Genomic DNA, 243,793 nt, shown 5'->3' on the forward strand with positions numbered 1-243,793 from the left:
TATTTGTATTTAAAATGTTTCATACTTATTGTACTTATTACCACATGTTCCTTTCACTCCCAATTTTGAGAAAAAAATTGAGAAGAAACTTTTTTCCTAAATACTCTACGTTTCTTTGGTTAAAGAGCAGTGAGTGAAACTGTTTGATTATTGTAAAACAAGCAGTTTCAGGGCATATCGAGTGGACTGATACCTAGAAAATGTCATTAAGCTGTGATCAAGGAAAGAAGATGAGATGATGGATTCCAATGAACTCAATCACTGTTTGAAGCCTAACTCTGGGCAAGTCAACACACTGATAAGAGGACATGACAATGTCAAGGACTAATGAAATACCCAGAGACATGCAGGGTCATCCATTATCTAATTATTCCACTTTGGAAGTGATTTAAGCAAAAATATTATTCTGGGGTGAAGACAGAATAGGGGAACTAACATTTATTTAACATCTGTTGTGTGCCAGGTATTTTACATATGTTATTTCATTTGATCCTCAAAACAGGTCTTTAAAGTGGGTATTACAACCTCGTTTTATATATAAGGAAACAAACTCTAAGACCAGTAAATAGCCCTTCTAACTGAGCAGAACTAAGTAAGGGGAGAAGCAGTATTTCAAACCAGATTTTTATTACTACAGAGTTATTGTCTTTATAAAAATGTTGCCATTTAAAATACAAATAGAGATAATATGGGAGTTAAAGATATCTATGAGCACTGTATAAACATTTATAATGTATATTTTTCTCAGTTTTTATTGAAATACTAGAATTATTGACTATTAAATTTTCACTTTCAAACCTTCAAGTTTGAGACCTTCGGTACTGAAGTGAAAGCTTTGAAGATTTGTGCAAAACTTACATGAAGTCTCTTAATTGAACTTCAGGGGAGGTCGTCTGCGTGAATGGGAAGGTAGACAGGTTGATTTTCAGGAAAGATGGGCTGGACTAAAGACTGTTGGTTTAATAAACTGGAGGAGCATTGTTGTAAGCAGGTGAGAAGGAAAGCAAACGGAAGGTTGCCTCAAGTAAAAATGGGGTGTAGGGGGAGGCATAGATAAACTAATCTAGAGATCTAGAGACCTAGACCCAGCCCAGAGGCTGAGTCAACATCAGGTGGAAGTGGGGGGAAGGAAGAAGTAGCTGTAGTCAATGGGACACAAATATCTACCTTTTCACCTGCCATACAATGTTAAACACCATATTCCTGAGGTTCCTACCAACGCCCAGTACCCTGCCCCAGATGGGGGAAGCTTAGGGGGTCCCAGGTGCAAATGCAGCAGCATGCTCAATGGTGGAGCAGAAGCCCACACCTTCTCTGAGGGGGGCACACATTTTCTGGTCCATGACAGTCATCTACACATGAAAACCAGGGAGATGAGAATCATCAGACACCCCAGAGCTCCATCTCCCAACTCCCCCAAAATATCTTTCTCAGACAGAAGGAGGACGACAGAATGACTAAGACACAGATGGCTCTTGTTTTTCTTTACCTACTCTACCTCCATGCCTAGGGAAACGCAGTCTGTATCCTGAGTCTTAAGATAGTACCAGAGATTTGCATCCTTCTCCCCAGAAGGAAGGGTTCGTTTGGCCACCCCTTGCCTTCTCTTGGGGATCCTGAGAGATAGGAGAGTTTGATGGGCAATAGCCCACCCCCCGCAATTTTTTATGACTCCAGTTTTATCTGTGGCAGTTGAGAAGGACTCCAAAGGACGTCTCTGCTTCTATATGCAGCCTTGCTCCACAAGCCTAGGAGTTTAGTCAGCATTTGGAGCAGATATATATTCTCTGATATCCTCCCCACAGATTAGGATTTGACCAACCGGTGAGTTGACAGAAAGTTCCAAATAGACATAGGTTAGTGCCGTATTGTTCAGGATTTGGAGAGTAAAGATATCCCCCAAGCTTAAAGTTAGGGCTGGCAGGAAGAATGCAAAAATGCAAATTACAGACTCCTAGCCCAATGGGGCCTGTCTAATAAAAAATTCATTCATTATTGATTTACCTTAAGGGGATTAAAAATACAATATGCAATAAATCTCCTTTGCCATTTTAGGCATCAAAAATTTTAAATGGCCACCTGGGGAAAGCTTTAAAAATTAACAATGCCAAAGTAAAGAAGGTCTCCAGATCATTCCATGCTTTCACTATATGTTGAACTAAGTAACCAAACGTCTTAGGAAGACTCTAAATGTGTCAGAAATACAGATGAGCCTAATCCAACATTGTTTTAAGTAAAGGCCTCAAATGACTTATATTCCAATGACCAAGGAAAAGAAATTGCCTGCTTTCTCTAAGAACAGTCCAAGCAGGGCCACCATTAGCCTGCATAATGGCTTTGAGTGAATTAGAAAATGATGGCTTCTCTGGGTGGAGGCTGCCCAAGTAGCAGCTGGGAAGGGGAGCAAAAGCTGATTTCAGCTCCTCATCACCTTGGCCTCAGCATACACCTGAACAGCTGTATGCAGCAGCTCTGGTTAGGTTAAAATAAAAAAAAAAAACAACCCTATTCTTCAGTGGGGTGAAACCTAGGTTGGGAGTCTCAAGAAACATGTATAATTTGCCCACGAAGAAGTCTCTCTTAGTCCCATAGAAAGCTTCATCAGGACCAGCCTTGGACATATTACTTAAATACTCTCTCATACTGACATTCAAGAATGCTTTTTTAAGAATGTTTTAAAACTAAAACATTTTAAGAATGTTTTAAAACTAAAATATTTATCCGAGTGCACCCAGGGGGAAAGTAAGGGCTGGTGCACAGGCTTGTAGGCTCCTGACCAATGATTCACTTACCTCTCAACAAAGACTTCACAAGATGGAATTTGTATTCACTCAGGTAATTTACTTTGTTTTCAAAGACAAATGGGACTCCTTTGAAGGAGGCTGTCACACAGATTTTATGTTTCAGATGTGTCTCCTTTATTCATGTGGTTGCAAAATGCAGGTGAGGATGTAGCTCTCCCTCCATCTGGAACTTCAGGGAGAACACAAGAAACAGCTGAATGTGCAAAGAGAAAATTGATTTTAAAGGCAAAATGAGTAGGTGTGTAGCTAATTTTTAATAGTTCTTTGGGGGAATTTTCTGTCCCTACAAATTATATATACTCACTGTAAAACATTCAAACAATTGAATATTTGAGTCCCCTTCACTATTCTCCAAATGCTACAGCTCTCACCAGAGGCAACCATGGTTATTAATTGATTATTTCTAGAGATTTTTCAAAGAAATTATATACACACACATATCTATACATACATGTCTTTAGATATCATTTTAAAGTAAACTTTTTAAAGAATAACACATATATACAAAAGTATGCATGTCATAATTTTACAGCTTAATGAATTGTCACAAATGCAACATGCCAATATAACCACTACCCAAGTCAAGAAACAGAACATTATCAGCACCTCATAGGTCCCCTACATATCAATCTACATACAATTTTTGTACATAAATGCAACATAAGATATACATTTTCTGCCATTTACTTTTTCCTCTTAAGAATGTTGTTGATTGGATTAACCAAGATGGCGGAGTAGAAGGACGTGCTGTCACTCCCTCTTGCGAGAGCACCAGAATCACAACTGACTGCTGGACCATCATTGACAGGAAGACCCTGGACTTCACCAAGGAGGATACCCCACGTCCAAGGACAGAGGAGAAGCCACAGTGAGACGGTAGGAGGGGCGCAAGCAGAGTAAAATCAAACCCCGTAACTGCTGGGTGGGTGACTCACAGACTGGCGAACACTTATACCACAGAAGTCCACCCACTGGAGTAAAGGTTCTGAGCCCCACGTCAGGCTTCCCAACCTGGGGGTCAGGCAACGGGAGGAGGAATTCCTAGAGAATCAGACTTTGAAGCCTAGTGGGAATTGGATTGCAGGACTTTGACGGGACTGGGGGAAACAGAGACCCCACTCTTGGAGGGCACACACAAAGTAATGTGTGCATCAGGACCCAGGGGAAGGAGCAGTGAGCCTGGGGGAGACTGAACCAGACCTACCTGCTGGTGTTGGGGGGTCTCCTGCAGAGGCGAGTGGTGGCTCTGTTTCACCGTGGGGATAAGGACACTGGCAGCAGAGGTTCTGGGAAGTTCTCCTTGGCGTGAGCCCTCCCAGAGTCTGCCATTAACCCCACCAAAGAGCACGGGTAGGCTCCAGTGTTGGGTTGCCTCAGGCAAAACAGCCAACAGGGAGGGAACCCAGCCCCACCCATCAACAGTCAAGTGGATTAAGGTTTTACTGAGCTCTGACCGCCACAGCAACAGGGAGGGAACCCAGCCCCACCCATCAACAGTCAAGTGGATTAAGGTTTTACTGAGCTCTGACCGCCACAGCAACAGTCAGCTCTACCCACCACCAGAGCCTCCCATCAAGCCTCTTAGATAGCCTCAACCACCAGAGGGCAGACAACAGAAGCAAGAAAAACTATAATCCTGCAGCCTGTGGACCAAAAACCACAGTTACAGAAAGATAGAGAAGATGAAAAGGCAGAGGGCTATGTACCAGATGAAGGAACAAGAAAAAACCCCAGAAAAACAACTAAATGAAGTGGAGATAGGCAACCTTCCAGAAAAAGAATTCAGAATAATGATAGTGAAGATGATCCAGGACCTTGGAATAAGAATGGAGGCAAAAATTGAGAAGATGCAAGAAATGATTAACAAAGACCTAGAAGAATTAAAGAACAAACAAACAGAGATGACCAATACAATAACTGAAATGAAAACTACACTAGAAGGAATCAATAGCAGAATAACTGAGGCAGAAGAACGGATAAGTGACCTGGAAGACAGAATGATGGAATTCACTGCTGCGGAACAGACTAAAGAAAAAAGAATGAAAAGAAATGAAGACAGCCTAAGAGACCTCTGGGATAACATTAAACGCAACAACATTCGCATTATAGGGGTCCCAGAAGGAGAAGAGAGAGAGAAAGGACCAGAGAAAATATTTGAAGAGATTATAGTCGAAAACTTCCCTAACATGGGAAAGGAAATAGCCACCCAAGTCCAGGAAGCGCAGAGAGTCCCATACAGGATAAACCCAAGGAGAAACACGCCGAGACACATAGTAATCAAAGTGGCAAAAATTAAAGACAAAGAAAAATTATTGAAAGCAGCAAGGGAAAAACGACAAATAACATACAAGGGAACTCCCATAAGGTTAACAGCTGATTTCTCAGCAGAAACTCTGCAAGCCAGAAGGGAGTGGCATGATATACTTAAAGTGATGAAAGGGAAGAACCTACAACCAAGATTACTCTACCCGGCAAGGATCTCATTTAGATTTGATGGAGAAATCAAAAGCTTTACAGACAAGCAAAAGCTAAGAGAATTCAGCACCACCAAACCAGCTCTACAACAAATGCTAAAGGAACTTCTCTAAGTGGGAAACACAAGAGAAGAAAAGGACCTACAAAAACAAACCCAAAACAATTAAGAAAATGGTCATAGGAACATACATATCGATAATTACCTTAAACGTGAATGGATTAAATGCCCCAACCAAAAGACATAGACTGGCTGAATGGATACAAAAACAAGACCCATATATATGCTGTCTACAAGAGACCCACTTTAGACCTAGGGACACATACAGACTGAAAGTGATGGGATGGAAAAAGATATTCCATGCAAATGGAAATCAAAAGAAAGCTGGAGTAGCTATACTCATATCAGATAAAATAGACTTTAAATTAAAGAATGTTACAAGAGACAAGGAAGGACACTACATAATGATAAAGGGATCAATCCAAGAAGAAGATATAACAATTATAAATATATATGCACCCAACATAGGAGCACCCCAATACATAAGGCAACTGCTAACAGCTATAAAAGAGGAAATCGACAGTAACACAATAATAGTGGGGGACTTTAACACCTCACTTACACCAATGGACAGATCATCCAAAATGAAAATAAATAAGGAAACAGAAGCTTTAAATGACACAATAGACCAGATAGATTTAATTGATATATATCGGACATTCCATCCAAAAACAGCAGATTACACGTTCTTCTCAAGTGCGCACGGAACATTCTCCAAGATAGATCACATCTTGGGTCACAAATCAAGCCTCAGTAAATTTAAGAAAATTGAAATCATATCAAGCATCTTTTCTGACCACAATGCTATGAGATTAGAAATGAATTACAGGGAAAAAAACGTAAAAAGGACAAACACATGGAGGCTAAACAATACGTTACTAAATAACCAAGAGATCACTGAAGAAATCAAAGAGGAAATCAAAAAATACCTAGAGACAAATGACAATGAAAACACGACGACCCAAAACCTATGGGATGCAGCAAAAGCAGTTCTAAGAGGGAAGTTTATAGCTATACAAGCCTACCTAAAGAAACAAGAAAAAGCGCAAGTAAACAATCTAACCTTACACTTAAAGAAACTAGAGAAAGAAGAACAAACAAAACCCAAAGTTAGCAGAAGGAAAGAAATCATAAAGATCAGAGCAGAAATAAATGAAATAGAAACAAAGAAAACAATAGCAAAGATCAATAAAACTAAAAGTTGGTTCTTTGAGAAGATAAACAAAATTGATAAACCATTAGCCAGACTCATCAAGAAAAAGAGGGAGAGGACTCAAATCAATAAAATCAGAGATGAAAGAGGAGAAGTTACAACAGACACTGCAGAGATACAAAGCATCCTAAGAGACTACTACAAGCAACTTTATGCCAATAAAATGGACAACCTGGAAGAAATGGACAAATTCTTAGAAAGGTATAACCTTCCAAGACTGAACCAGGAAGAAACAGAAAATATGAACAGACCAATCACAAGTAATGAAATTGAAACTGTGATTAAAAATCTTCCAACAAACAAAAGTCCAGGACCAGATGGCTTCACAGGTGAATTCTATCAAACATTTAGAGAAGAGCTAACACCCATCCTTCTCAAACTCTTCCAAAAAATTGCAGAGGAAGGAACACTCCCAAACTCATTCTATGAGGCCACCATCACCCTGATACCAAAACCAGACAAAGACACTACAAAAAAAGAAAATTACAGACCAATATCACTGATGAATATAGATGCAAAAATCCTGAACAAAATACTAGCAAACAGAATCCAACAACACATTAAAAGGATCATACACCACGATCAAGTGGGATTTATCCCAGGGATGCAAGGATTCTTCAATATACGCAAATCAATCAATGTGATACACCATATTAACAAATTGAAGAATAAAAACCATATGATCATCTCAATAGATGCAGAAAAAGCTTTTGACAAAATTCAACACCCATTTCTGATAAAATCTCTCCAGAAAGTGGGCATAGAGGGAACCTACCTCAACATAATAAAGGCCATATATGACAAACCCACAGCAAACATCATTCTCAATGGTGAAAAACTGAAAGCATTTCCTCTAAGATCAGGAACGAGACAAGGATGTCCACTCTCACCACTATTATTCAACATAGTTTTGGAAGTCCTAGCCACGGCAATCAGAGAAGAAAAAGAAATAAAAGGAATACAAATTGGAAAAGAAGAAGTAAAACTGTCACTGTTTGCGGATGACATGATACTATACATAGAGAATCCTAAAACTGCCACCAGAAAACTGCTAGAGCTAATTAATGAATATGGTAAAGTTGCAGGATACAAAATTAATGCACAGAAATCTCTTGCATTCCTATACACTAATGATGAAAAATCTGAAAGAGAAATTATGGAAACACTCCCATTTACCATTGCAACAAAAAGAATAAAATACCTAGGAATAAACCTACCTAGGGAGACAAAAGACCTGTATGCAGAAAACTATAAGACACTGATGAAAGAAATTAAAGATGATACCAACAGATGGAGAGATATACCATGTTCTTGGATTGGAAGAATCAACATTGTGAAAATGAGTATACTACCCAAAGCAATCTACAGATTCAATGCAATCCCTATCAAATTACCAATGGCATTTTTTACGGAGCTAGAACAAATCATCTTAAAATTTGTATGGAGACACAAAAGACCCCGAATAGGCAAAGCAGTCTTGAGGCAAAAAAATGGAGCTGGAGGAATCAGACTCCCTGACTTCAGACTATACTACAAAGCTACAGTAATCAAGACAATATGGTACTGGCACAAAAACAGAAACATAGATCAATGGAACAAGATAGAAAGCCCAGAGATTAACCCACGCACCTATGGTCAACTAATCTATGACAAGGGAGGCAAAGATATACAATGGAGAAAAGACAGTCTCTTCAATAAGTGGTGCTGGGAAAACTGGACAGCTACATGTAAAAGAATGAAATTAGAATACTCCCTAACACCATACACAAAAATAAACTCAAAATGGATTAGAGACCTAAATATAAGACTGGACACTATAAAACTCTTAGAGGAAAACATAGGAAGAACACTCTTTGACATAAATCACAGCAAGATCTTTTTTGATCCACCTCCTAGAGTAATGGAAATAAAAACAAAAATAAACAAGTGGGACCTAATGAAACTTCAAAGCTTTTGCACAGCAAAGGAAACCATAAACAAGATGAAAAGACAACCCTCAGAATGGGAGAAAATATTTGCAAATGAATCAACGGACAAAGGATTAATCTCCAAAATATATAAACAGCTCATTCAGCTCAATATCAAAGAAACAAACACCCCAATCCAAAAATGGGCAGAAGACCTAAATAGACATTTCTCCAAAGAAGACATACAGATGGCCACGAAGCACATGAAAAGATGCTCAACATCACTAATTATTAGAGAAATGCAAATCAAAACTACAATGAGGTATCACCTCACTCCTGTTAGAATGGGCATCATCAGAAAATCTACAAACAACAAATGCTGGAGAGGGTGTGGCGAAAAGGGAACCCTCTTGCACTGTTGGTGGGAATGTAAATTGATACAGCCACTATGGAGAACAATATGGAGGTTCCTTAAAAAACTAAAAATACAATTACCATATGACCCAGCAATCCCACTACTGGGCATATACCCAGAGAAAACCGTAATTCAAAAAGACACATGCACCCGAATGTTCATTGCAGCACTATTTACAATAGCCAGGTCATGGAAGCAACCTAAATGCCCATCAACAGACGAATGGATGAAGAAGTTGTGGTACATATATACAATGGAATATTACTCAGCCATAAAAAGGAACGAAATTGAGTCATTTGTTGAGACGTGGATGGATCTAGAGACTGTCATACAGAGTGAAGTAAGTCAGAAAGAGAAAAACAAATATCGTATATTAATGCATGTATGCGGAACCTAGAAAAATGGTACAGATGAGCCAGTTTGCAGGGCAGAAGTTGAGACACAGATGTAGAGAATGGACATATGGACACCAAGGGGGGAAAACTGCGGTGGGGTGGGGATGGTGGTGTGCTGAATTGGGCGATTGGGATTGACATGTATACACTGATGTGTATAAAACTGATGCCTAATAAGAACCTGCAGTATAAAAAAACAAACAAAACAACTAATACTAAAAAAAAAAAAAAAAAAAAAAAAAAAAAAAAAAAAAAAAAGAATGTTGTTATGCCAAGAACATATATACTTGTTACACTATTATATAGTATTCCTTAGTATGGGCTTCATATAAGTTATTTAATGTTACCCTATTAATAGACATTTAGTTTATTAAAATGATCTTGTATAACATTTTAAGCTCAGAAGTTTCAACTCTTTGTTTTACCAAAATAAAAGTCATCCTTTTGGATCTTTATTTTACCAAAAATAATTGCTAACATAAGACTGCAATAATCCACATGTTGAAAAAGGCCTTCCAGGGGCCATCCAGATCTTCTGAGTGATCTGTGCAGATATTATTCAGTGATGGGGCAAGCATAGCGTCTTGGCTTCTTGTACCTCCATTTCTCACACAGGGGCAGGTAAAACTTGCCAGGGCATGGAGAATAGCTAGTGCTGTAGTCTGAATCCTAGAGCCAGCATTTTCCGGGGGAAAAAAAGACTTGGTTTGTCACATTTACCAATTTCATGAGTTCAGTACTCCTTCAAGACTAATTTCAAGTGACCAACTTGACCTCACTGAACACAGTGTTGGGAAAAGGTACAGACAATTAGCATTGAATGGTTGCAAGATGGCTCCAACACACTGCCTGGGGTCTAAGGTAAGATAGTAACTACATGACTGAATGGAAAGTTGTCAAAAGAACCACGAATCAGGGCTAATTTTTAAAAAAGGAGAGTGGAAATTTGAAATAATACCCAAAGGTAAGGATAAGTGAAGAAATGTCTTGGGTATTGCTTTGAACAGGATTGAGTGTTCAAGCAGTGCCTTTCTGTTTTAATCAGCCACATGATACTTGGTACATGAGTGGTTGTTCTGTCCACTCAACAGGTAAATGTTAATATTCTATCAATATAATTATCATATGTTATGGTGGAAAGTTGTATATGGTAGAATTTCCCTTCTTCTTGTCTGCAATAGTCAGTAGAGAGAAGAAATAACCTACAAAGAAATCAACAAAAATTGAGACAGGGCAATTAGATAGAGCATCTCTCAAAAATAACTGCATTTAGTTGAGACAAATTTATTTTGTACCTATCACATATCATGGGCTGTTCTTGGTATTCAGGGAAACTGTGAACAGGGAAGGGAAAGTTAAGGGAAGAGAGCTTTAAAAAGCAAAGCAAGGTTGGAAAGGAGAAGAATGATCATTATGCATCCTAATGTTCAAAAGTTATTCTAGAGAGAGTCAGAAAGAGAGTGAGGGTGGGTAGAGAGATTTGAAGTCCTTTCTAAGCAAGACACAAAATGCAGAAGCCATGAAAGAAAAGACTGATAAAATTGATCACATGAACAGAATTTGAAGTGGCAAATATATACTGTCAACTAAGTATAAATGAACAATCAAACAAAAAACCCAGATATTTCACATTGCCAGGGTCAGTCTCTACTGATGGCTCTCAAACTGTGTTAGTTTTCTGTCATTGCCTGTTTTGGTTAGCTAGGGTTGCGATAACAGAATACCACATTTTCTCAAGGTTCTTGAGGCTGGAAGTCCAAGATCAAGGTGCCAGCAAAGCTGATTTCTGCTGAGGCCTTTCTCCTTGGTTTGCAGATGACTGCCTTTTTGCTTGTCCACACATGGCCTTTTCTCTGTGTATGCATGGAATGAGAGAGAGAGATCTCTGGTGTTTCTTCCTCTTATTAGGACATGAGTCCTGTAAGATTAGGATCTCACCCTTACGACCTCAGTTACCTCCTTAAAGATTCTATCTTCAAATACAGCCACCTTGAGAGTTAGGGCTTCAACATATGACATTTGGAGAGACACAATTCAGTCTATGACACTGGCATAACACATTATACAAATTCATCAGTTTAAACCAACACAAATGTATTATCTTGCAGTTCTGTTGGGTCAGAAATCTAGGTTGGTTTTTCTGCTCCAGGTTTCATAAAGATGAAACCATGGTTTCGTTCTCTGTGTTTTTATCGAGAGACTCTGCTTCCTAGCTTATTCGGGTTTTTGGCAGAATCCAGTTCCTTGCATTTGGAGCTCCCTGTTTCCTTGCTGGCTGTCATTTGGGGACCACCCTTAGCATCCAGAAGTCTCTCTCAGGTTCTTACATGTGGGCCCCTCTGTCTTACAGCCAGCAACAGTAGTGAGTCAAATTCTTCTCACACTTGAAATCTTTGATTTCTTGTTTTATATTTTATGGTATCGTGATTAGATTGGACCCACCTGTATAATCCAGGCTAATATCCTGATTTAAGGTCTGCAATTTTAATCACATCTGCAAATTCCCTTTTGCCATGTAATATAACATCTTTACAGCTTCTAGAGATTAGAGCAAAGAAAACTTTGGGGGCCCATTATTCAATTTACCACAGTAGCAACTATATTAGAGCTTCAAATATATCCAAGAGATATTTATGGAAACATTAAACAATAACGGTGACAGAAGATCTTGGTTTATTTGTTCCAGGCTTATGAGAATTGTTCTAGCATTTCATCATTCAACATGATGCTGGCTCCTGACCTGAGGGGTGTGTGTGTATGGTGTGTATGTGTTGTGTGTCTGACTTCTCTGGTAATATATGTATATTTTAAAGTATACATTTATCCCTATTTTACAATTTTTTTCCTTTATTTTTTTGGGCAGAATTGGGTCTTAGTTGTGGCATGCAGGGTCTTCACTGAGGCATGCGGGATCTTTTGTTGTGTCTCGGGCTCCTCTTTAGTTGTGGTGTGCAAGTTTTCTCTTCTCTAGTTGTGGCGCACAGGCTCCAGGGCACGTGAGCTCTGTGGTTTGCAGCACACAGGTTCTCTAGTTGAGGCGTGCGACCTCAGTAGTTGTGGTGCATGGGCTTAGTTGTCCCGCGACATGTAGGATCTTAGCTCCCCACCAGAGATCGAACCCACTTCCCCTACATTGGAAGGTGGATTCTTTACCACTGGACCACCAGGGAAGTCCCTTTACAATTTTTAAAAATCAGTAATGGTTGTTTGGTTGTTTGACATTGTCAAATGTCTTTGTGGCATCTACTATAATGCTTATTTTTTTTCCTTTGACCTATTAATATAGTACATTAATAATATTATTTATATTAATAGTTTTCTTATTATTGAATTATCCTTACATAATGGAGTTGTTTTAATATGTGCTTATAATCCATATTATGTGAGATTTTTGCATAATTTTTTAGATACAATTTTCTTTCTTGTCTTGTTAGTTTTCATATCAGGGTTATGATGACCTCATAGGAAGAACTAGGATGATTTCTTTCTCTCTATACTCTGGAACTGTTTAAATATTACACCAGTTATATGTGTTTTAAGAGTTTAAAAGAACTCATCTGAAAACCACTTGGGCCTAGCACTTTTTTGAGAGAAAGACTCTTCAATAACTTTCTTAATGTTTTCCTCTTTTGGGGAACTATTGGATCAGTGCCTCATTAAAATAGAACAAAAATCTAGTCCTCCACCACAGTCAATACACAAACTTTGAATGAACACTGTATATATCAATACTTCAAGTTTTATATATGACCAGTGGACTTGCTTCTTCCTTGTATCTTCTCTGGGCTGGATTGACAATAATACTACTCACAGAGGGACAAATATGTCTAAACTTTATAACATTCATAGTAGAGAAACTTGTCTCTCAGAAGCATGTTGATGGGAATGGAATTTCATCGACTTCTTAGTACTAATTTATAACTTTTTCCTAAAATGAAGAAAATGAAACTATATTTTCAAAATCTATTGCCAATTTTTCATCAGTACTCAGTTTCAACAATTTATTCTTTAAGGTTATACATTTATAATATCTTTTGATGAAAGAAATGAATTAAAATCTAATGAATTCCCTAAAGGCATCTTTTTGAACAGAAAATAAAATTCAAAACATCCTATTAAATTTGAAAAGTTTTCAGTGGTTACTTTACGTAAGTGTGCAATGTTCAAATCTTCACCTATTTCATGGTTAATTATTGTTAAATTATGGAAAATGTCACAATGGTCTGTAGAAACTTTTAGTTTCTGTAGAAACAAGCTTTTAGTTTTCATTTCTGCTCTGTTTGCCATTGAAAAACATGTGGCATTCTTTTCTTGCATGAAAGTATTAAAGTTATTAAAAATACAGAAGAGACTATGGAAAAGTAAGCCGGATGTCTCTTTTGCATCTTTAAAATGTTAGGACCAAAAACACCAAGAGATTTTCCCGTAGCTCAAATATTCTTAACAGAATTTTCCCCCTTGATAATCCTTGTATGTCAGTATGCAATAACAGTTGCTTATGGTCAACTCATATGGTAAATAAAATAAAGAGAGTAATCTCAAAGTTAATGCATTAGCCTTTATGTAATTCATAGTTCTTAATGCTTCAGTCTAATGCTTCAGTCAGCACAATATTTAGGTCCACCGACATTTTTCATAGCAAGACTTTCTCAATGAAGGAAGCAGTATGTTGATCTATATGCTAGCACAGCTTCTTAATCTGGATAATTACTTCAGAATGTTTTCTTATCATTGCAGCTTCATCATCAGAGCGTATTCCTTCAGAAAAATTAAATTCCGAACCACATTTGTTAACAAAAAAGTCTTGAATAAAAATTAAAGTGATTGCAAAAAGTAACAAATTATAAAAAGAAATAAATATTTACCTTTTATTATTTATATACATCTAGTTTACAGTTGATACCTTAAAATATCACAAGTTATAATGCACATGACTTTTGGGGGCGATTTTAGTCGAATTTGTTTTTTTATTATGTATTATAATCAATCAATAGTGTTTTAGGGACTTCCCTGGTGGTCCAGTGGTTAAGACTCTGTGCTCCCAATGCAGCGGGCCGGGTTCGATCCCTGGTCGGGGAACTAGATCCCGCATGTCACAACGAAGATCCTGCGTGCTGCAACTAAGACACAGTGCAGCCAAATAAATAAATAAATACTAAAAAAAAAAAAATACTGTTTTAGATGGCTTCCTTGGGTTGACTAGTATACAATCATATCATCTGCAAAAATAAGTGTCTTCTTTCCAATAGTTATACTACTTATTTCTTTGTCCTTTCTAATTGTATTGAGTAGTGCATCCAGAATTATACTGAACCTTAGTTTTTCAGCCTCAGCACTATTGACATTTTGGGTTGGATAGTGTTTATCGTGGGTGGAGGAGGGGAGGGCTCTTCTGTACATAGAATACTTAGCAGCAACCCTGGTCTCTACCCACTAGATGCCAGTAGAAACATGATGTAGTCAAAAAAGTGAGCTAGGGGTAAATAAGTATCAGAGCAAAGAGGACAGGACTAGCGATTAGGAAGCTGGATATTGAAGGGGAAGGTTTCTATGGAGGGTATAATCCATTACTGAGCCCCTTGCAGATGCTTTTTGATTTATTATTTGACAAAAACCTGAAAATGTCCTAACTTGCCTTGTAGTCATTTTTATCTCCTAAGAAATAGAGACAGCAGAGAGGTGATTTCCTATCATGAATGCAGACCAGCTACATAATTTTCAGAGTACCATACAAAATGAAAATGTGGGCCTTTTGTTCAGAACTTACTAAGAATTTCAAGATGGTGGTGGCAGAGCATTAGGAAAAGTGTGGGGCCCTTGGAAAAACACAGGTTGCATGCTCCATGAAGCTGGTCCTGCCAATATGGAATGATTCATTCATTTACCAAAAAGAAATGGTGGTGCCTGGGAGAAGACATGCATTTCACACTTCATGATAGCCAATGAAACGTATGTGTTAGGTTTTAGAAAGATGGCCATTAAAAAACATCAGAGAAAAAGTAGGCGTGACTTTATGTTATGAATCTATGAAACCATGGAAAGTCATTTTCAGAGAATTGGGAAGTTCTTGAAAATTTAATTCTGATTTCATAATTACAGGTGAGAAAATGGAGGGTAGGTATATGAAAAAAAGAGGCTCCTTAGATGAGCTCATATTTTAAAGGACTTGTTTGTAAGATGAAAACAGGGGCCTATAACCAAAAGGGGATGTCAGGGGATACTACAATACTACAGAAAAACACCAGGATGGTCAAAGCACAGAATGATCTAAGTCTTGGAAAGAAAAATGTACACACAAACACACACACACACACACACACGCAAGGCTCTTTTTACCTATATTACAACAAGAACAAGGAAAGAATAGCAGCCAAAAGTTGAGTTATAGGTATAAAGTAAAAATTCCTGGATAATAAAATAATAGGGATAGTTCTGCTACTTATTGATGAGCCAAATTGTGAGAGGGCTGAGTAGTCGGCAGGACTTAACCTGGGGAAAATTTTCTGGTACATTTTCCAAGACACTGTTCTAGACCCTGTTCTTCTCAACATATCACTGACTTACCACAAGATAGACTAATAAATTAGATATAACTTGCTTGAAACTTCCAGACAGCTAATATTTTTGGAGACAGAGCCATTATCTTAAACAATCTTCATAACTAGAATCAGAGTTCAAATCAGATAAGATGAAGAAAAATAAGTATGAAGTACTGAAATTAGATTGAAAAAAATCAATTGCAAAAATACAATATGAGAGAGACATGATTTATCAGCCAAAGACTTCAGGGTTTAGATTAGCCCAAAACTGATGTAGTTAGGTTAATCACAGAAGTATACTCTTTAGTAACAAGTGAGTCCTCAGTGCTCTGGTTAGATCACAACTGAAATGCCGTGTATAATTCCAAGGGCCACAACTTAAGATGGGGGATGCCTGTAAAATATAACCACAAAGAAGGGACTGAAAATGTGATAACTAAGTCACGGTAAGTATGTGGGGCAAGAGGAACTCTCATATCCTGCCAGGGTAGGTGCTGTAAACTGGTGCAACCACTTTAGAAGAAGGCTTCATCTTACCTAGTGAAGCTAAAGTTATGCATATCCTACGACACAGCAAATTTCTGCTCCTAAGTATATACCCTGGAGAAATACTTCTGTGCATCAGAATACATGATCTGGAAGGTTCAGAGCAGCACTGCGCACAATAATACCACACTTGGAAAGTTCCAAAACAAGGCTCAATTTTAGAATGGCTCTAAGCAATCTGGCATATTCATTCAGTGGAACACAATGAAAAACAAACAAAAACAGCTACACGGAACACTATGCATGAGTTTTATAAATAGCATGATGAGCAAAGGAATCAAGATACAAATGGATCTATATATTGTATGAGTCCATTATGCAAAGCTCAAAATAAAAAAACCCAGGAAAAACTATACGATGATGTTTAGGGATATATAGTTAGGTGAATAAACTACCAAAAATTAAATAGATAAAGGCAAAGAATGAATGACCCTAAAGGTCAGGATAGTGTTTTTCTCTGGAGGTTAAAGGAAGTAAAAAAAAAAAAAACTGTATTGGAAGCTTTTAAGCTGTGGACAATATTTTGCTTCTTGCCTTGAGTAGGGATTAGACAGGTGTATAGAATTATGCACTATGCTAGTTGTTGATTTTACTGTACATTATATCTAATATTCACAAATTTAGAAGAGGTTAAAAAAGCTAAGGGGTTCAAAATTTTATGGAGATTTAAAAAAAATCTCAAGGTGTAAAAACTGGGAAAGGGAAGACTCATAGGAAGCCTGATAATTATCTTTGAATATTTTAAAAGAGATTATGCTATAGTGGAAATTTTGGTTTCTTTTCAAACTCCTCTTTTTCTGGGTTCTGAGACCCCCTTTTCTGGAAATTACCCCCTCTACCTCCCCCTCCTAATTTCATTTACATGGTTGACGGCACTCATTTTAGTATAGAGGGACCCACCCACTCACTCTCCCCCTACCCCCCATCTCCCCATCCCTCCCCACCCCTCCACCCCACACACGTAGCCACAGTTGATTAGTTGAAGAGAAAATAGCTGACTTAAATTAGGCCACAAGAATCCATTCTCTAGAAATGTGTATTTGGGACCCAATAGCACAACTAGAACTTATAGTTGAAGTTACAGGGTAAAATGTTTGACTTTATGGAAGCAATGTATTGATATTATTACAGCATCACTTTCTCCTCAGGTACTAATTCCTCTGTGCAGTCACCCTGGAGGAGTTTAAGTGTGGCTTGAATAACTGAAAGAGATTACAGGCAGAATATAGGAACAGACTAAAGCCTTCAATTAAAAACAAACCTGCAAAAGTGCTTAAACACAGAATATAGACACATGACCTTTTCCCCCATGCATCCTATCGCTTACTAATTTTAAGTGCCTCTATTTAAAAGTAGTAGTTTTCTCCTTAAATTTAAAGCATGTCATTCCTTTCCTCAAACCTCTAATCAACAGCTCTAATATGATTCATTTTACTGACATTTAGATTTAAGAATGGTTGCAGTTACTATGTTGTCACTATTCACTTTAATCTCTCCAGATTTCACCCCTTGGCTTCAACTGGGTGAACATGTTTATCGTTTTATGTGTTCAAACTCCCAACACTTGTTTCTTTCCTAGTGTACTATTTTACTATTTCTTTAATAATAGAAATAATTATATATAAACAGATATAATGTGCTGACTTTAAAAGTCAGAATTATATTTTTTAAGATGAGGAACCAACATGGTAGAACTAACATGTTGAGTAAACAACATTAATTATTACTGACAGATTTTCTTTGGTGGATGGGCACAAGAATTCTTCAGGTCAGAACATTGATTAATCCATTGGAAAAAATTGTGTGCTGAAATTTAGATTATTACTGTAATGATAAAAAAAAATGTATCCCTATGCTGTACAGATCTTCCTTGACTTGTGATGGAGTCACATAAGTTGATTGTAAGTCGAGATGCACTTAATACATACCTAACCTATCAAACATCATAACAGCTTAGCCTACCTTAAATGTGTTCAGAACACTTACATTAGACTACAGTTGGGCAGAATCATCTTACACAAAGCCTATTTTATAATAAAGTGTCAAATATCTAATGTAATGTATTGAGTACTGTACTGAAAGTGAAAACAGAGTGGTAGCATGGATGCAGAATGGTTTTAACTATATTGGTTGTTGGCCCTTGTGATCACATGGCTGGCTGGGAGCTGTGGGTCACTGCCTCTGTCCAGCATCATGAGAGAGTGTCGTACTGCATATCGCTAGCCCTGGAAAAGATCAAATTCAAAATTCAAACTACACTTTCTACTGAATGCATATTGTTTTTGCACTATGGTGAAGTCAAAAAATCATAAGTCAAACCATCTAAGTTGGATACTATCTGTATTGCATTATTGAAAGAAAGAGAAAGAAAAATAATAAGAGATGGAGAAATTGCATTATATATCATCCATTATTTAAAATAATCAAGTAGTTCATTCAACTGTAGGATGGAAATGCAAGGGTCTTTTTTAGCATAAGACTTTTTGTTTGTTTAAGGTGAGAAAGATACTTTCCCCCAATTGGACTTTTATTTACCTATTATCTGAAATATCCACTAGAGAATTTCAATTTGGGGCAATAATTTTAATTCTTGTATGTTTCCTATCCAGCCTTTATTGTCAAATTTTTAAAAACCTGGAAGTTAAAATAGAACTGAAAATCCATAATAATTACATTTTCCTATTCTTCTCAAATGAGCTAAATAATTGTACAGACTGTTAAAAAATCCTTAATTTAAAAATATTTAAAAATATTCTAGAATTACTATTCAATATCTGAATTAGGAAATGTTAGTGTGGAAATAGAGGAAGAGAAATATTTGTGTAATTTTGGCACTGAAAGTCCATGAAGTTCAAGGTATTAGGGCAGCTATGGTAGGTAGCCTCTAAGATGGTCCCCACTGATCCCTACCTCCTGATATTCATGCATTATCCATTCCCTTTGAATATAGAGTGGATATATCAACTCATTTCTAGTAAACAGAATATGACAAAGCTGTGTGATGTTACTTCTAAGATTAGGTTAGAAAAAGGCTGTGGCTTCCATCTTGGGCATGTTTCTCTTGCTCTCCCTTGGATTGCTCACCTGGGAGAACACAGCTGCCATGTTGTGAGGCATCCCTGTGTGGGGCGCACAAGTGAGGGATCGATGCCTGCCAATAAGGTATAGGTGAGCTTGGAAGTAGATCCCACCTTCAGATGAGATTATAGTCTTAGCTGATGGTTTGACTGCAACATTATGAAAGACTTTGAGTCAGAGGCACTAGGCACGGCTAACCTGTTCCCAGATTTCTGATCCATAGAAACTGTGAGATGATAAATATTTGCTGTTGTAAGCTGCTGAATTTGGGGGTAATCTGTTAATGTAGCAATAGATAGCTAATACAGTTGTACTAACAACAGTGAGATTTTGGGAATGAGTACACTTGATAATATTCTAGACATGATTTCACCTAGAAAAGTAGGGCAACGGGGTTGAAGTGGACAGAAAAATGGCCCCCAAAGATGTCCACATTCTAATCCATAGAAACTGTGAGTATGTTACTTTACTGTGGAAAAAGGGAGTCTGTAGCTGTGATTAAGTTAAGGTTCTCAACACGGGGAGGTTATCCTTGACTATCCAGTTGTACGCAATGTAATTACAAGGGTCATTGTAAAATGGAGGCAAGAGGATCAGAGTCAGAAAAGGAGATGTGACGAAGGAGAGGTTGGAGTGATGAACTTTAAATGAAGATGAAGGATGAAGGAATGAGTCACAAATCAAGGAAGGTAGGTGGCTTCTAGAAGTTTGAAAAGGCACAGGAATTGATCCCTCACTAGGGCCCCCAGAAGGAAGGCATTTCTGCCAACACCTTGATTTTATCCCAGTGAAACTGATTTTGGACTCTGACCTTCAGAACTGCAAGATAATATATTTGTGTTTTCTTAAGTCATTTTGTGGTAATTTGTTACAGCACCAATAGGAAACTAATACAGGGGCTTTTGGTGAACATCCCACTGTCTTGTGTATAATTCATTCTCTCTGTAAATTGTTGCATTGACATCCACATGTGAAATGGCAAACCAAGGGTTAAAGACAATGCATAAAAGGTGAGATCTCATGTCCAAATTAGTCTTTAAGTAAGAGCACTTCCCACCCCCTTCCCCCTTCCACCTCTGGCATCTCAATTTCCCACTAAAAGACCAAAGGGAACACAGGAAAGAAAAAAAAAAGCATCATAACAAAAATTAAAACTGATGAACAAATGAGAGTCTAAACTGTATGAAGGCAAGAACCATTTCTCTTTTAATCACCACTGTTATCCCAGCAAACAGCACAGCCCCCGGCGTACTGCAGAGACTTGATAAATGTCCACTGAACGTTGTCAGATGCACACCTTAAAAAGCAGAAATTGTCAGAACTTGCCTGTAATAATAAAGCAGATGGATTAGGGTTGATTAAAAGCTATGTAGACTTTACCTCACGACCTGTCCAGTTTCTCTTCTTGAAATGTAGACTACCTGGGAAAAACAAGTGAGAATCTTTTAACCACTACTACTGTGTGCTCTTTGACTTAGGTCACCAGGGACAGTTCTAACCAGATGACTGGCGTGGGGTTGGTTTCTCTTCCACAAAGACTTTGCTTTTTAAGAGACAGAGAGAGGAGTGTATCTTGCCTCCACCCCTTTATTCTAGATCCGTTTGAATGAAGCGACTCCTAATTTAGTGTAGTCTCCGGGTGTAAAGTTTATACGTTAAAGTTAAGACAGGAAGTACAGCCAGTAATTTTACAGAGTGTTTCATCTATTTCAATTGTTCTATCAAATAATCATCTGTGAGCCAAGAAGGAGAATAGGACAAAACTGAAAAAAAAGTGATTATCAGACAAAAATCGGTAGTCGTGCTGGGATTTGTCTATATCTTTGCCACCAGATACAAACCTGAGAATGGAATTTGATCCCTACAAAAGTCGAAAGAGAAAAAAGCAAGAAAAATCCATATTCTTGGTCTGATGAAGGAGAAAACGAACAAACGATTTTCTGAAGACTTAGAAGAAAAGCATATGCACACATATGCATTATGTTCACAAAACTGGTTCTTTTATGCATACAATTTTTTTGTTTCTTTTTGTTTGTTTGTTTTTTGGGGTTTTGTTTGTTTGTTTGTTTTTGGCCACGCCGCACAGGATGCAGGATCTTAGTTCCCCAACCTGGGACGGAACCCGCGCACCCTGCAGTGGAAGCACGGTGTCTTATCCACTGGACCGCCAGGGAAGTCCCTATGCATACAGTTTTATGACTAGCTTTTCTCACTAAAATATATTGTGTACATTTTTCTATGTTGTTGAATGTTCTTCTAGCCTATTGTCTTACAAACTTTATCATTTTTCTTCATAATGCCATACATCTTAATGGATTTAATTATTTTTCCTGTTGGTGGATTTATAGGTATTTTTATTTTTTAACATAATATATAGCTCCTTAATTAACATTCTGGTAGCTATATATTTGCACAAATGCATACTCGTTTCTTTGGAATATATTACTTGTAGAGAAATTGCTACATTTCCTTCATTAATACTTTTTGCAATTTCCATTGAGCTGTGCATCCATATTAAAATAATTCACAACAATTATTCTCTTTTTATTGAAGTAGATTGATATATAATATTATATGTTACAGGTGTACAATATAATGATTCATAATTTTTAAAGATTATACTTCATTTATAGTTATTATAAAATATTGGCTATATTCTCTGTGTTGTACAATATATCCTTGTAGCTTATTTTATACCTAATAGTTTGTACCTCTTAATTCCCTTCTCTTTATTGCCCCTCCCCCCTTCCCTCTCCCCACTAGTAAACAGTTTGTTCTCTATATCTGTGAGGCTGCTTCTTTTTTGTTATATTCAAATTTGCTGTATTTTTTTAGATTCCACATATAAGTGATATTATATAGTATTTGTCTTCCTCTGTCTGACTTATCTCACTTAGCATAATACCTTCCAAGTCCATCCATGTTGTTGCAAATGGCAGAAAAAAAAATCAGATTTAAAAAGAAAAAACATTAGTTTTAGTGTTTTATGCCCTTCCCTTAAAAACACTTTATTTTTAAGCCTAATTTCATCCTTATTGGATATATATCTCCAGCTTATGGAAGAATGGTAAATAAATGAGTGGTACACATTATGAGTCCCCCACAAATATGAGTGCGAGTTTTAGCTGCCTTTATACAAAATATTCAGTTTGGCCTGGGACAACATGGTTGGCCACATTTCCCTAATTGCCCTAGACTTTTCTTGCATATGATTCTGCAGCAGAAAAATCTTGGCCCAATCTGAATTTTGACTAGCTATGGGCTATCATTCCCTGACCCAAAGGAAGTACTTAATATGTTTGCTTAATCCCAGTCTTGTAAAGTGAGGCCATTGGTATTTGAGACAAACCTTAAAGGATATGCTAAATATTCATGTTTCTAAATCTCCCAGGTTACTGCTTGTCAAAGTATGATCACAGACCAGCAGCTGCAGCGGTAGCTGGGAACTCATTAGAAACAAATTCAAGGGCCTTACCCCAGACCTACTGAATTTGGAGGTGGGGGCCAGCGATCTGTGTTTTTACAGGTCCTCCAGGAGATTCTGATGTGTAACTGCTGCCTTAAGCAATAACTTCTTATTAAGTTCAATAGTGCGAAAGAAATATATCTGAACAGGACTAATTTAACTTATTATACAAAGGTCTCCAATGAACTACAGTTCAAAATAGGGAATGAGAAATTATTTATTGAAACAGGTTTCTGCATCTTTAAAATTTCTATTACACTCTTCAGACCCCATGTGAAGGTGTTTTTTTAAGTGAAAAATGCAATATAAAATGATGTATTTTTTATGACAATAACCAATGTCTTTAAAAAATATCAGTGTGTGTGTGTATGTGTGTGTGTGTGTATATGTGTGTACTGAAACACTAAATTCCTCCCTTGTCAGCGATAGTGTAGGATTGGTTTCCCTTAGTTCTTGTGCTGAGGCTTTTAATTCCACACCACTCCCATCCCCGTTAAGGATCAAGGACCTGTCTTTTGTCCTGGGCTGTTGTTCTCATGGGGCAAGTCTCCGGCAGTACAGGCGAGGTCCTTCTGCTGGATAGGCTGTAGAAGACATGCAGGCAGCCATAGGGATGGAAGGCCCTCACCCAAAGTGTTTTGAAGACAGTGGATGTGACTCCTTTGCTCAGGAACAGAGGGAAGTGGCCAGGCTTCATCTCCCTTAGACCCCTGACCTCCTCTAAATTCATGATGCCCATCCCCCAGACAAAAGCTGTGGTGGAATTGCCCAGAGATGGGGCACAATTCTCTCTCTAATCATTTCTGTGGCAGAAATTCTCCTGCAAGACTTCCCTTTTGATTCTCGGAAGCCCAGTGTGGGAATTAAAACGATTACTGCAAACAATTTTGTTTTCTCTTTACATTTATACTGTAACAACCCTTGTTCCCCTCAAAGCCATGGGCTGGAACATGTCTCAGACTGACAAGGAAAAGACAGGAAAAGACACCATAAAAGAAAAATCTCTGAGATTAATATCTCAAGAAGTCTTCCCACTACACTCAGGAAACCAAACAAAAAAATAAAATGAATCTGCAAACTCATGCTGTTCATTTTTGTGCCTCAGTGGCAAGATTTTGTTTTGAATCAGTGGTTTCATTTCAACTAGGCCATCTGGTGGGAACTCTTCCTACTCCTTTCTGTTCTTTTTTTTTTTTTCTCCCTTCTGTTCTTAAAGGTTCTGGTTCTTAGGTTGTTTCGCTTCAGTGTAAATGTGTCTGCTCTTATAACCCAACTCAGATTCCTTTGGGAAGCAGACATAGTATAAATAGTGAAAGATGCAATGAAAATCTGGTCTCAAGGCATTATGTCCTGAGGCAAAACTTTGCAAGGTTGTAAATAAACCTGTGCTCTAAAATGCCACTTCTTTAAATATGAATGGTTTTATTTATTTAATGGAGTGTTAAGCTTTGGAATCAGATTTCTTGAGATCTTCCCAGTCCAACTACTTTTCATTTGTGTGACAACTTTTTCCTCATCAGTAAAACAGGAAGAGTAGTAATATCCCTCCAATAAGGTAGTTGTTAACTTAGATAAACTACATGTAAAGTGTTTGCCATCTTGTCTGGAACTTAATAAATGTTAAATAAATGTTGACTGTTGCCAGTATTGTTATTATTGTCATTGTTAGTTATTGACAAGTTTGCTCAAAAAAGTATTTAAAAGAGCTGCAAAGATACATGCAGTTCATAATATGTCATAATTAGAAGGAAATGAATAAGATTAAGAATATGGATAGTTATGATAGTCTAGACTGATCACTGCTTTGTTATTCTGATTGTATCTTTAATAATCTGTCTTTGTCATTGGAATTATAATCAATCTTCAGATAATTTTAACATTTTTGAGTTGTTAAGGGGATTACTTTTTGCTTTCTCATTTCCACTAATAGTCTAAATCAAAATTTCTCCAAATGTTTGGAAATAAATAGGCATTATTACATACATTCTAATAAACACACATGCACATTTGCACACACACACACATGCTATAAATATTACTATGTGCAGGGCACTAGAAGTCACAAGGAGCAAAATTATAGTATCTCTCTAAAGAACAGCCCATGCCACTCTTCTAGAGAGAAGGTACTTATACTAACCTGTACAATGATTTATTTAAATGACCAGAAAGCATCATATAAATGAAGCTACTGGAGAGATTTTAAGAAATCCAGATTCCTGAGACAAACCTACTGAATCAGACCCTTCCAAGATGGGAGTTATTACAAGGTTTTTCACAACCTGGCCTCTCCTGTTAGAATGAATAATAATGTTGACTATAATGAAAGGTATGCTGATTATCACAACCAGAGGCATTTTATAATTCAATTATAGGGAAGCAATAAGAATCCCATTAGAACTTGGTGTCAGAGAAATGGTTGTGGTAGACTGGAAAAAACAAGGAAATTGATAAGAACTGCTAAAAATAAGACCAGGAAAAAGAATAGGATTGCTGAAGCATTCCTTCTTGTATCAGCAAGGAGGAACTACAGTTTCACATATAGATCCTGTTCTCCAGGAAATCTTTGCTATTCACACATAATTTCAGGGGAAAAAACTGGACTTCGTTTTGAATGCAACCATTTTGCATGTAAAATTGATAAGGAGTGATATTTAGCTGATTCAGTCATTCTGATATCTATTTTGTGGTGCCGGAGAATTCTTCCCCTAAAATTGACCTCATTTTTATTCCCCTAAAACTTCACCCATGCCTTCCTCCCCAAAATCATATTTACAGTTCATGTGAAATAGATTTGGACCCCTGTCTTTCTCTCAAATTTTTCTTCAACTCTAAATTAAAAATAAAGGAAATGACAGGAAATCATTTTCACCAGAATGAAAGCACCACACACTTCTGCCTGCTGACAAAGACATTCTTCATCCCATGTGGCTTCATAAACTGCTGTCTTAAAGAAGAGAGAGTTCTACAGGACCTTTCTCTTCCGTGATAGTATTTTTTAAATCATTAAAAAAAAAAAAAAAAAAACCCATAATGACTATGGGCACTAAAAACGGCTGCTTAGACTAATAATCATATCCATTTTATTATATTTATTTTAAAATTATGGTTTCTCCCTTAGTCATCTTTTAAGCAATTAATGTCTACAAGTTTAAAAGCAATCTGCTATTTGCTTTGTGCCTTTTCTTGGAAATCGGTTCTGTATTTGTATTGCTATGAGGCAAACGATTTAGACTGAAGTTCCCATTTGTTTGTATTGAGTATTTCATTTTGTGGCACCTCTTTATCCTAATGTATTGATTCCATTACTTTATAAAGGTTATTTTGATGTCTTTTTCTTAAAGTACTCAGCTGGTCTCTCCCTTTTTCTGAGATTCAAGAGGAAGTAATTTTAAATGTTAAAGAGCATATTTGACAATAATATTGGGCATTTCGCAGAGTTCTGCTTTTTTACCACTATTCTTAATAATTTTATCAATAGATACTGAAAGCTTGCTCTCTGCAAATCACATACTAAATGTTTTAAATGCATTACCTCATTTATTCCTCCTCACAACCCTTTTATGGAGGGGGTAATATTGGCCACATTTTACAGATAAGAGCAGGGAGGTATATAGAAATGTTAAATCATCTGCTCAAAATCACACAGGTTAATAGATACAGAGCAGGGACTTGAACCCAAGTCTAGATGACTCTAGAGCTGACCTTATACTGCCTTTCATGTTTACTATCATTGTGTAGTATTTTTAGTTTTGTAAGCTCTGCATTTGTAACAGCCTCTGTATTTGTAGATATGTCCCCCAGAGACATCAGGTCCTAATCCCTGGAACCTGTAAATGTGATCTTATTTGGAAAAGGGGTCTTTGCAGGTGTAATTAAGTAAAGGATTTCAAGATAAGGAGATTAACCTAGATTATCCAAAAGGTCCCTAAATGCAATCACATGTATCCTTATAAAAGGGAGGCCAAGGGGATTAGACACAGATGGAAGAGGAGAAGAAAATGTGGAAATGATGGCAGGTATTGGAGTGATATGGCCACAAGTCGAAGAATGCCAGCAGCCATAGGAAACTAATAAATATTCAAGAAACCATGTATTACTTCTTTGATAATTCTGTCAACAGAAGAGAGAAGGTACCTTGGTGATGATGACCTTATCTGTTAAATAGTCTGATATTTTTTTCAAGTTGACTCCATGTTTCCATATTTCCTTGCATTATTTTAAAACAAAAAGAAGGTATACACACTGAATAGTGAAAATGTTTAACTCTAGAGAGCAGATTTGAAGAAGAAAATTAAAATAAGTGTTTTTGTCATTAATTCTTAACTCTTTTTATCCCATTTTAACTCCTATCTAAAGCACACTTGATCAGTGTATGCCTGGAACTTGTTCTATTTTATGTCCTTAGAGCTGCTATTTCTTTCTTGGCCATGCTCTGATGATGCAGGGTGGTCCAGTGCCTGAGAAGCAGCCCAGCTTGGCATTCCCCTCGGAGTTCCTTGCAGTTGTGATCATGGGCAATTTACTACAGGGTGTCATATTGGCAGCCTCTTTAATAGCTTTCTGATGAAAAAATCCATTTCCTGAAAGTTTTCCTTCCTGCTCTCTTGAATTCTTGTGGGTGAAACTAGGGGAAGAAAAGCAGCAGAATAGCCTGATGTTACTGATCATCTCTTCCCTTTTTCCTCCTCTCACTTGCCAACCTCATGATGAACTTTTTTACTTCCTTATGTGAAAAAGAATTCTACATCCATCGGTTATTTCTTTTAGTTTGGTTTCATATTCAGATTACCATAAGAAATAACTCGTACTTACAAAAATCTTGGGTGATATCACAAACCATCTTCTAAAAGAGTTTAAAAAATTGTTTTAATATGTAGATAGAACATTTAATATTTAAATAGAATTTTAAAATTCTATTTAAATGGAAATCGATATTTAATATTCAAATAGAAAATTTAATATGTTTAAAGGCAAAGCATAATGATTTTGTCACTCTTTGCATATTTTCCCCTGACTTTTGTCTTCTTGTTCTTACTCTTATCCTATTTATCACCAAATTTCTACCCTAAGTTTTCTCCTCTGCATAGGAAAGGATAAAGTAGCCTCTTAATATTATAGCTCTTTCTAATCCATTCATAAGTATAAATGAACTGACACTATCAATTATTATGGGTTGAATTGTGTCCTTTTCCCAAAAATATTTTGGAATCCTAATCTCTAGTTCCTCAAAATGTGTCTCATTTGAAGATAGGGTCTTTAGAGGGGTAATCAAGATTAAAAAAAATATGTCATTAAAGTGGGCTCTAATCCCATATGACTGGTGTCCTTATTAAAAGAGAAATTTGGACACAGAGACAGACACACACAGAGGAATGACAATATGAAGACACACAGGAAGAAGTTGGCCATGTGACTGAAATGGTGTGTCTACAAGCCCCGGAATGCCACAGGTTATCAGCGAGCACCAGAAGCTGGAGGAAGCAAGGAAGGATTCTCCCCTAGAGCCTTCAGAGGGAGCACAGCCCTGCCAGCACCTTGATTTTGGATTTCTGGGCTCCAGAATTGTGAGACAAGAAATTACTGTTGTTTTGAACCACCCAGGTTTTTTGTAGGAAACTAATACATTAATACATTTTTAAAAACCTACAACTAAAGATAGAAGTATAATAAATTCTAACTATTTGGGTATTTAAGAATGACAATCTATATCAAATGTCACCATCCTAAGGGATCGTGTGGAGACAGAAGTGTGAGTCAGAGAAGTTGAGAAAGAGCAATTGAGGAAACCAATTACTTCAATCCAGCATGGCTGCCCATCTCTCAAGATATCTTGCAATTTGTCACTCTGTTTAAAAAGAGTTCTGTAATCTCAGAATTTTGCCTTTTTGAGGAGTGTCAGAGATCATCTTGTAATTTTTGCAGGCATCCCTTGCGACTCAGCTATGTTTCACCACAGTGGTGGAGCCTTCCTTATCTTTGAAAGAATTGACCCCTCCACCTTTTCTGACCTTACAAAATTCCATTTATCTCAGCCCCTGTCACACTGTATTTACAATTATTTGTTTCTGTTTCTTTCTCTTCCACTCATATATTGGTTTCTAAAGGCTACATATTGGCACAGAACAGCTATTCTGTACATATTTTTGGAAGAACAGAATTAACTGTAGTCTGTGGAGGTCAGCTGACTCACACAAGGTCACTGTGATAGTCTCCATTTGCTGCTGTAACAAATTACCACAAATATAGTGGCTTAAATCAGCACAAATTTATTGTCTTACAGTTCTAGAGGTTAGAAATCCAAAATTGGCCCTAATGGGCTCAAATCAAGGTATCGGCAGGGATGTTTTCTTCTGGAAGATCTGAGGGAGAATTTGTTTTCATGCCTTGTGCAGCTTCTAGTGACGGTCTGTCTTCTTTGGCTGGTTTCCACATACTCCACCGTCAAAGCCAGAAGTGTAGCATTTTCCAATCTCTCTCTCTCTCTTTCTCTGACCTCTGTCCTCCCTTGACTCTGACCTTCCTGCATTCCTCTTTAAGGGTCTTTGTGATTACATTGGGCTCACCTCGATAATCCAGAATAGTCTCCCCATCTTAAGATCTTTAACCTAATCATGTCTACAAACTCTTTTACCATGTGAGGTAACATATTCATAGGTTCCAGGGATTACGACATAGACATTTTTAGGGGGACAATTATTTGTCTACAATAGTCACACAACCCCTTCCAGACTTTCCTTTGGTTTTGCCTGCCATCTGCAGTAAATACTCTGATGACAACTGCATAGGCATCTTCGGCCCAAGTTTATCCTCATGGATCTTCAGGCTTCCATAGTAAAATGTTTGCTGTCTATTGCTTCTTAAATGCCCCACAAATACCATAAACTCAGCGTATCTCAAATTGAACTTATCATCTCTGCTTGTCATTTCCACCTCTTATTGGATATTGGCTCATCAGTGGACACAGCAGTCACCAGCTAGAAAACTTGGGATGTTACTTGTTTCCGCTTTTTCACTTAACCCCACTCTAATCAATCACCGTGTTTTGCTGATTCCACTTCTAAGCTATGCCTCAAATCTTTCTCTCCCTAATTACTCCTCACGTCATGTCCTGAGTCAGCCTCTCATCAGTTCAAACCTTGACAATCAAATGTCTTCCGTGTCAGCCTGACTCTCATCTCCCCTTAAATCCATTCTCCTATCTGCAACAGAGGACTTATTCAGTAGCTATATCTGACTGGCTTAAAAGCTTTAATGGCTTCTCATCAACTACAGAATCACACACAAGCTCTCTGGCTTGGCACTCAAAGCCTTCCATGATCTGACTCCTGTCTATCTCTCCAAGCTCATTTCCCTTCACCCTTCACCTCAAGGTGGAACCAACTCCATGGTGAAATTTTGGCTCCAGGTTTTCCCATAGGACCAGACTGAAGCCCTTCACCAACTAAGAACACATTCTTGCTCAGCTGTTTTCTACACCCTATTCTGCTTCCCTCATTCTTGTTCTCCAGAGACCACACTGTCAGTAAATACCTTTTATAAGCATCCACTTCTCAGGCTTTTCTTTAGGGAACTCAGCCTCAGATACAATCTTTTTATCTCATTCATACCAGAATCCCCCCTCCCTCACCTCCTCCTGACTTCCCCTCCTGCCTCATCAGCTTCAATGGCATCATATAGCCATGTCTAGACCAACCGCTGGTAAGGGAAATAGCACTACCGATAGCCTGTGTATCTGAGATGGAATGATTTGCAGGAATCAATCATTCAAACCACTGCAAATATCAATGGATGTGCTCAGCTCTGTAGGAGGATTTTATTCTTCCCATAGTTTACTTGGTATGGGGCACTGGTAAGTCAATTTCTGTGTTGGTTCTCCCACCCTGAGTCTGAAATTGCAGGGAACTGTGATGAGGACACAGTAACTTATTTGACTGAAAAAGCTCTTGGTAATCTTAGAGAAACAGTATTTTTCCAGCTTGTCTAATTTTTAGGCAATTCCAATGCCCTAAGTCTCTAAAATAATTTTTTAAATTTTAATGGGAGAACATTACTTCTTTGGGAGATGACTCTACCAAAGAATAATACCACATTTCATGATTTCCACTGCACAGTGACACAGAGTTGACAAAGAAAGCTTCATTTCTTTGCATAGCACAACTCTGCTAGGAAATGCTGTGAGAATTAACAACCAGTCTTGTCCTGAAATCAAAAGGTCAGGACAAAACATAAAAATCAAAGCAGCTCAGTCTATTATGAACAAAACTCATGTGAAATAAGTTTTTCCAGACATCTATGATATCATCAGGAACAATAAAAATTATCTGCTGCTTCAGTTTGTGGAGAAGCTAGGAAATTGGAGCAAATGGGGTGAAAATGGGATAGTTTCTTCCCTAATGTTCTCTGAATTATCACTCCCCATTTTCCAAGCTCTCCCCTTGGTGTGTAGCTCTATACTTTCTGGTTCTCCTCTCATTGTAAGAAAACAGTGAAAAGAAAAAAGAAGTGAGTTGACAGCCAGGAAGACAGAATAGTTATTATCTGAAAAAACAAAATATACAGCCTTTACTCTTTTTTGCTTTCAATTTTGCAGGTCTTAAAATGGAGTTTGGGGGGTTTTATTTTGTGTTACCACTTCCTCAGGAGCAAACATGAAGATAAATGTGAGTGTTTGAAAAGTAAAACAAATGTCTTACAAAGAAGGAGCAGTTAAATCAAAATACTGGCTGGCGTGCCATTACTTTAGAGAGTGGAAAAGAAACTCTATAAAATTTAGGGTCCTTGACAGCAGTAACTTAATAGATATACTTTTCTAACATAGGAGGCCTCACAATGAGATGAAAAGCAGAATGTCTTGTGGGAGACTAGAAATTTGATTCTGTTTCCTGCCTTACTATTTGTTCATTGTGTGACCTTTGGCAAGTCACTTAACCTCTCTAGCTTGAACTTTCTTACTTTAAAATTGAAGGAGAGCAGAATATGCCACCCCCCAAATATGCTATTTTGGCATATTGATTATTTTGAATTAGTTGCTTAAGAAACAGTTGGTGCAAGAAGAACACTCTGACCCTCCTTTGTCCCCTGAAAACAGGAAGTAACTCTGCCATGTGAAAGGTACCCTCCCTGTACCAGGCTTCCTTATCACCAGAAATAGGGAATTTAGGTCCAAGAAGGCTGTATAACAAAACTTCCTAACAAATTTACTACCTCAAGCCCAAACTTCTTTGTCTTGCCAATTTTTCACAAATTTATCGTTTCTCTGTTTAAAAGGTATAAAAGCTGCCTGCTACGGTCACTTCTGTGAGTCTAATTTTTTTTTATAATGCTCCCATACATAGAGATTTAAATTTGTTTTTCTCCTGTTAATCTGTCTTATGTCAACTTAATCACAGGCATACCTCATTCTATTGTGCTTTGCTTTATTGCATTTTGCAAATATTGGTTTGTTTTTACAAACTTAAGGTTTATGGCAACCCTATATCCACCAAGTCTATTGACACTATTTTTCCAACACCATTTGCTGACTTCGTATCTCTGTGTCAGATTTTGGTAATCTCATAATATTTCATACTTTTTAATTATTGTTATAATTGTCATGGTGATCTCTGATCAATGATCTTTGATGTTAATATTGTAATTGTTTTGGGGTGTCCATGAACTGCACCCATACAAGATGGCAAACTTAATCAATAAGCATTGTGTGTATTCTGACTGTTTCACTGACCAGCCGTTTCCCCATCTCTCTCCCTCTCCTCAGGCCTCTCTAGCCCCTGAGACACAGCAATATTAAAATTAAGCCAATTAATAATCCATAATGGCCTCTAAGTGTTCAAGTAAAAGGAAGAGTTGCATATCTCTCAGTTTAAATCAAAAGCTAGAAATGATTAAGCATACTGAGAAAAGCAGGTTGAAAGCTGAGGTAGGCCAAAAGCTAGGTTTCTTGCACCAAGTAATTAGCCAAGTTGCGAATTCAAAGGAAAAGTTATTGAGGAAAATTAAAAGAACTACTCCAGTGAACACATAACTGATAAGAAAGTGAAACAGTCTTATTGATGATATGGAGAAAGTTTGAGTGGTCTGGAGAGAAGATCAAACGAGCCACAATATCCCATAAACAAGCCTACTCCAGAGCAAAGCCCTAACTCTCTTCAATTCTATGAAGGCTGAGAGAGATGAGGAAGCTACAGAAGAAAAGTTTGAAGCTAGCAGAGGTTGGTTCACGAGGTTGAAGGAAAGAAGCCATCTCTATAACATAAAAGTGCAAGGTGAATCTGCAAGTGCTGATGTAGAAGCTGCAACAAGTTATCCAGAAGATCCAGCTAAGATTATTAATGAAGGTGGATACACTAAACAACAGATTTTCAATGTAGGCAAAACAGGCTTATACCGGAAGAAGATGCCATCTGGAACTTTCACAGCTAGAGAGGAGGAAACCAGCTTCAAAGGACAGGCTGACTCTCTTGTTAGGGGCTAATGCAGCTGGTGACTTTAAGTTGAAACCAATGCTTACTTACCATTCTGAAAATCCTAGGGCCCTTAAGAATTATGATAAATCTACTATGCCTGTGTTCTATAAATGGAACAACAAAGCCTGGATGACAGTACAATTGTTCAACATAGTTTACTGAATATTTTCAGCCCACCATTGAGACCTACTGCTCAGAAAAAAAGATTCCTTTCAAAATATTACTGCTCATTGACAATGCACCTGGTCATCTAAGAGCTCTGATGAAGATGTACAACAAGATTCATGTTGTTTTCATGCCTGCTAACACAATATCCATTCTGCATCCCACGGATCAAGGAGTCCTTTCCAGTTTCAAGTCTTATTATTCAAGAAATACATTTTGTAAGGCTATAGCTGCCATAGATAGTGATTTATCTGATGGATCTGGGCAAAGTCAATTGAAAACCTTCTGGAAAGGATTCACCATTCTAGATGCCATTAAGAACATTCATGATTCATGGGAAGAGGTCAAAATATCAACATTAACAGGAGTTTGGAATAATTTGATTCCAACCCTCACAGATGACTTTGAAGGGTTAAAGACTTCAGTGGAGGAAATAAGTACAGATGTGGTGGAAATAGATGTGGTGGAAAGAGAACTAAAATTTGAAGTTCTGAAGATGGGACTGAATTGCTGCAATCTCATGATAAAGCTTTAATGGATGAGGAGTTGCTTGTTACAGATGAGTGAAGAAAGTGGTTTCATGAGATGGAATCTACCCTTGGTGAAGATGCTGTGAAGATTGTTGAAATGGCAACAAGGATTTAGAGTATTATGTAAGCTTAGTTGATAAAGCAGCAACAAGGTTTAGGAAGATTGACTCTAATTTTGACAGAAATTCTGCTGTGGATAAAATGCTGTCAAACAGCATTGCATGCTTCAGAAAAATCATTCATAGAAGAGTCAATTGATGCAGTAAACTTGATTGTTGTCTTATGTTAAGAAATTTTCATGGCCACCTCAATCTTCAGCAACCACCAGCCTGATCAGTCAGCAGCCATCAACAATGAAGCAAGACCCTCCACCCGCAAAAAGATTACAACTTGCTGAAGGCTCATGATTGTTAGCATTTTTTAACAATAAAGCATTTTTCAATTAAGGTATATACATTTGTTTTTCAGACATCACGTCATTGCACACTTAATAGACTACAGTATGGTGTAAACACAACTTTTATATGCATTGGAAAACCAAAAATTTTGTGTGACTCACTTTATTGCAATATTTGCTTTATTGAGGTGGTCTTGATCAGAACCTGCATATCTCCGAGGTTTGCCTGTATTGGGCCAGCCAAAGAACCTAGAAGGAAAGAATAAAAACATTTTCCACCCCTAGAAAATATTGAGATAATAACAGTAATGCTGTTAATTATAACAATGGTGACATTTACTGAGCACATGACAAGCACTGTGTGAAATGTTACACACATATCTCATATTCTTTTCTCAAAAACCTATGATATACAATTATAGGAAAAAATCTGTAAAAAATACAAACACATGGAAGCTAAACAATACATTAATAAATAACCAAGAGATCACTGAAGAAATCAAAGAGCAAATCAAAAAATACCTAGAAACAATGACAATGAAAACACGATGACCCAAAACCTATGGGATGCAGGAAAAGCAGTTCTAAGAGGGAAGTTTATAGCAATACAGTCCTACCTCAAGAAACAAGAAACAACTCAAATAAACAATCTAACCTTACACCTAAAGCAATTAGAGTAAGAAGAACAAAAAAAACCCCAAAGTTAGCAGAAGGAAAGAAATCATAAAATCAGATTAGAAATAAATGAAAAAGAAATGATGGAAACAATAACAAAGATCAATAAAACTAAAAGCTGGTTCTTTGAGAAGATAAACAAAATTGATAAACCATTAGCCAGACTCATGAAGAAAAACAGAGAGAAGACTCAAATCAACAGAATTAGAAATGAAAAAGGAGAAGTAACAATGGACACTGTAGAAATACAAAGGATCATGAGAGATTACTACAAGCAACAATATGCCAATAAAATGGACAACCTGGAAGAAATGGACAAATTCTTAGAAAAGCACAACCTTCTGAGACTGAACCAGGAAGAAATAGAAAATATAAACAGACTAATCACAAGCACTGAAATAGAGACTGTGATTAAAAATCTTCCAAAAACCAAAAGCCCAGGACCAGATGGCTTCACAGGTGAATTCTACCAAATATTTACAGAAGAGCTAACACCCATCCTTCTCAAACTCCTCCAAAATAAAGCAGAGGGAGGAACACTCCCAAACTCATTCTACAAGGCCATTATCACCCTGATACCAAAACCAGACAAAGATGTCACAAGGAAAGAAAACTACAGGCCAATATCACTGATGAACGTAGATGCAAAAATCCTCAACAAAATACTAGCAAACAGAATCCAACAGCACATTAAAAGGATCATACGCCATGAGCAAGTGGGGTTTATCCCAGGAATGCAAGGATTCTTCAATATATGCAAATCAATCAATGTGATAAACCATATTAACAAATTGAAGGAGAAAAACCATATGATCATCTCAATAGATGCAGAAAAAGCTTTTGACAAAATTCAACACTGATTTATGATTAAAAACCTTCCAGAAAGTAGGCATAGAGGGAAGTTACCTCAACATAATAAAGGCCATATATGACAAACCCACAGCCAACATTGTTCTCAATTGTGAAAAATTGAAGCCATTTCCTCTAAGATCAGGAACAAGACAAGGTTGTCCACTTTCACCACTATTATTCAACATAGTTTTGGAAGTTTTAGCCACAGCAATCAGAGAAGAAAAAGAAATAAAAGGAATCCAAATCGGAAAAGAAGAAGTAAAGTTGTCACTGTTTGCAGATGACATGATACTATACATAGAGAATCCTAATGACGCTACCAGAAAACTCCTAGAGCTAATCAATGAATTTGGTAAAGTAGCAGGATACAAAATTAATGCACAGAAATCTCTTGCATTCCTATACAATGATGAAAAATCTGAAAGAAAAATTAAGGAAACACTCCCATTTACCATTGCTACAAAAAGAATAAAGTGCCTAGGAATAAACCTACCTAAGGACGCAAAAGACCTGTATGCAGAAGAGTATAAGACACTGATGAAAAAAATTAAAGATGATACAAATAGATGGAGAGATATACCATGTTCTTGGATTGGAAGAATCAACATTGTGAAAATGACTATACTACCCAAAGCACGCTACAGATTCAATGCAACCCCTATCAAACTACCAATGACATTTTTCACAGAACTAGAACAAAAATTTCACAATTTGTATGGAAACAAAAAGACCCCGAATAGTCAAAGCAATCTTGAGAAAGAAAAATGGAGCTAGGGGAATCAGGCTCCCTGACTTCAGACTATACTACAAAGCTACAGTAATCAAGACAGTAAGGTACTGGCACAAAAGCAGGAATATAGATCAATGGAACAGGATAGAAAGCCCAGAGATAAACCCACGCATATATGGTCACCTTATTTTTAATAAAGGAGGCAAGAATATACAATGGAGAAAAGACAGCCTCTTCAATAAGTGGTGCTGGGAAAACTGGACCCAATGTAAAAGAATGAAATTAGAATACTCCCTAACACCATACACAAAAATAAACTCAAAATGGATTAAAGACCTAAATGTAAGGCCAGACACTATAAAATCCTTAGAGGAAAACATAGGTAGAACTCTCTATGACATAAATCGCAGCAAGACCCTTTTTGACCCACCTCCTAGAGAAATGGAAATAAAAACAAAAATAAACAAATGTGACCTAATGAAAGTTAAAAGCTTTTGCACAGCAAAGGAAACCATAAATAAGATGAAAAGACAACCCACAGAATGGGAGAAAATATTTGCAAATGAAGCAACTGACAAAGGATTAATCTCCAAAATTTACAAGCAGTTCATGCAGCTGAATATCAAAAAACAAACAATCCAATCCAAAAATGGGCAGAAGACCTAAAGAGACATTTCTCCAAAGAAGATATACAGATTGCCAACAAACACATGAAAAGATGCTCAAAATATGTAGCATTTAATTTGGCACCACTACTTCATCGGATGCCAAAGAAGTCTGAGTTGGAGACACAGACAACATAAAATATAATGTTTAGAGATTATCATTTGTATTACAGATATCAAGGAACCAAAATGAATTTATACAATTGAATTGCTTTTACATTTTATTATATTGCTTCTTTCATTTCTTTTTATTTTTGATTTACAGGTAGTCATATTCGAAAACAAGTGAGTTAGCATCTAAACTCAAATAACTGTAAATGGAAAGGTTTTTTTTAACATGTTCAATACCCCTGTCACCTATATTTTGAGTTCATTCTGCAACTCTAGCTCTGACTCACTGATATGAAGATGGTATCTTAATTGCGTAAATCTTTTTTCCCCCTTTTTCAAAAGTGATGAAATTCCCAGTAATTAGTAATTATAGCACATTGCTATAAATTATGTTTCTGGGAGTCCCTTGCCTTCTACCTAGTTCAAGGCCCTACAGGGCAATGTCTTTGATTTTAACCTTCTCCTGTGAAATACAGTCCAATTATTCCCCGGGCCACTCCTGGGCAATGCAGCAGCATTGTTCATGAGAAGATCAACACTCTTCCCAAAACAGCAGAGTTACAGTGAGCACTTATTAGTTGTTCCCGCACAGTATAAATCCAGAATATCTGTCCAGGTGGGAAAAGAGGTTCAGAAGTAAACCTCTCTCCCTTAATAGGAGATGACTGATCCTCTCTGTCATAATGAGGATGTGTCTAAATTCCTGCCAAAATCCCCCTGTTCTCTTGTTAGATTTCTAAATAAAGAGCTGATGCCATGAGTCTAAAAATTCCATTTATGGAACAATTTCATGGGTCCCACACTTTCATGTGTGAGTCATTTCCTGCTAAAAGTTTTATTTCCTGTGCTTTTCATCATTAATTAAACCTGTGTTTATGTTTGAGATGCTACAAATTCTCAGCTGTCAATATTGAGTATAAAAATGAAGCAGTGTGATTAGCAAATGGCATTACTATTTTCTGAAACAAAACTTCACATATAGGAGCATAATTTCAGCTCATCGTCCACTTAGGAGGTATACACAGTTACAGAGGGCTCAGAATATATTTCTACAAAATGTACAGAAGAGTAGCTTTACATCATATAAATGAGCTGACTTGCTCTTGGGTACCTATTATTCCATAATAGTTGAATAAACTTTAATCTGATCACCTTAGGTGATTCAGTCTCTTATAGTTTAAAGCCTTTTTTTCAAGTAAATATTTAGTTAAAATCCTTATGAAGTTCATTCAAAGTTCAGACCCCTTATGAAGACTATTGTTGCCTGTCTCAAGAAGTGACCACCCTGCCTGTTTCATGAGATGGCATCTGGGTATAGAGAGAAACGTCTATTGTCTGCTCCAGAGAAGGTGTCTCTTTTCTGCTGTCTCTAGCTGGCCCTTGGGTGCTGGGCTCTGTCCCTGCTAGAGACGCTGCTCAAGTCTCTTTGGCTTATGCTCTGCTCTCAGCACAGACAAGAACTGTGATGGCAATTGCTTCTGGGAAACAGCCATCTCCTCCTACTGCCTGGGCTTCCCTCCTTCCTCCCTTGAACCTCAGAGACTTGGCTGCACTAGACCTTGGCCTCTCCACTCCATAGCCTTACTATATTCCCTCCCTTGTGCCGTTCCAACCACCCTGGCTTAATTCTGAGTCATTTTCTACATCCTCTCTTTCCTCCTTCTTCCTGCCCCACAGAGGTCCCACAAAGAACTTTTTGGATCTGCTCCACACCTCACAGGAACTAAGGGGAAGTAGGCTGGGGCTGCCTCAAGTCCTCCCATGCCTCAACACGACACATCACTATGACTTCACTGCAGCTGTGCCCCATCGGCACTGGGCTTTTACTGACAACCTGGCACTCACCAGGGACTGGATAATAGGAAAGTTGGTGGACCATCAGGGTGAAAGCTGGATTGGATTAGCCTCAAGAAACTTTGGAAGAAGCTGATACAGTGAGTTTAGGAAGGAGCCTGCTTCCCCTTGCTTCCTGACTCCAGAAGAAGGCCTTCTCTAGGATCACATTCCTGGCCTCTCTCTGCCTCTTCACTCTTCCCCAGGAAACGAGCTGACCTGATGCTGAATTGCAAAGAGAGAACAGAGACGAGGTGCCATATTCCCTTCCCCCCCACTCTGGATCTTCCGACCTGCAGAGCACACTCATTCTGCTCTGCTCTCTTGAGACAAAGGGGGCTGCCCTTGCAGGAGAGGCCTACGCCTGTCCCACCTAATGACTGGGGTGTCAGCCTGTCTAATTAGGTAGAGAAATATTAGCCAACCTATGGACTAGAGGACCTAAGCTATGATCTCCCATATTCTTTTTGTCATCAATCTCAATTTCTCTAGATCCTCTGTTTCTCTCTCAATTTGGATCTCACCTGGAGCAGGAAACAAGGCATTATTTACTAGTTGTTTCAAATGCCTGTAGAGACAGCATTCTCAATAGCTTTTGCTATAAAGGCAGCAAATCAATATGGCAGTGCAACGAAGGGTAATGTAGGGTCAAGACAGGTGTGTTTTTTTTGTTTGTTTGTTTTTAAATGGGAGCTATGACAGTGTATTTGTATGTAATAGGATGGTCCAGTAGTAAGGAGCAAATAATAGAAGATGCAGGGGAGAGGATAATTGCAGGAACCAAGTCCTTCACTAGATGAAAGGAATGCATGGAATCCAAGGCACTGGAAGAGTGATTGCCCTTAGATGAGAGACACCAATTACCTACGGAAACACAAAGGAAAGAAGAATATGGGTTCAGATATAATCCACGGTCTGGGAGGACAGGGAAGTTCTCTTCTGATTGCTCCCATTTTCTCAGTGAGATGAAAAAGCAAGGTCATCTGCTATTACGATATGGACCAAACTATAAATATTCGGATAGTTGTGTTGATTCTATCTAGCAGTATTTCAGTTTCACCCAGTGTCCATGTGATTTCTTTAACTTTTAACTAAACCTGAAGTTTCTTACCACTGTATGGATTCTGGTCTTTCTTGTTTTATTTTTAATTCTCTTATTGTGTTGTTTACTTTTATTTTCAACAACTTTGAATTCTTTTCAGATGTAGAATGAGTAAATAATTAAACAGATGGAGAATGAGTAAGCAGGTAAACAAAATAAATGCATACTAGTTGTAAAGTATTATAGCTGCTCTTCACCATGAGAAAATTTGTATTAAAATATACAATAAGGAGGAAATTCTGCATTCCATTGTATTTCCCTGAGTGGAATTTTGAGAGCGGCATACCCTTGTTTGCATATCTTTCTAGCAACACTGAGCTTGCCTCAGAAGGTCTACTTAAAATATTGCAATACTTCTTCAATACACATTTTGGAATGATAAACTTTTTACTTCTCATTTTGATGAGGAGAGACTCAGATAGGGGGTAGCCAAGAAGCTTGCCCTGTGTTTTATATATAAAACAGGAAAAAATAATTTTGAAACAAATCAAAGACATAGGTCAAAGTTATGAGTCTGAACCCTCTTTGTCCTTCATCCCATTGTGATCTTATATGCTCGTATAAAAGTTAATGAAGTAAAAAGTAATGGATTAATAACCGTGACAAAACTGAACATTAAGTAATACTTAGTTGTAAAGTCAAAAGTATTAAGGGATAAGTGAAAACAGACAAGTCTGTGGACACTGAGACATCACATCCCATTAGGAAGGCCAGCCACCTAATGTTTACATGATCAGTATAATTAATCATCTATCATAAAAATTACTCATTTATTAAATACTTTTTAAAACTTTCTTTTAAAAAAGTATTACTTGATTTTACCATTGGATCAGTATTTTAATCAAAGAAACTATGTCTGAAGTTTAAAGAGTCACAGACATCAACTCCTCTAATAAAGCTAATTTTCACAGCTATGCCATAGAGATTTTATTAACTTCATTAATTGGATGATGATGAGGATCAATATATATACCAGTTCCTGCTTCACAAATTTAGGAGGAAGAAAAACTTTCCTCACATGAATAAAGCTGAGAGAGCTTCTCTTTTTCTACTTTCTTCTTGTCACTCTGCTGAGACTATGGGAAGGTACAGATGATAATGACTGGAGTTGCTAATACAACTGAGCCACTTTTCCCAGTTGGCATGGCTGCTGTGAGTGACTATAAGGTCTAGCTCATGGCCTTTGACTTCCAGCTTCTATGTGCTCAGATAACATAAGTTGGTATGGCCCTGAACCTTGCTCTCACTATGGTCCTCTCTACTTTCTTGCTTACATGAGGCAGGATGGATAAGTTATCCTAACGGGCTAGTCATTGTGTTTCCTCTTTGCTCATTTTGAACATCACTTGGACCCTGGGGAGCTTGCATTACTTTAGGATTGAAAGCAGACCTAGGAACTTGGAAAAGAGAGAGCTGCTTGGTCCTTAAGCCCAAGCTGCATTTTCCAGCTTTATGGGGGATTCTTATATTATGGTATCAGGCAGTAGTCTAGTTCACAGTAAAGTGATGATTTCATTTCCCATTTGTCATTGTCCCACTGAATATATAAATCCCAGTGGACCCTCCCAGAGAGATGAGGGCATGGGACCTCACAGTAGAAATTAGCTACTTCTAGATCTTCTGGCCTTTTATAACATCCTGAAATCCCCTCACCCCTCAGCTTTAAAAGAGATACAGATCTACTGCCAATATCCAGGATTCCTATGCCTTATTTGAATATGCCAAAACATGGCCCAGGTGGGTACCAAAAGAAATAAGGATTTTAGATGGCAAGCCTCTAGTATATTCTATATTTAGAGAGTGGAGATGGATTAGCTGGCCTGCAGGGGCAGGAAAGATAAATATGGACTTTGGTTAAAAATGGCATAAAATGATTGAGGTCTTTACTTCTAACATTTCATATAGTTATAGTTTAAGTCAAGAAGACCAAGCTGTAGCCTGAAACTAACCTGTCACTTAGGCAAACAAACTTTAATTTCAAATTAGAAATTCCTTTTTCTATGCATTAGAAATCAACATCAACACAATTTAGTAGCTGAAAACAGTTGGCCTGTTTTCACAAAAATAAATGTTAAAGTTCTTGGTAAAAATAGTTTTGCTCTAGAACAGATTATGGAACAACATCCTATTTAGAAAAGCCTTCTGCATAAGTAGCCAACAGTGTTTTTATGCTCTCATTCACCAGTTTTTGCTTACCTCTTAGATAATCCTCTTTTGAGCCTGTACCTAGCATTTTCATGGATCCAGGTACCCAAAGCTATAACCTTCATTTCTACAGTCCAATCCTAGCAACAGCAATAATATTCTCTAAGTTTATTTTTGCCATCATTTAACTCAATCAGTTTATTGAGTTTTGAAATACAAAATGAAATTAGGTAAATGACATTTTAGCAACCTGAGATCAGGTTATTCATGACCAGACAAAGCTATGGTTAATATTAGTACTAAAGAAATAGTCAGTGCTATGTGAGACATGGAGCAAGGAAAGGAATGCATAGTCTCTACATATGGGGATTGTGGGCATTTGTTGCTGTTTTCTTCTATTGCTGTAAAAGAAATTACTTCAAAATTTAGCATTTTAAAACAACCATTTGATTTTGCCAATAATTTTGTGGTCCAGAATTCAGGAAGAGCTCAGAAGGTTCTTGCTTATGGCCTCACATGCTGTTACAGTCATATGTTGGCTGGGGCTCTGGGCATCTAAATACTTGACTGCAACAAACGTCAACATGACTCACTCACAGGGCTCTCAGCTGGGCTGTCACCCAGAGCAATGTAACAAGGCCTCTTTGTATACCCTGGGTTTCTTGCAGTGTGGAAACTGAGTTTCAAGAGTGGAGACCCAACTCGAAATATCTAGACAGCCTAGATTCCAAGAGGCAGGGCAAGAGCTGCACGGTTTCTTTGGATCTAGCCCTGGACTGCACAAATGTCACTTTCCCTGAATTCTGTTGGTTGCAAGGTCACCCCAGCTGCAAAGAGAGGGGCATTAGACCTCACCTTTTGAAAGGAGGAATATCAAAGAATTTATGACATCTTAATCTGCCAAGTATTGCTCAATTAGCTACCTAAAATCCAGCTTCTAGAATGGTCACAGGAACCCCTCTCAGAAAAGATACACCAATTGTGGAAGAACTTGTTTCAGAGATTTTTACCTCTCTACTCCTTATAAGTTGAGTAGAGTAATTATTTCCACTGGGATCATAGGAAGAAAATAATCCTATTTTTCCCTGCTATTCTGTTTACAGGTGTATACATAGTGAAATTCTTGGAAAGATTGAAAAGATTGTTTTATGAACATTGATTTCCAGGAGAAAATTTTCCATCTGCTCTTTTAAACCAGGGGTATTATTTTCCACCAGATGTGTTCAGTGTAAGTGGTCAAATAGTGTCACGTTATTTTTCTGAATTGTTTTAGTTGAAATATTCATATTTTTTAAAAGCATAGTTTTGACAGAACCCATCTTCACTAGAAAGAAGTCCTGGCAGCAGAAAATGTCATCCATAAATTGTGATGTAGTAATTGCTTATGTACAGGAACGTATGTTTTTGTTTGATATAGAAAGAAGAAATCTTATCACTTGAAAAATATATCTAGTTTTGACAGGTATACTTAAACAATTGTCTGTGATTTGTTTTTCCACCTTTGAATTTTCCAGGAAAACTTCAGCTTTGTCTTGATTTGTTTGGTTTGAAATCATGCAGCCGCACTTGTCCCCAGTCAGTCAAAGAAAAAAAAAAAGTTTGTTTCAAGCTGGGCAGAAATGTACTATAATACTTGTTTTTATCTTTAAGGTCAGGTTTAAATAGGGTTCAACAAATAAAAAACAACAAAAAGTGGAGGAAGATTGAAAGAGTTTATTCTCACCACTCCTGGCCCAGTGCTTCTCAAATGTTAACGTGCATATGAATCTTCTGGAAAACTTAACCCATGGATTCTCAATCTGTGGGTCTAAAATGGGGGCTGAAGATTTTGCATTTTCAAAAACTCCCTGGAGACAGCCTTGCCACTGGTTAACAGACCACATCTGGAGCATCAAAAGGGTACACTGACTTAGCAATAATTAGATTTGACTGAGAGGGAGACATTGGGAAAAGGAACTGGCAGAGACTCACTCCCTGTTTAGATGGACTGCCAAGAGCCACACATTTTAATGTATTTAAAAATCTTAAACTTTTTGATTTTTAAGAAGCCAATTAATCTTTATTAATGCTAGAATATATGGAAATACATATGGAAATACTGACAGGTTTTATGAGTTTTCATGAAACAAATTAGGTAAAATATAAAGCATTGCATGCACTCATAATTGCAGTTAAAGGCATGATAAAAAATAATTCAACACATTAGTAGAGCTGAGGAAGAAAAGCCATTTTCCCAAGAATAAAAACAAAGTGGATAACAATGGCTTTGATTAATATGGAAAATAACACTATTTAAAATGCTAATATTATTTATAATGGATTTTGGTAAGTTTTTGAACCAATGATAATAGTTTTATAGACAGAAATAAGGATTTTATCCTTATATGTCCTTCCCTTAAAATATTATTCTACAAAGATGAGATATGAAATAAAGCATAATGAGAGAAACAAAACTAACAAACACGAAACACCCCAAAAGCCATTGTTAACTTTTTGGTATCTCTTTCCAGACTTTTTTTAAAAAAATCAACATATAGTTTTTTTTTTTAATTCAAAAATGTTTTTTTACTGATAGGTTAGATGATTTTTTTTTTTGCTTAGTACCTTGTTAGCATTCCATGTTAAATATCTTTGTACATTTTTAGTAGCTTTATAATGCTCTATCATGTAGTTATTTCACAATCTATTCAATAATCCCTGTATAAGTTGCTTCTATTTTTCACTATTTTGTAACACCACAATTAACATTTTAAATGCTCATTTTTGCCCTCCTGTCCATTTTTTCTTAGGAAAAACTTTTGTGATTGGTATAACTAGTTCAAATGGTGTGTATGTTTCTAGTGTCCATGCGTACATCATTTCAGAAAGACAAAGACAAACTGTTTTCCTGAAATGTACAAAATTTTGCTCCCTCCAGCTCACTCACTGTCTTAACCTCTGCCAATTTGCCATTTGATAAATGAGACTTCTCGTACTAGCAAAGTTGCATGATAAAGCCACGCTCATACACAGTTAATGGAAGAGTAAATCAGAACAATATTCCTGGAAAACAATTTTTAGCTGAGTGTTAAGAGTCTTGAAAATGTCCACACCCTTTGACCTATTTCTGAGAATTTATCCTAAAGCAACAACTCAAAATATGGAGACATAATTGTACATGTGAACGTTTATACATTTATTTTTTTAATAGCAGAATCTTGTAAACATACTTCTCTAAAAAAAATAAACTATGTAAATTATGTCATATGTATTAAAATTATTAAGCAAGGATTAAAATAATGTTTAAAAAGAGTATGAAGTATGCATACAAAAATGCTGGGTGGAAGGGAATATACCCAGATCATTACAGAGTGGCGGACTGTGAGTGGTGAGATTCATGTTGCCCAACTCAAGAAAGTGCCATTTACATAGAATCAATATAAGTGTCACCCCTTGGAGCTGTACAGTGAAATAACACTGGTGCAACTCTTGAACTTTTTATTCTCTTTGACTAGCGGGCACAGGTCCCCTTCTGGCTAATGTGAAGGGATACCCAAAGGGAATTTTCATGAGGAAGACACAAAAAGACTAACAGCCAAACAAGAAGATGTTTACTGAATGTCCAAAATTAAAGAGCTGAACATCAGTACCAGAAGTGTTCTGCCAGATATTGGGAAACAAAATATAGAATCAGAGAAACAGCACTCTAAGGTGGGATGGCTTCACTACTTATTAATACTAAGAATAATTAATACTATAACATAATGGAACTAGTGTGATACTTCAGACCACATATTCAGCTTAATCTCTATTTAAGATTGTATTTCATCTGATTGTAGAAAACCTAGTCTGATCAACTCAGGGTATATAGATTTTGCTTCCATTATTTCTTGTATGAACTCAGTGAAATCAGGGCTTCCTCCTTTAATCCCCCTGCTCCTCTTCTCCCCAGAAGACTCCTAAACTGTAGCTCATGCGCTGTCCTACCATCACTGGGAGAGAGGTTTCTGGTGCCTGGTCATCAGCATCTGTCCCATCTGGTTTCCTCCACTGAGTCTCAATGTATTTGCTGCAATAGCTCCTTCTCTCTCTGCTCTGCAGAAACCAGCCTGTGAAGAACTGAGTTCTCCTCAACCTTGGGAGACCACTCTCGAACTGCAGCTCACTCCCAGCCACCTCCTCCCAACACACAGAAGCTGGAGAGAAATTTTGTTCATTCTTCTGCTCTTTTTTGGGTTGTGTATATTGTGCGTGCGGCGAGTTTATGGGGAGAGAGCCTCAGCCCTCTCTGCCTGAACATTTTACGCTACCATTTCTCCTCTGTGGCTGCTTCAGCATGCTTGGTTGTGAGGGAACAGGGAGGAGTGGAAGGGGCTAACCTGAGAAGTTTGGAATTTTGGGGGGCTCCACAAAAGAAGTGAGATATTCTCAGATCACAGATTCCCAAACGCATGCAAAGGTTTTATCATTTACCTCACTCACAACTGGGACTCAGCCTCAAGCAAGAGATAGAGGGGCAGGGTACAGGGACTCCCCTGTTTGTGTTCCATTATTCATCCCCCTTTTACCCCCAAGCTAGTAAGGTCTTTATCTAGTCTGTGGTGGCAAGACCATCAGGCATCTCTCTCTCTCTCTCTCTCTCTCTCTCTCTCTATATATATATATATATATATATAACATATTATATTATATTATATAACATATATAATATAATATAATATGTTATATATATATATCAGGCCCTTGCAAGTCAAAAGCCTTGGCTTTTAACTACTGTTACTGAACCAAACTTGGGTCTGCTTGCCCCCCACTCAGCCAAGCCTATCTACTGACACTGCGTTATGGTAAAGGAAGGTACAGTGTTTATTGTAAGGCATCAAGCAAAGAGAATGGGCAGCTCATGCTCAAAAGACCTGAACTCCCTGATGACTTTCACAAAAGGGTTTTTAAAGGCAACACTTGGGGTGAGGGTTGCAGCTGGTGGACTTTCTTCTGATTGGTTGGTGGTGAGGTAAGAGGTAATAGGGTGATGTTTCAGGAATCTTAATCACCAAACCTCTGGTTCCAGTCTGGGGTCTATGTGCTAGTGGTCAGCATGTAGTCACCATCCTCCACCTGCGTGAGGGGGTCTTAGTTTCTGCAGAACAACTCAAAGATATATGGCAGGTTGTAGTGCATATCCCTTGAGGAACTAGGACTCTGTTTTATTGCTGAACTATTGTTTAAGCTATCATTCCTTTTCTTGCTTGATTGCTTTCCCTTTGTTTCTGCATTCCTTCACTTCCCTAATTAATAACTGCTTAGTCTGCTCTTTGGAAGTCAGGGAAGACCTAGGAGACTAATGCCTTTTTCTACAAGCATGAAATGTGGGGCACAAAGGTGCTTTGTACCAGGAGGGCTCCACAGGGCCCTTTCATTTTTATCCCCACTTTTCTTTAACACTCTTCAATCCTGAGGGGAATAGGGGTAAGACAAGAAAGGGAATAAAGTTTTGGATAGAGAAGTTAATCATAAACTCGTCAGAGGAACTCAGTTTTAGGACTTATTTCACTACTACTGGACCTGAAGACAAGAATTTGATTCCTTAGGTCTTACTGCATGTGTGGGGATCTTCTCTTCAAAGATACTCACTGTTGTCCGGGAGAATCCTGTTTTCCAGGCCCAGGTAAAATTCAACATTGTCAGCCAGTCCCAAAACAGTGGCTGCCATAGAATAGGTACCCAACAAATATTTGTTGAATAAATGAATGAATACCCCTTAGGCAAGGAGGTAAGTGAAAGGACAACCAAGGAATAGAAAGGAATGGGAAAGAAGACTTATAATGTTCTCCTCAAAAATCTCCTTTTTCAAAGCTTCCTTTAGAAACGAAACTGACTTTGTCCTCAGGTGTTACGAATTCATTATTAAACTCTCTAGAAGAGTTTGCTCTTGAAGGAATCAGGGGCGTGCCCATAACCTGCATAATCCTTGTATTTCTTATGCTTCGTTCCAGAGGCTGCTTAAAAATTTATACATACAAAACACTTGACGAGCGCTCAGCAGAGATGTCACTTTCAAAGCACAAGTATTCAATTCAAGTTCCTCTCCCAACGAAAGCAAATATACCTATTTAACTTTTCCCTATTGTTCTTTTTTTTTTTAAAGATAGTTTTTTTGATGTGGACCATTTTTAAAGTCTTTATTGAATTTGTTACAATATTGCTCCTGTTTTATGTTTAGGTTTTTTGGCCACAAGGCATGTGGGAATCCTAGCTCCCCGACCAGGGATTGAACCTGCACCTCCTGCATTGGAAGGCAAAGTCTTAACCACTGGACTTTCAGGGAAGTCCCTCCTTATTGTTCTTAAAGAGGAACAGAAGGAAAACAAGCCACTCCCTAGTACATAGCATCAGCGTTCTTTTATATAATAGCACCGAGAAGAAATCAGCTTGGAAATTTTGGAAGGCTGTGTTCCTCTACTTTGCTTCTAGAAGAAGCCTTCCGATTATAATCATTATCTGTACATTTACTGGATTCCAGCTACAGGAAGTGTGCATACTAGAAAGTTAATCTTTCTCCAAAAGTTTAATCCTGCAATTCTGGAGTTATATCCTAAGCTTAAAGATGGTGACTTGATCCTGTATTTGGGTGGAAAAGACAATAGGCACTTTGTGCTCGGAGAATAATTCCTCCTACCTCAACTATCTAAAGCTTCATAGAAACAAATGGATTTCCGTTGCAACTCTGAAGTTTAGCTATTGTGAGGCATTTAATTACTGGAAATTAAATTGTGTCTGACTTTAAAATATTAAGTCAAGTATTTACTTCTGAATATACAATGGTTAAAAGTCTTTGTTGTTTAAAAAAAATATGTATACAACCATACGTGCCAAACTGTGAGTTATACATTTAATATATATTAGCAAGGCCCAATTTTTGAACAAGATTAGTTAAATAAATAGTACATTTAATTAAAACTTAATTATTATAAAATACTTAACAAGGGTGTTTTCAAAAGCATTTGGATTTCTTAATGAGATTAGAACAGATTAATATAAATGCCAGGGTAAATCAAAGTTCACTTTTTTCAAATTTAATTAAATTTCCCCTGGAAAGAAAAATGTGGCATGACTTAAAAAAAAAAAGTCTCTGCCTTCTTTGGATCTCAGAATATTTCAAATACATTTTTTCAGGGCATTAGGATAGCATTTGGAAATGATCTAGTAACAGAAAATGGTGTGATGTGCGTGCTTTGAACATACTGCCATCAAGCGGTGGTGGTAATTTTTTATAACTAGAGGAGTAGATGCTTGGGTTCAGAGGGTGGTGCCTCTGGCCCTGGGAAGTCAGCTAGCAGGGGCAAAGCCTCCTTCGGCCCTTCACACGACGCTCAGTCTCCGTGAAACAGTTCTCATGAGAGTGTGTTTGACCCAAACCCAAGCCCTGCCCCCTCATTTAAAGCCTCTTTGGCTCCTTGAGCTCTGACGACTTGCTGTGGGGTCTGTCTATGCCCACTCATTCTAACCCCAAAGGCTGCTGTCTGTTTTTCCTACTTAGTAACTCACTCCGATCTGCTCCCCCAGGTTGTGTTTGCTTCACAGCCCCAGCCCTTGTTTTTTCCTGGCGTCTAACCTGGGCAGCTCTGGTTATGCTTATTTGCTAATTCAACATGTATATGGCACACACTGTGGGCCAGGCACTGTGCTAAGTACTTATCAAGTAGTCACAAATATTAACTCACTTTTTCATCATGGCAACCCCATGGCAGAGTCGCTATTGTTATCAACCTTATTTTATAGATGAAGAAACTAAGTAACTTGAAAGACTAGGATTCAACCCAGCCAGGCTGATTCCAGAATCTCTGCTCTGAACCTTTACAGGCTACGCTACCATTCCCATCCAGAATTGGAGGAAGGGGCTACATGTTCTGAACAGTAAACTTTAAACCATGTTCACAGATGCTACACATACAACAACCCAGGCATTTAAAACACACGGATTCATGGAGCATTAAGCAAATAGTATATTTTAAGATAAGCAGTAAGAGTGCCTTATAAAGCATTAAAAATCTAGAGTCCAGTTTGATCCCTTTCGCACTTATCCTTAACTCTTCTTTTATTTTATTCATCCCAGCCTAATCTCATACATGATTTTGAATTAAAAGAGTTTATTTGTTACTCACATTGAGTCTAAGCAATTATGGAGGCTGGGAGAAATTTTCCAAGTGCATTATCCTCTTTTTTGGGGTTCGCTCAGCATCTAAGTGCCTCTTGTCCTTTTCTCTGGATTTTAGGTTCATTTATTTTCTATTTTTCTTCTTTGCTACAGAAGGAACTACTTAAATCTGTGGTTCTCAAATTTTTGATCTCAGGAACTCTTTACATTCTTTAACATTATAAAGAAATTTTGTTCATGTGGATTAGTATCTATTAATATTTACCACCTTTGAGATTAAAATGGAGAATTATTCACTTACTATATAAGTTAGTTATTAATATATATCAAAATAAATTAAATATATAATAAATGTATATAATAATTCTTAGTTTAATTTAAATATAATTATTATTTATATAATAAATATATAAATAAATGCTACATTAAAATTATGTATAGTACATTAATATATATTATAATAATACACCCTTGACATATTAACATAAAGAACATATCTTTATGAAAAACATATGTTCAAAGCCAGAAATACTTTGTGGGAAGAATGGCATTGTTTTGCATTCTTGTAAGTGTCTTTAACCTTTGGTTTAATAGAAGACAGCTAGATTCTCACATCTGCTTCCATATTCAAGCTTCTGTGACATTACATGTCATATAGTTCTGGAAAACTCCACTGTACACTCATGGGAGAATGAGAATGAAAGAGGCAAATAATGTCTTAGTATTATCAGGAAAATAATTTTGACTTTACAGACCCCTTGGAAGGGTCTCTGACAATACACTGAGAACCATTGGTTTAGAGAGAACAGATAGGAGAGAGGGGAGAAAAAGTGGGTCCACTTGTATCCTGTTCCCAGCTGTCATTTATCTTTTTTAAAATGTGGCAAAAGGGAAGGAGCAAGAGAAAGTGAAGGAAGACTTTTCTACATTATGAGCAAAAACGCACTGTGAATTTTTTCTCTAACTTTGAAAAAGAAAGATTCTTATTTTACTCTCATGGTAAGAAAAATGAAAGAGCTTGCCTGACTATTTTTTCAGACCAGAGTCTCGAGTAATTGAACACAATACTGATTTAACAAGACAATTGTCAGCCACTTTGCCCTAGGGACACTTAGCAGCAACTTGGAACTTCTATAAAGTGCCTTGGAAGAGAGTTATAAATTTTACTGAAAATATTGTAGAGAGAGGAAAGGTTTTGGGTTTTAGTGCTGAGAATTTAGTTATGAACTAATTGTGACCACACTGGAAGGAAATAATCGTAGCTATAGAGTCATCTTTACTATAAATGTTACACTACTACCATTACCACCACCATCACTGCTACTACTAACCATAATAATAATGTTGTGCACTGTGTAGATGGAACTCACTGTTTCACTTTCCAGGCTCCCAAGCAGGCACTAGCGGTCCATTTGACAACAATAGTCTCTATACGTTGAATTTTCTATCAGGCAAAGTGTTGCCTCCCCGAGAGCCCTGGAAAAGTAGAATCCCAGAAGAGCTGGGTGTGACTCTTCCTCCAGATTCTTCATTTTACATTAATTAAGTATTAATCAAGGTCCAGAAGAGCAAAGTGAATCACCCAAGTGACACAATATCTAGTCATTTAAATAAAAAGAACTAGAAAACAGATCTCCAGACCCTAAGTAGATAAAATATGTTTCCATTACCTCTTTACAATTAAATAACTATAATAATAACTCACAGTCACAGAGACCTTACTATAGGCATGCACACTTCTAATTTGATCAGCTCCATTTTTAAAAATAATTTCAATTCTAACACATTATTTCTTTTCTTTTTTAAAAAACATTTCTAATTTCCAGTTTCTTGAGAAAGGCCTAGGCACATTGATTTCCAAATTTTTTATTCTCTAATATATATATTTAAGGAAATAAATTTTCTGGTAAATATTGTTTTAGTTACAGCCCACAATTTTTTATATGTGGTTCTTTAAGTGCTTCTCAGTTCCAAATATTTTGTAATTTGCGTTGTGATTTTGTCTCTGATGCACTGATTATATAGAAGTGTGTGCATGTGTGTTTGTGTGTGTGTGTGTGCACGTGTACACCTCTGGTTAATTTTCAAGTACATATTGTGTGGGGAAAGGGTTTATTTTGTTTGGATTTTTGTTTGTTTTTTATCACCCAAAGTCCACAGTTTACTTTAGGGTTCATTTTTTTGTGTTGTACATTGTATGAGTTTTGATAAATACATAATGTCATGTATCCACCATTACGGTATCAGAGTATTTTCACTGCCTCCAAAATCCTCTGTGCTCCACTTACTCATCCTTCCTTCCCCCTAAACCCCTGGCAACCACTGATCTTTATACTGTCTCCATAGTTTTGCCTTTTCCAGAATGTATTATTGTTGGACCATATCATGTTTTACTGCCTTTCATTTGTTTTTATGTTTTTTTGTTTGTTTGTTTCAGTTTTAGCACCACACAGTTTGTATAAATGAAAATCTGACACATAGTATTGTCTTAAAGCTTTGGGGGTTTTTTGGTTGTTGTTTGTTTGTGTTTTTTTTTTTGGATGACTTTGCCCACACCTCCAGCTGTCTGAAAGATTAAAAAACACACAAAAACATGTAAGTTTTCTCAGCATTTCTCTGAGGTGGTGGGTGGAATCTTTTAGCCCATGAGGGAGTACTTTGAGGCTACTGGCTTTATGTCAGGGGCTCAGATTCAGTTCTTCCACTTTGCAGAAGCTTTAGAACCCTAAATTTGGTTAAACCAACTTACCTCTGGGTGCTAAACTGTCAATAGATTTACAGGTTTGGAAGGGAATGCATGGTCAGATGGTACATTCACTGAGAAACAGTGAGAAGTTGCAAGGATTCATATTATATAAAGGAATTCGGTCACTTGGCATATTTTTGTTGTTGTTGATAATAATTACATGATTGATGTTTTTAGCAAAAGGAAATCACCATATCAAATTTTCCATCTTTGGTCTTCTCCCTCATTAGCTATTTCCGTAATATGAGTAAGGCGTCGAGAAAAATGCCAAGTCAACATCAAATTGTAACTGGGTGAATTTTTAAACAACTAACAGCTTTTTCTCCATTGGGGTTCTTGACTTTTACCTCTCTTGCCACATCTTTCACTCTTGTATTTGTGGCTATAATGGAGAAAAGAGATATATTACATCATTCACCTTTGAGTTTCTCCGCCCATTCCTTGTCAGAAGGTTCTTTTGGCTCCCTTCCTGCCCCATACCCCATGCAGTCATTCATGGTAGTTCAAAGTGGATATCAATTCTGGGAGTCCTAATATCGGGTTGGCCAAAAATTTCGTTTGGGTTTTTCCATAACATCATAAAGAAAAACCCAAATGAACTTTTTGGCCTACCCAATATTATATTTTAATCAGAATTTGTTTGACTTTTCCCTTATGTAGCATCTCTTGACCCCAGATTTCACCCTAAAGATCAGACTTAATCTTATGTAAATTTCACAAGGAATAAAAGTTTGTCTGTCCTTCTTCCCTTTATCAGTCCCCGCTTCCATTTCCAGGATTACTATCTCTTTCATTACACTCAGCTCATCTACAACTTCCTGCATCCCATTTTCTGCTAATCTTTTTAAAGAAATTAACATAAAACTATGGTGTAAGTGGAATAAGGTCTAAGATGTGATCCCTTAAGTTTCCAACGGTCTTCGGGTTAACAGAGGGCTCCTGATTTCTAAAAACTTTAAATACTCAAAGAAAAGCAGCTTTTAGAACTATATGATAGACATTGGGCTTATATTTTAACAGGCTTCTTATGTAATGTTAGTCTATTCTGTGCTTCCAAATACTCATGCATTTTCAACCTGTACTAGAAATAAGCACAGTGATTTCTTCTCTTTCCACTTTTTATGCAAGGTTTTATACACACACACATATAAATATATATGTATATGTATACACATATCAAAGAATATGGTATGGAAATTGCTAGTAGCTAGCATGAAGAGGCAAAGATAGAATCCATTCTTTGGATATGACTTCCTGATACAGTATATTTTCATTTTCTACTGACAATTTATTTAAATTCATATGCAGTAGACTTGTCCTCATGAACATCTTGTCAGAATAAAAATTCCACCTTGACTAACAAAATAATGTTACTTTCAAAGCAATGGAACTTAATATAATTATTGGTCTTCACATCATCACGATTTTAGCATACATTACAATCATTAATTTCCTGATGCTGTTAAAATCCTGCCTTGTCTTTGGAGACACCCTAAGTATCTTTAATAGGAATTATTTGGCAAGCCAGCAGGAATTTAATATAAGAAGAGATCCATCTGGTAGATATATGAAATTATTAATAGTACTTGGACACTGAGTTCCACTTTTCAAAAATTAATTAAGCATAAAAAATCAATTTCTTAACAAATATCGATGTGTTTTCATTATAACTTCATCACAGTTGCCTTCCTCACATCTGAGTGGTTTGGAATAAATAAAATTTTTGAAAACCTGTTATTAACTTGGTGAAATACCGTAGATGATAACTAAGTAAGAAGACTGAAGTTAACTTCATGCTTCATTTAAATGTCTGGATCTATTTTGCATGGCTCTAACCAGTCTTCTCAAACTTTTAGAGGATTTGAAAGTTTAATCACATGCTTAGATCAGATATGTAAGAATATGTATGGAAATTGCTGGTAGCCAGAGCAAATACAGGCCTTACTTTGGATTGGACTTCCTGATGCAATTCAAAATAGCATGATTTAAAGCATCCAGTTTAGTAGTACAAGAATTCAGCTGTCTCCAAGGTGGCGCATAATCTGAAGGCAAACTGTTTTATCCTTGGGGATTTGACTTATTAAAGGCAATTGTCTCCTACTATGTGGAATTCTGTGGAATGCTCAGGTAAAGTTTGTGGCTGTGGTGTCTATTGATCCTATAGAAGACCTTCAAATTCTATGAAAGTTTGTAATCTTCATGTAGGCCTTAAGAATATTCCCCCCAACATTTAACCCTCTATTTATTCTTTTGGAGGACATAGAAAGATAGATAATACTCAAAAAAAAGAAACTGGCTAAGGCTGAAAAAAGTACCCACAGATACTTTGCCTTTAACATGTACACACACACACACACACACACACACACACACACACATACACACACACACACAAACCTCCCAGCTTTCCAACATTCCAATGTGGAAAGGTTGCAAATACCATGGAGATTGAGGATCCAGATTCAAGTGGTACCTAGGTGTCAGATCTGGGACAGAGTTTGGCAACAATAGGTCCAATCTATAAAGACATTCACAAGTCTATTATAACGTACTGTGGGCTTTTCATAAAGTCTATTCAGTTTAAAGTACTGTTCTTCATTCTCAAATTTTCTGATTCTTACATCTTTTGGTGTAAATCATTCTTTCCTATGTGAAATGATGGCCAGAGAAGATATGGTGCTTGTTTTCATGTTTTGACTTGAAAAAATAAAATAAAAGAAAGAAAATTGGCAACCTGACATTGGCTTTCAAATTTGCTCTTGAAATATTACCAGCTGGAAAATCCAAGAGTCTGGAAATCATTATCACACTTGGAGCATGGAGCACACATCCTTCCTTCATTCTTGCTAAATGAAAGGGAATTATTATTTTGGTTTTATAAATCATTCCAAAGAACGTTTTTTATGTTATTGCTCTGTCCATTCAGAGAAGTTCCCTTCACAAAAAACCAAAACGAACAAACAAAAAAACAAGCTAAAAAGTAAACAAATAATCAAGAGGGAATGTAACTGTAGTATGGTTATAGCTTATTTCATGAAGTACATGGATGACTGAAATGCTGCCAAGATATCATATTTCTTTCCCTCTAATCCCGTATTTCCTATAAAATTAGTATTGTGATTTCCTTTGACCTAAAAATATCACATAATTCAATAAACTTTTCTTCTAGTAATCTAGGGAAATGATTATGAAATGGGAATTTTTGATAACATATTTGAAAGGTACCAATAAAAAATGTGAACAGATGAAGTTTGAAAAATCAATGAGAGCTTAACTGTGTAGAACCTAATGCATCGTGATGAAAATACAGATTCATAGTGAGAAGAAAAATTAAAAGTAACTTTCTCCATTTGATTTTTGAAGTCATCAGAGAGTCAACCTAATCTATACTACCTCTATTTCTAGTTGTACTACTGTGTAGTTAATCAGCCTTCAATGGCTCTTTCCTTTCAAAATGGGCAGTGAATGTGTATTGTTAGGTATATTGCTTTATAAATATCAATTATGTTAATTTGATTGATATAGTGTTTTTTCAGGTTTTCTAAATCCTTAAAGAATATTTTATCTGCTTTATTAAGAGTAAATTTTCAGTCTCAACTATAATTTTATATACTTTTCATTTTAATTTTATATAATTTTAATTTTCCTTTAGTTCTGCCAGTTTTTGCTTCTATTATTAGTTGTGTGACAAATAGGATTATTATATATATATTTAATTTTTATTGGACTATAGTTGATATATAATGTTTTGTTAGTTTCAGGTGTACAGCAAAGTGAAGCAGTTATACATACATCCACTCTGTTTTAGATTCTTTTCTCATATAGGTCATTACAGAATATTGAGTAGAGTTCCCTGTGCTATACAGTAGGGTCTTATTAGTTAGCTATTTTATATATAGTAGTGTGTATATCAATCCCAATCTCTCAATTTATCCTCCTCCTTTTCCCCCATTAGCCATAAGTTTGTTTTCTACCTCTTTGACTCGATTTCTGTTTTGTAAATAAGTTCATTTGTACCATTTTTTTTAGATTCTACATATAAGTGGTATCATATGATATCTGTCTTTCTCTGTCTGACTTACTTCACTCAGTATGACAATCTCTAGGTCCATCCTTGTTGCTGTAAATGGCATTATTTCATTCTTTTTTATGACTGAGTAATATTTCATTGTATATTATGTACCACATCTTTGTCCACTCCTCTGTCGATGGACATTTAAGTTGCTTCCATGTCTTGGCTATTGTAAATAGTGCTGCAATGAACAGTGGGTTGTATGTATCCTTTCGAATTATGGTTTTCTCCGGATATAGGACCAGGAGTGGGATTACTGGGTCATATGGCAGTTCTATATTTAGTTTTTTAAGAAACCTCCATACTGTTTTCCATATGGTTGTATACATTCCCACCAACAGTGCAGGAGGGTTCCCTTTTCTCCACACCCTCTCCGGCATTTATTGTTTGTAGATTTTTTTGATGATGGCCATTCTGACCAGAGAGAGGTGATACCTCATTGTAGTTTTTATTTGCATTTCTCTAATAATTAGTGATGTTGAACAACTTTTCATGTGCTTTTTGGCCATCTGTATGTCTACTTTGGAGAAATGTCTATTTAGATCTTCTGCCCATTTTTCAATTGGGTTGTTTATTTTTTTGACATTGAGCTGCATGAGCTGTTTATGTATTTTGGAGATTAATCCCTTGTCAGTCGCTTCATTTCCAAATATTTTCTCCCATTCTGTGGATTGTCGTTTCATTTTGTTTATGGTTCCCTTTGCTGTGCAAAAGCTTTTAAGTCTGATTAGGTCCCGTTTGTTTATTTCTGTTTTTATTTTAATTACTCTAGGAGGTGGATCACAAAATATATTGCTGCGGTATATGTCAGAGAGTGTTATGTCTATGTTTTCCTCTAAGAGTTTTATAGTATCTGGCCTTACATTTAGGTATTTGGGATTATTATATATATTTTTGATTAATTAACTTTTAAAATCTTATGAAGTGTATCTCTTTAACTCTAGCAATACTCCTGTCTTGAAGTCTACTTTGTCAGAAATTGATTTCACTTTAGCTTTCTCAGGAATGATGTTAACATAATAAAGTGTTTCTCTACAATTTTACTTTTAACTTATCTGTATCTCTATATTTAAAGTGCATTTCTTTTAAACAATATACATTTGGGTCTTGTTTTTTTTTAAAATTGAATTTGATGATCTATGTATTTTAATTGTTTAATTCATGTACAATGGAATTATTGATGCATTTGGGTTTAAGTCTATTATATTGCTACTTATTTTATAATTGTCCCATTTTTTCTTATTCCTTTTTCCCTCTTTTCCTACAAGCTGTTGACTTAAGTATTTGCTTAGTTTTCCTAAATTTTCTCTACCAGCTTTTTAGCTATATCATTAAAAAATTTAGTGGGTTGCTTTAGGGATTAAATATGTAACCAGAATTTATTAATATACACCTTAATTTATATTATACAGTACCTTAAGTTATTGTTAAGAACTTTACAATAATATAGTTCTACTTACTCCCCTCTCATTGTGCCATATTGGTGGCATATATATTTACTTCTATATATGTTATAAACACCAAAATACATTGTTATTGTACATGCATTCATTGATTGCCTTTAAAAAATAGGAGACAAGAAAGAAGGCTTTCATATTTATTAACTAATACATTCCCCATTTCCGGTGTTCTTCCTTCCTTTATGTAGATATAAGTTTCCATGAGGTACCATTTTCCTTAAGCCTGAAGAATTTACTTTAATATCCTTCCAGTGCAGGTCTGCTAGTATCAAATTTCCTCAGCTTTTGTTATCTGAAAATGTCTTCATTTTGCATTCATTGTTGAGGGATTAATTTTGCTGGATATGGAATTATGGGTTGAAGGTTTTTTCTTTCAATACTCTAAGGATATTCTATTGCCTCCTGGTTTGCATTTCTTTAATCCCATCAGTTGTCATTCTTCTCATTGCTTTCCTCTAGTGTATGTAATATTTTTTTCTTCTCTATGTACTTTAAGGTTTTCTCTTATCATTTATCTTTATGCAATTTGACAATTTGACATTTGACAATAAGCCTTTGTGTAGTTTTTCTTTGTGTTTTTCCTGTTTGTGAAATTATATGTATATTATAATTGTATATGTATATATATTTTTAATCAACTTCAGAAAATGGCCATTGTATGTTCAAAGATTTTTTTTCTGCACCAGTATCTCTTTTCTCTTCTTTTGAATCTTCAGTCACACATATTAGACTTTTTGATATTTTTCCATAGGTCACTGGAGCTCTGTTTATTTTTCTTTCAGACCTTTTTACTCTTTGTGCTTAGCTTGGATAGTTTCTAGTGTCTTACTTCAAGTTCATTTATATTTTCTTCTAAGGTCTCCAATCTACTGTTAAGTCCATCCAATACGTTTCACATTTTAGAAAAAAGATTTTTCAGATGTAGAACTTCCATCTATTTTTAAAAAACTAATTTCCATTGCACTGCTTGGCTTCTGTATCTGTTCACATATTACATGCATATTTTCATTTACATCCTTAAAATATTTATATTTTGTACAGTTGTTTATTGTCTTTGTCTGCTAATTCCATCTGTGTCATTTCTGAGTCTGTTTCTTTTGATTTTTTTTTTTCTGATTATAGGTCACATTTTTCTGTTTCTTGACTGTTTGACATCAAAGATGCTACATTGTTGAAACTCTAAAATTCGTTGTCTTCCTGTAAAGATTAAGGTTTTTTTTTTTTTCTGGTTGGCAGTTAATTTATTGGATAATCAACTTTATCCTGCTAGAATTTCTTTTTAGGCTTTGTTAACTCTTATGTTATGGTTAAAGTATCCCTACAATGAAAGACATCTTTTCTTTCTGGGTTCTCACCCTAATTTTCAGAGTCTTTAGTGAGGTTTCTCCACTTTAGCTGGTTGAAACTCCAGTCACTTCTAGAAGTGTGCAACTTCCAATCAGCTCCCAATCCCACTGTGCACGGGAAGGCTTGTTTTTGATCAGATCCAAGGAGACACTGAGCTATTTTCTAGAGTTACTTCTGTACATAGCTTCTTCTACTCCATTATTCTATCCCATAAATTCCAGCTGCTTCTTCATCCTGAAACTCCAATCTCTGTTTCCTCCACTTAGTGAGACATTTTCTCTCTGTTTAGTGTCCATTTCTTCAAGTCACAGTCAGGAAATATCCCCCAGGAAGAAATCTGGGGAGACTGTGCACTATATGTCCACTGCCTGAAAACTTGCTTTATATATTTTTCTAGTTTTATAATTGATTACAGTGGATGGGAAGCATGATACTCTTAATTCCATCATGGTCATAACCAGAAGCAGAACATGGGAAGAAGCAATTCCTATGTTCACATGTCCCTTTGTGATCATCATTGTCCTAAGTACAGAGGAATGGGACCTAGCCTGTGACACAGAACAAAAACAAATTATACAACATAAATGTAGGTGCTAAAATGAGTGGTACATGTTAAACATCCTGTTGGCATACATAGATTCACCCCACAATATTTACTGAGTGAGCATTTTGACAGTTCTAGGTTTGGGTCTGTGAAAATTTTTCTAGGTTCTGTATATCTGAAAATGAAAAGCAGTACATATATTCAGATATCCGAGATTCTACTGGTACATTTTAGCCCACTGGAATTGAGAGGAAAAGGTTGCCAATTAGGGCTGTCAATAATAATTTTAAGAAAGAAATCTGACTTGAATGAAAGAGTAGGCTTTGGTGCAATTGGTCAGGAAGAAGAGTCAGGAATTGGTACAGTATATTGTTATTCACGATGGAATGTGTGGAATTAGAGGTTCTGGAGTGTCTGGAAAGTCTGACATATACTTTTAACAGGAGGTGGGGAACCACTGCAGTTTTGTAATGTATAAGGAAGGAATAGCATAATGAAGGAAGATTAGACTGCCAGAAGTATTCAGAAATAACAGGATAAGTCTTTATCTGCATATGGAAAATTGGAAGCATAATAAAAAAAAGATCCCATCAAGAGTAGAAATATAGGGACTTCCCTGGTGGTGCAGTGGTTAAGAATCCGCCTGCCAATGCAGGGGACACGGGTTCAATCCCTGGTCCAAGAAGATCCCACATGCCGCGGAGTAACTAAGCCTGTGTGCCACAACTACTGATCTTGCACTCTAGAGCCTGCAAACCATAATTACTGAGCCCACGTGCCACAACTACTGCAGGCTGCACGCCCCAGAGCCCGTGCACCACAACTACTGAAGCCCGTGCACTAGCGCCCGTGCTCCGCAACAAGAAAAGCCACTGCAATGAGAGTCCGCAAAGAAGAGTAGCCCCTGCTCGCCGCAACTAGAGGAAGCCCACACACAGCAATGAAGACCCAACACAGCCATAAATAAATAAATAAATTTATTTTTTTAAAAAAAGTAGAAGTATAGAGGATAATGACTTTCAAGAATTACTCAATTAATCAAAACTGTAATTCTCTGGAAATTATTCATTTATAGAGAAACTACAGTGGAGTTAGTTGTCAAACTTGGCACATGTAGAGATCCAGTTTGTTCTAAAGCATATTCCATGAAAGAGATAAAGATGTGGGCCTATGTGCACAAGTGCAATGTTGCAATAAGAATAATTTGATTACATTCAGCAAAACTAAGGGTTTACTGGCAATGGTTATTTTTTTTCTGGGGAAGGAAAAAGTAAGAAATGAATTCATGGCTCTAAATTTAAGATACTAAAGGTGTTTTGGTTTCTCTGAAAACTTCAATATGGGAAAATGAGAAATTAAAGCAAGAATTCTGACAAATGAACTTTGGCTTATCTCAGTCATAGAACATATGACTCACTCTTTCTCATATGGTACCAAGTTATTTGTCTTGTTTTGTTTTTAACTTGATATTGTTTCAAATCTGATTGCTCTCTAAGATTGAAAATTTAAGTGTTTGCCTGAGAAAGGCACAACCCATATATAAGACAAATCATGTGGCCTGGAAAATATGACACATAAAAGAAAAAGTCATATCTGCTTCAACAGAAAAGACCTCAAGAATTTGGAAATAGAATTAAATTCTCACAGCATTATAGTTATTTGCCACAAATAATATGAACCTAAATCAATACTTGTTTGAAAATGTGTTGAGAAAGCCATTAGAAGATTGCAAAACTGAGTTGTTGGCCAAGTTATGGGTAGTTGGTAAGAGTTAGGTGTCTTGGATGAAAGTTGAAAGAAAAGCATTTATTCTGAGCTTTCAGAATTGAGAAGGGATTGGGATGATGGAGAGAATAGGAGGTTTTGTGAAGGTGGTAACTGATGAGCTGGACCCTGAAGGACAGGTAGAATTGGCTGAGATAGGAAGCTGCCTTTTTTGCAAAGAGAGGATGTAGAGATGGGAAAAGTGCGATATAGTAAAGAAATGTGAGCAAGTTGTGCAAAGGGAATTTGTGGCTTACAGTTAAGTTTGGATTGAAGCTAGATTGTAAAGAACCTCCAATGGGGTCTTTTTCCTCCAGGACAGTGGCTCCAAAAATGTTTCCAGCCCCACCCCACCTTCACCCTCCCTACATGAAATGCCCTCTGATATTTTCTGTTCCATTGTATTCTTCAGTTTCATTTTTAAAGAATTCTGACATGATCCACTATAGGAATTACATATTCTTTTAAGAGGTCAAAACCCACAGTCAGTAAACGCTGCTCTTGTGAAATTCATGAAAGTGTCTGAGTTGAAGAATAGAGAGGGAATATGAACTGGACTGGCTGCAGACAGTGACTAGAGGAGAAGAGACAGGGAAATCTGGCTTGGCTGCTAATTGTGGGCACTAGGGGAAACATTTGTTGAATTAATGAATATAAAGTGAGCAAGGACAATGCAAAACATGTCGAGGAGAGGGAATGAGAGAATGATCTAAGGTGATGAGACAGAAATGAAGAAATGCATGCAAGACATATGTAGAGGACCAAATAAGATTTTCTAAAAAATCCATCTATGTATATATACTTATGTGTGTATAAATATTGAATTAGTAATAAATAAAATCAAAGCAGATTTATGAAATAAATGTCTCAAAAACTTATTGAAATATTATAAGCAAATCTAAACTACTCAAAACTAAGCCAACCAGCAATGTAATGGAAAAATTCATATAGCCTCAGGAGAAAAGGAAAGAAACGTTTAGCATCTACCATGAGTCAGACATTAATATGTACAATTTCTCACTTAATCCTCATAACTCTGTCAAACAAATATTGATGTCCTTGTTCTACAGATAAGGAACTGAGCCTCAGAAGTTAAGTAGTTTTTCCGAAGTCAAAAAACTAGTTGGGGGCTTCCCTGGTGGCGCAGTGGTTGAGAATCTGCCTGCTAATGCAGGGGACACGGGTTCGAGCCCTGGTCTGGGAAGATCCCACGTGCCGCGGAGCGGCTGGGCCCGTGAGCCACAATTACTGAGCCTGCGCATCTGGAGCCTGTGCTCCGCAACAAGAGAGGCCGCGATAGTGAGAGGCCCGCGCACCGTGATGAAGAGTGGCCCCCGCTTGCCGCAACTGGAGAGGGCCCTCGCACAGAAACGAAGACCCAACACAGCCACAAAAAAAAATAAAAAATAAATTAATTAATTAATTAAAAAAAATTAAAAAAAAAAAAAGAATCAGAAGAAACATTTTTTTAAAAAAAAAAAAAACAAACTAGTTGGATCAAAAGTAAACATCTGGAGCCAGGTGTGTCTGGTTCCAAAGCTTGGGCTTTATCGATAGTGTAAAATTCTATTTATGAAAAAATGTTACAATTATTTTTTAAAAGAATAAGGTGTATTTCATTTCGGTACACAGCAGGACTTTTCAAGCCAACTTGTGGTCTCAAAATAACTCTTTGTAATCCATCCTTGACTATTTACAAAGAATAAATAAGGATTTATAAATAAATGACAGGTAATGTTTTAAAAAATAAAATTTTAATTTAGTTTTAAAATTGCTGTGATAGTTACGATTAAATGCAAGATCCAGGTATGCTAAAAATTTAATTAAAAAACAGTAAGGATGCCATCCCAAGAACAGATGGGAAACTGTCCATTTCTTTAATCATCTCCTCTCCCAACTGATTCCACATGGGGAAACAAACAAGTCACATATCATATTAATGCAAAACACCAACATGAGCAGTGCTAGAAACCTTGCCCAGAGCTGGGATTTCAATGGAAAGACAATAGATTTAATGGGAAACTTGGAATAATAACTAAACTAGCAATTTCAAGAAAAAACACACAGTAAAATGCATGTATTTCAGTAATAGCTCAAATTTTTCATTAATATTTTAATGTCAGATCACTTTCAACTGGGATGCTTTAGGAACTGAAAAAAATTATCATGCTCTTTCTGTGAAATGAAAGACTTTGCCTTAATTTTGTAGTGTCTGTTCTTCATTTATCTAAATTCTGTATAAAAGCTTCTTTTCCAAAATACCACATTGGCAGACTGGGACCTGGGTTCCAAAGACAAACACTACAAATAACTCTTTGAAACAAACAACAACCAAATAGCTCCTACAGATGGGCACAGAAATATTTTGCTCTGACGTGGGAATAATAGCACATATCTATGGATGGTTTATGAGCTCAGGCATTCTCTTCTGGTGCAGCTGTGGAATTCGATGCACCCTCACCTACATCCTTCCCCAAAAGCAATTTTCTCAGCAATCTAGAAAACATTGGTTTCTATCCCCCAGGCTTTATAGACTGAAATTAAAGCTTGGAACTTCTTAATTAATGTGTAACACTAGTCTTCAATTTAAATATACTACTGGGATGACAAGCAACAGGAGTGTCTTGGAGGTCATTTCCAGGCAGGTATTCATCCCTTAGAAGCATTTTCAGGGATGACTTATTTCCAATGGATAAAGGTTTACTAGATATATTCCCCCAAGCTGTAGAGGCTGTTTGGAATCTTATAGTCTTCCGAATTTGGATAACTCTAATGTGAGGCATAGCAAATGCATCAGGCTCCAATTCTGTTGGCAATAAATCTCCCTCAGAATTCCCATTGTATTTAGTTATGCCTGCTGTGTTGGGTGTGAGGAAACTCATGGGATAGGAGATTTCAAAGTTAAGTAAAGCCAACAGTGAAATAGTACTAAACTTTTATCCAATCAGGACACATGGATCAATTTCAGATTAATCTTAAAAGACATTTCTTCTATTAGGACATTACTGTTATTATTCTTACAGTTTAAAAGAATCATAATTTGATGTATCCAAGCTTTTGGGGGAGAAAATTCCTTATATTTGTGGCATACATATATATACTATTATATATGTATATAATTTTCCCCATTATCCTATCTAAACTTGTAGAAATTATTAAAGGAAAATTTTCTTACCACTGTTAAAGACCATAAGGAAGACTTTATTCAAGGGACTACTGCAGTGAGGTTTTGCAGTAGGGGATAGAGTTGGGGCTCAATTTTGAATACAACAAGGAAAAGTGGGGATTTACAGCCAAGGAGCAGGGTTGGGTCTATGGGTAGAAAACTACTAAGAGGAAACAGCAGGGCTAAAGGCTAAACTGACTTGACAGGATCCCTGCTGAAGACAGGCCAGAATGATCAGCTATCAAGGGTGAGGGATGAGGTAATAGATCAGATATGGGTGGGGGATTTTCACTAAACTGACCCAGCAGGATTTTTGCTAAAACTTGACCAAGGGGCCAAGGACAGAGTTCAAGGTGGGACCTCAGAGGGAAGAGGGCTCAGAGGAGGCTGACTCGGGTTTGGGCAAGGTGAGAGTCTTTCTCAAACTACAATTTAAAAATATTACCTGGAAGGCAAAACTGACCAGAAAAGAATCTCATTAAATATTCACCTCTCAAAACAATATAAAGGTGTGAATTACCCTAAATGTTGGTTCTGTCACCACCACCGACAAAACTTGAATGCTTGCTGCGGGTCAGGACCTATACCAGTTCTGGGATTAAAAGATGAATAAGACCCATTCTGTCCCTGTCTGGGTAGCCCATACAATGTAGCAATTAAAACTGGCCATTAGAGTAGGACCTTCCATAGGTTTCTTTAAGAGACAAACAGGAAGAAAAAAATTCCCTTTCAATCAAGCCTCTTTCCTTCTCTTTCTGCTTGTCCAAGAACCCCTTGCTCAGTCCACTAGCTTCCCTGCTTCGCCCCTCCGCACCCCACTCCTCCTAACTTAGCGCTCTTGAGGGTCCGCACCGCCGTCTCCGGGACTTCGAAGCCCACTGCGCTTGCGCATATCCAGGTCTTACCCGCCAGCAGGGGGCAAGTCACGATTTTCTGTCCTCCTCGGCTGGGCTCTGGCGCCCTTCTTCTCCCAGCCTTTCCCTTAGCTCTGGCCTGGAGGCGCTTCCTTAGCAACGGGTCGCCCTTGGCAACAGGAGGACGCGGGCGGGAGGACTGGGTTTCCCGCGCGTTCCTGACACCTGCCTCCGGTGGGAGGCGCGGGCCGAGCCATGTCGGAGATCCTGTGCCAGTGGCTCAACCAGGAGTTGAAGGTGTCCCAGACCGTGAGTGAGTGTCACAGCCTGGGGAGAGCGGGCCGGGGGCGAGCGGGGCGCGGAGCCTGGAGCGCGGCGCGCTGATGGAAGGTGGCGGGGCAGGCGCTAGCCGCCCGCTCCGGCTCACCTCAGCCGCTGCAGGGCTTCTCCCGCCTCCGCTCTGCCGCTCAGCGTTATCCATCAGCACGGTGGTCCCAATCCCGCAGGTTCTGACCTACCGTGGTGCTCAGCCATCAGAGGCTTCAGGAGGGCTCCCTTGCTCCTTTGGAAAGAGGAATTTTCTGGCCTCTATCGTCTGGCCCTGACATTGCTCCTTTCACGCTCAAGCGTGGTGTGCTACTAAGCCAACGAAATATGAGGCCTGAAAGCCAGCTATCGCGCTACTAAATGTGTGCCCCTGGACAAGTTACAATACCCTCTCCTTCTTCCAGTGTGTTTCCTCCAGTATAAAATAGATCCAGTCATACTTGCCATACCTAACTGCCTCGCAGGAGAGGAGGGTGTGTGAAATGAGTTAATGCAGAATATGTTAACTTTTACAAATTTCAGCAGTCTTAGCTCAAATGTACACATTAGCTGCTTCTGACCACTTTTCACTCTTCCCAAAGCTGACCTTCTTCACTAACCTGATTTTACCCGAGCCATGAAGTTGCCGCCCCAAGTTTCTAAATCTCACAACCACAGAGGCAGTTTTACATGTTGGCACCTTCTGTGACAGCCAAAATTCCAGAATAGCACTACACCCCATTCAACTTCTTTCTGTTGTCTCTTAAGCAGTTCATTTTCCAGCTGGTACGGTTTTTGCTCAAAGCAAGAGGTTTTCAGACCGAATCATTTCATCCTTGCATAATGCCAACTTGCTACCAGAGGGGCAATAGTGCCAACTCAACCTTAAGTCTTAAGTCATCCACAGAATTTGCTAGATCAGTAGTGTTTCTGCAGCCACACAGTATTTGTTATCAGCGTTTAAGATCTTTAACTTTGGAGCTTCTCCAGTTGCCTTTCTTGAGGCATAAAACCCGGAGTTTTTCTTTGCCAAACCACCACCGGCACAAGCCCTGGGAACCGCAGTAATTTTTTTCCCCAGGATTCTATGATCATCCCATGTGTCTCTGACTGTTCCTCACCTAAAATACGATGCTGATCTCAGGATGGCGTTTAGCATTTTTCTTTTCATATTTCTTTCTCACCATAGGAGCCAAAATGTAATAACATGCCCTTAAGATATACTCTTCCAAAGAAAAGCAGTTACAAATTGCTGAGTTCAATTTGGTTTATTTACTTGATTAATAAAAACCGCACCCTTTGCTCAAGTCCCTAAGACTCTGTTGTATATTGAAACACTTTTGAGAAAAGTAAATAAAATTCATAAGAAATATATAAAAACAGTAGTATGCCATTCTAATTGTAATCATTTTGGGAATTTTGGCTTTGAGAGGAGGAGGAAGAATTACTTCATTCCGTGAATATTAAAAGACTGGAGAATTTTTAAGTAAGAATTTAAATAACATAAACTATAAATGGAAAATCCCCAGTGTTTGCTTTCCCGAAGCATAACGCTGGAAGCTGTTAGCAGAGACAGCTGCAGTATTCTGCATCCTATTCACTAGCAATACATATTCATTTTTTGATCCCAATTGCTAAGAGGAGCCTAAAAAGAGAGAGACAATCCCCTAAGTAACCAAATTCCATATTGTAAAAGGCTTTTCTGACTGTAGGGCACACATTCAACTGTGTTTGGAAACAAACAAGATACGATTTGTGCACCTAAGAAGCGCACTGCCAGTTGATTTCTGTCATTAGATAAGCCATCCTATGGTGTACAATGGAAGGCTTAGAATGGTTTAGAGGAACTCTCATGGAGGGACTGTAAGTGGGTACAACCTCTGGGGAAAGTAATTGGGCAATTGCTGGATAAGGGTCCTGTTAAGAGCAAGGATTTGGAGGCCAGACTGTTTAGGTTGAAATCACTTATTCACACTTACTAGCTAGTGACCTTGGGCAATTTATTTACCTAAATTTTACGATAATCAAAATAGGGGTAATAATAATATTGCACTGAGTTGTGTCAAGACTAAATGAGATAATAAATGTAAAACATTTAGAATAGTCACTGAGACATAGTAAATGCCAAATCTTACTTTACAGAAACTATCATACAAAAATAAAATCACCAATATGTAAGGACATTTGAACGGGGATGTTTATTGCTACATGGATTGTAGGGCCAAAAAGAAAAAAAAAAATGGAAACAGTTTGAATACCCTTCAGTAGCAGAATACTTGGGTAGATAATGCAATGGACTGTTATGCAGTTGTTAGAACAAATGAGTTAGTTGCTATAACTTTTGACCTAAAGAATGCTCAAGTAAAACACAAAAGTTATAGCTTATTGTAACCAGTATAATTTCATTGTTGCATGAGGATGTGTGAGAGAAAAGTGCGGAGAGGCATATACTGGGCTGTTGACATACACGGGACTCTTCATTTTGTGGTTTGTGTAAGCATAGAGAGAAGTGTGGAAGGATATAAACCAGTGTGTTGGTATTGGTTACCCTGGGAAAGATTGCTGGCTTTTTTTTTATACATCTGTGTTATTTGGCTTTTTGCTTGTATTGCCTTTATAACTTGAAAGGAAAATACAATATAGCCTTACAAATATAAAATCAAAGAAGTAGATCAAACATCACATGACAAAATAGGAGAAAAAGAGGTTTAATATTTTGGTTGAAATATAGTAAGTATCTTAAAGTATTGGAGGGTTACATAAGAGTTATTTTCTCTAATAAAGTTTATAAATGGAAGAAGAAGAATAATTAAAGTTATCCCTTCTTGAGCACTTAGGTACTTACACCAGACGCTGTGCTAAGCCTTTTACATAGGTTTTCTTTTATAATCTTTAAAAAAGCTCTAAGAGGCATTGTCCCAGTTGTACAGATGAGTAAAAGAGGCTGAGTGAGCTTGGTAATTTGTTCAGGGTCACCCATCTAGTAGGTCCTAGAACTAGAATTTGAAGCTACATCTTTGACTAGTGCTCTTAGGCACTGTATTATATATTAGAGTTTATGCTTAGGGAATATATTTTTTTAAAAATTTACCCTCCCAAATGTATTCATTTGAGCTCCTTTTAATGAGGATTATTGTTCAATTTGAAATCACAAGCAGTACAGAAATTCAACCACCCAGGCATGTTGTAACTTCACAGGGGATAACCTAATTCCTACATGCTTAAATGGCAAAGGTGGATTTATTGGTGTTTTTAAAAAGTGGTTCAGTCCATATGTTGCTTGCTGGGACAAAGAAAACAGAATGAGAATGCCAAGTGAATGCACTGCTGTCATTGGAGGGGTAGCTAAAGCCGATTGATTTCTGGATTATTCTGAAAGGTAGAAGTCAATTTGGGTAAAGCATCTCATGTTGAATTTTGCGTTGTCTGGACTACCCTGAATATCAGCAGTAAGAAAATGAATTTCAATGATCCTCAATTGAGAATGGTCTCCCTCCACTTAATGAGGTTTCTGGGAGTCACCAGAGGCTTGATTAGTGTCAACACCTGAAGATTCAGATCTATGTTACTAAAGCTAAGGATCTCCAGTGAGTTAAGTTTAACTAAACCGTTTGTCCTGGAAAATAATGCTTAGACGTATATGTTAATGAAATGTCTTAAAATACAAAAAGTTGTTCAACACAAAATCACATCTGAAATTCAAGCAATTATTTTTATAACAAAAATAAGCAATATAAAATAATGTTACTAAGAGATCTGCTGTAAAATTCTTTACAAACTCTCAGTTATTTTCAAGAATAAGCATTGCCTCTGTTTTACAAAACGCCTGTGAATACACTGTAAGAGGAAACTGGCATCAGAATGTCAGAACTAAACATTCTCCACAAATGAGTAGAAGCATTTGAATTCCATGTACTGAACAGATCAGATTCTTTGTAAAAATGGATGTGTAAGACAGTCCATATTATTTTCGATTCTGGATGGAGCTATATTGAAAATTGTAAATACCTTATTATGCATACTTTTATTGTTTCAATAGTCTTAAACATTTTTATCAATAGTAACAAGGAACCAATAAAGAGAAAACTGAGTTAAGAAAGTTTAGTATCCCTAAGTCTTGATTTTGTAGTAGCCAGATTATAAATAATGATCTCTAGTCCCAATTTTATACCCTGAGAAGTAATAGTAATAATTGCTATATATTTGGGAGGGTATCTAATGAGATTGCAAATGGAAAATATCTACCACAGTGCCTATCATCTATACTAGAGCTAGATACTCAAATATTATTTCAACCACTTTTCTGCCTCTCACTTTAGAAGTATGTCTATTATAGTGTCTGTCACGTAATAGGCACTTAGTAAATAATTGTTTATTACATGAGAATGTATGAGTGAGACAAAAGTAGGGTAAAGTATTGTTTTTGACTGAACCTTATGGATTTGTTCATCTCGAAAAGGTCACCCTGGGTGCTTTGATCCTCACCTTCGTGATTTCAAAAGCTCTGCTTTTTTACTTAAAGCAACTTCTTAGGAATTGTCACATGCTAACAGAAGTTACATTCTGCTGATTTTATCAGCTACAGTACCAATTCATCATGTGGAAAAGGACAGCAGAATAACGTATACTGGCAATGGAACGTAATGCAAGTCTTGGTGGGCTGGTACACTCAGGAGGAGACCAAATTTACAGATCGGATTGCTCCTTGACAGTTAGAAATTAGACATTACCAAAAGAATCCTCAAATCAAGCTAATATTTGATGTGTTTTACTTTTCTGCTCTAGAGATATTTTATCTAGATATCAGTGAGTGGTTAGATTCGATTAGATTAAGTTAGATTAGATTAATGTCAGATTCCCTCCTCCTTCTCTTCCCCCAGTGCTTGAGGGAATCATACTGTTCAATGATATTTTCCAGTGTTACTACTACTACAAAATCTTCTAAAATTATGATATTTGTGTATTTTTTTTCCATTGCAGCATATCTCTATTCTGAATAAGTTTAACTAATACATTTCAAGATTATCATTTACATGATGCGTAAAAAATTTAAATAGGTAAATTATTGTGAGTTTTGAGAGATGGCCTATATTCCTTGTTAACTGGTTTTTTTTTTATAAGTGGGTTTCCATAGGTGGCTAATTTTGTCCTTTTGTATTAAATCTCAGTAGTTTTTGTTTTAGAGAGTGGTATTTTCTACTGATGTCCCAAATTTTAGGGACATCCTTAATTTGGACCCCCTTGTGCACTGACTAACTAACCCCTTATGCACTAACTATACTTAATCTGGATTCCCTTGTACACTAACTAAAGGTCTTATGTCCACACTTTTTCAAAAGTACCAAATTTTATTTTAAGAAAAAAATAGAGATATCAAAAAATCCTATTGAATATTTATTATATACCATATTTTATAATGTATTGTAATGACCTTTTATTAGCCTGTGACCTTACCATATCATAGAGACATAAAATTTTGGATCTGAAAAAGAATCTTAGACATCATTTAATTCTTCTTTGGCACATGAGGAAATCAAATCAGATATGTGTAGAGATTTGTTTAGGGTTATACAACTAGGTAGTGGAAAGTTAGTAGCAGATTCTGAGTGCGCTGACTTTTAGTTCATTCCTCTTTCCCCCAGGTATTATTAAACCACACATTTTCTCATACTTTAGCCTTTCAGGGTCATTAGGAAATACATGGTTTGTCATGTAATGTAACTAATTATTTGATATTTCCTGGTTAGTTCAGCATCATTTTCCTTGATTGAAATTTGGCCTCTGTTGACTAGAAATTGAGACAGCAAATCTAATAACAGAAGACTGTTGTATAAATCAATGTCAAAATTTTAAGATATGAAGTTCCAAGGATGCCACCCAAAATTTTAACCATTAAAGAAGGTTATATAATATAGCAATTGAGATTTTTGTTTCAGATAGTAAATCTTGAGAATTATGATGAAGTCTTCAAAGGAGAAAATTATAAAAATTGATCATCCTATTCTGGTACTGGAAGAAAAGAAATTGTCAATGTCCTCCAGCCAAAGAGCACAGGATATACCTGTAGTTGAACAAAATTGAGTTTACTGACTTGTTGCGACACATACCATGAGGAACTGTGGGGCATCTCAGGAAGAGGATGTTAGAAAGCCCTTATAGCATTTGGGTTTGTGTTAGGGGTTTCTTGGGGAGGGCTCAAGGAAGCAGCGCTTTGCTCTGAATTGGATCCTGTAAAGGGAGCATAGACAACTCTATGATTGGATATCTTAATAAAACTTATCTAGGAAGTGGGGAGAGCAAAGCAAGGAAAAAGAAAAAGCAGCCGCCACTCATATCAGTCAGAATAGGGGGATAATATTTGATCATTTTTTGTGTTTTGGCCAATACTGTTTCGGGCTGAGTTCAGACATGATTACAGAGAGATTTTGTTTTTGTCTTAATCCATCAGGGTCACTGAGTAGCCTTGTCTGGTGTTGGTGTGATGTGAAATTGATTATGTTCAGCGGGAGGAGGCTGAGGTCTAGCTGTGAGTGCTGGGCCAACTCCTAGGAACACCAGGGCCTAATTGGGCCAGGCCACTACCCAGCCACCAGCAGCTGCTTTTCTCTCTCTCTCAAGTGAAAGTAAATTTGCTTGGCTTTTAAAATGTGGTTGATAACCTAGGCTAGGTCTTTGATCTTCTAGTGAAGGAGGAGCAAAGGACACTTAGCATAGAATGTGTAGGTCTATAGCCCCTTGTCTACAATCCCCAAATCCCCAAATCTCTTTAGTCATTTGGTGGCAAAACTTGACCAGAAATGCTGTGAGGCTACGTTTTGTCTTTATTTCTCCCACTCAAATGGTTTGCTGTAAAAATCAACTATGTTTGATTACATGTGCTTCCCCAGACTGGCGAGAGTGTTATAGCTTATCTGGCCCCAAGAGTAGGCCTGTATCTGAATTTAAGGATAGGGTCAAATATTTGTTCTCTGAGTACTGAGTTACCTTTAAATAAAGATGTTTGTACTGTAGTCATTGAGGATCTATTACTGAGCTTAACAATTGTGTAATTGATATAACCTGTTGTCTTAGATTAGGAGGCAGTAATAATAACAATAAAATGATCACTGAGCACTTACTGTATGCCAGGAATTATGCTACGCACTTTACATGCAATTATCTCATTTTATTCTCAAACCAACTCTCAGGAGGTAGAACCCATCACTCTCTCTCTTTTAAAGACAGGACACTGAGGCTGTGTAACTATCCAAAGTCCCGGGGCTTATAAATGGTCAAAGAGTCAAACTAGAGAATATTTCTCCAGAGCCTGTGCTCTCCTCATTACCATTTGGAATGTAGAAGGCTTATCTTCTTTTGTGCTTTGTCCAGCTGGCTCAGGTGGAGAAACACATAGACCATTTTGCCCTCTGTCCCAGCCTAAGGTAGACAAAGGCCCACATTAAAGATTTCAGCAAATGAAAACATTAGTGATGGGGATCAGATCTGAGGCTTGGAAGACGGGAGGCATGGCTGAGTGGCTGCTGAACAACGTTTCCCAGATGTAGATCATTTTAGAGCTCAGGGTGAAGAACGTCACTGGGCTCCCATGGTTCATGTATTTCTTATATTCTGCATTGCTCCTTATCCTAGAATCAACCCACCTCTTCTTTCCTGTAGATAATTCCAGTTGTGAGTGCAAATTAACTTATAGAGGTGGCCGTCATGAAGTTAGTCATAGTATTCTGGAACACTTACTGGGAAGGAAAATTTGATAAACTAAAGGGAAAAAAATAATCTTTCCTTTGAGTTTTCTTTTTTCCTTACTGTTTCCCTCCCCTCTCCTCTCTCCATTTCACTTTCTCTCTCTGGCTTCTTATCTTCCTTTCCATACTTTTTAATCTACATATTCCTGGCTTATCTGCTTTTTCTTCATCTGATTTCTTGCATGTATTCTTCTTTTTTCTCCTCTTTCATTTTTTCTATGTGTTTTCTCTCTGTTACTTTTGCCGTTTGCTATAGCTCTTCACTCATTATTCTCTTCTGTGTTCCTCTGGCGCAAAAAAAAAAAAAAAAAAAATCTGAAAGTGTCTAATACACACAGAGCTGCAGACACATGCTTTCATACTTATTTATAGTAAACTACTTGACAGTGAAATAATGTGTTTACTGTTCTTCTTTGACCTTTATATCCAAAATGCCCCTATTTTAGCCATATCAGAATTGCCTTATTAATAAGTCCTGCCACTTCAAAGGAAGTGAATTATGATTTTATTTTTCTAGTGACTTTTTGTAGCAAAGAGTTTGCTACAGACCATTTTCCTGATAAATTGAGAGTGATGGACTAGGATACAGTTATTCCCCAGTTATTCACAGGCTAGATTTCAGGTCTTCAGTCAACAGGAACAATAGGCAAAGTGCAAAATCCAGTGAGAGTGGGGGAACGAGACCACCCAAATGCGACATAGCAGTAGCCCCTGAGTACAAAATAATAGTCTTTAGATTTTTAGTAGGAATCCATAGTCTGACAATGACTGTATGTCCAATGGCACTTCAGAAAGCTAAGAATAGGGACGGGCTATAGAAGAGAGAAAGGAAAGAAGCAGAAAGGAGAAAGCAACAGACAGAAGAGGTGCAAGGCACAGCCAGAGCAGCCCAGATGGCACAGTGAGGACGGTGGTGGCAGGTGAAAACCAGGGAACAGCGTAGGAGGCCAGCAGTGGTGAGTCTCTGAGGAAAGGAGAAATCTGCAGTGACTCAGCAGGAGGAGATGGCACACCTCTGCCTTTTGGGGGCAGAAGGAGCTATTTGGATTTCAGTTGCTTCCAAGACAACTGCTGTATGATGCCAGAAGGCAGTCAATAGATTCTAGTGCTAGATAGCTTAGGGGCTCACCCCAAGTAAACAGAATCAGTGGGAATAGTTGACATCTTTTTAAACTACTTTATAATTATATTGATTTAACCTAAGAATGGGGGTATTATTGAGTATCAAATACTTTGAGAACAGATATTAGGAAAGCTTTGGGCAAAATTGTGGGCTGGTGTCAAATATGCAAGAGTCTTATGATAATGTGAAGTCTTCTGAGTAAGGTCTCTGTACAGTGGCCTTTATGGAGCAACTCAACTCACCTCCCTGCAACCGCGCACCAAGCATCAGTTCTACAAATCATGAAGAAATTAGTTTTTCTTCATTTTCAGGTAGCCATCTTATTAATAGTCAAATAGATAAAAGAGGATAATTCAGTATGAATGAGTTTGTGATACTGTGATAAGATATAATATTTTATAGATATTTAGTATTGCTATTGCCTAAAGGACTCTGATAGAAATACATTGAAGATTTTTGGATGATTTTGAAGTCATTTGAGAGATGATGGCTTTGATGGCTTTGTCCTGTTATATTTATTTATACATATTTATTTTATGTATCGATTTTGTATATCATTCTTGAACACCATGTAACCCTATATCCTTCACTTCATAAGAAAAATACAAGGGACCCCAAACTAAGGACATTTTTTTTTTTTTTTTTTTTTACAGATTATTTTTTTTAATTAATTTATTTATTTTTGGCTGTGTTGGGTCTCCGTCTCTGCGCGAGGGCTTTCTCCAGCTGCGGCAAGCGGGGGCCACTCTTCATCGCGGTGCGCGGGCCTCTCACTGTCGCGGCCTCTCTTGTTGCGGAGCACAGGCTCCAGACGCGCAGGCTCAGCAATTGTGGCCCACGGGCGGGGCCAGTTGCTCTGCGGCATGTGGGATCCTCCCAGACCAGGGCTCGAACCCGTGTCCCCTGCACTGGCAGGCAGACTCTCAACCACTGCGCCACCAGGGAAGCCCCAGGACATTTTTAAAGAAAGCAAATTCTGTTTAACACTTAATTTCTTTTTCTGCACTCATCATTATGTGCACACTATGTAGCAGACATGGTACCAAGGAATTCTCATACATTACCTCTAATCTTTAAAATAGCTCTCCAAGATAGATATAGATATGATGAGGGGACAGAAACTCAGGAAGCTTAAGCAGCTTGGAAGAGGTTGCACAGCTAGTAAAAGGCAGAGCCAAGATTCCTGCCTAGATATCTCTGGCTCCAAAGTCTGTCTTCCTCTGGGCTTCTCCATCATTGCTCAGAACACCAACTAGACTGGAGTAAACCCTGGAGCCAACAAGGAAAACCTTGATTATGTTCAGTAGGCTTTATTTAAGAAGGTGCAGATGATTTCTGTAAAATTTCCATTGCAAAATGGTTAAAATTAAGTTTTGAGGTTTAAAGAAGTTGGATTGTACCTTACCCGGCCAGAATATGATATCATCATCCACAGGTTTTACTGATAACTAAGATATTAGAGTATAATTTTATAAAATATATTGAGGGTTTGTTTTTAGATCTAAGGTTATATGTTTTATTGGTTGTGTTTTGTTTGGTTTGATCAAAAGTTGTCTTTTCCTTCAAAATGTCATATGTTATCAAGTACTGATCTACATTTATTCAGGGGTCTTTATACGATGTCTACTGTTAAACTTCAATATTTTCATTTGGTTATTACAAGATGTTTTTAGAAGTATTTTCATGGCATTTTGAGTTCAAGTTAAATTATGAAGTTTTACTCTATGTGTATATAATGAAAATATATAAGCTCTATGTACAACATTATATTTACCTTTTTTAATCTCTGCATTCTAAAATTCAGGTCCCAAGTCATTTGCAAAGGCATTTTCCAATGGCTATCTAATTGGAGAAGTTTTGCACAAGTTTGCACTTCAGGATGATTTTGCAGAATTTTCAGAAAGCAGGTTAGTGAGATTATTCCTTACTTTAAAAAAGGTCAATTCCTTTGGCATTTGGATGGTTTTAGCCCAAAGTTAACATTAAAGAATCATTTATCACAAGATTCCCCTAAACCAGACAAGCATCCATTGGTATGGAAATTGCTGCTTCCTCACATATACATACTTCATTGTCCCAGCAGTACAAAGGAGAGAAAGTTATAAGGTTGCAGCAAGCCCTTATCTCTAGATGGGCCCCATTTTAATATCTTCTGTATTCCTGCAGTCCTGTGTTTTATCAAATTTGTGAAGCTTTCACCTATCATTTCCCCAAAAGTTCTTTCTGCCCATTTCTCTCTCTCTTCTCCTTCTGGGACTCCCACTATGTGTATGTTGGTATACTTGACAGTATCCCCCAGGTCTCTGAGGCTTTGTTGATTTTTAAAAATAAACTTCTTATTTTGAACAGTTTTAGATTTATAGAAAAATTGCAAAGATAGTACAGAGAGTTCCCATATTGTTCACATCCAGTTTCCCCTACTGCTACCATCTTATATTCATATGGTACATTTTGTACCAAATATTTGTTATAATTTTTATCTAATGTCTTTTTTGTTCCAGTATCTCACCAGGATACCACATTATATTTTATAGCCATGTCTCCTTAGACTCTTCTTGGCTGAGATACTTTCTCAGACTTTCCTTGTTTTTGATAATCTTTACAGTTTAGAAAAATTAAAAACTGGTCAGGTATTTTGTACATTGTTCCTCTGTTGGAATTTGTCTGATATTTTTTCTCATGATTAGAATGAGTTTATGTGTTTTGAGATTCTGTTCATTTTTCTTCATTCTTTTTCCTTTCTGTTTCTCCTATGAATAATTTCAGTTGATCTATCTATGAGTGTACCAATTCTTTCTTCTGACAACTCAAATCTGTTGAGCTATTCTAGCCAATTTTTACATTTCAGTTATTGTACTTTTCAACCTTAGAATTCCACTTGGTTCTTATTTTTATAATTTCGATTTCCTTATTCTATTTTTGTTGAGATGTTGTTCTCATACTTTCTTTTTTAATGGTTAAAAAATGGATTGTTTTAGTTCTTTTAACATTTATAATAGCTGACTTAAGGTCTCTGTCTAATAAATTCAACATCTGGGCTTCCTCAGAGAGTTTCTATTGACCTTTTTTCCACCAGTCTGGAGCCCTAACATAAACTGCTTTGATCGACAAACATGTCATGTGTTTTTGTTATGCCTTGCAACTTTGCATATTAACATTCGTCCTTCACTTCCACCATGAGAAACTTTTACACATCCTTAAGATCCAACTAAAAATCCACCCCTTCTCTAAACTGTGTTTGGTCCCCTAGCAGATTTAATTTTCTTTTCCTCTTTTTTTTTTCTCTTTGTTTTAATAACACTTTGGACATCCCTTTTTTATCACATTAAGTTATAATCGTTTATTTATATGTTAGTTCTTATCAGAGTTACTGCCACGTGAAGGAGCCCAAATAATGTTTAATAATGAATATATGAATGTTTACTCCTTAACTAGATTGCAAAGTTGCTCAAAGTTGCGTAGTATGTTTATTCTCTATGCTCCAGGCATTGTCCCTGGACCATAGCAGGCACGCAATAATGTTTCTCTATTAAATAAATGAATGATTTCAGAAAGTATATCTGGTTCGGTACAGAAAACTTAAAGAACCATACTGATCAGATCATGCATGCAGTATTTCACGTGTACTAAGTTGGCTCTTGTTAGCCAGGCCGTGGAGGCCTTTGTGTGAAATGGAAATAGAGACCCCATATGGATGGAGGTAACCGTGAAGACACAGGTCTTAGTGAACAGAGAGACCTCTGTGCAAAGAAAAAGAAGCCCCTTTTTGGATGAAACAACTTCATGCCAGGTATTGCCCCGCCCCTGCACAGGTGTGTGCCTGAGTATTATCATGTGTAACAGTCCTGCCTTTCACTCACTGCAAAGGACTCACTTTCTGTTCCACTGAGTCATTACTTTTCTTAACATGGGGAGAGGGACCTACTTGTCCTGACAACCAAATACTATCCATCTTTAGTTCCTGGAACAACCCACATTTTTTCCAGGGCACATGGTATTTTAAAGAAGGCAAGAATTAGTAAATCTGTGGATCTGACCTTTGTAATAGTGTATTTAGTGGGGAAAAGGACCCTTCTTTGTAAAGCCTGTTTTTTAGACAGCTAGCTAGTGCCAGAGCTCATGATTTGGGGATTTTTGTGTAATATTTTCTAGGGTCTTTAGTCTAAAATGTTAACAGTAAACTAAATCTATGTTGCTAATAATTTGAAGTTATTTGCTTTGGGAATTACTTAATCCTAAGAATAACTCATCTAACTCTGAAAGAATTCTGTTTTGGGATATCTTTAGTCCATCTCAGAGGGTGAAAAATGAGCAGATTAGTTAAAAGAATAAAAAGTAAAGGAACATGGATATCCCTTGGGAGGGCAGCTTCTATTTACCTTGTGAGAGGTATTCCCTCACCAGGTGTCAAGGAGGAGAGGAGATTGGTAATCCCTTGGCAAATAAGGACTGCAAGTAGAGGGGGAGAAGACTTTTCCCAGAATGCATTCCTTATCCCCTCAGGGGTCATCATTTACATCATATGCTATGTCTTCAGAGCAAAGATGTCCCAGTGGATTCTCTGGGTTCAAAAACAACTGTTGATTATCATGTTATACTGATTGAGTATATACTGTAACAAGAATGGACTCCACCAATTTACACACCAGTTATATTCCCAAAATTTTGGTTGGAAATTTAGAGTATATATTAAAAGCTTCCAGAGGGAAATACTGTTACACCTGGACACTTCGGCCAGACCATAAAAGCCATCTTAAAGCCTACTGTGTCACTGAACCCTAGTGTTAGCAGGCTACACTGCATTCTGGGGGTTGTGTAATACAAGAAAGAGGAAGGGAAGTGTTCTTCACTTTTATTGGGTGCAGGGCTAAATTTTGATAAAATTTGGAAATGAATAGTGTTTGTTTTTGGATTCTCCCTCCCGAATTATGGTGCCTCTAACCTCTGAAGCCCAAGGTTATGACCCAGGCAAAATCTCTGAAAAGTGGCTCTCAGGCCATATCTTTCCAAGTAAGTGTAGTGGACAAGGCATACAGGACTCCTAGGATAGGAAGGACATGAAAGGCTGAACTGAGATGGAAGATCAAAAGGGGATGCCAGGTGCCCGTCCAAGGAATGTGAACACAGGTCTTTGATTTGACCATCCTCTGTCACAATAAGACTCTTCAAAACATGGTCTGCTGTACCCTAATCATTTTAGTCCAGTGTTTGTTATCTCAAACTGTAAGGTCATTTGTGGGGGAACAAATTACAAAACTGGACATGACATGAGAAGACCTAAAACAATGTTTTACCCTTTTTGTTGATAAGATTACCTTGTAGCATTCCTTATCTCTTCTTATCCCCTCTAAGATATATTCCTCTGTATCAATTTAAAATATTTCATTCAAAGTTTGGTTGATGTGGTATGCCATACTAAATATACTTAACCAAATAGAGGAAATAGGACGATAAGTTACACCACAGAACTGGAAAAGGAATTCAGTGTCTTGTGTCACTACATTTTTTGACATTGGCCTTTCCATGATACTGGCTCCTTATTTATATTTAGAAATCATTCCTATATTTCCCCAGATCCACCTCCTTGGCAGCTAACAGGCACTTTTAGACTAGATTTTAGGAGGTTCACAAATACCCGCAAATGGTATACACATTTTGTGTATATGCATGAATGTGTGTTTTCTTTCCTGTGGAAAAGGTTTCATAGCTCTCCTCAGATTTCCAAAGGATGGTATATGTGATTAAAAAAAAAAGGTTTAGAACCACTGCTTGAGAGCTATCTCTTGAGAAATAATATACTAGGAACCGTATATAAAGTTTAAGAAGTGCTAATTGGGCTTTCCTGGTAGCTCAGTGGTTAAGAATCTGCTTGCCAGTGCAGGGGACACGGGTTCGATCCCTGGTCCGGGAGGATCCCACATACCGCGGAGCAACTAAGCCCGTGCTCCATAACTACTGAGCCTGCGCTCCAGGGTCCATGAGCCACAACTACTGAGCCCACGTGCAGCAACTACTGAAGCTTGCATGCCTAGAGCCTGTGCTCCGCAGCAAGAGAAGCCCACGCACCGCAATGAAGAGTAGCCCCTGCTCGCTGCAACTAGAGAAAGCCCGCACGCAGCAACGAAGACCCAATGCAGCCAAAAATAAAATAATTAATTAAATAAATTTCAAAAAGAAGTGCTAAGTGATCTCTTTCAGCTTCCAAACATTCAGTTGAGGTCATTAAAGGTCATTGTATCTTCCCCAAATAATATTATAGTCCAAAATGAAGTTATTGAGTGAGTAACCCTATATTAGAAATTCCGCCAACTCCCTCTGTTCTAAAGTATCATCTTTTTTCAGGGAGAGGATGTGACTTTGACTTATATTTAAGTATATTCAGTGTATTTTTTCCATCAAAGAATGTCACTGAGTTTTTGGAAGTTAAAGTAAGGAGAAAATAGACCAGTGGTTAAAATTGACATTTGCATGCAGTTTGATCACAGAGAGGCACAAAAGTTGAAAATGCATCAACACCTTTTGCTTTCTTTCTGCCACTGGATTCATAGGCTTGTTGACAGCCCTAGGTCATTTGAGACCTCTATTACAACAGTTACATCAATTTATCACTACTTGTTATTCATCTGTTTTCCCACTATGAACTGCTAAAGGGCAGGGTGTCTTATCTTTGTAAGATTTTAATAAATTTATAAAAAATTATTAAATTAAATAAATTATTGGTATAGTTGAGAGAGTAAATTAATAAACGAATTAATGAGTTTCTTCTAGAATGTGAGCCTAATTTGATAATAGGTGATTCAATAATACATATATTTTAGAAAGTCTTTAGCGATTCTTGAAGAAGTAATATGAAGTGTACAGTGAAGATTACATAACTAATTTAGTTGTATAGCTAATGTTATTTAATTAAATATTTCTAATAATGCCTGAGGGGATTATTGTGAGAGTTGTCACTGCAACTGAAAATAAGGTTATTTTCAGGTTCTAGTAATGACATCACTTAAAGAAATGGACATTTAAATTGCAATTTTGTCTTCTGAGTAAAATATTTTTCAAAACGATAGTTAAGTTTTTCCATTTAGAAGAAGGCCTTTAGTTATGTTTTTGTACTGGCTTCTTGCAGAAATTCTAGCATCTATTTAAGTAGAAGAGTATATGAAATTAATGGGTTTTAGTTTAGCCATTCAAGAGAAATAAATGCATGGAGTTAGGACAATACACCAAATCTCAATGTATCTACCTGATTAAGTGGTTTTAGAGAGGATTGATATATTTAAAAGAACATGGGATAATTCATAATATGGGATCATGGTAATACCTCTGATATTTGTTGTTTTAATTCAGTGTCTAATTATGTAAAATATTTTAATGCCTAGGATTTCAAGTGCCAAACTTAATAATTTTTCTCGCTTGGAGCCCACACTTCACCTTCTGGGTGTGCAGTTTGATCAGAATGTGGCCCACAGTATCATCACAGAAAAGCCTGGGGCAGCCACGAAACTCTTATATCAGTTGTACATTGCTCTCCAGAGAAAAAAGAAAGGTGTGCTGACTGGAGTGGAAATGCAAACCATGCAACCCCTGACAAATACAAAAGTTCAAAACGTGAAAAACGAGACTTTCCGAGATGTAAGTACATAAAGAAACATTATAAGCATATCACAATATAAAGCTTGGTAAAGGGACACAGCAGTGATGTTGCATTCTCAAAGAAGCCCCATCGAGCATATATGTCCCTGATGTATGCTACTGGCCATATTTGGGTTTTATTTTATATTAATATTTTCAATTCATTTATCCATTTTTGATGCCTGTCTCCATCTTATCCACCAATTGCCAATAACTTATCAGTCGTTTGCTCCTAATTCCCAGTGCTTTCTATGCCTGCTCCTCTCATTCCATTTCTACCCCATCCTATCTGCTCAGACCTCCTGCTGAGCTACTGCAGTAAACTACTAACGCGGCTTCCGATCTTCAGGCTTTCTACTGGAGGTTAATCAACCGCTAGGTGAATCTGCCCTCAATTCCACTTTTGTTGGTTTCTTCTGCTCAGAAACCTGCTAATTTACAAATAATCTTGTCACCAAATTAGACGAGCATCCAAGTTCTTTCACTAAAGAGTCTCATTCTGTCTTTCTAACTTTATTTCTTCATAACCCTCAGCATAAAGTCTTTCTTCTACATTGATTGGCAGCCTGTCCTTGAATAGGACTTGTATATTTCTGCTCCTCCCTCTCTACCACCCAAGCTCACCCTTCTCCTCTCTCCGCTTCCCCCAAACTTTCCTCCGTCTACTCTGTGCAACCTTCCCAGTATACATGGACTCTTTCTGCGGAGCTCATAGGGCACAGGTAACTGTTACTCTTTGGTGTTAACCTCCTCTTGCTGATAGTATTGACTCACTTTCATTATTTATCTGTCATATGGCCTCACAAGATTTTTAGTTCCTCAAGTTCAAGAAATATGCCTAGTACAATGCTTTCAACATTGCAAATACTCATGAAGTGTCTCTTGATTATTTGATACAACTCTTTAGTTGACAAATCTCTGTAGTTCCTGTGCTGTTTCCTTATGATAAGTGAAGGCCATTAACTTTTCCAGGTCTGTAGGATAATGGGGAGTACTGTACTGATGTAATGCATAAAAATAAATGAAAATAATTAAATTTTAAATTTTAATTTATGAAGCAACAATGACAATAAATGTGAGAGCTACTTCCACTTTTAGATTGTCTACTCTTGGTGGACATCCTTATGAGTCTGGTAGCAGAATGAACTCAGCACCCACAGAGAGCTAGAAATTAGATTAGGCTGAAAGTCAATAACTTAGTATCTCATCCTGCTTCCTTCACGTGCAAGCTGGTTAACTTTGGGTCAGTCCCTGGAACAGTCTCAGTCTCACTTTATCCAACTGTAAAAACAAGGATGTTTATCTCTACCTGCCTGAGAGTTAGGTTTTTTGGTAACTTCAAGAAAAACAGTATATAAGAAAATCCTTTGTAAAGTATAAAACAGTCAGTGTAAACAAGTGCTACAAGTGCTGTGGAGCTGAGTCCAAACAAAAAACCATTGGGTTTAATGTTGGCCACGGTGGCCTTCCAAAGTCAATTACTCATTTATTGAACAAAGATCTGTTGGGCTTCTACTTTATGTCAGGCACCAACACAGTGAGTAGTACAGGAAAACCCCCAATTCTCTTAGAGCTTACATTTTAGGGAGAGAAAAATGTTTCAGCAGAGTGGTGTGGATTGCAGTGGAGATGAGGAAGAATGGAGCATAGACTATTCTTTCAAGACATGTGGAGATAAAGGAGAAGAGAGAATAACAGTAGCTGCAGGAGAGAAGTTCAACAGAAGTGTGAGATTGTTTGTTCATTTTATGGACATGGAGACTGGAACAACTTGGCAGTTGAGAAAAAGAATCAGTGGCAGGTGATGAGTGGTGTGAGGACCCAAGTGGAAGGAGACCCTCTGGTGAAGAAAAGAGGAAGAATGAATCAATGGTTCAGATGAAGGAGGAGACATCTTATGAAAAAAGTAGACATGCCTTTTTCTTTGATATAGGTGGAGGATGCAGGTGTCTATTACATGTTAATATCAATAATGATGAAAATTTATTGAACATACATAGTGAGATACCAGGCCCTGTTCCAGGTGCTTTATGTATATTATCTCATTTGACCTTCACAACCATCTTATGAGATAGGTACTTTTATTATTCCCATTTTACAGATGATAAAACTGAGAGAGCTTAGGTAACTTGCTCAACTTCATGAAACTAGTAGGTAGTAGAGCTAAGCCTCAAACCTAGACACTCTGACTCCACACGTTTAACAGCAGGCTATTTGATGGTTCAATGGATATTTCCTGGGCTGGGGGGAAATAGAATTAAGTTGAACAAAAAAAAAAAAAAATATATATATATATATGTTGCAGTGGGGTGGTAGGATGTTGAAGGACCTTACATGTTCGTTGCCACTGTGAAGATGGAGGCCAGGACATTTTTAACAGTGAAAAGAGCAGGGGTGTGTGTAAGTGCTTAAAGACAGCTCACAGGACCTTAACTGATCTTCTGAGTAAGTGTCAGTATCTACTGAGGCAGTTTTAGAAAAGAAGGACCAAGAATGGTTTGAGCAATGGTACCCTTTTAAAAAAGTTTTTTAGTAAGTCATCAGCTTCTAAGTAGATTACTTTCGAATATAAAAGTTTTAGTTAAATACGTTAGCCATTGCTCTGTGTCCCACTTCACAATCATCACTGAGAGTTCATTTTCTTTTACTATTGTACCCTCATTGCCAGTGGCCTGGAAGTTTTCATTATTTCTTCACTTTTTACTAGGAAGTGGCTTAAGTAATGGACAGAATCTAGCTTCTTATATTATCTCTTTTATGTTGAAATTGGTTTTATAAATTATTTTTATGAAAATGTATTTGTAAGGATACAAATACCATTCATTGAAAATTAAACTCAGGGCAAAAAGTTTAACTATAAAAAGTATATATGAGACTTTTGTAAGAAGGCATTCAAATCATGCATTTTTATTGTCCTTACATCAATTAAGGGTGTGAGTGATTGGTATGGGACTTGAATTTGCTTTAGCCATCAACAGTAGTAATTCACAGAAATTTTATTTTGAAGGCAAATTTTATGTGTGCTTATAATGACAATATACTCTTTTTTCTCTAATAATGGAATCTTCTTGAAATGCTTTCTTCATTTGGAGACATAGAAACCTGATACCACGTCAAACTGATTTCAATCTGATGCAGGTTACACTTAGGTTTCAAGAAAAATATAAGCACACGAACGAAGATCTTGTCCACATGCATATTGAGAAACTTGAAAAATTTCAAAAACTCCAGGAAGAACAAAGATCTTTTAAAATCTAAAAGGTTTTATAGAACAATTTTTCCAGAAACTCATTAGTGCATAGTATATTGTTTGCCACTTATGTCTATATTACGCATTACATAAGCATGCATCCAGCCCGAGCTGCCAGCTCCCGGTACATGACTCATGCTCTGCCTGCTCTCACCTTTCTCTCCCTCACTTTTCCCCTTTCTCTGTCTCCACCGTTGCTGATGGTCACATCTCCCTGCGACTAAGAACTAGAACTGCCATTCTTTGGAACAGTGGGACAACTTGACCTCTTTTTATGCTGTCTGGTAGAAATGAATGCTTCAGATGCTTTCGTGATATGGGGGAGGGTTGCTACCCAGAATGAAAATACACACATTTGATCGGCATAATTTGGGGATTCCAAAATTGTGTTTCAATATCATACTTTTCAAAATAAGTTATATTGACACTTGCTTCCTAACATTACACAGTTGTAACACCCAGTCCATTGGTTAATTGCTGAGTTCCGAAAATTTCAATGGAAAATTTGTATATCTGTGTACCTGTGAGTGTATAACATTGCATATTATTCTGATGTACTGAATAACTAAACTAATGTGTATGGGATATTTAGCAACGCTTGAGCAGAAGACGACAAAATGAAATAATGGCTAAAATCCAAGCAGCTATCATACAGATTCCTAAACCCGCATCAAACCGTATTCTGAAAGCACTTGACACTCAAAAAATGTTGAAGAAGAAAAAAGAGGCAGAGGTAAGTGATAACCTTTTAATAATGTGTTGTGTTTATCTTAACGAAAGGATGATCTTTCCCTAAAACATATAGAGAGACTTCCCTGAACTCCCTACTTCCTTTTCAAATTACTTCTGGTATTGTCCCTTCTCATTTAAAACTCCTCCACCATATGCATATCCAATCCATTTTATAGTTATTTGTTCAGAAACAGAGAATGTAGCTTTAGGACAGGGATGGCAAATTCTATTAAATGACAGAACCTGTGTTCCTCCTGTGTTGTGGATTCTGTGGTGACTAACAAACTAACAAACTATGCCAGAGTGGGTGCTGTTGTAATGGGTCATGATACCCCTGGGTACAACAGGGGCCAGTCCAGGTACCCATACCATGCATGTGCCATTCCTACTATTTGCTTTTCCTCAGTACCCTCCTCCCCATGCTACACTGTCTTTCTATGAATCCTAGAAATGTTAAGCAACTTGCTTGCTCTCATCATATTTAAATTTAAGATACTTACACTATTGATATTTTACTAGACCATACCAGCTGTCAATCATTACAATAGGATGCAATCTCATTATATTTCACAAGGGAACAATACTACATTTTGATACTAATTCCTGCAATCTACACTGCATACTGCTATAATGATTGTTAGGGATATCCTCTCCCTTAAGAAAAAAGATTAATAACTACCACTTATTGATCATCTGCTATATGCCAGGCTGTGGGTTGAGCACTTCACATCATCTTTAATTCGTAAATAATTCTCTAAGTAGGGTATTATTTTCCCCATTTTTTAGTTAAGGAAAATGAGACTCAGAAAACTGACATATTTTACCCAAGTACACAAGGCTGTTAAAGCAGAGATTGAGAGGTCTCTCTGATTTCTAAATCCATTGCATTTTATATTAATTCACATTTTTTTAGTATTAAAAAATCCTATAGTTAGATTCTAAAAAGTACTACCCACAGAGGCTTTTTTCCTGACCCCATTTTAGTAAAAGTATTTAATTCTCCTGTTTCCCTGAGTTGATTAAAGCTTATTAATAAGGATTTGCAGGAGGCAGAGGATCAGCTAAAATTAATTTTCAGAGAGCAAATTAATAGTGTAGGTAAGGTTGCACAACCTTAAATGTTTAAAACATTCAAGATGATTTTAAAGAAATATTTATGTCCAAAAACATGCTTATTCTCATTTAAAAGAATTGTAATTAACAATGCACTTCCTGACTGTTTGATAATCTTTATTCTCATTAAATGCCCTTTGATGTACTGTCAGAGCTAGACTTGTGAACTGAATGATTCGGGTTAGGCAATTTTCACCTTCTTTTAGATATATTTAGCCTAGTCTAAAAGTAACAAATCAGAATAGAAAAATATTCTAGAATGTAGCTTTTCAGATCTCGCTTCCCAATTAGATTGAATTAGTAATGCATGTCACTTTATAAGTTTGAATGAATGTGGTAAATGAAAATGTTCAATTTTTTTTAGAGGTGAAAAACTGATAATGAATTTCCTTTAAAGGATGTGGCCAATGAGATTAAGAAGTTTGAAGCATTAATAAAAAAGGATCTCCAAGCAAAAGAAAGGTGGGGTGCAAATTATCTCAGTAATCACAAAACTACATTTCGTTCTACTTTAACTTTTGAATATTTAGAAATAGTTTACCTAAAATAGCTGTTCCAAAGATGTTTTCACCTTGTAGAATCTTAATTAAGAGCATATATTAAGGAAGATAAATGAGCTAATATTCAGATTAGTTGTTCATTAACAATTTTTGTAAAGATCAAAAGGGAAAGTGGCTATTATGAGATGTGAGGTTAATTTATTTGTCTACGTTTTACTTACCCTTGTAAGTTCACACATATTTTTTAAACACTCATTAACATTTTTTCAAGTTACTATTAATTTACATTTGTCACAAAAAAGCCATTATTAGACGCTAGTTTGGTTGCTGTCATGTTGCATCCTCAGCATTTAGCACAGGGACCAGCAGTAAAAAGTTGTTGAATGAGTCTGTTGACTGAATGTCACTAAAACAGTTCAATGAGTTCTTTAGAGAAAGTGCCTGGTTAATGGGCTTCTTCTTCCTAAAGATAAAGATCTTCTCCCCTTTTGTTTCCTATTACGGGTCATTGACTCACGGAAAATAATTGATTAGAGAGTACACATATAAGAACAGCTTGAATTTCTCTGCATTTTTTTCATGGAAACTATCTAAACTCTACTCATTTATGTTTTATAGAATAGGAAATAAATCTCTTAAAGAAGAAAAATATACATGAATTATATACTTCAGTTCCATATTAATATTTTTGAGGAGAGGGAATAGAGTCAAATGAGGAGGAATAAGAATAAGCTAGAAGGAGAAGTGGTGAGGAAGTCAAGTGTGAAAGGAAAGTGAAGCAGAATGAAGAATGTATACATTAATTGCCTTTCCCCCTTCCCTCTGCAGAAACTCCTGATGCCCTCCCCATATTCATCAGTGCTCACCTCACTCCTAAAATAACCACAGCCCAAGCCTACTCCCCCATGCAGCTGCCACCTGACCCCCGCCACGCCCACCCTTGACCTTGGCCCATGAAACCACTCCACTTCTTCCAACTCTCACACATCTCACCAGCCACATGCTCCGGAGTGATAAACGGACGGTGTCCACCAGAATGACTATCTTAAAATATTGAAACACTCTGTTGCTTTTCGTGAATGGTATTCTCTTCAGCCCCGCAGCCCACCCCTTTCTTGGGACGCCTCGATTTCCACACAGTTTAGCAACCAGAGTCAACACCAAGCACAACAGCGTCTTCCATCCCTGTACCAGCATCCATTCTGATTCGTTAGTGTCCTTGCCCTGTCCGTGGTTCAATGTTTTAAAGATCCTTCCTGTACAAACATTCATCCTGATCCTCATTGCCTTCCCAGCCCAACCTGAACCTAGGCCTCTCTATCAGTTAGCTTAGAAACCCCGAAACCAGAGTGGGTTAAATTAGATGGATATTTACTTCTCTCTCCTATAATATTAATAGAAATCCGAAGGTAAGCAGCCCAGGGCATGTGTTGCTGCTCCAAGGTCAACAAGGACTGAGCCTTCCTTTTAGTTCCACTGTCCTGATGTGTGGTTTCTGTCTTCAAAGTCACGTTCGCAAATAAGAGATAGCTTCCGAGGCTCCGGCCGTTTGGCCCACGTTCCAATATCAGGAAGGAGGAGAGGCAAAAAGTGGATATCCAATCTGAAATCGCTCCTTATACGAGCCTTCCCAGAAGCCCCATATAACATTTCTGCTTATGCCTTATTAGTCAGAATTCAGTCACATGGCCATACCTAGCAGAATGGGAGGCTGGGAATTGTAGACTTTAGCTGGGTAAGTTGTTTTCCTGAATAAAACCGTGGCTCTGTTTTGAGGGGAAAGGGAGGGAAATAGCAGTGTCTATCACAAGTCCTTTCTCTGCAGAAGCCTCCACTTGGTCTTGCCAGAGATTTACCACTGCGGGCCCATGAGATATGGACATCCTCACTTCTCAGAGCAGCAGGATAGGGCCTGGGGCAGCTAGAGTCCCTGGACCAGTCACCTGTGGCTGTGAACAGCCCCATCTGTGACTCCAAATCCCTTCCAGTACACTTCACAGAGGACATTTTTTCTGATGGACCCCCAAATAAAAAAATGTTGAGAAGCACTGGTCTAGAGCAAACTTTTAAAGAAAAAAGAGCTATGGTACAATATGGCCTTTCTTAATCTCTGTTATTGACCACTGCTTCTTTAGTTCATTCTGAATCCTTAGAATCAAGCATGTGCTGGGCTTTTCCAGAAACTTCACACTACTTGATGACAGAGAGCACTAAAATCATCTCTTGGGTTGACCTTAGGAGCAATTTCTACAGCTGCCCCTTTCACAGCCTGCTCGTGAAAGACTTTCCCAGGGATGTCAGTTCAAAGTCTATCTTTTCTCTTTTGTGAAAGAATGAAATGATGTCTGAGTGAGAGCAATGCAAGAACAGCCACTGCTGCTTTTTCCCCACATGAACTATTTCTTTATTTTTTAAGACAAATAATAAATGCCATCTGCTATTTGTTTCTTTAGCTGAGGCTGTTGGCTGCTGTAATCTGACATTTGGATTCACAGATTTACCTTAGTCTCCTTCTAGCAACTGCTTATATATATACACAAATTTGGCCAAGGTTCCTATCACTAATAATTCATACATGTACAATTATTAACTCTATGGAGGCCTGGCAAGCAAACAGATATAAAAAAAACATAATTATTGCCCTCAAGAAACCCACATCTCAGTAAAATGAATATTTATTCAAGTAAATATCACGTAGCTTTCTTCAGGCCTTAATTGGCATAAGACAGCAGATGGGTGTATGTATGGATGGTTGGACAGACTGATTGATGAACAAAGGAGAACCAGTATCTCAAGTACATTGTTGGTGGCATAAATACAGTGTTGAGAGAGCTATTAACCCCTGCTCAATCTGAGGCAAAATCTTTTAAACAACACATTTAAGTAAAAATATAGTAAGGATTTTGATGAAGGATCTGAAAAAGTTATGCCACACAAGTTTCATAAATAATTGCACTAAATTTTAATAAGTAAATAGGGTTAAAATTTGTCTTTGATCTTACTGAGGCTTTGTTAGCTACACAGTTTCTGCTCAGTGACTCTCAGTGACAGAATACAATCAAAGGTTGAGCCCCTGCTGATAAAATAACCAGAATTTCAACGTGTGATTTTTTAAGTTATATTACACTTGTACAGTGCTTCTTAGCATATTATTTGAAATTTAGCAGACATTAGCTACATGTCAGGATTATGAGGCACAGGTACACAGGAGAGTAAACTAGGATACTTTTCTTCTGCGCTCAGAGTTCAACTGGAAGCGGCAAATGTACAAATAATGAACTATAATAAAATATCCGTACCATAAATATGTGATTATTAAACAGAACTAATTATAATTTAAGAATTTTAATTCAACTATGTAAATGATTTTGATCTTTGATTTAATGAAACTGCATGGCCACAGATTAAAAACAACACGTGTGCTTATTCATTAAACATGAATTAGCTATGCTTTTATAAGAACACTTCTGTCTATATGAGAATTGATGACTGTTTAATCCCTGCATACCATAATAATGTGTCCTTGTATTTTGAATAAGATTATAAGTTATATTTTAAACTGAACACATCAATAACTTATGACATTAAGGATAATAATTATTCATAATATTAAAATTCATTATTTCTTGGCAAGTAACATTATATCTTATACCATTGTACTGTTGTATTTTTTTATTTTGTAAAGAGTATGCAGATGAGAATTGATTATTTGATCCTTATGTACATAAAAATGTATCTTTTACTTTTAAAGGCAACTTTTGAATGAATCTATAAATTCTGTACTAAGCCACCATTTGCCTCACTAAATTGAGTGTGTTTGCTTTCTGTTGGTGAGACCACCAACTCTTCCTGATCCGTAAGTTCTGGACATGAGGTAGGACAAGAGCCCCAAGATAGATCTTCTCACTTGGGTCTCCAGGACTTGGGCAAAAGGCTAGGTCAGACCTGTGGTGCAAGTCAACTCTCCACTGCTGAGCTTCTAGTAAGAGCTGGGCTGCTGCCCTAAGGAGTCGGAAGTTACTGGGAGCTCATAGAGCAACTTGCATTCACATAGGTGAGAGGAGAGTTGTATTGGACAGAACCATCCATGGACGTACTCTCAGAACCATCCATGGACGTTTCTGCAGAGGGAAGGGGGAAAGTCAGTCTTTAGTCCTCACATTAGTGTACCTGGCCGACTCTTGTAGAAGTATGCCTTCCCTGACACTTGGGTTATCAATATTGCCTTACTCTTGACTCCAAGCAAGGGAGGCAGGAGGCCTAGAGCCAGCAGGAAGAAGAGGGAGAGAAATCCAGAATCTCTGGGCACAGTGAAGGTCATGAGAAGTAAAAGAGTAAGTAGGCGCCAGGCCTAGAAGGAAGGCTATAATAAGGACCTCACAGATACAGAGTCCAGAAATGGGGTGAGGCAAATGGAATCTGTTGATAAGCTGTGGATCTCACACTGAAGTTCTAATATTTGCTTCGATGCTTGTATTCATAAATGAACAGAGCACTTAAGGGAGCCGTCTCCAGAGGTCTTCCTCCACAGTCACAAGTAGTGGTGTGTGATTGAGTTATTTTCTAAAATTTTAATGAAAACTATTGTCCTTAGTGCATCCAAGACTTCTTTAGATACAACAGGCCAGACAACTGCTGATTTGTTAAACACTTATTCGGATGATGACTACATTAAAAAAATCCAAAAGCGCCTCGAAGAAGATGCTTTTGCACGAGAGCAAAGGGAGAAAAGACGGCGGAGACTCTTAATGGACCAGTTAATAGCCCACGAAGCACAAGAGGTAAGATATTTAATTGTTGATTGAATAATGGTGCTGGAAGATTTTACAAAATGTAGTCTTTTATACACACGTATGTGTATCTTATATATGTATTATGTGCTACTCTGAATCAATGTCACATCCTCACATCATAACAGCAAATAACATTCAGAAAACAAATCTACATAAAACATTTACTAAAGAATCTAAAATCTGGTAATGGTTATACAGCATTGTGAATTTACTTAATTGTACATTGAATTGTACACTTAAAAATGAATTGAAAAAAAAAAAAAAAAATGAATTGAAATGGTAAATTTTATGTTATGCATATTTTACCACAATAAAAAATACTGACAAAATAGGAATCTAAAATCTATGTCAGCCATGTATATCTATTGTTACATTTAGAGGTAAAAGGGAACTTTTTGTCATAGTTTTATTAGGTATAATTGATAAATAAAAATTGTATATATTTAAGATGTATAATGTGATGTTTTGACATATGTATACATTGTGAAATGATTACCATAATCAAACTAATTAACACACCCATCACCTCACCAAAAAAAAAAAATAGTTACCATTTTTGTGTGTGTATTTGGTGAGAATACTTAAGATCTATTTTCATAAGTTCAACTTTTTTAGATTCCACATTTAAGTGAGATCATGCAGTATTTGTCTTTCTATGTCTGGCTTATTTCACTTAACATAATGTCCTCCAAGTTCAAACATGTTGTCACAACTGACAGACTGACAGGATTTTCTTCTTGTTTAAGGCTGACAGTATTCCATATATATACACACACATATGTATGTATGTTTGTGTCTCACATTTTCTTTATCCATTCATCCATCAATGGACACTTAGGTTGTTTCTATATCATGGCCATTGTGAATAGCGCTGCAGTGAACATGGGGGTGTAAACATCTCTCTGAGATACTGATTTCATTTCCTTTGGATATGTACCCGGAAGTAGGATTTCTGGGTCATATGGTAGTTCTATTTCTAATTTTTCAAGTAAACACTATACTGTTTTCCATAGTGGCTGTACCAATTTACATTCCCACCAACAGTTTACAAGGGTTCCCTTTTCACCACATTCTTGCCAACACTTGTTATCTCTTGCTTTTATTTTATATCTTTTGATAATAGCCATTCTAACAGATATGAGATGATATCTTATTCTGTTTTGATTTGCATTTCTCTGATGATTAGTAACGTTGATCATCTTTTCAAATACCTGTTGGCCATTTGTCTTCTTTTGAGAAATGTCTGTTCAGGTCCTTTGCCCAATTTTTAAATTGGGTTATTTGGTTTTTGGCTATTGAGTTATTTGAGTTCCTTACATATTTTGGATATTAACCAAAATGTATGGTTTGCAAATAGTAATTTCCCCCATTTTGTAGGTTGCCTCTTCAATCTTTCGATTGTCTCCTTTTCTGTGCAGAATTTTTAGCTAGATCAAATCCCACTTGTCTATTTTTACTTTTGTTGCCTGTACTTTTGGGGTCATGTTAAAAAAATAATTGCCTAGACTACTGTCAAGAAATATTTTTCCCTATATTTACTTCTAATAGTTTTATAGTTTTTGGTCTTATGTGTAAGTCTCTAATCCATTTTGAATTGATTTTTATAAATGGTGTGAGATAAGGGTACAGTATCATTCTCCTGCATGTGGATATCCAGTTATCCCAGCACCATTTGTTGTAGAGACTGTCCTTTCCCCATTGTATAGCCTTGGCACCCTTATTGAAGATCAATTGACTGTACATATGTGGATTTATTTCTGGGCTCTTTCTTCTCTTTCACTGGTCTATATGTCTGTTTTTATGTCAGTACCATACTGTTTTGAATACTGCATCTCTGTAATATATTTTGAAATCAGGAAGTGTGATGCCTACAGTTCTGTTCTTCTTACTCAAGATTGCTTTGGCTGTTTGGAGTCTTTTGTGGCTCCATATGAATTTTAGTATTGTTTTTCTATTTCTGTAAAAAATGCCATTGGAATTTTGATAGGAATTGCATTGAATCTGTAGATCACTTTAGGCATTATGGACATTTTAACATTATTAAATCTTCCAATCCAGGAACATGGGATATCTTTTCCATTTATTTGTGTCTTCTTCAATTCTTTTAATTAATGTTTTATAGTTTTCAGTGTGGATCTTTTGCCTCCTTGGTTGAATTTATTCTTAAATATTTTATTATTTTTGATGCTATTGTAAATGGGATTGTTTTCTTAATTTCATTTCAGATAGTTCATTGTTAGTGTGTAGGAATGCAAATGATTTTTATATGTTTATTTTGTATACTGAAACTACTGAATTTGTTTTTTGGTTCTAACATTTTCTTTTAGTCAGTCTTTAGAGTTTTCTATATATAAGATCATGTCCTCTGCAAACAGAGATGTTTTACCTCTTCCTTTCTGATTTGGATGCCTTTTCTTTCTCTTTCTTGCCAGTTTCTCTGGTTAGGAATTCCAGTACCAATAGAAGCGGTGAGAGTGGGCATCCTTGTCTTATTTTTAATCTTAGAGGAATAGTGAAAATCTAAAAGCTTTTAGCATCATACCTTTAAGTATGATGTTAACTGTGAGCTTATCATATATGACCTTTATTATATTGAGTTACATTCCTTCTATACCTAATTTGTTGAGAATTTTTATAATGGAAAGATACTGAATTGTTTCAAATGTTTTTTCTGTATCAGTTGATATTATCAAAAAGGGAATTTTTAAATGAAAACATGGAAAATTAGTTAGTCCTCTCAGTTTGATCTAATCCAGTGGTTCTCAAAATGTGGTTCTTGGACCAACAACATGAGCATCAGCAGGAAACTTTTAGGAATGTGAATAATTAGGTCCCATCATCCGTGTTAACAGACCCTCTAGGTGATTTGATGCAGCTATAGATTGAGAATCACTGATCAACTCTTATGTTGAACACATATTTACTGAACCTCCTCTGTGCTCTGGGGACTTGTCCTAGTCCCGGGATACAACAGTGAACAAGAATAATGGGAAATCTGCTCTCACAGACCTTGCTGTTTGGGAGATGATCTGTAAACAAGCAACTACATTGGAATGTGGAGGTGCCATGAGGGTGATGGGAGGGACAGGCAACACATGGGAGGGAAGTCCAGCCCTGGCCTGGTTCAGAGATGATTTCTGGAGGGGGATAGCACAGAAGCATGAGGAAGGGTCGGAGTTAGCTAATTGAAGGTAGGGGTGATTTTAGGGGGTGGGGATGGGGGTTAGTTTCCAGCAGAAGCCAAAATGGTGGAAGGCAAACTGTGTCTCCAGAGAGAATATCGTATAGAAAGGCTCAGGGCTTTTAGCAAACTAAATGTCATCAGGCAGGAGTCACCAGAGGTCAAATCATAATGGGCCTTGTAAGATATAAAGAGGCAAATAGCAGATTTTATCCTGAGTGCAAAGGGGAACAAGAGTGACAAGGCTAGATTTGCTTTATAGAAAGATCACTCTGGCTTTAGTTTTAAGAATAGATTACAGGAGGGCTAACCAAGTTATAGCTGTTGCTGTAATCCAGGTAAGAAACTATCCCCATTTAAATTTAGGGGAGTGGCAGTAGTGATGGAGAGAAGTGGCTTCAGGAGCTATTTTAGAAGTAAAATCAATGGGACTTACTGATTCATTAGATATGGGGGAGTGAAAACGTGGGATGAGGGGCCCAGTGTCTGGCTTGGGCAGCTGAGTGGATGGAGGAATCATTTGCTGTGATACAGAAGATGGTAGGAGGAACGCACTTGGGGAGGAAGGTGATTTGAGTTGTTAATGTAAATAGGACAAATCTGTATGTCTGAAATGTGAAAGACCATTTGAAGATACTTCTTTTATTCACCTGACTACCTCTGGTCTGCTCAGTGGTTCTGTTAACTGAAGGGAAATCCAAGCTTCATGTAAGTATGAAGAAGTGAAACTGTTTATCCATGTGGTCACTCCTTTCCTAGTGAAAAATTCAGAGAATAACTCTGCCATCTCTTTGTGCTAAAAGGTTATTTCTTACTTCAGATTCACATATATTTTTACTCAGTCAGCTTGATAGTCACTCTTTTAATTAAAAGAATTACAAATTATGAAAATTAGATGATTAAAAAGTAGATTTTAAAATAACTACCTATTTCAAGTTTCATTAACTAGCAATAGGATTTTGAACACACTTTCATTTATTTTACAAAACAGTTGTGTGTTGGCTGCTAGGTTTTTTCTTTCTATTTTTCTGCTTATAATCCATGATTAATATTTACCTAGAAAGTGGGGTGAATGAATTCTTTCTAGCTTTCCTCACTTTCAACCAGGATGCTCTTAGCGTTGATTTTTTAAGGCTCTAGCTGGAGATCTGTTCAGGGATCCAGCAACCTAAGAGACATTGAAGGAGGTCGGTGCTCTAACTAATGATATTTCCACCAAGGGAGCTCATCTCTGTGCTGCTTCTTCTCTGTGTTTGGGGAAGCTGCTACTTCTAGAACCAGGCTGGGTCATGCAGCAAGGGACCTCCGCTCCCACTGCTTCCTTCCCATTAAGTGTCCCCACCTGCCTGTGCCGCTGACCCAAGTGCCCCTGCTCCACAGTGGTAGAATGTGCACCATGGTCTGCCTTCCCATCCATCCTACTCTCCTCCAAAGAGAAAATGGTACTTGTCAGGGTTAGCATTTCCTCTGCTTCCCTCAAGTATCTGCTGCTTTTTGGGAGCGTGACATGAATCTTGTGTCAGCCCTGGATACTTTTATTTCGCTCCATTTGCAGTGAATCTATCAGAAATGCCTCATAATATCTGCTCTAGCCTCCAAGTTGTTGCAATCTCCCCCTGGAGTTTACAGACCCTTGTTTTAGTTGGGCTTATAAAGAGAGAGCCAGAGATCTGTGCTCAGGTTGCTATCTTGCCTAGTTATCCATAAAGAGATGTCATTATGTGAATGAAATGATGAGACTTAAGATTAGAAGGATCACTTTAACTTTTTTAGAGGATAGATTCTGGAGAGGGATTGGGGGGAAGGCAAGGTAAGGAGGGGCTGATGTTGTCCACTATGGGGTGTCAATGGGCAGTGTCAATAGGTACCGAATGGAGTAGACAGTGATTTAAAACCATACATAGGAGGCAAAATAGACTACTTCTTCAAGAATTGTATTAGGGTGACAAGAGGAATGGACTTAGGATGACCTTAACATTTTAGGTCACCGAGTCATAGGTTTATAGTGTCACCAGTGGAGACGGGAAAGTACTGGGGGAGGACCAGGTCTAAGGGGGATTTAGTGAGTTTAGTTTAGGACTTGTTGAATTTAAGTACTTCATAGGCATTTAAGTGGAGACTTTCAGACCGTGAACTCTATATGGCTCCCAACTGGTAGTGTGATCATTTGGCCAGCATCTTAGCTTGTTCTTGGGATTCATTCCAGTGCAACTAACTCTACCTTCCCAGAACCTTTTCTGGATTATTTCCTTGGAACTGGCATTTGAACACCAGACACCCCCCCATCTCTTAACTAAAACACCCTTGAATACTTAGCTTCCATGTCTTTCCTGCCATGCCCCATTCCTCCAGGAGAGCCACTCGGGCATCTTTGGAGAATTAAAGCAATGGTATGCACCAGAGTAACCTCCTAGCTCCAACTCATGGGAAAGGAGAGGTCTTGGCAATCAAACTGAGCATGTTTTGGATTGTGTATCTATAAGTCTTACCCAAATATGATTAAATATACTGAAAAGAGAAATGTGACTTCTCTTATTTTCTATTTTATTCATTGCAGATGTAGACTATTTCATTGACGTTAAGGGTTAAACAGACATCTGTAGGCTGCCCTAAGCACTTAACTGTAACATATTTTTCTATGAGAAAATGTGTCCCAAATTGTAATGAAACTTTGGGGAAAAGTATATTTCTAAAACATGAACTACTTGTACAATGGAACAAAAAAAGAATATTTTCCACTCAACTTTTGGTTGCAGGTCTTAATACACTTGATGGTTCTTCATACTGAAGCTTCATATACATAGCATTGACTCAGCCATTCAACAGTATTTTCTTTTCTTTTCCTTTTTAATCATAATGTGTTGTCATCTAAGCAATAACCAAGGCATATCTGACCAACCCAGTTCTTCATCAGGGTCAGAATGACCAGCTCTCATCTCAACAACCAAATTGCCTTGCCATGTAGACACAGACAAATATAGAATATATTCCAAATTCAATATAGAATTCACTTGGAATAATAAATCAAGGCTTTACTTTTAAAAAATATGGCTTTGACTATGCTTTATGTATCCCAAACCACCCCCAAAATGTGGTAGGCAGTTTGGTCTGGGCTCAGATGTATGCCTTTTGCTGGTCTTACCTGGCTTCTCTCAGATGTCTTTGGTCGGCTGGTGGGTTGGCTGAGGCTGGCTGACCTGGAAGAGTTTCATTAGTTCCAGCTGAGAAGGCTGGTGTCTCTTTCTCTATGGCTTCTCATTTTCTAGCTGAGCAGAAACTGTGGTGACAGTGGCAAGGGTCGCAAGAGAATTAAGAAAGTCAGACCGCAAGTGTTTTGTTTTATTTTTGCTAATGTCCCATTGGTGAGTTCAAGTCAGAGGTCACCCCATACCCCATATTTAAGGAGTGAAGAAATAGATTCTACTTTTTGATGGGAATATCTGCAGGATAGCATTGGAGGCTGTGGATGAAGAAAACTGAAGAATCTGTGGCCATTTTTACATTCTGCCTCACCTCCACTATTGGACCTCAAAAGAAACAAATGATTAACATTAAAGCTTCTAGAATGTTGTAACTAGATGAGACATATGTTTCAAAGTTGTTCATGATTTTATTCTTATCTGATATATTAATAACAGAAAAAATTTCATATTTATTTTCAGTTGAATTTTATTTAATCTACACTTTTATATAATCCCCAAGTTCAAGTTTTGGTATTTTCCACAGAGTGTTATTGTTATTTGTATCTTGATTCTGAACATATATATAGTACTTCTCCCACAATCTGAAACAGTGTCACTAGTGATGCCAGATTTTCTTCCTGAACAATTCGATTGTTGAGTGTTAAATGGACAACCCCAATGTTTAGTTAGATGTCCTCCTAAGTCTTCTCCCTGGAGAACTTTAATTACCGCCTCCTTCCACATGGTGTCTCTGTTTAGACAGAGTGAGAGAGCTTGAAGATGCCTTGGAGATCATCTTCTACCCAAACCCTTCATTTCCCCTGTCAAGAAATAGGCCCAGAAAATCCAAGTTACTTGCCCAAGGCTGCAAGCCAGTTAATGGTACAGCTGGGGCTGCACTGGGAAGGGCCTCTGATTTCCCAGTTTGATGCTTCTTCCACTGTTCTCTGCTTCCCCTTCGGTTCTCTTAAAATAGCCATGGGAGCCAAGAGAGTGCATCTAGTTTCTCTCTCAGGTTACAACCACTCAGATTTTCTAAGATAAACTGTAGGTCATTTCCCCTTAGCCTCTTCTCCAATCTACCCAATCTATCATGTAGGAATTGAGATGGCCCCCCTGGGAACTAAGCAGATCTGCTGTCCTCAGCCAGACAATGTCTGCATTTGTTTTTACAACTAGTATTTATGTTAAGAGTGCATATAGCACGATTCCAAGTTTCTGAAAACATGCTTATAAATGGAGAATTACACCCTTTGTTTATAAAACCTTGAAAAAAATTACCTAATCTTTTTTTGATCCGATTTTAAAGGAAGTAATAATTCATTTAGAAAAAGGAGTTGCAAAACCATGTGTTTCCGGATACCAAAATTATACAACTGTCGGTGGAAATTTTCATTTTTATAACTCGATTTTTGCCATGTTCACATTTAAATCAAATAGCAGAATATCAATTCTGCAGGTGAATACTATGCCTTTTACACATGGTTTACGTGTAGGCTTCTCAGCCCAGTGGGAAATGTGGACATCACCTTGACAAATGATTGGCTCTCGCAATGGTGTTTCCAGGAGGCTTATCGGGAGGAGCAGCTCATCAACCGGCTGATGCGACAGTCCCAGCAGGAGCGCAGGATCGCCGTGCAGCTCATGCACGTTCGGCACGAAAAGGAAGTTTTACGGCAAAACAGAATTTTCAGAGAAAAACAATATGAGGAAAGACGGCTTAAAGACTTCCAGGATGCTCTCGATCGAGAAGCGGTAAACAATATATCCCTTAAAAACCCTCCTAAGGTTACTTTTGATCCTTCCTACCAAGTCAAGGTAAACAAGGCTGCATTTAGATGCCAATCATTTAATGAGTTGATTTTTTGTATGATCTCTCTATTATCTCCCCATTTTTATCTTTGTACAACTGCACTGACGGCACACATGGCATCTACATACTATACTCTCTCCCTTTAGTCTTGATTCTACAAATATTTAATGCTCACCCTCAGTCCTTATGTCCACATCTCTCTGGTCATTTCTGTTGTCTGCAGCTCTCCAGTAGATTCCTCAAGAACAGCTCATGGGAACAATATTCCCTGAGCGCTTGCATATTGATAACAGTATGTGCCTTTTATACTCGTCAGTTTTGCTGTATATAAAATCCTTAGTTCACATTTTCTTTCCTTGAATATCTTAAATACATTATTCCATTTTCTTCAGGTATAAAGTGTGCTGTCAAAAAAAAATGAATGATAATCTAAATTTTGTTTCCTTGAGTCATTACTCTTGTTTTCTAGACGCATAAAGGACTTTCTTTTTCTTTAAAGTCCACTAAGTTCACTGGAGTGTTATTGGTGTTCATTATTCTAAGTGAATACTATTTTCAGGCAGTGAGAGCACTTTCAAGCTGCCTCCTTTTTATAGGACACCATTAGTCTTTAATAAGCAATTCCTTGCTTTCTGGTAAAACAAGATTTCCCAGGCCCATACTGTACTATTCCTTCCTCAGAACTAGAACAAACCATTTTTCTAGGGCACCCTGGTTCGTTGTAGTTGAGAATGGTTACAGAAGCCAAGATTTGGGTGCCAGGTGTGCTCTTGGTCACCATGGTATCATTGTGTCTAGGCCCTTTATAACTCTGAAAATCAAATTATCTAATCTTTTAGTTATTCGAGATATTAACATTTTCCTTATCTTTGTATGTACAGTTCTAATAACCAAAATAGATTTATTTTATCAAGGGATTTATATGAATCACTTCTTGTCTTTTTCCTCTTGGGGTGGTTTCAGATTTATTCAGTCTGTTAAGCCAGATTTGATTGAAGAAATGTAAAGCTCATGTGAGTGGCATTTTAGATAGCCTGTCTTTACTGCCATAAAATATTCATAAAACCAGACTGAGCAGAAGAGAAAACCTCACCGAAAATAGGAAGGCAATGCTTTATTTATCAGCATCATGGTTTCCACTGTGATATTCCATGAAAGTGAAACACATTTTTTGCCAAAAGTATGCAATTTTGAGAAATGTCATTTGGAAAGTACAGTATTCTCCAGAGTCAAGAAAATGGTGCTTTTGCCTTTGTAGAACAGACATAGCCAAAACGTCAGGAGTAGAGCGGGGAGCCGTACCCCATGAATTTGACCTGCATGCTTTCAAGTGTCTTTACTAGCCGAATTATCTGGATAATTGTTTCATCTCTCTTTTTTGACAAGAGTAAACTTGAATGGATTGAGTGGCATTTGCTTACATTAGAAATAAGTGCCTGTTTGCTTCACAAGCCCAGTTAATTCAGTGCAAAATAGTAAAGCACCGGTCTCAGAGCAGGACTGGTCTCACTGTGATGAGAAGCAGGACCTGTTCTTTCCTTACCTGGGCTTGGACTCACTTCAGAGGATCGGGACACTCGGTCTGCTAGAGCCTCAGAGGCCAGAATGGTGAGGCTCTGAAGCCCCTGAAAAAACATTACACAATTACCTTTTCCCAAAGCTGAGGTATCTGCTTACCAGGCACCCCTCCCTCTGAGATGGCCTGATTTCACAGTTTGAATGCATCACGTCCTCCAGAAGGAGTGGTTCCTAAGTACTTAGGCTGGTTCCTAAGTAAGGAGGGAGGAGGAGAGGGAGAAAGGGAAAGAGGACTTCATGTTTTTCACCATCAGGAGTTTTTGTTTGTTTGGTTTGGTTTTTAGGTTAAATCTGCTGATCTCTTTTTTGAAGGCAAATGGGCATCTATTCTATATTAATTAAAATGGTTGCCGATTTCAAATTTCAGTGCCACCTACTATTATTCACAGTAATTCATTGCAATAGCATTTAACGCTTGTGAGCATTCACTCTGAGTCCAGCATTGAGCTACGTTCATTACACGCATGATAATTCTCACAGCACTATTTGGCAGTGGATACTGTTCTTGTGTACATTTCATCCGTCAGGAAGCTGAAACTCAGGAAGCTCAGAGTTGCACAGCTTGGCGGTGTGGCCCTAGCACAGCTTGGTGGTGTGGCCCTAGCACAGCGGTTCTCAGAGGCTAAAGTCCAGGCTCATCACCGCTGAGAGTTACTAGCTCCCACGCACTTCTTTTTCCTTTTCCTTCTTTCTTTATTTAGGGCTACAAGCCACTTTGCTGTAATGGGACTGGAAATTGTGGTGGGTTTAGCATGGGGGATGGGGAGAGGGTAGAAATAGCAGACTCCATGGCTAAAAAGAAGGAAGAAAGGCCTGGAAGGAGAGAGGGAGCAGGGAGGGAGGGAGAGAACACTGGGAGAAAGCTTCTCCATTCCTGCAGGGGGTGTTCCTGGGCTCCCGTCAAGGTTTTGGTTCCGTGGCATCTTAAATATTTCCACATGCTTTCCAGGCACTCAGTAGTAAACCAGCCTCACAACCCATTTCGCTGGCTCGCTTCGTAATTTCTCATCTGGCTGCTCCTACTCTCTCAGATTCCTCTTCCCTCTGAACTCTTCACACTTCATGAAGCATGCCACAGGGCTCTGTACTTAAACTGGATGCTTTCCCCGTGAAAACAGGACCTACAAAACAATACAACAATAACAAATTCTGGTGTCATTCCTGAACGTGCCAAATGTACAGAATCGACCTCAGAGGTCACCCAGACCAACTTCTTTCCCAACAAAAATAAAGCAAACTAACAAAATAAAACAACAATAACAAACCAAATGAAGCTTCCATTTGGTTCAGTGGACAGTAGCAGCCCATTGTCACGCATTTAGTTACTTGTGAATAGTATCATAGGTATTTGCTCTGACAGTTAATTTCTGTTCATGCCAAGTCTTTGACCATCCCCGCTTCACAGAGAGGAAGTGGAGACATAGGGAAGCTCCGATTTGGCCAAGATCCCGCAGCTAATACTTGACACCTGTACAAGCTGAGGCTTGAATTCGAGCACAGCTCCGCCAGACCCATGTTTATCGCCATCGTACACTTGTTGGGTTAAGTTTCAGGAGGCAGCTCTTGTTTCTGGAGCACGTTAGCACAGGATAGAATTTCTCAAGGAGTTGGTATAACTGTTTGAAAAGCAACATTTGGTCATGCCAAGTTTGACCTTTGTACTTAGTGTGAAGAGTGGGTTCCCTAAACAAAATAATAGTGCAAAGCAGACAGAGGGTAATGCCAAACTATTTAAGTATTTTCTTACTTTCTGCAGAAATACATGTCTCTATGAATGAATTTTATCTATTTATTAAGGCTGTAACAGCAGAAGGTTTTGTTGTCTAAACACATTTAACATTTGTTGGCAAATGTGTTACATTCTCAAGCCAGTATAATCAGGGAATTTCCAAAATATTTTCTAAGTATAAATCAGTATCCTAGAAATCTCCCACTAAAAGACATAGGGCATTGGCCAGAGCAGATGTGTCAGGTTAAGGCTCCTGAGATGGGTACAAAGGAGCCAGCTATGCTTGCCTGTTTCTCTGTGATCCCCAACTCTATCTGCAGTCCATGAACTCAGGACTTCTTTTTAAACACTTCAGATCCAGTTTATCATTAATCCACATAGCACACTTTTCTCTGTACTGGGTTTTGCTGATAACATAAGCTAAGGGTGGGATATTTCTGATATTGTCTTTGCCATCACACTAAGTACTTAATGTATTAAGGAGAAAGTGCTCTCTCATGATTTATTTTTTCCTGATATAAAAGGAAGTTTCATTCTATTTAGAGATTTTTTTTTGGCTGTTGAAATGATGACATTATTTCTACTTGAATCATTGCCCAATTACAGTGACTTAAAAATATGTCTTTGCTTCTTAGGCTTTGGCCAGACAAGCCAAGATTGATTTTGAAGAACAAGCCCTCAGAGTTAAGGAAATTCATGAGCAGATTGCCGTGGAAAGGATTCAAGCTCATTACAAAAAGCATTATTCAATATGTGCAGAAATTTTGGATCAAATCCTTGATTTGTCCACTAAAGTGGCGGAATATCGAATGTTGACAAATAAGTAAGTGTTGTTTTTTATTACAATAGTTAATACAATAGAGACACCACAGCAAATGAGAAAAGGGTAAGATTGTGATGTAAGCACTAAGTTGATAAGTAAAGAGAGATAACAATGTTTTGTGAAATGAAGACTAAGACGTGGGGTCCAGGATACCTTGATTACAGACTTAATTCACCCAATGACTAGCCTGATATAAGGTGTATTTATGTCTTTTAACATTTAAACTTTGTGTCTAACTTCTCTATAATTTACAAAGACAGCTATGATCATTTATTTGAAACACTAGGAACTTCCTAGAAGACAGGAATTACTTAAAGATTATTTTACTAATCATTAAATCGATTTTCATTGCACCTTCTTTCTAAAAGGAGTCAACCTATTTGAAAGGAAACATTTAACAATACAAAAAAGATTAAGAATATGCCAAAATAAGAACAAAGGATGGGAGTTCCCTTGTGGCCTAGTGGTTAGGGTTCCAGGCTTTCACTGCCGTGGCCTGGGTTCAATCCCTGACTGGGGAACTGAGATCCCACAAGCTGCATGGTGCGACCAAAAAAAAAAGAAGAAGAAGAAAATTCAAATAAAGTAGAAAGTTAAAAACAAGGAATACATGAAAACACAGTTATACTGGTACCAGTAGATTTGCCAGATACTGCAACTGAGCTGCAAATTTTATCTGAGCTTCCAGGTGGCCAAAGCAAAAAGGGCAACACAGTTTGTCCTATGATTTCTGTTTTCCATTCTAGTTCTTTACAAAATACAAAACTTTTCTTGGTCCTCAGTTTAGAACAATGATTTTCTCATGTGGCCCCACCTAAGGTATAATGAGTAGTGTAGTAGGTCTGGTGGAGAATGACCTCAGCATTCTGGCATCTGGCTTCAGAGACCTATCTCTTGTGATGTCCTTTCCTGGAAGCTGAAGGGGAATGACATCACAACAGATCTCAGTGAAAGCACCTCCACAAGGACAAGGATAAGTCGCTCCACTTAAAGTTTTGACCTCTAATATTACCCAGACTGAGATCTTCTTGAGAACCCACAGTGAAAAGAATGAAAGCCACACGATATTTAGGGTCAGGTAGAAGATGGGTAAACCATCCCATCACCCCTGGACTTGATAGGAGCTTTCTCCACAGCTCTCACCCCAAGAGCTATATTTCTGATGCACTGCCATATAAAAACTACTAAATGAAATAACATAATGATGAGGACAGTTTGAAGATAAAACTATAAGGGTACAAGATTGAGAAAAGAAAATAAATAAGACTAAAAATTGAAATGAATTCAAGAGTAAATGTTTAAAAATACTTTTCAGATTAATATAAATTCAAAAGTTCAGAAATCATAAGAATAAAATTGTGAGGAAGGTAATCTATAAAAGGGTTAAAAAGGTAAGGTGATACAATGCATTATAATGGTAAAAAAATAGATTAAATTACAGAAGATAAATATAGTGGATTTAAATATAAAAACATGACACAAGATAATTCAGAGGGGAAAAAAGTACAGATTGATTTCCCTAAACAAATAAAGGCTCATAATTCCAAATTAAAACATAAATGCAAATCCCATTCTGCTCTGGGAAAATGGAGTAGAGTGCGTTTTTCCCTATTCTTCCCACTAAGTACAATGAAAAGCCCTGAACATTGTGTGTGAAACAAACAAGAAGACTCTGAAGATGGACAGAAGTGAGACTGGCTGGGGACCTCAGGACACAGTGGTGAGCTTCCTGGGTTCTTCTTGTCCTCACACATCCCAGATTGGAACTGAATATTCTGGCAACAGACATGCCAATGGTGTAGACAAAAATAGCCCCAACAGAAGCCTGCTGTTTCTAGTCAAAGAACCAGTTAAGGAGCAACCTAGCAAGATGGAAAACTTTTAGACAATAACCACTCTTCCCCAAATACCACACACACACAAAAAAATGTAGCCCCATTCCCACCCGTGCCAGCAAAGGCCAAGTAGAAAGCCTGTCTTCCACCCTCACAAGGCTGTAACGAGGGACCTCTGGGACACCACGAGGGTGGTGTCCCAGAGGCCAAGTAGGAAGCATGGACTTCCACCCCCACCTGGCAGTACTGGCCACTCCTCCCCTCCCTACTGGGGCGGTATTAGAGGAGCCTAGGGAGGGTCAGGATTTTCACCATCGCCCAGTGGTCACAAGGCCACCCGCACTGCAGTGGAGACCATGTGGAGGGCCAGAACTGCTACCTTCTCCTACAGTAACAAGGATGCCCTCCCCTCAGGTTGTGAGGAAGGCCACGTGAGGACTTCTGTCCACACCTGCCAGTAACACGATGGCCCCTTCTCTTTCCCTTGCCTGAGCAACGTCAGAAAAAAACAGCTAGAACAGAAGGTTCATGCAAGATTCAGAGTCTTGCAACATAATCCGCAAATGTGCAGACTTCAATAACAACTCATGCATCATACCAAGAACCAGGAAGAGCTCAAACTGAATGTAAAAACTGAGTATACAAAATTAAAGTTCTAGAGGTATTGGTATCATAAACTTTTAAGGGAGCTTTTATTAATACTTTGAAATTTTAAGTGTCTAAAAGGCAATATATAGATGCTTATATATGGGTTGAATCGTGTCCCCCCAGAAAGATATGTTAAAGTTCTAATCCCCCATACCTCAGAGTGTAACCTTATTTGGAAATAGTCATTACTGATAGATTAGTTAAGATAAGGTCATACTCGTGTAGGATGGGACCTTAATTAAATATGACTGGTGTCCTTATAAGAAGTAGAGAGGAGACACACAGGGAGGACACCATGTGACAACGATGGCAGAGGGTCATGCAGCTGCCAGTCAGAGAATGCCAGAGATCCCCATGACACCAGCCTGGGAGAGCCTGGAAAGAAGACTGTGGGAAAAAGATTCCTCAAATCCCAGTTCCGTGAATGCTTCTGTTGGGAGAGGTCGTGGAGATAGTCGCAGTAGCGCTGGCTGGGGACCAGCATGAAAGGAATCAGATGGTAACCAGCTGTCCTAGAAGTATTATTTCTATGTCAAATAGGTGACCTAAAAATCCCCTTACAGAGCACAACTTATTAGTAAGTTGAGGACCTCCTGTGTGTATTGAGTTTAACTAATATAATATTTCACAGACTCATATATAGTCTGCCTTTTATTACTCTATAAATCCTGCTTCGTGAAAATTAATATTGAGAATATATTGGTTATATGAAACCATTTTTATTTTAATGAAAAAATACAAAAAATTTTAAAAGTTGCAGAGGTATTGATACCATAAACTTTGAAGGGGTCTTTTACTTTGAAATTGTAAGTGTCTTTTACTTGCAGCTGAATACAATGATTACACGTATATGTTAAGATCTTTTTAGTCTACACTACTAACAATCGAGATAAACTCACATTATTCTATGTACTTCCCTAAATAAGATGTTATCAATATATATTTCTTTCTTAAGCACAGGGATATTCTTGGTATCAGCCTACTTACATGAACTGACTTTTGTTAAGACTGCTCCTTAATAAAATAATTGATATTCAGATAATAGAATATTAATTCAGTAATTGCAACATGAAGTTTTGGACAATATATAAGTTGTTAATCATTTACTTCACCAGAGGAGCCAATGCCATTTCAATAATTCTGATGTTAGAATTTTTCTATGTGGGCCTTCCCTGGTGGTGCAGTGGTTAAGAATCTGACTGCCAGTGCAGGGCATACGGGTTTGAAACCTGGTCCGGGAAGATCCCACATGCTGCGGAGCAACTAAGCCCGTGCGGCACAACTACTGAGCCTGCGCTCTAGAGCCCTTGCTCCGCAACAAGAGAAAATGCTATAGTGAGAAGCCCACGCACCACAACGAAGAGTAGCCCCCGCTCACGGCAACTAGAGAAAGCCCATGTGCAGCAACGAGGACCCAGACCCAACGCAGCCAAAAATAAACAAATAAACAAATAAATTAAAAAACCCAGAAAAAACCAAATAGGGCTTTATTTTTAAAAAAAGAATTTTTCTATGTCTAAGCTATTAATTTCTAAACTTCATATCTCTATAATCTTTAACAAATATAAATATTTCATTAATGGAGAACAATGATTATATTTGAAGTTCACATTTAATTGAAATACTACTTTATTATTGTGGAGAAACATACCTAACATAAAATTTAGCATTTTAACCGTTTTTAAGTGCTTTTCAACCATTTATGAGCTCACTGGCATTAGGTACAGTCACACTGCTGTGCAACCATCCCACCATCCACCTCCAGAACTTTTTCATCATCCCAAACTGAAGTGCTGTACCCATTAAATACAGTAATAACTCCCCATTCCCCTTCCCTCCAGCCCTGCTAACCTCTGTTCTACTTTCTGTCTCTATGAATTTGTCTGTTTTAGGGTCCTCATGTAAGTGGAATCATGCAATATTTGTCCTTTTGTGTCTGGCTTATTTCATTTAGTATAATGTCTTCAAGGTTTATCCATGTTGTAGCATGTATCAGAATGAAATACAACTTTTTAAGTTGCAACTTCAAGCTTTAGTCCCACTATTTTTAGAGAAACGCATCTGAATCATGTCAGGCTCTTTCCTTCCTTCGCACATTTTGTTCCTCTTGGAACTACTTTCCCATCGCTCTGTCCTGATTACCAAGTCATTCATCTGACTTAAATAGAAAAAGTACTGAAAAATAATTGCACAGGTTACCAAACGTGCAATGACAATAAGACTACCATAACATTAGATTTTTTTTCTGTTACAAATTATTTGAAAATATGTAAACCAACTGCATCTTAAAGAGGCCTTGGAAAGTATTCAGTCTGTTCATTTTGCATAGGAGGACACTGATATCAGAGCATTTAACTGATTTCCAAAGCTTGCACAGCCATTTAGTATCACAGCCGGAAATCAAAGAACCTAAGTTTTGTGATAGTCGTATTTTTAGATATATTGTGCTTTCAGTGCACAATCAAAGAAAATTTGAAGAACCAATGGCTTTAGGTAACATTTATTCATTCAAACCTACTAAGTTTCAGCCATTTTACTGGCTATTAGAAATGTCATAGTAAGAGGAACCTCTGGCCTCAAATAGCAGATCTTGGTGAATGAACATGGTAATAGAAAGACTAAGATTTAAGATGTGTATTTAACTAACCATTGATTCCTCTTGACCTTTTTCTTTTTTCTTTTTTGCTGTAGCCTGATTCCATATAAGTTGATGCATGATTGGAAGGAACTGTTTTTTAATGGAAAGCCCATGTATGAACAAGCGTCTCTTAAGCATCTGCCAGCTAAGCTCTCTGCAGAACAGCTTATAGAACTGGAGAAAAGGGACTTGCTAGATAACAATGATTATGAAGAATATAAGGTACCTACTGATGTGGAATAATTAAAGAGAATGCAACATAATAAATAGTGTTGCTTTAGCATTAATTTTGTGATATTATTTCTTTTCATCTCTACTAATAAAACTGGGCATTTTATGTTTGCATTTTCCCTTGGTTTAATTTGTATTTATAGTACTAACTTTTAAATACCTAACCTACTCATAATCTATTATCTGTTACTTCCAATAATACTAGAGGGTGGTCTGAAAAAAAATTACACATAATACAATAGGTAGATTTCAGAATTTTAAAGTTTTTAATTGTTCATTAGCAATTTTCTTTGTGTGAGCTGTCTACCTTTGCTTCAAAACCCCTGGTTAAATGTATTTTTCTAGTAATTTATCTAAATAGCATATTGTTTTTGGAGGAAAATGGAAGAAGAGGAGGTCTGAGTTTTCCAAGTAGCATAGATGCAAACAAAATTTTATTCAATGAGTTTTTAAAAGGAATGGGGTACCAACTGTGCTTCTTAGAAGAGCTGCTGAAAAACCTTTGGGGTAAACAGGCCAAGGTCCCATTATTGGCACTGCCAACTGCTAACTGTGAGACCTTAGGTGGCCAGTCCCTTAAGTGCTAAGAGTCTCGGTTTCACGATATATGAAATGGGGATAATAATATGACTACCTTATTTTGTTGTTGTGAAACTTATTTAAGATAATATGTGTTAAACATTTAACCAAGTGCACTGAGTGTTGGATGCAAATAATATGTACCAGTTTCTTTCCTCACCACCCTGCCCTCCCTACCCCACTTCATCTCACTTTTAGTGGGAAAGATGTGAAATGAATGGCTATGGGATAGAAGTTCTGGGTAGATCATCAGCAATGGGGTGAAGAATGAGGCTTTTAATTATTAGAAATATTATTGAATGAGTTTCAGAAGAGTAGTAAATTCAACATGAAAAAAAGAAAAGATGGGACTTCCCTGGCGGTGCAGTGGTTAAGAATCTGCCTGCCAATGCAGGGGACACGGGTTCGAGCCCTGGTCTGGGAAGATCCCACATGCCATGGAGCAACCAAGCCCATGCGCCACAACTACTGAGCCTGTGCTCTAGAGTCCGCAAGCCACAACTACTGAGCCCGCGTGCCACAACTATTGAAGCCCACGCGCCTAGAGCCTGTGCTCCGCAACAAGAGAAGCCACCACAATGAGAAGCCCACGCACCGCAATGAAGAGTAGCCCCCACTCACTGCAACTAGAGAAAACCCACGCGCAGCAATGAAGACCCAATGCAGCCAAAAATAAATAAATACATTTTAAAAAAATAAAAGAAAAGATGATTCGACCCAATCATCTGCTGGTATTTAGCAAATACTCAATGTTTGTTGAAAGGATTCACGAATAAAATGAAAAAATGACAATGAACAGGGCAAAGTGTAAAATAGCACTAATATGCAACTATTGAAGAAGACAAGCTTATTTTAAAAAGAAGGAAAGAAAATGAGATTATGAGAAACTAAACGTACACCATATTTTAATTGGATGAATCTATATTTGGATCACTAAAATAATTATTATTTATTAAGGATTGGCCAGAACCTTACAGGATATATGTGCATATTTATTTTGCATGGTCGTAGAATATTCTAGATCTAGTATGTCAACCTAAAGTTCAACACTACATAATAAAATGCTTTGACAGTGTCAAACTATGTGAAGGTATTTCTTTCCATTGTAAATTCAAAAGTCATTTTACTTGACAGATTTTGCTGATTCATGAAACATTTATTTCTGAGTTATTTCTTAACCAGCTCTATCTTGTTGCTTTCATAAATCAGGAGACCTGGTAGCCTGCAGCTTAGCAAAGATTTGTCTTTTTAACTATTTTCTTGTTTGGGAAATTGTTACCACAGGAACATGCTTGTCTCACCCACATCCTGAAGCAGCCAGTACGTTTCTTTTGCAAGAAATTATAAACATTTTTTAGGAGTACGTGGACGTCTGGTAATGCAGTTTATTTTGTTTATGGCCTTTGCCGTTGTCCTAGAAGTGAATATTACCTTAGGATTTCTGATATGTGTTTATATGCTGTGTTCATTTTGACTACATGATGAAAAATATACCACATACAGGTGTTAGCATATACTGTAAACTATCCTATTATCATTCCCAATTATTAGAGCTTTTGTCTCTTCAGATACTTGTTAAATGTTTTGCATTTAAGTAAAAAATAAATGTTTCAACTTGGAAAATACGTTATCTGGCTTAAATAGTCTTTCACAACAGGCAGAGGATCAACACATCTGGCTTAATAAACATGGAACAGTTTTAGCAAAGTGCTAACTTTACTTAGGATTTTTAATCCGTCAATCACATAGCTTAGAAATTGATCTTCAAAAAGTTTACATTCTTAGCATATTTTATTAATGCCTATACCCATCATCAGTGTAGAACTGATGCTTCCTGGTTTTGAGATCATACTTTTAAAGCTCTGTTAGAGTAAGCTATCATGTTTAAAATTTTTAAATATCCCACCTAGAAACTGGCATAAAAACAAAATTTTGCTCATGTCCATGTCGTATATAGCTGCCCAAAACTTGATGTTATTTCCCAATCATCATACTCTCTTTATAGACTGGCTACACGTGAGAGAGCTGTAGCCCAGGAGTGGTGTGGCCAAAACTATCATTTATCTCTTCTAAGAAGGAGGCAGAAGCAGCATCATGGAGCAGCCAAACCCTACTGGGATTCCCAGCCAACCGCCATAGGATAACAAGGAGTTGTTCAATAGAGAGTGGGGAGGAGCCCCAAAATGCTATGGACCGCCGGCAGCAGGCTAAGCCAGGAGCCCAGCTGCTCCAGTTCAGCTAACAGCATACCCCTCACATAGCAGCCACTGGTTCTCAGTTATGCAGTGGACTCCTCCTGGTAAACCCCAGACTCCCCCAAATGCAAATCCTTTCCATGATTCTTCCTGGCAAATGACTCACAATTCCATAGCATTTTATTTTAACATAAGTTGCTTATTAGCAGTTATCTACTGAATGAATTTGAGTTATTAAAATGGGGTGTTCATAAACTAAAATTAGCTCATGGCCACGGTTTCCTGCTGATGCAGATTTTTCTAAGAAGTCCATGCCACGAAGCACTTGGCAATTTGCAGGGCTCTACTGCGCATGCTCACGAACAAGTTGTAGTTGGAATTCCTACAATTTGGAGGAAGGATGTTTTGTGTCCAGTACATCGTTCGTGTTGTCTGAAGCTGGTCATAGTTTTTAATTGCTGTTATTTTTGTTTTTAATGAAAATTACTACTGAAGTTAATGATCACGTGAGTTTGCTGTGGTTGTTGGGCTAACCCTACAGTGTGTGTTGAAATGCACGTTTTTATCAGCCGCACTTTTGGCTTATGATTTGGCTTATGATTAACTAGACTTTAAGATGTAATTGTATAGGTTATGGTTTAACATTCATACTCTTGTCACTACAGCAGATGTATACCTACCCATCCCCAAATTTACTTATAGAATGACATTTATTATCACGAGGTCTTTTTCCACTGGGGAATAGGAATGTGGGACTAAATGCACCATTGGGTAGTTTGTCTTCCTATGTAAGTCTCATCTGACTTGTTTGACCTAAAGGCACTATCCAGATACTATCTTCTTCTTACTCTCCAATCCCAGCCTTTGGCGTTGATCCAGTGGCTTTTTAGATTTGACATCTGACAGTGGACTCTCCAGCCTAGCTCTTGCCTTGCTCCCTGGCTTCCCAGTGAATGACCCAAATTTTCATAGTTTAGTATTTAATCAGTTCCCTGTGGGCAGAATATCAGTTTGAAGCCTGTACCACTCAAGCGATGTCACTGGATAACTGACCCAAGCACAGTGATAGATTTTAGTAGATGAGTCTTAACGTCATGTGAATAGATTATCTTATTTTTTTTGTGGCTGCTATCATTGTTGTTTTTGGTGTGTGTGTGTGTGTGTTTAAAGATACCCATTGTATTAGCTCAAGCTGCCATAAGAAAATACTGTAGACTGGGTGGCTTCAACAATAGGAATTTATTTCTCACAGTTCTAGGAAATCCAAGATCAAGGTCCCAGCTGATTTGGTTCCCCAGTGAGGACTCTCTTCCTGAATTGCAAACGGCCACCTTCCTGTCATGTCCTCACATAGAGGAGAAAGAAAGAGAACTTTGATCTCTCTTCTTCTTCTTAAAAGGACACTAATCCTGTCATGGGGCCTCCACCCTCATAACCTCATCTAAACCTAACTACCTCCCAAAGACCCCACCTCCAAATACCATCACAGTGAGGGTTAGGGCCTCAATAAATGAATTCTGGAGAGACACAATTCAGTCTATGACATATGTGCTTATTCAGGACACTTATAAAATGTCGCAAAGTGCAAACTTACTAGTCAAGCAAGGAACCCCTAATTTCAAATGAAATTTTTTTTCATGGCCTCTTTTGTGCCCTGCTAAGAAGTCTTAATGACTTACTTTTTGACTGTGAATTTATGATGGTTATATCTTTTATTTTCAGATATGCAGGAATATATGTGACTGTTAAGTAGGTAGAGTAAGCACTTGCTTACATGAAGGGAGTTGAGATTTTCCGTCAGGTCATTCTGCTTTAGAACTCCTGCCTGCCGTTGTACCTGATGGTCCACATTATTATGTGGGCTAAAGACATGGATGGAGACGTCAGATGCATCTGCTAAAATACAAACATTTTTCAAGATAGGTAACAAAACCATTATCAGCCTCCAAAATAGGAGCTAAGAAAGAAGTTTGGTACTGAAAGGAATGTTCCCAGGTTCATCCTATGTATTCATTGCTGTAATTTTCCTCTCCCTTTGCTTACATTTTGACTCAGGCTCTCACTAAATTTCTCCTCTAACGGTAAGGCTTTCTCAGGTTAGACCTCATTGTGTGTCTGTGTCTTGGTGGAATCACCATTATGCCCTACAATACTGATTAATGGATATCAAGCATAGTGATACTAACTCACAAAACAAAATGTCACTATATTAGTCTTCAAAGGGAGCTATAGTTGCCCTAGGCCCAAGGGTGTCTTCTAACTGGTGTGGGCCAAGGACTTCAGATGGCTGGAGTAGGCTTGGCAGAGGTCTGGGGCTGTGTCTATCGGGTATGTGTCTTGTGTAATAGAAGGGAAGCCTGGGTCATGGGAAGGGTATTTGGCTTCAAATTACTAGAACTGAAGACAAGCTGAGTTCATTAGAAAACCATGGTAGGAATGGTTGAATTAAGGTGTCAGGTTCAAGGCGTTAGACCAGAATTGATAAATGGTTTGCAGAGTTAAAGAACTGGCACCCAGATAGAAGTGGAATGGAAAGAGGAGTGAGAAGGACATAGCCAACGAGAAGATCCCTGGGTGACTGATATGAATGAGACTAGAGTAAACGTTCACCACTCATTTTTGTTTGCTCTAGATCACATAGACTAGGGAGAATCTAATTCTCTCCCAGGCTTCCTCTCATCTGGGACCAGTCAAGACAGAGAGTGGTCAAGTCTTCCCTGGGTTTCCTGTCACTGATTTTCTGGTTCATCCTTTACCTACTTGGACAACTGTGGAAGCCAGCTTCTATGCCTCAAGTCCAGCTTCTTTTCAATCAATTGCTCAGACTTCCCATCTAGTATTTTAGAGTTAGCTCTGGGGATCTGAACACTAAAGCTATGTCTTGGCAGATAAATATGGCAAGAATACATTGGGGTTGGTAACCACAAGAAACTTGAATGGATCCAAGAAAGTCTTTGAATTTTGGTGTTGGGCAGATGTGTTGGACTGAGAACCAGAGAAACTCCCATCCAGAAGACCCCGTACCCTACCACTCCTGTCCAGTACCCAGAGTCTGTCAGCCGTATTCTTTAGTACATTGGTCCTGGAGTAGTCTTTCATATATTGGTCAATGCCATTTCTAAGCTGTTTTGGGGTGCTCTACACCTCTTTGAGGTATCAACCTTAGCAGTGAAACAAAGAAAATAGAGAGAGTGACAGTGGTCATTATTATGAGAGAGGGTATTCTGTGTGGAAAAATTGTGTGAATTTTGCAGTGACAAGATAGTTAGACCAACTCATAGTGTCTCCATGCTTTGTGACATTTAAGAAATTTTAACCAAGCCTATCTGACTGTCCTTGGCTGGTCAGTGGCAACAGATAGGTGAATTTGGATGTAGAGGTCTCTGGAAAAGTTCTTTCTGTAGTCCGCAAGACCACAGAAATTAGTAAAAAAGTGATCTTGAGGAAGACTACCACCTCCCTGATGATGAACAGAGCGTAGTTTGAGCATCTAAGGAATGAGACTACTGTTTTCATAAGGATGGCCACTACCACCAGAATTGTTTATGGCACAAGGAGAGATATGATATAAAGTCCAGTGTGATGCTGTCCCAAGGGCACTAGGGCATCAGGAGAAATGCAGTAGCCTTAGCCTTAATTTGTTTTAGACCCAGGCAATTCTGCTTTGAAAAGCACTGGGCTAGCTGCACAGCTGCTGCAGCTCCCAGTGTGCCATGATCAATGCCTTGGAGGGCCATGTGGTTTTCCAGGACAGAGAATGGAACCAGGAGTAGGAGCCTGTCATTTGGGGGCTAGTAAGCTACTCTTCCACACGATCTCAGTGGGTCACTTTGCACGTGTCAAATCAAAGTGATAAGCAGAAGCCCCTGCCCACTGTTTGCATCTGATTTGTCCTTTAATTACAGCAGCACTGAAATGTAAGTTTTCAGGACAGAGGATCTCTCAGAGTGGCTTAGTCTCAGTTACCCCTGGTAATCAAGCCTGTAAGACAAAGTATCAGCCCAGTGATTCTAGCTGCCTGACTTACAAGTAATCAGTAGCTCAGAGTTTTGGAAGAAGAAGCCTGCCATTGCTCACAACTGCTGAGCTTTCTGAACTTCTGGACTTGTTAGAAGCTAAAGTTATTGGATTGCATAGGGAGGTGCCAGGCTCCCTCACGTGTGGGCCTGTAGGCTTTGACAGTGATCTTTGTCACATTCTAGCTAACTGACCATGGCCAATTTTAATTTCTCTCCAAAAATAACCACAAGGTAGATGGAGTCTGTTGTCCTGGGTCTTCTTTTGTGACAGACTAGAATTAAATATGTCTGTTTCCATAGTATTAGATCAGGGCAGACTGGGGAAGGCCACTGCTGGGACAGAAGTGAGCAAGCTGCTGAATGAAAGCCATTATTGGACTAGGACCGTTCTTCAGATTTCCTGATGAGCCAGAGTTAACCATGGGATCAACCTATAGAAAGGCATTGGCTACTCACAATGCTGCTTCTAGCCCGAACAGTCTTCAGCTGAGCATAGCAGGTGAAGTGGTGATAACATCTGCCTTTCCCTCGTTACCATGGGCGACGCTTGCACTTCCTGGCCATAGATAAGATGTGGTCCACACTCAGCACTCTAGTGCAGAGGCATGCCTCCTCTCCGCAGATGCACCTACCATACCAATGTCAGTGAGAACTGTACATCACCATGCCCCTGCCTTCTCTGGAAGCTGAAGGCCAAAGTGTCTGGCAGAAAGGTGTGGCCAGGCAGCTGACCATACTCTCACCTGACTGGAGGTCAGGTGACTTGGAAAGGCTGCCAAACTCACTCAGCAGGGCCAGCTCATCTTTTCAGGTTGTTCTGAGGGCTTCTTGGAACTGGGTCCCGATAGAGAGCCCGTTCCATGACAATTCTTGGATAAGAGGTGAGGATTGAGTTGCACATGAGCTAACTCTCCGTCCTCCCTTCCTGCTTGTCAGAGGCGGTAGAGGGCAACCTCCATTTTTCCATCAATCTTGCCAATCTTTGATAGGAGCCTGCCTATCAAACAGGTCCCACACAGTGGTCAAGAAGCCCTGTAGGGCTGCCAGGTTACATGAGCTGAACTCCCCATCAGGCAAGATATCCAACCATCCTTTCTTCTCCTGAGAACCATGGATAATTGTGAGGAATTTTAACAGCTGAATTACAAATTTAAGCAGTTCCTCCAGATCCTCTCAGGGTTTTTGGGTGGTTGGAGGAGAAAGAGCCTGGGAAGAGAAGGCAAAGAACAGAGGCTCCAAAAGCTGCGAAGTTTTACCTCAGTACTTCCCTGTGAAGTTTGGTTTTTTCCTGAGTGCCAAATTCCCCAAGCACAGTAACTGGAATATAGCCACTAGAATTTCCATGTTGCCATAAAATAGGTGTGCTTCTATATCTGATTCCTTCTGGTGGTAGGAGAGAGGACAGACCCCAACAGAATGTCAACCATGAGAGCTAGTGCCAGGGGTTGGGTTCTTAGAGCTGGAACCAAGGTGGTCAAGATAATTTACCTGAAGTAGCCAGAAACGGGAAGAGGCAGAGATGGGATCAAGCCAAGTCCTTTGAGCAAGTCAATGATCAAAGCTGAGACTGGGTAAGAAACAGACTAGAAAGTGGAAATGAAGCCAGCAGGTTGGAAGCTAGGCAGTACTGGAACAGGCCAGGACTCAGATGAAAGGCTTGGAAGTTAAGTAAGGAGGCCCTGGGCAATTGCCACAAACAGAGCTGGAATTTCTGCAACTTATTTTTATTATCTGCCTGTCATGTGGTACACCTTTGGGTCAACGTAGTTTAGGAGACCCAAGACAAATATCCAGTTAGGAATATGAAAGTAACCAGGTCATAACAGCTTGCCATAAAGCAGACCTTACCTATCCATTCACTCAGCCTGCTCCTTACCCCCTCTGGACCCTGTTAAAATCTCTGGCAGAACTTCTTACAAGTCCCAATTTATAAATTATTTATAATTTAGTACATTTTAACTGAGATGCTTTCTGCTGCCATAAAAAAAGATGGCTTGATTTAATAGAGAAGCTCTTTCAAAATCATACTACAAGCTGTTACTTCTAGAAATGCTTCCAGGGTTAGCTAATTTCATACATAGTGTGTGGATTCTTGCTAACTTCCATCTGTGAGGATGACACTTTCTGATGTTGTTCCTAGATTTTAGGTTGGGTTGTGCCTATCTTATTTGGAGAACTAAGTCATCTTTGTATTTAATCAAAATTAATAAAATGCAATATCCATGCGTTCACTCATTTGTTCAGTTCACATATATTGAGCCTATATGGCTAATTGATTCATTCAGTCAGTCAGTCAATAAATATTGAACACCTATTATGTTCCAGCACTGTTCTGGGAACTAGGGATATAAAGTTGATTAAGATAGAGATTCTTCCCTCTTGGTGCTCACAATTTAGTGGAGATGAGAGAAAAACCATTCCAGAGCATGATATTAAGTATGGATAAACATGGAGGTTATGGGGGGCCCATTAGAAGGGATGAGTTTCAACTGAATTGTGAAATATGAGTAGATGTCAGTTGGTCTAAAGGTATTAACTCAAAACTGACCTAATCCTATGAACTGTGAGCTTATACTTGTACTCTCTCCCTATCTTTGTATCTTCTCCATGATTTCATTTAATTTCAAGCATGTAGACATAACTAAGCTCAGGAAGTATTTTGGGTGTCCTAACTAAGAGTCACCTGCCTCATCAGAATTTCTCAGTAACTGCTAAAGATATCACCTTGAGTATGTCCAAAAAACTTTAAAGAGAAATATGTAGATTTTCCGGTGAATTTAAATATTATAAATGGACAATTGGGCAAATGTACCTGGTTAAGACATCATTTCCTGTCCAAGGCATTTGGTCTTGAGTTAACAAATCACCTCATCTCCCACTCACGAAAACGTTTCCTTTGGATATAGTTTAGCTATTAGTTGGTCTGTTTTCCACCAGGCCTGAAAATTTTATTTCATTTTGAGTAATAAAAATAATTGGTAATAGTTTTTAAAGATTTACATTATGAAAAAATTTTAAAAACAGGAATTGTACAAAGAACTATTTTCTAAGATACTATAAAATAGGCAAGCTAAACTAAGATCTAAATCACACAAAATAAGATCTAAAAATATGAGCTGGATCTTTAATTATTAGCAATTATGAGAAATTTCACTGAGAATTGTATTATTATGTTAAAAATGTATTTGATAAGTAAATATCTACTCTGTACCTCTCTGATTTGAGTCATCATTAGTATAAAGTTAAGCATTTACTCTTCCTATTTGCAGATATCTAAGAGATGAATCCAAGGTGGTACTTAAAGACATGAAATCAGAACTGAGGATTCCTGATGTCTTGTCGAATAAACGATCCTTTATTTTTTATTTTTCGAACAATGGATTGAGACTAGATTATGAAATTAACTTATGGATCGCAACCATTATTTATTTAAAAAAAATGAAAACACAACAAAATAAGAGAAATACAATGCAATGCAATATAATAGAAAATAAAGCACATTACCAGGGAGTAAGGATGAGCATTTCATAAAACTTTTTCTTTTCTGTTCTATATATACCTGTATACAAATACTAGGTAACAATGCAAAAATGTATTTTTTATGGAAGGACCTGGTTAAAAAAAAATGTCTTAGAAGACGCAGTACAAGTGGAAATTGTGCAACAAGAGAAGCTGGGCAGGTTGAGGTACCCTCACAGGGGTTCAGACCAATAAATAATGGAGACATTGGGTGAAGTGGTTGACCCAGAAGCCTTGAATGGCTAGAGAGAAGTCCATCATGATGAATATAAGTGTAATGTCCCCTGGAACTTGAGGATTGGTGATAGCTACAACAACCCCTGAGGCTGCTACTACAAGCCTTAGTTGTATTTCAGGTATCACGAAGGGTCATCTCTTCCTCACTGCCTGCAGAGTGGTGTGCCAAGAGAAAGCCAGCCATGGGAAAAGCAGAATTAAGGTATTAAGGTCTTGGTAAGCTGTACTCTAAAAGGGGCATAGCCTTGATTTGTGGAGTTGCTACCTGTGTTGTTTCTTGAAGTCGGTTTATCTGAAGCTTTCACCCTATGTCCTTTGGCCATTGCGTCAATATAATCTGTCTGTTGTTGGGTTTTATCATCTATAAGTAAGAAGATTGCATTTCAGGAAAGCTCAAGGAAACTAGCAGGTGTCAAAAACAGTGTGTTTTATCCCCTAAGAGGTTCTTTCTCCGTCTTAGGAGAAAAGGCATTTGTCCTGTTTTTCCAAATGCGTCAGTAATTGAATTGTGAAACACTTGGAGCCTACCAAACTGGGAATATCTGGGGTACTTCAGGTCATGCAGATGTTGATAAATTCTAGCAATCTATGAGGACAAACACTGGATCATGTGTACTTTCAAATTAGTACCACCACTCTCCAAAAGCCACATTTGAATATCACTGCTAAATATCACTGGCATAACCCAATGTTTTTTATTGAATGTTGTGCTAGTGACACTCAGACTTTATGGACTAGTGAATATCTCCCAAGGCCCAGATTCTGTTTCTGTAAGTTGGTCAAAGTGAACCACATCTCCCCCTCTTTAAAGGGTAGATCAGAAAGCTGTATTTCCAATTTGAATCTTTAGAAGTGGCAAGAAATGAGAATGAGATGCATTTGCTTTGGTCCAGGGATAATCATGTGCAGGGAAATAATCAGAATCTGTTGCAAAAACCACGCAGCTCCACCAGCATCATTATCCAACCACTTGGGCAATGTTTCAGGCAAGGAGGAATCTAGTGGACTGAACACATGGACAATCTTAGGCTTGCCCTTGAAGTGTGCACTTCAGCCCACATTCAAGCACATTGGTTCCGAGCTGATGCTGTCTGTAAATACTCATGATGCTTTTAGCCATGATTACTAACAAGAGGACCAAGGATACTGACACATTAGGCCACAGGAAACAAAAAGGATTTGACAGCATGGAAGTAACCAGAATGGGAAGTCTGGGTAACCATGCGGTACCTACAACACAATACAGGGAAGCATGTGAGTGTATTGGATCCAGCTTGGAAAACAGTGTTAGGTCCATGTAGTCTGTGAAGATGGGAAGAATAGGTGGATACGAGGGTCTCAAGGATTCAGGATTCAGTTTCCAGAAAATTCAGTGTAGGTAAATTAATAAAAACAGTACTGGTGAACAAGTTGTGACCAAAGGCAGAGGCTGTTTACTCTCTGTTGTATTTCATGATCTCTGTGTGTAGGTAGACAAGAATTCACAAAGACAGGTGGACTCTAGGTGATGGTGGATCTTATACTTTCTCAAAAATGCATACAGATGATATTTATGCAGGTACAATAAAAATATTAATATTAAAATAAAGAGATAATAATTATTTGTTATATGTGCATGACAGTTTATAGTAATCAAGGGCAAGTATCATGGAGCACATCCACACAGGAAAAAGTGTCTTAGTAAACTAATAGTTTGTACCAGGTGATACCTGGTATTGCCCACTCTGGGCATCGAAGTCTTGAAACTAATAGTCAGATGTCAATTTATAATAATACCTGAAGGAATAAGAATTATATACTTTATTTTATAATTTTATGTAATTTTATCATATAATTAATGTAATTATATATAAAAACATATAAAATAAGGATCTGGTAAAAATTGCTGGTTCCTGTTCACTAATGAACTAGTAAAATCTATTTAGTTCATTGTCGTTAAACTAGTCATCTTTATTCTGGTCTAATTTCCTTCTTTTTTCAGTTCTCCTGACTTCCTTTTCCCTCATCATGTTCTTGTTCCAACCTGACATGTTTCCCTTTACTTATCCTTTATCTTTAGTCTTATTAGGAATTTCACAACTGTATCTTTAAGGTGATGCTGTAAAATGTGTTCTACCAAATCCTCGATTTGTCCATCTCCAATGGTCAGGCTTCAGTCCTTTCCCTGACCGCAGCATTCAGTTCTCTTCACAGTCAACATTCTATCCCATTGTGTTTGGACACATTCTACAACTAATCAGTGATAGAATAGGGCTTTCTTCTGACCCCTTTGTGAGGAAGCGCACCTTTCTGATTGTGGCACAAGCTGGACGTGGTTTCCCTTTGGGCAGAAATGTGACTGCTGTCACCCCTCCTTTAGGGCACTACTATGTGCCTGCAGCAGCAGCCTGAGAACTTCTAGTTAAGCATTTAAAGTCAGTGGTCACATAGGTTACTTACACAATCCTTTCACTCAATCTTTACAACAACCCTGTGAGATAGATATTATTATCATACAAAGGTGAGGGAATTGACAAGGGTGCAAAACAAGTAAGTAGGAGAACTATTATGGGAACCCAGGTCATCTGATTTAAGTCCTAGACTGTTTCCTTCAGAATGAATTAAATGACTGCATAGCACAAAAATCATTAGAACATTCAAACTTTCCACTTAAACTTGACCTCGGACTTACAGCCTTTTTAATTTTAAAATAGCACAGTTTCTCTGGTTTCCATTTTTTATTTGGTTATTTTCTGATTGTCACATTACATAGAATAATTATCACTTGTCTAGTTAGAAGTATAAATGATTCCAATGAATGAAAGCAGAAACAAGTAATCAATCATAATAATCAATAATTATGCAAATCAATTCAGTATTTACCTAATTTTGAATAATGCATGTAATTATTATGCACAGAGTTGTTAGAAAAACCAAAGGCATTAAACTAAAACAAAATGAATTTTACAAATAAAGAGTAGTTTGTATAGAAGTGACAAATATATGTATATACTAATAAATTCTACCAATTTAAAAGAAAAACCTATTATGAATACTTTTTTATTTGTTTCAAAAAGTATTTCTTTATCTCGTGTGTTCTCATATCATAAATTCAGGCACCAAACCAGATAATACCAGTTGTAAAATAATCTAAATTTTTGTCTGCTAATGTGACATATAAATCTCACTAGGTACTAAATTCTTACTCACACTTAGATCTGTTTCTAGAATTTATATTTTTGTGCACTGAATACCCTGTTTCTTCAAATCTTTCTTTTCATTACTTTGTTCTTAATAAGTGCTTTAATATCTGGTTAGGCAACACTCCCATATTACTTTTCTTTTTCAGTTTTTAAGTGAATGTTTTTATCCGCTACAATTTTTTTTCTGCTTCAACTTTAGAACCATTTTGGATATCATCCTGAAGGAAAACAAAAATGACACTAGCACTTTTGTTTCATTTCATTAAGTCAGATTAATTTGGAGAAGAATTAAATGGCTTATAATAGTGGACCTTCTTGACTTTCCCTTTATTCAAGTCATTTTTCTTACACTCCTCAGTAGAAATATGAGGCTGTTTACATATAGGCTCTCTCTTTATTTCTTGTCAATTCCAATGTTTTTTGTCAAAGTTTCTAATTGCGAGCAAAAAAGTTGACTTATGCTGAGTAAGCAGAAAACACATTCAAAATATGTTGGGTAGTTTAGTGAATCAGTAGGTAGATTCAAGAACCAGGCACAAGGTTAAACTTCCAAGGAAAACGTTCAGAACCATCACAGCAAGTTCTGATGAGAAAACTGTCACCACCACGGAGCACTAGAGGTTCAGGTGGCAGCAGCTACCTCTGCACCAGGAACTCAACTGTTACTTCTAGGAACACTGCTACTTTTTTTTTTTTTTTTTTTCTTAAATTTTGTTGAAGTATAGTTGATCTACAATGTTGTGTAAATTTCTGCTGTACAGCAAAGTAATTCAGTTATACATGTATATATATACATTCTTTTTCATATCCTTTTCCATTATGGTTTATAACAGGATATTGAATATATTTCCCTGTGCTATACAGTAGGACCTTGTTGTTAATCCATCCTATATATAATAGTTTGCATCTGTTAATTCCAAACTCCCAATCCTTCCCTCTCCCACCCCTCCTCCGACTTGGCAACCACAAGTCTGTTCTCTATGTCTGTGAGTCTGTTTCTGTTTGGTAGATATGTTCATTTGCTACTTCTTTCTTTATCTTATTTGCATTGGCTAGAACTTCCAGAATAATGTGACTATTAATGTAAATGATGAGCATCTTTTTCTTGCTCCTGCCTTTAATGGAAAAATGTGTTGTTCATTTTGGTTCACCATTACATATTGGTAAGATATGTAAAAATGTTAGGGAAATCATCTTTGATTCAGGACATATTAAGAGATTTGTTTTGTTTAAATTTTTTTCTCATTAGAAATGAATTCTGAATTTTATCAGATGCTTCTTGGTCAAAATTATCATATATTTGTATTTTTTTATTTTAACCTATTAATGTGATATAATAATAGGTTTTCTAATATTTACCCTTCCTTGTATTCATGAAATAACTCTATTCAGTCATGGTGAGACAACTTCAATATAGTATAGAGGTTATGAGCACATGTTCTGGAATCTGCCTGCCTGGGTCCTAATTTAGGCTCTGCCATTACTATTTACTGTGACCATGGACAAGTAACAGCCTCTGTAATTCTTAGGGTTTTCTTCTGCAAAATTGGCAAGATAATAATACTTATGTGAGAGTTGTGTGAGAATCATTTGAGATAATTCCTGAAAACAACAATATATGAGATATACTGAGTGTGTAATAAATGTCAATTAATATAATTATTTTATCTTAATATAGACTGTTTTTGTCAATATTGTATGCGTGATTCTTGCAATATATTTCCAAATGAGATTGACATGTCATTTTCTTTTTGGATGCTGTCTTTGTCAATTATCTTTGACACCTTTGTGGTATCAGTGTTTTGTTAGTCTTGCCAAGTGAACTGGAAAGCTTTCTGTCTTCTTCCATATTTCAGAAGACTTTAAATAACATTTAAACTTCTATTTAATTAAGGAATGAAAAATTTTCTGTTTTTTTCTGTTAACCATCAGTGTCATCACATTTGCTAGGTATAGTTCTTTGACAACGTTTTCATTTCTTTCATGGCTTTCACCTTTACAAATATTCCATTTAAATTAACTTTAATCATTTGTACTTTCTTAAAATATCATTTTTACCATACATTAATAAATTCAAATTTATTATGGTAGAGTTGTACATAATATTTTCTTAAGGATTTTTAAGTCTCTTTAAAATCTGTTGTTGCCTTCATTCCTATGTTACAAAATTGATACTTGCTATTCTTCACCTTTGTTCAGAACTGGTAGCAATTTCATTATGATTAGTATGGATAAGTTCTAGAAATACATTAATAAAAAGTATCTCAATAGTTTTGCTCTCTGTCAACTTCCATTATCATGAGTTTCTTCCTCCTTGTTCCTTTTTGGTTATTTTTAAATTGTCTTTTACTATTTTCATGCTTAGTTCATTTATTTTCCTTCTTTTTTATTTTAGATCAAAGCATTTTAGGCTAAGGGACTATGAATTTTCCTCTGAGTACAGTTTGATCCCATCTCATATTTTTTAATCTATTATTTTTAATGTTTTGTTTTAATCTGTTGTTTATAGACATTTATAGTTTTAATTTATTCTTTAATCTAAGAATCACTCAAAAAGACTGTTTTTAACTTTTAAAATTAAATTAAAATTGATTTCTAGTTTTATTACACAGAGGTCAGAGAATGTGGACTGTACAATTTTTGTTTTTGTTTTTCTTTCCCTCTAATTGTTTGATCATTTAAGCAAGAAATGTGAAAAAACTGGAAGTCGTTATTACTGTCCTGCCCCTGGGTTCTTCAGAACCATTTTTTTTTAGATTCCATATATATGTGTTAACATACGGTATTTGTTTTTCTCTTTCTGACTTACTTCACTCTGTATGACAGACTCTAGGTCCATCCACCTCACTACAAATAACTCAATTTTGTTTCTTTTTATTGCAGAGTAATACGTAGAGAATGGACCTGAGGACATGGGGAGGGGGAAGGGTAATCTGAGACGAAGTGAGAGAGTAGCATTGACATATATACACTACCAAATGTAAAAAAGATAGGTAGTGGGAAGCAGCCACATAGCACAGGGAGATCAGCTCGGTGCTTTGTGACCACCTAGAGGGGTGGGATAGGGAGGGTGGGAGGGAGACACAAGAGGGAGGGAATATGGGGATATATGTATATGTATAGCTGATTCACTTTGTTATACAGCAGAAACTAACACAACATTGTAAAGCAATTATACTCCAATAAAGATGTTAAAAAAAAAAAACAAAAAAAACTGGAAGTCGAACATAGTAAACTGAGAGGACAACATATTGGGCATGAAAATTCTCTTTTATCTATCTTACTTTAAAATATGTAAAATATGTAAAACTAAGCTTAGTACTTGCATAGGGTAGCCGAATAACTCTTACTTTTATCTCTCTACCGATAATATCAATTTAAGTGTCTTAATGCTCAACTTTCATTACAATTTGTTTCAACTCAATATGCCTACTTTCATAAACTGTTAAGTATTTTAGAGGCTTGGTTTTTTTTTCTTTTACTTTTATATGGGAAGCTCATTTTTCACTGTCTAATATGAAAGTATTATTCATGTTATTACTCATTTATGTAATGTAATTAAAGTATTGATTCACTTTTGTTTGCTATAATTTGTATTTACTTTCAATTTTCATATTTCCTACATACTTAAATTCCACTTTCTGTTTTGTTTGTTTCATTATTATTTTGCAGAACATGGTTGGAGAATGGACCTTACCAGAAGAAATGGTTGATAATTTACCACCCTCGAACAATTGCATATTGGGCCATGTGATTCACAGACTAATTGAAAGTTCTCTTCCTCCTCAAGTTGAATCAACAGTACCTGAGTTACCTTCATTTGCTATAAAAGGATGCGTGTTGGGGAAAACATTTAGTGGAAAAACTACTGCTCTAAAGTCTCTAGAGAAAAGTAAAATTTCTTTTTTGTTTGTGTTTTTTTTCCTTTATTGGATTCTATTTACAATGACTGTAGCTGCAAATGGCTATGTCTGTAGAAAACATACATGAGAATCTGCAAATATATTGGGAAATTCTGTCATCAAGAATTTTGTAATAGGGTGATCACATAATTTATTGTCCAAGTCAGACACTTTTAGGAGTAGAGCTTCATAAATTGGGACTGTCCCAGGGAAACTCGGATATATGAGCTTGCTATATAATTATGATGCACAGTATAAAGAGAAATAATGTCTCAAACTTTACTTAAACTTTCATCATAGATTTTACTTTACCAATAGATGAAGTAGGAAAGTAATAACTTGTCACAAATAGAAAAGAAATCATGACTTCCCTGGTGGCACAGTGGTTAAGAATCCACCTGCCAATGCAGGGGACACAGGTTCAAGCCCTGGTCCGGGAAGGCCCCACATGCTGTGGAGCAACCAAGCCCATGTGCCACAGCTACGGAGACTGCTCTCTAGAGCCCGCGAGCCACAACCACTGAGCCCGCAAGCCACAACTACTGAAGTCCACACACCTAGAGCCCGTGCTCTGCAACAAGAGAAGCCACTGCAGTGAAAAGCCCGGGAACCGCAAAGAAGCGTAGCCCCTGCTCGCTGCAACTAGAGAAAGTCCGCACACAGCAACGAAGACCCAACGCAGCCAAAAATTAATTAATTAAAAAAAAGAAAGACAGGAAATCAACTTAAAATTATAAATGTTTTAATTCTTCACATTGAGTTCTTTCCCTTTAATGAACTTTTGGCTTTTTATCTAGAAGTTCTTTCAGTTAGAAGTGAAATCTTAGTTTTCCATCTATTTAATTAGTTTTTCTTCACTAATACGTACCTTTTACTGTTTTTACTGGAAAAATCAAAATTTTCACTGAGGCCAGTCTGTCTTGTAACAGTCCAAGGCAGAGAACAGTAAGTCATTATTGAGAGGTTAAATAGACCTCTTTAAAAGGCAGCCTAACAAAAGCTCAATGAGATACCACTCCACACCCTCTAGGATGGGTATAATTTTTAAAAATTGGGAAAAAAGTGTTGGTGAGGATATAGAGAAGTCGGACTCTCATACATTGCTGGTGAGAATGTAAAATGGTGTAGCCACTATGGAAAGTAGTTGGTGATTCCTCATTAAGTTAAATAAAAAATTACCATATGACCCCAGCAATTCCACCACTGGTATATACCCAAAAGGACTGAAAAGAGGTGTTCAAAAAAAACCATATGCAGGAAGGTTCATAGAAGCACTATTAATAATAGACAAAAGATGGAAACCATCCAAATGTTCATCACCTGCTGAATTGATAACAAGATGTGATATATCCATACAATGGAATATTATTCAGCCATAAAAGGAGTGAAATACTCTATGTGCTATGGATAGACTTTGAAAACATTAAGTGAAAGAGGTTGAACACAAAAGACCACATATTGTATGATTCCATGGATAAGAAACATCTAGAATAGGCCAATCCATAGACAGAAAGCAAATTAGTTGTTGGGGGTAAGGGTAGGGAGATAGGGAGTGACTGCTTAATGGATACAGGGTTTCCTTTGGGGTAATGAACATTTTCTGGAAAAAGGTAGTGGTGATGATTGGACAACATTGTAATGACCTAAATATCTCCGAATTGCATCTTTTAGAATGGTTAAAATGATTCATTTTATGTTATGTGAATTTTACTGCCATAGTAAAAAAACCAGCTTGATCCAAAAAACACTGCTGGGGCACCCTGAAGAGCGTACTCTAAGGGTGAAGCCAGCACAGAAGAACAATGATGTCAATTTCCTAAATGAAAAGTTATTAATAAAATTGTCTTTTGCATTTTAGGCTTTCCTATTCAGGTACTTTCTATTGACACTCTCGTCCAAGAAGCGATCCAAGCATTTCACAATAATGAGAAGATCAGCGGAGCCCTTCAGAAAGCAGCTGAAGAAAAGGCTCTACCAGTTAAGCAAGAGAGTAGTAAAGAAAGCCAGGCAAGTGAGATTTTAGTTTTCTTTTCTTCACCTTGTACATTAGAGATTTCCAACTGGATGGCATCTAAGAGATCCTCTAGACCAGAGGTTGTCAGACTTTTCTGTAAAGGTCCAGAGGGTAAATATTTTAAGTTTTATGGGCCCAGAAGCAATATCGAGGATATTACATAGGTACTTACATAACGAGAGAAAATTTCAGCCCCCCTCTCCACTCCCCACATACATACACACACATCAGTTGGCCTAGGTGGGCCATCCCAGGTGGTGGGCTGACTTTGTGCCCAGTTACCATCAGCTGGAGACATTCTCCTGAGGAAAGAGCCACCAGCTAGTAAGGCTGGTAAAGGGGTGGAGGGGCCCAATTGTGAGGGCTTGGAGAGGGGTGAGGTATGAGTGTTTTGGACGAGTTCACCACGTCACCAGCTGTCAGAATGGAGTTCCACTCCGGAGAGCCTGACAGTGGCCAACAGCAAGTCCCCACCTCGTAGATGCAGCCCTGATGCCAGTCCTGGGCAGCAGCCAAGGAGGGTGCTGGAGAGGAGCAGACAGAAGGCGAGGGGGGCGCCTGGCTTGGTCCTCACAATGCTATCCTGTGGAGTGATGCCCAAAGACTGTGTAAAAACAGCCAGCCGATTTTGGTCCAGGGACCATAGTTTGCAGACCTCTGATCTAGACTAGTAGATCTCAGTTTTGAGGGGTGGCTGGTAGGGGAAGGTCTCTTACGGTTTACCTGCATTACCGTTTCCGTCAGTGTTGCATCTTGCTACATTATTACATAAAGATTCTAGGGCAGGAATTAGGAGAATGTGCCCTCCCCCGCCCCCCAAGAATCATGGTGTGGTCCAACCTGCTCATTTTAAAGGGAGACAGTAGAGACCCTAAGCATGAGTTGATTTGCTTGGGGTCAGAGGCTTGTTGACGGCTAGGCTGTGATTGGAATCCCAGATTCTAAATCCAGTACTCTTTTCCCTGCCTTATCCTGTTTCTGAAATTGAATAAATTAGTGGAGAATCTAATCCAGGTCATTTGCATGAGCTGCAAAATAAATACCATTTAAACGTGATTCTGGAAATAACTGGGAGAGTTTTTCTTCACGGTGGGCTGCCTCTTCTCTGTTGTGGTACTCTGTATTCTAATCAATAGGGTGATAGATAATGTACATGTTTTTCCTTTATTTCCCTTTTGGCTATGACTAACACCTCTAAGATTGTTCTTTCTAAGGTGGTTTTCCATAAACTCTACCTCTTTCTCAGCTTCCATTATACTTTCAAAATGGCAGTTGCTTTATTTTACATAGAAATTGAAAGACAGATTATACCATGGGTTACTATGTGTTTCTATAAGTACAATTATCAAATTTTGTTTGCTCCGGAACTCACTGAGTTCTTCTTAATATCATTAATGTTTTAGATAAAATAGTCTATGTTTTTAAACCCTACTTATAGACATAAAATTAAGAATGTTATTAAAATATGACAATGTTAAAATCTCTCCATGTGTGTTCACGTGTGTTTCCTCCCCAAAGGACCTGCAAAATGTATTTTCAGCTGAAGCATTACCAGAAGATAAAAGCAGACTTAGTAAGTAAGATATCGAAACAAATAATCCATCATTTTCATGAGAGAGACAGATAGATGAACAGTAAGAGCACACGGATGTGAGCACAAACCAGCTGTCAGGGAAAGAAAGGGGAGACGGGGAGGGAGGCACGCCTGTCTACATGGTCACGTGACAGAGACAGCAAGATAAACCCAGACGTCCCTAACCACTGTCTACAACTGGGGGTAAGAGATGACAATTTCAAAGGAATCTTCTCACACCCCTTCAAGTAGCTGCTCAGTTTTGCTGTGGTTTTGAAAACAGCCAGGCTAAATCATCGTCACTCTTCCTGGCTTTGCAGGCAGACAGTAGTTTATGGTTTCTTCTCACCTATGCAGCTGGGGGGAGTACTGCTGTGCTCTCTGCATGCTGCTGCTTTGTTCACTGTGATGAGGGAGGCTGCGGCTCTGTCTCTTCCACCCACCTGAGCAGTGGTTCCTTAGATAAAGCTAAGTTTATTCCCAGCCTTGGGCAAAGCAAATAGAACCAAGCTTCCCAAACCCAATGAAACGTTACCTCCCTTAGGATCTGGGCTTTAGTCCTTCAGATCCTTGGTAGAACCATTGAAGGAAAACAATTTTAAATCTTAAATATCTTTTCTGTTTGTGCTAGTAAGGCTTTGCCACATTCAATCATTGCCTCATATTCTAGCATAAAATCGGTTGCTTCTGTTCCATCACCATTCTTGCTATCACCTTTGGACAATGTGCACATTTATTATGAGCAGGCAACTCCACCAGAGCAGTCAAGTTTCACATACTTTAAAAGAATATAACCTGTCCCTTGTTTCAGTTATTTGTGTCTTACAAGATAATTTTAATTGATTTTTTAAACTATCTAAGTATACTTTGTGACATATTCTATTAGAGAAGTCCAGTAAATTACAAACAGACTCTGAAAACTTATTTTTTTTGTGGAATTTAACTAAAAAACCCTCTGACTTCTAGAGTTTTCCACTTTCAGAAGTGTTTGTTACCTACAACTTGATAATCCAGGAAAGTAAAAACGTAACAAATTAACATCTTAATGACTTCTCTTGAGATCTTGGCTTGTTTTCCGAAAAGAGAACCCAAACTATGTTAAAGTATTTCTAATGATATTGTTCTGAGTGAGCCATACTGGAAGGAAGTAGAAAACACCAAACCACACAGTGGCCAGGACTTAATGTTGCGGAATGAAGGTAAACGCCATGCTGTGCTGATGCTTTTACTCCTTTCCTCTGAGTATCTCAGGCATAGCTGAATCCAATAACCCACATGTCCAAAGCCGTAGACGGTCAAATGTTAACATGGTTGTTAGCTGTAAATACCGGAGTATGTTCTTACCACTTTTTCTATTGCTAGGTACCAATACTAGAAAAACACCAAAAGCTGAAGAAGTCGTAGCAAGTGAGAGTTTCTCTGAAGTAAGTACTATAACCTAACTTTGGCTACTAGTGTATTGAAATGTGTTTTGATTCATAGCCTTTTCACAGCATTTTCATCTTCAAATGAAATGAAATAGCAATGTGCTCCTCTTTGGTTTAAGATAAATCTGATGGTGAAATTAGCTAAGCCTGAATTTACTTGATATTTGTTATATTCTTAATATTCTTTGAATCTAAAGCAGTGGAAATTGCTTTCAGTTTTGCCAGGTAAGAAAGTAAACACATGCTTTTAAAAATTTTAGACTTATGCCAAATTTATATTTATGTATTTTTCTTTATCACTTAATTTATGACTTTTATTTCCTTTCACAATTTCTTTACCTTTAAAGATTTTTTTTCCAGAATTTATCCTTAGACTTACTGTTGACTCTGCAGAATTTTTTATTAATCCCTGAAAAAATATTTACAACAATCTACAGGCTATTGCTTCTGATGCAAACTAATATTTCTATATATAGTATTGCTTTACTGTATATTGGAAACATTTTTGATCATCAAATAGAACGGTCAGATTAATCAAGTGGGATTTTATTAAATAAAACTAAAGGAAATAAATAAAAGTGTATTTGATTACCTTTATTGTTTGTTTCATCAAGGAAACCAGTTCCATAATATTTTAGATTTCAAAACTGCTTAAAGATAGAAAAAGTTTTGGAAGAATATACAGCAACCTGTACATGTGGTGACCTATGGGGAGAGAAATGGGTTTAGAGAAAGTGATAAAGGGGGACTTATAATTTTTACTCTGTGTATTTTAAATGTAAATTAGCAGAAAGACTATATTTTTATATTTACATTTATTGAGTTACAAATCCCCCAAATTCCATATTCAATTCAGTTCAAAGGGCATACTTTGTTCCATGCATTGTTGTAAAGGGGGAGTGGATATGTCAGTGAACAAAAAAGACAGGGTTGCTGGACTTTATGGAGTTTACATTCTAAAAGATGGAATGAGATAATAAACCATAAACACACAAATAAATGAATTATATGAACCATTAGATGGTGATGATGCCATCAGAAAAGAAAAAGTAGGGTAAGGAGATCACCTTGAGAGAGTGAGATTTAAGCAGATTGAAAGAATCACCCACTGGATCTGGGGAACCATTTCAGGCTGCCAGAATAGCTGGACAACAGTCTTGAGGCAGAAAGGTGGTTGGCCAGCAAGGTGGGGGAAGAGAAGGGATGAGGTTAGAGAGATGAGTGGAAAGGGAGAAGAATCAGGGCAGCCAGAGCCTTATAGGCAATGATGAGGACATTGGGAGTAAAGGAGGAGCCTTTGCAGGGTTTTCAGTAGAGACAGAGTATCATTTGACTTATAAAATGCTCACTCTGGTGACTGACTCTATTTCAGAATAGGCGCTAGGGATGTTCCTGTGGATGTGGAGTAGCTTAATTAGACTAGCCTTCCTACAGATAACAATACAAAGGCTGGACAAAATACAAAAGCTAATAATCTGAGGGCCTGAAGCAGGCAACAAAAAAGCAAACAGCAAAAACCAGGCAGAAAATATATGGGATTTGACCACTGACAGAAGAAAACTTCAGTGGGCGAAAGCCAGGCTTATGCAAGTTACCCCAGAGGACATGCCACGTCTGCGTGCCATGAGTGGTTAGAACCCGAGCAGAAAGCCCTAATCTCTTTGATTAAGATACTAGAGAATGAAGTTTGGGGATGCCAGAGCAGCTGATAATTAAAGAGGAAGATCTTGGAAAGGACGGAGCCAGAGGAGGAGCCCCGAAATCTGCATATACATTTTCCTTAAACGCTTGGCTGATTCCAAAATTGTGCTAAACGATCAGTGTCTTCACCAGAGAACAAGACCATTTAATTTTTTTCCCTCCAAATATTTGGAATCTGACTTTTAAATCAGCTGTCCCCTACCACTGTTTATTTTCACAGCTCACTGTGCGTGCTCAGCTTGGTGCAAAATCAGAAGAGTTGCTGAAGAAAGGAAAGAGCATATCTGATATGTTGCTAGCCAGCATCATGGTAAATGCTATTAAGTATGTATCACACTTTTCTCTTTTATATCTATTTAATATGTCCTTTATCAAATAGAGTTGTATAAAGAATAATACAGAAATATTTTTATGTTCAGCATCTAATGAATTTACCTAAGTAAACACAGCAAGATAAAGATAAATTTTGTGATTTACATGTCTATATTTCACTCCCCCCCCACCCTTCACCAACCTTGACTTCATTCACCCAGATGTGAATTCAGGTTAAGTTCTATCCCGTGTGGGGAATTCAAGGAGACATTAGATACTTGGAAAAGCCAAGGGACAGATTTTGGAGAAGGGAGACCCTAACTATGTGGTCATGGGCCAGTGTGCTTCCTCATTTTGTGTTTCTGGAGGAGGAAGTGACCCCTGTGACTCAAAGGCTGGGCAGTGAAGGGTAGGAAGGCCATGAGAAAGTAGAGGTTGCACAGGCAAGGACTCACATATATGCATAGCACAGAGATGATGTGCAATAAGGGTAAAGAAAAAATTTAAGTAGGCTATAATATTGTAATTCCTCCTTTCTAAGGATAGAGGATTCTCCTCAGCCCTCCTTTACAATACAGAAAAGAGAGAAATTAAAAGAATCCATAGGGGTTCTGTTGATCCGTGTAATAAAGAAATGAGGCTGAACAGGCTGGAAAAAGGAATCAACAAGGCTCCCGTTGCAGGGTGTTGCAGAGCTTCGAGTGAGTGAGGGGTTTGGGGTAGCTGTGCTACCTGGGAAACGTTAAGACTGAGAGATGTGAGAACAGGAAGTTTTGGAGAAGTTTTGCCGGGCATCTGGAATGGACTCCCCCTTTAGAGTTTTCTTAAGAGACCTCATTAAAGATTTAAGTTGCCTCTCAGTTGTAATGTATCTTGGACTGATTAGTCCAACAGTGCAACACTGAAGAAACTGGGCCACAGTGATGCTATTCTCAAAGCTGGAGTCATTCTAATAGTTGCAACATTTTTCAGTACTGGAATAAGCCTTGGGAGTCCTTGTTCAAAGAAAATTGTATACGAAAAGCATCAGCTATAAAGCAGATCTTAGCTGTGGTTTCACTGAAGTTGGAGCGTCTACATCCCCTCCCCAGAACTCCACTACCCTCCCACCACCGCCACCACTACCGTCATCCCCTCTGCCCCTGAGGCACCATTAGAGAACAGTCATCAGTTTGACATCCTTTCATTTAGTCCAAATGCGTCCTTTTTCAGTGAGGAAAGGAAGGCACGTGGCAGCTCAGTTAGGCAATCCAGTCACGTATCTGGTTAGTGGCGTAGCCAGAGCCAAAGCCCAGGTCTCCTCACTCCCTGTTGTCTGGTGTCCTCACACTACAGCGTGACAAGTGTGGCCCTGACCTTCTCCTCCCTCTGAAGTAGCTCCTGAGACTGGAGGTGGGAGAAGAGGTCCCTCAGACCTGGTAAAGTGCTCAAGAAATTTCTCTCCTCTAGCTGAGGCCAATGAATCAACAAACTCATTCTGTGAAGAATGCTTACCACACTCTGGACAAATTATAAAAGCAAAATGTAGGCTTTCCTTGCTCTTCATAGCCTAGTAGGAGTAATAAAAGCAGTGACCTGAAGGCAGCTTGATACTGCAGAAAGATCACTGGATTTGGGGTCACTTGCAATTTTATGATTTTGAACAAGTAATAAAACCTCTCTGAACTTTGGTTTTCCCCCTTCTTCCTTGCCACACTGATAGAAGGGTCATGTACAGGCACCAAAGCAGACTTCCAAGCCTTTAGAAAGGGATTCTAATTGTTTAAATGAGTTCCAACAGAGAAAGAAATGAAATCATAACATTTTATCCAAAAATCAAAATCTTAATCTTACATAATTGAAGCGTTTTGGAGAGCAAAGTTGAAGTTTTTTTTCCAATTTAAAGAACTAAAATAATTCTTGGAGCACCTATTCTCTATAGAGGATGCTGCACTGAGTACAAAAACCAAAGAAATGACCCGTGCCCTTTAGCAACTTATAATCTAACTGAGATAAAGAAGACTCACTTGAATTTTTCTGTCAAGAAATATAAGAATTACAAATCGTGTGGTGAAGTGAATGAGGGTCCAGAGGAGTTCAGATCAGGCTGTTATGACTCCATGCTGGATTGGGTGGGGTAGGAAGAAATTTCCAGGTTGGCGATGTGAGTATCCACCATATGCTACACTCTGTGCTGGGTTCTTAAAATGCGTCATTTCAGTTCATCCTCACCAGCATCTTGTGAGGTGTGTTATGTTATCCCGCTGTATAGATGAGGAAATTGAGGTTTTAAAGAGGAACAGCCTATGAACACAGCCAGGAAGTACAATTTATACTCACATAACAGTGAGGAGATTGGTGTGTTCAAAGTGAATGGTTCAAAATTGTGAGAGAAGAAGTTATAAGGAAGTAAGCTGTGGCCAGTTCATTTTAAATACCATGTTATGGCCTCTAGAATAGATTTGGAGGGCAGCAGGGACCCACAGAAGGATTTTGAGCAAGGGAGCGATTGTGGTACATTAGGAAACCTAATTTTGGCTGTAAAGAAATAAAATTCATGCAGAAGGAGGTTACAGTGAAATTGAAAGAAAGATAAAGGCAAGATTCACTGTGTTATTTCTGAAGAATTTGCGTCTATCAAAATGTTAATTATTTGTCCTTTCCTAATTTAGTCAGATACCTATATATAAAGGCTGGGTCCTGGATGGCTTTCCAATGACATTAAACCAAGCGAAGCTTCTGGAGGAAGCCCTCACAGGCTGCAACAGAAACGTCATAGAACTGGAGGGAAAGAAATCACAAATATCCACGTTGGCTGTTGACCCTACAACTTCCAGAGAAGTGCCTCTTCCCCCTTCTGCATTTGATTTTGTCATGTTATTAGATATTTCAGATAATTCCTCACTGAATCGCATGAATGACATCATGGGTAAGCTGGACACCTTTTTTAAAATATTCTTTTCTATAATTCAGAGCTCTTTATTTTTCTTTGCCTGAAATGGTGAATATTCCCATTCAGGGCCTTCAGGAGGCCCTTTACAATTATAAGTGGATAATAAAGAATCCATTTCAGGCTTCCAAAGAATTACCTAGTACAGCACAGTTGCCTCCTGGGTTTCCGTCAGTGTTCAGCACTGTAGCCCAAGCCCGGAGCTCATGGAGAATTCCATGCCAACTACAAGCATCTCATTCAACACTTCCATCAAATTGGCAGCTCTCCTGGCCCAGAGGCGCCCTCCTTTTCGAGGCTTGCATACGTGGAGGAGCTCCTTGTAGCTATCTAGTACATCTTAGTGTGCCACCCAAAGTGAAGTTCATGAACCACACTGGTGCTGCAAGCAAGCACCTGATAACAGCCTTCCCTTGGATTGCGTGTTAACTGAGGAGCAGGTATCAGTTGGCTGCAGTCCTTCCACACTAGGGTCAAATAGTCTTGCCAAGATTCATGGTTTATTTAACTACTTTTCATTGTTGAAATGAAAATATTACTTTATTCCACAAATTCAGTGGTTATGGGTAAAAGCACATATTCTTGAACCCTGGCTTTCCAGGTTATTAGGCATTTGACCTTGGGAAAAGTACTTCATTCTTCTAAACCTCCATTTCACATCCTATATAATAGAATGCTTCATTGTATTGTTTTGGATATTAAAGGAAAACTGTTTCTTTACTCACAACACTTCTGACACCAAAGGTGTGTGGGTTTTCCATAGCACCCTGTTCTCCAGTTCTTGAAAAACACCAACTGGGGGTCCTATAATTTAGGCTAATTCTGGCCCTAACTCCCCAGAGTTATCACAGGTTTTCACAGGTTAAGGGCTCCGTCCCACAAGACTTCTCGCCACTTCAGATGCCAGTCTCACGTAGTGGATCCCCAGGTTACCCACACTCCTGTCTGACTTGACTACAAATTGGGGGTTTCCATGACCCCTCCTCAGGTCTGATAATATTCTGTAATGACTCACAGAACTCAAGGAAACACTTTACTTACTATTACTGTTTTATTATAAAGAATGCCATAAAGGATACAAATGAGCAGCCAGATGAAGAGGTACATAGTGCAAGGTCTGGAAGAGTCCCAGGCTCAGGAGCTTCTATGCTCATGGAGTTTCGGGGGGGGATGCCACACTCCTGGCACATGGGTGCATTCACCAACCCACAAGCTCTCTGAATCCCTTCTTTAGAGTTGTTATGGGGGTTCCATTATGTAGGCATGACTGACTAAATCATTGAGCGTTGGTGATCAGTCTCTAGTCCCTTCCCCTCCTTAGAGATCAGGGGGTAGGACTGAAAGTTCTAGCCCTCGAGTCACTTGGTTTCTCAGGCAACAGGGTCCTACCATCCAAGAGTCACCTCTTTGGCATAAACTCAGATAAAGTTGAAAGGGGCATATTATGAATTTAAAAAAAATGCTTCTTTTACCTCTATCACTCAGGAAATTACAAGGATTTTCAGAGCTCTGTGTCAGGAGCCAAAGTCCAAATATATATTTCTTATTATATCACAGTATCACAGGTATTAAATGAGATAAATGTTAAACATTTAGGATAGAATCTGGTACATGATACTAGACACATAGTATCCACTAGGAAAAAAAGTGGAAGACCTTGAAATGAACAAAAGATTATTGGATATCCTTTCAATAGAAGGTTGAGTATTGTCTTTTGGACTCCGAGGAGTATCTGGTTTCAGAGGGGTCTATGCCTTTCATTGGCTTTGACTCGGCTTTTCTGTAACTATAAATTGTAGGAGACTAATAGTAATTCAAATGATTCTTGTTCATGGACATGCAAATGAATTTGATTTAATTAAGATAAAATTAATTTCTATAATTTGAAAAGATGATTCCAAATATTACATTGCTGTATACACAGTAACCAGTCTTTCATCTATTACCATCTATTTCAGCATTCCTGACTACCTGTAAATGGGTCTGTTATTCAGATTGTCATTTGTACTAGTTGTAACATCACATCTTACTGGTTCCCTCATTACTTGAAAAATTAGATGATGTCATTTTACATTTGTTTGAGTGTCTTGATTTTACCTTTTTAAAAAACTGCCCTTTAACAAATGGTAACATCATTCTTTCATTATTGCTGTTACTACTAACACAATGACATTCGGAGCTAGGAGAGACTTAGGGGATCATCTATTTCAGTGCCTTTATTTATAGGTGGAAATTTAAAGCATAAGCACTTGACTCGTCCAAGGTCACACTCTTCCTTATTTTGAGTTTGTATAATTTTGAGATCTTCCTTTCATTGTTTAGTTAAATAAAATGACAAAGCCATTAGATATGACCTCAGCTGTTGAGCCCAGTAGCTTAAACTGGATGCTGTCCATCAGATCTCAAAAGGGAGAATTTACTTCTCTACATACAAGGGAGCTATGCTGACAGTAGTGATGATTCTGCTTGTTCAGCCAAATTCTCATCCCTGTTCAGGATCATCTGACGATTGGCAAAGAATACTGCAATCCATGGCCATCTACTGACAGAATAAGGCCCTGAACTCAAATCAGTCTGACTTGCTTTCAAGATATGACGAGTTATTAAGTACACACAAAGACCTGTGGGTGAGATGGTCCCTGAAAGCTGATTATAATCCTACAAGGGCCTTAGAAATTTTGCCTACTCTCTTGAGGATCCCTAGGAAACATTTGTTGTGTGTTTCAAAAAATAGAAGGAAACCAATTGGCACAAATTTTTCAAGAAATCTACTCAATCCAGTTTGAGTTCTTTCAATTCCCTATCAAAATTACATGACAAATGGTTCTGGAAAATTTATCAAAGCTGATGTTAGCATCTAACTAGTTTAATTTCTTAATTCTAGACCACTTACTTATAACTAGCCTCAGAAATGCCCTTTATTCACTATGACAGGGAGAATTATTTTTTGTCAAGTTTTTTGTACATATACACATAAATAATCTTACTTATCTACCCTCAGAACTTAGTGTTAAAGCACAATTAATTTTTTTATTTTTATATGTATTTCTAATCATATATATTCTAGGTCTGAAGTGAACTGAGCCAACTACTAGATTAGGTTCTTCTAAATCACAAAAACTAGTATGAAATCATTGAGTTTATAGTTCTTACTTGTTTTGGTCAGAACTCAGTAGGCTAAATATGTCCACAACTTTGAAAATCTATCTGCAGCTTTTATGTTCAAGTATTTTAAGTTAAGATAAAGTGTGATTCTTACATATCTTAAGATTTTTCTTTTTTAGAATATAAGATTGGAATGGCCATTGAAAGATCACTTTGCCAATTTGCTCTCCTCATCTTAAGCAAGACCCCACCTGAATTCTTTTGGACAGATGAAATTCTATCCTTCAAAAATATCTTGTTCATTCACATATTCATTTATTATTTATTGTGTGCTTGCTAAATGCCAGACACTGTGATTGGCACTGGTGATACTGTAATAAAGAAGAAATGGATCCTGCCTTCAAAGAATTTAGTGGAAATTGTAGCTAAGGAACCAAGGAGTTATAGTATTGAGTTGTACTTCCAACACGGCAGCCAATAGCCACAGGTGGTTATTTAAATGATTTAAAATTAATAAATTAAAAATTCAGTTCCTCAGTCACACTGACCACATTTCATATACGTATGTGACTAATGGTTACCATACTGGACAGCACTGATGCAGAACATTTTCATCATCTCAGAAAGGTCTGTCTTATCAGATAACACTGTTATAGAGTGATGGGAGCTAAAAGGGTGCCACTAGTAAATATTTATCTAACATTTATAACATGCCAGGAACTGATAGTACAGAAATGAAGGGCAAGTCCCTGTCCTCAAGTAGTTGACAAAGTAGTGGGAGAAGAAACAAAAGTAAGCTGATTATTATAATATAGTCACTTATATGCTATACTAGGTGAACCCAGCATGGGAAGAGATTTACCAGACCAAGACAGGGAGGAAGGGCGAGGGAATCAGCAAGCAGGGTCTATCTAGAGAACAGCAAGATTATCATTAGGACGGAGAGGCAGCAGGGTGTGGAAGAGTGACAGAAATGAGCCTGGAGGGTAGGCAGGGGCCAGCTGAAATGTCTTGCCCCAAGTTAAGGTGTTTGAACTTTATCCTGAAGCCATGTGAGGTCACTGAATTCTATTAAAGCTGAGATTTAATGCAATTCAATATGCTTTTTGTAATGGTCATTCTAGCTGCAATGTGGAGGATGCATTGGAAGGGGAGTGAGATTGGAAGCAATGAAATGAGTTATAAAACTATCACCATCTGAAAAGCAACAAAGGCATTAAGACAGCTAGAGAGGCAAGGTAGAAAGAGTCAGCTTCAGGTGCTATTTAGGGGGAAACTATAGAACTTACTGATCCGTTGGGATGGGGGCATTCATTTTGTTGTGAATTTAGTGCAGGGAGAACAGGGTGACTTCAAGTTTCTGACTGGCACAACTTTTTGAATGATAATACCATTCACTTAGACAATATGGAAAGAAACACAAGAGTTTCTTTAGGGGCATGTTGAACTTGAAGTACCTGGTACCTATGGGACTTTTAAGTTAAGATGTTCAGAGGGCAGTTCTATAAATGGGTCTCGATGTCAGGAGGGAAGTGTGTACTAAAGTTAAGGGCTTGAAGGTAAGACAAATCATCTAGGAAGAAAAGTGTATTTTAAGAAATACCCAGGATGACAGCCAAGAAAACTTGAGAATAATGGGGAGAGCAAAGGAAGAAGTGTTTAGAAGCAGCAGCTAGAGAGAAAGGAAGAAATCCAGGGAGAGTAATGTCATATAAGCCAAAGGAGGACAGATTTTCAAAATAAAGGTGTTATTCTCTCCTCCTCCCAGACCAGCAATGCTTGGGGTCCGTGGGGAAGCCTGAAGAATGTCATCACAGGGAAGCAGCCTTCATGAAGCCAAAGCCAAGCAGGCTCAAAGACTGAACATCAGTCCTGCCAGGGCTGGGCAGAGAGGAGTGGCCCAGATTCAAAGCCAACTGGCAGGAGACCAGGAGACCTAAGGAGAAGGTTCAGCCAGTGTGGGAGCATAAGCTTTTGTCAGAAGGGAAGAATAGGTGGCTGCCTGGGTTTTTAGCCAGTGCCTTGGGCCAGTGGTCAGCCTGAGAGGGAAGAGCAGTGTTCATAATATGGGGAGAGGTACTGAGAGGCTTTGAGTGCAAGCTCTGGATGGATAACTTTAGTCACTTATAGTGACTGAAAAGAAATATGAGGGGGCTTCTAGGGCTGATAATGTTTGTTTCTTGATCTGGGTGCTGTTTTCAGTTTGGGAAGTCATTGAGCTGTATAATCATGTATGCATTCTTTTTGGCAGGTATAGTTCAAGAAATAGTTTAAAAATTAAAAAGAAGTTCAAAAAAAAAAGAAGTTCAGAGCTTGGAATTAGATTGACTAGAATCAAATCCTTTCTCTGTCATTTATGAACTATGCCATTTGGGACAATTTTAGAATCACAATCCTACTTCACAAGTTTTGTTGTGAATATAAAATAATGTAATACAGTCTTGCCTCAGCATTCATAGGGGATTAATTCCAGAACCCCCTCAGATACCAAAATCCAAGGATGCTCAAGTCCCTTATATAAAATGGTGTGATATTTGCATTGAACCTATGCATATCCTCCCATATACCTTAAGTCATCTCTAGATTACTTATAATACGTAATTTCCTCTTTTTCTATCATGAATGTAAAGGGAGAACAATTGATTGCTATATCCTGTGAAGGTCCTTCATTTTCTTGAACACTATTAATTCGCTCTTCAATGTTCTCTTGCATTGACTGAGTAATCTAATTCCTTTTAATCTAGTTCAAGGCTTTTTTTCCTCTTTATGATTTTCCATTTATTCTGAATTCATGAGTATTCTGGACTTTGTACCTTAATCCTGAATAGGACTCAATCAGAGATGTTGAGATCGTTTCTGGTTTTGGTCTCTTGTCGTATATTCCTTTATGTCTCTTCTAGAAAAATCATAAAGTCTAGAAAGAAAGATAAATCACTTTATTGTACTGTAATATAATATCCACAAATAAGTTGCATATTTGACTTTATGGCCACCCTGCTATTTCATTCTTAGCTTTTACAGCATGGTGTTGATTTTCTAATTGTTTCCTAATTTGTTATTCATGACAAACCATCATTTTTTATTCTCATCTCTTCATGGTCAGTCCCAAGATGCTCTACCTTAAAACTACAGCTCCTCTTTAATGTTGTATTTTACCTCCTTTTCCCCAATTTCCAAGGGAAATTTGAATTCTGATCCCAAAGCTATACTTTTTCAACATTTTGTTAAACATTTTAATTAATATTGGACCAAAGGCAGGACCATGTCTATTTGACTTTCTTGTATCAGTACATTTTAGCAGTGCTACTGCAACTTTGACTGCTTTAGCAAATTGTCTAATTAAGTAATTTCCATAACATAGCTGAAGCATTTTCAAGTGAAACTCCTCATGAAGACATCAATCAACGTGTAGCTGCTAAAAACCAAGATGTGGATGAGGACCAGAATTTAAGAGATCAAATACAGCATAGGTTAGTTTAAAACTCAATGTCTCGCTTCTTCTTTCTTACCCTTTGAACAAACTGACAACTAGTCACTTTGGAATCATCAGATCCAGAAAAAAAAATGTATTTCTTAGCATTCAGTCTTTTACAGGTAAAACAAAACTAAGTAGCTTTGATGTTGAGTGAAATATTTATGTGTTAGCTTTTATATTCAGAGCACAAGTCATCATAGTCTGAGAAGCAAAGAATTAAATCAGGCAACATTTCCCTTTATGGCTACATGAACTTACAAGTTCATTATATGGAATCCTAATTCAGCCCTCATTCAGCAAATGCCAATGAAGATCATGGAATGTCAAAGAGCTAGGCATCAGACTATAGAGTGTAATTCTAAAGCTACTTCTGTGTTACTAAAATGAAGTTATGCTTTAAAAACCTTCCTTTGATCATATGCAATTTGCTCATTGGAAAAAAAAATTAGACAAAATTAGACAATTTTTTGAAACCTTGAGAACTCTAGAAATATGAAATGAACCAGGGAAGAGGAATTTGAGCTACATTAAGCCTGTCTACTCTTGGAAGACAAGACTGTTTCAAAAATCATTCCAAGAGTATATTTGAGTAAAGCAAATAAGTCAGAACCATCTATACTTACTCAACGGTCTCTTTAACTTCTCTAAGAAAAAAGTAGATGACCTATGTGGCCCAGGCTGCAGCTACTATCAAAAGGGTGTTCAGAGTTTAGTCTGCTATGAGTATAGGTGATGTTTCCTTAGATCTTCACTTAGAGACATGAACCCACACTAAAGTTTTCCTGAAATGATAGAATTGCCAAATCTTCTTTTACTCACTCATATACCTCAAAATATATGGCTAGACAGCATTAAATGATTTCTTCTTTAAAGTAGATAGTATTTCATTGCCTGTAGATTTCTTAAAGTCGCTTTTTCAGATTTTTTTTGACAGCTTATTTTTTCATTACGTACATCAGATAAATCATGCTTAATGTTACTTTAATATTTCTGTCAATATGTTACATTCATATAACATTTGGGTTTTGCAGAATTTTAGGCTTCTTGGACAACTGGCCTTTATTGGAGCAATGGTTTACAGAGCCAGAAAACATTTTGATAAAAATTAATGCTGACATAGATAAACAGTCTTTGTGCCAGAAAGTAAAGGAAATGTTTATGACTGAAATAATGAAAAAAGAGAATAAAGGTAATTACAGTTCTTTATAATTTTGAGCTTACGTAACGAAAATGTGTGGTTTTAATGAATTTAGGAGGAAGTGAAAATGCGATTGCAAATTTCTCTCTTCTCTTTGGATCATACCAACTATAAGTATCTTCTACCTCTGATTTTAGCTTTCCACTGCAAATGTTTCTAAATAAAAGATTATTTTCTCTTCACTTTAATTTAATTTAATCAAAAGAGGTCATCTTGCTGAAAGGTTGTTTTCAGGTGAAAAAAATAGCAGAGTTAAAATTAAAGATGTTACAGAGAAGGGTAAAGATTTCAATCTGTTGACCTCAGCATTATAAGGAAGCAATGAGTGAATTATCCTTTTAGGATGAAAACACTAGGCAGATTATTCCCCCCAAATCTTCTTGTGTTGGTATGAATTTACTGACTATTAACTACTTATTTATAAGCCTGCTTCTGGGTGCATCTCACCTACATTAAACCATCCCGACCTCCTTCCTCCTTCATTCAACCAATAGTAATTGCCCATTAGCTTTTCATGGTATTATTGGAATTTGTTATTGAAAGGAATTTTAGGCTCATATACTGTCAATGCCAGACTTCAATGGAGATTTTACCTTTGAGAAATGAATTCAGAAATAAATCTTTCCCTTTTGTTTATCAATCACCCCTGACTATATTGACAACTGCAATTTCTTGGTATAATAAAAAATGGCCAAAATTAGTAATATCACAAGGATTCTAAAACTGCCTTGGTAGCATGCTGTCTCCCATCCCTAGATTTATGACCTAACTACTATAATGTATTGGTGAACTGACACTAAAATAGTGCATAGATGTAAGCCACAGTCACCTTGGGGACCCAGGAGCTCACACTTAGAAAGACAAGCATCCACATCGAAACGTCTGCTCCCCAAAAACACCCATGTGAAGCTTTCAGACAAAACAAAAATCAACCCATATATTATATAAGAGGCTTAACATGTTATTTAACACTCAGAAATTAGGCTGAGAGGAGGGAGGAAACCTCTAGGGTCTTGATTGGGAGGCAAAAGCAAACTGATTCTAAGCCGTAGCTTCAAACATCTACCAATTAGAATCAGTGTTTTTGCCAGCTATCAGACTCACTTCAACATTTTCCTAAAGATTTTACATTCTGATCACTTATTACATTAACAGACTCTACTGCCACTTATTTAAGATTTACATTCCAATCAGTTAATTATTTTTAATAAATATTTTGTCGTTAAAATAATAAATATTTACCTAGCCCAGTGCTCTGTATTAAACATCCTGATTAAGCTAAAAACAAAAAGTAAAAGGATATGGTACTTCTATGAATATTCTGCTGTTTAAAAATGATCATAATATACTGTTAAGTAGGGAAAATCAGGTTATATTTAAATTGTCCCTTTTTTGTTTTTAAAAGTATGTCTATTATTAAATATATAGGCACAGAAAAGAGTCTGACAATATATGCTAAGAAAAAACAAAATTCAACCCAGTAAATTCAAAGCTCTAACTGGCTTTGTTCAGCTATTCCTGAAGTGGGCAGCATCCCATCTAACAACTAGAAGGGCACTCTGAGGAACGGTACAAATGGAAGGCTTTTTTAGATAGGAGGGTGGGGCAGGGAAGTCATTAGCAAAAGGGGAAAAAAAAGGGGGGGGGTTATTTTGGGCCAGGACATCTTCTTTTTGGAGGAAGGGGACTGCAAGGGTCTTTACCATGCAGATTGCCTCTTCTTCTTTGGGGGGGATGGGGAGATATAGAGAGGACCCACATGACAGATCACCTCATTGGTGCTGACCAGAAAATTCCAAGCTGGTGGATTAAAATTACATTTCTGAAGAAGGTAGAAACTGCAACTGAGGCAGGTGGTAAGTCTAGGTTTGGTATCATGGGCTTTATTTAGCGCAAGTGACCCCATTTAGGGCCTGTGGTTTTCTCTTTAGCCGTACAATCCTTGATGAGGGAGAAGGAGGAGGACAAAGAGACTTAACAGGGAATTTCTCTTTCTGCTTATTTGTCTAAATTGTTGGAATTTTTAAAGCAATAATTATATATCACTTTTATAATCAGAAAAAAAAATTCCAGTTTGAAAAAAAAATCTAATAGAATGAAGCCTCCTTGGCTTGCTGAATTGAAAAGAATAATCTGAGGACAAAGGGAGTATGGATAAAAAAGCCATACATGGGTGCAGTTATTCACTGCCCCTGCTACAGGGGTAAAGTTGCGGCCGTTTCCAGGGTGGAGGGCTGGGAAGTCAGGGAGGGTGGGGAGGGCGTGCTGGGAAGGGTGAGCCTGAATCCCGAAAGGCAAAAGGCCATAACAACGATAGGAGCCTAGACATTCAGGAACCAGCCCTGCTCCGCCCCTCAAGCCCCTTGGGCTGACTGTCTGCTCTGCCTGGAGCACACGTTCCCTGAACCTGTTCAAGTCTTTGCTCAGATGCCACCTTCTCAGCGGGTCTTTCCTGCAAAGCACTCTGGTTAAATAAATTTTAAGAGCTGCCCCACAGCACTCCTGACCCCTTTTACTCTGTTCTATTTAGCTTCACAAGGCAGTGATTTTTCTCTTTTGTTTTACTTTTGTATCTCTGGCAATCACAACTGTGCCTAACATTGCTCTTCTTCTTATTATTATTATTACTGACAGTACTGGTGTAGTTTACCTTATTGTTATAACCCTTGCTTTTCTTCACGGCACAACTCAGATTCAATAAGTAGTTGCTGCATGAGTGAATGAAATGCTAAGACTTAGTTGTGTACTGAGCACCATTCTAAATGCTTCATATGTATTTACCCCTAGATGTCGGTGCCACGCATTTCTTCCGTGTCCTCCCGACCCTCACCTCTTCTGTCACATCGCTCTTCACCTTCTCTTTGTGCTTTTTCACCTTGTTTTTCCCCTGGAAATTTTGACGTAATTTTTTATTTTTCTATCCCAACACACCAGCTACTTCTAGATTGTTGGTTTTACACATGGCACCCCCTTAACAAGCCTTCCCACCTGATACACACACACACACACCCACACACCCACACACATCATCCCCATCAGAGGCAGGGGAGACGGTATTTCTAACCAGGCAGAGAAGACTTCAAATCTTAGTTTTACGGACTGAATGATTTAAAGGAGAGCCCTAAAACATGAATTTTGCCCTAATTCAGTAAGAGCAGTTTTATATTAATTTAGGTTTATCTTAGTTCAAGTGAAATAGTAGGTGTCTGGAGCCGCTAATAAAGGTCCATTCTTACCATCCTTTTGAAGTGAAAAAGAAATTAGAAGAAAAGGAAGCTGAGGAAAAAGAAGAAGTTTCCCCAACTGAGGCTACATCACCTCTCCCTCCTCCCCCTCCTCCTCCTGAACCAGAAAAAGAGAAGGAAGTCCACCCTCAGCGTGAGCGTTCCAAAACTCCTGCTGCAAAAGGAAAACCAGCATCAGGTGATTGACAGAACGATTTCTAATCCTGTTTGCCAGTTTCTCATGTTCATTTTAGAAAAGAATTATAAATGATAGTACCAGTCCATTTATCTAGATTCAGGCTTTGAGCAACTTCAGTCATATGAAAGCAAGCTGTCTGCTCAGATGAAGAGGAAAAGCAGTAGTCACTGAGAGCACAGCTGTCACAGAGCGGAGGTGCTTTACTGTGTGGGAAGGAATGTGGAGTCCTCACACCCAGATCTACTGATTAGAATAAGACCACAGGTGAGAGGAAGGAGGGCGCAGAGAATAACCAGAAGGAGACTAGAGCAGATCAAGAGGACAGACGTCTATTTGCAGAGTGATAGGGTTGTGTTTATGCAAAAAGCGAGACCATCGTCAGAAAATGAGAGTTAGCACAACCTGTTGTCCACAGGAATAAGGAAACATGCCAACAGCATTCTTTAGAGACTAAAATTTATATGTAACTGTCACTCTTCAGTGCTCTGTGATTATAAAAGCCTAGAAACAAGCACCTGACATCTCAGTAAACTTGTGTATTTGTAATATATAACATACATGAATAGAGTTTGTATAGAGAATATTTTTTAGCTTAAGTTCTTTCTAGATCCTTAACCACTAAGGACCATTAAGTCAAGTGGTAGACAATATAATGACAAAAGTAAAATCTTCAATTGTTGAAATGTGTGATATTGGGAGAATGCCAGGATCAGCTTGGTGCTGTGTGCATGAAACAAATGTGGCTCTAGTGGCTGGTTTTAGCTTTGTAAGTAGCTGGCTGTGCAGTTACACAAGTCTACCTAGGTATTCTTGATATTGTGTCATGATTGCATTTCTAAACTCCATAATATTTCTACTTCATGGAGATTTGAGATGGGTCTGATTTTTTTAATACAATTTATTTATATTAAACAAATACATTTGAAAACTTTAATAACATATATTATGGTCTATTAAAGACCATTGTACTTCAATAAAGTGGGGCTTAACTAAAGGCAAAATATGCAAATTCAAAAAAAATATTTTATCATATGAAACAATAAAGCACAAAGCAATTAATTAACCATACATACTTTCCCCATTAGAAAAACAAAGCAGTGGTCTGAAGGACAAATGGAAACCTTAAAAATGCTGTTTAGCCAGGGAAGACAGTTTCCACAGAGGCTCAAGGGAGCCTGGAGTTACCCATCTAGGCCTTTAACCTATGGCCGTGGCCTCCCCTCCCTTTCCTCCCCTCGGCCTCACGGTCAGGAGTATCTGTGGATTGGAGCCATTCCCTGAAACCCATCTTCAGCATTTCTGGTTACAACACGGTTCAGCCTTTAAATTTCTTAAGTTTGCTCGTGAAATTAAATAAAATTGTATACTTGAATACTGTGCATTGGAGGAATAATAAAGCTATTGTTGCTCCAAAGAGTGGTTGTATCTGTCTCTTTTTTCCACCAAGGGCAGGGTTAGTGCCTGATCTTTAAAAATGTACAGAAGAATTAATCCCCAGGGGCCCAATTACTGCCTTCCAACTGCAACGCATCATTGCAAGGGGATCTCAGTGCTAGTAGACGTTGATGAGGCAATAGCACAGGCTGCGCTGCCCTTACAGCTCAGGGAAGCTGGGATAAATGATTTTAGGAAGGGAAGTTGCCAGGTTTGTTTATTTTTATATAAATAACTTAAATTTTTTCAAAAGACCATACTTACAGAACTAAAAGCCTAAGGCTTCTGAACAAACCCAAAGCAAACATCCAATTACAATCTCCTTTAAAAGTTGAGAAGAAAAGAGAAATTATTTACTTAAAAAAAAAAAAGGGGGTGTGGAAATAGGGTAAAGAAGGAAGTATAGTACACTGAGTACTAATAGTCATTTTGTCCAAATATAGTTCTACATTGTATATGGTTCTGTTGACCTGAAACAAATAGACTGCCAGATATTTCTCCAGCAAAGATGGGTTTATTCAGAATCAGCAGGAAATTATAATTCGGGGTCTGCAACCATGGCAAGCCATGTGCAAGTCTCCGCATGACAAGGGAAGGAGAATGCTTCTATAGAGGGGAAAAGGAAGTTGGGAGGGACATAGTACTTGATGAGTCCATGACTTTTCATTGGCTGAGTCCTTGCCAGGAAAGAAGAGTAGTCTTCCTTCCTCCTGTGGGGCAATGCTGTCCTCTTAGGGCATGAGAGCTCCCCCTTCTGGTTTCCTGACTCTATTTATTTGTGCTTTCTGTTTATTAATTTTTAACAGTTCTGTATTTTATATCTGCTTCAAATGCACTTGAGATTAAATTTGAAAAACTTCACAGTTATGTCCCATTAAAGGGTTTATTATCAAGTCTACTACCAAATGTCAGAATTTAATTTAAAACTAAAGTTCTGAGTGTGACAAAGTATGGTAGTGCTTGCTATCTATCCGTGCTGCTAGGAATATATTTTGCAATCTCAGAATACATTTTGGAAATAATTTTTAAAAATAGGCAGAGTGCATGCTATCCCCAGCAGAAATTAGACTTGCTCACAATACTTTATAAGTTCAATGTCTTAGGTGTCTCTACTTTTACCTTCTTTGCTGTTGCCTTTTGTAAAGTTTAGAGCTAAATGATTGGTTACCCAGAGAATTGTTATTAAAGGAACTAAGAGGTTATCTAGACTTTTTTTATTAAGCTTATTTCTTTTTTTTTTTTTTAAGCTTATTTCTAAGAAAAAAAAAAAGCAACTAATTCAAATGTTTGGATTTATTTATTTATTTATGAATGAGTTTGGTGTTCAACTATTTGGATGTTTAAAAGTCCTTTTATGGAGATTAACAAAGTTTCAGGGTTACTCCTTCTTTCCTTCACTTGTCTTATTTCTATGGAATCTTGGTTTTTGGAGCTGAGATATTTAAATGTAAGTGATATGAGTTATGTATTTACACATTCTTATAAGTAACAAACACTTCTAAATACAAAGAATAGGTCAGATGATCTCTCCATCACAAGCATTTAAATTGTCCCATATGTGCATTCTTCCAATGAAGGAAAAAAAAAAAAATGTAGCCCAGGGCAAAGGGAGGAAGACGACTAAACTTGTTTGGTAAATTATGTGGAATGTAGTGATTTTTTCAAAGAACTAATTATTATTTGGGACACCTTATTGACCTCCAGTTCATCAGTTTCCCATTTTCCCCTTTCCAATATGTTTTTGAATTAGATTCTGGGGAACCCAACGTATATATTCCCAAACCATCCTTTGCATTACAAGTTACAGTCAATGCACAGTGGAATGTAGAAGTCACAAGGCAACCAAGTTTGGGGTCAATAGAAGTTCAAGGATGCTCCATAGCAAAGCAATGTGGTTATTTAACTCTTCTTCAAGGTGTTTTGGCATCATTTTTGTCACAGACCCAGTTGTCTTATTGTATAGGGATCATTCCAGTGAACTATATCCAAATAGAGCCATCTGCTTCAAATGGACTTGTGACTAACTTTTAAAATTCTGCAACTATGTTGCATTAAAGAGTTTACAATCAAATTCACTACCAAATGTTGATATTAAGCTTAGGACTCAACTTCTCAATGTCACAAAATAGTATAGTACTATCAGGGTTGTCATTCAAGAAATTTCAATCTACAGTCTGTCTTCAGATTAATTTTAACTCACAGTAAAGGCCTAAGCCATTTTAGGCAGTTCACAAATATAACTGTTTTTGAGAAATAACATTTGATTGCTTACAAATCATAGCCCAGGATATTGAAGAAAATCATCAATGATATTTATGTGTTGAATTTTGTTTAGAACCCCCGCATGGTAATCGAGAATCTCCTCAGGAAGGAAAAGGGAAGAAAAGTGAAACTTCACTCAAAAGAAAAGGTACCGATCAAGATAGATATGATTAAATATAATTCTGCCTTTTATAATTTTCTGTGAAAATAGCTATATTTATGTAGTAGTATACACTGAATACCTCTCTCAGTCATTTGTAAACCATAAGCCCTTGCCAATAAAACAGAACCTCAGTGTTTCTGTAGCCTGGGTCTTAGCAAAGGTCCTGCTGAGAAAAGTGAGGCTTGTGAGGAATAATTTAGAGAATATCTAAGGTACAGAATATCCATTCATCATAGATATTATAGGTGTTATCCTTGGGCTAAGCTTCGCCATCAGAAAACTACATGCTGAACCGTATTTTCTTGGACCCCCCATGGAATTGCTTTCACTGATAAGCGCTTTGATATAAAGTCCTCAATACAATAGCAGTGGAGGTAAAACTTTTATTATACCAATAATAACCTGGTATTTTATTTTCTGAAGGGATAGTATGCCCATTATATCATTAAGTCGCCCCTATGTGAAATCGTAGGTGGGAAATTTCATTCAGAATCAAGGAACTGGAAAATCTTTCTTCCTCTGCATGGCTAGATAATTAGCACCTCTAAATGATAGCACTTCCTTTTCTGTTTTGGCTATCTAGAAGTACAGAAACAAATTAGTGTCTAAGATTTAGTATCTGTGCAAGGACCTAGATCCCAGAGTCTGCTTTCTAATTCTTCTTCTGGTTTTGACCTTCTACTTTAAGTTGTATTTTTCCTGACCCTAATTTCTTTTTTTTTTTCTATTTTATTTTAACTATTTCTGTGAAATAAGGCGGATAAAATTTTGTAAATAATTAATAGTTGGTAGAAGAAAATAGGCTTTAAAAAGCATATTAGTTAGATTGTACATTGAAGCTGCTACACCAACCAATTAAAGATTGAAATGCAGTTATGGACACATACAGTTGACTTTTGCAGGGTACATACAAAGGGGGTTGTCATGAAGTATGTACCTTTGCTTAATTTTTCATTACAAATTGCCAGTGTAGTAGCAGCCCAAGATTGTGCCATGTTCACAAAATGATGGGCTTAAAAGGATCTTTATTTTGGCATTTAAATATGCATAACCATGATTCTCAAAGAATCTTACCCTTCTCTGATTATATGACCTGATAGGCTTATATAACTAGAGTCATTGGTGAGTTAGCACTGAGATGAAATATTTAGCTATAATTTTGGCTATAATTTATGCTCTGCTCTATCTCACCTGTTTACAAATAGGAGAATAATTTTCACATTTACATTATGCATCCCTTGCTTTCTTATTGTGATCAGCAAAAGCAAATGAAGGATCAGCATAGAATCATCAAAAATAGGAATTAAATATATTTATGCATATTAGGTGCCAAATCATCGTTAGACATAATAATTCACATGCTTTGAGAGCATCCTTAGATAAAAGTATATACACTCAAACCATAAGCAACTACAAGTTCAACCAGTAAAATATATATATTCACTGGAGTCATGCAGTTAGCTCAGTTTAAGTAACTTCAAGAACTTTCAAACATTTTCTTGCTTTTATTTTACTATTGTGTTTCTATTTCCATAAACACAATTTCTACTCTGTTCAATAATATTTGAAATAGGTAAACTCTCGATCAAGATTTAGAAGTCTTTCTTTTACATAGAAATGCTGTTGTTTTGGCATGTATAATAGGATTTCCTTCATTAAGAGGAAGTCTTAATGATTTTAATTCTTAATATTTGGAACTAATTCCATTAGGGGTGAACACTATTCATTGGTTATCTGTTTACCTCACAGGCTGTTTGATACCAATTATACTGAAAGCATCTCTTATGATTTGAGGAACCATCTCCTTTCTCCTTCCTTCAGACTTATCATTGTTTCCTGCTATTGGAATCTTTGACTCATCCCTATTTTTCTCTGTGTATTAGATCAATTCCAACCTTCTCCCTCCAAAATCTTGACACTGAAATGCCATTTGCAATTGTATTTATGGTGTTCTTAAAGCATTTCTTATTATCTTCAACGATTTGCCATGGTCCCACCTTATTCCTTCATAAAATAAGGGCTTTTCAACTCTATGACCTTATGTAGGAGGTGTTAATTAAGGGCTAAATGAAGAGTTTTCCTTAATCAACCAATTTCAGAAAATGCTGAGTTACACCAAATTAAAATGTTTTTAATCTCAACTGAGATAGATGTCAATATAGACATGTATCTCCTGTAATCATCTATCTCTAAGGCAGTAGGAGATACACTATGTAATATCCCAAAACATTGTGGCTGCAGAACTCTCTCTTGGAGGGGTATCCGTTGGGACTAGAGATCTGTGGGATAAATGTTTGGAACTCATGTCCTTTTTAGTTCTTCTGGCCTGCGCATGTATTAGTATTGGGACTGTTCCAGTGCTCGCCTTCTGATTTGACTTAAACTTTTGGTGCTATCAGGCCACGTAGCAATAAATGTTATTTCAATGTTATAAACATTAATGACATTTAATTGGAAAGACATGGAAGAACAGAGAAAAAAGATGAAAATGAAATGGAATTGAAATACCTAGACGCATCTACTAACATGGTGGCTCTTTAAGCTCAGTCCTGGACCAGCAGCGTCTGCATTACCTGGGAACTTACTAGAAAAAACAAATGCTTGGCCCCACCCCAGACCTACTGAATCTGAAACTCCTGGAGGGGCCCAGCAATTTGTGTTTTAATAAGCCCTCTAGGGAATTCTGGTGATCCCTAAAGTTGAAGAACTACTATACTGATGCCCAAGACTTATTGTCCTATTTTAGCCATTGGAATATCAGAAACATTCAGCTATTTCTAATGTATTACTTATAAGATGTCCTGTTCCCCAAAATATTTAAGTTGGATTACATTTTTAAAAACAACATATATATAAAAATACTTTGAAATAGAAATAAAAAGCCCTAAGTTTTTCTAGGATTAATTTCTAAAATACATTTTTTAACACCTGGGACCTTAAACAGAGGAGAGTATGTGGTGCAATATACAAGGTCTTAATAGATTTTAGAGCACATGCAAAACACGTTAGGTTTCATCTGAAAGTTGATGCCACACATTAGAAAGTTGATGATTAATTTACAATCATGGTTCAGATATCAAAATTCAACAATCTCCTTTGATAATATAATTCATAATAATAGTAACAAACTACCTCTTATGGAGTACCTGCCCTACGCCAGGAACTATACAAGATAATTTTTATAATCTCACGTAATCCTCATAACCACCTGTGAAGCATAAATGATCATTTCCCACTTCAAAGATGAGGAAATTGAGAGTCAAAATAAATAAGGTAGTGTTTTGTTAGGAATCATTAACCTATGAGAAGGAAAAGTTAGAGCCTCTTTACACTTTGGCGAATGTAATCTACACTCCATATTAACTCTCAACACTGTTCTCATAGCTTCCCTGGATTTTGCCTTAATACCATCATCTAATATAAATGAGTTAAATAATATTATTTATACTCTTTAGTATGAGTCTTTCAATGAATTGATTTCTCAGACTGTGGCTTTTAATAAAACTTTCACCACAAGTAGAAAAATTAAATTGTAATTTAATTGTAATGCAATGTAAATAGAACACAGTCTTAAAATCAATTTATGAGCCAAGCAAATAGTATTAAAAAAACTACTCTAAAGCTTGCAAATTTCTAAATATCAATCTACTGAACACTTTTGAACATGAATTACATCAATAGACACAAAAAGGCAATCAAGTATGACAGTCAAATGCATGGACTCTGGAGCCAGCCTGCCTGGGCCGACATTCTAGCTCTGCCATTTACCATACGAGTGACTTAGGGCAAGTAACTTGACCTTAGTGAGTCTCAGTTCCCTCTTATGTAAAATGAGGTCATAAAAGTAACTTCTCTGTGGCTGTAGTAAGGAATTAGTAAATATCCAAAAAAGCAGCTGGAACAGAATCTGGCTCAGAGTAAATGGGGCTAAATAAGTATGGGATATGATTATTGACTCCAGACAAAGTTATTAAAGACTGTGGGCAAAAAGGGGAATCCTTTGCAAAATTGACTGAAGGAGTTTCCAACGCTTATCACTGAGTACAATTATACTAAAATCAGGTCCTATAAAGGATTCCAAAGAACCAGTCCTCATTACTTTATAGTTGCCCATGTTCCATATCTCCAGCTCCACACAGACTAACAATATGAACTCTAGGACACCATGGAGAGAAAACTTTTCCAAAATAGCTTCTCAATAGCGATTTAGAGAATAAGCTGATTCATATTCCATCTCTGGCTCCTTACCTGGCACTGACCTCTTTCTCTTCCTGGCCACGTTGCTGCAGAGCAAAAATTTTCATCTTAGCCAAGGCATCTTGAGTCTCCACTTCAGTTACCAACCAGAGTCGTTTTTCGCTGAACCAAGGCAATAAGAAAGCCATCACTGTTAACCAGTTTTCTAACTTCTACCTAGGGAAGCCCTTAATTAAGCCAGATCCTACTAGGAAATATTTTAGGACTGAAAGGTAATAATAATGCCTTTCTTTTAAAAAAATCAGACTTTTCGCATCTTTTCCTTCTTCCTACAATCCTCTCATCTCCCTGAGTAGTGCCAACTTAATCTGAAAGTGTTCTAGTTTTCTTAATGTCCTCTCATCAATTGATCAAGTTTATTCTTACCTTTACTGAGCTCCTACTATGTTATTTTCTTTGCTCAAGCCTATTGCTCTATCGTTTCAACTTTGACCATTTCTTTACTGATAAAATGATTAAATAAATCCCATGTCCTAAGATTGCATTTTTCTTTTGACCTCATTTTATTTATACTTGTTCTCGCTCCACGTGCTTCTGTGTAATACCATTAGGTTCTTATAACTGGCCAAAAAAAATTTTGCTAAAATCTATCTTTACGATATGCTAAGCATAGATTACTCTCCAGAATTTTATGCATGAAGAATGGCCACACTGAGGACTCAATAATCCAACTTCCAAATGAAAGCAAATATCTTATTAGAAACTGAAGTCTTCACATGGTTGCATGGGTGGTACTTAAAAAGGAATGACCCTCATGACATTTGAGATGTCAATAGATTTTGTTCAAAAGTGGCACCTATTTTCACTCACGGTGACATAGATACATTTTTATTCATTCAAATCTTTTACCCTTTAGCATTTTCATTGTTAACAATTAGATAAAAGTTAAATGAAATCAAAGCACATTGTCCAAAAATGTTCCCTGGCTCCCTCAGTTTTCACTGAATGTTCTTGATATATAAGAAAAGAAGAAAAAAAAACTCATTCCAGTCTCACGTTTATAATTACAAAGTTCTCCTTAGGAATTCTCCTTTGAGAAATTCATCTTAAAGTGGCCATAGTATTGTCACTTTTATTTCACCAGAGATTCAGTTCAGAGAATGAAAAATTATCATATAGAAAAATATAACAAGTTATGAACATTTTTGGTTTTCATCTGAACAAAGATGCTCTTAAATTTTTCTAATTAAAAAAAACCTAGATGCAACTTTAAACTTGTAGATGATGAATACTGGTTTTAATTGTATAAGTAGAAGTCATTTAAACTGTTCATATGACATAATTAACAATATCCCCTCTACTTATAATCCATATATTTTAAACTAGTATAAAAGTGGAAGATATATTTACTTTTCTAAACAGCATTATCATTAAATAATACTCATTAAAGAAATATATTTTGGGGAAAGAAAGTGCTGCAAATTCTGCAGGCATCTATAAACTGCATCTAAAATCTTAATAAGGAAACTGAAAATAAGTGGAATTTAAACTGAGTGAATTTCTAAACTATAACTTTGATCCTTTAAGGAAATATCAGTGCTTTCTGAGTTAAGGTAGTTTGACCAATCACAAGATCTTTCAGACCATAAGGGTACTGCTTCGCAGGTCTAGAATCCCCCCCTGGATGTTCTCACAGAGAGTGGGGCACATGCCCTTTCTGGATTCTGAGCTGAAATTAGGCCTCTTTCTCTTTCTCCTCCTCCTCCTCCTTTTCTTCCTTCTCCTCCTTCCTCTCTCTTTCCATTCCCTCTCCTTCTCTCCCCTCCCTTCTTCTCCCCTCCCCCGCATGTCTTAATTCAGCCAGACCTACAGCACAACAGTTGCCTTCATCCCTACACCCTGACTGTAGAAAGAGATATAGTTTCCCAGCTCAGAAGCCCTCTGTCTCATCCAGGGAATGTGGGAATATTCAGGAGGTACCCCTTCTCCTCCCCTACATCTCTCACTGACTCCTACAATAGCATTCTTTCTCCCTGCTCCTCCCCTGGGTTTCAAAGAACACCAAGAGCACCGCTCCTGTTATAGCTACCCTCTTTCTCATTCAGGGTGAGTGTTTAATTTGCCAGTTTTTGCAATAGTAAATAAAATACACTTTTCTCTGGCGCCTAAACTTTGTAAAAACCATGTGTTCATTGTGGAAGCAAGGACAGAGATGAAAATAAAATATCAAGTTGTTTTCCATAGCTAATTGGACAAGAGAAGTTGCATTGCTTTAAAAAAAAATTGCTATAGATATTATTGGTTAATTTGGAGACTATAGAAAATGATGTTTTTTATTTTTTATTTGGTAAGGCTGCCCAAAGTTGCTTAAAAAGTAGTTAATGAATTGCCTGAAATCCATGGCATCATAGGTTTATCCATCCACCACAATCTGGTCCCATTCATCTCCTTGTAATGGCATGATTTAATATGCATGTTTAAGGTTCTCCCAGAGGAAAATCTCCAGGAGGGAAAGTTCCAGTAAAGAAATCACCTGCTGACTCTACAGATGTGTCACCTGCCCCAGTAGTGCCACCCCCATCTAAGCCAGGATCAGAAGAATGGGTGTATGTGAATGAACCAATTCCTGAGGTACGGCAGTTTAGACTCAAGCTAGTAGAATCTGTTCTTTCTCCTCTTTATAGGAAGATTCACACCATTATTTGCACCATCCGAAAGGCCTTTTGTAGCTGGTAATATATATATTCATCAAAAAGCCGAGGTGATCTTTTGCAAATACTCATTGAATCACATCCCATGCTTTCTCTGCTCCCTAAAGTTTCTGAGTCATGCTTTGAGCGGCTGTTGAGTGCTGCAATCAGGGGAACAAATGGGTTCTTTGAGGACCAATTTTCATCCCAGGGACAAGCAGAGATGCAGTTTCCTGGAAGAATATCTTCCCCAGAACACATATCCAGCAAATTATAGCCCTCCAACCATGCTCTTATGCCCACATCATAATGCTTTCAAGTGAAGTTTAACCCCTGACTTTTTAGAAATAGAAGGAAAATTTTGAAGCTAACTAAACTAATAAAAGAACAGAGAGCTATCTGGCCTGAGCTCTTTAAATGGGTACCCTAGTGTCAGGCAAGGAGATGCCCAGGTGAGCCCTGGAAGCTCCATTCAGTTCTTCATGCTCTGACAGCTGCAAAGCCCAGTTGTCACCTAGGCAAATCGGGCTGCTTTAATAGATAAATCATCTTGGGAGAATCACACAGAATGGTCTTTCTTTTAAAACTTTTTAAAAGACAAAGAGTTTTTTGAAAGACTCAGTCCCTGTCTTCTTAATTCCAGTCCTCCATGGTTTCTTACTCTTATGACCTCTTAGCCCTGACCATCTGTGCCAGGCACTTGAGACCCAATCATGAATTGCAATTATTATTGAGCATTCCTGGGGAAATGTCTTACTTATCCCCTCAATTAAATTGTAAACTCTTTGGGGGAGGGTAGGAACATGTGGGACAATTCACTGTATTCAATACAGAATCAAATACAGTGAAGAGTATGTTAGAGATTCTTGATAAGGCTCTGATGAATTAATTAGCATTGAGGGAGAAATTAGAACAGAAAATATTTGAAGATGAGAACATTAAATGATAGAATTACAGATGTGTGTAATTAATATCACTCAGCCAAATAGTAGCTACTTTGAAAAATAAATATATTCAAAAACTGTCATAGAAGCAGGATACAGAAGTGGTTGTTGAGAAGGAGATAAAATTAAAATGATATTATTTGGTAGGAGTTGGAGAGTGAGGGACAAAAATATTAAAATCTAATCCTTAATTCCAAACATTGAAGCCCTTGAGAGAAATAAATTCATAGAGGACAAGAGGGAAATAGAAAACATGAGTGAAAAATAAATATTCACACTGAGATATGGCACCAGCTTCCATTGTAGATCATCTAGTCAGGATCCTGGCAGAAAACAGAAGATAATTCAAAGAAAGTTGAATAAAGGATGATTTTTATGTATGTGGCCAGTAAATGAGAAAATCTACAAGGATTAGATTGTTACCCTCAACAAGAGATAGCCAGGAGCTATTATGGCCCCTAGGCCTGAGAAGGTGAGGACAGGGAGCAGATGTCCAGACCTCAAGAAGACCTGTGCATGGAGAGGGCCACCTGCCAGGGGCTGTGGCCTTCCCAGAGGATGCAGCCACCCACAGTGACCAGCAGAGAGGAGCAGGGAAGCATATAACCAGACCTCATGTCCTTCCTGCTCTCACATCTCTTGCCTGGGAGGTGGAAGGCAAGGGAGTTTCCTGAAGTAGTTCACATGAGTTAGCCTCCTAGAGCAATCACTGAGCAGGATGGAGAGTGAAGGATGGGGAGTTGGTCTGTGGGGACGATGGGAGGGTATACAGCCCGGACCTCTAGTTACCTAAGTGAAACCATGTAGAGAACTCCTTTTTGCTACAAGCAGAATTAGCCTAGAACCTGGAAACAAAGCAGGCCACATGACCTACCCTAGTCCTTTTCTACTCTAAGCTTCTCACACATGAGCTGCACAGCTTACCTACTAATGGAGAGGAAAAACAGATGCCCAGTTAAATGAATTTGAATTTCAGATAATCAATGAAGTATATATAGGCATCCTATACTTTATCTGGCAACCCTAGTTCCAGGCCTTCCAGGGACCCCAGATATACCTTACCTCAATAGGCATGGGGAAGGAGACAGAGTGAGAGAAAGAGGGGAATTGCTTCATATCTGGCTCTCTCAGGTGGAGACAGCAACCAAGTTCAAGGGGAGCCTGGGTCCTTATCCCTTTGCCAGCCCCAAGGGAAGTTTCAGAGACCACCAAGCAGGCAGAGGAGTGATAGGTCTTTGCTTTCTTGCTTCTGAAGCTTGGAGGATACTTGCTTTGGCTACCCAATTTCCTGTTATGCTTCAGTCAATGAAGAGAAGACTATTTAATTGGAAAGGATAGGTCTTAACGTCTAGTCACATCACATAAGTTCAAGTGCCTAGACCCAGAAAAATAACATCCCAGAGAATTAAATAAACTACAGATGGGACATTATCGATAACTCATAGAAATCACAGAAGATGTGGGAGAATCTAGAAGACCAGATGTGGGCTAATGACTAAATGTTTACCAAAAGGTGGATGGGATTTAGTAGCATACAAGACCAATGATCCAGACGTTAATCCCTGACAAAATGGGAAAGAAAATTATTAAACACATGCCTTCTGAGCACTTGTAACATACAAAATGATCACCCAGAGGTCAGACAGGTTTACTAAGACTAAGTCCTGCTGAACTGGCCTGTTCCTTTTCTTTGATAGCAAGGTTGAGTAGTGGGTCAGAGAAGTACCATGAACATAGTATATCTTGAATTCAAAATAGTATTTGACAATTTCTCATGAAGTTCTTGTAAATAAATAAGAACTGTGAACAGGATGTTAGTTCAATTAGTTCCATTCTTAGGTGGTAACTCTCCTCACACAGAGTGTTAATTAATGGCTTGAAGTCACCAGGAAGGAGGTTTAGTAGTCAGCTTACTTAAAATGGTCTTCAGCACCACTCTGGATACCACATCTTTTAAGAGAGATCATGAAAAATTAGAAACCAGAGAGGGGCTCTAGGTAAGAGAAAGGTGTTAAAATAATTTCAGAGGAGCATTGAAAGAACTGTAAATGTGTATGATAAATGAATACTTGAAGTATGGTTAGACATAGAATCATAGGCTTTTAGAACCAGATGAAGCCATCCAGTCTCCTGAAAATTTAACTGATGATAAAATTGGCTTCAGGTGACTCTGCTTACAACTATATTAACATTTGTTGAGTACCTGTTATTTGCAAATGCTGTACTAGGTGCTGGAAATACAAAAGCAAGCGAGTTTCATCCTGAATCCCAGCCTACTTCTCCTCACCAATGTCTTCAAATAGTTGACAGGCTGTCATAGGGAAGATGGTGTGAATGTAGACTGTCCTTCTCCAAAGGGCACAGCTAGGGCTTATAAGTAGAAAATACAGAAAGGCAAATTTCTGCTCAACACAGGAAACATTTTCCACTGACACAAGTTGTGTGACCCTGGAGGGGGTTGCATTGAAATGTGCCTAATGTATCAGTGAGATCCACAGAGATTGTATAATCTGTCTCTAGATCTCTTAGTATTTCTCAGTTGAAGAGGAGGTTAGCCCAGGTGACTTCCAAGGTCCCCATGTGCAAGTCCCTGAATAAATAAATGCACAACCAATAAGGGAAAAATTAGTACAGCAAGTTTATATTAAAATATAATATGTATCTTCAATTTTATTTCAATTTGATTACTTCTTATTTTTCATTGTTTATTTGCATCATTAAAGATAATGTAAAAGAAACTTTCTGATTTTCATGGTGCACTTTACAGCAAAGGTAAAACCTCAAGGGGGAATTCAGAGAAATAATTCATCATCACCCTGACATGAACCCTAGGTGTTCTCCAACTTAGGCAAAATGTGAGGTCTGTGATTATTCAATTCATTCATTCAATAAATATTTCTTGAGCACTTACTATGTCCCAGACACTGTGGTAATTATAGGAAAAACTGTTTAGTGGTGAATAAGATAGTAATTCTTCCTGGTTTTATGAGACTGCTGTTCTAGAGGTGAATATAGACAAATAAATAAGCAGTTACAATTAATGCCATCAGTTCTCTAATGAGAAAAGTACAGGGTGCTAAGGTGGGACTTCAGAAGTTCAGACGATGACCCTATACACTTGTCGGATCAGGGAAGGATTTCTGGAAAAAAATATGTCTGAGCTCAGACACGAAGAATGATTTGAAATAGGACTTAGCTGGGGGAGGGGGAGGAAGGAGGAGCAAGAAGTTTCACAGAGATGCCGTAAGTAGCTGCAGTTGCATCTTGATCTTCTTGCTTAGTAGTGCCCTTTTGACTCAATTACACAGAAGAATCTTCACTTTGAAATTATGATTGTTATGCTTTACCATTTAACAGGAAATACGATCATTTTTAGTACCTTACTGGAAACTGATAGAAAATTCCTATATAAATTCCATTAAAACAGTACTCAGGCACCTGAGAGAAGGCCAGCATACGGTGATTGCTTACTTATATGATATTAGGTAAGTAAAGTTTCCAAAGTTACAACCGTGTAGTTTACAGGCGGGACAGATAAGCTCTGTCTGATTCTCCGAATGCCTTACAGAACAGGTTTCCAGCAGTTTCTAAGGCGTCCGGACCACAAGCAAGATTTTGTATCTCAGTGGCAGGCTGATTTCAACTCTCTTCCTGATGACCTGTGGGATGATGAGGAAACGAAGGCTGAACTACACCAAAGAGTGAATGTAAGGGAATCCATGACCCGTGGGGCCAGAGTTTCCACGCTCTCAAATCTTGTACTTCAAAAGCCTAATTCATCCCCTTCTTACTCTCATGAGGTGTGAGGATGAGAAGGGAAATGGTTTGAACACTGACCTGCCGACTTTCAAGAACAGTTGCTCTTCTGTACTTTGAGTTCAGAATGAGAATATGGTAGCCAATGCTTCTGGAAGGCCAGCAGTGCAAGAGCATTCCAGGCATCTATTTTGTAGACTCCTAACCCTTTTGTTGGGTCATGTAAGTGTGTCCAAGCCTGGTATTAAGTATGTGCCTCTCTTGGATACAGTTATATGGTTGGTTGATGTCAGGCAGAAGGAGAATGAGGGAACATCCCAGAAAGCCTAAAGTGTTGCCTGTATTGAATAGATCCCTTGAGGGAAGGTACCAAATCTCATACATCTTTGTATTCCAGCAGCACAGTGTCTGGCACTTGGTAGGCAGGCAGATTTTGATAAATTCATAAATGGACTATATTACCCTGATGCTTTAGATAAGGTCCTGTGATGTACATAAAGCCTGATTTCAATCTCTCACCTTTTGTCTTTCCTGTGTAGATTTACAGAGCCCCTTATCCTGTCAAGGGAATTCTTTCCCCTTCCACAACCTTAAGTATAGGCTACTAGTAGTCATATCTGATTATAATCTCAGTATTTATTTGTCAACAACAACAAATTCCCAAGCTCTACCCCATGACCCATTCATCTGCTCTGTGAATATTTATTGAGCATCTACCATGGTCCCGGCACTGCTCAAGGGGCGGGGGATTCAACACTGAACAAAAAGCCTATGACCTCAGGATATTTATGTTCTGGGGGCCAGAATGCAAAGGATACGCAATAAACAAGTAAATGTATAGCGAGCATGTCACTGATAATATGAGCTATGTGAAGGAGGAAAGGAGGGCAGGGAGGGAAGGAATGTTGATGTACCATTTAGTATATGATAGTTGTGGAAAGACCCACTGAGAAGGCAATATTTGAGCAAACTCAGGACAGGAGAGATTGAATGAGATAAGCCATGCAGATTTGGGGAGGAAGAGTGTATCAGGCATAAGGAAAAGTGAAGGCACTGAAGAGGGAGGACGCTTGGTGTGTTTGAGAGCAGTTGGAAAACCAACTGGGAAGCTATTGAAATTAAGTGAAGGCATTATGGTAACTTGGATGACCAGGGTGTTGGAAGGTTTAATCCAGGAGGTATTGCATTAATCAATGTCCCAGTAAACTGAAGTCTTTTACCCGTTCTTAGACATTCCTCAAACAGTAATCCTAAAACATATCTGCCTTTCCTATCTCTTTCCTGCCTATTCACAATCCTGGCCCTCCTGTATTCCAAAAGTACCATATGTTTATTGGAGACAGATTAGATATTTAAAAGAAGCAAAATTGGAAATGACAAATCCATAATCCTATTTGCCAGTAGTTAACCTCTTTATTCCTGGTAATATTCCTTGTTCTTGGCTTCTTTCATTCCAATCCTAAGAAGTTAATGGAAAGGTTCTGCTATCATGTTGTCCTCACTTTACCATTAGAAAACCAAGCCACAGAGACACTGGTACTTGCTAAGGCCTCCCAGTGAGTCGGGAGCAGAAAGAGAACTAGAAACGAGGTCCCAGCCTCCTGCTTTTGTACTTTCTCCTCAACTGCTTCCTCTCCTGTCTTTTGAAAATGTATAAATGTTCGAGGAGCAGAAGCCAGTCCTCACTGATGTCTGATATAGCATTTGTGCAAAGACCAGGGGGACATCAAGATCAGCTCTAAAAGAACGGCGTACTGTTCTGATATTAGCGTAGAGCTATAAAAATGCCTGTGATGTTTTCACTTCATGTGAAGCCCCCACAAGATAACAAACCAAAATGCTAAGTGTTCCATAAACACAGCATCACAGAAGTAAAATCCACTGTAGGCACTGGAATCAAACTGCTTGCGTTCGAATTCCTGACTTCACCACGCTGCAATCATAGGCAAGTGACTCAACCTCTCTGGGCATCAGATTTCTCATCAGAAACTTCTCCCTTGGTTACTGTGGGGATTTGTGAGGTAATCAACGTCAGGCACGTAACACAATGCCCAACACACAGTAAATGTTCAATAAATTATTATGATCGTGAAAACTGCCAAGTTTTATTGGACTGTATATATTTTCTTAATGGGATTTTAATTAAACAGATATTTTATTGCTATGAATAAGATTATGATACTGTTTATAACTGAGGAATTATGGTGTGCTAAATACTGTGCTAAGTGCTTTATAGGCTTAGGCTAACTGCAGCACGTCCAAAGGGTAAATAATATCCCCATTTCACAGGTCAAGGAACTGAGCCCTAATCTAGTGGTATAGACAAGACCACAGGCTCATATCCTGGCTCCACCACTTGCTCATAATGTGGCTTTAGGAAAATTACCTCTCTGTGACTGACTCAGTATCCTCATCTGCAAAATGAAGAAAATAATAGGACCCAAGGTGGTTGTGAGGCATTAAATGAGTCAATATAAGTATAATGACTTATATTCTGAACACTGACACACATAGAAAGGTATCATCAACATTATTCCTCAAGATCTGGTAAGTGGCAGAGCTGAGATCTTTAAAAGATTTTTTTTTTTCACTGCTAGCTCTGTAATACAAAGCTTATTTTCAGACAATCCTATTAAGCTCAGACCCTATTTCTTGGAGAATGACATGCTCCACTCATGATTAATTAACAAGCCTATGCCCTCGGATTCAATAAAGCAGCATATTTCTTCCACCAACAATACACCACTTCCTCAAAAATTCCCTGAAAGGTCTTTTTCGGCCAATCAAATCTTGTGAGGAAGGATTAGAATACCTAAAACATAGCACCCCATGAATAAAGTAAACTGTGGACCTGGGCACAAGGTGTGCTGAGGGGGTCTTAGAAAGGTAAGGCCTGACAGAGTAGAAGCAAAATAAATATTTGTTGACCGAAGGGATAAAATATATGCGTGTATTAGGTCTAAATTTTCTTCAGGCACATTAAGACAGGCAAAGGATTTTAGTGGTATTATACGGAGGTCATCTGAGCTGTGATTCTGAAGCCTCACAGCAGTGTTTGTGTTCAGGATTTACGGGACCGCCTGTGGGACATCTGTGATGCCCGCAAGGAAGAGGCAGAGCAGGAACGTCTGGCCATCATTAACGAGAGCTGGTTGCAGGACTCGATGGGAATCGCGATGAACCATTTCTTCTCACTGATGCAGGTAAGAGCGGCCGGTCAGGATGACACAGACTCTTCTCTCCATGGCCACGTCCGTCCTGTAACCACTCCTCTGGGAATGCGAGGGGCTTGTTTTACTCACAGTACTCTGCCCAGCCTGAGCTCCAACTTGCCAAGGAGGTTAGCTGAAATAAGCCATTCTGTCCCCGGCCAAACAAACACCAGAACTGGTAGTATCTCAAGCTACAACTCACCAGCTGTTTCCAGGTGGCCTAGAGCTGTGGAGGGGACAGCAGAGATGGTGTCTGTCCTGGGTCGTTACCACACCAGCCTCTCCCAGCGGACACCCAACGTGTCCCCGGGAAAGCAGTCCTGCCACAAGAGCGCGGGCTGGATCAGACTCAGCAGGCACTTGATTCCCGAAAAACGTTTGTGTCCAGATTGGAAAAAGAGACCATTCATCGGAACAATCAGATTAATTTATTTCTGCAGCCCGTTAAAATAATGAATTGCACTGGACAAGTTGAAGAGACAGACGTTGATTTTATGCCAAGGTATTGTCAACAATAGGGGAGAGAGCACAGACCAAGTCTGGAGACCCAGCTCTGCCAAGAATAAGTGCTGGAGAGTTTTTAAGAACTGGGGCAAGGTGGGGTGTCATGCGCAACCTGTGTTGCTTGATTGGCCTTGTCTAAAGGAAAAGTAAACTCTCCCTTCTCTTCTTGATGCACGTAGTTTTACAACTTGGAGCAAGGTGTCTTCCTAAGTCAGACTCATCTCCTCCCAGAGGACCAGGACATAGGAGTTCTATTTTCATTTCATATGCTTACATTTCAAAGAGATGGTTCCCAGGTTTTTCAGAGAGACAGTTCTGATTTCTAAAACCAACAGGAAGATTTTGAAAAGATTTACATCTCAAAGGGACAGAGAATGGACTTTCAAAGACAAGTTTCCTGAAGTAAATACTCTAAGAAAAGGGAGGTCAGGAGTCTGGAGTTAGGAAGAAACCTGTCTATAGTTTAGTCATGCTGAGAGGATTATGAAGGCTGTCTTGGTCAAGCTGTGTCTACATGAGTATTTTTTCCTAAGAAAATAGCAGTGAGGATAGAGTGGAAAAGGGTACGTTTCAGGTCTTGAACTGATTAGCTTACAGGAGGAGTTACTTCAGGGAATGAGAATATTTAGCTGAGGATCGCCAGAGCTAGCGCATAGTAGGTGTTCAATAAATCCTTGTTCAACAAATGACCGTGGATGCGAGTACTTCCAGCACTCACAGGGACAAGCCCGGGGTTCGGGGGCAAGCTGGACCACGGGAGGCAGCGGCCTGAGAAGCAGGAGCAGCCTCGCTGATTGCTAGCTCTGGGGTCCAGGTGGGGGCTACAAGGCATGGGCTGTGCTGAGGATGAAGGCAAGACAGCCAGCAGCCTAAACCTGCCTGGGTAACATCCCCGGGACACCAGTTTGGGTAAGCGGAGATTGAATGCTGGAACAGCTGTTTCAAAAGTTTATGGTAGAAATAACTGAAATCCAATAACGAAGGCAAAGGGATTAGAGAATTTTTGTAAATCATTCCCATTAGTCCAAGCAATATGTGCCTCTTTTGGAAATGGTATAACTCTTAACCCCCACAAGACCTACATTTCAGACCCTCTCCCTGAGAAACAGAATCCACATCTAAAGCCAACTAGGAAAAAAGAGGGTAAAGGACATAAAGGCTAATATTTATTAAGTTCTTACTCTGTTCTAAGGACTCTTCATGTGAAGGGTAAACCTTCACAACAACCCTAGGCTGTGAATTCTTTCACAATCCTCATTTCACAGATGAGGAAACTGAGGCAACCATAGATGAAGCGATTTGCCGAGTGCCACATGCCAGTAGTAGGAGAGCTGGGATTTGGACTGAGGGAATCTAACTCTTGAGCCAGTACCCCTAACCACTGCTTTGTCATCGGCGTTCACATAGTTAAAGGCTAGCCACCGAGAACAGAAGAAGCCTAGTTCTGCACTGATTGGCATGATCTTATAAAAACCCAAAGCTGTAAACTACAGGAGAGTAGTAGATTTCAGTTCAATAAATGAAGAACGATCCTAATGATTGGAACTCTCCATCGAATAACAGACTTTTCAGGCACTTGAGCTGCTGGTCCAGGAGCTCATAAGCAGAAGCTTGCACATATTTATGGAGGAGGGGAAAGAATCTTCATGAAAGTTTTCAAGGGCCTGTGCCTAGATAAGTGTTTCCCAAAGTGGATTCCACGGAACACTAGTCCTACAAGATGTTTCACAAAACAAGGACTTGATGATCAGAAGAATTTGGGAAGGGCTATGTACTCTACCCTTCCCTCTCCCTGGGAGATCGACAAGCATATTGACATATTAAGATACTAAGATGCCCTGCAATAAAGAAAGTCTTCTGGTGTGTTAACCCAACATTTCTGAAATTATTTGACGTTGCAAAGTTTTTGTTTGTTTTTTCCCCAGCATGGTGCTCATTAAGAGCTTATAGGACAAAGCTTCTACGAAATAAACTTTAGAAAATGCTATGCTAGATGATTTCTAAGATTTCTTTCAAAACTAAGTTTCTGTGATGAGAGAAACAGTAAGAAAGCATTATTTACTAGTTACCATAAATGTGAGAGGACTTTTGATCAATTCTGCTTATATGATATATGATAGCATCTTAGTCATAGTTAGCTGTATAATGAATCAAATTATGTTCCCCCAAATAAATTAATATTTTATATAGAATAATATAACAGGGTTAGCCTAAGGCATGGATCCAGCACTGTCTCGAATACCAGTTGTATAGAATAGGATCTACTAAACTTAATCATAATTAAAGAGTTCAGTTCTCTAAGTTAAGGAGGAAATAATTTTCTGACGTCTAAATATATTTACCAAATGATGTAATACTATGGTTTACTAACAATTTTTATAGCCTCACAACATTTCTCTTTAATTCCCCAAAGTTATTAGTCAGTACTCAATTTGTCCAAATTGGGTTTATATTTGCATGCTACTCGTTGTAAATGTGGTATCGTGCAGATTCTCTTGAGTATACTTTACAAGAATCATTTTCTCTCTACTGTTTTACCAAATCTAAGCACAAAAGGTGCAAACATTTATTGTCAAACTGTGAGATTAGTTCATAAATAAATATTTTAAAGCTTGATTTGGTTTCTCTGAGGGAAAGAGAAAAATGTTTAGTTTTCCTAATCATTTCAAAATGCTAGTTTGAAAAGTTACTTAAACATATATGTGTTTAAAATCCAAGTAGAGTATTTAAAACATGTTCTATTATTTAAGATTATATATGAATGGTAATTTTATTTATAACATAGATTCAAATTAACCAAATAAATTTCTTCCTGTTTCAATCATTTAGCTAGAAAAGTTTAATAATGCAGAGAACAGCTTTTCAGGAGCAATTTGGCATACACTTTTCTGTATCAAAAAGAAACCTATTGAAGCTGTCCTTGTCTTTTGCTGTAGACTACAATGCAGAGCAGAAGTTTATTTGTTCCAAACTGTGAATATGGTAGTACAAGACTACTTCTTGATGTTTTATTAAATAAATGGCCATATTAATTGCTTGCTGAATATAGGGATCCCATCATAAATATCCTGGGTTAGGTTCAGCAAAGGGTTTTGAACACCAGGTCAGTTTCGTTCCTTTTAGAAAAGATGCTTTCTATAATTAACTAGCTGTTATGGAGTACACCTGCATAAGAGCTTCAATATTTAAACCCTCAGGTACTGGTTTAAGTAGCCCCACTAACTAAAGCAAAGAATGGAGGTCATGGTTACACCACCAGAGAGAAGCACAGATATGCTAACTGATCTGACACCTAATGGGAGAGCAGGTTGGAAAACTCATGCTCTACGTTTGTGTAATCGACACTGTGCAGGGTCTCATTGTGCATGCATGTCACCGTTACTGCAAAGGGAAATGCCCTGGCTGCAAGAGAGTCACTTGGGAATAACCGATGCTCCTCTATGCTTCTCCGTTTCCTGTCCCTCAAGACACCTACTGGCAAAGCCAGCAGAGGGATTTCGCTGTCAGCATGGACGAGTGATCACCCTTCTGTTCCTGTTGAGCAAGAATGGAAACTGTGGAAAGAGAACTCTTCATTATGCCTTTACCTCACCATTTGTTATTCCTCCACAGCTACATTACATAGTCCTATAGGACCAAAACCTAGTCTTATTTTGCATTTCAGTTTTTTTGTATCTGTATCTGTATTTATATTATGTATTTGTATATATAATATTTTTGGTATCTCCCAAATCAACTAATATGTTTCCTATGACAGAAGACACTCAAATGTTTGTTAATATATTGGTTGATTGAATACAGGACACAGGAAGAATTCCTAATGTCAAAATAATGAATAATATACGCTACTTCAGACTTCATACAACATTTTGTCACTTTGTTAAGAGGCATAGAAATGTCATCTTGTTAAGTGGAATCGTACTAAGTACAGAGAAAGCAAACTCACCAGTTTTCTTTAATTGTTATGAAATTTTAGATATACAGTTGAAGCCGATTGTCTTTCTTAATTTCCAGAAAACTGATTTCAACCTCAATGTTTTAAAATAGTGCTTACAGGGACTTCCTTGGTGGCGCAGTGGTTAAGAATCTGCCTGCCATTGCAGGGGACATGGGTTCGAGCCCTGCTCCGGGAAGATCCCACATGCCGCGGAGCAACTAAGCCCGTGTGCCACAACTACTGAGCCTGCACTCTAGAGCTCACGAGCCACAACTACTGAGCCCACGTGCCACAACTACTGAAGCCCACAGGCCTAGAGCCTGTGCTCTGCAACAAGAAAAGCCACCGCAATGAGAAGCCCGCGCACCACAACGAAGAGTAGCCCCTGCTCACCACAACTAGAGAAAGCCCACGCACAGCAACGAAGACCCAACACAGCCAAAAATAAATAAATAAATAAATAATCTTATAAAAAAATAAAATAGTGCTTACAGGGCTTATATAGAACATATGTACAGATCAGCTTGTTCTGTCTTAGGTATTAACATTCATATTTTCTATTAAAGGCAGAACTGAACCGCTTCCAAGATACGAAGAGACTGCTTCAAGATTATTACAGGGGAATGGAACGTAAAATCCCAACAGACGACACTAAGAGATTTACTCGAGTCCCATTGGTCCAACTGGATAGTAAAGATATTTTGGAATTCCAGCTTAGGTAAGGCGGGCTATCACGTTGCCCTGTAATCAGTCTCAACATAAAGCTTTGTGATTTTAAATGGAATACCACTAATAAAACCACAGTCTTGTATCTGCTAATCCAAAATCCAAAAAAAACTCTAAAAACTGAAAACTTCGACTCAAGACTATTGATATGCATTATTTATCCCACTTATAGTGAATATCTACTCATTTCTGCTGCAGAGATATAGTGTGTTTTGTTACAGAGTGCTTCCAACAGACTGCTGGGGATATTACGGAATGTATAGTATATACAAATTCTGAATTCTGAAACACTTTTGACCACAGGGGTTTCTAGTAAGGGATCGTGACCCTCTACCACTTTTATGAAAGGTCCCAAGCTGCTCTGTGTGTATGTGTGCGTTTGTGTGTGTGCATGGCATTATATAAATGACAATGGAAGGTGTTATGAGTCTTCTTTTACAGGTTAGGAAATTGAGAAACAGTAAAGACTCAGTCATATGTGATTATGACTTTGTGAGACTGAAACTTAGTAGTAGTCTAACATCAGATTCCCACCGTAAGAAAATAAACTTGGTGGTAAGGGTGGAAGAAAAAATGACATTTTCAGGCAATTACTAGTTATATGTAAGTAAGTTAAAACAATTTGTTTGGGAAAGTCACCCCAACTCTCTTAAGCCTTGGTTTCCTTATCTGTAAAGTAGGGTTGCTGTGAAGATTACAGAGAATGAAATCCTCAAAACACGTAGCACCGTGCCTAGGAGTCAGAAGACTTGAGACCTAGTCCCAGTGACTCTCAATAAGTGATGACTATTATCGTCATCATATTATTGCATAATATGACAACAAACTATTCTTCCTCACATGCACTATTTTAATTGTGAGTATCGCATGTTCTTACACTCCTCATTTTACCATCCCTTATTCCAGAAAGGATTTGAAATGGCCTGTGCACGATAGGATTCCACAGTGATCTGAGGCCCATTTCTCTCTAGGCTTCTTCCATCTGGTCCCATCATGTCCTTGTCAGTACCACGAGTAAGCAAGAACACACAAGAAGTCTGAACCCTCTTTTTGACACAGATACAAGAGAAATGTTTAACTCAGCAAGCTTCTGAAAGAGAACTTTGAAATTAAGAACAATAAAAATTTCCCAAAGTGAAATGAACCATCAGAGTCATCAAAAGAGGCCAAGTTTCAATGTCTACAGTAGCAGGGCATTCTGTTCTTAGCAGAAAATAGCAAGTCAGGCATAATGGGGAAGCTATTAATGTTGGTTAGTAGAATGAAACAGGCAAAAGAACAGCCAGTTCTTACTTTTTGCAAAACAATGTGCACCAATCTCAACCTCAAATCACTGCTGTGAGTATCGCCTGGAACTCTCAGCCAATCAATGCATCAACCAACAAACCAACCAACCAGTCTCTTTAATATGTATCGGGAAACGAGCAGTGTTAAGCATGTTCACATAGCTTGTCTATTTTATTCCTCCAACAACCTAATAATAATAATAATAATGGTGTTAACTAATAACCAATAATGTGTAACAATATTATTATTATATTTGTATCTTTCCAGAAGGAATGGGGCCTCAGAAAGTCGAGTGACATGCCCCAGTTCGTATCTATTGATACATCTACTGATAGTGAGAGAGCTAGCTGACCAGAATTTTTCCCAGTAAATGAATTCCAAATCCAGATCCCTTTTCTAAATGATACACCATCACTGCTGTCCTCCAAAGCAAAGTGTTAGGCATGCCTATTGCCCCGTATTAAACATGTAGAGATGATCACACAGCCTTTATCTTATTAGACACGTGAATCTCACGTCTCAGTGACTGAGATTGAGCACTACTTGATTATTAAAACATCAGCTGTCCTTGTGGGTGGACATATACTGAGCTGTAGACCCTCAACACGTTGCCTTTATAAGGCACGGTGCACTGTCAGAATTCCAAGCGCTATGAGACTCAAAGAGCCAACTTCAGAAAACCTCGTCTGATGCTTCAAAACAAGGCCAAGCTAATTGTGTGCTGGAGTTCACAGCCAGCTTTCTGCATCCCTGCTCTGGTCCCCAGCAACTTGAGTCTGCCAAGCCAAATGCTTGTTCCTCCTCAAATTTTAGCAAAGGCATCCTTGGAGCTCCTCTCGGCCCATTCCTTGCCCTAGCGGAAAGCTCTTCCTATGTTCTATCACCGAGGGGGATCCCAGTCGCAATTAGCATTCTGCTCTGTGGATCGCTCCCTGCAATTAGCCTTTGAGATCCTGGGATCCTTCAGGGATAGAACATTCCCAGGGGCAGCTCTAAAATCTCTACATAGGGGCAGCAATATGGTTGAGAAAGGGGGAGAGAGAGCTTAACTCTGTGTTACCACAGCACTTTACAAAACAGAGACAGCCTTCATCACCCATTCTCAAGGGTGGGGAGGGCTGCGGGAGCTCTCACACCTCCATGGGACACCCCCTTGCAGACCTCACATCTGTCATATCCTGCTTTTTAAGTCTCTACTTCCGGAAGCCAACTGCTAGTCATTTTAAAGAAGTGACGTCCAGTTCTATTGGTTTGCTTTTCATGACTGATTTACACCTTGTCGGAAGTTTATATCCCAGATAAATTTCAAAATTGCATTTCTTCATAATTGCCATTGTTTAATACCCCTCCTCATAATTACTGAGAATTAGACCTGAAAATTATATTTTAGCATTGCTTGTCTCTAGTTTCCTCTTGTTAGACTTTCTAGACCATAAAACATTTTTTTTTCTTCTTTAACATCTGTATTGGAGTATAATTGCTTTACAATAGTGTGTTAGTTTCTGCTTTATATCAAAGTGAATCAGCTATACATATACGTATATCCCCATATCTCCTCCCTCTTGCATCTCCCTCCCACCCTCCCTATCCCACCCCTCTAGGTGGTCACAAAGCACAGAGCTGATCTCCCTGTGCTATGCGACTGCTTCCCATTAGCTATCTATTTTACATTTGGTAGTGTATATATGTCCATGCCACACTCTCACTTCATCCCAGCTTACCTTTCCCACTCCCCGTATCCTCAAGTTCATTCTCTATGTCTGCATCTTTATGCCTGTCCTGCCCCTAGGTTCTTCAGAACCAGTTTTGGTTTTTTTCTTTTAGATTCCATATATATGTGTTAGCATACAGTATTTGTTTTTCTGTTTTTCTCTTTCTGACTTACTTCACTTTGTATGACAGACTCTGGGTCGATCCACCTCACTACAAATAACTCAATTTCGTTTCTTTTTATGGCTGAGTAATATTCTGTTGTATATATGTGCCACATCTTCTTTATCCATTCATCTGTTGATGGACACTTAGGTTGCTTCCATGTCCTGGTTATTGTAAATAGAGCTGCAATGAACATTGTGGTACATGACTCTTTTTGAATTATGGTTTTCTCAGGGTATATGCTCAGTAGTGGGATTGCTGGGTCGTATGGTAGTTCTAATTTTAGTTTTTTAAGGAACCTCCATACTGTTCTCCATAGTGGCTGTATCAATTTACATTCTCACCAACAGTATAAGAGGGTTCCCTTTTCTCCACACCCTCTCCAGCATTTATTGTTTGTAGATTTTTTGATGATGGCCATTCTGACCGGTGTGAGGTGATACCTCACTGTAGTTTTGAATTGCATTCCTCTAATGATGAGTGATGTTGAGCATCCTTTCATGTGTTTGTTGGCAATCTGTATATCTTCTTTGGAGAAATGTCTATTTAGGTCTTCTGCCCATTTTTGGATTGGGTTGTTTGAGTTTTTGATATTGAGCTGCATGAGCTGCTTGTAAATTTTGGAGATTAATCCTTTGTCAGTTGCTTCATTTGCAAATATTTTCTCCCATTCAGAGGGTTGTCTTTTTGTCTTGTTTATGTTTTCCTTTGCTGTGCAAAAATTGTTACGTTTCATTAGGTCTCATTTGTTTATTTTTGTTTTTATTTCCATTTCTCTAGGAGGTATAGGCCATAATACAGCCTTTCATAGTCCTTTCTCCATCTAAAGAGTTCTTCCAAGAAAACTTTGAAAATTGAGATTAAAGCAGGACAACGAAAAAAAAAAAAAAAAAAGCAGGACAACGAAATTCACCAAGTAACATGGACACAAAAATAGAATTCTGTTAAATAAAATCTTTATATTTCTTTTTTGTTGGTTTTCCCAAGAATTCCCCTAGTTCCTCAAAGACCCAATTCTCCAGAGTCAGCTTTATCCAAACCAAAACCAAAAGCCATACTGAAGGGCAAGATCGATTACTCACTGGAAAACATAGAGTTAAACTTTGAGGCCGCTGAGAAGATGGTGATGGACACGTGGCAGCAGTCTTCATTAGCAATATCTCACCTGGTAAGCAGTGCTGGTTACTACGTTTCCTTTCAGTAATACCCTTTCATTAAATTCCAAAGCTGGTAATATGCTATGAACAAAAAATTTACACAATGTTCACAATATAAATCTATACCTCCCAGAAGTGTTTCCTTTTTTTCTGAAAGAAATAAGAAGTGAAACAGTTCAATCAGAAAATATATGAGGTCAAGAAAGGAGTGAACCAACATTTAGATTATTTTCTATGCTGGCCCAGGGCTCCAAGTGCAGGGCTCTACAGGGCCAAGCAGGAAATGTCAGTGAGATGGGTTAAGTATAAGGCAATAGGGTGGAGTGGGACTGTGGCCAAGTGGAAGTAACAACCCCATCTAGAGAGGCACCTAGCCAATCTTGCCATTTAAGAATGGGGTCCAGTAGGGCCCGATTTTGCAGTTTTAAAGTCAGAAATTCAGCCTATCCTTTCTTTAAGTCTTCAGAACTAGTTCCTACCTTGATTCCCAACCAGTTGGTTGTCTGTTTCCTGAAGCCTGAGCCTTCTCTGATTGCATGCTCTTCTAATCCTTGTAGCATTTATTGTCTCTCCCACTTTTGACTCTTAGTATCTAGGTTATTGTTTGTGATTTTTACCTTATTAGTGTTTTCCTGAATACTTAACTAGGTTCTAAAACTTTCTGTATCCACTACACCTAGCATGATGCCCACATCTAACACAGTACTGAGTCCTCAGCACATTCTTGAGATGCTGCTGCCGCTATGCTGGTGACATTGATGTTCATATAAATGATGATGGTCATGGCAAGGGGGATCACCGCAAAGACTACAGCTACCAAGCACCAGAGAGTGGGAAACCGGATCTAGAAGTTCTAAAAAAAGTAGATGAATTATTATCCTTACTGTTAATTGAACATAAAGACAACTTACAAGTCTTATGAATCCCATTAAAATTACCTGGGGAAATGAGATTTTAAATATTAGATTATTAGAAAGAGAGTATCATACAGCACAAAGAGCACTGGCTACACTTCTTGTTTAAGCTGTGTGATTTTAGGAAAATCAGTTAACCTCTCTGAGTCTTCGATTCTTTATCTGTAACATGGGAGACATTCTACCTTATCTTTCCTTTCTTGAATGGTTGAAAAGATCCAATGAAATAATGTATATGAAAGTTTTTTAGACATTAGATATAATAGATTATTATATTAAGAAAGTTATTCAAAACTGTACCACTTTGCTTGTGAACCTTTGAAAACCACATAGAAAGCATAGGAGGAAGGATTGTTTAGTAAGTAATATTCCTAATACTTACATTTGAATCCTGCTTTTATATTTCTAATAGACTTTAATGACTTTGATATTACATGTCTTTAAGTGAACTTTGAATTTCAGATGAGACAGGCCTGATTCAGTAAACTGCTGCAGGGAGAACGGGACCAGCCGAGATCAGGGCAATGGGAATGAGAGCACTTTAACACGGGCTTTTCGCTACACAGCGGTTTTACCAAGAGCTATTCATTTAGTACGTTATGTTAATTTTTAGTAAAACTTTCTTGTAATTAGCAGGTGTGCAATGATTTCAAAGAAATAAGTCATGTTTAACACCCACAGCGTCAAAGCATTATTTCTAGAGTTTCTTCAGCCTTACAAGCTAGATTGCTGGATGTACTGTGAATTATGTTAATTTTTGAAAGAGACCCAGAGGTGTTTGAGGGAAGTGGACCAGAAAAATGCGGATGATGATAATTATCATCATCATCATCATCACAAGGTTGTTTACAGAGGAGAAAAATCCAATTTTAAAGGAAATTGCTAACTCACCGTGGTTTGCAAGAACACATTCAAAACTGAATTGCTTGCAATTTAGGGAAGAATGTTAACAAGTCTGCTTTCAGCTTTACCAAGAATTTGGAAGTACAGTATATATCATGAAATCCATTTTTATCAAAAGAACATCTGATTAAAAAAACGCATACACACCCACAAAAAAACTGCCTTGCTCTCTGAAACATTTCTGCATCCCTCCAAGGTTCTGCTAATACAGAAGAAGCTGTGGGTGTATTCTGTAGCATATGATTATTTTAAAAGAAATTCCATCAATCGATAAGCATTTCCTGGACATCTTCTATGAGCATAGCACAGATGCTAAAAGCTATGGAGAAAACCAAGAAGCAGGGCTGGCTCAGCCTTCCGGAGCGCTCATTTCATTTGGAGATTGGGGACAAGATTTAACACTCGTAGAACAGTTGGGGGCAGTGATATGCTGAGCCGTGGGTATGAAGTGTGGTGGGAATCTGGAGAGGACAGGAATTGGCTGGTCTCTCGCACCCGCAGGACCGCAAGCTTCTTTGAGAGGAGAGATTAGATTGTGCCTTCTTCATCTTTCTATTCACCTCTATGCAACTTCCTGTTTCTCCTCTGGGCCCCTCACCCAATTCTCCCCAGAAATAACATCAGGCTTGGACACAGAAAACACTGCAATAAATAAATAAACTCCCATGGACCTCCATTTCCTCAACAGCTGCCTTATTGAGATTTTTAAGTTTTCAACCATATGTTGCTACTGCCCCCATGGTGTGTGTGGGTTTTCTTTCTTCATTTTGGGAGTCTCGTCTCAGCTGTCATTTCTCAGATTTACAGCTGTAAACGCCCTTCACCTCACCAGGGGCAGGTGAACTTATTTTAGCAGGTCCAGTCTTTCTCTTTTTTATTTTTTTAATTTTGATTTTATATTGGAGCATGGTTCATTAACAATGTTGTGTTCGTTTCAGGTGTACAGCAAAGTGATTCAGTTATACATATACATGTATTTATTCTTTTTCAAATTCAATACCACTCCTGGGCATATATCCGGAGAAAAACATGGTTCAAAAGGTCCAGTCTTTCTAACTGCAGGCACAGCCCCAGCTGTACAAGCCCCAAGACAAGGTTTTCCTGCTGCCTGCAGAGCAGAGCCAGCCTCATAGGCGAGATGAAGGGATCCCAGCGGCACTTCGCACACCTCCCTGTCTGCCCGCCTTTCATCAGCTATTGTATTGTGACCACACAACTAATCTCTCATACCAGGAAATCTATGAGAGTGAAAGAAGGAGGGTGCTGATATGGAGAGAAGCTGAAATTTCCCCCAAGTAGAGGAAGTTAAGAAGCAGCGATGCAGTTAGCCTGTGGGACAGGTCATCCTCATGAACACTGCACCTTGGTGGGGTGATGTCTAGTGTTAAAATAGAATGGAAGCCCAGGATTCAAGTGTCCATGAGCCCAATTAATACAGGGCATGTGCCCCCAAAACTTGGTTGGAGGACAGGAAAAATTCTCACCAGTTTTATGTATGAAGCACAGACACACATAAAATACATAGGCAGATACCCTTCTGCAGTATTAAAATTTCAGGAAGGGGAATGTGGTTAGGAGAAACTGACTTAAAAACAATCAATAATGAAAAAAAACCTGAGAAACAGTGATATAGAGGAATGCCCCAGGTTGAAGACCAAGAAATAACAGGAACTTGGAAGAATAGTGGGTGTTAAATCCATAGGGTCTGAGATTAAAAAGAAAGAAATGTTTGCGTAACTAAAGACGAATGGCAGGCAGGGCTTGAGAAAGTGAGTGGCCTCCACACAGGTGGCCTCAGGAAAGCTACATCTTGGGACAGAAACAGGTTTCCATTCAAGTAGAATCTTTTAAATCTTCTGTAAAGATTGAGTACATGGCATGTTTGCTGTAGAATGAGGTTTCAATGGAATTGGGTGACGGCTAAATCCAAATGGCTGTAGTCTTTCATAAATGTTGTATTAACTGAAATGTTGCTCTTATACAACCAGGTGGCTGCTGAAATTCATCAGAGGCTCATGGAAGAAGAAAAAGAAAACCAGCCCGCAGACGCAAAAGAAAAACCTCCTCAGGTAGCTGCAAATAAAAAAGTGAAAAAGGAGCCGCCCAAGAAAAAAAAAGAGGACAAAAAAGGAAAAGGTATTCACGGCTTTAGCATCCAGAACCCTGGATGCTTAACCTCTCCTTGTTGGAGAACAAGCACTTAACCAGGCACAGGAGCCTCTGAGCTACTAGAATGCTGTTCATTAGGTTTTACTTCGAGACCCAGTCTTCTGTGAGCCGGAGTGTTAGCTGGCAAACATTCTCCATGCCAGCATTTCTCCGAATAGCCAAGTGTATCCAGGGTGAAATAAATCTCAAAGACAGTTTTGAACATGTGAAAAGAACTCCAAGATGACACTATGTAATCTGAAAAGTGTGTGCAAGAGGGCTGACACTGGCTGCCTTAATCAAGAAAGGGTTAAAAGCTAATTCTGAGTATGTAAATTTCAGGTCTAATTCAGGTTTCAGGTTTCATTCAAGCAAGTCCTTCTGCCCTGGAGGCCTCCTACCTAAAACTCAGCCTCAGAGGCAGGATGGAATGAAAAAGAGAAAGGGTGGGCTCTACCACAAACATTACCCTCCCCTCTGAATGTTTCCACTTGTACATTTTTGCAGTGACTTGAGGCAAGAGAGGAAGAGAGGGAAGCACATGAGCAAAAGTCCTTCCACTGATCAGTTGCTCCTGATGTGTTTGTTAGGCCCCCGCCGTGCAGAACATGCTGAGGATGTGTACTAAGGACACAGTGGTAAACTTAAAAAAACAGAAACGTGGTCCCTGCCCTGATAGGACTGTAGTCTAATGGCAGAGACAGACATGTGACCGATCATTGTTCTTTATGGGGGAGGTAGAGGTCCCTGGAGAGTGCGGTTATCTCACTCCATCTGAGGGGTAGAAAATGCTTTCCAGATGGAGTCCATCCAAGCAGCTAGAGTAGGAGTTAAGACAAAGCCCTCAGGATGGGGGTTGGGGGAGGTGGTGGCCCCTGAAGCCAAGGAAAGGGCAGCCCCACAGTAAAGAACAGGCGACCTTGGTCCATTTCAGATGGTGAACATAAAGGAAATAAGCAGCATTTGAAGGAAATGCTTCCGTTTACTTTAATGGAATAATTGGTTGGGTCCAATCTCTTAATTTCACAGATGTTAAAACAGAAACCCAGAGAGATTAAGGGCTCTTTCATCTGTAATTTATACTTACCTTCACTATTGAAATTAACACATCTTATTACAATTTCTTTGTTTACATTTGTCTTCTTCCCAAAATTTGATCCCCTTGAGATCAGACCTTCAAGAAAGATTTATTGAACTAAGTAGAATAGTACAAGCTGGGCCTGCAGCTAGAATCTCACTGCCATTTCTTATGGGCAAATTCTCAAACACTGACAAATTCTTTTTTTTTTTTTGTAATTTATTTTATTTTTGGCTGCGTTGGGTCTTTTGTTGCTGCGCACGGGCTTTTCTCTAGTTGTGGTGAGCAGGGGCTACTCTTCCTTGCGGTGCGCGGGATTCTCATTGCAGTGGCTTCTCTTGTAGCAGAGCAGGGGCTCTAGGCACTCGGGCTTCGGTAGTTGTGGCTCGTGGGCTCTAGAGCGCAGGCTCAGTAGTTATGGCGCACGGGCTTCGTTGCTCCGCGGCACGTGGGATCTTCCTGGACCAGGGCTCAAACTCATGTCCCCTGCATTGGCAGGCAGATTCTTAACCACTGCGCAACCAGGGAAGCCCAAACACTGACAAATTCTTATTTTCTAATTCTCGTGTGTAATCATTGAAGTACTTGTATTAAAGCACTAGTTAAAAGACAATGAAGTAGATTGCGAATTCTTGGCCATCAGCTACATTTCCACCGTATCTGTTTGAGGTTATTCTCTGATCTTCTCTTGATGAGGACCTGGGAAACACTTGGCCAATACAAGTATCCCTTGTGAAGTGGTACTTCTCCAGGTGGCCAACGCTATGTTGGGGTTTGCTAATTTCTGTCCCCAAACACTAAGTTGCATCCTCTTTGGTGTCTGTAACCCTGTCTGCACGAGCCACACACCTCATTTTTCCATGATGCTAGACGAATGGGGAATTATTATATGTGTCCAGCCAGACACCACATGGAGAATTCTCAAGGAAAGATTATCAATATTTCATCACTCACACTGTCTGGACCGGGGTCTCTCCTTTCCAAATCACCAGACGTGTATTGCCCTGCACACCCCACTTTGTACTCATTTTATCCAAGTCCCTTCGTGTACACTTGTATGTTGGCAGGTAACTCAGCACGTTTCATTGCCCTTTCAGGTAAATCCCCACCTATGGCAGAAACCGCTCCTGTAATAGTAACAGCAGAGGAGGCTGAAGAAACGGAAATAAAAAACAAACTGAGGCTCAGAATAAAGGAAGAGCATCTTGCTGCCCTGCAGTTTGAAGGTAGCAATTGGAAAGAACTAAGACGATACTTTTAAGTAGAAAACAGACCAGTAGGCAAACAGCCCCTGGCTGGCTTTTGTCTATGAGGACACAAAGCAAACTAACTGAAAGGTACAACATTCAGTTGGCTGTTTTCATGTGACCCTATGAAGACTAGATCTGACTGTCGTATGATTGTCTGCTGGGATCTCAAAAAGGGAATTTGGGAGGAGGTTAGGAGAGCACCAGAAGTAATTAAAATCTCAAAGAAAAGAAACAAAAGCAGTATTTTAGATTTGGTGTGATTTTACAGGCTGGGAGAAAGCTTGGGGCTACCTAAGGAGGTGCTTCTATTTTATAATAAGAATAATTTAGGCCTCTCATTAGGAAAGTAAACCCTGACTAAAGGCTAATGGGTCCTGAATGTGAGTTCTTGGGAACAGGGACCACAGAAGAGCCAGTCATGGATCAATAATGTTCAAGGGACTCCTTCTCTAAAGAGAGCAGCAATTTTACAAGACATAGTCTCCTTCTGGCTCTTCCAGTTGTCTTATAATAAATTCAAAATGGAATTTGAAAAGATCAAGAAATTGAGCCAAAGTATCCTAATTGGAAAGAAACCATGGTCAATATACTAGATGTCAAAACCATAAAAATGCAGCATTGGGTAAGCTGGGACCCATTAACTACTCAATGACAATTAACTACTAAAGATGCTTTCCACCCCTTGCTTCCCTCCTTTTCTCCCTCTCTCCATCCTCCTACCACCTGCTTTCATAATTCCAAGTGTAAAATCTGAAGGATGTTGAACACAGGAAGTCAGGACACATGCTTGTCCCGTTGCCCATCCCCACGTCTGCTTTCAGTAGCTAAGCATGCTTCATCCTTCAGTTCATTCCATACGTGGTCCCTAGTGTAGCTAAATTCACTCATTTATATAGTAAATGTTCACTGAGTTTCTACTATGTGCCAGGTCCTGTAGTAGTTGAAAGAAATATACACATATATATATACAAACACAAAACAACAAGCAAAAATAAAACCCGATCTAGAGGAAGAGAAATGCAAACAATCACTTATAATACCTTGTGATATTGGGGTTAGGCGGACAGGACAAAGGAAGCATGGCGGGAGTCAAGAAAGACTTCCGAGCAGATGAATTCATGCTTGAGCAGAGCTGGAAGAATGTGGAAAATGTGCGCAGGGGATGGGGGGGGGGGGGGGCGGGAGGGGCAGGGATGGGGGAGGAGAGCTAGGTGACTGGTGGGGAGTAGCTGCGGAGTCTGAAGCACATTCTGGGAAGGAGTGATCAGGGAGGTGGAGGGTCACATAGGCCCTGCCCAGAAAGTTACATTTCCTTTATGGCGACTGGGAGCTAGTGAAGAATTCTGAGCAGAAAGCACCTGTGAGCACGTGCGCAGGTGAGCTGTGTTACTCTGGGGCGGGTGGAAGTGGATTTGGATTTGAGGAGGGGAAAGGAACTTGGAGAAAGCAGGACAGAGGCGGTTGCTGTAGCTGAGGCGAGACATAAAGCAGTGCCCAAACGCGGTGATAGAAAAAGCAAGGAAGAAAGATTGGACAGATATTTTAGAGGAAAATCCACAGACCTCACTGTGTGCCCAGAACATCAATGGGCACTGGGACCATGGGCTTCGCCCTCCTGTCACCTGTGCTGAGAAGGATGATGGCGTCGCTTTCCCAAGGTCCTGAGACGGGGGAGATCCAGAGACTTAGTACCCTCCCCCTTTTTGAAATTCAGAAATTATCTATTTGTGTTTTCCCATTCCAATTTATCAAAGGGTATATTTCAATAAAGTGCAATTACGTGTAAAGCTGAATTATAGTTTTGGTTTAAATAAACTGTCAAACGACTCTAACCACGCATTGTTTTGTTTCTGAGATGGATAGGGTATTAGTTATCCATACTGGTATATCAAGTGTATGCCTTAAGTTTCACAGACTAAAACGTAATTGGTTTAAAATTGAATTTGGCTAATCAGAAAATGCATGACATATAAAACATGTAAAAAATGTTTGTTTCTCTTTTTAAATAGAGATAGCTGCACAGTTCAGACTTGAACTGATCAAGGTAAAAGCATTGGCTTTCCTGGAAGAGTTAGTAACAAAGGCAGTTGATGTATATAAACTCATGGAAAAGTGGCTCGGTGAGAGGTACTTGAAGGAAATGGCCAGGTAAAGTACAGTGTGACTTTTAAAAATATTTTAAAATATTTACTTTGTTAATTCCTGAAGACCAAAATTGACAAAGATTTTTAAGGTGTTTACAAACTTGAATTATATTTACAAATAGAAATTTTGACCTTTTAGGAAATCACATATGCATTTGTGTTGCCTCTTTTTAACAATAGTAAGTCATGTATCAAAGGGCGCTATTGCACATTATTTATAAATTTGGTTTTCACACTGCTCAGTGAGGACCTTAGTTTACAAGGTAAAACTATAAGCAATTTAAAAATATTTTTTAGAAGTAGTATAATGTTTCATATCTTTCTAATGCCAGACTTATTAGTCAGGGCTAATGAATGGGAGATGAAGTCATTCACAGGAATGTTTTACCCTTTAGGCCGATTCCCTTGTGACAGCCAGTTCTATTTTTCTATTGGGTTCCAAAGGCTTTCCAGATCCTCATTGCTAGTGAGGGACAGCAAGTCTCATCCTCTTAATTCTCCCCTGAAAGGCATAAAGAGGCAGCTCAGCAGGGCGGAAACAGCCCTCAACAGAGAGTCAGGAAACGTGATGGTCCAGGAGATGGGGAATCTCTCCTTGTCCACATATTACAGCATGCCTAACCACTTCGGGCCCCACAGGCCTCATCTGTAAAAGAAAACACTCCAACCAGGCTATTTTAAAGGTTTCTACTAGATCTAGATTCTGTGATACACTACAGTTTGCAATAAACATTTACTGAAAATTTGGAAGTTGTGGCATACATAGTATACAAATGGCAAGTATTCTCAGAAGCAACATTGGCCAGCTAGAAGACAGTTGTTAGGGTTTGTTTTCTCCAGTCCTTGTCTCAAAATGAAAGTTCTGTTGTAAAATCCTCAGCCTAGTTGTTTGTATCTGTTGCTCTATAGTAAAACACACACACAGACACACACACACACACACCTCGGCCTGGTAACCTCACTGCAGTAGTGCTTAAAATAATTTGTCAGCTACTCATCAGCATTGTGAAGCAGTGATGTTCAGTTCCGTTCTCTGCCTGCTGCCTACAAATGAAAGCATATCTTCTTCATTCTTAGGGTTCACAGCACCCATCCTTGTGGTCACGTCAAGAGGCACATGGCCAAGTTTCTTTTTTTTATCAGATGAACTCATATTTCTCAGATTTATTTTTTGCGTGTGTGTGAGGTCAGGTATATATATCTGACCTCTGAATATGGCCACAAGAAATTAAAACCTAGGACTGTCCAGCTATGCTTTCTCTTTTGGTTCTTGCAAAAATTCTCCAGTGATAAGAAAAAAAAGAACAGTGAGACCTAGCAGATCCCTTTGAACTTCAGATCCCACTTTCCATTTTCATGGGATTTCCCTAGCCCCTCCTCCCCGCCCGCCCTTTCTGAGAAGGTTACTCTTGGTAACCTTCCACTAGATGGCACACTTATTTTGCTGTGCTGGCTCTGGCTGGGTGTCTACATTTGGAGTCCCTCCTCACTCAGAGCTACAAGCTCTGTAGCTCTCCAGTACCCTTTTCCTTTGCTTCCAGCACATAAACACCATCAAACAAAAAGTACCTGGATAATACAGACTATATGGGCACTCACAAATACAGTGTGCCGGAATTAAATTCCAGACTGTCTTTTGAAAGAAAGTGACTAATATTATTTTTTTAATTTTCAGTATACAAATATTTGGTGTTCCAGAGTTATATAAAAGCAGATTAAATGTGCATTTTTCTGCCATGTTCAATCTTTATTGCAAGATATAAGTAAGATTCTTTCTGTAATACAGTGATATTGTACTTATGTATAAAAGTTCTCTGGCCTTTAAAGTGACCTTTAATTAAGGCCATAACTGTAATCCCCAGTACAGCCTAAATCTATGCCCCATGTGATTTCACATGAATAACCATAAGGTATGGAGTCGTGTGTTTTTGGCTCCATTGCAAAGATGAGGAAATCAGAGAGCTTGAGTCACTTCCCAAGGACCCATGGCTGGAGAGGGGTCTGCAATGAGAGCTCAGCTTCCAGGGCTCTTCCCACTGCACCACAAGGTTCCGAACTACTGCTGCTTATACCACGTGATTTAGCTGGGAATTGTTATTCTCTGTGAAGATAGCAAAGCAATTTCAATGGGTTATCTCCTCAGAATCCACTCTGTCAAATGTGTCTTCGATAACATCAAACTCCTTGATATAAAGTTAGAGAAAAGCCACTTTTCTAGACATCCATTATCAAATTTGACTCACTTTACATACAATTTGTCCCGATTCCAAATAAATGTGTTATTCTAACAGTCATATTTTACAGGCTTTTCTGTCATATAACCTTATTCTGGTTCATACTTAAAATGAATACATCTATTGACATAATCATTTATATAGTAAAATATGTTCTAATAAAACCATTTTAGTGGAGTCTCTTTTTGCTCAGCTTTGTATAAAATGTGTAACTCTTAGCCCTGGATGAGCATGTATTTTATTTCTAATCTACATTTATTTATTTATACCCTACCTTTTTACAAACGGTTTTGAGGAGAAATTAAAATTTTTTAATCATGCGGATTGAATTTTCTAGCTTAGCCAAAATTTCTAATGTGTTAACTCTGTGTGTATATCTAATAAGCAAACGCTATTAATCTGATAGTATTTTTAATGAGGATAACCCTATTCATTTTTCCACTTTCAGTGTGGAAAAATTAACTGAGGTAGCTCGCTATCACATTGAAACATCAACCAAAATTCAGAATGCACTTTATTTAGACCAAGAAGATTTCTGCATTAACGGCGATATAAAAGTCTTTCCAGACCTATCTCCTCCGATACGCCCTCCACCTGTAGAAAGGGAAGAAAATGGCACCCTGACCATCGAACGGCTTGGCAATCTTCGGGATCAGTTCTTAGAGATAGCACCCAAAGGTAGGAAAAGTAATTATTATGAAAAGAGCACAAAATAAGGTTAAGATTAACCAGGATGGCAATCCTCTGTCCACAAGTAAAACAGCCCTCTGGGATTGTGTGGCACTAAAACAAGCCCTTGATTCTTTCTAATTTATCTCATATTTGCTTCATACAACATAGATCTGAATTAAACAGAGCAAGACAGTGGCTAATACATAGGCAGTGCAGTGATCCTCATCCCTGGTAATTCTCCTCTCCTGCCCTCCCTGCCCCTGGCTGGCAGATGGGTAAATATGAGTATTACTCTGTCTGGCAGTTGAGAGACCGTCTTTGTACATACTTCTAGTTTAAGTTTTGTACTGGGATTCTGAGTTTGTGTTTCTGTCTCCCCCACTAGTCTGGGAAGGGAGACCAGGGAGTAGAGAATTTCCCTTTTATATTTGCCTTTTCCCTCAATGTTTCATAGACCAAAAGCAGAACCTTTGTCAACACATATTTGCTTGATTGATTAATTAATTAATCTGTTCACATGTAAGTGTACATGTTATTTTCTGCACACAAATTCTTGATTTCCTTCACATTTTATTATTATGGCTCTGTAGCATCTACACAGGCTTTTTTTTTTTAATTTGGAATCTTTCTACTTATAGATATTCATCAATGAATTCCATCAGTTGATAGCACAATTAATTCTGACAGAACATGTAGGATTATCATCTCCACGTTATAGGTCAGGATACTGAGTCACAAGCAGTTGAGAACTTGCCTATGGTCACATATCAATCAGGACTCTTCAGGTTCAAAGGTTTTGCCCCTTCTCGCTAAACTAAGTTGTCTCTCATAAAGAGGTTTATCTTCTAACATCTCCTACTTACTGGAACATCATTACTTTTCCCTAGAGAATAGTCAACTGACATTTGTCTAGTACTAACACAATTTCACTTTCATAATGGTTATACTTCACTTATTTTTTTAAAGTTCAGTATTCCCAGAAGACCACATTAGATCTCATTAGTCAAAAGAGTATTACTTTACTTTAAGTCTGAAGACTTCCTTGCTAAGCCCAGTGGGTGAAACAGGTGTAACCATTTCCCTGGGTAGACCCCTACCCTAGCAAGTGTCACCTCATCTAATCAGCTTGAGTGGGTCTACACCTCCAAGATATAAAGGCACACACTACAACAGTGGATGAACACCAACTCAGGTTGGCAGCATTTAGGCAGGAAGCAGCTGGTCAAAAACATATGGCCATCAGCCGGTACAGGAAAAAATCTCAGTTGTATAAACCCAGCTCATGAAATCCCTTCAGTCCTTCAGTCAGGTAGATTCCATCCTCTTTCCCTTTGTGTGGGCTTACAATGTCTTTTTATTACGTATTTCCTTCTTCAAAGTTGCTTTTGCTCTTCATTTTATCCATATTGTTTACATATAAAATAAGAAAAAGTATATGAAGTATAATTTGCTTTAATCCTAAACTAGGGTGACTAGAAGCTGGTCAAAATTTAAAGTTTTGGGGGGCATTTGAGTAGGTGGAAAATTATCAACCACTCATAATCCCTTTCAGAAAGGACCTTAGTATTCATGGCGATAATTGAAATACATTCTTGGATCCAACCTCAAAATCAAAGTTTGCATTTCAACTAAAAGTTTAAACATAAATTACAAATATCAGTTACAACTTGACATAACGTATGTCTTAGAAGATTAACTCTAGAAACTGTTGAGACTAAAAGATGTCAACTGATACATTTATCTATTTTCAGAGTTTGGTAGCATACAACGGCTTTCAAAGTATGGTAGGAAGAGGAAGGAAGGGAGAAGAAAGAAAGGGAGGTAAAGGAGAAGGGTGATAGTTATGTATATATATATATATATATTTTAAAGTAGGTGTAAAAGGAAAACCACTTGCCCTAGGGACTTAGAGTGTAATTTGAAAAGGCAAGCAAAGAAGAAGAAAATATAAACTTCTATTTAGGTTCTCCTCTGGAACAGAATCTGAACTTGATAAAAGTGCTCAAGAATGCAAAGAAAAGGAGAATCAGTGTGCAATGAGGTTGGTCAGGAAAATTGTGTGGAAAAACACCTTGGAGGGAGGAATTGAAAGAAGTAAAGAGTTACTGGATGTCAAGGGTACAGAGGATATTTAAAGTTGGGGGAACAGTCACCAGAAAATGTGTAGGTTTGTGGCTTGAGTATGGATGTTTGAGGGAGGGTCAGGGGCCTCTCTGCTTCTCCCTCCCCAGTTGCATGAACTGCAGGAAAACAGATGCAGAGGTCAATTCTGTCTGGGGAACAACCTCCAGCCACCCAAGCTAGAGAATTATCCAGATTTAAGAATAATTGTTGTAATTAACACAGAATTGACAAAGCTGTACAATACTGTGGGATTTGGGGATCTTGGTGGTACAAAATGAGTTACAGTCTATAAGCAAAGAGTTTAAACCCTTTTCTTTGTTATTGGCTCAGTTATACTATTTGAAAATATATATATTGCGTATGGCACTTTTTAAACACATGTAAAATACTTAGCACAGTACCAGGGGATCTATCAATAGAAATAATATTCATTGTCATCATTTTTCTAATGTATAAAGGGAAGGCAAAGTAATAATAATTCCATTTTCTGGATCCCAGAGTCACAGAATTAGAGGTTCTCTGCGACATCTTAGAAGTCAGGCAGCAAATGTTAATGTTACCCCTGCCTGAAGAAGCCCAATGATTACCACTCACTCCTTCTCCCAGTTCCCCTGGCCCCAAAAACATCCTCTGACTTGAGTCTTTCTTCTTAATTCTTGTTAAAGGATACACACCAATCCATCTTTTACATGAAGTGTTTGTCATATTCCTTCCAAGAATTAGAAAACAATCTTTTATGATACATCCCATGGTATTTACCCTAGAAATCTACAATTTCAAAAGACGATCTTAGTTGAAGTAATAACAATTTTGAAAGTATAGAGCAACTGGCTACAAGTAGTACATTTCTAAATGTGGAATCCTATAGAACTTCCTGCTTGAACTTGAAAATTGCTGTTATTTCTAAGCCAAGAAATGTGAGCATTTTCTTACACTGTTTCACATATTTCCATTTAACCTATGATATTTAAGATGCAAACTTCAAGCTCACTAAAATATATTAAAGTATGGTGAATAGATGAATTTTTTTTCTAGGAAACAACATACATATTTGCATATAACAATCATTATGATACTAAGCCCAAAGTAAGATTTTTTTTTTTAGCAAATCTACAAGGAGTATCAATGTGATTAAGTTATATTTTGTTCCCTCTAATTATGCTACATAAACAAAATTATTCAGGGAAATGGATACTCTTTCATTAAAACAAGTGACTGAATAAATTCTTGTGAATAACTAGTATCAAGATATTAATGGAGAAGATTGGTTCAAGATGGTAGAGCAGAAGGACATGCACTCACTCCACCTTGTGAGAACACTGGAATCACAACTAACTGCTGAACAATCATTGACAGGAAGACACTGGAACTCACCAAAAAAGATACCCCACATCCAAAGACAAAGGAGAAGCTGCAGTGAGATGGTAGGAGGGGCACAATCACAATAAACTCAAATCCCATAACTGCTGGGTGGGTGATTCACAAACTGGAGAACAATTATACCACAGAAGTCTACCCCTTGGAGGGAAGGTTCTGAGCCCCACGTCAGGCTTGCCAACCTGGGGGTCCGGCAGCAGGAGGAGGAATTCCCAGAGAATCAGGCTTTGAGGGGTAGCGGGATTTGATTGCAGGACTTCAACAGGGCTGGGGGAAACAGAGACTCTACTCTTGGAGGGCACACATAAAGTAATGTGCACATCAGGAACCAGGGGAAAGGAGCAGTGACCCCATAGGAGACGGAACCAGACCTACCTGCTAGTTTTGGTGGTTCTCCTGTGGAGGTGGAGGGTGGCTGTGGCTCACCGTGGGGACAAGGACACTGGCAGCAGAATATCTGGGAAGTATTCCTTGGCGTGAGCCCTCCTGGAGTCCACCATTAGCCCCACCAAATATCCTGTAGTCTCCAGTGCTGGGTTGCCTCAGGCCAAACAACCAACAGGGAGGGAACTCAGCCCCACCCATCAGCAGACAAGTGGATTAAAGTTTTACTGAGCTCTGCCCACCAGAGCAACACCCAGCTCTACCCACCACCAGTCCCTCCCATCAGGAAGCATGCACAAGCCTCTTAGATAGCCTCATCCACCAGAGGGCAGACAGCAGAAGGAAGAAGAACTACAGTCCTGCAGCCTGTGGAACAAAAAACACAGGCACAGAAAGATAGACAAAATGAAAAGGCAGAAGACTATGTACCAGATGAAGGAATAAGATAAAACTCAAGAAAAACAACTAAATGAAGTGGAGATAGGCAACCTTCCAGAAAAAGAATTCAGAATAATGATAGTGAAGATGATCCAGGACCTTGGAAAAAGAATGGAGGCAAAGATTGAGAAGATGCAAGAAATGTTTAATAAAGACCTAGACCTAGAATTAAAGAATAAACACCTAGAAGAATTAAAGAACAAACAAAGATAAACAATACAATAACTGAAATGAAAAATATACTAGAAGGACTCAATAGTAGAATAACTGAAGCAGAAGACTGCATAAGTGACCTGGAAGACAGAATTGAGGAATTCACGGCTGTGGAAGAGAATAAAGAAAAAAGAATGAAAAGAAATGGAGACAGCCTAAGAGACTTCTGGGATACTATTAAACGCACCAACATTCACATTATAGGGGTCCCAGAAGGAAAAGAGAGAGAGAAAGGACCTGAGGAAATATTTGAAGAGATTATAGTTGAAAACTTCCCTAACATGGGAAAAGAAATAGCCACCCAAGTCCAGGAAGCACAGAGAGTCCCAGGCAGGACAAACCCAAAGAGAAACATGCCGAGACACATAGTAATCAAATTGACAAAAATTAAAGACAAAGAAAAATTATTAAAAGCAACAAGGGAAAAACAACAAATAACATACAAGGGAACTCCCATAAGATTAACAGCTGATTTCTCAGCAGAAACTCTACAAGCCAGAAGGGAGTGGCACGATATATTTAAAGTGATGAAAGGAAAGAACCTACAACCAAGATTACTCTACTCAGCAAGGATCTCATTCAGATTTGATGGAGAAATCAAAAGCTTTACAGGCAAGCAAAAACTAAGAGAATTCAGCACCACCAAACCAGCTCTACAACAAACGCTAAAGGAACTTCTCTACGTGGGAAACACAAGAGAAGAAAGGGACGTACAAAAACAAACCCAAAACAATTAAGAAAATGGTCACAGGAACATACATATCGATAATTACCTTACATGTGAATGGATTAAATGCTCCAACTAAAACACACAAGCTCTCTGAATGGATACAAAGACAAGAACCATATATACGCTGTCTCCAAGAGACCCGCTTCAGACCTAGGGACACATACAGACTGAAAGTGAGGGAATGGAATATTCCATGCAAATGAAAATCGAAAGAAAGCTGGAGTAGCAATACTCATATCAGATTAAATAGACTTTAAAATAAAGAACATTACAAGAGACAAGGAAGGACACTACATAATGATCAAGGGATCAATCCAAGAAGAAGATATAACAATTATAAATATATATGCACCCAACACAGGAACACCTCAATACATAAGGCAAATGCCAACAGTTATAAAAGAGGAAATCGACAGTAAGGCAATAATAGTGGGGGACTTTAACATCTCACTTACACCAATGGACAGATCATCCAGACAGAAAATTAAAAGGAAACAAAAGCTTTAAATGACACAATAGACCAGATAGATTTAATTGATATTTATAGGACATTCCATCCAAAAACAAAAGATTACACTTTCTTTTCAAGTGCACATGGAACATTCTCTAGGATAGATCACATCTTGGGTCATAAATCAAGCCTCAGTAAATTTAAGAAAATTGAAATCATATCAAGCATATTTTCCGACCACAACACTATGAGATTAGAAATAAATTACAGGGAAAAAATGTAAAAAACACAAACACATGGAGGGTAAACAATACACTACTAAATAACCAAGAGATCACTGAAGAAATCAGAGAGGAAATCAAAAAATACCTGCAGACAAATGACAACGAAAACACGATGATCCAAAACCTGTGGGGTGCAGCAAAAGCAGTTCTAAGAGGGAAGTTTATAGCAATACAATCCTACCTCAAGAAACAAAAAAAATCTCAAATAATCTAATCTTAGACCTAAAGGAACTAGAGAAAGAAGAACAAACAAAACCCAAAGTTAGTAGAAGGAAAGAAATCATAAAGATCAGAGCAGAAATAAATAAAATAGAAACAAAGAAAACAATAGCAAAGATCAATAAAACTAAAGGCTTGTTCTTTGAGAAGATAAACAAAATTTATAAACCTTTAGCCAGACTCATCAAGAAAACGAGGGAGAGGACTCAAATCAATAAAATTAGAAATGAAAAGGAAGTTACAACAGACACTGCAGAAATGCAAAGCATCCTAAGACACTACTACAAGCAACTCTATGCCAATAAAATGACAACCTGAAAGAAATGAACAAATTCTTAGAAAGGTATAACCTTCCAAGACTGAACCAGAAAGAAATAGAAAATATGAACAGACCAATCACAAGTAATGCAATTGAAATGCTGATTAAAAATCTTCCAACAAACAAAAGTCCAGGACCAGATGGCTTCAGAGGTGAATTCTATCAAACATTTAGAAAAGAGCTAATACCCATCCTTCTCAAACTCTTCCAAAAAATTGCAGAGGAAGGAATACTCCCAAACTCATTCTACAAGGCCACCATCACCCTGATACCAAAACCAGACAAAGATACTACAAAAAAAGAAAACTACAGACCAATATCATTGATGAACATAGATGCAAAAATCCTCAACAAAATACTAGCAAACAGAATCCAACAGCACATTAAAAGGATCATACACAACGATCAAGTGGGATTTATCCCAGGGATGCAAGGATTCTTCAATATACACAAATCAATCAATGTGATACACCATATTAACAAATTGAAGAATAAAAACCATATGATCATCTCAATAGATGCAGAAAAAGCTTTTGACAAAATTCAACACCTATTTATGACAAAAACTCTCCAGAAAGTGGGCATAGAGGGAACCTACTTCATAATAAATGTCATATACGACAAACCCAGAGCAAACATCATTCTCAATGGTGAAAAACTAAAAGCATTTCCTCTAAGATCAGGAACAAGACAAGGATGACCACTCTCACCACTCTTATTCAACATAGTTTTGGAAGTCCTAGCCACAGCAATCAGAGAAGAAAAAGAAATAAAAGGAATACAAATTGGAAAAGAAGAAGTAAAACCATCACTGTTTGCAGATGACATGATACTATACATAGAGAATCCTAAAGATGCCACCAGAAAACTAATAGAGCTAATCAATCAATTTGGTAAAATTGCAGGATACAAAATTAATGCACAGAAATCACTTGCATTCCTATACACTAACAATGAAAGATCAGAAAGAGAAATTAAGGAAACAATGCCATTCACCGTTGCAACCAAAAGAATAAAATACCTAGGAATAAACCTATCTAAGGAGATAGAAGACCTGTACTCAGAAAACTATAAGACACTGATGAAAGAAATCAAAGATGACTCAAACAGAGGGAGAGATATACCATGTTCTTGGATGGGAAGAATCAATATTGTGAAAATGACTATACGACCCGAAGCACTCTACAGATCAATGTAATCCCTATCAAATTACCAATGGCATTTTTTACAGAACTAGAACGAAAAATCTTAAAATTTGTATGGAGACACAAAAGACCCCGAATAGCCAAAGCAATCTTGAGGGAAATAAACAGAGCTGGAGGAATCAGACTCCCTGACTTCAAACTATACTACAAAGCTACAGTAATCAAGACAATATGGTACTGGCACAAAAACAGACATATAGATCAATGGAACAGGATAGAAAGCCCAGAGATAAACCCACACACCTATGGTCAACTAATCTATGACAAAGGATGCAAGGATATACAATGGAGAAAAGATAGTCTCTTCAATAAGTGGTGCTGGGAATACTGGACAGCTACATGTAAAAGAATGTAATTAGAACACTCCCTAACACCACACACAAAAATAAACTCAAAATGGATTAAAGACCTAAATGTAAGACTGGACACTATAAAACTCTTAGAGGAAAATATAGGAAGAACACTCTTTGACATAAATCACAGCAAGATCTTTTTTGACCTACCTCCTAGAGTAATGGAAATAAAAACAAAAATAAACAAATGGGACCTAATGAAACTTAAAAACTTTTACACAGCGAAGGAAACTATAACCAAGACAAAAAGAAAACCCTCAGAATGGGAGAAAATATTTTCAAATGAAGCAACTGACAAAGGATTAATCTCCAAAATATACAAGCAGCTCATGCAGCTCAATATCAAAAAACAAGCAACCCAATCCAAAAATGGGCAGAAGACCTAAATAGAGATTTCTCCAAAGAAGATATACAGATTGCCAACAAACACATGAAAGGATGCTCAACATCACTAATCATTAGAGAAATGCAAATCAAAACTACAATGAGGTATCACCTCACACCAGTCAGAAAAGCCATCATCAAAAAATCTACAAACAATAAATGCTGGAGAGGGTGTAGAGAAAAGGGAACCCTCTTGCACTGTTGGTGGGAATGTAAATTGATACAGCCACTATGGAGAACAGTATGGAGATTCCCTAAAAAACTAAAAATAGAACTACCATACAACCCAGCAATCCCACTACTGAGCATATACCCTGAGAAAACCATAATTCAAAAAGAGTCATGTAACACAATATTCATTGCAGCTCTATTTACAATAGCCAGGACATGGAAGCAACCTAAGTGTCCATCAACAGATGAATGGATAAAGAAGGTGTAGCACATATATGCAATGGAATATTACTCAGCCATAAAAAAAATGAAATTGAGTTATTTGTAGTGAGTTGGATGGACCTAGAGACTGTCATACAGAGTGAAGTAAGTCAGAAAGAGAAAAACAAATACCATATGCTAACACATATATATGGAATCTAAAAAAAAAAAAAAATGGTGGTGAAGAACCTAGGGGCAAGACAGGAATAAAGACACAGACATAGAGAATGGACTTGAGGACACGGGGAGGGGGAAGGGTAAGCTGGGAAGAACTGAGAGAGTGGCATGGACATATATGCACTACCAAATGTAAAATAGATAGCTAGTGGGAAGCAGCCACATAGCACAGGGAGATCAGCTCGGTGCTTTGTGTCCACCTAGAGGGGTGGGATAGGGAGGGTGGGATGGAGACACAAGAGAGAGGAGATATGGGGATATATGTATATATATAGCTGATTCACTTTGTTATACAGCAGAAACTAACACACCATTGTAAAGCAATTATACTCCAATAAAGATGTTAAAAAAAAAAAAGAAGTAAATAGCATCACACTAAAATAGAAAAAATAAAAGACACATGCACCCAATGTTCATTGCAGCACTATTTACAATAGCCAGGTCATGGAAGCAACCTAAATGCCCATCAACAGATGAATGGGTAAAGAAGATATGGTACACATATACAATGGAATATTACTCAGCCATAAAAAGGAACGAAATTGAGTCATTTGTAGAGATGTGGATGGACCTAGAGACTGTCATACAGAGGGAAGTAAGGCAGAAAGAAAAAAACAAATATTGTATATTAATGCATATATGTGGAATCTATAAAAATGGTACAGATGAATCGTTTTGCAAGGCAGAAATAGAGACACAGATGTAGAGAACAAACATATGGACACCAAGGGGGGAAAGCATGGTATGGGGGTGGTGGGGGGATGAACTGGGATACTGGGATTGACATATATACACTAATATGTATAAAATAGATAACTAATAAGAACCTGCTCTATAAAAAAAATAAAATAAAATTCAAAAAATTAAAGGTATTAATGGAAAGAAGTAAAGCTTAAGGAGTTTTCACTGAGTACTGGTTACCCATATGAAAATTAAGTCTTCATTAAGATAGTCCTTACTGAAAACAATGGAAAATTTAAAATGCGTCATATACTGTCAAATATCGTATATAAGGGGTGCTTATATTCAGCACTCCTTTCCTTGTCAAATTCTGCCACTTGTCATGATTCTAAATCTCCTTTGGAAAAGGCAATAATTAGACATAAAATACCATTTGTTGATTGTCACACATATGCCATAAAAAATGACCTTATATGTGGTAATCACACAAGATTATGCAAAATGTAATGAAACAACTTGTCATGCTTAGCATTTTTCTTGCCACCCAGCACAGATCTATACTTTAGAATTTTAGAAGCAGCTTAAGTAAGAGAGAGCCTGAATCACCAAGACATTCTTTCCACTGACTGCCCCAAGAATCATTCCCATGAGCATAGTCCCAGCTTAGAAGGGATTTAGTGAGTATTTTCAAAATTATGACAGTAGCCAATATTGGCATGGTGCTAGGCCCTATGTATCAGCCCCCATACTAGCATTTCCACGTTAATACACTTCTTGCCCATGGCTGGATGAGGAAAAAGACCCATCCATGAGTAAGAAGAGTCAGATAGCTCTTTTCAAATCCCCCTTTTGTCAAATGACTGTAGTATGACCTTGGGCAAGTTATTTAACCTCTTTTTGTCACACTTTCCTCATCTGGAAAATGGGGTATTTCATGGGACTGTTATGACCATTAAAGTAATTAATGTATGTAAAGTGTTGTAAAAGCGTCTGGTGCATTGAATGTGCAGTTTAAGTGTGATATAAGCCATTATCACTTAATTATATAATTACAGTAATATTACATTATTATATAATATATAACATTATACAATATTGATACAAACTATGCTTATTATTATCCAAAATGTGAGCTCGGTATCCTGAAGGTGCACATACCCTAGTAGGCACCTGCAGCATTACCCTAGGACAATTTCAGAAAAAACCCACAATACCTGGTGGAATTGAACCATGAGGTATGCGGCTCCCTGGGGACTGTAGCATCCAAAACAAAAACACTCATTTTGTGCACTGCAGTAAGCTCTGGGTAGGTACATCTTGTCCCAAACATCAAGTGCCAGCACATCAGGAAGACAGTCTTTCTCCAAGGGAAGCAATTTGGAGTCTGTTGAAACTAGAACACTTTTGCAGTGTTCCAAAGTCCCCACTTAAACCATAAGAACTCCTTTTCCTTGTAAGCCCATCAGTACTTTATGTAATGCCTATGGAGATTCAGTTCATAGCTATTTTGGCTTCTGCTGAGAGGCTATCAAGAGAGAACACCATCCAGCAAATTCTGTACCCTCACTCCTTCTTCAAGGGACGCAGCATTTAGTTGTTCAAGACCTGTAACTTTGTTCTAAAAACTGACAAGGGTCCCTCCTTCAAACTCCTCTTAGAGACCCTTAGAATCAGTGACTGGTCTCAGAGATAGGGCACAAATTCAGGAAGTCTAGGATGTACTGGCCAGGCTAGATCATCCAGCTACGTGGTTTTTACAGGAATTCAAGGAGGAAGTAGTTGTTACTGCCTGTGTGGGTCAGCAAAGGCTGTAGCCCATGGGAAGCTTTTGGATAGAACTTTCCAGGAAGCGAAACAGGGGCGGAGTATTCCAGGCACCGGGGAAAATGGAATCTACATTGAGATTTTGACGTTGCATGACATATTTCTGTGATCTGAATCTAAGCAAGCGGAAGGAGTTTACCCGCTGAGAAAACCACAGGGTACCTGGGGGCCACACTCCTTTCTGCTCTCATCCCTAGATTTTGCCACCTGGTTGAGCTATTCCTGTCAGTAACATCAGTCCTTTCTTATCGTACCTTTTCTCAGAAATCTTTCTGTATTTCTTGATTTGTGTAAATGTCAGACTAACTTAATTACCTTTCAGACCAAAATAGGGGGCTTACTTACCTGCAGATACATAGTATCATAGTTTTAGAATTTTCTCAGAGATGCTAAGCCTAGGAAAACCCACAGAGCTTTCTAGTTACTCCGTTCAGGGAACAAGCCAGGTACGCTGACCCCTGCCTCGTGGTTAGTTGAGGCTTTTGGGGGAGACAGTAGCCATCTGCCTCTCTCAGAAACAGTCTGATGGCCCCTCAAAACCATCCGGGAAGGATGCCCTTCTTGTAGTAAGTTGGCCCTACTGCTGCCAGAGAAGATGGCGCTGAGGCAGGAGGAGAGAGGCGTCCAAAGCAAATCCTGCAGACACACTACCCTGCATGTCCTGTGATGCTTGTCTTTCACCTTGGGAAGGAAATGACAGCAAAAGGCCGTGCCCCTCTCCTGCCTGGAGAAACGGATTCTAGGGGGAAGGAGACCATAGCACCCTTTGCCCATAGGAGAAACCTGTAATATGAAGTGTGTAAACGTGGAAGGTAAGACTGCCTGCTAGCGACCGCCAGCTTCACCACATATGACCACTGTGACATTGGACAAATTAATTAACCTCTCTGTGCCCTAGGTTTTTGACCCATAAAATGGTGATGGATACTAGTAGTTGGCCTACTTTCTTAACTATAAAATAGGGATACTGCGTGATGACGATGAAATGATGTAAAGCACTTGGCGTACTAACCAAAATGCCTGCTAAGTAGTAAGCACTCACTAAGATTGTTCCAGGAATAATGAGCAAGTGTAGGGGGGGCAGGGATTAAGCAAAACTGCGGGTAGGCGTTGGTGATTACTTAAAATAACCACATGGAGTTATTTTAAAGGCAGGGATTCTCCAGATGTTGTGAGTTGAGTCACCAAAAAGCAGAAAAGGCCTCAGAAGCTTGACCGTTACCTCCAAAAGAGGAACAATCAATTTTTGAAAACTTGGCTTAAAAAATACCCTTGGCTTGTGTATGATGAGATACTAGATCTTATGTTCTGTGGCCTGTGTCGTAAACACAGAGTGAAGTCGAAGGGAAATCAAGTGAGGTTTTTTTTTTATGGCACCGACAACTTCCGGACTGAATTTCTCAACGTGCACCATCTCAGCGAGGCTCACGCCAAGCCTTCCCTCATGGAAGCGACAAGTGGTTCCCCAGGGAGCAGAATCACCACGGAGCTGATGGTGAGGACCACGAGCAAGGTCACCCTCGGGAGGGTGGAGAACTTGTTCCCATCCTGCCACGCCATTGCCAAGACCAGACGTCCCCTCAACGATTTTATCTGGATGTGCTCGTTGGATGATATGAAGGGTGATGATATTGGCCAGGTATTCAGAACGAACAAATCGGCCAGAATATTTACATAGTATATTGCTGAAGCAGAACGGAGAACTCTAAGAGAGAAATTAGAAAAAAGTAAGTTTTTCTCCGTCCTCAGTGTTGGGATCACAGACAGTTCAATCGAGGAAGCTGACCTTGTGTACGAGCAGTGCGCGTGCGCAGGGAAAGTACACTGCCAAATCGTTGGGGTACAGACGGGGGAAAAGAAGGGACCTCTGGCAATAAAACATGCCACTGAGAAAACTCTAGAGAGAAATCTTCAACTTCGACTGTCGAACCAAGACTGGGCAAAGAAACTGGTTGGTTTCGCAAGTGATGGTGCCCCCGACTCAGAGCAAGAAGACGGCAGTGGGGTGGCCCTGCTTTTAAGAGAAATCCAGCCACGTGCGCTGACTGTGTATTGCTCTGCGCATCAGCTCGCGGTATCTTACAAAGCGGCGTTCCAGAGCGTTCCCCTGTACAATGATGTCAGAGACCTTCTCCGCAGCACTTACCACTTCTATCACAATTCTCCTGTTCATAAGAGTACTCTGGTAATTTCAAAGGCCTTCACCTTCGACCTGTGATGCCTTCTCAAGTAGGAGGCCGGAGGTGGCTTCAAGGATTACAGGCCTCCCTCCAGAACCTTCTCAAAGGATATCAGTTATCCAGCAGCTGCATTCGGTACGTAATTTTGAAATACTGTACTATTTTAGTTTTTTCAGAATAAAAAGAATACTTTTACTGAGCCATTTGAAATAATAATTTTGAGAAAGATAAACCACTGTTTTTTCCTAGCCCATGTTACAGACAAGGGAAGGCAGAAGTGACACCAATCATCAGAAAGCCAAAGACCTTCTAGAGTCCCTCCTGCAGGCAGACATTGTTAAATTTGTCCACTTCTTGCTGGATGTCATTAATGTCCTCAGCATTCTGTCCCATGTCAATCAGAACAGAAACTCTTCAATTGCTGATATATTTGCCACCCTAGATCAACACTGGAAATGCTCAGAATATATCAGACATGGTGAGGAGTCCGGGATGATCTGAGAGTCTATCCAACCAGACAGATGGACTTGGGAAACCATTTTCTAGGTGTTTTTGCACGTAATTGTCCACTTGGGGGATTTTTTTTTCCCTCCCCAGACCAGGGCCAAAAGAACGCCTGGTAGATTCAGTCACACACTTTCAGGGTAACTGCCTCCTCGGAGGAAAGCGAAACATTTCTGACGTGAGAAACTTGGTTTTAACACATCTTATCAAGAGGTTGAGAGGCTGTTTCAGAGATGTCAACCAAGATGTGGTGAAGGCAGCCACGACTGGGAGCTTTAAACTGTGGCCAGCGAAGATAAATCAAGGTAACGTATGAACTCGGGCTCTGACTCTGTTGTTCTTTGATTGTCTGTACACATGTCTTTAAGATATGTGACTTTTTGTTTGGCGTATTGATTGCAGAATTTGGAGAAAAAGAGGTGTCCATCCTGATAGCACATCATGAACCAGTATTGGAAGATGCCAAGGTGAAAATTGAAGAAGTAGACACAGAATGGACCATGTTGAAATTAGAGATTTATGCTAGGTGAGCATAAGTAACCTAGCTGATATTTATAAATATTGGAGTAAAACTTAGGAGTCTCAATCTTTTACATTTTTCCTCCTAGATTTCAGAACATCCACAAACTGACCTGGGATTTTGTGAATTCTGTTTATTTACACAAGTATCCGAACATCCTGACACTCGTGGACCTAGTGCTGAGCCTCCTTGCAAGTTCAGCTGAAGCAGAACGTGGCTTTAGTCAGATGACGGGCACTAAGTCACAAATGCATGCCAAGGTCAAGGCTGATAGCATGACAGATCTCCTGATAATTCAGTTGAATTCTCCAGACATTTATAACTTTGACCCTAGGAAAGCCATTCATTTATGGAATACAAGAACACCATCTTCAACTGGTGACACAAGACCTATCTCGGATTGTTCATCAAACTCACAAAGGCTTGACGAAAGTGATTAGTAATGTGACAAATGTTGACCTCATCACTGATCATAGCAAAAAGAACTATTTTCAAAAACCTGAAAGTTAAAAGTAAAAGTCACCAGTCTTCATATCAAACACAAAAGGCATTTGGCATTATCCAGACCTACAGAGCAAAAATCCAAAGATTGGTTTTCCTCTGACTTTCTAATTCTAGTTCTATATTCACACATTCTTTCACATTCTTTTGGTGAAGTATATACTTCTAAGCAATGGTATTATTTTGATGTCATCTTTCTGAGAGTTACTGCTAAGGGTAACTAGACTATAATTATGATCTGAGTTCCTTTAGGCCTGGCTTACAATTAATTGTTTTTCCTGGATAATTCTAAATGACAGTCGCATTAGGTAACTAACTTAGGGCCAAATGGAAAGAGAATTGTTTTTGATCTGTAAACAAAATTTGTAAGCTTATCTGTTTCTGCTACTGCATTATATGTGAAGGCCATATTATTATATGCCTTGGTCATTTAAGTAACAAGGCCAGATATCAAAATAGTTTTCACATTTCACACTAGAGTTCCCAGATAAACAATTCCTATGTGAACTGAAAGTATTTTCTTACACTTTGCTTGCACCGTAGCTATTAGAGACAGTGGAAATATTTTACATATCTACCAGAATTTTTAAATACTTTGAGCCTCTTCATGGTTTCAATTGAGTTTATTTGTGGTTTCATCTTGAGAAACATGAATGGTTAATTTCTAACTTGTCTGTAAACCAATATAGTATCATGTAAAGATCATTTTACCAAAAGTTCCACTACCTGAGAAAGTTATTCTCATCTCTATAAAATTGGATACTCAGGTTTGATCAAAAAGGATAGAGAATTTATTTCTGAACAACCTGCTGGATGGCCAGTCTTATCAAAGAAAGAAAGATTCTGCTCTTGCTACCCAGAAAATTGCCTTCCAGATCTGAACCTTGTGCATGTTATTTGAACCACTGAAATTTTAAAAGGATTACTACATTTTCCTAAAGGTTAGAGGAAATGATAAAGTTCATGTTGGACTTTAGAAATGCTAAAAACTTAGATATAGGAAGAAAAATTTGAGATTCTACATCTACGTTTCACTCTTTTTATTCCTAAACAAAGAAGAATAGCTATATACTCTGGACCTGAAAGATACCTGAAAACATGTAGGAGTGTAGGAGTGTCTCCTGGTTCTACAAGGTACTGACACTATGGGAGTTAAACATTTTTTAAGCAAATACATTTATTTTGCTTCCCTATTTCTTTTTTAATGCATGTGCATGCAATTTGAAATGAGCAACAGACTAAACAAACATCTCAAGGTAAAGTAGTTTAGTGTTTAAGAGCAAATGGCTTTAAAAGGTTAGTTATCTTTTATAAAATATATCACAGTGTTTGAGCCAATTAGATGACTAAATTAGCACTTCCAATCTAGTAATTTAATAATTCAAATATCCCGACATTTACCAAAACAAATATATTCTGATCTAAAAAAGCAAAGAGAGGCTGCGATAGTGAGAGGCCTGCGCACCGCGATGAAGAGTGGCCCCCGCTTGCCACAACTAGAGAAAGCCCTCGCACAGAGGCGAGGACCCAAAACAGCCAAGAATGAATAAATAAATAAATAAATAAATAAATAAGCAAAATGAGGATAAATGTGTTACCTTGATCACAGTGGTGATGTGCATGCATTTGAAACACTTTTATCCCATATTTACCAAAACATTTTACTCTAGTGCCCTGCTGAAAAATAGGAGCCCTTGCAGTAGTTTGTAAAATTCAACCTATTCTGAGTACAAGGTCAAAGAAGACTCCAAACTAAAATATAAAGCCTCAGTATCTTACTCAGTCTGAACAATTTACTACTCACCGAAAAAGACGTGCTGACTTAGCTGAGAAACAACCATGGGAGGAAATCAGGAAATTGATTATTATTTTTATGTTTCCAAAGTGTCTTCTGTTTCTCTAAAGGCTAAAGTTTTAAAGAGAATGAATAAAGTGATTATACAAATATTCATTATTTGTTCTATTTTAGTGAAAGAAACAAATCACATAATAAAACGGAAAGATATTTCTCATTGTATTTTAGGCATAATAGGAAACAAAGCATTTGCTGACATTCTGCTGGATTTGGTAACCCTGAACCTTGGAACAAACAACTTTCCTAGTAGTTGGATGAACCTCACTCAACCTGAAGTAAGCTTCTATTTTGTTTGGGTTTCAAGCTTTGAGAATTCTTCTTCTTTAATCAATAAGAGTTTTCAAATAACCAGTACCTGCACAGTATCCAACATTTAGTAGCAGCCTATAAACCTGGATGAACAAATGAATGAACTTCAAGTTAAGACACGTAGTATGTTCATGCTCAGTATTTGAAAATGAGTGACGATGCTGACAGTCAATGAAACATTACAGAGACCATGAGGCTCAGCCAGTGAGTTTGTATTTATTACTACCAGACGGAGTGATCCTAACTAGTAATAGTAGATGATTCTGGCAGTGCTTGCATTTCCTTGTATTCTGTTCCTTAAGAAAACAAAGTGGTTAAAGAGTATTTCCCTACAAGCTGTAGAGCCCTCCCACACTTGTAATTATCATCTTTATTCCTTCTCTGTTGAAAAGGGACAAAGTGTACTATAGTCACAAGTGTTAATTCCTTGTGTAACAGTAAGCAAAAACCACAAATGTCAAGGAAGCAAAAAATCAAAAACACTCTCTAAGTTCTGTCTGGTGTGGATTGCTTGGTAGAACCTGAGGGAACAAAAGTGAGAACTGACCCTATTGGCCAAGCTAAAATCTTACTTCCTTCATCGGAATCTCTTACTAAGAAACACGAGCAGGTAGAGTGTCACAAGAGAGTCATATAAACATTCCAATGGCATTTCCTGTTTTCTTCTAGTTGCAGGAGTTAACATCTTTATTGGTAACAAACTCGGAGTTCGTGGACTGGCGGAAATTCTTGTTAGTAGTCGCGCTGCCTTGGCCCATTCCTCTGGAGGAGGAGCTCTTGGAGACCCTGCAGAGGTTCCAGGCTGTGGATGAGGAGCACCTGGGCACAGTCACTTTCGAGCAGTATATGCAGGTCACTACCAGCCCCTGGTGGCACTGATCCTACCAGAGTACTTCTGACCTAAGAAGCTCCCTGATCTCCCAACACCAGGTCTCATGGCCCATGTCTAGGCACCTAGGGGCAGTACAGCACTGTCCAAGTCCCAGGCAGAAGTCTGGCTCCCACCCCCAGGGGAGGGTCTGAAAAAGTCAGAACTGCTTGGAGAGCTAAGCGTTCTGAAAGAAATCACAGGAAACATAATTGTCCTCCTACCAAGTGGTTCTTAACCTTGGCTGTACATTAGAATCTCCTGCAGAGCTTTTAATCAGCCCAATGCCCGATACCAAATACTCCGGAAGTAGCAACAGCAGTTACAATGAACACAGCGAAAGGGGCAGTGTTTTTTATTTTTTTCTTTTGGTCACAAGCGTGGTGAATGATGAGGTGGTTTTTGACAAGCTGAGTTTGAAACGTCTGTGGGAAATGCAGACAGAAATGTCCCATCTGATACGGCAGATGCAGAAGCCAGTCACCATCACGTAGGCAGTTGTTGGAGTTATGAATGGACCAGATCACCCGAGGCAAGTGTGTAAAGTGATGGATAATCCAGGAACATGGTACCTGGCCATTGGACTTGTAGATAGGATGTAACTATTGACCTTCACCAGAGCAATTTTGGGAGAGTACAGAGTCTAGATTGCAGAGGAGTGATGAAATAAATAGGTCTTTAGGAAGTGAAGATAAGACAGTCGATTCATCTTTGAGAAGCTTGAGTAAGGAGGGAGGAAGAATGAAATGCCATAACTAAGAAGGGCCTGAATGACTTATTTTGTGTCTACTAATCGAATTCATCCTAATGTTCACCACTTCACATTGCTGGTAGACACAAAAGGTGGAAACGTTTATAAGGTGCTGATTTTGAAACAGGGTGATAATCTCTAGGTGCATGTAGCTTGTATATATTTCACCATTGAAAGATCACATCTCTTCCTGCTTCTCTTTTCTTCCTTGATTAATGGAAGACATGCTCATAGACAGCCCTGACGTTCCCACGCTCAGACAATTGAGCCAGAGGAAATAGCACTTCCACATCGAAGAGGTTCTTCAAGCCTGATCAAGAAAGGCGCATAGCTGATTGGGCTCTAATTTACATACTTCCCAAGTAGAGCACTTTGTGAATTCTTTCACTGTCCTGGGCCTGGGCTTACAACTTATAGAGATGTTTTGTGTAAAAACATAAACAGCAGGGCAAAACTTACTCTATTTTCTTGTTGGCTTAAGATTTTAAAAAGTGGGCGCTCGTGAATGTACCAACCTTCACTCTTTACAGTACGTGCCAATGAACACAGGTTATCAATTTAAACATCTTTTTGCACAAACGTGAGACGAACTTAGATGTTGGTAATTTGTACCACAGTGCTGAGCAAAACCAGAAAGCTCCCTCACCAAAAGTGTGAATTTCTTAGAGAAAGTTGACTGCTGCATGAAACAGAAACTCAGAAATACTTATCAGAACACCGCCTGGGTTTTGGGAGCAGTTGATTTCTGAGCTCTGCCCTCTCAGCTTACCCACCCAACGCCCACTCCTCAGGACAAGGAGGCCATTTGGAGAGGCCCGCTTGACCTCCCCACATGACTCACAGATCTCCAGCGCTCGCCACATCACACACACAGAGTGCTTTCATGGGACTATCAAAACAGCTTCTAGGGCAAAGTTTTATGATTTGTTGAAAATGCCACCTTCGAATACAGTAGTCAAATAGTACGACTACATTGCTGAAATGAAGTTCTCTGGGGAATAAATAAGTAAATAAGCTCCCTACTCTGCTTTTTATTTTGTCTTTTCTTTTAACTAACTGCAAGTTCACCATAACCGCCACGTAAGAGTGTGCTGATTTCCCCAGCTTCTAAAACGGAATAAGATACAGCGTTTGTGAAGCTGCTGGGGTTGCATACCTGGGCTAAGCCACGTGAGCATAAAAGTGCACCTGCCTTTGCTCCAGCCCTATTGCAGCTGTCACACTCTTGCCTCTGTCACGTGTGGATGTTTAGTCACACTCATGCAGAATGGTGAACTCTCTCGACTCATCTTCTGTCAGTGAGAATGCAGGTTACCATAGGCTTAATGAGTCAGATGTTCTAGGATCCAAACAGCGCAGCACTTGTTCTCTAAGGAAAAGTAAACTAACCTAAAATTCTTTGACCATGTTTTAGCAAGGGAGTACAAAGGACATTTCCACATTTCAAGGATAAATCACCTGATTCTCCAGTGGGGCAAGATGTGGTTGACTGAACCCTGCTTGATCAATTTAAACCCAACCCTACGTTCACGTTTAACATTTTGCACTGCTAACGTTTTCATGGATGACTTTTAAAAAAATATAAGTTGTTCTCTGATTAGGTTCTTTCTTCTTTCTCATGTGACCCTCTTGTATGTGAAACACTTTGAAACAGTTTCCTAATCTTTAAAATATCATCTATTTTTTAAAAATTAACATGACTGAATTCTTGGTTTTAAGAATAAGGGAAAATTCCTGTGCGTTGAAACAACTGGATATGGAATTGATGGTTGAGAAATCAGGGATGAGTAGGAATCCTTCTTTTAATATTTCCTCTTTATCACTGGTTTTCAGCAATTTGATTATTGGGTACCTCGGTGTGCTTTTCTTCATATTTCTTTTGCTTGTGTTTCACTGAGCTTCTTGCACCTGTGGGTTTGCAGTTTTTGTCAAATTTGGAAAATTGTCAGAAATTTTTTTCTAAATATTTTTTCTGTACTCCTCACCCCCATTCTCAAAATCCAGTCACATGTTTGTCCCACAGGTTGCTGATGCTGGATTCTCTTTTCTTTCCATTTTTTTTTCTCTCTGACTTTATTTTGTATTCATTTCTACTTCTCCATCTTCTAGTTCACTGATCATTTCCTTTGCAGAGTCAAATCTATTATTAATACAATCCAGTGTATTTTTATTTGAAATATGTTTTTTATCTCTTTAAGTTGGGTCTTTTTTATATCCTTCATTTCTCTCTTCATTATATGCATTTTTCTCTGTCTCCTTGAATAAATGAAATACATTTAGAACAGCTAATTGAACATCCTTGTCTGTTCATTCTATCATCTGTGTATTTCAGTGTTTGTTTCTATTGATTGATGTTTCTTCTGACTATGGGTTATATTTTCTGGCTTTTTTGCATGACTTTGTATAGGATACCAGATGTTATAAATTTTATATTGGTGGGTGTCCAATCTTATATACCTTTAAATATTGTCGGGCATGCAGTAATGTTATTTGCAATCAGTTTTATACTTTCAAGGTTACATTAAGATTGATAAGGGTGGGTCCAGAGCAAACTTTAGTTTAGGGCTAATCTAGCCCCACTACTAAGGCAATATCCTCCTGGTGGTGCTACCCAATGCCTTGTGTATCAGGAGGTCCTTCCACTCTGCAGGGTGGTAACATTTTCCCTGGTGATAACATAGTCCCAGCCCTGTGTGAGTCTCAGGAACAGTTCAGCTTACTCCTTTCCTGTGGTCCTTTCTCCAGCTTCTGGCATTTTCCACACATACATCCAGAGGTTGGCTTTCAGTCAAGACTTGAGGAGATCTTTCTACAGATCTCTAGGGCTCACCCTCTCTTTCAGTGCATCTCTAGTGTTTTGCCCTGAAAATTCTGGTCATCGTGGCCCCCCCCAACTCCAAATCTATCTTCTCAACCCAGCAAGACATGCCAGCTCTATTTGGATGCCTCTCCTGACACTGTGGCCTGAACAATAGTTGGGCTGCCCATTGCTCTCCTTATTTCAGGAATTACTGTCCTGTGTTGCCTGTTGTCTAATGTCTGAAAAAATTATGTTACATATATATATATTGGTCATTTTTTTTATTGTTTAAGGCAGGAGGGTAATTCTGAGCTTTGTCGCTCCATCATGGCCTGAAGCATAAATCTTACCTACATTCCTCATCTCTCTATTCTCCATGCAGTGGTACTTATGGTCCACAGATTGGCCACTGGGCAAGGACTCTTCCTGGTCAGTGCAAAGTACTTACATTCAAAGCCTGAGCCCGTGCTGGACCTTAGCTTCTTCTGTGTCTTCTCCTTCACAGGCTTCTGCATGGCCAGCACTCCTCTGTTCTAAATGAAAAGAAAACCCGGTCCTCACCTCTGGGGGCTGCATCCCCTTACAAGCTACCTAGTGTCACTCCAGCCTTCTCTCAAAACACGGGTGATTCTTCGAAGGAAAGAAGGCACAAGCATAGGCCAGAGTCAGGTTAGGCTGGCCAATGGTTCTTGGAAGTAGGCAGTGCCAAGGGTAGATTGTCACTCTGGAAGATGGTAAGGGAGAAAGACCTAGGAACAAGATTCTTATGTATATGAAGTGCTTGCCATGTATAAAAGTTAAGTTTGGCAAGACACATTCTTCAAACCCAAGGAATTAATACCTGATGTTCAATAACAGACATGAATGAAAACACCCAAAGGAATGAACTGAATGCCAAATATCTGGTATAAACAAGTCAAATTGGGGTTTCGAGGAGAGATCAAAGAGGACTTCCCTGAGGAGGTGTGATCTAAGCTGGGTCTGGAAAGATGAGTAGGTTTACATTGGTGAACAAGTAGTCACCTCAAGTAGGAGTAACAATGTGAGCAAAAGAGCAAGAGTAGGAAATTGTTCTAAGCAGAGAATGACATGACAAGATTAAAGTTTTGAGAAAATTGTTATGGTCAAATGGTCTGAGCTGAAACAAATAAGAGAGAGACTGGAAACGAAGATAGCTCCGAGGTTGCTGGAGCAGCCCGTGATGGAGGCAAAGAGGCTTACACCAGCATGGCAGCCGTGGACGTGAGAGGAAGGGAGAGGGGGCGAGGCATCGCCAGATGGGAACCGAGGGATTTGGTAATTAGTGTCAGACATGGGCTGAGAATGAAGGTTGTCATTAAAAAGTAGGTCCTGAGCTCTTGATTCAGTCAGTCACTCACTCAGCAAAGATTTCCAACACCAACAATCTGCCCCAACACCACACTCGGCTCCAAGAACAGAGAGCAACATGAACAGGACACGAGCAAGATGAGCTAGTGGAGGGCAGTGACCCCTCCAAAGTACTGCAATGCAAGCAACATCCAGGGCAGGGACCTCCAAGCTTTGCCGCATGCTCCAACAGTTACAGTATAGCAGGCACCCCAGTATGTGGGGTTTCATTTATAAATTATTCACGTGTACTACTGCACTAATGCATTCTATACATTATCAAATTTTTTAAAATAAAACTTACAAAAGAATGAGATCCAATATATGTGAATGGAAGTTCTAGTATTTTCTCCAGCATCCCCATGGTTTCTGCACCCTACTTTGGAGACCACTGCTCTAGACACCTGCAGAGATGGCTTCAATCTCTGTGGCTTTCAGAGGAACAATTACATCTCAGTGTAACTTTAATGATTCTCATTTTTGTTTTCTGTGTAGGCTGGTCTGTGGTTTACGGGAGATGAAGATAGAAAAATTCCAGAAAATCCCCTTGAACCTCTGCCATTCAATAGGCAGGAGCATCTTATAGAGGTAATTCCTGCAATCTTTAAAAACTGTATGTAGTATCATAACATTGATCCATTTCTTTGTCTTTTCTTCCACTTGTGTAATTAGTCTTAGACTCCACCCTGACTCCCGGTTCCTTTGCTGTATCCCCCAAGTGCAGAGTTTAATATTCACTATGGCGACAGCATAGGAGAGTCTGGAGGGAAGCAGGGACCAAAATCATAGACAGGCTTCTCCTGTTTACTCACTATGTGATCCCAGACAATATCCATAAGCTCTCCGGGTTTCAGTCTTCTCATCTAGCAAATACGCTGGTCCTGAACACATTTTTCACTAAATTCCCTTCCAATTGTAAAAGCTTTGGATAAGAACTGACTTTCACCAATATATGTCTTTGTTCATTTCTCTTTGATTTTGACTAACTTGAGCAACATTCCAAGAGTTTGCTTACAGTATTGCCCACTACCCATCAGATTATCATTATTATCATCAAAAATATCATCATCATCATTATTGTTATCATTAGCTTCTATCCCTGAGGCCACAATAGAATGCAAGCCCTTAAAATCTGAAAACCGTTCTGACTTCAACACAGCCAAGCTCAATAAGATATGAGAAAAGTTGAATGGTAGATTCAGACATGACAGCAAACTGTGTATATCGATTGATCAATTCAGCCAGCCATGAGTTAAAAACTGCAGTGCAAAATTGAGCATGACTCCAGTGTAAACTGAAAGTGAGCAATTCCCTTCAATTGGACGCATATTCTTTGAGCATCTCTGCTAGATGCTAGCAGGAGAGCAGGTGAAAGAAAGGGGTCAGGGAGTTACCAGAAAAAGTCCAAGACATGAGGCTGGCAGTTGCACGGGCAGTTTTTTTGTTTTGGTTGTTGGTTGTTTTATAAACTAGAGGACTGAGCTCAATTCTCCTGTACAGCTTTGGAAGGTGTCTCTATATGATTTTGTGAACAAATCTGTCAACAATATAAACAGGTTCTTCATTCCTTGGGAAGAAGCCAGCAGTCTGAATATGATGTCAAGTAACTTCCTTTTCAGCCAGAAGTTTTTAGAAGCGTTTATCAGAGCAGAGCCCTTCCGTTGCTCACAGAGCTGCTAAAGGCAGGAGACAGCCTGTGTTGGTCAGCCCCGAGGACTGCGACACAGTGAGGCCGGAAAGGGCCTTGGGATGCCAAGAAAGGGTGTGGCTCCCACCTGCTGCTACCCAAACTGCTGGAAAGTGAACATAGGAAAGGAACAAAGTGGGGGGCAGAGGCAGGACCACAGAGCCTGAGAAAGAAGCGCCCTTACAGGGCAAAGGATGGTTGACAGGTGTGTGTGTGTGTGTGTGTGTGTGTGTGTGTGTGTGTGTGTGTTGTCCAGAGGACAGAAGAGGGTGGTGTCCTCTCTGCCCCATGAACTGGATGCTCAACATTTCATAAATCTCAATGCCCTTCAACTGGGATTAAAAGCACAGATGCCATGGCTGACAAGCTGCGAGGTCTTGATGGAGTTATCTACCCTCTCTGTGCTGTGGTTTTATTTTCATCCCTCTCTGCTGGGAGTGTTGTGCCGCGTGAGGTCATATGTGTGGTACTTTTAGAACAGTGACTGGCACACAGTAAGCCCGACATAAGTGTCAGCTAAACAGAAGCTAACCACGCTAGCTCCACATGGTAAAACACCAGTTAATGGTTAAGAAGCTAAAGAAAGGGGTGCAAAGGGAAAACGTAAAACAATATAATAAGTTTACTTTTTTGGCCATAATTAGAATAAGTAAAGACCCAATCAGGGGAAAAAGCACCCCATGAAGAGGAATTCTGAGCGTCAGGATGCCTGGCCTCTGCTCCCAGTTCTGACCTGACCCACCGTAGGACCTTGAATAGATTCCTTCACCTGCCGGGGCCTCTGCAGGCTCTTAAAAAGAGGGTTTGGCCTACGATCTAGCTGGCCACACCCAGCTCCCCTGCTTTGTCATCTGTGTTCTCTACAATCCAGGGCCACCAGGGTTCCCAGAGACAGACCGTAATTACTGCTGTCTGTGGGCTCGGATGACCTCAGAGTCCTAGGCACTGGGTAAGAGGTCCAGTTGCATCCGAAAAAGGAACCCTGAGACATGTCTGTGTTGCAATCACATCGTTGTCCCCTGCCAGTGACAAGTCACTTCCTTATAACTGACAAGGTTCAACCATGGCCTGGCTGCTCAGCTTTCCACACAACATCAAGAGCAACTATTCCAGTGTTTTAAAAATTCATAGGGATTTCTTGAGAAAAAGCAATTTAATCTCACCATATGCAAATTCACGGTTTTGTCTTAATCTCTTCTCCACAGCTTCCGTCCATGTGAAATCCTTCTATTTCTTTGGGCTGTTAATATTTGTTGAAGCCGGGCTCGTGGTTTGAAATACTAGCTTTTTGCTAACAAATCCCAAGTGTCTATTTCCACCCCAAACCTCTCTTCCAAACGTTAGACTCATAGACACGACTGCCTATTGGACATCTCCACTTGAATGTTCTAGTAGACATTTCAAACTCATCATGTCCAAGACTGGGTCCCTGACCTCCCATCCCCACCACCCCACTGCCCCACCTTCACCTAGAGCCCTCTCCATGTCGGTCAGTGGCAACTCGGTCCTTCCTCTTGCTCAGGCCAAAACCCTAGGAGTCATCCCCAGTTCTCTTCCTTTTCAAAACCCCACATCCAGTCCTTCAGGAAATCCTTGTAGTTCTACCCTCAAAATACGTCCAGGGTCAGACCACCTCTTCCAAGTCCCATTGCTGTCACTGGAACAAACCAGCCAACTTCACCTGCATGACAGCAGCGGCCTCACCACAGGTCCTCCATGTCTCCCTTGTCTTGCCTCAGGTCACAGCAGCCTCTACTCCAGCCATCCCACAGCACTGCGTTTTAGTCAGAGGAAAACCCAAAGTCCTCAAGAAACCAACCGGCCTTGCCTCTTCTGACCCCTGCCTCATGCACTCTGGCCTACGCCGTGTTGATCAAATGTGCAGGCGTGCTCCCACCTGAGGACACTGGCCTCTGCACTCTCCTCTGCCTGTGTGGCCCTTCCCCTGCGTGTCCTACCTGCCTACTCCCTGCCACCTCCAACCTTTGTCCAAATTTCATCTTCTCAATTCTGCAACCTGCCCCCCTTCCCCGCTCTTCACTCCAATTCCCCTTTCCTTGACCTACTTTTCTTCCCTGTGTTTCCATAATTACTATCTAATTTACTTTATTTATTCTGTCTGTCTTCCTCTTCTAGAAAGTAAGCTCCTCAAAAGCAGGCATCTTTATCTCTTTCCTAGTAAGTGCATTTCAAGCACCTAGAACAGTCTGGAATGGTCCTAAGTACTGTTCTGGAGCCATCTAAGGTTCTGCACAGTCAATTAGTACTCTTTGAATGAATGAAACCGTAGTATTTGTGTTGGGTTTTGAGTCTATGTAACAAATTTCCACAAATTTAGTGGCTTAAACCAAGGTCCAGTTATTACCTCAGAGTTTCTGTAAGTCAGAAGTCCAGTCATGGCTTAGCTGGGTCCTCTGCTCAGGGTCTCAGAAGGCTAAAATCAAGGTGTCAGCTGGGGTTGCAGTCTTATCTGAGGCCAATTCCAATATTGGTTCCAGGACTGGCTTCCAAGGTGGGTTGCTGGCAGAATTCAGATCCGTGCAGTTGTAGGACTGAGAACTTCAGCTCCGAGAGACTGCCTGTTGTTCCCTGCCGCACGCCCTCTCACAGTTTCAGAGTTTGCTTCTTCACGGCCAGCAGGAAAGCATCTTGCTGGCTTCAAATCTCTCCCTGAAGGCCTGGGTCCTTTTTAAAAGGGCTCACATGATTAGATCAGGGCCCAAGGTTGGGCTCTCGTTTGATTAACTCAAAATCAACTGATTAAGGACCTTAATTGTATCTGCAAAATCTCTTTACCTTTACTCCTGAAAATTGGCTTTCCATCACATTTACAAATCCCACCCATACTCAAGGGGAAGGGATTATACAAGATATGTATTTGAGGGGTTTTTCCAGGGAAACTTTGAAGCCTTCTTAGGAGTCTTCCTATAACAACATTTTAAATGGTCTTAAGAACATAGCAGGCCTTCCCTTTTTTGAATGCCTCATCCATTGGTTTAAAATCAAGCCTGTGTAATTACAGAAAGAGTTCACATGTCAACTTGTTTTATTTTTGCCCATCTTCCTTCAATATATCATATTGAACTTCTTTGTTAATGGAAATAATGTGTTGCACCTACACAGCACTTTTTAAGAGCATTTCAATGAAAATAATATTAAAGTTCAAGGATTCATATGAAAGAAATGGAAGATAAACATGAAAGGACAATGCCATGGTTATCTGTTGGTGTCAGCTCCCTTCTACCCCTAGTCCTGCTGGGAATCCCTGAGGATTTCCAAAGGCAAGTGGGAAGATGAAGAAAATATAAGGTCCTGAAGGAACCCAAAAGCTGGATCATGACTCTTCAAATGTCTAAGGCTGCCTTACCATCAGAGAGTGTTTTGAAGCATCTGAGCCTAGATCGGTGCCACAGCAGACCCTCAGTAAACGTTTGATAAAAAGTGGTGACTGAATGAACGAGCTTGCAGAGCCCATTGACCTCTAAGATTCTTTTCTGATTCATAGCATAACAGACTTTATGTATTTTCCCATCAAAGTTATTTTTATTTAAATTTGATTGGATTTGTCAAATATCAGAAAATAATTTTTCCAATTGTTATCTCATGGATGTATAATTAGATTTGCTCATAGTTGTAAGGATTGTCAGGAATAAAGAATAACATGGTATCTCTAGATCTAGGCACTTGCTTCTTTAAGTGTAGGCCAGGGCCAGCGGCTTGGGAATTGTATAGGAGCTTGCTAAACATGCAGAATCTGAGACTGCTCCAGAGCCGTTTACTTAATAGGAATCTACATTTAATTTTTATTTTATTTTTTTAACATCTTTATTGGAGTATAATTGCTTTACAATGCTGTGTTAGTTTCTGCTTTATAACAAAGTGAATCAGCTATACATATACATACATTTAAAAAAGATTCTCCAGAGGACCTTCAAGATGGCAGAGGAGTAAGACGTAGAGATCACCTTCCTCTCCACAAAAATGCATCTATATGTGCAATAACTCCTACTGAACGCTGGCAGAAGACCTCAGACTTCCCAAAAGGCAAAAAAACTCCCCACTTACCTGGGTAGGGCAAAAGAAAAAAGAAAAAACAGAGACAAAAGAATAGGGATGGGACCTGCACCAGTGGGAGGGAGCTGTGAAGGAGGAAAGGTTTCCACACACTAGGAGCCCCTTCGCAGGCGGAGACTGCGGGTGGCGGAGGGGGGAGCTTCAGAGCCACGGAGGAGAGTGCAGCCACAGGGGTGCGGAGGGCAAAGCGGAGAGATTCCCGCATGGAAGATCGGTGCTGAGTAGCACTCACCAGCCCGAGAGAGGCTTGTCTGCTCACCCGCCGGGGCAGGCGGGGCTGGGAGCTGAGGCTCGGGCTTCGGTCGGATCGCAGGGAGAGGACTGGGGTTGGCGGCATGAACACAGCCTGAAGGGGGCTAGTGCGCCACGGCTAGCGGGGAGGGAGTCCGGGAAAAGGTCTGGACCTGCCTAAGAGACAACAGACCATTGTTTCCTGGTGTGCGAGGAGAGGGGATTCAGAGCACCATCTAAACGAGCTCCAGAGACGGGCGCGAGCTGCGGCTATCAGCATGGACCCCAGAGACGGACATGAGACGCTAAGGCTGCTGCTGCCGCCACCAAGAAGCCTGTGTGTGAGCACAGGTCACTCTCCACACCGCCCCTCCCGGGAGCCCGTGCAGCCCGCAACTGCCAGGGTCCCATGATCCAAGGACAACTTCCCTGTAAGAACACACAGTACGGCTCAGGCTGGTGCAACGTCACGCTGGCCTCTGCCCCCACAGGCTCGCCCCACATTCCGTGCCCCTCCCTCCTGGCCTCAGAGAGCCAGAGCCCCCTAAGCAGCTGCTCCTTCAACCCCCTCTGGTCTGGGCGAAGAACAGGTGCCAGAAGGCCACCTACACGCAGAGGCGGGGCCAAATCCAAAGCTAAGCCCCAGGAGCTGTGCGAACAAAGAAGAGAAAGGGAAATCTCTCCCAGCAGCCTCAGGAGCAGCAGATTAAAGCTCCACAATCAATTTGATGTACCGACATCTGTGGAATACCTGAACAGACAGCGAATCATCCCAAAATTGAGGCAGTGGATTTTGGGAGCAACTGTAGACTTGGGGTTTGCTGTATGCGATTAACTAGTTTCTGATTTTTATGTGTATCTTAGTATAGTTTTTAGCACTTGTTATCATTAGTGGATTTGTTTATTGGTTTGGTTGCTCTCTTTTTCTTTTTTTTTTAAATTATTAATTAATTTATTTATTTTTGGCTGTGTTGGGTCTTCGTTTCTGTGTGAGGGCTTTCTCTAGTTGTAGCAAGCGGGGGCCACTCTTCATCGTGGTGTGCAGGCCTCTCACTATCGTGGCCTCTCCTGTTGCAGAGCACAGGCTCCAGACGCGCAGGCTCAGTAGTTGTGGCTCACAGGCCTAGTTGCTCCGCGGCATGTGGGATCTTCCCAGACCAGGGCTCGAACCCGTGTCCCCTGCATTAGCAGGCAGATTCTCAACCACTGCGCCACCAGGGAAGCCCCCTCTTTTTCTTTTTAATTACTCTGTTTTAAATAATTTTTTAAAACTTTTTATTTTAATAACTTTATTATTTTATTTTATGTATTGTTTTTCCCTCCCTTTTCTTCTGAGCTGTGTGACTGACAGGGTCTTGGTGCTCTGACCAGCTGTCAGGCCTTAGCCTCTGAGGTGGGAGAGCTGAGTTCAGGACATTGGACCACCAGAGACTTCCTGGCCCCATGTAATATCAATTGGCGAGAGCTCTCCCAGAGATCTCCATCTCAATGCAAAGACCCAGCTCCACTCAATGACCAGCAAGCTCCACTGCTGGACACCCTATGCCAAACAGCTAGCAAGACGAACACAACCCCACCCATTAGCAGAGAGGCTGCCTAAAATCATAGTAAGTTCACAGACACCCCAAAACACACCACCGGACACAGCCCTGCCCAGCAGAAAGACAAGATCCAGCCTCATCTACCAGAACACAGGCACCAGTGCCCTCCACCAGGAAGCCTACACAACCCACTGAACCAACCTCATCCACTGGGGGCAGAAACCAAAAACAATGGGAACTATGAACCTGCAGCCTGTGAAAAGGAGACTCCAAACACAGTAACTTAAGCAAAATGAGAAGACAGAGAAATACGCAGCAGATGAAGGAGCAAAGTAAAAACCCACCAGACCAAACAAATGAAGAGGAAAGAGGGAGTCTACCTGAAAAAAAATTCAGAGTAATGGTAGTAAAGATGATCCAAAATCTTGGAAATAGAATGGAGAAAATACAAGAAACGTTTAACAAGGACCTAGAAGAACTAAAGAGCAAACAAACAGTGAGGAACAACACAATAAATGAAATTAAAAATTCTCTAGAAGGAATCAATAGCAGAATAACTGAGGCAGAAGAACGGATAAGTGACCGGGATGATAAAATAGTGGAAATAACTACTGCAGAGCAGAATAAAGAAAAAAGCATGAAAAGAGTTGAGGACAGTCTTAGAGACGTCTGGGACAACATTATATGCACCAACATTAGAATTATAGGGGTCACAGAGGAAGAAGAGAAAAAAAAGGGACTAAGAAAATATTTGAAGAGATTATAGTTAAAAACTTCCCTAATATGGTAAAGGAAATAGTCAATCAAGTGCAGGAAGCATAGAGAGTCCCATACAGAATAAATCCAAGGAGAAACACACCAAGACACATATTAATCAAACTATCAAAAATTAAATACAAAGAAAAAATATTAAAAGCAGCAAGGGAAAAGCAACAAATAACATACAAGGGAATCCCCATAAGGTTAACAGCTAATCTTTCAGCAGAAACTCTGCAAGACAGAAGGGAGTGGCAGGACATATTTAAAGTGATGAAAGGGAAAAACCTACAACCAAGATTACTCTACCCAGCAAGGATCTCATTCAGATTCGACAGAGAAATTAAAACCTTTACAGACAAGCAAAAGCTAAGAGAATTCAGCACCACAAAACCAGCTTTACAAGAAATGCTAAAGGAACTTCTCTAGGCAGGAAACACAAGAGAAGGAAAAGACCTACAATAACAAACCCAAAATAATTAAGAAAATGGTAATAGGAACATACATATCAATAATTACCTTAAATGTAAATGGATTAAATGCTGCCACCAAAAAACATAGACTGGCTAAATGGATATAAAAACAAGACCTGTATATATGCAGTCTACAAGAGACCCACTTCAGATGTAGGGACACAGACAGACTGAAAGTGCGGGGAGGGAAAAAGATATTCCATGCAAATGGAAATCAAAAGAAAGCTGGAGTAGCAATTCTCATATCAGACAAAATAAACTTTAAAATAAAGACTGTTACAAGAGACAAAGAAGGACACTACATAATGATCAAGGGATCAATCCAAGAAGACATAACAGTTGTAAATATTGATGCACCCAACATAGGAGCACCTCAATACATAAGGCAAATGTTAACAGCCATAAAAGGGGAAATCGACAGTAACACAGTCATAGTAGGGGAATTTAACACCCCACTTTCACCAATGGACAGATCATCCAAAATGAAAACAAATAAGGAAACACAAGCTTTAAATGACACATTAAACAAGATGGACTTAAATGATATTTATAGGACATTCCATCCAAAAACAACAGAATACACTTTCTTCTCAAGTGCTCATGGAAGTGCTCCAGGATAGATCATATCTTGGGTCACAAATCAAGCCTTGGTAAATTTAAGAAAATTGAAATTGTATCAAGTATCTTTTCCAACCACAACGCTATGAGACTAGATATCAATTACAGGAAAAAAACTGTAAAAACTACAAACACATGGAGGCTAAACAATACACTACTAAATAACCAAGAGATCACTGAAGAAATCCAAGAGGAAATCAAAAAACATCTAGAAACAAATGACAATGAAAACATGACGACCCAAAACCTATGGGATGCAGCAAAAGAAGTTCTAAGAGGGAAGTTTATAGCAATACAATCCTACCTCAAGAAACAAGAAAAATCTCAAATAAACAACCTAACCTTACACCTAAAGCAATTAGAGAAAGAAGAACAAAAGACACACAAAGTTAGCAGAAGGAAAGAAATCATAATGATCAGATCAGAAATAAATGGGGAAAAAATGAAGGAAAAAAATAGCAAAGATCAATAAAACTAAAAGCTGGTTCTTTGAGAAGATAAACAAAATTGATAAACCATTAGCCAAACTCATCAAGAAAAAGAGGGAGAGGACTCAAATCAATAAAATTAGAAATGAAAGAGGAGAAGTTACAACAGACACCGCAGAAACACAAAGCATCCTAAGAGACTACTACAAGCAACTCTATATCAGTAAAATGGACAACTTGGAAGAAATGGACAAATACTTAGAAAAGCACAACCTTCAGAGACTGAACCAGGAAGAAATAGAAAATATAAACAGACCAATCACAAGCACTGAAATTAAAAATCTTCCAACAAACAAAAACCCAGGATCAGATGGCTTCACAGGCAAATTCTATCAAACATTTAGAGAAGAGCTAACACCTATCCTTTTCCAACTCTTCTAAAATATAGCAGAGGGAGGAATACTCCAAAACTCATTCTACGAGGCCACCATCACCCTGATACCAAAACCAGACAAAAGATGTCACAAAAAAAGAAAACTATAAGCCAATATCACTGATGAACAGAGATGCAAAAATCCTCAACAAAATACTAGCAAACAGAATCCAACAGCACATTAAAAGGATCATACATGATGATCAACTGGGGTTTATCCCAGGAATGCAAGGATTCTTTAGTATAAACAAATCAATCAATGTGATAAACCATATTAACAAATTGAAGGAGAAATACCATATGATCATCTCAATAGATGCAGAAAAAGCTTTTGACAAAATTCAACACCCATTTATGGTAAAAACCCTCCAGAAAGTAGGCCTAGAGGGAACTTACCTCAACATAATAAAGACCATATATGACAAACCCACAGCCAGCATCATTCTCAATGGTTAAAAACTGAAACCATTCCACTAAGATCAGGAACAAGACAAGGTTGCCCACTCTCACCACTATTATTCAACATAGTTTTGGAAGTTTTAGCCGCAGCAATCAGAGAAGAAAAAGAAATAAAAGGAATCCAAATCGGAAAATAAGAAGTAAAGCTGTCACTGTTTGCAGATGACATGATACTATACATAGAGAATCCTAAAGATGATACCAGAAAACTACTAGAGCTAATCAATGCATTTGGTAAAGTAGCAGGATACAAAAATAATGCACAGAAATCTTTTGCATTCCTATACACTAATGATGAAAAATCTGAAAGAGAAATTAAGGAAACACTCTCATTTACCATTGCAACAAAAAGAATAAAATACCTAGGAATAAACCTACCTAAGGAGAAAAGAGACCTATATGCAGAAAACTATAAGACACTGATGAAAGCAATTAAAGATGATACAAACATATGGAGAGATATACCATGTTCTTGGATTGGAAGAATCAACATTGTGAAAATGACTATACTACCCAAAGCAATCTACAGATTCAGTGCAATCCCTATCAAACTACCAATGGCACTTTTCACAGAACTAGAAAAAAAAAATTTTACAATTTGTATGGAAACACAAAAAACTCCAAATAGTGAAAGCAATCTTGAGAAAGAAAAATGGAGCTGGAGGAATCAGGTTCCCTGACTTCAGACTATACTACAAAGCTACAGTAATCAGGACAGTATGGTACTGGCACAAAAACAGAAATATAGATCAATGGAACAGGATAGAAAACCTAGAGATAAACCCACGCACGTATGGTCACCTTATCTTTGATAAAGGAGGCAAGAATATACAATGGAAAAAAGACAGCCTCTTCAATAAGTGGTGCTGGGAAAACTGGACAGCTACGTGTAAAAGAATGAAATTAGAACACACCCTAACATCACACACAAAAATAAACTCAAAATGGATTAAAGACCTAAATGTAAGACTGGACACTATAAAACTCTTAGAGAAAAATATAGGAAGAACACTCTTTGACATAAGTCACAGCAAGATCTTTTTTGACCCACCTCCTAGAGAAATGGAAATAAAAACAAAAATAAACAAATGGGACCTAATGGAACTTAAAAGCTTTTGCACAGCAAAGCAAAACATAAACAAGACAAAAAGACAACCCTCAGAATGGGAGAAAATATTTGCAAATGAAGCAACTGACAAAGGATTAATATCCAAAATATACAAGCAGCTCATGCAGCTCAATATCAAAAAACAGACTACTCAATCCAAAAATGGGCAGAAGACCTAAATAGACATTTCTCCAAAAAAGATATACACATTGCCAACAAACACGTGAAAGTATGCTCAACATCACTAATCATTAGAGAAATGCAAATCAAAACTACAATGAGGTATCACCTCACACCAGTCATAATGGCCATCATCAAAAAATCTAGAAACAATAAATGCTGGAGAGGGTGTGGAGAAAAGGGAACCCTCTTTCACTGTTGGTGGGACTGTAAATTGATACAGCCACTATGGAGAACAGTATGGAGGTTCCTTAAAAAACTAAAAATAGAACTACTGGGCATATACCTTGAGAACCATAATTCAAAAAGAGACATGTACCACAAAGTTCATTTCAGCTCTATTTACAATAGCCAGGACATGGATGCAACCTAAGTGTCCATCGACAGATGAATGGTTAAAGAAGACATGGCACATATATACAATGGAATATTACTCAGCCATAAAAAGAAACGAAATTGAGAGAAGAACAAATACCATATGCTAACACATATGTATGGAATTAAAAAAAAAAGAAAGAAAATGGTTCTGACGAACCTAGGGGCAGGACAAGAATAAAGACGCAGACATAGAGAATGGACTTGAGGACATGGGGAGGGGGAAGGGTAAGCTGGGAAGAAGTGAGAGAGTGGCATTGACATATATACACTACCAAATGTAAAATGGATGGCTAGTAGGAAGCAGCCGCATAGCACAGGGAGATGAGCTCGGTGCTTTGTGATCACCTAGAGGGGTGGGATAGGGAGGGTGGGAGGGAGACGCAAGAGGGAGGAGATATGGGGATATATGTATATGTATAGCTGATTTACTTTGTTATACAGCGGAAACTAACACAACAATATAAAGCAATTATACTCCAATTAAGATGTTAAAAAAAATCAGTTCCGTGACTTTATAAACAGACATATTTATTAAAAAATAAATAAAAAGAAAAAGAAAAAAGCTTCTCCAGGTCACTGCATGCAAATGTTTGAGAAGAGCCAGTCACCTCCCTAAACAGGGCCGCGTAGGTGCTTGGGTGTGACCTCTGTGTCCCAGGGCTTGGCCTAGGATTTGCAGGGCGCCAGAGGATATTAGGTCCCGGAGCACTAACTCCTCACGCTGTCAAATGCATGAGACACTGCATCTAGATCTGAGCGTCAGCTCAGTCATTCAGGATGCGGGAGAGACTTGCCAAACAAGCTGATATTCAGTGATAAGCACACTCTTTCCGCATGGGAGTCTACACTGGAAGAAGTCACATTACAGTCAATAGTTTAGGGAGTTCAGCGCAACGTGGGCCAGTTTAAAGAGTCTAATGGCTCAAGTCCCAGTGGCTTTGGGCATTGTTCCCTGCCTTCTCCCTACTCCCCAGGGAGTGAGATGTACCAGAAGCTTCATGGTTGGGAGTCAGGGCCCAGTTTGTCAGGATGGAGCTGAGGATGGACAGAGGGGTCCTTGCTCCCTTTTCCTACTTAACATGTCATCCCTGCCACCTTAATTAGCACATTCATTCCTAAGTATGTTGGTACCATTGATTAGCATACAATTTTCTTTAACATCAGAATGTTTCTAGCCCTACATTTCATGTTTTTTTACTTAGCATACTCTTCAGTTAATACCATTCATTACATGTTAGTTTTAGTAATTCAGTCCTCAGAAAGTGACTGTATTCCAAACTTTGGGAGGGATTCTTCATTGCCCGTCCATCTACTGTCTACCGAAGCATATGCATTTGATCTCTGGCTGAAATTCTTTTGTGTGACAGTTTTTCTTTAGATTATTTGCTGACTGTGAGAAGGATCCACCTCAGCTTGACTACACACAGATGCTGCTTTATTTTGCTTGCCATCCAGACAGTATGGAAGGGGTCTACAGGGCCCTCAGTGTGGCCACTGGGACTCATGTCTTCCAGTCAATTGAAAGGCCTCCTCTTGTTGCAGAAAAGGTAATTGTGGTCCAGAAATGGACTAGCGTTGGGGTCTGGAGGGGATTCCAAAAGATCCTAAACTTCTAAGAACAAAGACTGTTTTTTTTCAATCTGTATTTTCCCAGGTTCCTCACATGATGCTTTACTAGGTCTTCGATAATGCCTTACTCAATTGGATTAAGAACTAGGGACCCACTATCTAAAAAGTGTTTTGGTAGTTAAATCCAAATTTGCTCAAAGTTTCTTTGGTGAAACCAAAATTTGCTCTGTAAAGGGCAGCCTTTATTTTGCATGAAGTGCTGATCCTGATAAATGAGAAAGAACTGGGTATCAACCCAGACTCTTTGTCACACTCTGTGGAAATTCTATGTAAAACAAGTTCAGGCCTCAGACACATCCCACATGTATGTGACACTTGATAGTATTTCAGGCCCAAACCTGGCTACCTGAATTCCACAGGCACTTTGTGTCACCTGCATCCAGGGACAGAAAAGCTTAATGTCCAATAAAACCTCATATCCCCCTGTCGATTTCTAAAGGGTTGACATCCCCTGTTTTGGGGGAGGTAGAAAAGCCTCAGAACAGGGAAATAACTAATACACTTAGTAGGTGTCCATTGGCATGACTTTTTAGTCTTCACCTGACCTTTTGGGGACAGAGCGGTGGCCCTCACGATGGAATGCTTTTTTCTGCTCTTCTTTGTGGACCCAGAGGGGCGAGGGATGCTGCACCGTTCAGACTCCTCGGATGTCCTAGCTGCAGTTCTTTTCCTTTCATACATGTTTGTCAAAACAGAGTATGCTGGGTTGTCTGAGAAAAAAATGGGAAGTTCCTATGACAGCTTTCACATTCCAAAAGACATAGACTCTTTAAAGGCAGCCCTATATTTCAGCCCTGAGCAGATGACCCGGAGGATGTCCTACCCCTTCCATCAGGGGCAGGGAGAGGCCAGAGTGCTGCCTAGGAAGCTGACAACTCAGGGCTCTTCACCTCCATGTACTTTAGACTCAGCATTAACACTAACACAGTGACAGAAAGTTCAGGAAGGAGTTATTGTTATTTCCACTCAAGAATGCTCTCTTCTTAGAACATAGGAAGACCATTTACATTTTCCCAAATAAATGACGAGTTAGATGTGGTCTGCCTGCACCTCTCTATAGATTGGGACTCCTTAACCCAACACTGGCATGGGTCATAACCTGCCTGGAGGTCTCAGTTAACCTGTCCTCAGGGAGACCTTCCCTGACCTGGAATGGTGGCAGGCAACCCTGCCCTGTGTTCCCATAGCATGCTGTGCTTCCCCCTTCACCATAATCCTCATAGATAACTACTTCTACAGGGTCAGCTTCCTTCCTGGACTCTGGGCACCCTGTGGGCAGGGATGGGCCATCTGTCTTGCTCTGCATCCCCTAACCTGCCTTCCTGAATCTGAATTACTGCTACAGAGCTCAGTAAACATTTCATTGAGTGGAGCAATCAATTACTTCATTAATTAGCTTTGTAAATCCTACCCTCTGTGTAGCCCTGCGATCTGCAAAGGATATATAAGAAGCCAAATTTGCTCCCCTAAAGGGATTCCATCTAATTGCCCCTATCCATACAGGAAAGAATGGGAGAATGATGGCCCACACATGGAGGGAACACAGAATAAAGGACAGATTAACATGGGGCTTTACAGATCAGAAGAGGGGTCTAAACCTTCTCCTTTGCCACCTCCGTGCCTTTGCTCTTGCTGTCCCCTCCAGCTCATCTGGAAAGGTTCGAGGGCTCCCCAGTACCCAAGGCCTATTTCAACCGCCAGATCATTCATGAAGCTTCCCCCAACACACGGAGCACTCCCGCAACTGGGCCCCATTTACATCCAGATCCCCTCTGGCAAGGCTGAGCACCATCACATGCACCTGTGCATTTACTCAACAAACATTTATCCAGCACCTCTGGGGATAAAGCAAGTAAAATAAAGACTGCAGCAAATGGTGATAGGCACTATGGGGAATAAAGAATAGAGGGAAAGATATAGGAGTCTGGGTGGGAGTTGCAGTGTTAAATAGAATGGTCGCAGAAGGTCTCTCTGTGAAAAGACATGGAAGCAGAGGCCCAGAGCGGTGAGGGAGAGGGCCTTGCAGATAGACCTCTGGAGGAAGTGCATTTTAAGTGAAGACAGCAGTGAGTGCAAAATCTCTCAAGTGGGGTCATGCCTGGTGGACCCTAAGGAACCGCAAGTCAGCCAGTGTAGTTGGAGAGGATTGAGCTGGAGGAGAGTAGCAGGCAAGGATAGTGACGGGGAGAGGGCTCCGAGGGGCCCTGGAGGGGCGTTGGCTTTGACTGTGTCAAGAGATGAGATGAGAAGTCATTGGAGCAGGGTCGTTTGATTTAAAATGTGCCCCCATACAGGACAGACTGTAGGGGGCAAAGGAGGGAAGTAAGGAGAACTAGTTATTCAGGCAGGGGGTGGTTTATCTATTGAATCCTACTGCTGTTATTCCTACCTTGAGTTGGGGATGACTTGCTACCCATCTTTATGTCCTCCAAAGTAGCAAGTGCTCAGTAATGCACACAACAAATACTCGATTAGTGTTTGTGAACATGGCAGGGAAAGAAGGGAAGAAGGTGACGAAGAGAGAAGGAAGGGAGGGACTCCCATCTCCAAGGTAGAGAGGAGGAGAGCAGACATTCCAGAGGCAGAGGCAACAGCAGGTTCAGGAGGCCGAACCGAGCCAGAAAGACCAGGAAAAGGAAGTATGTGCTACAAGGGTTGCCATAGCAACAGACAGCTCTCTGGGTGGGTAGCAGCCAAGCCAGCTAGCACAGGAAGGCACTGCATCCCTTCTGTCCCTGACCTGGTGGGTCATTCACCGTGAGCTAGTGCCCATCCAGGAAGCAGCTCCCCTGGAGTACTTCTCTCAAGAGCTCTTTTAAAGCCCAAGGACACTGTACAGGAACTGCCCCATGACCACTGCACAACAGAGATGAAACCAGGGTGGGGCAGGGATGGAGTGCAGATCTGTCACACGCCACACACGCAGGACTACTCCTGGCTCGGAGTGAACCATAGGAGCTTTTGAAATACAGGATCCACCCACCTTCCTCATTCTTGCCTACTCCTAGCCCTCACCATCCTGCCTCCCTTTCTGTGCCCTTTCCAACTGTATTCTAGTTCCCTGGGCAACTTTATCCCAGGAAGGCAAAATGAGCCTGCTCAGAAATAACACCTCCAACAGATCTGTATTCACTCCCAGGACATTTAATGGGATCTCGGCTTTTGCTTTCCAAAAAACAACTGGAAATCTCCCTGATACGTCATTCTTTCTTAGTCTATATCTGCTACTCACACTGTTTTATTCACCGTGGCACAGACCTCCTGTTAAAACCCACGGCTTTTTGGGTAATTTAAAGGAAGCTCAAGAGCAAAGCACTCATGAGCAGGCACTAGTCATCGTGAAGCTTCAAAGAAGTTGATATTTGAGGAAATGGTTCATCCTGACCTGTGGAGTTTGGGGTTATGATATTGGAATTTAGTAAATTATGAGCTTGAACCTCCCACATTTTGAGAGTCTTGTTAAAGCATCCTGACAGAGATGGTTTGAGGCCTTGGGTTTCGAAAAACTTAAATGTGCATCCCATTCTGCATCTCTTTGATGCTTTGCTCACATTAGTCCCAAGGACTGATCTTCTGTTCTGCCTTCTGAGATGTGGGACTAAGCAGACTGAATGGTAGAAATGCACAATCAGGCACCACTCCAGGGGCACGTTTGCTGGGAGTCCTGGAGGGCTGTCTCTGAGAGTGTGACATAGTGTTTGCTAGTGCCACAATCTGCCCCGCTGCTTAGAAGATAATGTGACTCACACAGAGTTTTGATGCCACTAATAATTGCTCATTCAGAAGCCCTGGCTTTTCTCCAAACCAGCATCCCTGGTTTTGTTCATCCGCCCACATTCACAATCGTGGTCTTGCAGAGCATCTGTTGGGAGCCCCCTCTTGTGCACACCCTGCAGTCCCGCCAGGATGCTGAACTGGCTCCTTTGGTCCTGATCTTGGCCTCCCTCTTCTCCCTCCCCTCCCACTGAACCACTAAGTCTATTCTGTTCCAACCCCCTAGAGAGCAAAAATAGCAAACATTTATAAAGCATCCTCTGATATAACAAGTTAAGGATTCTTCACTCAAATGTTTAAATTGTTATCTTTTGACTAAAATAAAAAATCAGTTTATCCCATGATGATTATAGCAAGTCTTTGAGAAGTTGGGCCCTCTGTAGTTATGGAAATAGTGCAGAGAGAGCAGGTTCCTTCTCTGTTCAATTTTGGTATTGCCTGCTCATCCTGCCCAACTAGTCATGTGCTCACCCACAGGTTGTGTCTCTGTCTTGTCCGCGTAGCACCTGTGCTGCCCTCTGAATAGAAATTCATTCGTCCTTCAGTCATTCAGCAAGATGTTCTACACCTCGACTATGTTCATTTCAGTACACCAAATATTCTATCGCCCCGACTATGTTCATTTCAGCACAGCAAATATTCTATCGCCCCGGGGGGATTATTGACGGGTGGCCAGTGTGATGATTCCCAGGCTTCTTAGATGGAGACAAAAAAGTTAGTTTCACATTTCTGCTGAGTAGTATTTCAACTGTTTAAAATGGAGAAGAGGCTGGATGAATAGATAGATAGATATAGATAGATGATAGATAGGTAGATGATAGATAGATGATAGATAGATAGATGATAGATAGATAGATAATAGATAGGTAGATGATAGATAGATGATAGATAGATAGATGATAGATAGATAGATAATAGGTAGATGATAGATAGATAGATGATAGATTGATAGATAGATGATAGATAGATAGATAGATAGATAGATAATAGATAGGTAGATGATAGATAGATAGATAGATAGATGATAGATGATAGGTAGATGATAGATAGATAGATAGATAATAGATAGGTAGATGATAGGTAGATAGATAGATAGATAGATAGATAGATAGATAGATGATAGGTAGATGATAGGTAGATGATAGATAGATAGATGATAGACAGGTAGATGATAGATAGGTAGATGATAGATAGATAATAGGTAGATGATAGATAGATAGATAATAGATAGGTAGATGATAGATAGATAGGTATATGACAGATAGATAGATAGATAGATAGATAATAGATAGGTAGATGATAGATAGATAGTAGATAGGTAGATGATAGATAGGTAGATGATAGATAGATAGATGATAGATCGATAGATAGATGATAGATAGGTAGATGATAGATAGATAGATAGATAGATAGATAGATAGATAGATGATAGATAGGTAGATGACAGATATTTGTACTTAATTCCAAAAACTTCACCTGCTAGAGAATTCTCCCTCCACCCTCCAATATTAGATTAAATTCCCAATTTACCAAAGGATATGGAAACCCAACTAAAGCAAGGTGACCACACATAGCTAAGCAAATACAACCTGTCTCTACTGCACTATCTTCAGCCCCTGCAAATCCCTCAGAGGGGCTTATGACAACCAGAGGCTTAATTCTGTTCTGTGTTATAATCTTTTTACACATGGGACTTATGTGGCTCTTTGGAACGAACTTGCACAATCTATGCACTTAATGCTTCTACTGAATTAAGCATTTACAGGTATTGGCACCCTGCTCTAATTTTAAGCCTAAATTAGCATTTTTCCTTCATCTGAATAATGGAGAATCAGCCCTCAGGTGTTCTCTGACATCGGGCCAGTCAACATTCTGAAAATGCCCATTTTTCTATGGCAAATCATTGAATATCTATTACCTCATCATCAGAAACACACACACACATTTATAACAGTAAATACAGTAAGTACAAATCTACTGTAAAGAATTTGAAAAATACAAAACAAAGTGAAAAAGAAGTCACCTGTTGGACCAATCAGAGGTAACTACTTTCAATTCTTTAATGTACCTGTTTCTCTTTTTTTCATTTATAAGTATAGATATATAAGAAAATGAGGATCCTGGTATATTTATTATTTGTGTTCTGTTTCCTTTCTGCACTCATCCCATGAGTGTTTTCTCGTGTCACGCAGTATCCTTCTAAACCAAAATGTTCACGGCAGCATAGTATTCTGCCACAGACCGACACTATCACTGATGTCACCATTCCCCATTTTTGGAACCATAGGTTTTCTATTTTTGCTGTAAGTAACACGGAATGAACATCCGTATACAAAAGTCTTTGTGTACATGAATATTTCTTTAGAATCAATTCCTAGATCAATAATTATGGTATCAAAGGGTAGGCATATTTTTCAGGCTTTTGATACGTAAGAAATTCCATCAGAAACAATTTACTCTTTCCCATGTTCAGAATGCCAGTGTCTGAGTTCATGGCTCTTGGCCGAGTGTCAACGAACAGCAATAAGAATCCCAATCTGTCTGTATTCAATTTGTCTTCTATTTTACCTTCTGGATGTTTAGTCGGGTTTAACCTCCAGCATCCAAACAAACATTCCCAAAGCTTCTTAGAATCTGTCAAGCTTGAGAAATTAACTTGCCCACAACCTCTTGACTGCAGGCAATTTCCAAAGCAAATCCTGTTCAGAAATCTGGCTTCATGTGTAGAAGTCCGACAGTGGTTACACAAATTCATTCCACTGCCCTTTCTCTGAGGAATGCAGTGTATCTGGCAGGGTAGTAGGCAGCAGTCTGTATGGAGGTGAGAAAGACACCCCTACACTGAGGCCTCTGTCAACTACCAGCAGAACTGGTCTGGGATTTCAACATGATTTCCAGCGCAGCCAGCATATTCTATCCTAGATTTTGTTTAGCTAGTTTGCGGTAGGCACTATCAATCATCCCAGGGCATAAAAAGTGCGGGACCAAACTGGTGTTTTCTAAATCTCTCTATTCCTGGAAAGACTTCATGTTCTCTTCATTGAATTGCACAGACCTCCTCCTTTACTGATATGAGTCCCATTGAGGAATATCCTGAACTTGAGGACAATTTTATAAGTGAAGAAAAGGAATTACAAGAGGAAGGGGAGGAAAAGGAAGAAGAAATCTCTAAAAACGCGAACACGGAAATGATTTCCATGGAAGCACTACTCAAAGTGTTCCGAGGAGCAAACGAAGCACGGGACGCTAACAGATTTGCCAGCCACCAAAAGGCAGAGAACATGTATTCAGAGGTTGGTTAGATTATTTCATACAAGGGGCAACCTGTACCCAAGAAAAGTTTCCCTCAATTTTGAGCACATGTTCATAGAATTTCTCCCCAAATGTATCATCATATAGAAATTATGATGATTCCTTTAAAAAACAAAAATTTTTAACATTATCAGGATTGTAAAGTTAATCAACTTTTTTTTTTTTTTTTCCTTTTAAGGGCTTCATAAAAGTATTTCAGGACCTAGGTTCCAAGAATCTGGAGCCAGTTGAAGTTGCTGTTCTTCTGAAGCATCCTTTTATTCAAGATCTGATTTCAAGTTATCCAGACTATAAAATCCCTGTGAGTATTACGCAAAGGTACTAATGCAGTCTTAATTTGGTTGAGTTCAGGTTCAGGGCTTGGTGGGATATCACAAATGTGGAGGAGCAGAAGGGGGGAAGAAGCTGGGCTAGGCTAGCACAGGGTCTGAGGAAGCTAAACTGGTAACAGCGTCAGGCCAGAAAGGCCAGCCCTCAGTACCCAAATGGCAGCAAGTTCAGACAGAGTAGAGGTGACGATCAGTGCATTGGTACCATGATAGGACTATCAGTATATGGCTAATACTATTAGCACTACAGATAGGACCGCCAGTACTAGGGACAGTACCACGGAGCTGCCCCACCGGGACCTGAGGACTTGGGTCTACCACAGAAGGCTGGAGGTAGATGGCAGTTAAAGCTGGGTGGGTGGCAGTATTCATGTTCTACCTTATTCCAGCCATCGAATGGCCCTGGCTTATGATTGAAGAGTATGGAAAATAGAGTCCCCCTGCCAAAGAGAACTAAGGGGACCATGATCCCCAACCAAGTGCTGATTTATTCACCGTACTCTAATCATGGTACACATTGTCTCTGTAGCTCATGCAGTGACAGTGCTTATGAAGGAATGTGTGAGGGTTCCCTCAGAGAAACTGTTCAAGATGGGAAAACTGAGGACAAAACCTAAAGAGACCGGACCAAGTCAGCAGAATAAAGGAAGGAAGAGAGGAAGAGATGTGTCTCAGAGCTACCTTAACCACACACATCTCAACCACGCGTGCTGAATGTGCACCCACCGGGCAAGTCCCGGGTCCCCAACAGTAAGGGCTACAGAAAGCAGGGGGTGACCCCTTTCAGAGTGTGGCAGGTTGCTACAACCCTCTCACAAGCCTCACACATTTAACAGCGTGAAGTCTTCCTATTTGCCTCCTGTTAGTTGTTTATTGGACTACAAAGAGTTTGCTGAGTTTAAGGTAAAAACGCTTTCACTTTGATAAGATGCAAGTGATCTAAGAGGCGTTTCTCCTGACCCCTCAGTGATAACCTGCTATGCCCGGAAATCAGACTATCCAGGCTTAAATATCTTTGTACCTACATTTATTTGTTCTAAATTGATGATCCTTTTTACATTTTATTACTTCTGTTGGCAATAATTGAAATTGATTTCTAACCAGCTGGCAGACACTAAGCACTTCCAGTAGTGAAGTATGATGATAGCATGTAAGAACATAGTTTCTGGAATCATAAAGTCATGGGACTGAATCTCGGATCCACCACTCACTAGATACCTGACCTTAACTTTCTCTTGACCCTGGCTTTCTCATCTGTTAAATGGGGATAACACCCATTCCTAATTCAAAGGGTTGTGGAAAGGATTAAAGGAGATGGTGCCCCTAAAGCACTGGGCACAGTATCTGACACATGGCAAGTACTACAGAAACGACGGCCGTTAGGATATCTATTCAATACTGAGCACTTACCACTGAGGCTAGTAAAATAAGTTTCCATGCGAGACAGCAACATGAGTACCAGACTCAGTTGCTGCTCCCAAGCAAATTCCACTTCTGTCTGCAACAGAATTTTTACTCACAGGAATTCCATCAATAACAGAATGATAGAAGGTAAACCACACCCAAGCGCAAAATTACAGGATTTCAAAACATAGGACTTTCTGTGCTAGAAACTGAGTCTTCAAAGATGGCTGGGGTTTAAGAAAGTTGAGAGGGTGCGGAGAGAAGGTCTATGTGGATTTTGCTGTAGGGGTGGAGAGGAGACCACATCCTGGGTGGAAAGAGAGGCCCGGGGGAAGGTATGGAAGCTGGGCAGCATGGAGGAGTGGAACCCCACTGGTTGAAGAGCAGAGAGCAGGCTGTGAAGGACTTGGAGTGACCCCGTTGAATTAGTAAGATCAGGCCAGATTGCAAAGAACCCAGACACCACATGGGGAAATTTAGTTTCAATTTGAAAAGCGACGGAGAATGGCTAGGCTTCTGAGCAGGGGCATGAGGTGATGTGAATTTCTTCATCCCTAAGTGTTTCTTTGCCTCTTAATCATATCATATCATTTTGTCTCTACATTTAACAGGCCTCTTTTTTAAATTATTCGTGTCTCTTTATTTAAACAGGCCCCAAATATTTGGAAATGTGGTTGGCAATGTTCTAAGCCATTGTACTCATACACCCCACAAACATTTACTCTTCACATTGAGACTGATACGTCACAGGTCCCTTTTCGGCATCTTATACTCCATACTTTCATTCATAAGGACCAACTTCCTTCCCCACTTAGGATGAGGAGGGGATAAGTCAGTGTGACCCTGGAATTAGTGGGGACGGAGCACATCAGAACCAGACAAAGGGTGGAGAGAGGTGGGTGGGTGGGTGTCACAGAAAGGATGGACAGCAGTCTGCCAGCTGTGGGTGTCTCCCTGCTTTTGCTTTCCTCTGGGCAACCGTCATTCTGTGTGAGATGTGTTCCAGAAGCCCATCACTTGAGACTGCATTTCATCCTACACATTCTGTTCCACATTTCAGGGAACAGCCCTATTTTAAGCCAGTAAAATAATGTTCAAATCCTTAGAATTATATATAATAGGGTTTATCTTACATTACCAAGAACAATTAGGACCCTAAAACGATGCCACGCTTATTTCTTCCTATAATGGGAGAAGAAGTCCCTACAAAGTCAAGACGATTTGGGGAACATTCTTACTTCTGGAGACTTTAGAATGACTTAATATGATTGACTTGCAGAGAAGATTCTATTGGCACTTTGCTGAAAAAAGAAACCCACCAACAGATGACTGACTGCCTTCGAAGTTAAGTCCCTTGAAGATGTGTTCTGACGCCCAGGGAAAGCTGAAGTCCACAGGGCTCTAGTTCGTTTGCATATTTCCCTCATTTTGGAAGGAGTTTTATCAACTTGTGCCCCAGCTGAAGCACTCCTGACGTTTCTGAGCAGCACAGGACCGACTCCGTTGTGGCAGGATGTCTGATGTTCTGGGCTGCAGCCCACTATATTCCAGGAGCACCTTGATGCATTGATGACCAAAATGACCTCTGCACATTCCCCAAATCCTCTCTGGTGCACAGACCCCTCTGGCTGAGAGCCCCCCAGCTGGAGGGTATCTGACCTCCCATGAACCAGCCTAATAGCTCAGGTATCACCTGATACTCTAACAGTAGAAAAAGAGTTCATCTGTCTGTCTGTCCAATGGTTCATTCCTTATTGCCAAGGTGCTTCTGCTGAGTCAGCCTCTTCAACCCTCCCCATCCTGGTCCTTCGCATCTCCTCCCTGTCGCTCCAACCTGGAATCTCATGAGAGGACAGTGGACCACCCGCTATCATCTAATCCGGGCGCTTTCATCTGATTGTGACCCAAGGAGAGCTGAGCCTTGGACCTGAAAAGCCTAAATGTGATGTTTGAAAAGGAAAGAGGTTCTCTTTCCAGTAAGGTGCTCTATTCTCATTTTCACTAAGCAAATAAAGAAAAGAAAGAAAGGGAAAGAAAAAAAAAAAAAATCTCTGAAGACTCAGTTACCAACACTCTCGTCCTGTCATCATTTTTTTGCTCCAGATATCCATGTACAAGTAAATAGATCACATTTTTAAAATGAACTTTAACCACAGTGATGTTATTTGAAGATCTTTCAAGATAAGTAGAGCAAAAACTAGAGTGTGGTTTTTCAGGTTAGAATGTTGTTTGCTGCTATAAACAGTGGGAAGTGAAGGTTGTCGCCTAACAGCTCTGTGTTTACAAGGTTCATGTTTGGAAGCAGCACGCATTTTAAATACATGTGAAAAAAAAGCGAGTGTGCGTAATTATTTTGATATGTTGTATTTTTTGCTCCTGCTGGCGGGTGACCTGGCTTTGCGGTTAGGAGAGCAGAGTCAAGAACCACGCTGATTAGGTTCACACTTAAGAACTGTGTGACCTTGGGCAAGTGACCTCGTAGTGCCTTGGTTTCCCCATCTGTAAAATAGGCTTAATTATCAAACATACCTCACAGGGTCCTTGTATGGATGAAATGACTTAATCCATATAAATTGCTTAGCTCCGTGCTTGGTAGATAGAAAGCACTCAATACATAGTAATTATTATCACTGTAATTATTACTGCTGGTCTGCCGGTGGTTGCAGCTCACAGGAAATATTCTGAGCCGTGCAAAATTGTACATGAATGAACTAAAAAGCTGGCATTTCAACTCCTGAATTCAGTGTCTGCTCTTTGGAAAGAAAGGAGGCTTTCACTGGTGCAGTGCCATGATGACAGAGGGTCCAAACCAAAGTCCCAGAAAGCCCCATGTGGTCAATTCCTATGCAGAAGATCCAGATTGTGTGTTGGATTCTATAGTTATTTAATCTAAAGTCACTTATTTAACTTCAGTTTCATAGATCTTTTACAGAGAGGTTATTTTCAAGGAACGTTCCTAAATTGTTAAGAAAATGCTTTGGTTAAATGTAACAAGATCAATGAGGACACTGTCAGTGGGTGGTTAGTGAGGAAAGTCAATTAATTTCCTCTGATAAATAGATTTACAAGTATAAATGGACATTGGATTTTCTATACTAATCCAGCCAGTGCAGTTTCTTGTGATGCAAACATATGCTGAATAAATGTAGATTTCTTTTAACAAGCCTGTACATCGAGCATACAGCCTTAAAATTAAGGGTTCCAGTCACTAGGAGATAAAAATAAATCTTTTCATGTTAAAATCATAATGTCACAGGAGAATTTCTTAGAAACAAATGAGTCAGGACCCAATTACATGAGGGCAAAATACCTATAAATGTAAATGTAACTGGAAGGGACACAGTCTTCAAGGTATCTGACTTTAAGATATACTCCAACCATCTCCTTTATGTTTATAACAAAACATGATGGCTGCTTTGGCGCTTTGTGTTTTCAAGGCACCCATGTCAAACACTTCCAGACTCTCTCAGGCTTTTCTCCACTAACTGCTACTGAAAACTATGGCCCCTGATTTCAGCTATAAGTCTAGCCAATCTGATTTAAATACTAGAGTTTATAATTTTCCCCCTTGCTCTGGAGTGTCAGGTAATCACAGGACAGCTCATTCCTCAATCCCCAAGTTAACAGTCCCTAGTCAGCATTAGCCATTCACAAACAATATGCTATGCAAAGAAGACATGTTAGTAAGAGCTGTGGAGGGTAGGACCAGAATGGTCAAGGGCGAGCAGCTGTTCTTTTTCACTTAGCTCACCTAAGATTGACTTTTGGCTGTAGGAGATCTGTATTTTCAAAGAACAAGCTCTTTCAAGAAAATGATTCACTATGGTTCCTGGCAGTGACTGATTCAGCGATGTGTGCGTCCCTCAGCAGGGGGTCCGTTCAGACGCTGAACTAACTCATGTTTTCATGAGTAAAATGACTATGGTCAAATAGAAACCTCTGGGGCTTCCCTGGCGGCGCAGTGGTTGGGAGTCCGCCTGCCAGTGCAGGGGACGCGGGTTCGATCCCTGGCCCCGGAGGATCCCACGTGCCGCGGAGCAGCTGGGCCCGTGCGCCACAGCTGCTGGGGCTGCGCTCTGGAGCCCGTGAGCCACAAGTACTGAAGCCCGCGCACCACGGCTGCTGAATCCCTGGAGCCTGTGCTCCGCGGCGGGAGAGGCCACGACAGTGAGAAACCCACGCACCACAGGGAGGAGTGGCCCCGGCTTGCTGCAGCTGGAGAGGGCCCGCTCAAAGCAGCGGGGACCCGGCGCAGCCAAAAATAAATAATTAAATAAATTTATTTAAAAAAAGAAACCTTTGGAACTCAGCTCTGAAGAAAAGAAACATATCCATAAAGCACTTTCCTAAAAAAAAAACAAAAAACTGCATAAATATAATTCTACATTTTTCACACGTGCTTGTACCCCTTCTACATTGTGATAATGTCTTAAATTTATTTTGAAAACATCTGTGATTTAAAATGTAACATAGCTGGGTATTTTAAGTGGACAAAAAACAGATCAATCTCTAATATTAAAAAAAAAAATAAAAAACAGAAATGAGATAGTCCCCCCACCCTCAAAATAATCTGCTGTTCTAAAATTCTACAAATCTGCAGACATGATTAACTTGGCATTAGACTTTTCCTTTAATAGAAGGTGGATACTGTTTGTTATTGATTGATAGGGAAATAATGTTTTGCCTTGCCCATTATTGACAAACTCTGCTTTTTACAAATGTTATTTAATCTGATATGACAACTCTGTTATTAGATATTATTAGATGAGGAAATGGAATCTCCAAGATCTTTGCTATCTTTCCAAGGGCACAACTAGTAAGTTGCAAGGCAGGATTCAAGCTAAATAGAGAACAATTTTCTCAAAGGAAAAAGCAACTTACTGTTTAATCACTGCCACATATTAGGTGATCATTAATTCTAACTCATTTATTAATATTTGTGACTTCTCTTTGAATCTCTTCTCTTAGGATGTTAAAATAATTCTCCAAAGGAGTGAGCATGTACAAGGAAGTGATGAAGAGAGGTCTCCTTCAAGACTCACAGAGGAAAAGAAATGAAGACAAGAGAGGGGCATGAATCTTCCAAACATCAAATGTAAACATGGTGTTTGTTGTATACATTGTCATCATAAGTGTAGTAATGACCCCTACCAGGCTATGAGGGGCACGGAAAAGGGAGTCTTCCTTAACTCGGAGAATATTCTGTAATAAAATTTAAATTTCCAAGCAAAAATCCAAAGTAAGGAAGAGTGCATTTTGAAGTGATTCTGAAAATAAAAGGCACCAGAACAATATGTTCAAATATAAACATACACATTAAGTCATGAACAGTCCCTGTGAGGAGTATCTACATTAGGCAGGTACAGTGAAAATTCCCCCAAAGCTCCACGTCAGGGCAGCGTGGCTGCATGAAGTTTGTCATTCTTGCTCCGTAAAATTCCAAGCTGTATCTCACTAGCCAAGGAGAAAGCTGTGTTATCAGCTGCTGGTATAGTCATGATCCTATTATCTATTCATAATTCTTTATTAATAGAATATATTTCTTGTATACATAGAGGTACAATTATAGCACTTGTATAAATTAGTGACTCAAATTCAGTGATACTTATCTGAAGAAAGTGATTTTGTTTTTGTTGTTTTCATTGCATTTTTAAGTGAGCACTGATGTATTTTCAGTGGCTGAGCCTCTGTGAAACCCCCTCTGGGTCTCCTCTCTGGCTGCTCCTTCTGTGGACCTTTGCTGGACCCTCCTCTTCTACTCAGCCTCTAAGAGTTGGAGGGTCCCAGCACTCAGCCTTCTCTGTCCACAGTCAATTCCTGGATGAGTCATCCATTTCCAGGACTTTATGGGGCCAAAGCTGAAGTTTCTATTCCCGTCTTCCCCCCAAATCCAAACTTCTCTCTTACTGTCCACTTGATTACCACAGGAATGGCTTATCATCATCACAAACTCAACATATCCAAGCCAAAGAGAGTGAGCCTTCACGTCACCCCTCTGCTCCAACCCTCTATTGGAGTCCCATCTCGTGTAGAGTCTGGTCCAAGTCCTCACCTTGATTTTACCCCTCGCTGCCTGTCTGATCTCATTTCCCGATATTCTCCCCCAGCCCGCTCTGCTTAAGCAACAATTGTACCTTGTTGACCCTGGAACACAACAGACACATGCCTGCCTCAGGGCCTTTGCACTTGCTTTTCTCTCTGCCTGGTCCCAAATATCTGCATGGCTTGCCCCCTGACTTCCTTCAGGCCTCTGTTCAAATGACACTCTGTCAGCAAGGCCTTCCCTCAACACATAATACAACATAGAAATAACCCACCATCCCCATACCTCTCATGCCCACTTTAATTTTTTTTTTCCATTGCACTTATCAACATCTGACAAATGCATGTTTACTCTTTTGTTTGTCTGTCACTCCACTAAGTTGTAAGTTCCATGAAGTAAGGGATTTTGTGTATTTTCTTTATTGCTATGCTCCTGAACCTAAGACTAAAATCATAGCCAGCTTTAAGTTGCATTATAATACATTTGTGCAAAACATGTAGAGGTATCACATTTTGATTGATCCCTAAAAAATTGAGCCATCCAAAGACAATTTCAATTGTCAGTGAGAATTATATTCTATTTCTTGAGAGTGACACATTGCCTAAATCTGCTTCTTGTGGGTCCCATTCCCAGAACCCTCGTCCTCAAGATGATGGCGGATGGTGATGCAGAAGCTTAGGAGGTGGAGAAGAAACCCAGCCAGAGATTTCACAGTTTCACCTTAGCTGATTCACTCGTAGTTCTAGTTATTCTAGAGAAGGGAGCTGAGGAACATCTGAAAATAGGATTGAAATAAATAAGATATCATGATAAGGACACAGGCAGCCAACCAACCCACATTTTATTAAGGACTGAAGAAGACAAGGCAACATTACATTGCACTAGAAAAAAATTAAAAGCGGAGACAATGGCTCTGTAATAATGCCTTATATTTCCTTGTAATTTCTTGCTGTAATAATGTTCTTGCACAGTGTATTTAACGAAGGAAATTGCAGAATTTCCCTCCTGAGGCCCATTGTCTCATCTGAACTGTAGGAGAGCAACCCACACAAAGGTCTCCCTGGTGGGTATTTGCCACCATGTCAGTCTCCAGTCACCATCAGGATGGAGCCGATCTGGTGGTGGAACATGACCTAGAGATGTAAATGGAGCTCTCGCACTGCAGGTTCTGGAGCAGGCAAGGGTGGAACTTCACACTGAAAGCAGAGACTGCCTGGGATTCTGCCAGAAGAAGAAAGAATGTACTGGAAGCTCCTCTCCCCAAGAGCCTTCCAAGTCTTATAATTCTAGTGATCACCCAACCATCTTCAGATCATTCTGAGGCTGCTTTTGCCCTGCACATTACTATGTCCTCCAGCTATTGCTTTTGTGAGATGGATCTGAGGTCTCTGATCTCGGACTCTGGATACACCATCAAGATACCTCTCTTAATGCAGCCCAGGATGTCAAAGCCATTGTGTATGGGCATACGCACACACACACACACACACGAACCCACACCTGCAGATTTTGAGGAGTCTGAGGTAACCAAAAGAAACTGATGACTTATATTAAACTTACAAATAACTAAAGCTTCTAAGCCTTTGTTTCATGTGCTCTAGTTCAACCACATTTCCACCTATCTTAACAGAGGCCACTTTTTAAAAATATTAAAGTACAGGTATTTACATATAACCCTATTAAATTCATCTTTCAAATATGTTTTTGTATTCTATTGTCATGGTGTTAAAAGAAAATTTATAACCCAATTCTACCATCTAGTACACGTGTACTGTCTACTTACATGGTGGCGTAGCTGTCCTGGTCTCAGAGCCCTGGGACAGGAAGGGTCCTCACTCCCTCCTGGGAAACTCCTGGAGCCTCGAACCATCTGCCCTCTCCTGTGGCAGCATCTGTGCTCCCCTGCAAGTC

General features: G+C 38.7%; 1 protein-coding gene across 1 annotated transcript; it reads left to right on the top strand.

Moving 5' to 3' along the window:
* The first annotated feature begins 66,835 nt into the window (after window positions 1-66,835).
* On the top strand, window positions 66,836-240,998 carry SPEF2 (sperm flagellar 2). Its single transcript, XM_059916221.1, has 36 exons — window positions 66,836-66,964; window positions 77,627-77,729; window positions 83,199-83,451; window positions 87,294-87,434; window positions 88,944-89,008; window positions 93,641-93,827; window positions 101,769-101,957; window positions 105,958-106,145; window positions 111,320-111,488; window positions 128,901-129,120; window positions 130,989-131,137; window positions 132,663-132,717; window positions 134,080-134,141; window positions 136,066-136,169; window positions 138,809-139,065; window positions 145,553-145,661; window positions 146,698-146,855; window positions 150,114-150,287; window positions 154,057-154,131; window positions 160,826-160,974; window positions 165,335-165,462; window positions 165,546-165,684; window positions 168,799-168,936; window positions 173,953-174,104; window positions 178,262-178,442; window positions 182,237-182,384; window positions 184,572-184,700; window positions 186,734-186,872; window positions 189,551-189,780; window positions 207,098-207,204; window positions 207,908-208,090; window positions 213,521-213,613; window positions 226,759-226,938; window positions 233,848-234,087; window positions 234,285-234,407; window positions 240,808-240,998. The coding sequence occupies exons 1-36, from the start codon at window positions 66,907-66,909 to the stop codon at window positions 240,895-240,897; spliced, it is 5,265 nt and encodes a 1,754-aa protein (XP_059772204.1). The 5' UTR covers window positions 66,836-66,906; the 3' UTR covers window positions 240,898-240,998.
* Window positions 240,999-243,793: the final 2,795 nt, after the last annotated feature.

Source organism: Balaenoptera ricei, chromosome 3 (assembly GCF_028023285.1).
Source record: "Balaenoptera ricei isolate mBalRic1 chromosome 3, mBalRic1.hap2, whole genome shotgun sequence".
Classification (NCBI taxonomy): Eukaryota; Metazoa; Chordata; class Mammalia; order Artiodactyla; family Balaenopteridae; genus Balaenoptera; species Balaenoptera ricei.

What these genes read in the sequence shown, in the direction of transcription:
- SPEF2 (XM_059916221.1), top strand. Translation starts at nt 66,907, where the DNA reads ATGTCGGAGATCCTGTGCCAGTGGCTCAACCAGGAGTTGAAGGTGTCC. An exon ending in GCAGAATTTTCAGAAAGCAG is followed by an intron (nt 77,730 to 83,198) that starts GTTAGTGAGATT and finishes TTTAATGCCTAG; the next exon opens with GATTTCAAGTGCCAAACTTA. An exon ending in CATTAGCAATATCTCACCTG is followed by an intron (nt 178,443 to 182,236) that starts GTAAGCAGTGCT and finishes TTATACAACCAG; the next exon opens with GTGGCTGCTGAAATTCATCA.